This window comes from Oncorhynchus clarkii, chromosome 22 (assembly GCF_045791955.1).
Source record: "Oncorhynchus clarkii lewisi isolate Uvic-CL-2024 chromosome 22, UVic_Ocla_1.0, whole genome shotgun sequence".
NCBI classification, from domain to species: domain Eukaryota; kingdom Metazoa; phylum Chordata; class Actinopteri; order Salmoniformes; family Salmonidae; genus Oncorhynchus; species Oncorhynchus clarkii.
The window spans coordinates 36,614,686-36,903,043 of record NC_092168.1 but is presented as its reverse complement, the minus strand read 5'-3'; the positions used below and the strand labels follow the sequence as shown (position 1 = coordinate 36,903,043).

The window sequence follows — 288,358 nt, the reverse complement described above, 5'->3', positions numbered from 1 at the left end:
GCTAGAGATGACGTGCAGGAGCTTGCAGGGATTTGTAGTTTTGTATGATGTCTACTTTGATCTAATTAGCAAATGTAGAATCTGAGAGTAAATAGAGCTGAATATATTAATAAAGGTCACCTTGTCTGAGAGAGATTTACATGGTTATCAAAATATCACGCCAGGGTAAGTCTACACGAAACAGCACTTATTTAAAAAAAAAAAAAATGTCCTATGGGAAAAATGAATGGTGGAAAAACGATTGGAACCATTTCCCTGTTTGACTGCTAGGTTTTATGGGTATTAAGACACCTCCATTGTGGGTCTCTATTCCCGGAGGGCTGAAACATTTCAAGATCATTCCATAGAGGGCAGAGTGTCTGTGGGTTTTTTGGTTTTTCAATTAAGCCCTAGACATCCAGGTGAGGGGAGTTCCTTACTAATTAGTGACCTTAATTACTCAATCAAGTACAAGGGAGGAGGGAAAATCCAGACCCTCAGCCGTCCTTGGAATGAGTTTGGCATGTGGCATCACTCTTAAGAACCTTATTTTGTTCCAACTTGCACCTCAGGCTGCAGTGTTTGTTGGCACCATCAAAGTAGCTCTGTCAACACTTTCACTGAGGCAAGGTGTTTCAGGTCCATACAGCTCAATGGGGGGATTGGAAGGTGGTGATAATAAGGTTTTTAATGTGTTTAATCATGGTAGCAGCCCTGATATACAAACCCCTCACCCCTACCCCCCTGGCCAACCTCTAATTATACTACCCTTTATGTGAAGGTGGTGAAATTGAGGCCAGAGTAGGAACACAGAAGGCTGCAGAGGGGAGGACGGCTCATAATTATACCCGGAATGGCGGGGATGGAATGGCATCAAACACATCCAATCATTACCACGAGCCCGTCCTCCCCAGAAAAGGTGCCACCAACCTTCTGTGAGTAAGCGTGTGAGTTTTGCTTGCTTTGTAATTTACTATTCTAGCTACAGGCAGACAGACAGACATACTGGCAGACAGACATGCATGAACATGAGCTCATGTTTCCAGCGTACAGAATGTTTCTCTACACTAGCGAACCACAGGTGTTTTCATTGTTAATTAAATGGTTTTCACAATCAGACCATTTTTGGATAGCAACCATGTCCAGCCTACAACTGTCCTCCACTGACCCTCAGGCAAAATAATTGTTATTTACTTTTACAGGCACTATGTGTGGAGCTATTAAATTATCTAGTTTATTGTAACGCCCCTAGGCTCTTTACAGAATCAGATCTGATAAACCATTGTTATCAGTATTGAGTTCCGAAGTTGTAGCCTCGTAATTGGTTACCACTGCGCTATCAACTATCCTTGCAAGGAACATTCATGAAAGCTCGCAAGATCAGGCGGCTTAGGAGGCTACTGAAGTTGGTCCCTGGGGACAATAATATCCTCTGTATATCAGTGGAGGCTGCTGAGGGGAGGACGGCTCATAATAATGGCTGTAAAGGAGCAAATGGAATGGTATCAAACACATACTGTATACTGGCTTTAACAGGGTCATCTCCAGAGGGTCCCAGGATCCCTGAAGAGACCAGTGTTTTATTTTCCTTGTGAGAAGAGAATTCATTTCATCCACAGTTCCTCCTCAGTCCAATTTATGGCCCGTTGTTGCTGCTGCCAGCCTGTCAACAGGTTTCTTCAACACAGTGCAGTTAATCCTGTATGAACACTCCAACCCAGTAACGAGAGAGAGAGAGATATGAGAAAGAGGGGGGAGTTGAGAAAGAGAGACAGAGATGAGAAAGAAGGGGGGTTTGAGAGAGTTAAGAAAGAAGGGGGGTTGAGAAAGAAAGAAAGAAGGGGGGTTCAGAAAGAGAGAAGAGAGAAGGGGGAGGTTTGAGAGAGAGAAACTCTTGAGCCTAACAATGGCAGGAGAGTTTCACAGACCCCCCCACCCGCCCACCCACCCAAACGCAGAGGCCTTTGAAGCCCCCATGGCAGAGGTTATTACAATACTGTACCCCATGGATATTCAAAATAACACTGCACGGGATAAGTACAAATATGATACGGAGCCCCGCCGATTCATCATGACTGGACTACCGACGTAATCCACCCGAGGGTTTTTTTCAACAGGCTCCTCCGTCGCGATGTCCCCTGAATGCCATTCTGCTAGCCTGCTAGCTGCGGCCCACTAGCTGTCTAGAGAATATCAGACAGTTAGCTGAAGAGGTCCATCAGCCAATTTCTTGTGCTACTATACATATTTTGCCATTTGGCCTGGACCCTTTTACTACACGGAGCCCTGCTGATCCATCAAAACTGGTCTGCCGACGTAACCACACGAGGGGGCTACAACAGACTTCTTCCGTCACAACATCCTTCTAAGGCCCTTCTGTTAACCTGCTATCCCCGGCCCGTCAGCTGTCTGAATCGCAGTGTCTCCAGCTCACGTAGCTACTCACTGGACCTCTTGGTTCATTCCAGACCTGACTGCCCTTGACCAGCACAAAAACATCCTGTGGCGTTCTGCATTAGCATCGAATAGCCCCCTCGATATGCAACTTTTCAGGGAAGTTAGGAACCAATACACACAGGCAGTTAGAAAAGCTAAGGCAAGCTTTTTCAAACATAAATTTTCATCCTGTAGCACAAACTCCAAAAAGTTCTGGGACACTGCAAAGTCCATGGAGAATAAGAGCACCTCCTCCCCGCTGCCAACTGCACCTAGGCTAGGAAACACTGTCACCACCGATAAATCCACGATAATTGAGATTTTCAATAAGCATTTTTCTACGGCTGGCCATGCTTTCCACCTGGCTACCTCTACCACGGTCAACAGCCCTGCACCCTCAACAGCAATGTGCCCAAGCCTCCCCCATTTCTCCTTCACCCAAATCCAGATAGCTGATGTTCTGAAAGAGCTGCAAAATCTGGACCCCTACAAATCAGCCGGGCTAGACAATCTGGACCCTCTCTTTCTAAAATTATCAGCCAAAATTGTTGCAACCCTTATTACTAACCTGAACAATCTTTCATATCATCTGAGATCCCCAAAGATTGGAACACTGCCTCGGTCATCCCACTCTTCAAAGGAGGAGACACTAGACCCAAACTGCTATCTATCCTACCCTGCCTTTCTAAGGTCTTCGATAGCCAAGTTAACAAACAGATCACTGACCATTTCAAATCCCACCATACCTTCTCCTCTATGTAATCTGGTTTCCGAGCTGGTCATGGGTGCACCTCAGCCATGCTCAAGGTCCTAAACGATATCATAACCGCCATCGATAAGAGACAATACTGTGCAGCTGTATTAATTTACGTGGCCAAGGCTTTCGACACTCTGTCAATCACCACATTCTTATCGGCAGACTCAACAGCCTTGGTTTCTCAAATGACTGCTTCTACTAGTTCATCAACTACTTCTCAGACAGAGTTTTCAGTGTGTCAAATTGGAGGTCCTGTTGTCCGGACCTATGGCAGTCTCTATGGGGGTGCCACAGGGTTCAATTCTCAGGCTGACTCTTTTCTCTGTATACATCAATGATGTCGCTCTTGCTGCTGGTTATTCTCTGATCCACCTCCTACGCAGACGACACCATTCTGTATACTTCTGGCCCTTCTTTGGACACTGTGTTAACTAACCTCATTGGCTGGCCCTCGCTTCATACTCGTCACCAAACCCACTGGCTCCAGGTCATCTATAAGTCTTTGCAAGGTAAAGCCCCACCTTAGCTCAGCTCACTGGTCACCATAGCAGCACCCACCCGTAGCACGAGCTCGAGCAGGTATATTTCACTGGTCACCCCCAAAGCCAATTCCTCCTTTGGCCGCCTTTCCTTCCAGTTCTCTGCTGCCAATGACTGGAATGAATTGCAAAAATCACTGAAGCTGGAGACTCATATCTCCCTCACTAACTTTAAGCACCAACTGTAAGAGGAGCTCAAAGATCACTGCACCTGTACATAGACCATCTGTAAATAGCCCATCCAACTACCTCATCCCCATACTGTTATTTATTTTTTTGCTCCATTGCACCCCAGTATCTCTACTTGCACGTTCATCTTCTGCACATTCATCACTCCAGTGTTTAATTGAGAAATTGTCATTATTTCACCACTATGGCCTATTTATTGCCTTACCTCCCTTATCTTACCTCATTTGCACACACTGTATATAGGCTTTTTCTATTGTGTAATTGACTGTATGTTTGTTTATTCCATGTGTAACTCTGTGTTGTTGTATGTGTCAAACTGCTTTGCTTTATCTTGGCCAGGTCGCAGTTGTAAAGGAGAACTTGTTCTCAACTAGCCTACCTGGTTAAATAAAGGTGAAATAAAAAATACATATTTTTTAATGTGTACAAGTCTGGGACAGTGATGGTGCAAGGCATCCTCATGCAGTTCCAGCAGCAGGACTTTTTCGGGATCAAAGAGAGAGCACAGCAGGAAAAGATCTCTCTCTGTGACAACTCCCCCATCCTGAGTGAGTCTGATCACACCTCTTCAAACTGTCCTGCAGACGACGATTGTCACCCCCCCCCCCCCCCAGCACTGAACACACCCAGGTCCACAACTGCACTGCTTCTCCATCATAGAGAGGAATAAATTCACAGAGCTGGAGAGAGACATGGTGGAGCTCAGAGCGCTAGTCCACACAATACAGACAGAACAAACCCACAAAACAGACCAACACCACAATACCTCCCCAACAAGACCCAGAGGGCAGAAAGTGGAGCTGGACTGCTGTCTGAGAGAGCTGGCCGCTCTACGGACTGAGGTGAGAGAACTTAGAGGTACACATGGAACTGAAGGAGGTGACAGAGAGACAGAGAGCAAGGTATTCCCCCAGAGAAGCCAGCAGAACAGCTCCCCTCAGACCCGGACCACAACCTCAACACCACAATGGGACAGACAACACAGGACCCACCAACCTAACAGACCCCACCCCCTCTTAACAGCCCCCCTGTCAGTTCCCCTGATAGCTCTCTTGACAACCCCCACACATCCATTGAGGACACACAAAAGCCAGAGGTTGTGCTCCTCATTGACTCAAATGGCAAATACATTCAAGAGGATAAACTTTTTCCCAAACACAAAGTGGCTAAACTCTGGTGCCCAAACGCTAGGCATGCCCTGGAGCTGTCCCCCAGCCACATCATAATTCACACGGGCACAAATGACCTGAGGGCCCAGCAGGAAAGGGTTGCCACAGCACTCAAGTAATTGATTGAAAAAGCTTATTCCACTTTTCCAAGTGGTTATCTCCACCCTGCTACCACGAAAATACATTCACCCTGCCACTATACAGCGGGTGAATGCAAGCATTTCGCGAACTTAATGTCTACCTGGCCCACCACTCCACCCTGGCCCACCACTCCACCCTGGCCCACCACTCCACCCTGGACTTGAACAGCCTTTACAACCAGGTCCACCTCTACAAGGCAGCCATCCCAACTTTTGCCAGGACCTTGAAGGACGTAACCCTTAACCGTAGCCCCTCACACAGGAGCAACAGAACAACGGACACCCCGCCGAGACCAGCAAGACACCCTCCCAGACCTACAAGACCCAACCCCTGTAGGACCTGCACCGGGAAAACCCACGCCAAGAGGACCTACACCCAGACCACAGCATCAGCAGCCACACCCCAACCAGCCAAGACCATCCCAGGCAAACACTGGCCACACCCTATATAGGCCCCCCCATATCAGACCTATGCCCCTTCTGCCCAGTCCATGCCCCCTTCCCCTGCGGCAAGCACCTCAACATGACAGCAGGACATGTGAGCAGAGCAACAGGCCCAACCCCCACTATTACACCCGCCCAAGCCCCATCCTGCGACCTAAGAGTAATGTATCAGATGCTCAATATGCTCTGCTCACACCTACTGTGATGATCCGGACCTAAACCACACAAAAACAACACTATGGAAGACAAAGATTTTACTATCTCATCCTGAAACATACAAGGTCTGACCCACTCTAGGTTACAGAGAGCTGGTAGTCCCATCCACCAAACTACCAGGTGTGAAACAGGGAAGAGACTAATGCTAATTTGGTATAGAGCAGACCTAACCCACTCTATTAAACTAGTCAAAACAGGAACATTTTACATCAATCTACAAATGAATAAGGAAATGATCTCAACAGAGAAAAATGGCATCATGTGTGCTACCTATATCCCCGCAATAGAAGCCCCATACTTCAATGATGACAGCTTCTCCATTCTAGAGAGGGAGATCAACAATTTCCAGGCTCAGGGACATGTACTAGTCTGTGGCGACCTAAATGCCAGAAATGGACGAGAACCTGACACTCTCAGCACACAGGGGGACAAACACCTACTTGGAGGTGACAGCTTTTCCTCCCCCATAAGCCCCCCTAGACACATTTACGACAACAAAAATGGGTCATGACTCCTGCAGCTCTGTCGGACGCTGGGTATGTACATGTGTCAATTGTAGGCTTCGAGGGGACTCCTACGGTAGATACACCTATAGCTCATCTCTTGGCAGTAGTACCGTAGAATACTTTATCACTGACCTCAACCAATAGTCTCTTAGAGCATTCACAGTCAGTCCACTGACACCCCTATAAGATCACAGCTAAAACAAACACTTGAACAGAGCTGTGCTCAATCATGAGGCATCAAAGCCAAAGGAACTGAATACTATTAAGAAATGCTATATATGGAAGGAAAGTAGTGTGGAAATCTACCAAAAAATTGGCAATGGGTTCTATACATTTTTTTTTGTTGCCACATCTTAATTGGGCTGTCAAATGTTATGTTCCTTTTGATGTCATAGAAGGCCCTTCTTGCCTTGTCTCTCAGATCGTCCACAGCTTTGTGGAAGTTACCTGTGGTGCTGCTATTTAGCCGAGGTATGTATAGTTTTTTGTGTGCTCTAGGGCAGGCTTTCCCAAACTTGGTCCTGCCCTCCCCCCAGTGTCTGTGAGGTTACCATCCATCCCTCCCCAGCAGTACAGCAGAAGAGGGATAGAGGGAGAAGAGTTCAGTAGACAGGGACAGTTCAGTAGTAATAGATGTCTCAGTCAACCCGGCCTTATCTACATGTACATACTACCTCAATCAGCCTGACTAACCGGTGTCTGTATGTAGCCTCACTGCTTTTATAGCCTTGCTTCTGTATATAGCCTGTCTTTTTACTGTTGTTTTATTTCTTTACCTACCTATTGTTCACCTAACACCTTTTTTGCACTATTGGTTAGAGCCTGTAAGTAAGCATTTCACTGTAAGGTCTACACCTGTTGTATTTGGCGCACGTGAAAAATAAACTTTGATTTGATTTGATTCAGCATGGCTCTATAAGTCTAAATGGATCCTGAGCTGCGATTGTAGCGCTACGCTAGCCGGGGGATTTATCTGGCCAAAGACTTATGAACATGGGCCGGCATCGTGGGTCCCACAGAAACTGGACAGGGGAGCCCAGGGGAGCCTAGCGGAGCCCCAGAGCAGCCCAGCTCATGCTGGAGGGACTCCGCAGGGACAGAGCCTCTCTTCTGGGATGAGGAAGTCTGTCCCCTGGCTGACAGCCTCTGGAGAGAAGCTGGAGGGTGTACTGATAAAGTATTCAGGCGGCAGGAAGTTTAGTCATTTGGACAGCTATTGGTCTATACTGTGGTAGCCTATGTACAGCCACATAGAATCAAATCATATTTTATTTGTCACATACACATGGTTAGCAGATGTTAATGTGAGTGTAGCGAAATGCTTGTGCTTCTAGTTCCGACCATGCAGTAATATCTAACAAGTAATCTAACAATTTCACAACAACACACAAGTGTAAAGGAATGAATAAGAATATGTTAATAAAAATATATATGGACGAGCGATGGCCGAACGGCATAGGCAAGATGCAGTAGATGGTATAGAGTACAGTATATACATATGAGATGAGTAGTGTAGGGTATATAAACATTATATAAAGTGCCATTGTTTAAAGTGATTAGTGATACATTTATTACATCCCAATTTAAAATGTTAAAGTGGCTAGGGATTGAGTCAGTATTGTCATGACGTTGGCCTGGGGGTAGGTTTATGACAGTCATAAATACCTCTCCCCCCTTTTTCCTCTCTCTACCCTACTGATGTGACATTTGAAAAGCCCTTGGTTAACATAGAGATGCTGGGAACATCAGAAGGTGGGGGGAAATTAACTATATTCTGGTAATCCGACCAATTGACCATATGCGGTGGTAGTTAATGAATATGATGTCAGTCCGGCTGTCATCTGAGACATTCTCATCAATGGATAGGATGACATAAACTCTACAGTGGAAAGTCTGCACATTGTAGTTATCGGATTCACATGGAATTGTTGTTCAATATAAATGTTTGAATATAAAATTATTGGTGAAAAGATTACATGTAATTGTAGCTTCCAAATGAGAGATTTGGGTTTTCATAAGGTTAGGGCTCTGCTCAATCAGGGACCCGCCCCTGTGAAGACACATGGGCTGTAAACTATGAAAACACACCCTTCTCCCTCCACTATATAAAGCCTTGTTGAAAATGTAACCTCCTGTTCCGAGGATGTGAGGACGACGGTCCATACGTTAAAAGGACTAACATGTCAACTGTTCCGGGTACATTAGGATGACGATCCGATGTCAGAATGGTTCAGATAATAACTACAGGACAAAGCCAATCTCAGCGTGAGCTTTGGTTGTGAATGGTATGAATTTTGAACTCTTATTCACTACAGAAGTGATACCTCCTAGCCGTTGAGTTAGCAACAGCAGCTAAAAACATGGTCTATGAAAGGACAGACAGAGTATTCGGTCTACCACCCAACGACGACACTACTACATATCCAATTGACCACCATTTTAGAATGCATAAGATACTGTATTTACGATAGCATGGCTTCTCCCTTTGTTCCTCAAGTCATCCTGCTCTTTCACTCAAACCCAGCCCCCTTTTCTTTTGTGTAACCAGCTGTCATATCTGTTCCTTCCGCTAGGGACGTTTTGTAATCAAGGTATGATTCATTCTGTGTAGATGTAATTATGTGTGATTAGTTAGGTATTTAGTAAATAAATAATAAAACCCAATTTTTTATTGCTGATTCAACTTGTTAGCCAGGGTTCGTGAAGATAACCAAGAATTTACAACTTTCAGATGTGACTGAAATAAGTTGACGATTAATATTGACTGCTATTGATGTAAAATATTACTAGGTCTCTAAGAGTTTATTCGGAAGATAACTGCTCTATAAATATTATTTTGTGGTGCCCCGACTCTCTAGTTAATTACATTTTCATGATTAGCTCAATCAGGTAATATTAATTACAGAGAAAGGATTGTATAGAATAGAATGTCATATCACTTAATCCGGGATAGCCAAAGACATTTCAGTATGATGGCAGCAGCCACTCAATGTTAGTGATGGCTGTTTAACAGTCTGATGGCCTTGAGATAGAAGCTGTTTTTCAGTCTCTCGGTCCCTGCTTTGATGCACCTGTACTAACCTCGCCTTCTGGATGATAGCGGGGTGAACAGGCAGTGGCTCGGGTGGTTGTTGTCCTTGATGATCTTTATGGCCTTCCTGTGACATCGGGTGGTGTAGGTGTCCTGGAGGGCAGGTAGTTTGTCCCCGGTGATGCGTTGTGCAGACCTCACTACCCTCTGGAGAGCCTTACGGTTGTGGGCGGAGCAGTTGCCGTACCAGGCGGTGATACAGCCCGACAGGATGCTTTCGATTGTGCATCTGTAGAAGTTTGTGAGTGTTTTTGGTGACAAGCCAATTTTCTTCAGCCTCCTGAGGTTGAAGAGGCGCTGCTGCGCCTTCTTCACGACGCTGTCTGTGTGGGTGGACCAATTCAGTTTGTCTGTGATGTGTACGCCGAGGAACTTAAAACTTACTACCCTCTCCACTACTGTCCCGTTGATGTGGATAGGGGGGTGCTCCCTCTGCTGTCCACAATCATCTCCTTTGTTTTGTTGACGTTGAGTGTGAGGTTATTTTCCTGACACCACACTCTGAGGGCCCTCACCTCCTCCCTGTAGGCCGTCTCATCGTTGTTGGTAATCAAGCCTACCAATGTAGTGTTGTCTGCAAACTTGATGATTGAGTTGGAGGCGTGCATGGCCATGCAGTCATGGGTGAACAGGGAGTACAGGAGAGGGCTGAGAACACACCCTTGTGGGGCCCCAGTGTTGAGGATCAGCGGGGTGGAGATGTTGTTTCCTATCCTTACCACCTGGGGGCGGCCCGTCAGGAAGTCCAGGACCCAGTTGCACAGGGCGGGGTCGAGATCCAGGGTCTCGAGCTTGATGACGAGTTTGGAGGGTACAGTGGTGTTAAATGCTGAGCTGTAGTCGATGAACAGCATTCTCACATAGGTATTCCTCTTGTCCAGGTGGGTTAGGGCAGTGTGCAGTGTGATTGCGATTGCGTCGTTTGTGGACTTATTGAGGTGGTAAGCAAATTGGAGTGGGTCTAGGGTGTCAGGTAGGGTGAAGGTGATATGATCCTTGACTAGTCTCTCAAAGCACTTCATGATGACGGAGGTGAGTGCTACGTTGTGATAGTCATTTAGCTCAGTTACCTTAGCTTTCTTGGGAACTGGAACAATGGTGGCCCTCTTGAAGCATGTGGGAACAGCAGACTGGTATAAGGATTGATTGAATATGTCCGTAAACACACCAGCCAGCTGGTCTGCGCATGCACTGAGGACGCAGCTAGGGATGCCGTCTGGGCCGGCAACCTTGCGAGGGTTAACACGTTTAAATGCTTTACTCATGTTGGCTGCGGTGAAGAAGAGCCCGCAGGTTTTGGTAGCGGGCTGTGTCGTTGGCACTCTATTGTCCTCAACGCGAGCAAAGAAGTTGTTTAGTTTGTCTGGGAGCAGGACATCGTGGTCTGCGATGGGGCTGGTTTTATTTTGTAATCCGTGATTGACTGTAGACCCTGCTACATACCTCTCGTGTCTGAGCCGTTGAATTGCGACTTTACTTTGTCTCTATACTGATTTGATTGCCTTGCGGAGAGAATAGCTACAGTGTTTGTATTCGGTCATGTTTCCGGTCGCCTTGCCCTGATTGAAAGCAGTGGTTCGCACTTTCAGTTTTGCGCGAATGCTGCCATCAATCCACGGTTTCTGGTTGGGGAAGGTTTTAATAGTTGCTGTGGGTACAACATCACTGATGCACTTGCTAATAAACTCGCTCACTGAATCAGCGTATTCATCAATGTTGTTGTTCGACTCTATGCAGAACATATTCCAGTCCACGTGATCGAAGCAATCTTGAAGCGTGGAATCAGATTGGTCGGACCAGCGTTGAACAGACCTGAGGATGGGCGTTTTCTGTTTTAGTTTCTGTCTATAGGCTGGGAGCAACAAAATGGAGTCGTGATCAGATTTTCCAAAAGGAGGGCGGGGCAGGGGTTTGTATTCATCGCGGAAGTTAGAGTAACAATGGTCCAGGATTTTTTCCGCCCGGGTAGCACATTCGATATGCTGATAAAATTTAGGGATTCTTGTTTTCAGATTAGCCTTGTTAAAATCCACAGCTACAATGAATGCAGCCTCAGGATATGTGGTTTCCAGTTTACATAGAGTCCAATGAAGTTCGTTCAGGGCCATTGACGTGTCTGCTTGGGGGGGATATATACAGCTGTGATTATAATCGAAGAGAATTCTCTTGGTAGATAATGCAGTCGACATTTGATTGTGAGGATTTCTAGGTCAGGCGTGCAAAAGGACTTGAGTTCCTGTATGTTGTTATGATCACACCACGTCTCATTAATCATAAGGCATACACCCCCGCCCTTCTTCTTATCAGAGAGATGTGTTTCTGTCGAGCGCAATGCGTGAAGAAACCAGGTGGTTGGTCCGACTCCGATAGCGTGTCTCGAGTGAGCCATGTTTCCGTGAAGCAAAGAATGTTACAATCTCTGATGTCTCTCTGGAAGGCAACCCTTGCTCGGATTTCGTCTACCTTGTTGTCAAGAGACTGGACGTTGGCGAGTAGTATACTCGGGAGCGGTGCGCGATGTGCCCGTCTGCGGAGCATGACCAGAGGACCGCTTCTTCTGCCCCTCCTGCGGTGCCATTGTTTTGGGTCGCCGGCTGGGATCCGATCCATTGTGCTGGGTGGTGGGCCAAACAGAGGATCCGCTTCGGGAAAGTCGTATTCCTGGTTGTAATGTTGGTAAGTTGACGTTGCTCTTATATCCAGTAGTTCCTCCCGGAGGTATGTAAGGCTCCACAGCAAGTTCTCCAGTGTTAAATCAAAAATAACCACGTTTCCATCCACAGTTTTTATGCAAGTAAAGTCATACCGTATTAAAAAAATCACCACAGCTGTGATGGAAACAAGATGTTTCGGTATAATTGTGTAAATGCCGACAGATGATTTGAACGTTTGACATGGTGGGATCTTTTTGTGTCGCTAAAATTAATTATACGAGAAAGGGCGGTGGAAATGCCTTTATATGCAAATATTGATATAAAAACCATCATATTGAAGTTAACTTGGGGTCACACGATGACATGGGTGTGTGTTCCTCAGGAAACCTTAGGCTACAGATGAAATAATAGATGATGAACTTCACAGGGTGGTAAAAGTGTACAGTGATCTTGATGCTCTTTTCCAAGAAATATCTAGGGTCTTATTCTGGAGAGATGATGATCGATGCTTGACTACCGTTTCAGAAATATTCTCGCTCTTATCCCTAATAATGTCATCATGTAGAATAGCCTACCTGCACAGCCTACAGGCACAGCCTACCCGCACAGCATACCCACACATCTGCGAGCTGTTGGCTAGAGCGCACATGCCAAGACCATAGTAGGCACATTTTCTATTTAACTAAACTGTTTTTGTGATATACTGTAACCATCAGTAGAGTTGAAAATACGATGGAAATCCATTTAACTTTAGGTTTTTATTCAGTCCACAAAAACTTAAGCGAAAAAGTCCATTTTGTGTGCACTAAGTCATCACCCACATATTTTTATCCACAACAAGTCTGTTTGGTGGAAACACACCACTGGTGGAAAATATGCAGATTTTCTTTATGCAGATTCTAGAATATTTACATGAAAATCTATCACCAATTGGACGGAAAGATAGCTACTGAGAGTGTTAAATTAACACTGAATGTGTGGACCCATATAGACACTGGAACTGTGTTAAAAAACAATGATACTAAACGACCCAATGCCTGAAACCCAGCAGTTGGGTCATCCAAGCAACCCAGTATGCACTGTATGTCCTCAAAATAAGGCCTTATGAAATCCATATTGTATTGTGTTAAATAATTATATTTTAATGATAACATATTCACCTAGACATCACTTGGTAAAGTCCATAGGATTGAAAATAGATGAATGCAACTAGCATGTCTCTGTCACTGACAAATTCTGTCATGGGTGACAACTTCACAATTCACTCAAAAGGCAAACCACTCTGGGAAATATGCAAATAGAGTTTTATACTAAGCAGTGTGTTAATTCAACACTGTTCAATGTCTATACAGGTCAACACTTCCAGTGTTAATTGAACACCGCTTTATTACACATCGCAAATTCAGAGAGGATTCAGAGGAATGCTGTACTGTAGTGAAGTCATCTGGACAGCTTTCTACTGTAAATTTATATTCCAGATGTCCCCAACATGGCTATTGATTAACAACATGGCTCTAATTCGAATCATAATATTTACACCACCTGTCTGTGTCTTGTCTTGTTTACAATAATGAGGACATAATGCAGTTAAACGGAAGGTGACTGTTGTCTTTATGATGTTCTGTTAAAAGACCTTGTAAAGGACAGACATTTTACAGCTCTCACAAGCCCTTTTAAAATGTCCATTAAGCCTCGTGGCAAACGCTGGAGATTTATCACATGCTGTCTGTCGCCAGCCAAGCCATGTGTTATAGGTTGGGGGTTTTTGCCGCTCGCTCTGTTTAAAATTGAACAGGCCATGTTTTGTGGCTACGCTGTTTTGAGTGTGCTGTGTCGCTGGTAAAAGAGGCTGATGAATTGCATATCAGTATTGTGTCTTGTGTTGGTGTCAAAACCATTCAGAAGCTCTCTCTATTTATCTTTGTCTTTATATTAATTTCTCGCTCTCCCTTTCTTAGTCCTTGCTCTCTCGCTAAATAAAACAGACATGTACAGTCATTCACACACACACACACACACGCTACCTGCATAGCTCTCAGCAGACTCCGCCACCTGTACCTGGATGCTCCCACATCATCCTCTACTAGGAACAGCTCCAAGTGGCCTACTGTATATCAGAGCCTTGTCTGTAGCTGGCCTACAGTACATCAGAGCATTGTTTGTAGCTGGCCTACTGTACATCAGAGCCTTGTCTGTAGTTGGCCTACGGTACGTCAGAGCCTTGTCTGTAGCTGGCCTATGGTATGTCAGAGCCTTCTCTGTAGCTGGCTGACTCACCTGATATACTTTTACAACGTCCTGCTCTTTTTGATAAAATTGTTGAGTAGTCAGAAACAGGGGCCTGAGACCTTTGGCCGGCCAGCCGTTCATGCTGCTGGAGAAAGGTCAGATGGGATCGGAGCTAAGCACCTTGGCTTGCCCTCTAGTCTGCACTGTAAATCCTAGATTTAATGTCCACACTGGTGCGTGCGGGTGTACATGTCTGTGAAAAACAGAGAGAGAAAACATCCAAAGAAGTCGCAACTTTTCTCTGCGGACTGCAGACGACCAGCTCAGGACCTGGTTGATTGGATAGCGGACCAGGTTAGTTTCGCTGCTAGCTGGGCTGTGTCCCACTAGCCTGCCTTAGTATTTGCATAACCGGTAGGACTGCTTTGCTGGATTATACCATAGTTTACTGACAGATCAATGAGGTACGAACCCAATATCCATGTAAACAAACTATTTGTTTTTACCAGAGTGGCATTGTTTTTAAGTTGTTATTTGGGACAGGCATGGTCCTCAGAGGCGTCAGTATGATTTGTTAGACGTTTTTATATGGCTAAGCCATGATGATTTATATTAGTATTTTGCTCCCTGTCATGGTAGGTGTGTTGGGATCAGGACACCCGTTATTGGTTTTGTTTTTTGACTTGCATCATATAAGGAATCTGAAGCGTTCTCTATGTTTGTTAATTTACTGGGCTCGAGCTCCAGGTTCACGTTTGCCTTCATGTTAGAAATTCAATTTAGGAATAGCGACGCTGGGAGCGTAGCTCCACTACAGGTGGGATTTCTGCTGGGAGCGTTCAAGAACAGCACTGGTGGGAGGAGTGGAATTATTTGTTTTGTTTACTTTATATTACAGTACAGCTTTGTGAGAGACCTTCGCTTTATAATATGTATTTGACTACAGGCTCACCGAAAATAGGCAATAGAATATCCCACACCCTTATTGGACATACTCCTGACATTTGTATTCATGTATTGAGTGAACAATATGGCTAAGATAGTAAATCATACATCATTAAACGTTAATGGACTGAAAGGACCTGTTAAATGAAAACAAGTCATTATGTACTTGAAAAAGCTAAACGATTGATGTTGCGTTTCTACAAGAAACATATCAAACAGGGGCAGAATATAAAAAGTTAAAGAGGGCATGGGTAGGACAGGTCTTTGCCTCTTCATATAACTTAACACAAAGACACGGGGAGTAGCTGTGTTGATTAATAAGAATTGACCCTTCTGTGTGACCAAAACAATTATTGATCCACTGGGACGTTACGTAGTGAACCATGGCAGAATGTATTCTGAATATTGGACCTTGCTTAATGTATATGTATAATGTATATGCACCTAATTATGATGATCATATTTTTATTCAAGATATATTCTTAAAGGTAGTACATTTCAGAGAACACTCTTAGTTGGGGGCGACTTTACTTTTGTTCAGGATGCTCAACTAAAGCAACCTCATTGACTAAGTCAGCCAAATCCACTCTATCATTTATGAAAGACTTAAATTTGAAAGACACATGGAGACAGCTCCACCCCCAAGATAGGGATTACTCATTCTACTCCTGTCCGCAGCACAGGTAACCCACAGAGTTGTGGAAACTGAGTATTTATGCAGAACTAACTCAGATCATTCTCCCCTCACACTTTCTGTTGGGATTCCAGCTCGAGTTCAAGGGACCTATAGATGGCGCCTAAACCCAACTCTTTTGAAACAGACAGAATTTTGTCAATTTATCAGAGACCAAATTAAGTGTTTCTGTGAAACAAACTGTCTGTCCTCTCCCAATAGTTTTGTAATCTGGGACACAATAAAGGCCTTTCTTAGGGTTCAAATCATTTCCTATACCAAAGGTCTCAAAAAGAAATGCTCTGCTGAATTGAATAAATTACAGAATGAAATCCTATTACTACAAAAAGTACAACAAATCTGGCTCTAAAGAAACATACCAATCATTGGTGAATAAAAAACTAAAATATAATACCCTAAGTACGTACAATACTGAAAAGGGTATTCAATTAGATATTATGTAGTCTTGGCCTGGCAGATAAAAGCTGAGGAGATATCGAGAATCATCAACTCTATTGAAACACAGAACAGTTAAGTGTTCCTGTTCCCAAGAAAGCTAAGGTAACTGAGCTAAACGACTACCGCCCCGTAGCACTCACTTCCGTCATCATGAAGTGCTTTGAGAGACTAGTCAAGGACCATATCACCTCCTCCCTACCTGACACCCTAGACCCACTCCAATTTGCTTACCGCCCAAATAGGTCCACAGACGACGCAATCGCAACCACACTGCACACTGCCCTAACCCATCAGGACAAGAGGAATACTTATGTGAGATTGCTGTTCATTGACTACAACTCAGCATTTAACACCATAGTACCCTCCAACCTCGTCACCAAGCTCGAGACCCAGGGTCTCGTCCCCACCCTGTGCAACTGGGTACTGGACTTCCTGACGGGCCGCCCCCAGGTGGTGAGGGTAGGTAACAACAGCTCCACCTCGCGGATCCTCAACACTGGGGCCCCACAAGGGTGCGTTCTGAGCCCTCTCCTGTACTCCCTGTTCACCCATGACTGCGTGGCCATGCACGCCTCCAACTCAATCATCAAGTTTGCGGACGACTCTATAGTGGTAGGCTTGATTACCAACAACGACGAGACGGCCTACTGGGAGGAGGTGAGTGCCCTCGAAGTGTGGTGTGAGGAAAATAACCTTACACTCAACGTCAACAAAACAAAGGAGATGATTGTGGACTTCAGGAAACAGCAGACGGAGCACCCCCCTATCCACATCGACGGGACAGTAGTGGAGAGGGTAGTAGGTTTTAAGTTCCTCGGCATACACATCATGGACAAACTGAATTGGTCCACCCACACAGACAGCGTCGTAAGGAAGGCGCAGCAGCGCCTCTTCAACCTCAGGAGGCTGAAGAAATTCTGCTTGTCACCAAAAGCACTCACAAACTTCTACAGATGCACAATCGAGAGCATCCTGTTGGGCTGTATCACCGCCTGGTACGGCAACTGCTCCGCCCACAACTGTAAGGCTCTCCAGAGGGTAGTAAGGTCTGCACAACGCATCACCGGGGGCAAACTACCTGCCCTCCAGAACACCTACACCACCCGATGTCACAGGAAGGCCATAAAGATCATCAAGGACAACAACCACCCGAGCCACTGCCTGTTCACCCCACTATCATCCAGAAGGCGAGGTCAGTACAGGTGCATCAAAGCAAGGACCGAGAGACTGAAAAACAGCTTCTATCTCAAGGCCATCAGACTGTTAAACAGCCACCATTAACATTGAGTGGCTGCTGCCAACACACTGACTCAACTCCAGCCACTTTAATAATGGAAATTGATGGAAATTGATGGAAAAATATATCTCTAGCAACTTTAAACAATACTACTTAATATAATGTTTACATACCCTACATTACTCATCTCATATGTATATTTATATACTGTACTCTATATATTCTACTGCATCTTTATGTAATACATGTATCACTAGCCACTTTAAACTATGCCACTTTGTTTACGTACCCTACATTACTCATCTAATATGTATATACTGTACTCTATACCATCTACTCCATCTTGCCTATGCCGTTCTGTACCATCACTCAGTCATATATCTTTATGTACATATTCTTTATCCCTTTACACTTGTGTGTATAAGGTAGTAGTTTTGGAATCGTTAGGTTAGATTACTCGTTGGTTATTACTGCATTGTCGGAACTAGAAGCACAAGCATTTCGCTACACTTGCATTAACATCTGCTAACCATGTGTATGTGACAAATAAATTTGATTTGATTTGTCTCACAACCCTGAACATGTTAATGATTCATTTAAACAATACTATTCTATTAAACACTTCTGATGGAATGGAACCAGCAATGATAGACACATTTCTGTTTACTATTGAATGACCGCACCTCACACAGGAAGACCAAAACTAACTAGATCGCTCCTTTACAAAAAACAGAAATCGAAAAGGCAATTTCCTCTTCACAATCCGGCAAATCACCAGGAGACGATGGCTTTCCCCCTGAGTTTTAGAAGGAGTTTAAAGATGTGCTTATTCTTCTGTTGATGGATGTTCTAGATTTAGCTGTTGAGACGCAAAGCCTACCAGATTGCTTTTCCACAGCTATTATAACAGTTATACATAAAAAAATAAAGATCCTCTACAATGCTCTTCCTTTAAGCCGATCTCGCTCCTCAATGCCGACTATAAATCAATTTCTAAGGCAATGGCTAATAGATTGAAAGAATATTTACCAAACCTGATTTAACACCGATCAAACAGGCTTTATACAGAAAAGATCCTCCACCAATAATTTGCACAGGTTATTCAACGTAATTCAGTGTGAAGAGTGATCCTAGCATAGCAGTATCTCTAGATGATAAAAGGCCCTTTGATAGGCTGGAGTGGCCATACTTATTCAAGTGCCTTGTTAAATTTAACTTTGGTCCTTCATTTGTCAACTGGGTTAAGACTTTATACCATAAACCGCAAGCCAAGATCACCACTAATGGTATGATGTCAGCCACATTCCAACTCTTTAGAGGTAGTAGACAGGGCTGTTCACTTTCCCCACTCCTTTTTGTGCTAGCCATAGAACCCCTGGTGGAGGCCATAAGAATAAAGGCATAAAGGGCTTTCAGGTGGGTCAGATAACGCACAACATCTCATTGTTCGCAGAAAACATTATTTTGTTCCCCTCTGAACTGACCAGATCCCTCTCAAAACTACAGACACTTTTGGGTACATACAGCTCTATATCAGGTTACAAAGTCAACATGAAAAACTTCCACTGACTCGCTTTGACTATAGCATCTGTGAACGTACAGGTTCCTTCAGATGGTCGCCACAGGGGTTCAAATATCTAGGAATCACAGTTGACAATGACTTAAGAAATTTGGATAAGCTTAACTACTCTGTCTTGGTTCAGAAGATGGTGGATAACTTGAATAGATGGATAGATCTGCCTCTTACATTATTTGGGAGAATTAGCTGCAATAAGATTAACGTTCTGTCGAAGTTGATGTACCTATTTCAATCTTTAACCATATCCCTACCCGAGAGTTTCTTTAAGTCCCTTAACAATACCCTAAGATGGTAATGAACACGGTGGGAGACAGAGAGCTTCGTCGAACCCAGGACGCAGCAGGTGTTTATGGGTAAAGGACCACAGGAGGAGGCAGGTAGCTGGGACCAGGGGCAGGCAGAAGGTCATACACACGGGGCCCAAAAAGGTAACAGTACAGGCAGGGAAAAGGCTAGTAATGTCATCCGGGAGATCAGACAATAGGTAGATAACAGGAAATCCAACAGGCTAAAGTACAGGCAGGGAATAGGCAAAAGGTATCGTTAGTGAGGCAGGCAAAAACTATCATACACAGGAGGAGTAAATTACGGGAAACCCAGCGCTCTGAAGCACAATGTGTCACAAAAACAAACAATACCTCACAATGATGGGGTGCAAAGAACTAAACTAAATAGTGTGTGATAATGACATACAGGTGTGTGAGCAGGTGATCAGAATTCAGGTGATTGGGATCTGGAGAGTGAGCTGCATTCAGGGGATCTATGTGTTTGAGAGTGAGTTGGAAGCAGACGTTACAAAGACAATTTGTATGGAACCGTAAAACTCGAACGGTGAGCATGGACAAATGAAAATAGGATTATAGTCTAGGAGGTCTCCGTCTACCAAGTTTCAAGATGTGTTACTGGGCAGCGCAAATTAGATTAATTTCATTCTTATTAGAAACTGAACCAGCCCCTTCTTGGATTCAGATGGAAATATTTGCTCTTAATGAAGAAGTTGGGAGTAACATTATCTACAAGTGGAACCCTAAGACTATATCAACAAAAACTAGCAATCCCTGTTCCATCAATTTAGTAAAATCTTGATATGACATTCGTAAGTTATTTGGTCTTCTTCGAAATAGGGGGCGCTCTTTTAATTTTTGGATGAAAAACGTTCCCGTTTTAAACAAGATATTTTGTCACGAAAAGATGCTCGACTATGCATATAATTGACAGCTTTGGAAAGAAAACACTCTGACGTTTCCAAAGATATTGTCTGTGAGTGCCACAGAACTGATGTTACAGGCGAAACCCAGATAAAAATCTAACCAGGAAATGCCCGATTTTTTGAAAGCCCTGCATGCCAATGACTCCTTATATGGCTGTGGAGGAGCTAGGAGTCAGCTTACATTTTCCACGTTTTCCCCAAGGTGTCTGCAGCATTGTGACATATTTGTAGGCATATCATTGGAAGACTGACCATAAGAGACTACATCTACCAGGTGGTCGCTTGGTGTCCTCCATCGCAATTATTGCGTAATCTCCAGCTGCAGTATTTTTCCGTTTGCCTTTGATGAGAAACCGACTGCCAGGAATGATTTTTCATCGAATAGAATTCTGAAAAACACCTTGAGGATTGATTCTAAACAACGTTTGCCATGTTTCTGTCGATATTATGTAGCTAATTTGGAAAAAAGTTTGGCGTTGTGTTGGCTGCATTTTCATTTTTTTTTCTTAGCCAAACGTGATGAACAAAACGGAGCTATTTCTCTTACACAAATAATATTTTTGGAAAAAATGAACATTTTCTATCTAACTGAGAGTCTCGTCATTGAAAACATCCGAAGTTCTTCAAAGGTAAATGATTTTATTTGAATGCTTTTCTTGTTTTTGTGAAAATGTTGCCTGCTGAATGCTAGGCTTAATGCTATGCTAGGCTATCAATACTCTTACACAAATGCTTGTGTAGCTTTGGTTAAAGCATATTTTGAAAATCTGAGATGAGAGTGTTGTTAACAAAAGGCTAAGCTTGTGTTTCAATATATTTATTTCATTTCATTTGCAATTTTCATGAATAGGAAACGTTGCGTTATGGTAATGAGCTTGAGGCTATGATTACGCTCCCGGATTGCTCGACGCCAGAGGTTAACAAGACTTGTCACCCAAAACACCCGTGTGGCAAAACAGACTCATGCCAATTATCTTGGATAGCAAAATATTTCAACATTGGCATGAGAAGGGAATAATGAAATAGAACATTGTTATATAGATAGGTACTTATGTCATTTGAGCAAATACCAGTTATCCAATTATCATTTATTTTGTTATTTACAGTTAAGAAACTTTCTCAGAAGCACTCTTGGAGATATGACTTTACCAAATCTATCAAGTATTGAACAACTACTCCATGATAACCATGATACATAGATATATAGCCAGAGCCAGAGTGTACTCATTGCTAATGCAACAATGCCCAAAACCAGAAGGCAAGGAATCCAAATTGAATACTACGATTGATGAGGGGCTATGGTCGGACCTATGACAAAATAATGTGTCAGCGACCATCAACTCTAGATATAGACGTCTACGTTACAACTTCCTCCACCAACTCTGACACCTCATAGGTTACATAGATATCACGCTGAAATATCAAAAATGTCTTTTAGATTTGGACCAACAGAAGGCACTTTTTTGCATTTAACTTGTCAGTGTACTAAATCACAAACCTTCTGGCATGATGTTTGTGACTCCCTGGCCTTTATTATGGAGGTCCCTTTCCCTCTTGACCCTGAAATATACCTTCTGGGTAACTTCACAAATGTGAATTTAAGGAATAATTTAAAGATCAAATTTACAGAAATTGCCCTTGCCACTGCAAGAAAATGTCATGACATGGAAATCCGATGCCCCTCTCCCAATTACAAGATGGCTCTCTGAAATGAATGTATATTCATATGGAGAAGATTACCAATGCTTTAAGAAATAAATTCAACTACTTTGTGAAAATATGATAACCCTTCCTGGACTATATGTAAACACTTCCATTGGGCTCGATGTCGATCAATGTAGCTATTGTCTCGCTGTAATGTACTGTTTGTATTGTTTTATGTTGATCTCTCTTGTCATTTGTCTTATTTAGTCATTATTAGTATAATTACAATTCTAATTTTATTTATTTATCATTTTTATTTTCTAGTGTGTTATTGTTTTAGTATTATTTTTATTTTGGGGGGTGGGGAGGGTTGAGTGACCTTTTGTTATAGTACTTACACACGCTGTATTGTATTGTTCTGTTGTTGAATAATTGAAAAATGAAATAAAAAAAGAAACAAAAAAAGAGGGAAAGAGAAGTGATCTCAATCCCACCAGTACCTCCAAGCCCTTTATCTAAGAGTTGCCTCTGAGGCCGAGTGTTACAGTAAACTGGCATGGGTTAGGAGAGCAGATGGTTCAGCTGGGATGCCCTGTGGTGGTGTTCGTACATCAGGACGGCTCTCCTCTCATCTTTTCTCTGGTAAAGCGTCCTTCGCTCCCGCTCTCTCTCGCTGCGCTCGTCAACAACCGCCAAGTCAGCATTCTTTCCAAGCTGCCGCATTTCCATAGTCTTAAGAGCTTACATGGATGGCTGGCTTTCATTGCTGGCCTGGCCATCCGTCGGCCGCTGTGTGTGTGTGTGCGTGCGCGTGCGTGCGCGCAATTTCTCCACTGTTATTAATGAGCTTGGAGGTAAACTTTCAGCTAAAGTGATTTAGCTGAAAGGGTGATTTAACCCAAGGGTGTGCGTGCATGCCCCGAGGGCCTGACATCTGGCTCACTCGTAACAGAGGGTAATTGTTGGACCTCAGATCTGCACCATGTTCTAACTATGCACGTCCTTATCCTTCTTCTTCTCTCAGAAAGATATCTGCTTTGCTCTTAATTATTATGCACAACCGCCCGGCTTCTTAAGTGTGTGTTTAGACTCTGTCTGTCTATGTGTCTGGGTAAACAGAATGCAAACTAACTGTTTTTGGTGATGCAGCTACAAGTAATCAAACATGTTATGTTTGCCATGTCTTCACCCTCTCATTGACCACTCATTTAAAGCTATGGCATAGCGTAAGGGTCTTCTTTTTCTGTCTGATGGAGGTCACCGCAACAACATGGATCTCTTCCAAACATGTATCCCTTCCCCCTTCCCCCTCTGCTCTTAAACGCTAGTAAAACCAAATGCATGCTTTTCAACCGATCGCTGCCTGCACCCGCATGCCCAACTAGCATCACCACCCTGGATGGTTCCGACCTTGAATATGTGGACATCTATAAGTACCTAGGTGTCTGGCTAGACTGCAAACTCTCCTTCCAGACTCATATCAAACATCTCCAATCGAAAATCAAATCAAGAGTCGGCTTTCTATTCCGCAACAAAGCCTCCTTCACTCACGCCGCCAAGCTTACCCTAGTAAAACTGACTATCCTACCGATCCTCGACTTCGGCGATGTCATCTACAAAATGGCTTCCAACACTCTACTCAGCAAACTGGATGCAGTCTATCACAGTGCCATCCGTTTTGTCACTAAAGCACCTTATACCACCCACCACTGCGACTTGTATGCTCTAGTCGGCTGGCCCTCGCTACATATTCGTCGCCAGACCCACTGGCTCCAGGTCATCTACAAGTCCTTGCTAGGTAAAGCTCCGCCTTATCTCAGTTCACTGGTCACGATGGCAACACCCATCCGTAGCACTCGCTCCAGCAGGTGTATCTCACTGATCATCCCTAAAGCCAACACCTCATTTGGCCGCCTTTCGTTTCAGTACTCTGCTGCCTGTGACTGGAACGAACTGCAAAAATCGCTGAAGTTGGAGACTTTTATCTCCCTCACCAACTTCAAACATCAGCTATCTGAGCAGCTAACCGATCGCTGCAGCTGTACATAGTCTATTGGTAAATAGCCCACCCATTTTCACCTACCTCATTCCCATACTGTTTTTATTTATTTACTTTTCTGCTCTTTTGCACACCAATATCTCTACCTGTACATGACTATCTGATCATTTATCACTCCAGTGTTAATCTGCAAAATTGTAATTATTCGCCTACCTCCTCATGCCTTTTGCACACAATGTATATAGACTCTCCTTTTTTCTACTGTATTATTGACTTGTTAATTGTTTACTCCATGTGTAACTCTGTGTTGTCTGTTCACACTGCTATGCTTTATCTTGGCCAGGTCGCAGTTGCAAATGAGAACTTGTTCTCAACTAGCCTACCTGGTTAAATAAAGGTGAAATAAAAAAAATAAAAAAAATAAAATAAAATAAAATAGCTCTGTGTCAGGTCGTCTCTGATACAGGCTGGTAAAATATGTCAGCTTAGGACAATGTCCTCCCTAGGTTCTAGAACACCTTCCTCACCAGGCTGTAGGACTTGCCTTAGGCTTGGCTGTGTGTTCTGTATGAACACAACAGTGTTGCCTCAACCTCCTAGCTGAAACACCAGAGGCCCCATTCAAATGAACCAAGAGGCCAGTGCCAAGAACATAATGCCCTTTCTTTCTCCCTGCTAGCTAAGGGGGCTGAAGGGAAGCTGTACAAGGAGTCAGTAGTGAGCAGACCTGAGGTCAAATATTTTAAATACTTTGAGCATTTGCTTTGCTTTTTGGGAGTTTTCTATTAGTTATGTTGCAACAGGCAAGCTCAATCAAGTATTTCAAATGATTTATATTATTATTACTATTACTACTATATTACTATTGAACCCAGGTCTGCTCGAGAGCTGATTGAGAGTCGGTCGGTAAGGGCTAATTGGAGGCAGTAAGGGTTGGTGAGTTGATTACAACAAGTGGTCAACACTTTCCCTCTATTCCTGTTCCTCTACATTCTTAGAAAAGATGTGATATTTTCAAACACATCCATGTGTCTAGTTAGAAACAGCACGTGTTGTGTTACTTTTAAGACAATCACCATGTTGGCACATTTAACACGTGATTTGTGTAGATTTTTTAAAACAGTGATTGTTAAAAGTAACATGTAATTCCTAACTAGACACAGATGTGTTAAATGTTTTATTCCACATATTGTGTTGTATTCCACTTAAAGCATCTTTAATATTCTGTAAATGACTGGGGTAGACGTGTAAAAAACAAAACCATTTATTACATTCATTTATTGCTCCATATACAAAATCTTATATAAAACAAGTTCTGTACATGCAAAATATCATTCTTGAAAGATTTCAAACATAGGTAGAAACACAGTCCAGGGAAACCTACTCTGACAATGTTGTACCTGAGATCAGACTTTTGTTGGCTATGGTAATCATTTTTTACCTTGTTAAAGGCAAAGATCTACCTCTAATATAGACAGTTAAACTGTTACAGCACTCCCAATCACAGGTGGCCAAAAATAACTACCTGAAAGCCACATCCCCACTAAGCCATGCCTCCAATATAATTTCCCAGTGTGCCTTGTCTTGTTGAGTGAATTGTAGAGTTACCACCCATGACAGTGGGATGCCTGGACAACAATCTCTCCCTTAATGTGAGCAAGACAAAAGAGCTGATCAATGACTACAGGAAAAAGCGGGCTAAGCCCCCATTCACATTGACGGGCTGAGCATGCCCCCATTCACATTGACGGGCTGAGCATGCCCCCATTCACATTGACGGGCTGAGCATGCCCCCATTCACATTGACGGGATGAGCATGCCCCCATTCACATTGACGGGCGATTCAAGTTTCTTGGTGTCCACATCACTAAGAAACTATCCTGATCCAAACACACTAAGACAGTTGTGAAGAGGGGCACGACAATCCCAATTCCCCCTCAGGAGACTGCAAAGAATTGGCATGGGTCTTCAGATCCTCAAAAAGTTGTACTGCTACACCATTGAGAGTTGATTGAATCTTGGTTGAAAGATTACAGAATTTCTGCTTATTCCCTCCCATTTTCCAAGAAGTTCCCAACTGGGATTTCTGGAAAAGTCAGCAGAATTTGACATCCTACCTGCAAGTCACATTGTGCTGGCTTGCAAAGTGATGTGTAACTCCTATTGGAATCCCACCAGTGCTCGGATATTTTTATTTAACTAGGCAAGTCAGTTAAGAACAAATTCTTATTTTAAACGATGGCATAGGAATAGTGGGTTAACTGCCTTGTTCAGGGGCAGAACAACCGATTTTTACCTTGTCAGCTCGGGGATTCGATTTTGCAACCTTCCGGTTACTGTCCCAATGCTCTAACCACTAGGCTACCGGCCACTCCAACAATTGTTTTTTTTATTCACACAACCTGCATTCAGAATGACTGCCAGGGTTTAGTATGTTGCATTACCACCCCCAACTGGACTATAATAAAAATCCATTATACTTTGTGGGAAATATGATAATGAGAATGAATATGGTAAAATTAGCCTATTTAGCCTTACTTCTTGAAAACTTGTCTGAAAGAATATGTCAGGAATAAAATGTTGCTATGTCTTCTCCGCATTTGCCTCAAATGGTCAGCTCATTCAGATAAAGAGTAAATTGACCTTGTTTCTTGTTTCGTATTCCTCCTGCTGACTGGCTGAGGATCACTCCAGGCTGTCAGTTGTCACTTCACTTCACTTTTAATTGCAGGAATTGACTCCAAATGTGTTGAAACTTTTACATAAATGATGTTGTATCAAAACAGTGATTGTGTTTAAAGTAATGCAGCACGTGTCGGATCTAACCAGAGACACAGATGTGTTCAAAAATAACATTATCATCTAAGAGTGTAAGGTCTTCTCTCTCTCACTCACTCTCTATCTCTGTTTCTCTCTCTTCTCTCTCTCTCCAGCTCTCTCTCCTGCTCTCTGTCTCTCTATCTCTCTCTGTCTCTCACAGCTTAATTTCATCATTAATGGGTTTAGAATTAATTACCCCTCATTAAGCCCCTGTTTTACTGGGAGCTTACAATGTATTTAATCACTGTTTGGTTCCTGTGTGGTGTTCTGAGTGGGGGGGAGGGGTGTTGGGAGGGGGAAGGAAGGAGGCAGGGGAGGTGAGGGGGGATAAACGGGCTGATTTGTTTACCTCTAGTCAGATCCTCTCAGATCCTCTCTGAATCACAGGGGTGCGAGCTGTGTGTCTGGAGGGAGTGTGAGTTTATTTGTACACGGTTTAATGACCAGCCATTGTGTGGTCTGGTCTGTTAGTAGTAGTCTTAGCTCTAGGGAGGCTCTCTGCTTGTGTTTACTGCTTTGACTGACTATCTCACTCTCTCTCTCTCTCTCTCTCTATCTCTCTCTCTCTCTCTCTCTCTCAAATTTGATACACTGTAAAAAGGATACTGTGAAATTGACAGTAGCTTACAGGCAACTCGGTGGCTACAAACATGTTCTATTTCATATTACAGTACACATTCTGTAATATAAATACAGTATCAAAGCAGGTACTGTGTAATCAGCAGGCACTGTGTGATCAGAAGGAATGAGTGGATGAATTAATGAAATTAATTTAGGGGAAGGTTTTGTATTTCACAGTATTTTACTGTAATTACAAGGGATCAGTGCAAGCATGTTGGCTGCTAGATAAAGTGTCTACACATTGCATTTCTAGAGACTTAACAGAGGCTTCCTAACTGGCAGCGAATACATGGAAAAACCGACCAAAATGAGATGGCAAAATACTCAACCATTTAAGGTCAACTTATTAGTTTTTTCTAAAAATGATTTCATAATAAAAATGTTTAATCAATTTAGTTACAATTCTAAATAATAAACAATCAAACAAAAGCGAATCAATCCAACTTAACCCTTGTGTAGTCTTAACATTATATATACTCCCCTTGTCCTAAGGGTAAAAAATGACCCGCCTTCTCTAAACCCTTAAAATAAAGCAGCTTAATTTAATGTTAAACCCCAAATCTATTTTGCATGAAGAAACAACCTGTCATTCATCACAAACTTTGTGAATATCTGGGTTTTCCCTCTTCACAATGCAGAAAGACTGCATTTAATCAGTTGACACCACTCGTTTTTATTACAACACACCTGTCATCATTTTTTTCTTTACTAAAGTAGAGGTTTATTATTATTATTATTACTTATTGCTAAGGGTACTGCATAGGTGTAAACATGTATTTTTGAGCCAGAGAAAACACTTGTATAGCCTAAGAAAGTAGCAGAAATGTGCAGAAAGTATTTTTGAAAGCATTTTACTGAAGGGAAACAATAACAGTATTGAACTTTATTCGCAACATAGTGATATATTCTTATATACTGTACAATGAGGAATTCAACTACCAAATACTAGTCTTCTCACATTTTTGAACCGTTAACCCCACCCACAAGATGTATAAACAACAACATTAAATAAGAATAAAATGAGATAATAGATACAAAACAAAAATGTGAAGAACATAAATCAATCAACTCTAATTAGCACATGTATGACAGTATGCAAGTGTGTGTCCATGGACTTTGCAGATGTATTTCTCACATGTGCAGCACATAGTATTTGTGTTACAGTCCTTCTTTGGGGGACAGAATTGGCATCTCCTCCTCTTGCCTGCCCCAGCATGCACCTTCAGGTGGGTCAGGGCAAGATTCAGCCCCCTGAACAGCTTTCACAAGCGCTGCAGAGGCTGCTGTGCGGGGGGAGACGCTCCCTTCTTTGAATGTGTGGGGTTACAAGTGCCTTTCCCAGCTGCTCCAGGAACACCCTCCTCTTGTTCCGTGTATCAGGCATCCAGGTAGGGTTGATCTTGTTCCATATCACGAAGGCATTGTATGAGGACACATCTATGATGTTATGGAAGATAACCAGGGGCCAGCGGGCAGTCATCCTCCTGCAGCTGTAAGTTACAATCACCTTGTCCAGGTTGTCCACGCCTCCTTTGTTGTGGTTGTAGTCCAGGATGATGGCTGGGATCACTGATCTGAGCCTTTTTGGGCAGTGTGCTCAGGAAGACCACATTCTTATTCCTCTTTGGGAGGTAGGAAACTAGAGTGGCGGTGGGGGTGAAGGCAAACCTTGATGAGAAGGCCTCTCTCCCCCCTTGTTGTGAGGAGTGCAGGGGGAAGCTCAGGCTTGTTCTTTCTAACTGTGCCAACCATGGTGAACTTCCTCTTCAGGAGCAGCTGGCTGAGTTCAATCAGTAGCACACATAATCTCAATTTCTCTCTCTGTGTGTGTGTGTGTGTGTGTGTGTGTGTGACCCTAAGACAATCTTTATACCCTGGTGGTGTACAGCTTTCATGGAAACAAAGGTGATGCTTCACATTTTCTAATATTGGGATCACTCTAGGAGAAGTCATAAAATTTCAAGTTGAAAAATTATCATTTCGGGGGTTTTCTCTACTGTTAAACGTAGTGGTGGGTCATGTTTGACCCTTAAGACAACACAAGGGTTAAGCTAATGACATAAAGAGAAATACAAACAAATTCATTAAATTTAAAAAACACAGGTAACATCAGTCCATCATTTAGTTAGACATGGTTGGTCTGGTGGAGTGGTTGACAGTGTGTTTGTATCTTTGTGTTGGGGAGGGGAAGATGTTTAAGGTTTAAGACTTGGTGCCACTCCAATCTGTCCTCTATTTGAAATGATGGTGCAGTATAATCACATACAAGTTAAATTGATACAGCATTTTCACTCACGGGTCCAACAAATATAGCCTCTTACAATATGTTAATGAGCCAGAAACAACACAACTATGCACCCACTAGAGGTCAAAGGGTTTTTGGCGATCCAATGATACAGTATGGTACTGTATTCTGTGGGGTGGAATTACAGTACCATTCAAAATACAGCGGTTTTCTTCCGGTGAAAGAGAGGAGGACCAAAATGCAGCGTGGTTATCTCGATACATCTTTAATAAAGATAATGACGAACAATACAAAAACCATAAACGTAACATGTAAATCCAAAACAGCCCTATCTGGTGCAAACAAAACACAGAGACAGGAACAATCACCCACGAAACACTCAAAGAATATGGCTGCCTAAATATGGTTCCCAATCAGAGACAACGATAAACACCTGCCTCTGATTGAGAACCACTCCAGGCAACCATAGACTTTTCTAGACAACTATACTACACCACAATCCCATAACCTACAAAAAAAACCTAGACAAAACACAACACATAAATAACCCATGTCACACCCTGGCCTGACCAAAATAATAAAGAAAACACAAAATACTAAGACCAGGGCGTGACAACAGCAATTATTTGCCCTGTCCATAACAGTTTCCCACAAAAATGATGCTGCAGTAAACAGTACTTTACTGTTGAAAATACTTAAATGACCATATCAATTACAGTTTTTCAATCACAGTATATGCTTGGTAAGAATGACATGGTCAATGTTGCCAAAGTGAAGTGATACACATAACAATTATAAAAATAACAGCAACAACAACAATAAGAATAGTAGCTATAATACTATAATAGTCCCTCTCTATGTGCCTCTCCCTCCCTCCCTGTTCCTGTCCCTCTCCCCTCCTCCTTTCTCCTGCCCCCTGTAGGCTATGCCTGGAGGCACGGGACCCCTACTGTGGCTGGGACAGAAAACAGAGAAGCTGCACCACTCTAGAGGACAGCTCCAACATGAGCCAGTGGAGTCAGAACATCACTGTGTGTCCGGTAAGATCCAACAGGGACCCACAGTTTCCCTCTCCCACCTAGCTCCTCATTGCATCTGTTGTCACTGGTGCACAATCCCCAATAACCCCATGGGACTGCCTGCCACATGGCAACACGGGCTGGCTGACACCCTGGAATACCTCCTGTCTGTCTGGTCTCTCCTGGGGACTGGCCCTACAGTAGTCTGACACTTTAACAATTTTGTGCTATGTCAACTCTCCTCAGGGACCCTGGTCCTGGTGTGACATTGTTACAGTTTGTCCAGGCCGCTCACGCAAAATCATTTTTGAGCCTCAAGGGTCTTGTCATGCAGTACCACATGATTAATGATGGCATCCTGTCCGTTCCAGTCCCTGACGCTCCAGTCTCTCTCTGCCCTGTCTGACTTTTTAGCTGAGGAACCAGACCACCAATGGCGTCTTTGGACCCTGGACGACGTGGCAACCATGCAGCAATGACGATGGCGACGGCACCAGCTCCTGTCTGTGTCGCTCCAGGGCGTGTGACAATCCCTCTGCACGTTGTGGTGGGAAGAACTGTGAGGGGTCCACCATCGAAGTCTCCAATTGCTCCAGGTATGTAGAACCACCAACCAACCACACCAATCTTACTCACTGTGTGTCCCAAATGGCACCCAAATCCCTATATAGTGCACTTCTTAGTCTCTCTGTGCATACTAGCATACTACATAGTATGAAGCAATGTATAGGGCAAGCATGCTAAGCAGAATGCTTATAATGCTAGTGTGGATATTGGACATCTGCTCTGGTCAAAAGCAGTGCACTATGGAGAATAGGGTCCCATTTCAGATGCATCCTCAGAAATGCAGCATTAGCATTCTGACAGGATAAGAGGTATGTCTACAAAACAGGGTTTTGATTAAATAATGTAGGTGACATCCAAGTTTCCCCTCAGAGGTCTTGTACCGTCTGTGTCTAAGGAAATTGGTCAATCACCATTACTGTGAGAGAACAGCTCTCAGATACAAAGTGCCGGCTCCTTCATGTGCAGGTAGCTGTGTGTGTGTGTGTGTGTGTGTGTGTGTGTGTGTGTGTGTGTGTGTGTGTGTGTGTGTGTGTGTGTGTGTGCGTGTGTGTGTGTGTGCGTGTGTGTGTGTGTGTGTGTGTGTGTGTGTGTGTGTGTGTGTGTGTGTGTGTGTGTGTGTGTGTGTGTGTGTAACCATTACAACTCAGACACAAAGTGGCGGAGCTCCTTTCATGGCTATGCCAGATTAAACCCAGGTCCAATTATCATTAGTGTAAGAGAACTGCTCATATACAAATTGCCGGAGTTGTGTTTGTGTGTGTGTGTGTGTGTGGGGCGGACCTCCTTTCATAGCTATGCCAGATTAAACCCAGGGTGGGGGAATTGAATTGTGTTTAGCCAGAAGTTGCATGCATACACCAGATAGGTGCAGTGAAACGTGTTGTTTTACAGGGTCAGCCATAGTGGTGTGGCACTCTTGGAGCAAAGGAATGTATTTCTGGTGTATTTCTTAGCTCCTGAGCAAGTGGTTCTCTTCCCTCTCATAATAACAAATGATGGCCATGATCATAAGTATGTTGATTGCTTGAAGGAAGCTGAAATGGTGTATTGGCATGTTTGTGATACTTTAAACCTTCATTAATAACATCACATTTCTGTTGCTACAGAAACGGAGGATGGACACCATGGTCGTCATGGGGGCAGTGCAGCACCACCTGTGGAACAGGGTTTGAGATGCGCCAGCGCTCCTGCAACAACCCCTCGCCCCGACATGGGGGACGTGTGTGTGTGGGCCCGATCAGGGACGAGAGGTGAGAGGAGATGAAAGGTCTATTTGGGTCTATTTGAGAGAGAGCAATGTGAAGAAACTTTGGCTTTGTCATACTTTTATCAAATGTAATTTTTTGGGCAAATAATTCAACAGTGTTTGTTTGACTCAAAAGAGCAAAACTCTCAAACATTTATGGTTGGCATTTATGAAGGAATGACCTTTATGATTCATTTATGAGACATGATGTGCACTTTTCAGTAACAGTATCTGTCCTCAGTATCTTTTGGGGGATGACAGTCTTAGGTAAATGTCAGCCCTCTTACACACGCCAGTGCCTCTCATGTGAGGCAGAATACAAATTTAAATTTCTCACAAAATGGACAATAAAGTTTCTCTCCTCTCCACTTCTTATAGGTTCTGTAACGAGGGTGTGTCGTGTCCCCAGCCTATCTTCTGGTCCCTATGGGGTGCCTGGGCTAAGTGCAGTGCAGAGTGTGGAGGAGGGGTCCACTCCAGGGTCAGAAGCTGTGAGAACGGGAACAGCTGCCCAGGCTGCGCATTGGTATGAGACACACACACTTGCACAGACACACAGGCATCAACAAATCCATGCCATGCTTACCTTCCCTTTCATACAAGACTCCTTTCTCTCCGTGGGATGTGTGAAGTTACGGTTCAGCTCAGTTTTGACTGGTTTCAGATGACTGTTTGAGCTGAAATGCTTTCCCTCCTCTCCCCCTCCTCTCAGTCAAGTTGGGCTTCCCACAGTGGACTTTAAAACATCTAAACTGAGAATTTAGTTACTTTCATTATGAGTCCAATTAAAGTGTTATGAAGCAGCCAAATAACTCTCAGTATAAAATGGAGAAGAAAAAATATTTTAAAAATAATTACCTCTCTTTCTCTGTCTCTCCCTCTCCCTTGCCCCCGCCTCCTCTACCTCTCCCCATTTCCAGGAATACAAGGCGTGTAACCTTGAGGCGTGTCCAGAGGTGAAGAGGAACACCCCTTGGACCCCGTGGATGCCTGTCAACGTGACGCTGGGCGGAGCACGCCAAGAGCAGAGGATGCGCTACATGTGCCGCGCCCAGCTGGCAGACCCCCACGAGCTGCAGATTGGACGACGCAAAGTAGAGACCCGCTTCTGCCCCAACGACGGCATGGCCACCTGCGAGACTGACAGTGAGTGCTTGTCAATCATAGCGGCTTTGGGTGTTGCTAGCTAACTCATTGGTGTGGCTTTACACCAAGTGAAGCATGGATGGAAAGGATGCACCTGTCCAACACCAATCATTATTCTCTGGCTATTCTCTAAGCATTGTGGGGGTAAAACTGCCCTGACACAGTCACCACACTGTATCTCCCCCTGGGTGATCAGACTGATCACTAGAAATATATGGCGATTTCAGATGTTTGAAAAGGTCTCGAGAACATCAATATATGCCTTAGACCAATGCGCTACGGCAATTCACAATTCTCTAGCAAGCCGTGAGAATACTAATAATACTGATGATACTTGAAGGTAATAGTGAGAATACTAATAATACTGATGATACTTGAAGGTAATAGTGAGAATACTAATAATACTGATGATACTTGAAGGTAATAGTGCGTCATTTTGTATTATTTGGTTTTAAGCCTTCCCCAAACCTTAGCCCTAAACTTAACCACAAAGACTTAATGCCAGCTCAAAGACAGAACTACATGCATTTTTTAAAAAAAGCACATGTAGCCTATATATCAATGCTTACTGATATCAAACACTGGCTAGGTCAAATAGGGGAGAGGCGTTGTACCGTAAGATGTAGCTTTATCTGTTTTTTTTAAACCTAGTTTGTTGTTTATTTGAGCAAAATGAGATGGAAGGATGTTCCATGCAATAAGGGCTCTATACGCTTTCTTGAATTTGTTCTGGATTTGGGGACTGTGAAAAGACCCCTGGTGGCATGTCTGGTGGGATAAGTGTGTGTGTCAGAGCTATGTGGAAGTTGCCTGCAAACAATTTGGGATTTTAAACACAATGTTTCTTATAAAAAGAAGAAGTGATGCAGTCAGTCTATCCTCAACTCTTAGCCAAGAGAGACTGGCATGCATAGTATTTATATCCCCCCTCTGATAGACTAGCTGCAGCTTAACTAGGTCTTTCCTTGCAGCACTGGACCACACAACTGGACAAGAATCAAGATAAGACAAAACTAGAGCCTGCAGAACTTGCTTTTTGGAGTGTGGTGTCAAAGAAACAGAGCATCTCTTTATTTCGGCTAGACCTCTCCCCATCTTTAAAACCATTGAATCTATATGTTTTGACCATGACAGTTTACAATCTAAGGTAATGCCAAGTAATTTAGTCTCCTCAACTTGTTCAACAGTCACACCATTCATTACCAGATTCAGCTGAGGTCTAGAACTTAAGGATTGATTAATACCAAATACAATGCTCTTAGTTTTACAGATGTTCAGGACCAGTTTATTACTGGCCACCCATTCCAAAACAGACTGCAACTCTTTAAGGGTTTCAGTGACTTCATTAGCTGTGGTTGCTGATGCGTATATAGTTGAATCATCAGTATACATGCACACACATGCTTTGTTTAATGCCAGTGGCAGGTCATTGGTAAAACTGGAAAAGAGTAGAGGGCCTGGAGAGCTGCCCTGCGGTACACCACACTTTACATTTTTGACATTAGAGAAGCTTCCATTAAAGAAAACCCTCAGAGTTCTATTAGATAGATAACTCTGAATCCATGATATGGCAGAGGTTGAAAAGCCTTAGCACATAAGTTTTTTCAACAATAGGTTATGGTCAATAATATCAAAGGCTGCACTGAAATCTAACAGTACAGCTCTCACAATCTTCTTATTGTCAATTTCTTTCAACCAATCATCAGTCATTTGTGTCAGTGCAGTACATGTTGAGTGCCCTTCTCTATAAGCATGCTGAACATCTGTTGTTAATTTGTTTACAGAGAAATAGCATTGTATTTGGTCAAACACCATTTTTTCCAACAGTTTGCTAAGAGCTGGCAGCAAGCGTATAGGTCTGCTGTTAGAACCAGTAAAGGCCGCTTTACCACTCTTGGGTAACTGAATTACTTTGGCTTCCCTCCAGCCCTGAGGACAAAGACTTTCCTCTAGGCTCAGATTAACAATATGACAGATAGGAGTGGCTATAGACTCAGCTACCATCCTCAGTAGCTTTCAATCTAAGTTGTCAATGCCAGGAGGTTTGTCATTATTGATCGATAAGAATACTTTTTCCACCTATCCCACACTAACTTTACAAAATTCAAGCTTGCACTGCTTTTCTTTCATTATTTGTTTTTTTATACATGAATACAATTGCTCACTCTTCATTGTTGGCATATCCTGCCTAAGTTTGCCCACTTTGCCAATGAAATAATCATCAAAATAATTGTCAACATCAAATGGTTTTGTGATGAATTAGCCATCTGATTCGATGAAAGATGGAGTTGAATTTGTCTTTCTGCCCATCATTTTATTTAAAATACTCCAAAGTGTTTTTCCATCATTCTTTCTGTCATTGATCTTGGCTTCATAATAAAGTTTCTTCATCTATTTGTTGAAATTAGTCACATAATTTCTGAATTTACAGTAAGTAAACCAGTCAGATGTGCAGCCAGACTTATTAGCCACTCCTTTTGCCCCATCTCTTTCAACCATACAGTTTTTCAATTCCTCATCAATCCATGGAGGCCTATCAGTTCTACCAGTCAGTTTCTTTAACAGGTGCATGTTTATCAATAATTGGAAGAAGCATTCATCAAATGCAGCGTCTGGATGCTCCTCCTTAATCACATCAGACCAACAAATATTTTTAACATCATCCACATGAGATTCACAGCAAAATCTTTGTATGATCTTTTATATACTATTTTAGGCCCAGCTGTTGGAACTTTTGCTTTCCTGGATATAGCCACTATATTGTGATCACTGCATCCAATGGGTACAGATATAGAACAAAGTTCTACACTATTAGTAAAAATGTGATCGATACATGTGGATGATTTTGTTCCTGTAGTGTTTGTAAATAGCCTGGCATGTTGATTAATAACCTGCACCAGATTACAAGCATTGGTTACAGTAAGAAGCTTCTTATTGAGTGGACAGCTTGATGAAAACCAGTCAATATTCAGGTCCCCAAGAAAGTAGACCTCTCTGTTTACATCACATACACTATCAAGCATTTCACACATATTATTTACATACTGACTGTTAGCACTTGGTGGCCTATAGCAACACCCCAAAAGAAAAGACTTTAGATGTGCCAAGTGAACCTGCAACAACAACACTTCAATAACACTTGACATAAGATCTTCTCTAAGCATTACAGGGATATGGCTCTGAGTATATACAGCAACACCTCCCCCATAAGCATTTCTGTCTCTTCTATAAATGTTACATCCTTGTATTGCTACTGATGTATCATCAAATGAATTATCTAAATTATTGATTTCATGAACCTTATTTCTAAGGCTACATATATTAATATGGGATATTTTCAGCCCTTTCCTGGGTAGCTTATCAGAGATAGACATAATACTGAAAAGAGCAGACAAAGCAAGAGAAAAAAATATACATTCAGCAGTCCATTAATCAATGTGTGTGTGTGTGTGTGTGTGTGTGTGTGTGTGTGTGTGTGTGTGTGTGCGTGCTGCGGGGTTGAGGCTACGAACTCATAGGCTCTCATCCCTTCCAGGCTTCTGGGAGGGAGGGTGGACAATGAGCCTGTCATAGCGGATGTAAGCAATGTCCCCACGCTCTCTGGCAGCTTTCATGGCTGGGATCAGTTCTTTCCTCTTCTGGCACACAGCTTCAGGATAGTTCTCGTTGAGGAAGATATACGTTCCCCTCATGTTCTTGGCTCTTTTCAGAACAGCTACCTTGTCCTAGAACCTCAGGATCTTGACCACTATCGGCCTGGGTCTATCACCTGGGCTGGTGGTGGGTTTTCCAGTCCTGTGGGCGCACTCCACCTCAATCTTCCTGTGGTCCATCTTCAATTTCTCAGAAATAATTTCCCTCACTCTGTCCTCAGGGGGCGCAGGGTAGCCTAGTGGTAAGAGTATTGGACTAGTAACTAGAAGGTTGCAAGGTCAAATCCCCGAGCTGACAAGGTAGAAATCTGTCGTTCTGCCACTGAACAGGCAGTTAACCCACTGTTTCTAGGCTGTCATTGAAAATAAGAATTTGTTCTTAACTGACTTGCCTAGTTAAGTAAAGGTCTCATGTGGAGATTCTGCAATTCTGTCCACAACTATGTTGTTCTGCCTTGATTGTCCCTCAAAACTGATATATCTTTTATTGTTATCATGGATTCACACACAGAACTGATGTCCTCTCTTAATGACTTACAGATTGCTGTTCTCCTGTTTTAACTCATCGAGCTGACCCTGGGAGAACTGCTAACTGTTCTGCAGGTCCTGTACCTTTCTGGTCAGGTCATCCATTCTTTTATTAGTAGAATTCACGAGTATTTGGACAAAACATTTGAAGCTATTTTCTTGTTGGTGTAACAACTCTCTTTTTGTTAGTTTAAGAGATCCTTCACGTGTGATGGAGAGACACCACTATCCTCAACGGTACTCCTGCCGGCTTTGGTCTTTGTCATGGTAGCTAGCAACTTAGGTTACGTTGTTACTCCTCGCAGTTCCAGACAGGGCAGGTCACAGGGAAGATTGAAAACAACAAACAGCAGGGATCTAGACCGCCACAAACCCTTGACAATCCACGGTCCCAGCCACAATGGCTAACCACGTTGCGGGCTGCGTTCAAGAAAACCTCACTAGCTTGATAATCAGCTAGCTAGCAGCTAGGCTAGCTGCAATGCCAAATAGCTCCGCAGACCAGTTCTTGGTCGGCAGGATCACTGGAAAGAGACCAGCAGTCCCAGCAACTGACGCCAACTGCTTCTTAGTCCAAACTAAGAAGCTAGGTAGCTACCAATAACTTTCCAATACACTTATAAACAACAAACTTTCCAAACAAACAAAACCTAGCTCTTCCTCGTTCCACGTTCAACAGGAGGTGACGTGTATTGGGGAACAGGAGAAGAGGGGGGCAAGAGAATAGGGGGACAATAGGACAGGAGGACAGGGGGTCAGAAGAACAGCAGAAGGACAGCAATTGGTCCCCTGGCCTGGTCTCAGTAATCTGTCCACTGTATGTGTGAGCTATTCCATAGACATATTATAACATACACTGCTACCGTAGTACTCTATGACCAGTGTAATGTAGAAGTAGATGTGATCAAGTGTATTGAGTAGACCAGTAACCTGTGTATTAACCCTTTCCTATAGCTCTGGTGGAGGACCTCCTGAGGACCCCTGTGGTACGAGTGGCGGGCTCCGGCTGGTCGTCATGGGAAACGTGGTCCGCCTGCTCCCAGGATTGTGCCAAAGGGTACCGTACCCGCAAGCGCACCTGTGCCACGCCAGAGGGCAAGGTTGCCCCCCCAGCCTGCAGGGGTTCGCCCGTAGAGTACCAAGACTGCAACTCTCAGGCCTGCTCAGGTAAAGGGGAAAGAACACAAGCACACATCCACAAACACACTGTTATGCACTGTTGCCTATTGGGACAGTCTTCAGTCTGGCAGGTACAGTGGGGCAAAAAAGTATTTAGTCAGCCACCAATTGTGCAAGTTCTCCCACTTAAAAAGATGAGAGAGGCCTGTAATTTTCATCATAGGTACACTTCAACTATGACAGACAAAATGAGAAAAAAATCCAGAAAATCACATTGTAGGAATTTTAATGAATTTATTTGCAAATTATGGTGGAAAATAAGTATTTGGTCACCTACAAACAAGCAAGATTTCTGGCTCTCACAGACCTGTAACTTCTTCTTTAAGAGGCTCCTCTGTCCTCCACACGTTACCTCTATGATGAAAATTACAGGCCTCTCTCATCTTTTTAAGTGGGAGAAATTGCACAATTGGTGGCTGACTAAATACTTTTTTGCCCCACTGTATACACGCACGCACACATACACGCATGCACACACTGCTCCCATAACTACAAAATATTATCTACAGTTGTGGTTGGCATAATACACAATTTAACACACAGCACCAGGGGAGAGACATGTATGCTAATGCTAATGCCAGTCCTCTAAAGTAATGCTGAGGGAATCATTAATTAGCTAATGGCTAGCATGGCAGCGGAGCAGAACCCTGCTAAGACGAGTCCTTGGTTTCAGTAGCTGAGTCAGTCCAGTGTTTGAACTAAAGCACCTCATCATTACCATAATCATGCAGTTGGCCTGCTTTAACTGGAGGTAACTGCACCACGTCTCAGCTCAACCCAGCTCTGATCTTAACACTCATGTAAATGAAATGTGGACAGACTGACTGACTGTATGAATGTTTTATGTTTGGTGAATCACTGATGAACACATCCCTTGAGTGTATATTTAATGACTGGTGACTGGCCATTGCTACCTACATAAGTTTACTGGCTGTGTATGCCAGCCTATTATCCTCTGAGAGAGAGAGAGCGAGAGAGATTGAGAGAAAGAGGGACAATGACACAGAGAGAGATATTGATACTGATTGAGAGAAAGAGGGACAAAGAGAGAGGGAAGGGAGACAGTTAAAGGAAATGGATTTGACAAGAGTGAGATGGAGGTGAAAGAGAGTTAGAGAGAAATGTCTGTACCGAGAACTGGTCCGGTTTGATCTAGCGTTATCATACATCCTCAAGGCTTCCGTTTACTCTCTCTATTTTATTCTTTCTCCATGATGTCCCTCCCAGTCCCGTCACAATGCACTCCCAGTTGCCAGACAGTCAGAGCAGTTTGAGGCAACCAAAGCAGGCATGCCACATTTCACTGCCCCTACTGTCTAATCCACTGGAGTAAATTCAGTTTTCTAGAGCAGAGAGACGAGGGGTCCAGGTCAACCCCAGCTCCACTCACCTCTCTCCACTCATCACTCACTCTCTCAGCTCAAACACTGTCATACAGGATGGAAGACTGACTGCAACTGCCAATGTGTGAGGAAATGACAACACACTAAATACTATAGAAGGGTTTTAAGCACAGGGTAGTTGTTCTGATGAGTCTTACTCACAGACATGGATAGAGACCATGGGCAGCAGGAGTCTTAGTTGTTTTCTAATAGGCTGATCAATCTGGTCTTCTAGTTAGACTTTATGTGTGTCTGTTGCAGCTAGAAGAGGATAGCATTTCATATGTTGATTTTTGCCTAGTTGGCGATGAAAGAGGTATCTGACCTTGCTTGCGTGTTTTTGTGTGTGTGTTTTCCCATCTAGTGAGTGGAGCCTGGTCCTGTTGGTCATCCTGGTCTCAGTGTTCGGTACCCTGTGGTGGAGGGCACTATCAGCGTACCCGCTCCTGTAACAACCCCAGCCCTGTCAACGGAGGAGATATCTGTATTGGCCTACACACTGAGGAAGCGCTGTGCAACACACACACCTGTGACGGTAAGGCAAAGACACACATATCCATCAGAGTCGCAGGCTTTTCTGTTCTTTACATGAATGAATGAATTACATGTTATTTCCGTGTCAAATTGCCAGTTGGCGGCCCATCCCTTATGGCATTAATTGACACATAAACAAACATTACAATAATTCACTGTGGTAATTAAATGATAATTCTTCTTCTGGTGTTCTCTGCATTGCGCATCGCATAAAGACTGGAAAAATGTAAGGTAAAAATCACTACATAATAGTAAATAAGGTTATCCAAACAATAACTACATTCCAAGAGCAGTTTAATAATATACATACACACTGTATTTAAACACATACACACATACACACTGTATATACAGGTATACACATACACACTGTATATATACATATACACACATACAGTTGAAGTCGGAAGTTTACATACACCTTATTCAAATACTTATTCACAATTCCTGACATTTAATCCTAGTAAAAATGTCCTGTCTTAGGTCAGTTAGGATCACCACTTTATTTTAAGAATGTGAAATGTCAGAATAATAGTAGAGAGAAAGATTTATTTCCTCTTTAATTTCTTTAATCACATTCCCAGTGGGTCAGAAGTTTACATACACTCAATTGGTATTTGGTAGCATTGCTTTTAAATTGTTTAACTTGGGTCAAATGTTTCAGGTAGCCTTCCACAGGCTTCCCACAATAAGTTGGGTGAATTTTGGCACATTCCTCCTGACAGAGCTGGTGTAACTGAGTCATGTTTGTAGGCCTCCTTGCTTGCACACTTTTTCATTTCTGCCCACAAATGTTCTATAGGATTGAGGTCAGGGCTTTGTGATGGCCACTCCAATACCTTGACTTTGTTGTCCTTAAGCCATTTTGCCATGACTTTGGAAGTATGCTTGGGGTCATTGTCCATTTGGAAAACCCATTTGCAACCAATTTGCTTCAATATATCCACAAAATGTTCCTACCTCATGATGCCATCTATTTTGTGAAGGGCACCAGTCCCTCCTGCAGCAAAGCACCCCCACAACATGATGCTGTCACCCCCGTGCTTCACGGTTGGGATGGTGTTCTTTGCTTGCAAGCCTCCCCATTTTTCCTCCAAACATAACGATGGCCATTCTGGCCAATCAGTTCTATTTTTATTTCATCAGACTAGAGAACATTTCTTCAAAAAGTACAATCTTCGTCCCCATGTGCAGTTGCAAACTGTAGTGTGGCTTTTTTATGATGGTTTTGGAGCAGTGGCTTCTTCCTTGCTGAGCGGCCTTTCAGGTTATGTTGATATAGGACTCGTTTTACTGTGGATATAGATACTTTTGTACCTGTTTCCTCCAGCATCTTCACACAGTCCTTTGCTGTTGTTCTGGGATTTATTTGCACTTTTCGCACCAAAGTACGTTCATCTCTAGGAGAACGTGTCTCCTTCCTGAGCGGTATGACGGCTGCATGGTCCCATGGTGTTTATACTTGCGTACTATTGTTTGTACAGATGAACGTGGTACCTTCAGGCGTTTGGAAATTGCTCCCAAGGATGAGCAATTTTTTTCTGAGGTCTTGGCTGATTTCTTTTGATTTTCCCATGATGTCAAGCAAAGAGGCACTGACTTTGAAGATAGGCCTTGAAATACATCCACAGGTACACCTCCAATTGACTCAAATGATGTCAATTAGCCTATCAGAAGCTTCTAAAGCCATGACATCATTTTCTGGAATTTTCCAAGCTGTTTAAAGGCACAGTCAACTTGGTGTATGTAAACTTCTGACTCACTGGAATTGTGATACAGTGAATTATAAGTGAAATAATCTGTCTGTAAACAATTGTTGGAGCAATGACTTGTGTCATGCACAAAGTAGATATCCTAACCGACTTGCCAAAACTATAGTTTGTTAGCAAGAAATTTGTGGAGTATAGTTAGTTTGTTAGCAAGAAATGTGTGGAGTAGTTTATGTAAACTTCCGACTTCAACTGTACATACATACATAACATATACAGATAAATAAATACAGAAAAAGACATAAGAAGTTATTTGAACCCAGTCTGGCACAAAGAGAAGATTCATATGGGAGACAAGTCTATACACAATCTATATACACACATACCATTTACCACATAGAAGATTCATATGGGAGACAAGCCTATGCACCATCTATATACACACATACCATTTACCACATAGAAGATTCATATGGGAGACAAGCCTATGCACCATCTATATACACACATACCATTTACCACATAGAAGATTCATAATGGAGACAAGCCTATACACATTCTATATACACACATACCATTTACCACATAGAAGATTCATATGGGAGACAAGCCTATGCACCATCTATATACACACATACCATTTACCACATAGAAGATTCATAATGGAGACAAGCCTATACACAATCTATATACACACATACCATTTACCACATAGAAGATTCATATGGGAGACAAGCCTACACACATTCTATATACACACATACCATTTACCACATAGAAGCTAAACATTGTTTTTTACAATTTCATTATAGGTAGCACTTTTTCTTTTATTCCAGGCTTTATAGAAATATTCCGCAATCGGAAATACACAATGGACAAAACACAATTCAGTTTCTCCTCATCACTCAGCCACATCATGCCAGGGTATATCTGGTGGCCTGTCTCCTCATCACTCAGCCACATAATGCCAGGGTATATCTGGTGGTCTGTCTCCTCATCACTCAGCCACATAATGCCAGGGTATATCTGGTGGTCTGTCTCCTCGTCACTCAGCCACATAATGCCAGGGTATATCTGGTGTGCTTTCTGGAATAAGAACAGTTGCATATCGTGGTAGGAAGGGCAATAGAGGATCAAATTAGTTTCATTTTCTATTTCTTAGTGGTCACAATAGTTGCATAGTCTTTCCTAATCAATGCATTGCAAGCCTATCGTGATAATTGTTCACTGATCAATACTGTGCCAGTCAGCACCTTGTTATGTCACTCCAGGGAGGGGTGTGAAAGAGGTGCATATTGGGAAACGGAGTTCCCATGCCTATTCCCTGCTGTGCTGGGAGGCAGCCCAATTGTGTCTGATAGTGTACCTTGTTGCCCAATAATGTGTGACGATGTGACATGTATACTGTCTATCTAACCAGGCCCTCTGCTCTGTGTAGTGTCTCTGTGTAGTGTCTCTGTTTCCTATAGGACTCTGTAATATGTATGAGTGTGAGCCAGCTATAGCTAATGCTGGACTGGGTAGAAAGTTACTCTCAGACATTCCTCTGAATAAGCCCACAGCCTTAATGAGAGACTAAATCTAATCTCTTGTCTAAAGAGTTTGTCTGATTCCTATCCTAACCCATTCTTTATTTTCCAGCAAACTGGCCAGTGTCACTATTTATTGTGTTCCTGCTGCGGCGTCCAGTGTGTGTGTGTCTGTGTGTTTACGTGATTAACTATACTTGCAGGGACCAGAAGTCCCCACAAGAATAGTAAATGAAAACATTTTTACCAACTGGGGACATTTTGTTGGTCCCCACAAGGTCAAATGCTATTTCTAGGGGGTTCAGAGTTAAGGTTAGAATTAGTGTTAGGGTTATAATTAGGTTTAGGTTAGGGTTAAGTTTTCCCGTTGAGGTTAAGGTTAGGGTTAGAGTACGGGTTAAGGAAAAAAAAAAGATTTTGAATTGGACTGAGCTGTGTGTCCCCACAAAGTGTGTGTGTGTGTGTGTGTGTGTGTGTCTGGCAAACTGTCATTCATATTTAATTAGACCAGCTGTCAGTCAGTCAGTGGGAACTGAGGAGTTCTCCCTGATGGTAATTAAAGACAAGGAAGGGAATTGGTTTCTGTCTTTTACTTGGACTGCGTCCCAAATGGCTATTCCCAAATGGCTATTCACTATTCCCTGGTCAAAATATATAGGGAAGGCTTCCTGGGTGGCACAGCGGTCAAAAGCAGAGCACCGCAGTGCTGAGGCACCACTACAGCCTGGGATTCGATCTGCAAGCTGACTCCGGTTGTCAGTCGAACTGTGGATCCTCTGACACATTGGTGCGGCTGACACTCGGGTTAAGAGAGCAGGGTGATAAGAAGTAGGAGGCCAGGTGGGTCATGTTTCAGAGGACGCATGACTCCACCTTCGCCTCTACCGAGCCCAATGAGGAGTTTCAGAGATGAGCCAAGGGACCTAATTTCAGGGAGAAAATGCTTGTGGCCATATCACCCTGAACACGCCTGTTCAGGGTCAGTCCTGGTTAGTACTGGGACTGGAGACCGCCTGGGAATACCAGGTGCCTCAAAAAATAACAAACAACCCTTTTCATCTGGTTAATGTTCTCTTTTGATGTAGGGCTAACACTTCCTATTAGCTAGCTGTGTGTGCCTGCACGCCTGTTCAACTTCATGTGTGTTCAACTTCATGTGTGTTCAACTTCATGTGTGTTCACCTTCATGTGTGTTCACCTTCATGTGTGTTCACCTTCACGTGTGTTCACCTTCACGTGTGTTCACCTTCACGTGTGTTCACCTTCACGTGTGTTCACCTTCACGTGTGTTCACCTTCATGTGTGTTCACCTTCATGTGTGTTCACCTTCATGTGTGTGCCCCTGCTTGTGTCCACAGTTTGCCATGCTAATGTCTTGTCCTCATCTGTCTCCTGCTTCGGTACATTTACCGACAGGCAGGACATTGGTCATCTATTCCCTATAGATACAGTGAACCTCCAATTAGCCGAAAAACCTTGTGTCTGTCAGTCCCCGGCCTATCTGATGGCCTTGTCAGAGATGGCTTGATTAAATAGATTGTGCTAACTAATGAAGGACAGGAGTGTGTGTGTGTGTGTGTGTGTGTGTGTGTGTGTCCATATTAGTACAGCCTCAAGAGTCGCAAGGACACCAACTCCCTGTGAGGCTGTCCTAATATGGATGCTGTACCGTCAGGGTTGTGTTGTGTTGTGTTGTTCATTGTAGACTGGTGTGGGGAGATCAGAGATCACGAGGAGCAGCTTCGGCAGCCTGTGGCTGAAAGGCTGACTGATAGGAGAGGTAAACAAAATGGCAGCCATCATTCATTGGGTGAATGGCTTTTGGCATCACGGGTTGGAAACGGGGGAGAGGGTTCTGGGAGAGGGTCTTTCCTGTTTACTGTACACAGGCGCCTGTCGCCTGGGAAACATGGCTAACACTTGGTTCTTGACGAAAACATCTTGGCTATGCACTAAACAAACTATGGGTTTGCTTTCTCAAAACAGTTTACCTCACAACCACTTGGGTCTGTTTGTATATGGCTAGGGTTGTTAGGGTTGTTTGTGGCTGTGCGGTGGTGGGGCTAGTTTGTTTGTTTTCATGCGCTTGGGTGGTCAAGTTGGGTTCCAGGCATGTTAAGAATGCAGCGGTTACCTCAACTCAGAGTGAATCTTTGGTCATTTGTCTGTGTACTGACGTTTGTGTGTGTGTGCGCAGGCGGCTGGATGGCCTGGTCTCTGTGGTCAGCATGTGATGACGTAGGGCTGCAGGTACGCAGCCGGGTCTGTGGGGCTCAAGGCTCCGCCCCCTGTGTGGGAAACAGCACTGAGCACAGGGACTGCAACGAGATTCCAGGTGAGCCATACACACTTTCATCATATATGTCATCATCATCGTCACCACCAACATCATCATCATAACCGTTATCATTTTCATCATCGCCATCGTTCATAATCATCACTATCATCATCATCATAACCGTTATCATTTTCATCATCATCACCATCGTTCATAATCATCACTATCATCACTATCATCACTATCATAACCATTATCATGATCATCATCCTGATCATCGCCATCGTTCATAATCATCAATATCATTATCATAACCGTTATCATGATCATCATCATCACCATTTAATTGTTATTATTTTTTCACCTTTATTTAACCAGGTAGGCCAGTTGAGAACAAGTTCTCTGTGACATGGCCAAGATAAAGCAAAGCAGTGCGACACAAACAACACAGAGTTCACATGGAATAAACAAACGTACAGTCAATAACACAATAGAAAAGTATATATACTGTACAGTGTGTGCAAATGTATTAAGATTAGGGAGGTAAGGCAATAAATAGGCCATAGTGGCGAATAGGCCATAGTGGCGGGCAGGTGCAGGCAGCGATCGGTTGAAGAGCATGCATTTAGTTTTACTTGTATTTAAGAGCAGTTGGAGGTCACGGAAGGAGAGTTGTATGGCATTGAAGTGCATCTGGAGGTTTGTTAACACAATGTACAAAGAAGGGCCAGAAGTATACAGAATGGTGTTGTCTGCGTAGAGGTGGATCAGAGAATCACCAGCAGCAAGAGCGACATCATTAATGTATACAGAGAAAAGAGTCGGCCCGAGAATTGAACCCTATGGCACCCCATAGAGACTGCCAGAGGTCCGGACAACAGGCCCTCCGATTTGACACACTGAACTCTGTCTGAGAAGTAGTTGGTGAACCAGGCGAAGCAGTCATTTGAGAAACCAAGGTTGTTGAGTCTGGGGGCATAATCACTCTGAGATAATGACAACTCTGAGATAATAACAACTCTGAGATAATAACCACTCTGAGATAATAACCACTCTGAGATAATAACCACTCTGAGATAATAACCACTCTGAGATAATAACCACTCTGAGATAATAATCACTCTGAGATAATAACCACTCTGAGATAATAATCACTCTGTGATAAAACCACTCTGAGATAATAACCACTCTGAGATAATAACCACTCTGAGATAATAACCACTCTGAGATAATAATCACTCTGAGATAATAACCACTCTGAGATAATATTCACTCTGAGATAATAATCACTCTGAGATAATAACCACTCTGAGATAATAACCACTATGAGATAATAACCACTATGAGATAATAACCACTCTGAGATAATAATCACTCTGAGATAATAATCACTCTGAGATAATAATCACTCTGAGATAATAACCACTCTGAGATAATAACCACTCTGAGATAATAACCACTCTGAGATAATAACCACTCTGAGATAAGACGCATCATACACATAGGGACAAGTTCTTGGACACAGATTGACAGAAAGCCTATTGTCTTTTATCAATGGCGGTTATGATATCATTTAGGGCCTTGAGCGTGGCTGAGGTGCACCCATGACCAGCTCGGAAACCAGATTGCATAGCGGAGAAGGTACGGTGGGATTCGAAATGGTCGGTGATCTGTTTGTTAACCACCATTCATAATCATCGCTATCATCATTATCATAACAGTTATGATCATCATCAATGACAGTGTTCATAATCATCACTATCATCATTATCACTATCATCACCATCCACGTCATCACCTCCACCATTATCATAATCACTCTGAGATAATAACCACTCTGAGATAAGACGCATCATACACATAGGGACAGTTTCTTGGACACAGATTAAGTCTAATACAATACAAAAAAGAATGGATATTCTCTATAGAAAGTGCTTTTTAGGCCTCCCGGGTGGCGCAGTGGTTAAGGGCGCTGTACTGCAGTGCCAGCTGTGCCATCAGAGTCCTGGGTTCGCGCCCAGGCTCTGTCGTAACCGGCCGCGACCGGGAGGTCCGTGGGGCGACGCACAATTGGCCTAGCGTCGCCCGGGTTAGGGAGGGCTTGGTCGGTAGGGGTGTCCTTGTCTCATCGCGCACCAGCGACTCCTGTGGCGGGCTGGGCGCAGTGTACGCTAGCCAAGGTGGCCAGGTGCACAGTGTTTCCTCCGGCGCATTGGTGCGGCTGGCTTCCGGGTTGGATGTGCGCTGTGTTAAAGAAGCTTGGAAGGTTGGTTGTGTATCGGAGGACGCATGACTTTCAACCTTCGTCTCTCCCGAGCCCGTACGGGAGTTGTAGCGATGAGACAAGATAGTAGCTACTACAACAATTGGATACTACGAAATTGGGGAGAAAAAGGGGTAAAATTCAAAAAATAAAACAAGTGCTTTTTAGTCCATCCATGACAAGACTTAATCCATGTCCGGGAAACTGCCCCCTTCGCTGCTACTTCTATGGATATTTTTTTAGGATTATTATTGTTTAATTCACACCTGCAGTGTTGGAGCTCGGAGTTTAAGTATTTCACTGTACATTACAACTACATCTGCGACCCTGTGCATGTGGCTAAATCAAACATCTAATCTAATCAAATTTCCCCCACCAGAATAAGATCTTCTATCTTAATTTGTGCTAATGAAGTCTACGTAAATCAGGCTTCTTAGAGTGTTCCTCTGATGAGGACCTTGTTAAGGCTGTTTCCTTTCTTTTACTTTTAACAGAGTAATGATGTTTCTGTCCCTGGCTACCAGAGACAAGACAGATGCAATTAGCGTCCCAAAAAGGCACCCTATACAGTGCACTACTTTTGACCAGAGCCCTATAGACGGGTCAACATCATGAAAATGATGCGTGTGCCTCAAAGGCCGAGTGTTGTTACGGTTCTGGGTGACAAGAATGACAAGAAACGGACATGTGGGACAAGAGCTCATTGTGTAACTGTATTTATGTTTTCAATAAACATTGGAAACCAAATATAGTTGACTTGCTATCAACAATCTAATCCCACCATTTCTAAACAACCAACCCGTGTATGTGTCCTGGTCATGAGTATCCAACTATATAGGGAATAGGGTACCGTTTGGGACGCGGCCCAAATCACATCTAATTTCATTGCAATTTCGGAGGAGGCGTTGGAAATCGTAAGGTCACTGGGATGGCGTGTGACACTCGCTCAGCCGAAATTGCCCCAAAATGTAATCATAGGATGGCCACATCTCAATTAAAAACACACACCCTCCTCTTCCCCCCTCTCCCTCCTGATGAATGACTTTAAGTGTCGGTTAAACATCATAGAAGCTAGTCTGCACAACAATCCCAACTGTCTGAAGTTTTCATTAGTGTTTCATGATGTATGTTTCTTTGTGTGTACTGTGTACTGTATACTGTGTGTACTGTTCTGCAAGTACCATCTATCAGTTCAAATCACTCTGAACTCTTGGATGGTTTCCAGATATTTCTGTGCATGGTGAGAATGTGCATGTGCTGGTAGCTGACTGTTTGTCTGTCTCTGCATGTCTGTCTGTGTGTGTGTTGTGTTGCAGTGATTCTCCCTGCGTCTGGCTTTGATAAGGACCAGCAATGCAGAGGTAAGTGGATTAACAACCAACTACAGTACGTGTGAATGCGTGTGTGTGTATGTGTGTGTGTGTTCCATGAATCCTTTCATTCAGTCAGCAGGAGGTAATAGGAGCGCTGTAGGTCTTCCCCTCCTCTACTTTAATCTACCTTTAGGGGGATGCCACCATATCCGTTTTGAAACCATGGCGATGCTGCACAAGCCTTTGAACCAATCATCAGAAGTGGAATATGCATGAGGGAATATGGAAGTGGAATATGCATGGCCATTATAATAAGGTGTAGGAACCATGCTGGGAAGGGTAATGGTTTCAAGGCTGTGCCGCCATTCCATTGGACAGCTTCCAGGTTTGACGGCAGGAGCTTGATTCCCTTGAATGAACCACCATTTTACTAGCCTGGTCCCCAATATGTTTGTGCTGTCTTGCCAACTCCTGAGGTCATTGTCACCATGAATTGGCAAGACAGCACAAACAGATATGTGACCAGGCTACCACTTTGCTGCAATACAATATGTGAAGGAGGATGAGGAGAGAAAGAAAGAGTTATGATGAGAGAACGAAAACGACAGATAACAGACACCGATAATTGAACTAGACATCATGACTGACCTCCTCCCATCTGTCTGCTTTGTTGTTTTTGCACAGCATTCACCTCTCTGCACCTGATAGCCACAGGCGTGTCTTGTTTCCTGGGGGCGGGCCTTCTGTCCTTCCTGGTCTATGTGTACTGTCAGCACTTCCACAAGCCCTCGCAGGAGTCTGCCGTCATACACCCAACCACACCCAACCACCTCAACTACAAGGGCAACACCACACCAAAGAACGAGAAGTACACGCCCATGGAGTTCAAGGTATTGTCACAGGTACAGTATACAAGGGTTGTCACTCATGTGGATAGATACACACACAGACATGCATATACACACACAACAGGCCTGAGTCCTCTGCATGCAGACACACATGCATAGACACACGCACATCCACTGTTGTTTTACTAACCTTGTGAGGACACACAATTGATTCCCATTCCAAATCCTAGTTTTCCTAACCCTAACCCTAGCCCTAACCCTGACCCTAACCTTAACCCCAAAACTTAACTTTAACCCTAAACCTAACCTTTAACTCCTAAACCTAATTCTAACCCTAAACCCCCTGGAAATCGCCTTTTTCTTTGTGGGGGCTTGCAAAATGTCCCCAGTTGGTCAGAAAATGCTCCGTTTATTGGAACTTCTGTTCTCCACAAGTATAATTAAACATGTCCACACACACACACAGACAAACAGATACACACACAGACATATACACACGCAGACATATACACACACAGACATATACACACGCAGACATATACACACACAGACATATACACACACAGACATATACACACACAGACATATACACACACAGACATATACACACACAGACATATACCCACACAGACATATACCCACACAGACATATACCCACACAGACATATACCCACACAGACATGTACACACACAGACATATACCCACACAGACATATACACACACAGACATGTACACACACAGACATGTACACACAGACATATACACACACAGACATGTACACACACAGACATATACACACATAGACATATACACACACAGACATATACACACACAGACATGTACACACAGACATATACACACACAGACATGTACACACACAGACATGTACATACACAGACATATACCCACACAGACATATACCCACACAGACATGTACACACACAGACATATACCCACACAGACATATACACACACAGACATGTACACACACAGACATGTACACACACAGACATATACCCACACAGACATATACACACACAGACATATACCCACACAGACATGTACACACACAGACATGTACACACACAGACATGTACAATTGTCTGCGTAGCAAAGAGATGCTGTAACACCAGCCATTCATATGGCTTTGAGAAGATTTTACTTATGTTTAGGGTTCTTTCATTATATGAGGATGAGTAATAGTGAGAGCTCAGAACTCTTATCTGTCTTCACCTGGTTTCCTTACTCCATGGTGTCTTGTGTCTCTGCCTGATCATAGCCTCAGTCCTTATTATTGGACCCCGTTGGGCTGTTATAGCAACTGACTCCCGCTGCTGTCTATAATGCTGAACCATCATCTCTTGAGAAAGCATCAGCCAAAACATTGAGGTTGGCTCAGCTATATTAAATTCAATAATAAATGTAAAGTCAAGCTGCACCTTCCTGCCCCACCTTTCCTCACTCTTGGACCTAACACCTGCGTGTGCCTATGAGCCACCTTCCGACCCCATCGATCCGTCCCACCGTGGCATTGTCCTTCATACGTATGTCAGGGTTTAGCCTTAGGACCAAGGTCATGATCCATCTAGTTAGTATACATAGTTACATATTATTTTTCCCCCTAATTAGTCAAGTACTGTGCTAGGACAGTCTATCTCAGATGATGGTTGTTGCTTCTCAGAAGGACACCTGATTGTTTTTCTAAAGCTGTCAGCCGCCTGCTGGGTGAGTGATGTGTTGTGGTGCAGTAGTTGAGGCTGGGTTCTAATACCTGGCACTGATGATCAGAGCCATGCAGTGAGATCAGAGGCTTAATAGAATAAGTATGGCTAGGCAGGTTTCATACCACAGGTAGCTAGCTAACTATTAGCCTGGCATCTTAACTGATTTTGCTATGTTTAACCTGTGAGCACAGCATTCAGTCTGGTTTAACCAGGTTAGCTAGCTAGAGCCACTCACTCAACCTGAGAACTACTGCGGTTATCATTGGTCTTTCTTCACAGGCCCTCAAATCCCTCCTCCAGGGCGTTTCAAAATGGCGAACGTTGTTGTGCATTTCACTGATTCTGGAACCCAATTACAGAGCAGGGACCAGAGCTGTTAAGATAAATGACATTACTGAGCAGCCCTCCGTAGTGTTCCCTCCGTCGGCTTGTTGTGGCTTCTAGCCGCCGCAACCTGCCTGTAAAGTGCAAGTGCATTACATTAAGTGTGAGTCCCAAATGACACCCCATTGCCCATATAGTGCACTACTTTCCAAATGGGCCCTGGTCAAAAGTAGTGCACTATAAAGGTAAAAGGGTTCCATTTGGAATGTACACTACAGTAAAAATGTATTTTGTGCTGTTTCCTCATTTAGAAGGACCTACTGTAATTTATTCATCCCTCTCATATTTGTTAATTGATTATGCTTGATTTATGGCTGATAAATCACATTTTGTTGAAGTTTTCTACCTTGCTAAAAGATGCACTTCCAGTACCCAGCACTGTAGCCCACTTTTCAACTTGTAAGAGTATAATATATGGATATTGCTCCTGTCTGAGTCATTGGTAAACTAAACCATCTGTTATGGCACTGTTATGAAACTCTTATGTCACTGTTATGACTGTTTTCTCTACTCTTCCCACCTCACCCAGACATACATTAACAGTATGTTACACTTTACTGAACAGTACGTACCTTTTACACCCTCCAGTGTTTTCTGTCTAAGTTTGTAGCCACTGTCATCTGTTATGATTGTCTTCTCTCCACTTCCAGACTCTGAACAAGAACAACCTGCTCCCAGACGAGAGGTCTAACTTCTACCCAACGCCCCTGCAGCAAACTAACGTTTACACTACCACCTACTACCCCACAGCGCTGGGAAAATTTGACTACAACAGGCCTGACTCCTCCCCTTCCCCTTGCAGGACCTATAACCACAGCTGAGACACACACCCCAAGGACCCCAGCCCCACCTACCTACCCAGACTGAACTCCACCCCCATCGCCATGGTGACAAATGCCATGGTGACTGAACACAACCTAAGACCTGGATCTCATTTTTGCTCTCCTTTCCTTTATCCCATGGTATCGCCAAAATGGTGGGGTGTGTGTGTGTAAGGGTATACCTGGAACGTACTATCAGCACTCTGTAGGGGTGGATACAGTATGGATACTGATGCATCCCCTAGACTCACTAACTAGAGCCAGGAACCTGATCCTGGTACTGGACATCACAGTGTCAACGTAGTGCTTTGATGGAGAGCTGAATGATGAACTCCATAAGACACTATAAGCTACAGTATGGATTTGGGCAATGACTTATCCCTGTGGAACTTGACAACCTGATCGCCTTACTGTGGGTGTTGTGCTATTCAGAGAGGCTAGAGGTGGCCTTAAGAGATACTCAAAATGGCCACATCTTCTCCTCTCTGGTCTGTCTGGTCACCTCTATGAATGAGTCTCTATGACACCAACATCCCCTCTGTCTGCAGCTTTTATCCCCATTCTAAACTCAGAATTCTCCCGACAACAAGTTACCGGGAACATCCCAACCGGCGCATATCCTGGTGTCTGTCCTTGCTTCAGTGCGGTGGTTGCAAATCATGAGGAAACCAAAAAAAATACTAAATTAATTCAAGAGATCAGGAGGCCAATATCAGTTCTATTGTGTTTGGAGGTGGATGGATGAATGCACTCAGCTCACCTCATCACATGACATGAGGAGGACAAGAACCTGGGACTTCAGCTCGGCCATGTTTTTGGGTGGTACTAGAGGACCAGGGGAACAGAGGCACATCCATGGATGGCAGCGTGTGATCGGTTATGGACAAAACACTACCTATATTGGTCCACACAGATACAGACATACTCATTGCTTTATAGACTCTAGTTTTAATCTGCTTATGTCCAAACAAGGCCCCACACATCAGGCTATGTTATGTAATGTATAGGTAGGCTTCCCAGAATGATCTGAACATGGGATAGAGATCTGAGGTGTCTGACTGAGAGAGTTGGAATCAGTTGACGGGATACAGTTGGTACAGCTTTGGGTTGCCTCGGGTGCCTGTCTGTATGCAAAATAGGGGATAATGTGGGGTCAGATTATATAAAGACTTCTAGAAGGGAATTCCCTTGATTCTAGAATGAAATGGATGCATTCTACTGAGCACTGTACCTACCTACTACCGCTCAGTGTGGAGAACTGGACTGCAACCGCATTTTGATATGATATCATACAAGCTAGGATAATAAGCTAGTAGTGTGGCACCTTTTTTTAAGTGGTTTTGTTATGAGGGAGGTTATTTGTTTAATGCTAGAGAGAGAGCGAGAGAACAGTAGTATAGGAGGAAAAGTTTTATTTCACAAATAATAGCTGATTCACTTTTTAGTTTCTCATCAGTTTCACATCACAAAATACATTATTTTTACATTTTTCAAAGCAGCTTAGTAGCCAATGTGTATCTGACATATTTTACAAATAAGAACAAAAAAATAAAACACAGATTCATGTAGAAGCAAATATAAGTCTGACTGTAGCAAATATTAATGGATCCCTCTCTTAACATTGCTAAATCATGCTTAGAAATACTTTGGTATGAGATTAATGTTTTGCTTGTATGTGTATGTTTGCTTGCTTCGTATGTGTATGCCTGTGAGCTTGAATGAGGAGAGGAACAGACAACTCTGTATGTATTTTGTACAATGTAAATGTATTGCTTTATTACATATGACTGTATATGACGGGATCTGTAAAGGACTATGTGCATTTTTTCACACATTATGATGATGGCACTCCTGACGTTCCGCTGGGTTTCTGTGTGTTCCACGTATAAGATGTTAATCGTTGTAAGTTTAAGGAGAGCTGCACGGTTCTCATGGGGAAGCTTGGATCATAAAGGAATTTGAGAAACACAACTGAGCTATATTTTCTTATTATGCCTGATGTTATGCTAATTCAGCAGCGATGCTTCTAGTTCCTCTCATAGAAATAGAAGGATTTTATTCTATCATTCTAATTCTATAGTTCCGCTATATGCACGAGAGCTCTATCTGTACATAAGAGACAGCCTTCGATCTGCAGACCATTAATGACATCTAAAGGTTAGTATAATGTAAATGTATATTATTGTATAGCTAACACTGTTTTTTGTTTTGTTTGTTTTGTTTGAAGCCTTATAGTTGTAAAAAAGTGCAGCAGCTATGTACACACCAACCATGGGGTTTGTAAGGGGATAGAGCTAGTCAATGTGACTGGTTGACTACGGCCTAGACATCTTTTCCAGGGATGTATTCATTCCACCGATTCTGTTGCAAAATGTTTCGCAAACGGAATGAAACGAAGAGGGGCGTACATGAATTTGTCCAATAAAAACTCTTGTTTTTCTCTTTTAGCTTTCCGTTTGGGTCTTAAACGGTTTCCGTAATGAATACACAACAGCTGTTTTGTTACTTTGTGCAGATGTACAGTTTGGCTACATCTTGTGTAGTATCTTAGAGTAACAAAGACAGCCCGTCGTTTTAGAGGCACTTGTGCCAGTTTAATACAGAATCAATGTCACCACCACAATAAAACATTTATAATTAAAAGCCCTACCTTAATAAAACATGTAAAATAAGAACTTGATACAGCAAATGTACAACAAAGAGTCATGTAAATTAGATAAAAGTAATTCTGCTGTTTAGAGGACATCCTGTGGTTTTCCTTTTCCACACACCCACGTTTCTTGGGTTTGTAATTGGCTCCCCCTAAATGGTGACTCCCTCTAATTTGCTTCCCCTGGCCCTGTAGTCACTTTTGATTGGACAAGCTGGATGTCACATTGTGGAGCTCTGTCCCCTGATTGGCTCGGTGCCCTTCTATGCAACTGACCTGGTGGTACTGTTAGATATGTGACATAGACTGTAATCACTGCCTTTTAGACACTGTGAATTTTTTGGTACTCTATATTTTTGTATATTGTACATTATAAAGGATAATAAACCTTGATGCCAACATCACATGAGTCATTTTTGTGTGTGTGTGTGTGTGTGTGTGCATGTGTGTGCATGTACTCCATCACATCACCCCAGTGCAGCACCAGACGGAAAGCTCTCTTCCTGGTGCCAGCTAAGCAGTCAAGAAGAGTGCCACATTGATCAGTGCCAGTGTCTAAATAAAGGATATAATCCTGCTGAAACAGAATATCTTGCCTCAATACCTCTGTATGCAGATGACTCTATATGTACAGGTTTCACCTGATTGACAGCACATATCCATCACTATCATTTTAGACCTACACTAAACTAGACATTTCCCTTAAAGCTGAAAGTATCCATGTACTGGATGTAGCCTACAGTACTGTCCATGGCAGGCCTGACATTCATCTGATATGTCAGGAACTTCACCCCACTCATCCACAGAGAGAAAGTGAGTATAGCGCTGCTTCCTCATTTGACTGGAGTGCTCTCCTGGCCCGGCTGTGCCTCTCCATTACCCAGAGAAGCTCAAGCAGCTGAGAGTGGCTTTATTGATGAATGCAGCGGTTGCATGAATTAATCACCCCTTATCTGCTGAGATGGCTGACTGGCATGGACATGATAGAGTAATCATGGAGTGATGGGCAAGCTGGCTCACAGTTTTGGGGGTCACTATCCATCTACAGTAGTCTTGTCCTATGGACTAATGCTGCTGAGTACTGTCCTATGGGGATGGTTGGTGTGTGAGGTAACTATGATGATGATGAGGGTACGAGTCAGTGTCCTCTTGGCTGCAGAGCTGCAAGTTAGTATCAGTGTCCCCAGTTCTCTTTGTTACTTCAGATGCACCACTGCTAACATCTTCAGGACTCTGCTTATTGGCTCCAGTATTTTACCATGGCGACAGTGCGCCAAGGCCCTCTGATGTGGCCTCATTGGACAGCAAACAGCTGGTTTGAGAAACATGGATCTTCAGGAATGTGCTGGTTATTTGCTCCAGTACTTTAGCATTAGCTTAGCGTCAGTGCAACCCTCTGATGTACTTTACACACTGACCAGTAGGCCTAGTGGAGCTCAGATGTTGTACTTCTGTCTGTTGATGTTTACCAAGTGGAGGGCCGTGGTTGATTGTTTTGAAGTATTGCACCCCCGAAGGGAGGAAAGATGAAGAGTGGGAGACAGTGTTTGTGTGTTTACACAGCACAACAGATCTCTATGCCAGATGATGGCTCTCATCTCAATGTCTGGGGGTTCTGGAGTCTGTTGTCGTGTTCAGTGGCTGGTCACACACTCCACTGAGATCTCCGTCCTGGGAAATTGTTTGATTTGACGCAGAAGCTTACAATTAATCTACTAGCCAACTAATCTCTGCAGTGTACAATGGAACGTCAAAGGAACTGAAAGGGACACGATGGCATTTGAAATGTTATCAAAGAGTCTAGATTCTACTGAGGAGATACTGTGTGTACCTCCTCAGTAGAAGGACAATTATAAGGTCCCTTTATAGATTTGTATACATTTGGGTTTTCACACTTTCAAACTGACCATTTCAGTGACCTGTCTTTATGAAAAGTATCAACACTTAAATCAGAGGCAAGTTGCAAGCTAATCTTTTGTTCTGGAATGACCTTTGTTGAAGCAGGCAGAGTTGTGGACCAGTAGAGGACCTGTAGTGGACCAATAAACAACCCTAACCTTATAGGGTAAGGTAAAGGTTGGAGTTAGGGTTGAGGCTAAGGTTAACCCTTAATCCTAACCCTAGCCAAACCTTAGCCCTAACCTTAGCCCTACAACCCTAGCCCTAACCTTAGCCCTAACCTTATCCCTAACCCTAACCTTAGCCCTAACCTTATCCCTAACCCTAACCTTAGCCCTAACCCTAACCACAACCTTAGCCCTAACCTTAGCTCTAACCTTATCCCTAACCTTAGCCCTAACATTAGCCCTAAACTTAGCCCGAACCCTAACCTTAGCCCTAACCCTAACCCTAACCCTAGCACTAACCTTAGCCCTAACCCTATCCCTAACCCTAGTCCTAACCCCAGCCCTAAACTTAGCCTTAACCCTAACCCTAGCCCTAACCTTAGCCCTAACCTTAGCCCTAAACTTAGCCCTAACCCTAGCCCTAACCTTAGCCCTAACCTTAGCCCTAACCCTAGCCCTAACACTAGCCCTAACCTTGGCCCTAACACTAGCCCTAACCGTAGGTGACCATATTCCAACCTCAATTAGCCAGAACAATATAGAATGGGTTAATGTTGTTATTGGTTAAGGCTGACGGTGAGTGATGAGTGGGAGACAGAGAGAGGGCAGTGATGTAGGGTCTTCTCCTGTACATCGTCCTTTCCCAGTCCCTGCTAATGAAGGAGAGGGATGAAAGAGAGGAAAGAAAGAGAGGAAATTAAATGCTGTTAAATCACCATGAGGCTCACATCTTTAAAACTTATTTTGGACTGGGGGGCAGTATTGAGTAGCTTGGATAATAAGGTGCCCAGAGTAAACTGCCTGCTACTCAGGCTCAAAAGCTAGAATATGCAAAAATTAGTAGATTTGGATAGAAAACACTCTGAAGTTTCTAAAACTGTTTGAATGATGTCTGTGAGTATAACATAACTCATATGGCAGGCAAAAACCTAAGAAAAAATCCAACCAGGATGGGGGAAATCTGATGTTTGTAGTTTTTCAAGTCATTGCCTATCGAATATACAGTGTCTATGGGGTCATATTGCACTTCCTAAGGCTTCCACTAGATGTCAACAGTCTTTAGAACCTTGTTTCAGGCTTCTACTGTGAAGGGGGGGCGAATAAAAGCTGTTTGAGTCAGGTTTCTGGCAGAATGCCATGAGCTAAATCATGCACATGGCCATGAGAGGTAGCTGCGTTCCTTTTCATTTCTAAAGACAAAGGAATTGTCCAGTTTAAACATTATTGAAGATTTATGATAAAAACATCCTAAAGATTGATTGAACCCCCCCCCCCCCCCCCCCCCCAACAGCCAGTGGAAGTGCAGGGCGCCAAATTCAAATCAACAAAAATATCATAATTAAAATTACTCAAGCATACAAGTATTTGCCACCATTTTAAAGATACAATTCTCGTTAATCCAGCCACAGTGTCTGATTTCAAAAAGGATTTACAGCGAAAGGACCACAAACAATTATGTTAGGTCACCACCAAGCCACAGAAAAACTGCCTTTTTCCAGCCAAAGAGAGGAGTCACAAAAAGCAGAAATAGAGATAAAATGAATCACTAACCTTTGATGATCTTCATCAGATGACACTCATAAGACTTCATGTTACACAATACATGTATGTTTTGTTTGATAAAGTTCATATTTATATCAAAATATCTGAGTTTACATTGGCGCGTTACATTCAGTAGTTCTAAAACATGCGGTGATTGTGCAGAGCCACATCAATTTACAGAAATACTCATAATAAACATTGATAAAGATATGACTATTATACATGGAACTTTAGATAAACTTCTCCTTAATGCAACCGCTGTGTCAGATTTCAAAAAAACTTTACAGAGAAAGCAAACCTTTTAATCATCTGAGTACAGCCTTTAGACAACAAAGCAGCCAAAAAGATACCCGCCATATTGGGTAGTCAACATTACCCAGAAATAGAATTTTAGGTCCATCATAAATGTTTGATTTGTTTGATAATGTCCATCAGTTATGTCCAAATATCTTCTTTTGTTAGGGCGTTCGGTAAACAAATCCAAAAGCGCGTTCAGGTCGCGCCGAACGTCGGACGAAAAGTTCAAACAGTTCCGTTACAGCCCGTAGAAACATGCCAAACTATGTATGGAATCAATCTTTAGGATGTTTTTAACATAAAACTTCATTAATGTTCCAACTGGACAATTCCTTTGTCTGTACAAATGAAGTGGAACGTAGCTATCTTTCACGTGAGCGCACCAGACCGAGGCTGTGGCACTCTGCCAGACCACTCACTCAAAGAGCCCTTATGAGCCCCTCCTTTAGAGTAGAATCCTCAAAACAGGTTCTAAATACTGTTGACATCTAGTGGGAAGTGCAACATAACTAATATCACCCTGTATCTTCAATGGGGGCTGAGTTGAAAAACTACAAACCTCAGATTTCCCACTTCCTGGTTGTATTTTTTCTCAGGTTTTCGCGTGCCATATGAGTTCTGTTATACTCACAGACATCATTCAAACAGTTTTAGAAACTTCAGAGTGTTTTCTATCCAATACTAATAATAATATGCATATATTAGCATCTGGGACAGAGTAGGAGGCAGTTCACTCTGGGCACGCTATTCATCCAAAAGTGAAAATGTATTATGTTCAGAAATGCATTGTCTCAAACAAACATCCGGTGAAAGTGCAGAGAGCCACATTAAATTACAGAAATAATCATAATAAACATTGATAAAAGATACAAGTGTTACGCATTGAATTAGAAATAAACTTCTCCTTAAAAAGAAAACAAATATATAGCACCAGTCTCAAATTAATTATAGAACATTTTATTTTTGTTCATCTTATTTATTAGAGACTCATTTGAGCACCTCCAGTTTATAGTTGTTCTGCATTGCTGAGCAAGGAAGGCAGTGATGAAGCCATTCATTCGTGTATGATTTAATATACTTAAGCACCTGCCAGGGGTTGTAAATGCTAATGTCCATTTTAAGGAGAAGGTATATTGATGACTGGGCCTTAAACAAAAATGTTGATGATACTAAAAGGTTGATGGGGACATGTGCACATCTGAAGAGGGTAGGGAAAGGCACAGTAATCACCTATCAATAGGGTCATACTGAATCAGAGGCCCCGTACACACTCAGGTTGTCAACTGATGTACAACGCATTTGACACACTGGTTGTGAAACTGATATTTTTGTGATACAGCAATGTTATGTACGCCTCTTGGAGAGGGAACGCAACACCCTGCTACAACTCAACTCCCCGTGGAGTAAAAGAGGTATGGACTGTAGGTGCGAGTAAGGATGACAAAGGCAGAGAATTTACCGTTTACTGGGAATTTTGTCCTTCACACAGTAAATTTGGGGAAAAGGGGCTGAACGGATCCAAAGCAAAGAAAGTAAATGTCAAAGCCCCCTCTCCTACCTTACCTGCCTCCCCACTACTTACCTAACTTACCCTCTCCTACCTTACCTGCCCACTACTTACCTAACCTACCCTCTCCTACCTTACCTGCCTCCCCACTACTTACCTAACTTACCCTCTCCTACCTTACCTGCCCACTACTTACCTAACCTACCCTCTCCTACCTTCCCTGCCTCCCCACTACTTACCTAACCTACCCTCTCCTACCTTCCCTGCCTCCCCACTACTTACCTAACCTACCCTCTCCTACCTTCCCTGCCTCCCCACTACTTACCTAACCTACCCTCTCCTACCTTACCTGCCTCCCCACTACTTACCTAACTTACCCTCTCCTACCTTACCTGCCCACTACTTACCTAACCTACCCTCTCCTACCTTACCTGCCTCCCCACTACTTACCTAACTTACCCTCTCCTACCTTACCTGCCCACTACTTACCTAACCTACCCTCTCCTACCTTCCCTGCCTCCCCACTACTTACCTAACCTACCCTCTCCTACCTTCCCTGCCTCCCCACTACTTACCTAACCTACCCTCTCCTACCTTCCCTGCCTCCCCACTACTTACCTAACCTACCCTCTCCTACCTTCCCTGCCTCCCCACTACTTACCTAACCTACCCTCTCCTACCTTCCCTGCCTCCCCACTACTTACCTAACCTACCCTCTCCTACCTTCCCTGCCTCCCCACTACTTACCTAACCTACCCTCTCCTACCTTCCCTGCCTCCCCACTACTTACCTAACCTACCCTCTCCTACCTTCCCTGCCTCCCCACTACTTACCTAACCTACCCTCTCCTACCTTCCCTGCCTCCCCACTACTTACCTAACCTACCCTCTCCTACCTTCCCTGCCTCCCCACTACTTACCTAACCTACCCTCTCCTACCTTACCTGCCTCCCCACTACTTACCTAACCTACCCTCTCCTACCTTACCTGCCTACCCACTACTTCCCTAACCTCGCACCACCTGGTGAGCCAAAATACATGGGGTGGTCCGCCCAGGTCTTACCTAGTGTGTATAGATAGTAAATACTATGGGTTATGTATGCTCGCAGGCCTCTTACCTAAACACTCCCTAGGTGCCTTCCCTCTGGGAATAATACAAACAATTTCTGTAATGAAAAACACAGTCCTTTTGTCATAAACATACCTTAGAAGGACCGGCTACAAAATACTATACACAAATGATTTGAGCAACAACCAACACAAGATATCAAAGAAGCTCTCTCTGAGCAACAACAAATAGAGGCTATAACAATAAGCTCTTTCTAAGAAACAACCAACACAGGACACACTATTCATCTCCTTCTGAGCAACAGAACACTGGCTCATGTAGCTGGAGAAGGAGTCTGTAATGGGATACAGCTGTATCCTGACGGGGGGCGGGGTCAGCTCTCCAATCATCAATGGGGCTGACCAATCAGCTGCTTGGGGGAATCCAGGAAGCCATTTTCCTGAAACACTCACATACAAACAAAACTACAACACAGGAACTGGGGAACGTAACAAGCAGAGAGTTTGTTTGCACAAAAATGTTTACACAAACATCGTTCGTGTGTCTATAGAAAAACTCTCTCTTGTATCAGAACCATTGTGCAAAATGTGTTGGACATTAGTTGTACAGCCTGAGTGTGTACAGAGCCACAAAGTAGCCTCTATCCCAGTTGTTTTAGGACTGGTCACGGTGTGATATCTGGCAGTACAATTCTATACAGAGAGTATTATTGTAAACCATAACACTTTAAATGTACTACAGAAAGCTATCCCCAACATTATATCCTTATGTCATCTTCTATTGACCTTTTAAGGAAACAAGTCTTCTGTCCTAAAACCAGTAAGGTCTATATCCACCTTAGCAAAGATAACAACCTACTGAGGACATGAGAGGTAGTCTATACCAGGGTCCTGACTGAGTTTTTGTCCTAGCACTACACAGCTGATTCAAATAACCAACTCATCATCAAGCTTTGATGATTTGAATCAGCTGTGTAGTGCTAGGACAAAAACCAAAACGTGCACCAAGGTGGGGTGAGGCCCCAGGACCGAGTTTGGGAAACCCTGGTCTAGACAATGAAAGCCCAAATCCATACTTTATACTTTTCTCCCTCCTGTCACAAATGATAAAAAGAGTTAGGCCTAAATTCAAACAGATCAGGCGTTAACCAGTGATAGCAGACACCCGCATAGCTGATGCTTTGGTGGTGTCGGAGGTAGAACTGCATTGGAGCGTCAAATCGGTGAGCCGCTGCTCTTGTGATCATTGTCATGAAGCCGCTTACCCCTCCACTCATGTTAGAAATTCAGAACTAGAAAGTGTAGGCTATATAGAGACAATTATGCTCAAAATGAAAAAGAATTCAACTAAATAATGAGGATTTCTATGAGCCTAATCGAAGTGTAGATTACATCTCATGTTCCAGTGTTCAAACTTGTAAACAAGGCTGCATGGGATTTCTGTTAATGCGACTCTATGCAGCCAATTGCAATGTCCACTTTTGGTATAACGCCATGAGCCGCTTGTGGATTTGACAGCTCTAATGCAGTTCCACCTCCGACATCTCCAAAACAAATGCTATGTGGATGTCAGCTGAAGCGGATATGATTGAATAGAACTCTTACATCATAGCGTCGCTGTATTACTGAGTTGAGAAATAGGCTTACAGTTCCCCTACTCCCTGTCGGTGGTTTAATACGTTGAAACTAAACCCAAGCTTGGTAACATTTTGCAAATTGGTAAACCTGAATCATTTATACACAGAAATGCAAGGCCTGTTTTCAAAATGCACCACAAGCCTTTTTCTTCCCCCTTGTATTCATCTGAAGTTGGCAGTTATGAAAGGGGTACAGGCGAGTGCTTAGGCAACAAAAAAAAGTCTCTGGTGGAAGTGCATTCAACTTTTAGGAACAATAAAGCGGGAGCAAAAAGTAAGTGAAAATCAGTGTGTCAGGCCGTATTCTAGGCTTTAAGCAATTTCCCTGTCCTTGTGTTAATTTAAAGCATTTTGCTACTGTGTCCCTAAAAAGCTTCCACACGAACACGATAGCAAACACACGCGCGCACACACACAACACACTCTATTTGAACCGCCAGGTGTTGTTTGAAGTGGTGTGTACTTATTTCTGCCCTCAAAACATTGACTACTTCTCTGTCATTTTTCTAAATGCATTTAGACAAACAGATGTGTACACCAATCCTTCTTTATGTTGAATAATCCAACATCAACCAAACGCTCTCGGCATGGATTGCTGAATTTACATAAACACTTGAATTCAGGGAAAAACAATGAAACGCCTACATTGTCTAAAGTGCTCTGAAAATAACAATCAAATCAAAAGTGTTTACTATCTTATATTGTTCACAGTTGCCTACATAAACATCTGTTTTTCACAGCAGCACAGTGACCTTTTTTGTACTTACAGAGTGAAAGAACTTCTCACTGACATTTCGGAGCTGCTCAATCACATACTATACATAATGCTGCTGCTAGTCATCAAACATACAATATTTAAATAAAGCTACCGTGCTGCAAAGGCCATACGTACACATGGCATGTGTTAACATTTCAGAACCCTTTTAGCTTTCAAAGCCTTTCCACCATGTCATCATAATACTCCTACACTGTAAAACATTTCCTGTCCTTTTTACAGTAGGTTACTGTGCATTTATAGTTGAATGCACTGACTGCAAGTTGCTCTGGGAAAAAAAAAACACTTGCAAAGCACACTGCTGGGTATTATTCGAATGAGCTCCGCCCCCAAGCATAGCCAAACTTGATCAAAATACAAATAGTTTTAGGGTTGACCTCATTGTAATAATAACCAGCAGTGAGCTTTGCAATCATTTATTTGTACATTTACATGTAATTTAGCAGATGCAGATGCTGCTGTCCAGAGTAACTTAGTCAATGCATTAATTAAACTAAGGTTGATTAAAAATATCACAGTTATAGATAATACAAGTAAAACATTTCTGTAACAGTGACTGAGAATGTTGTTGTAGTTAAGGATACATTGGTCTACAAGGTATTTTGTATTTGTAATAAGATACAGTATGTTGTTACATCAAAAGGTATCTTTTTATGTATTAAGCAGACCACAGGGGAGTGCCATAGTTGATTTCCAGGTCTAGGGTTCCCTTGTAGGTCTGCTTGCACCTCAGGGTGTTCTTTCTCCCCTCTCCAGATTCAGCACCAAGCCAGATCCCGGCTCCCTTGTGTGTCTGCTTGGTATTTTAGGTCATTTATTCGAATCCCCATTAGCTGTTTAAAAAGCAGCAGCTACTCTTCCTGGGGTCCACACAAAACATGAAACATGGCACAATACAGAACATTAATAGACAAGAACAGCTCAAGGACAGAACTGCATCACTAAAAAGAAATACAAAAGGCACACATAGCCTACATCTCAATACACACAAACTACCTAGGTCAAATAGGGGAGAGGCGTTGTGCCGTGAGGTGTTGCTTTATCTGGTTTTTAAAAACTGGTTTCTTCTTCATTTGAGCAATATGAGATGGAACGGAGTTACATGCAATAATGACTCTATATAATACTGTACGCTTTCTTCAATTTTTCTGGATTTGGGGACTGTGAAAAGACCCCTGGTGGCATGTCTGGTGGGGTAAGTGTGTGTGTCAGAGCTGTGTGTAAGTTGACTATGCAAAAAAAATGGGAATTTTCAACACATTATTGTTTCTAATAAAATGAAGAAGTGATGCTGTCAGTCTCTCCTCAACTCTCAGCCAAGAGATGCATAGTATTTATATCAGTCTTCTGATTACAATGAAGAGTTAGATGTGCAGCTCTGTTCTGGGCATGCTGCAGCATGCAGCACTCAACCACACAACTGGACAATAATAAAGATAAGACAAAACTAGAGCCTGCAGGCCTTGCTTTTTGGAGCTCCTCAGGTTATTCTTCCTCCCCTCCACAGATCTCTTCCCAGCACCATCCCCAGTTCTTGGTTCCCGGTTCCTGTTTCTCCCAGGCCCTGAGGAGTGGCTTCTGTCTGGCCACTGTATCATAAAGGCCTGATTGGTGGAGTGCTGCAGAGATGGTTGTCCTTCTGGAAGGCTCTCCCATCTCCACAGAGGCACTCTGGAGCTTTGTCAGAGTGACTATCAGGCCCTTCTCCCCCGATTGCTCAGTTTGGTCGGGCAGCCAGCTTTAGGAAGAGTTTTGGTGGTTCCAAACTTCTGTACCATAAAGGCAGATGCGTGTGCACACACGCACTTACACACAGAATGATGGAGGCCACTGAGTTCTTGGGGACTTTCAATGCTGCAGTTGTTTTTTAGTACCCTTCCTCAGATTTGTGCATTGACAGAATCCTGTCTCAGCTCTCTATGGACAACTCCTTTGACCTCATGGTTTGATTTTTTTTGCTCTGACATTCACTGTCAACTGTGAGACTTTATATAGGCAGGTGTGTGCCTTTCCAAATCATGTCCAATCAATTAAATGTACCACAGGTGGACTCCAATCAAGTTGTAGAAACATCTCAAGGATGATCAATGGAAACAGGATGCACCTGAGCTCAATTGAGTCTCATAGCAAAGGGTCTGACTACTTATGTAAATAAGGTATTTCAGTTTTACATTTTATATACATTTGCAAACAAAAACCTGCTTTTGCTTTGTCATAATGGGGTACTGTGTGTAGCTTGATGAGAGAAAAAAATGTAATACATTTTAGAACAATGCTGTAACGCAACAAAATGTGGAAATCATCAAGGCTCTGAATACTTTCTGAATTCACTGTATGGTACAATATTTTCTGGGACACAGCATTCTCACTAATGTGTACAACAAATATAGCCTTTTTCAAGGCACGCCTCAAAATATGTTAATGACCCAAAGATTCTTTCCGTGGCCACATCATTTTCCCACAATGCACCATCATTCACAGAATGCCGCTGTAAATATGCAGGAAAACAGGTAATAGAGTACTTTGCTGTATATTTTACAGCAGTGTAGTGGAGCAGTGTAGTACTGTTTGGTAATATGAAATTACAGTAGCTATAAATGTTTTGCTATAAATTTACAGCAATTTGTTACAGTGAAAATGCAGTATTTATATAAAGTGTGCAGCAGCTGAGAAGGTCATGTCGTGTTTGATGATTCATAATGGTTGTATAGGGAGGAAGGTAATGTAATGAATGGGTTTTTGAGGTAGCTTTTCCTACTGTTTCAGAGGAACGCGTACATGCAGCTCTCTTTCGGAGGAGGAAAGGACCTATTATTTCTCAGCTGGAGAGCATTATGTCTGAGAGGGCTGTAATAGCTATACAGGGCTTCTTCTATGACACTTAGTCCCAAATGGCACCCTATATAGTGCACCCTACAGTATGGGCCCTGGTTAAAAGTAGAGCACTAGGGTGCCGTTTGGGACGTAACCGATGCCAGTCTATAATGTTCACCACTGTAATCTTTTCAAATGGGTCATGCATAAATGCTGTTTTGTATTTCTGTCTTTCCAGTGGTCGGGTTTGTTATTGTTCGATGATGATGAATCTTTAGATACGTTTATATATTCTACAGCGGGGGTAGGCAACCCTGGTCCTGGAGTTAACTGACCTGGAAGACCAGGTGTGTTGAATTTAGGCAATTACTGAACTGATCAATTAACTCAGTTGGTCAGGTGTGGTGCCTAGTTGGAACAAAATCCTGCAGTACTTGTATGCTGTCTATATGCAGTGTTTGGGAGAAGCGGATTACATGTAACTGATTACAAAACAATGAACTGTAATCTGTTACTTTACCAGCACAAATATTGTAATCAGATTACAAATACTTTTGAAAAACGAGATGATTATTTCTAGGATTACTTTTAGATGATAACGAAACAATTGTTTGACACCTTTCTGTTTTCTCAATTACATTTAAAATCAGCATTTAAAAAGGTGCAAATTTAAGCTTGTTCCGGCTGAGCAAGTCTGACCACAAGGCAGAGACCACTATCTTGTTCCGGCTGAGCAAGTCTGACCACAAGGCAGAGACCACTATCTTGTTCCGGCTGAGCAAGTCTGACCACAAGGCAGAGACCACTATCTTGACGCACCAAATGCGTTTGATGGATTGTGGAAAAAGAGCAGGAATAAGCTTTTGTAGGCTACAGTATGTCTTCCAATGGTACGACTGCTGTCGGCATCCAAAGATTATCCAATTGAATAAACGCTTGGAGGGAAGGATGACAGCAGTGGTGTAGAGAGCAATAGTAATGGCGTCTTTTTGTAGCCACTACCTCCGCCATGGTTCGTTGGACAAAGTTTATGGGATTTATTTTTATTTTATATACTCCGAAAATAAGGAATGTGGCAAAACAGGCTTGGGAGATGTTATACGTTTTGTTCTAGGAGATCATCTTCATCAGCTGATGTCACTTTTTGTGAATTTTGTAACATTTATGTAATAAGAAAAAAACTCAAATGCTTCATAAAGATCATGTTAACTTACTGATATTATCTCATAAAACAAAACTTCTCCCAAGCCTGTTGTAACGGCTGTTGGAAGGAGTGGAGGACCAAGGTGCAGCGTGGTACGTGTTCATCTTTATTATTTGAACTGAACACTGACTAACAAAGAGAACGAACGAAACAGTTCTGTCTGGTGCAGAAAGACACAAAACAGTTCTGTCTGGTGCAGAAAGACACAAAACAGTTATGTCTGGTGCAGAAAGACACAAAACAGTTCTGTCTGAGTCAGAAAGACACAAAACAGTTCTGTCTGGTGCAGAAAGACACAAAACAGTTCTGTCTGGTGCAGAAAGACACAAAACAGTTCTGTCTGGTGCAGAAAGACACAAAACAGTTATGTCTGGTGCAGAAAGACACAAAACAGTTCTGTCTGGTGCAGAAAGACACAAAACAGTTCTGTCTGGTGCAGAAAGACACAAAGCAGAAAACAACTACCCACAAGACACAGGTGGGAAAAGGCTACCTAAGTATGGTTCTCAATCAGAGACAACGATCGACAGCTGTCCCTGATTGAGAACCATACCCGGCCAAAAGAAAGAAATACAAAACACATAGAAAAAGAACATAGAATGCCCACCCAAATCACACCCTGACCAACCCAAAAATAGAGACATAAAAAGCTCTCTACGGTCAGGGCGTGACACCTGTGTTAACCTCAGACCTTATTTTCTATGTTTATGCCAAAACCGTATTCTTTCCCCATTCATTTTCCCAATAGGAATGACTGAACAAAACAGAGGTAACTCATTTCTGGGTTTTAGAACTACAAGCTGGGATGCTCTATAGCCTACGGGTGGGGAGATATCACTTATTATGGATATCTACATAGTGCATTGATGTGAATCACACTGCTGCTACTTCATTTAGCCATTTGTGCCTTATGGATTGTGGTTGTTGTGGATGGCTGTTCAGAAATGTATAGGCCTATGTGTATTTTAACCACAAAAAAGAACCAGAGAAACAGATATACCCATCTCTTTCCACCAAGTCTCTCCCTGAGCCGTCACTTCTCCTCTGGCCACAACTTGCCTCATCGCAGCCAGGGAAAAGGTGACTGCTTAGGGAGAGACTTGGTGGAAAGAGCCAGATAGCTCTGGTTCTCTGGTTTTAAATTGTCTTTTCTCACCTTACATCCCAGGTAAACCCCTGGGTCCTCTAGGTCTCCCAGTAGGGTCCTCATGTGAACAGAGACAAAGCTGCACTGTGTTTAACCTAAATATGACAAACAGGTTCATTGTTAGTAGATCTCTTGTGGCTGTTACCTTTCTCTAGCCTGCATTATCCTCTCCTCTATCCACTCCTCTGCTGCTGTGACCAGGGCTGTAAGCTGCTGAGCGGATCTATCAAGTCGTGCTCGTTCTTTCTGTCACAGATTATATACCTTCTATGCTGAGCGTAGGGGAAATCTGTATAAACTCACAAACACAGTGGAGGAGGAGCTGGAGCTGGAAGACTCTATGGTTCAGCTAGTTGACCGTAGATGTAGGATGTTCATTTGTTGCTGAGAATTTTCAGGATACGCAAACTTTTTGTGTATTCTAGGTTTAAAAAGGCTTCTGATTGTAATTTCCACTTTAAATTGTCAGACTTGATTTGCTCTAATGAAAAACATATCAACCCTGACAAAATAATGTCAAATCATTATATTCCACATAATAATAGACATGGTGGTTGTGCTAGACTTTGTGTTTAGACAAAGAGCAAGATAGAGGGATTTATAAAGCCCACATACTGTAGCTGAACAGTGTATCTTCCAGGATAAATGGAGGACGATGGGACTTTGGGGGAGGTGTTAGGTAGAGATCAAAGATTTCTTCGAAGATTTTAACTGTTGGCAGATTTGTTGTCTGCTTCAGAGGTGGGTGAAAATCCTACTACATACTGTAGGCGATGCGACAATGAGAAAGAGACATTGCCAAGAGCTGTATTCCACCCTGATCCGGTTATGTTGGCAGATAGTGTACTTCGTCAGCCCTGCCCTCACCTGTCTGACTCTTTTCAACAGCGAGGCAATATGTTTCAATCACAGTGTCTGTGTTCTGGCTGCAGTCACCTAACCACCTAACTAAACAGACAGAGAGGGAAAGAGAGAGAGAGCAAGAGAGAGAGAGAGAGGGAGAGACAGAGAGGTAGAGGGAGAGAGAGAATGAGAGAGAGAAAGAGAGAGACAGTGTTAGAGAGAGACAGTGTTAGAGAGAGAGAGAGAGAGAGAGAGAGAGAGAGAGAGATAAGGGTGACTTTACTCGGTCCCTCCATCTTCCAGCACGCTACCTCAATACTCATCACTCTCTCCCTCTACCTCTCTGTCTCACTCTCACTTTCTCTCTCTCCCTCCCTTTCCTGTATCTAATTTTCCCTCGCTCTCCCCCATCTCCCCCTGTCTCCCTCCCTCTCTCCCCCATCTCCCTGTCTCCCTCCCTCTCTCCCCCATCTCCCCCTGTCTCCCTCCCTCTCTCCCCCATCTCCCCCTGTCTCCCTCCCTCTCTCCCCCATCTCCCCCTGTCTCCCTCCCTCTCTCCCCCATCTCCCCCTGTCTCCCTCCCTCTCTCCCCCCATCTCCCCCTGTCTCCCTCCCTCTCTCCCCCCATCTCCCCCTGTCTCCCTCCCTCTCTCCCCCTGTCTCCCTCCCTCTCTCCCCCCTCTCTCTCCCCTCCTCTGAGAGAACAGCAGCTGAGCAACATCAGGTGTGTGACAGGTACTTGACGTCAGCGTCAGGCCAGTGATGGTCTCAGTGCCACTCCGACGCGCCATAGGGATAGGTTAATGAAGCTGGAGACCCTCCATAGACGCTCAGTTGCCTGCTGATTGCACCTTTGATTGTACCTCTCACCCAGCCATTCAATACCTAAACCCTGCCATATTTGTATCCAGAGGAAGGAAACTGTTGCCCACCGCCCCTCTGCGTCCCACAGCCATTCACTACCTAAACCCTGACATATTTTTATCCAGAGGAAGGAAACTGTTGCCCACCGCCCCTCTGCGTCCCACAGCCATTCACTACCTAAAACCTGACATATTTTTATCCAAAGGAAGGAAACTGTTGCCCACTGACCCTCTGCATTCCCCAGCCATTCAGTCATCTAAACCCCTGCTGAGCTACCATGAACTCCCAGTTACCCAGTCACCTGCTGAATGCTCCTCTACAGCTCCAAGACATTCACTATACAGCCAAACCCTGCCTGACACGTTTTCATCCAGAGTGAAAAAGGATGCTAAGTCCCTGGCTGTACCCCTTCCTACACTTTGTTCATGCATTGAGTGCTTAGTCACATTGTCTGAACAGAGCTATCAAAGGCAACCTTGGTCTCCGGCATGAAACAAAACATACCTTAGTTCACTTGTGATGAGAGGAAGAGAAGGTGTGTGTGTGTGTGTGTGTGTGCATGTGTGCGTGCGTGCGTGTGTGCGTGCTTGCGTGTGTGCGCAACAGAGAGAGACAGAGAGAGACTGTTTCCCAGGAACCCACAGAGATATAGCTGGGGCAACTTTCTGTCTGTTTAGATTAACCAAGGTAGGCAGACAGACGGACGGAGGTGCACTTTAAAACGTTAGCATATGTGTGTGTGCGTCTGTGTGTGTGTGATTTAAATAGGAAGCCTGCTGGATCAAAGGGTCCAGTGCTCTCCTGGCCGTGACGTTTCCACCTGCCTGGTTACCATAACAGCCTTAACTCTGACGACATGCTGCCTCCTTTAGGCATTGTCTCCCTACATTAGTTTCAAGTTTTACATTTTTTAAGTATAGTTCCTTGCCAGCTCTAACCGCCACAATGCAGTAATCAATAACTATGTAAAAATAAGGTAGAACAAAAACCCACAAGATATAAAAATAACAAGGTAGAACAAAAACCCACAAGATATAAAAATATGAAGAACACTATAAACTAGGTAAGCATGTTCCAGTACCATATTTAGAATCTGCAGGGATACTGACTCGATAGAGGTAGATATTTATAGGGGTAAGCTGACTAGGCATCAGGATATATGATAAACAGAGTAGCAGCAGCGTATATAATGATTACCTGTGAGTGTGTGTAGTCAGTATAAATGTGTGAGCAAATGATGGAGTGAGTGTTTGTATGTGTGTTGGAGTGTCAGTGTGTGTAGTGTGTATGGCCCTGTGAGTGTGCAGTTTGGAGACTGAACGCTAAACTGGCTGTCTGCTTGCTAGTTCTTCTTAACCCTCTACAGCTAGAAATAAAAGTGTTAAAAATATTGATGTAGCTCATTTTGGCGTGGACAGGAAAAGGAGAATGCTGTTTGTCATTGACAACTCGATCCACAAAAATACATTTCACCTTAGCACATGACTTCTGAGTTTACTTCTATACATGTAAATGTTATCCTTTATGAGCCTTGTGAAGTTTAAAGTAACTGTCCAGTGTTTTCAAATTTCTATGAAAAATGAACGATAATTAATTACAATATGAGTGAAATTGTTTTCCTACCAAAAATGCTAATTAAATATGTTAAAAAGCAGCTTTTCTGTGTTGGAATGGTGTGGGTGTACCCCAACAGCAGAATGGTGTGGGTGTACCCCAACAGCAGAATGGTGTGGGTGTACCCCAACAGCAGAATGGTGTGGGTGTACCCCAACAGCAGAATGGTGTGGGTGTACCCCAACAGCAGAATGGTGTGGGTGTACCCCAACAACAGAATGGTGTGGGTGTACCCCAACAGCAGAATGGTGTGGGTGTTCCCCAACAGCAGAATGGTGTGGGTGTTCCCCAACAGCAGAATGGTGTGGGTGTACCCCAACAACAGAATGGTGTGGGTGTACCCCAACAGCAGAATGGTGTGGGCGTACCCCAACAGCAGAATGGTGTGGGTGTTCCCCAACAGCAGAATGGTGTGGGTGTACCCCAACAGCAGAATGGTGTGGGTGTTCCCCAACAGCAGAATGGTGTGGGTGTTCCCCAACAGCAGAATGGTGTGGGTGTACCCCAACAGCAGAATGGTGTGGGTGTACCCCAACAGCAGAATGGTGTGGGCGTACCCCAACAGCAGAATGGTGTGGGTGTACCCCAACAGCAGAATGGTGTGGGCGTACCCCAACAGCAGAATGGTGTGGGTGTACCCCAACAGCAGAATGGTGTGGGTGTACCCCAACAGCAGAATGGTGTGGGCGTAACCCAACAGCAGAATGGTGTGGGTGTACCCCAACAGCAGAATGGTGTGGGTGTAACCCAACAGCAGAATGGTGTGGGCGTAACACAACAGCAGAATGGTGTGGGTGTACCCCAACAGCAGAATGGTGTGGGCGTACCCCAACAGCAGAATGGTGTGGGCGTAACACAACAGCAGAATGGTGTGGGCGTAACACAACAGCAGAATGGTGTGGGTGTACCCCAACAGCAGAATGGTGTGGGTGTACCCCAACAGCAGAATGGTGTGGGCGTACCCCAACAGCAGAATGGTGTGGGCGTAACACAACAGCAGAATGGTGTGGGCGTACCCCAACAGCAGAATGGTGTGGGTGTTCACCAACAACAGAATGGTGTGGGTGTACCCCAACAGCAGAATGGTGTGGGTGTACCCCAACAACAGAATGGTGTGGGCGTACCCCAACAGCAGAATGGTGTGGGCGTACCCCAACAGCAGAATGGTGTGGGTGTTCACCAACAACAGAATGGTGTGGGTGTACCCCAACAGCAGAATGGTGTGGGCGTAACACAACAGCAGAATGGTGTGGGCGTACCCCAACAGCAGAATGGTGTGGGTGTTCACCAACAACAGAATGGTGTGGGTGTACCCCAACAACAGAATGGTGTGGGCGTACCCCAACAGCAGAATGGTGTGGGCGTACCCCAACAGCAGAATGGTGTGGGTGTTCACCAACAACAGAATGGTGTGGGCGTACCCCAACAGCAGAATGGTGTGGGCGTACCCCAACAGCAGAATGGTGTGGGCGTTCCCCAACAGCAGAATGGTGTGGGTGTACCCCAACAGCAGAATGGTGTGGGCGTAACCCAACAGCAGAATGGTGTGGGCGTAACCCAACAACAGAATGGTGTGGGCGTACCCCAACAGCAGAATGGTGTGGGCGTAACCCAACAGCAAAATGGTGTGGGTGTAACCCAACAGCAGAATGGTGTGGGTGTACCCCAACAGCAGAATGGTGTGGGTGTACCCCAACAGCAGAATGGTGTGGGTGTACCCCAACAGCAGAATGGTGTGGGTGTACCCCAACAGAAGAATGGTGTGGGCGTTCCCCAACAACAGAATGGTGTGGGCGTTCCCCAACAACAGAATGGTGTGGGCGTAACCCAACAGCAGAATGGTGTGGGCGTACCCCAACAGCAGAATGGTGTGGGCGTACCCCAACAGCAGAATGGTGTGGGCGTACCCCAACAGCAGAATGGTGTGGGCGTACCCCAACAGCAGAATGGTGTGGGTGTAACCCAACAGCAGAATGGTGAGGGTGTACCCCAACAGCAGAATGGTGTGGGTGTACCCCAACAGCAGAATGGTGTGGGCGTAACCCAACAGCAGAATGGTGTGGGTGTACCCCAACAGCAGAATGGTGTGGGTGTAACCCAACAGCAGAATGGTGTGGGCGTAACACAACAGCAGAATGGTGTGGGTGTACCCCAACAGCAGAATGGTGTGGGCGTACCCCAACAGCAGAATGGTGTGGGCGTAACACAACAGCAGAATGGTGTGGGCGTAACACAACAGCAGAATGGTGTGGGTGTACCCCAACAGCAGAATGGTGTGGGTGTACCCCAACAGCAGAATGGTGTGGGCGTACCCCAACAGCAGAATGGTGTGGGCGTAACACAACAGCAGAATGGTGTGGGCGTACCCCAACAGCAGAATGGTGTGGGTGTTCACCAACAACAGAATGGTGTGGGTGTACCCCAACAGCAGAATGGTGTGGGTGTACCCCAACAACAGAATGGTGTGGGCGTACCCCAACAGCAGAATGGTGTGGGCGTACCCCAACAGCAGAATGGTGTGGGTGTTCACCAACAACAGAATGGTGTGGGTGTACCCCAACAGCAGAATGGTGTGGGCGTAACACAACAGCAGAATGGTGTGGGCGTACCCCAACAGCAGAATGGTGTGGGTGTACCCCAACAGCAGAATGGTGTGGGCGTAACCCAACAGCAGAATGGTGTGGGTGTACCCCAACAGCAGAATGGTGTGGGTGTAACCCAACAGCAGAATGGTGTGGGCGTAACACAACAGCAGAATGGTGTGGGCGTAACCCAACAGCAGAATGGTGTGGGCGTACCCCAACAGCAGAATGGTGTGGGTGTACCCCAACAGCAGAATGGTGTGGGTGTACCCCAACAGCAGAATGGTGTGGGCGTAACCCAACAGCAGAATGGTGTGGGTGTACCCCAACAGCAGAATGGTGTGGGTGTAACCCAACAGCAGAATGGTGTGGGCGTAACACAACAGCAGAATGGTGTGGGTGTACCCCAACAGCAGAATGGTGTGGGCGTACCCCAACAGCAGAATGGTGTGGGCGTAACACAACAGCAGAATGGTGTGGGCGTAACACAACAGCAGAATGGTGTGGGTGTACCCCAACAGCAGAATGGTGTGGGTGTACCCCAACAGCAGAATGGTGTGGGCGTACCCCAACAGCAGAATGGTGTGGGCGTAACACAACAGCAGAATGGTGTGGGCGTACCCCAACAGCAGAATGGTGTGGGTGTTCACCAACAACAGAATGGTGTGGGTGTACCCCAACAGCAGAATGGTGTGGGTGTACCCCAACAACAGAATGGTGTGGGCGTACCCCAACAGCAGAATGGTGTGGGCGTACCCCAACAGCAGAATGGTGTGGGTGTTCACCAACAACAGAATGGTGTGGGTGTACCCCAACAGCAGAATGGTGTGGGCGTAACACAACAGCAGAATGGTGTGGGCGTACCCCAACAGCAGAATGGTGTGGGTGTTCACCAACAACAGAATGGTGTGGGTGTACCCCAACAACAGAATGGTGTGGGCGTACCCCAACAGCAGAATGGTGTGGGCGTACCCCAACAGCAGAATGGTGTGGGTGTTCACCAACAACAGAATGGTGTGGGCGTACCCCAACAGCAGAATGGTGTGGGCGTACCCCAACAGCAGAATGGTGTGGGCGTTCCCCAACAGCAGAATGGTGTGGGTGTACCCCAACAGCAGAATGGTGTGGGCGTAACCCAACAGCAGAATGGTGTGGGCGTAACCCAACAACAGAATGGTGTGGGCGTACCCCAACAGCAGAATGGTGTGGGCGTAACCCAACAGCAAAATGGTGTGGGTGTAACCCAACAGCAGAATGGTGTGGGTGTACCCCAACAGCAGAATGGTGTGGGTGTACCCCAACAGCAGAATGGTGTGGGTGTACCCCAACAGCAGAATGGTGTGGGTGTACCCCAACAGCAGAATGGTGTGGGCGTTCCCCAACAACAGAATGGTGTGGGCGTTCCCCAACAACAGAATGGTGTGGGCGTAACCCAACAGCAGAATGGTGTGGGCGTACCCCAACAGCAGAATGGTGTGGGCGTACCCCAACAGCAGAATGGTGTGGGCGTACCCCAACAGCAGAATGGTGTGGGCGTACCCCAACAGCAGAATGGTGTGGGTGTAACCCAACAGCAGAATGGTGAGGGTGTACCCCAACAGCAGAATGGTGTGGGTGTACCCCAACAGCAGAATGGTGTGGGCGTAACCCAACAGCAGAATGGTGTGGGTGTACCCCAACAGCAGAATGGTGTGGGTGTAACCCAACAGCAGAATGGTGTGGGCGTAACACAACAGCAGAATGGTGTGGGTGTACCCCAACAGCAGAATGGTGTGGGCGTACCCCAACAGCAGAATGGTGTGGGCGTAACACAACAGCAGAATGGTGTGGGCGTAACACAACAGCAGAATGGTGTGGGTGTACCCCAACAGCAGAATGGTGTGGGTGTACCCCAACAGCAGAATGGTGTGGGCGTACCCCAACAGCAGAATGGTGTGGGCGTAACACAACAGCAGAATGGTGTGGGCGTACCCCAACAGCAGAATGGTGTGGGTGTTCACCAACAACAGAATGGTGTGGGTGTACCCCAACAGCAGAATGGTGTGGGTGTACCCCAACAACAGAATGGTGTGGGCGTACCCCAACAGCAGAATGGTGTGGGCGTACCCCAACAGCAGAATGGTGTGGGTGTTCACCAACAACAGAATGGTGTGGGTGTACCCCAACAGCAGAATGGTGTGGGCGTAACACAACAGCAGAATGGTGTGGGCGTACCCCAACAGCAGAATGGTGTGGGTGTTCACCAACAACAGAATGGTGTGGGTGTACCCCAACAACAGAATGGTGTGGGCGTACCCCAACAGCAGAATGGTGTGGGCGTACCCCAACAGCAGAATGGTGTGGGTGTTCACCAACAACAGAATGGTGTGGGCGTACCCCAACAGCAGAATGGTGTGGGCGTACCCCAACAGCAGAATGGTGTGGGCGTTCCCCAACAGCAGAATGGTGTGGGTGTACCCCAACAGCAGAATGGTGTGGGCGTAACCCAACAGCAGAATGGTGTGGGCGTAACCCAACAACAGAATGGTGTGGGCGTACCCCAACAGCAGAATGGTGTGGGCGTAACCCAACAGCAAAATGGTGTGGGTGTAACCCAACAGCAGAATGGTGTGGGTGTACCCCAACAGCAGAATGGTGTGGGTGTACCCCAACAGCAGAATGGTGTGGGTGTACCCCAACAGCAGAATGGTGTGGGTGTACCCCAACAGCAGAATGGTGTGGGCGTTCCCCAACAACAGAATGGTGTGGGCGTTCCCCAACAACAGAATGGTGTGGGCGTAACCCAACAGCAGAATGGTGTGGGCGTACCCCAACAGCAGAATGGTGTGGGCGTACCCCAACAGCAGAATGGTGTGGGCGTACCCCAACAGCAGAATGGTGTGGGCGTACCCCAACAGCAGAATGGTGTGGGCGTACCCCAACAGCAGAATGGTGTGGGCGTAACCCAACAACAGAATGGTGTGGGCGTAACCCAACAACAGAATGATGTGGGCGTAACCCAACAACAGAATGGTGTGGGCGGATGCCAACAACAGAATGGTGTGGGTGTACCCCATCAGCAGAATGGTGTGGGCGTAACCCAACAACAGAATGGTGTGAGCGTAACCCAACAACAGAATGGTGAGGGTGTACCCAACAGCAGAATGGTGTGGGTGTAACCCAACAACAGAATGGTGAGGGTGTACCCCAACAACAGAATGGTGTGGGCGTAACCCAACAACAGAATGGTGAGGGTGTACCCCAACAACAGAATGGTGAGGGCGTACCCCAACAACAGAATGGTGTGGGCGTAACCCAACAACAGAATGGTGTGGGCGTAACACAACAACAGAATGGTGTGGGTGTTCCCCAACAACAGAATGGTGTGGGTGTACCCCAACAACCGAATGGTGTGGGCGTTCCCCAACAACAGAATGGTGTGGGCGTTCCCCAACAACAGAATGGTGTGGGCGTAACCCAACAGCAGAATGGTGTGGGCGTACCCCAACAACAGAATGGTGTGGGCGGATGCCAACAACAGAATGGTGTGGGTGTACCCCAACAACAGAATTGTGAGGGTGTACCCCAACAACAGAATGGTGTGGGCGTACCCCAACAACAGAATGATGAAGGTGTACCCCAACAACAGAATGGTGTAGGCGTACCCCAACAACAGAATGGTGTGGGCGTAACCCAACAACAGAATGGTGTGGGTGTACCCCAACAACAGAATTGTATGGGCGTATCATTAAAAATATTAATTGATTGGCCAGTTCATCCTCCTCATCATCGGGGCAGCAGGTAGCCAAGTGGTTAGAGCGTTGGGCCAGTAACCAAAAAGTTGCTAGATTGAATCCCTCAATGACGGCCTAGGAACAGTGGGTTATCTGCCTTGTTCAGGGGCAGAATGACAGATTTTTACCTTGTCAGCTCAGGGATTCAATCTTGCAACCTTTCAGTTACTAGTCCAACGCTCTCACCACTAGGCTACCTGCCACCCCGATTTCTAGTTTTGATTCAAGAGTTAAATTAACACTGTAAAGAGTTATATGAACACAGTGTTGTGTAAGAACCCCAGTGTTGGTGTTAATTAATAAACAGAGTTGAACCAAAACCACACCCATCATTATCATATTTCCCAGAATGCTCTAGATAGATGTTTTTGCATGTACACTGATTGATTCGTTCATCATATGCTACTCAAATATAAATAACAGTTAAATGTATTTATTTTTTCCTAAATTCAGTACAGTAATAAATGTTCAACAAGTTAAAATTCAATCCATCATTAATTTAAAAATCTAAATAATAAACCATTCTAAATAATAAATAATAAATTCAAATTAGGCAAACCAAACGATCATCCAACCAAACACAAAAAAACAACGAAACAAAAGCAATCAATCAATCAAAAAATGTATCTGAAAAATCTATCAGTCCATTCAGTCTGTTAGTCCATCCACAATGTGTCTGTGTCTTTGTGTTGACGGGGGGGAAGGGGTTGAGTCTTGTCTGACAGCTGCTGAAAGGAATTGGCAGCTGTGGTTGGTCTGTGCTGTGTCCAGTGTTTGTGTTGTGGCTTGTGGTCTGGTGATGGAACCGGGACTGGTGGAAGGACAACCTGAGTAGCGAGCAGACACACCTGGAAGCACAAGACCCTGTGGCCTGCTAGCTCAAATGTAAATAAAATCCTTATTTCACCCGTTACTGAACTGGTTGGTCCAGTTTAGATGTTTAACTTAGTTTTCCCAACCCTGGCCATCCTTCTGAATGCAGGATGCAGGTGAATAAACATTGTTAATGTTGAATATCCTCAGTCTGGTTGGATTCCGATAGGAATTACACATCACTTTGCAAGCCAACATAATATGACTTGTAGGCCTGATGTGGCTACTGTATTAAGGGAAAACTACATGCTTTATATTATCCTAACTATACTTGCTGACATCCTACAATATTTATTTTTTTACAAGTAGATTAGCTATCTACAGTGAGGGGAAAAAAGTATTTGATCACCTGCTGATTTTGTACGTTTGCCCACTGACAAAGAAATGATCAGTCTATCATTTTAATGGTAGGTTTATTTGAACAGTGAGAGACAGGATAATAACAAAAAAAATCCAGAAAAACTCATGTCAAAAATGTTCTAAATTTATTCGCATTTTCACGAGGGAAATAAGTATTTGACCCCTCTGCAAAACATGACTTAGTACTTGGTGGCAAAACCCTTATTGGCAATCACAGAGGTCAGACATTTATTGTAGTTGGCCACCAGGTTTGTACACATCTCAGGAGGGATTTTGTCCCACTCCTCTTTGCAAATCTTCTCCAAGTCATTAAGGTTTCAAGGCTGCCGTTTGGCAACTCGAACCTTCAGCTCCCTCCACAGATTTTCTATGGGATTAAGGTCTGGAGACTGGCTAGGCCTTGGCCATGTGTTTTGGGTCATAGTCATGCTGGAATACCCATCCACGACCCATTTTCAATGCCCTGGCTAAGGGAAGGAGGTTCTCACCCAAGATTTGACGGTACATGGCCCCGTCCATTGTCCCTTTGATGCGGTGAAGTTGTCCTGTCCCCTTAGCAGAAAAACACCCCCAAAGCATAATGTTTCCACCTCCATGTTTGACGGTGGGGATGGTGTTCTTGGGGTCATAGGCAGCATTCCTCCTCCTCCAAACACGGCAAGTTGAGTTAATTAATTAATTTTTATTTATTTAACCTTTATTTAACCAGGAAGGGCTCATTGAGATTAAAATCTCTCTTTAAAGAGCGTCCTGGTCAAGATAGGCAGCACCAAGTCATTACAAAAAAAATTACGGACAGACATAAAAAACTACAAGTAATCTAGTAAAAACCATTGAATTCACAAGAGTATAAAACAGCAAATTAAAAAAATTGGCAGGTCAGGGAATCAGCCTCAAAAACCTTCATCAGTGACTTAAAAACACCAATCGGGACGTTCTTCCAGTTTAAAAGTATTTTGTAAAGTGTTCCAAGACGATGGCGCAGAGTACATAAAAGCCCTTTTACCAAATTCAGTTCGGACATTTGGAACAGTTAGCAGGATAAAGTCCAGCGAACGAAGAGAGTACCCACCACATATCTGAACAATAAAAATGCCCAAATAAAAAAGGTAGTAAACCCAAAATGTAAATAAAAGTATACCAGTGACTGAGCCTACGAGTGACTAGAGAAGGCCAGCCAACCCTGGTATACAAAGTGCAGTGGTGCGTAAGGGTTTTGCAGTTTAAAATAAATCTCATAGTGCCATGGTAAAGAGTGTCAATTGATCTCAAACACTGAGCGGAAGCATTCATATATAAAATATCCCCATAGTCTAGTAAAGGCATAAATGTAGCTGATACTAGCCTCCTTCTGGCATCAAAAGAAAAACAGGCTCATTGAAACAATTCAGCATTTCAGTTTTGTCATATACAGCAACAGAGTCCTTCAAAACACATGACGGTAATTCATTAACATTACTGTTACCAGACATAGACTTAATAGCCTTCCAAAACTTTCTAGGGTCATTCAGGTTATCAGTGGTAACAGACATAAAATATTCAGACTTGGCCTTCTTGAGAAGAAAAGAACACTTGTTTCGTAACTGCCTAAAAATAAGCCAATCAGCATCAGAACATGATTTCCTTGCTTTAGCCCAGGCTAGATTACGGTCGTGTATAATACAAGACAGCTCAGAAGAAAACCATGGATTATCCCGCCCTTTAACCCTGAACCTGCTGAATGGGGCATGTTTGTTTACTATTTGGGAAAAACCATCATGAAAGAATTCAGGCAATTTCCACATCAGGGATAAACTCAATCTTGTTCCTCCTCAGTTATCAGCAGACAGGAAAACGTACGTCAAGGTCCAAAGCAGCCAGTCAAAATAAAACAAATCATGAAAGAAAGCCTGCTCATTAAAACACTTCAAATTTCTCTTACGAATAAAACGTGGGTTTTGTCTTTGGAACCTCAGTATTTCTAACAGCAACAACAGCACAATGGTCACTTAAATCATTACAAAAAACACCAACCGCAGAATATTTATGTGGAACATTTGTCAATATCAAATCAATCAGGGTAGATTTATCTGGGCATTTAAGATTTGGGCGGGTGGGTGAGTTATTCAACTGGGTAAGATTCATAGAATTACAAAACATTTTTAAATCATCAGACACCGGCTTTAACCAACACCAGTTGAGATCACCAATCATTTCACTGTAAAGAAGTTTAAACATAAGGTTCATCAAAGAAGAAAATGCATCACCGAGAGCAGAGGGGGGTCTATAACAGCCAATCACAGTTATAGAGAGCAGAGGGGGGTCTATAACAGCCAATCACAGTTATAGAGAGACACTTTGAAACCTCAATATTCAAAGCAAGAAATTCCAACTGTTTACAAATAGTTTCAGACTTTGCCACACTTACATGGAATTTAGATTTTACATATGTAGCCACACCCCCACCTTTCTTAACCCGATCAGTGCGATAAACATTGTAACCACTTATACAAATATCCTTATCAAAAACAGACTTGCTGAGCCATGTTTCAGAAAACACAATTACATCAGCATCAGTTGATTTAGCCCAAATCCTAACCACATCAATTTTTGACAACAGGCTGGGTACATTTAACTGAAAAATACCAAAACCAGATCTTGATTTAAAATCAGAGGGGTTTGGAGACATTGCATATCAGGGCCAGGGTTAGGTTGCACGTTACCTGATATGAACAAAAGAAGAATAACGAGGCACCTTTGTTTAATAACCTTGCACTGCTTCTCTTTTTTAAGAGACCTACTGCAAGCACATTCTACAAGTGAGTTGCCAGACAATATAAAACAGTCATTTAAAACCATTAGACTTTGGTAGTGACACAAATTTGTACTGTTCACATCATGCAACAAATACATCGGCACTTGGACGAGTGGACCGAGTGAAAAAGAGCGAGTTCCCGCAGACAAAATGTCCAATGGACGGGAGAGCACATTGTCAGATGTCCTCACCCAGGGACAATGTTAGTTTTCTCCAGAGTTCAGTAAAGTCAGTGCACAAAGCAATACCACAAAAACTGTCATTTTCTCTGACAAAAAAAAATAAAATTATAGGCCAACGAAGGTAAGGGGAGAGAGAGACAGCGTGTACGTATGAGTCTGAATGTGAGTGTTTGCGCGTGTGAGTAGATTGGGTGTTGAGGTCGATAGAGAGAACGTTGAGATTGTTGAGCTGCCACTGACAGATAGGCGAAGAGCAAAAAGGAGCAGCTTGGAAAAAGACACTCCACAAATGAATGCCAAACCATTTTGGTCTCATCTGACCACAACACTTTCACCCAGTTGTCCTCTGAATCATTCAGATGTTCATTGGCAAACTTCAGACGGGCATGTACAGTGGGGCAAAAAAGTATTTAGTCAGCCACCAATTGTGCAAGTTCTCTCTTGGCCATAGTGGAGTTTGGAGTGTGACTGTTTGAGGTTGTGGACAGGTGTCTTTTATACTGAAAACAAGTTCAAACAGGTGCCATTAATACAGGTAACGAGTGGAGGACAGAGGAGCCTCTTAAAGAAGAAGTTACAGGTCTGTGAGAGCCAGAAATCTTGCTTGTTTGTAGGTGACCAAATACTTATTTTCCACCATAATTTGCAAATAAATTCATTAAAAATCCTACAATGTGATTTTCTGGATGTTTTTTCTCATTTTGTCTGTCATAGTTGAAGTGTACCTATGATGAAAATTACAGGCCTCTCTCATCTTTTTAAGTGGGAGAACTTGCACAATTGGTAGCTGACTAAATACTTTTTTGCCCCACTGTATATGTGCTTTCTTGAGCAGGGGGACCTTGCGGGCGCTGCTGGATTTCAGTACTTTACAGCGTAGTGTGTTACCAATTGTTTTCTTGGTGACTATGGTCCCAGCTGCCTTTAGATCATTGACAAGAGCCTCCTGTGTAGCTCTGGGCTGATTCCTCACCGTTCTCATGATCATTGCAACTCCACGAGGTGAGATCCTGCATGGAGCCCCAGGACAGTTCTTTTGTGTTTCTTCCATTTGCGAAAAGTCACACCAACAGTTGTCACCTTCTCACCAAGCTGCTTGGCGATGGTCTTGTAGCCCATTCCAGCCTTGTGTAGGTCTACAATCTTGTCCCTGACATCCTTGGAGAGCTCTTTGGTCTTGGCCATGGTGGAGAGTTCTGAATCTGATTGATTGATTGATTGCTTCTGTGGACAGGTGTCTTTTATCTTTTATACAGGTAACAAACTGAGATTAGGAGCACTCCCTTTAAGTGTGTGCTCCTAATATCAGCTCGTTACCTGTATAAAAGACACCTGGGAGCCAGAAATCTTTCTGATTGTGAGGGGGTCAAATACTTATTTCCCTCATTAAAATGCAAATCAATTTATAAAATTTTTGACATGCGTTTTTCTGGATTTTTTTGGTTGTTATTCTGTCTCTCACTGTTCAAATAAACCTACCATTAAAATTATAGACTGATCATTTCTTTGTCAGTGGGCAAACGTACAAAATCAGCACGGGATCAAATACTTTTTCCTTCACTGTAGCTATATAAACCACGCCCCTTTGTAAACACACTTTCTACAATGTTGGTTACAAGGTGGTACTTATTTAAATTAGGTAAGAGAATATCAGATTGATGGATTAAAATTAGTGTTAAGGGGATGTCACCCTATCCCCTTAATAATCCTAACTCCTGAATCCAAGCATTTGACATGGAGGAGGGGACCAGTAACTATGATCAAACTTTATCAATGTAGAATCATCAGACATTTTTTTTTTTACTTTGATTTGGTTTCATCAAAATATCATCACATTTCATGAAAAACATGATTTTGACCTATAAATAATATTTTAATAAGAACATATTCATGTAGGATCTCAATTTGTGAAGACCACAAGACTGAAAATGAATGAATGCAGTAATGATGTCTCTGTCACTAGCAAACACAGTCATGGTTGTTACTGAAAACCCCACAATTCCCTTAAAAGGTACCCTGGGCAATATGCAAATAAGGCTTAAAAGCCTATAGCAGTGTTTCCTAACCCTGGTCCTCCAGTACCCCCATCAGTACACATTTTATTGTAACCCTGGATAAGCACAATAGATTCAACTTGTCAAATAATCATCATGCCCTCAATGAGCCGAGTGTGTTTGTCCACAGGTACAATGAAACTGTGTTCTGTTGGGGGTACTGGTTGACCAGGGTTGGGAAACACAGTCCTATAGCAGGGCTATTCATTTCCAGTCCTGGAGGGCTGAAACATTTCTGGTTTTGGATTTTTGTTTGGTCTTTCAAAGAACCATCCCTCTTATGGTTCTTCAGGGACGCTAAAATGGCATCACCCTCAAGAACCTTATTTGGTTCCAACAAGCATCTTTGTTTTTAAGAGTGTGGTGTGTGTGTGCATTTGTGTTTGTGTGTGCACATGTGTGTGTTTGTGCATGCTTACACCTCAAAGTCACTCATGATGGATATTCCAACTAGGATCCAGCTGTCATGCAGCTCATAGTTCCGGCCCCTAAACCCATCCCTCCTAATCAACACTACAGCCCAGTAATACAGTGTATATAAGATAAGACAATTTAAAAAAGGAGCCATTTGAAAGTGCAGACAATTTTTCATAATCCAGGGATTTCAGTTAGGACACTTGCCTGCCTGCCAAGAATGGAGGGAAGCAAAGCTGTCTTCTTCATAAAACCTGAGAAAAAACAACCTATTTAAATGGAACCCAGCATGGAGATGTGAAGAGTGGCAGTTGGAATGGAAGAGATAAAAATGTCACCTGGAGAGACAGGGAGGCCTATTTTCTACCAGCATCCGTTCAGTCTCATAGTCTACGACAGACAGCGGAACAACAACGGCAGAAACAAAAGACAGACAGAGAGAACAAAGCCAAACAGAAAATCACCAAATTGCTTGTCAGAAAATGAAAACTATTGTTTCCAACAGGCTGCTCTGCTCCCAAGAGACCTGCCGTCAATGACAAAGACAAATGTGCGTGTCAAAGACAAGTCTATCTGTGGTGGCGAAGGCTGGATTCAGAACAAGTGGAAGAAATTGTTGACTGCTTTTGAAAGCAGTTAAACAGGCCAATTGTTGTTGTGTTATCCTGAACAATTGAAAGTGTATGTATCATTGCCTCTCTCTCTCTGACAAGAAAACACGGTGGCTCTATTTTTATCAACTTTCCACTTAGAAGTAAGAAGAGTTAGTGCTCTATTCAATCTGTCAAGATGAAGCGTTACAGATTCTGCAATGTAAAAGGTCATTTCCGATTGAGCCGACATATGTAGCGTTTACCGTGAATGAGGTCTCCGCTAAAGCGGGGAACATTGTCTTTAAATGTAAGTGCACTGCCTCTAAGCTAACTACACTACAGTACAAGACTATTCTTGCTCTCTGCACTGCTGCAATGAACTGCAATCCAACTACCCTGAAAGCGAAATACTTGTGTGTATGACTGACATAGAGCAGGGTTTCCCCCACCGGTGCCCTAGCACGATACAGCTGATTCAAATAACAAAATCATCATCAAGCTTTGATGATTTGAATCAGCTGTGTAATGCTAGGGCAAAAAACAAGCTGTGCACCTGGGGGGGCTAAGGACCAGGTTTGGGAAACGCTGCCATAGAGGATAGTGTGAGGACGAATGCGGGAGTACTATTACATTCCAGTTGATCCCCTGGGTCATGAACGTTGTGCATGCCGTGTTCTGATCCAGGCTAAGGCACACCCAAACAAATGCTTATCCGAACCATGAGACTCGTGCTTGTCCGGGCCACAACAAAAACATTTACTGAGGTACTGGACATGGGAAACACTGTTCTAGGGGGTATAGGGGTCTTTATGGACTTTACAACACTGAGGAAATGTTGATTTGTTTCATTAACTGGAAATGGGAACTAACATTTCCTACAGCCCTGCCAGAACAACCAGAATAACATAGCATGTATGTTCCTCCGTAACTACAGTATTGAGAAATATTACTACAGTTAATTGTGAAACTGAAAATTAAGGGGAGGAGAAGAGTGGATATATATTTTCAAAATGTATTTTTAATAAGGTGCTTAAAATCTCACATACATTAGTTTTTGGTTTCACAGAACAAGGATAAGAACATCTATACCCCCAACCCAGGAACTCATGATTAGCAGTGTAATGGAAACGTGTGTTTCACTACTGTACACATACAGACTACATCATCGACACAGTGTGGGTGGGGACAGGATGCACAGCTCACAGGTAATTAAGGCAACATGTCACAAGGTATTGAAGGTAAAGAGCAAAGAGATAAAACAAAGTGTTCTGTCACTATGGTAACGATAAAAATAACACTTCTCTAGACAGAATGTAAAAAAATGTAAAACAAGGAGTAAATGAAAGGCAAGCTTTTTAGGACATACATTATACCCCAAAGAAAACTTTTTTCTACCCCAAAGAAAACTTTTTCCACAGACAGTTTCTCTGCCAGACAGCTGGTTGACTGGGAACTGACAACCCCTTGTACAGAGGCTGTCAGTTCCCAGTCGCACCTTGCGGATGAGTGACAAGGTCAGAGGGTGTGCTAGACCTGTCACTCTAAACTCTGTGCCGAGTTTGTTCCTTGTTGTTCCTGTCTTTTCTGTGGATGTCACTTTTCTGAGCGTCTGTTACGCGTCTGTTACGCGTCTGTTTTGTATTTGGTGGGAAGCATCACCACCAACTCCATGCATGCCAGGGAAAGAGCTGCTAACAGAACCACTCCCTATTTTGTCAGTGTCCCAAGCACAGCGCTCCCTGCTGGTGAACGTTGTGCATTACATGTAGACCAGCTTCCTGGTTATGTTATGTGGCTCCATTACCACATTTCCATACAGAATCAGCCACGTCTCAGCTGGGCAACAGAAAGCAGTATTCCCATATTTCATTATAGAGTCTCTGTATTTGTCTGTTACTGTTATCAACTGTGTTAGTGTTCTGATCCCTCAATACATAAATATCTGGAATAATAACAGACATGTCTACTGAGGAATATAGAAAAAAAAGAATGCATTGCCAAGTTGAAATTGGAAAAAATCTCCCACATATTAAAACAAACTAAAAACTTAGAAAATAACATTTGAGAACATCTTCTAAAATGTCTACATCTACAACCAACTCGGAAACAAAACTCCTGTAGTCAGTTTCTTTAACAAAGCTGAAAGGTCACAATGGGGAAACTGCTACTTCCTACTTCCTCATTATCAACTGCTAATGAAAACGGATCGTCTCATTACACCATGAGACCTGCACAGCAGAGCCTCGAAATACACAGAGAGAGTTCTGACTTTGCATGCTGAGAGAGACACTCAATGGGGCTCATTCAATCACGGCCCACGACACTGGCAGGGACCAATCAATTCAATAGGGAGATTTTAAAAATATATAAATGCAGGAGGGGAGGAACGGTTTGTCATTATCAGTCTTGCATAATATTCCTTGAGAGAGAGAGAGGGGGGGGGGGGGTTTAAAAAAGGGAGCTCATATGTCACTATTCAACGCCAGGTACACAGGTCATTTGCAGAACAGCTCAGTTTGACAGTTTCCCCCCTGCCATTCATAACCAGCAGTTATGAGTGACACTAAAACGCTATGCGGTCCCTTGTTAGAATAGACGGGCACGGTTGGGCCTGTTGATTGGCTGCTAGAGCTCCTCAGCCAATCATGCCTCTCCTTCCTGATTAAAACCAGAGAACAGCCAGGTCACAGGTCACCTGCCACAGAGTGCCTCTTTAGACATTACTTCTGTAAACAACAACAGTCCCTCATCATGCCATGGCCGGGTAAAAAAACAACGGTTCAACTGTAATTTGAACTTTACACTACGAAAAAGAAAAAGACGATGCTGCATCTGAGGACCAGGCCAGCAGGACAAACAGTCCCTTACAGTTAAACATTAATGACTAACTGTCTGAGGCCCTCGGCTCTTCAGCTCTTCTCATTGGCTACATGGAAATCACAATGCCTCAACGACCACCGTCATATAACACATTTACAACTACAGTTAGTTATAATTATTATAAGGTCAAAAAGGGGGCTAGGTTGGACTTCCTATATCGCTTATTTTTCTCCTCTTCTTTGTGCAATGTGTTTAACACTGTTCCAGTCTTTGTTTTCCTCCTGGGTCAGTTTGTTTGTGTGTTGTCTGTCAGACTGAGACGAAGACGTCGAGGTAGAGGCGGTCGTAGGATTCCCTGAAGAAGAGGATGAGGACCAGGCTGAAGGCACAGGAGCCCGTCAGACACCAGTTCAGCCACGACAAATCTGAGGAGATGGGGAGAAGAGAAGAGGGGGAAAAGGAACATTATTTGTTGGTAAATCTTTGTTGAAGGTCACTCATCTGTATCTCTCTACACACTGCAGGCAAGTCATCATCGGTACACTCCTGTTCTTTATAACAGATGTTAAGAATAACCAATCACTTAGTTCAAGTATTGACTTCGTTACTGTGTATAAACCGATGCCAGAAACCAATGATATACAATAGTATAACGTGATAAAGTTATTTATGTCCATTACCTCAAAACAAGCCCTAATCACACAATATAACCTAGAGTGTGAATGATTTAGGAATTAGCTGAACTTTGTTTCATGCATCTAAATAATGTAAGTTAAGTAAGTAATAGCACATTTTCCTCTGCAGCATTGACCTAAACTTGAACCTCAAAGAGTTTATTTTTCCCCGTTTTCCTGTTCAAGCCCTGGTGGCCTTAGCGTAGAGCTCAGCAGACCTGTAATGAAGAGGTTATGGAAGGCCAGGTGGAGAGAGCATACATCTTGACTCACACATTACTTCCTGTTGCTGCCCCAGGAAAACCATCGATAGGTCTCCTGCTCAGATATAGTTACCGGCACAATACTAGGCATGCCCTCTAACATGATGTAGAGGTGTGGGTGAGAGAAAGAGAGAGACAGAAAGATAGTGATTGGGGTGACCAACATCCCCATCACTAAGAGGGGAACCACACAGCCCGATAAGGGAGTAGATGAAAGGTCTCCAGCAGCTATCTGAGCCCTGATAAAGGACCAGCAGGAACCAGTAGTACTAAATATAGAGAAATTAGATCAAAACACACTGACCCCTGGGGACTAAATGTTTATTTTTATCAAACCTTTAACTACGCAAGTCAGTTAAGAACAAATTCTTATTTTCAATGATGGCCTACTGGGGAACAGTGGGTTAACTGCATAGTTCAGGAGCAAAATGACAGGTTTTTACCTTGTCAGCTTGGGGATTCGATCCAGCAACCTTTCGGTTACTGGCCCAATGCTCTAACCACTAGGTTACCTGCCACCGCGACTAAGCAGAGCATACATCTTAAAACCCCTCTGCAGAGCATTAATTTCAGAAGGCCGGTCCAATAATACAGTTGATCAATTGCCCCTGAAGTGAGCGGCGCAATCAATGGGTAAAAAGTGAGAATCAGGCTAGGTCAGCTGTTTGGCCTGTTTGGGTCAATTCTATGATTTGGCCCACCACCAAATCTCTGAGTGAGTCAGCCAGGAAGGATTCAGCATGCCACCAGGATAAAGTGAAGGAGACATGGGTGCATCACACACAGGATAAACAAAGCTGTCATTTTCTGGCTTATTCTTTCACATATGGTGGCTGCCTACACCTACAGGGGTGCCCAGAGAACATTCAGAGCACCAGAGGGGGAGGGGACATAGGGCTGAGTTAGAGAGGAGGAGGCTCCTCCTTGGGATAAGCGGAAGAACACTTTTTCTTGCTTATTCTTTCATTTATTGTGTCTCCACTACGGGGAAAAATAACATTGGAGCCTCTTCCTAAAGCAGAGAGAGAGAGAGAACATCTGTGGGTCCAGAGCTCAGTGGACAGAGAAAGAGAGAACATCTGTGGGTCCAGAGCTCAGTGGACAGAAAGAGAGAGAACATCTGGGATTCCAGAGCTCAGTGGACAGAGAGCGAGTTAAGAGAAGTGATGAGGTGGAAGATGTTTCATCCTGAAGTAGCACAATCATTAATCAGGTTAGATCAGTAACCTGTTGCCTGGTTGTGTGGGAAGTTAGGGGAGTTGTGTTTATCTGACAGCTCTGTCTCCACAGCCTGCCTGACCCAGACTCATCCATTTAGATGAAGACAGAGAGAACAGAGAGGGAGGAGAGATGTTGGGAGGAGAGATGTGTGAATTGGTGTGGAGTCTGAATGAATGCTAATGTGTCTATGTATGCCCACCAACCAACCAAATCTCTCAGGTAATCCAGTCAGGTATTTGGTGGTAAAGAAGTGGCTAACCGGCTCAAGAGCAGCCAATGGTCCCAGTGACATAATCAGTGAGGAGTAGCAGGGCTGCAGTGTGTGGAAAGTAAGCGAGAAAGCAAAACTATTTGGAGTTGCTTGAACAACAAATCAAATGGGGAATAGGAGTGGACATAATTTCCCTTTCTGAACAGTAATAATGAAAGAGCCTCTGGGGAGAGAGACGACGATGCAATTCCTCACAAGCTATCATAGCTCCAGTACCTCAGTGCTCAGTTAAAAAGGACCATTTAAATGACGTTTTCACTTCTTCCTCTGGCTCTACACGGAGTGTACAAAACATTAGGAACACCTGCTCTTTCCATGACATAGCTTTCACCTGAATTGACCTGGTCAGTCTATGATCCCTTATTGATGTCACTTGTTAAATCTACTTCAAATCAGTGTAGATGAAGGGGAGGAGACAGGATAAAGAAGGATGCTTAAGCCTTGAGACATGGATTGTGTATGTGTGCCAGAGGGTGAATGGGCAAGACAAAAGATTTTGAACGGGTATGGTGGTAGGTGCCAGGCGCACCAGTTTGTGTCAAGAACTGCTGGGTTTTTCACGCTCAACAGTTTCCTGTGTGTATCAAGATTGGTCCACCACCCAAAGGGCATCCAGCCAATTTGACACAACTATGGGAAGCATTGGAGTCAACATGGGCCAGCATCCCTGTGGAACTCTCTCAACCTCTTGTAGAGTCCCAGCTCCTGACCAATTGAGGTCGTTCTGAGGGCAAAAGGGGTGAGGGGTTGCAACTCAATATTAGGCAGGTGTTCTCTTCTCCTTCTGTCTGTGTCTCTGTCGATTTCAGAAGTGAGGGTCTAAAGGCTGATAAATAGCCCTCACCAGCGGGAGGGAGTGGAATAACATAAACAGCTGCAGACACCCACAGGCTGGCACACAAAGCAGGGACACGGGGGACTGGGGGGAGAGCGTCAAGGCCAGACACAGACGGCTATTTAGCTCTGACACCTCACCCTATGCACGTTGTGGTGAACGTATTACTGCCACACTGGCTGTCATGAGTCACGACCACAGTAAAATTCCATGACTGTTGAGGTAATCTCCTTTTATGCATTCTGGATATGTGTTGGTAGAACCCAACTCGCTAATGACAGTCTGGTCGCTAATGGCCTGGTACTCAGGGCTCTATTGTCCCTCCATCAGGTCCTAATGGCTTCGTAGCCAGGGCTCCATTGTCCCTCTAACCACTCTGACATCAATGCAAATGCAATCGAAAATCACATCAAACACTTATCAAAACAGTATCATGCTTTTAAAACTCACCTCACTGTCATCTATCAATTTGAAGAAAGAAAACAGGTTGAAACTGAGTGGAAAACATGGTCATTTGGGTGTTGTTTCAAACATTACACTAAAATGGACAGTGCTTTCTAAGGTGATGATTCTTTCAAAACCACATATGCATATTAGAGTTTATTGACACAACTGTGGGAAGCATTGGAGTCAACTTGGGCCAGCATCCCCGTGGAACTCTTTCCACACCTTGTAGAGTCCCAGCTCCTGACCAATTGAGTGGAAAAAGGCACATAGGCATATTTATGAGCCCAAGCCCGAAAAAAATATTGGAATTAAAATAATGATTGTGCTGTTATACAATACATAGCATATTACGCATGGCAAAATAAATATGATATAACTGATTCAAAATGTCCGGTTTAATTGTCTCCAAATTAAACCGGAAGCCAGCCGCACCAATGTGTCAGAGGAAACCTCGTACAGCTACCAACCGAAGTCAGCGCGCATGCGTCCAGTCCGCCACAAGGAGTTGCTAGAGCGCAATGGGACAAGGACATCCTGGCCGGCCAAACCCTCCCCTAACCTGGACGACGCTGGGCCAATTGTGAAATGCCTCATGGGTCTCCCGGTCGCGGCCGGCTGCGACACAGCCTGGGATCGAACCCGGGTCTTTAGTAACACCTCTAGCACTGTGATGCAGTGCCTAGTAACAGGGAGGCCCACTGTATTTGATTTTGAATAGCCTAGTAACAGGGATTTTGATATATTTAATGAATAGGCTGACATTACCTTTAGCTTCAGAATATCTCACCACAATGCATTGCCAGCTCCTCCTCTCTCTCCTTCATTCCTTTCTTGAGCGCGCAGAGAGAGGGGCTGTCAACAGTTTAATTAAATATGTTTGGTTGTGAAAACATGTTAAGATTGACATTCCAGAACAGATTTCACTTGGTTTCCCAAATGAAGCCCTGGGTAGCTGCAGGAACAAGGTTGGAGAGCCCATGGCATACAGAGGTTGGGTGGGCGGAATATCACCTGTCGCGCAGCGAGAGGCTGCGTGCTCCTAAGACAGTGTTGATGCATGGAGTGAAATATGTATCCTTATAAGCCCAGACATTTCTTTATTCAATCCTGTGTGAAAGCAGAGTTTTGATGGTTGTCACTAAAAAGAGGATCCCAGCTGCTACTATATTTACTTCTCAGCTGCTCATATTAAGCACAAGCTCCGCTATAAAACGTAAGTATCCTACCCGGCATGATTGAAAAACAAACTGTGTGGAAATGGCCTCTATTCCAGTGCATACGGATGACTTGTTCCTGCCCCTATTTCTGCTCATTCGATAATTATTAGTAATGACAAATTAAATTGAGAATAGTCTGATGGGTGAAATTATTATGGCTTGATGGAAAACAGCGTGTGTAGTCTGAGGAAAGGAGTGCAAGTTTTTTGTGTGACTTTCTCAAATCAATAGCCCCTAGTGCAGCCCATATACAACACCTACTCATTCCTGGGGTTTTCTTGATTTATGTATTTAGAGAAGCCAGGAGTGTGCAAAGCTGTCATCAAGGCAAAGGGCGGCTACTTTGAAGGATCTCAAATATAATAAATATTTGTGTAACACTTTTTCAGTTACTACATGATTCCATGTGTGTTATTTCATAGTTTTGATGTCTTCCCTATTATTCTACAATGTAGAAAATAGTTTTAAAAAAACAAGAAAAACCCTTGAATGAGTAGTTGTGTCCAAACTTACTGTATGTTTTGATTTCTAAGACATTCTAAGGTTTGTATCATTCTAAGGTTTGTATCATAAAGTCTCCAAATAACTCTAAATCTAGCGTATAGGATCTGTTTCAAATGATCACTTTTACCCTCAACATAGCCACTTCATATGCACACTCGCTCCGGAATGGGAAAAATATCCTTTCAATTAAGTTCAGCTAAGTTCAATTATATTGTTCTTACTTTAAAATCATATAATATAAAATAATGGTTTGGGACTTATAAGCATATCTTGTCTGCTAAATGAACAAGCCTACAGCCTATGGAATGGCACTTAGCCAGATAACATAAAGTAGGCCAACTCATATTCTGTTCTTCTGAAATAAATGTTTCTTTATATCATGTTTCTTTAGACCTTATTAAAATAAATAATGGATGTATTGTGACGGTGTACATGAAATGGATGTATTGTGACGGTGTACATGAAATGGATGTATTGTGACGGTGTACATGAAATGGATGTATTGTGACGGTGTACATGAAATGGATGTATTGTGACGGTGTACATGAAATGGATGTATTGTGACGGTGTACATGAAATGGATGTATTGTTACGGTGTACATGAAATGGATGTATTGTGACGGTGTACATGAAATGGATGTATTGTGACGGTGTACATTAAATGGATGTATTGTGACGGTGTACATTAAATGGATGTATTGTGACGGTGTACATTAAATGGATGTATTGTGACGGTGTACATTAAATGGATGTATTGTGACGGTGTACATTAAATGGATGTATTGTGACGGTGTACATTAAATGGATGTATTGTGACGGTGTACATTAAATGGATTTATTGTGACGGTGTACATTAAATGGATTTATTGTGACGGTGTACATTAAATGGATGTATTGTGACGGTGTACATTAAATGGATGTATTGTGACGGTGTACATTAAATGGATGTATTGTGACGGTGTACATTAAATGGATGTATTGTGATGGTGTACATTTAATGGATGTATTGTGATGGTGTACATTTAATGGATTTATTGTGATGGTGTACATTTAATGGATTTATTGTGACGTGTACATTAAATGGATTTATTGTGACGGTGTACATTAAATGGATTTATTGTGACGGTGTATATTTAATGGATTTATTGTGACGGTGTACATTAAATGGATTTATTGTGATGGTGTACATTAAATGGATTTATTGTGACGGTGTACATTAAATGGATTTATTGTGACGGTGTATATTTAATGGATTTATTGTGACGGTGTATATTTAATGGATTTAACTTTTTGAAATGTATATGTTCCAAAGGCACGCATCAGCAACCTGTATGCAGCTTGTATGTGTGGAGGCCTGGAGATGCTAAATGTGTTAATGTTAATTAACAGTCAATTATCGTGAGACAAGCATGTATTTGGATGACAATAGCTGACACAATTTCATGGCCGCCACAGACTTGCGCACGCGCACACACAAGCAAACTCACACACGCACAGAGGCTGAGTCGCGAGCACACACAAGCAAACTCACACACGCACAGAGGCTGAGTCGCGAGCACACACACGCAAACTCACACACGCACAGAGGCTGAGTCGCGAGCAGAAGTCACTTATTGCTGCCGCAATTATTCCTAATTGTGGCCAATGATGCTGGTGCGTTTAAAATGGACGTCACGTTTCAGACTGATTTATTCCTCCCATTCTCACTTTCCTCAGTTTTATTATTATTTTTTTAGGGGAAAAGGGGAATGAAGCTGGCTGACATTTGTCTGATATAAATATGACTTAACTAACCGAAATGAAATCATTAAACGTTCAATGAAACAAAATGAGAATAATTACTTTCTATTACTGTCAGAATATTCAGACTAGGTGGGAAGACATTGAGACTGTTGTGTCATTTAATATGACTGTGTGTATTTCAAATAGGAGGTGTGATTATAGTGTCAACTGTTCCCACCACAATCATTCAAAAACATCCCAGAAATGAAAGAGCAACTGCAAAACAAAATCCTTGTTCTGGATCAACATGTCTCTACACGGAGCTACGGTCTCCGCTGCCTCCATAACATTCACCAAAGGTTACAGATTCCAGACACAGTTGACGTCGGAACTTTACATACACTTAGGTGGGAGTCATTAAAACTTGTTTTTCAACCACTCCACACATTTCTTGTTAACAAACTATAGTTTTGGCAAGTCAGACATCTACTTTGCGCAAGTAATTGTTCCAACAATTGTTTACAGACAGATTATTTCACTTATAAATCACTGTATCACAATTCCAGTAGGTCAGAAGTTTACATACACTAAGTTGACTGTGCCTTCAAACCGCTTGGAAAATTCCAGAAAATTATGTCATGGCTTTAGAAGCTTCTGACCAGCTAATTGACATAATTTGAGTCAATTGGAGGTGTACCTGTGGATGTATTTCAAGGCCTACCTTCAAACTCAGTGCCTCTTTGCTTGACATCATGGGAAAATCAAAAGAAATAAGCCAAGACCTCGGGAAAAAAATGGTAGACCTCCTGGTCCATTCAGTCTGGTCCATCCTTGGGAGCAATTTCCAAACACCTGAAGGTACCAAGTTAATCTGTACAAACAATAGTACGCAGGTATAAACACCATGGGATGACGCAGCCGTCATACCGCTCAGGAAGGAGACGCGTTCTGTCTCCTAGAGATGAACGTACTTTGGTGCGAAAAGTGCAAATCAATCCCAGAACAACAGCAAAGGACCTTGTGAAGATGCTGGAGGAAACATGTACAAAGTATCTATATATACACAGTAAAATAAGTCCTATATCGACATAACCTGAAAGGCCGCTCAGCAAGGAAGAAGCCGCTGCTCCAAAACCGCAATAAAAAAAGACTATGGTTTGCAACTACACATGGACAAAAATCGTACTTTTTTGGAGAAATGTCCTCTGGTCTGATGAAACAAAAATAAAACTGTTTGGCCATAATGACCATCGTTATGTTTGGAGGAAAAAGGGGGAGGCTTGCAAGCCGAAGAACACCATGCCAACCGTGAAGCACGGGGTTGGCAGCATCATGTTGTGGGGGTGCTTTGCTGCAGGAGGGACTGGTGCACTTCACAAAAGATGGCATCATGAGGGGGGAAATGATGTGGATATATTGAAGCAACATCTCAGGACATCAGTCAGGAAGTTAAAGCTTGGTCGCAAATGGGTCTTCCAAGTGGACAATGACCCCAAGCATACTTCCAACGTTGTCCCAAAATGGCTTAAGGACAACAAAGTCAAGGTATTGGAGTTGCCATCACAAAGCCCTGACCTCAATCCTATAGAAAATTTGTGGGCAGAACTGAAAAAGCGTGTGCGAGCAAGGAGGCCTATAAACCGGACTCTGCCTGGAGGAGTGGGCCAAAATTCACTCAACTTATTGTGGGAAGCCTGTGGAAGGCTACCCGAAACATTTGATCCAAGTTAAACAATTTAAAGGCAATGCTACCAAATACTAATTGAGTGTATGAAAACTTCTGACCCACTGGGAATGTGACAAAATAATTAAAAGCTGAAATAAATAATTCTCTCTACTATTATTCTGACATTTCACATTCTTAAAATAAAGTGGTGATCCTAATTGACCTAGGACAGGGAAACTTTACTAGGATTAATTGTAAAAAAATAAATAAAATAAAAATATGAGTTTCAATGTATTTGGCTAAGGTGTATGTAAACGTCCGACTTCAACTGTATGTCACCAAAGAACATATTATTAATCTCATTGTTTTGTACTTCAGACAAATTTGGCAAAGTTTACAAAAAAAAGTTTGAAGAAAACAGAAGAGTGGCAATTATTTCAGCTCTGTGAATTATTTCTGTTTCCAGTGTTGAAGTCTTGACAACAAACGCAACCAATATTGCCGCCTACCCCACACAAGCCCTAACTCCTCCACATAGACGAGGAGTCTTTGATGCTCAACAATACGGCTCCTTGCTCTCTATTCCACCCACCACTCCATAGCTAAATCACATAAACAACTAGCAGATGAACTCTAAAGTTCCAACAACTGTAGCAGTATGTATTCATATAGCCAGTGTTGTCTCCATTCACGTTTTCAGACAGACTCAGTGGTTAAGTGACCTTGGGGATTAGGCTCGACTGCTTCCCAAATGGTACCCTATTTCCTATATAGTGGCTCTGGTCAAAAGTAGTGCACTACATAATAGGAATAGGGTGCCATTTTGGACAAAATACTCTGCTGGGATAGAAGACTGTTGGGACCCACTAAGGTGATATTAAAATAGACATTTAATACATTTACAAATGCATAACTTTAAAAAAAAAAACGTAGCCAAAAAAATAAATGAACATCCTTGAGGCTGAGGTTGCCAATTTTAAATATAGGAGGGAGTGGGGAGGATTTTGAAAAGGCTAAGATTTATATGGAGTTCAGCTTTAATTCCACACCAACATATCTGTCACATCAATTACGGTTATAAGCTGAAATTAATGAAAGATGAATTACAGGTAGGAGAGAAAATATTGGAGCTTCATCATACTGTTAGTGGTGTATATTCTCCTCAGTTCATCCCCAATGATTGATCAACAGGAACTAGTTGGATTTAGCTGTAGTTATTAGTATCTCAACTAGTATCTAAACCAATGGGCTCTACATTCCTATAGACATGCAAATATCATATGAATTGGTCCTAACACAAAGCCCTGAGGAACACCAACTGCTCTATTTATAAAGGTCTGAGCTGCTGGCAGGCATTAAGAGTGTGCAGTCCACACAGGAATACCACAAGAGTGTGCTACTCAAGATGTCTGGGGGCATAATTACAGATCTCAGACCAGCCTCAGCTGGGTATAGCCTCTGAGCATCACTCAGAGCAGAACAGAAGAGAGAGAGCGAGTGAGACCAATGGGTAACAAACCACACTACTCTCTGTGACCGCAACAAGGTCAGATTTGAAAAGCTAAAGCTGTGCCAAAGCGCTCTAATCTCGGTTGAATCTTCCTGGGTGTCAGAGGGAGAGAGGAAGCTGCCAACACTGTTCCCTTCTCAGTTCTGACCACATGGGTCCTCAGTCTCCAGTACACAAACAAACCCCTCTGTACACATCCAGCAGGCTATCATTCACCACCACCGACTAGAAGGGGAAAAATGTATACTTTATGAGGCCTGTATCAGTTTCCTGATCCTACACTACAGACATCTCTATCTGACACCACCTGGCTGTCCACATGACACGGTTGCTGTGTCCTAAACAGCACCCTATTCCCTAATATAGTGCACTACTTTTGACCAGAGCGCTATGGGCCCTGGTCAAAAGTATTGCACTATGAAGAGGATAGTGTACAATTTGGAAAGCATGTATCTATACTGATGGGTAATTCATGATTAATCACTAGCTCGCTCCAGTCTGAGGAAACTGTACACATATCGCTAGTGATTAGAATCACAGTGTAAAGGTCCCTAAACTGATGTTTATTCATCAGCACCTGGCTTCTGCTTCTGCTGCCTGACCTGTCGAATCTCCTGAATCCCTTTCTGCTTGTTGCTGGGTGGAACAGGAACACTCACAGTCAAATAGGTGAACATGCACTGTCCGGGTGTCAGCTTTGTTAGTGGAGAAAGAGCCTCTGGTCCAAGGTGGCCACCCTAATTAAGGACTGACTATCCACCACCTGTACTCTGAGGGACCAGCCAGTTAGTAGCTCATGACAGAATGTAGTTGTCAGGCAACAGCTGTATCTTTCAGTTCATACAGCTTACCACCAGGGGGACTTGCCAGGGTGTGTTTGTGTGAGAATGTGTGTGTGAGTATGTTTGTGTGCATGTGTGTGTGTGTGTGTGTGTGTGTGTGTGTGTGTGTGTGAATCTCATGAATACAAATGCAGTATGTATAAATATGTATACAGTATATTCTATCTATTTACTCCAGAGTGTTTGAGAGGGGAATGCTGTCAAGTTTCTCTAAGCATTATTCATCATTCCACCTGATTGGCTTTGTGATGCGTTTGACCTTACTGTGAAGGTTAATCAGCCAGAGGAGCTCTGCAAACAGAAAGGAGCTCAGCTAAAAGGGGAGGGAAACAGAGGTTTCTTCCCAAATGGCACCCTATTCCCTCCATAGAGCACTACTTTTGACCAGGGCCCATTGGAAATAGGGTGCCATTTGGGATGAACACACAAAGAGGAGGTATGATGGTTTGGCTCCACTACAGGCTCCCGACCTGCTTCTGTTCCAACCAGGAAGAGATATTCTGTCCTTTCTGTTGTATGCTGTGCTTACATATTTCACATTAAGTTCCGCAAGATTCAGACAATGAATGCCAGTCTGGGAGCGATAAAACAGTGTTTTTAATTGTAATCAAAATACATGTTATAACTTAAAAGGTCTCAAAAGCTAATGTATCTATCTATTTCTTTAAAATGCTCCTCAGTGGAGATGGATGGCACATCAGACCTCTTCATCTGACCCGCTGCTCTAGGGCTGTCTCCTCTCTCTATCTTGTGTTGTACCTGTGATCGGCCTGTCGGTCTTACCTGTGGTGTAGAAGGTGAGGAAGAAGAGGAGGCAGCCGGTGACCAGGTTACCGAGGAAGGTGACCACCCCGCAGGTGATGCCCTCGGGCACGGGGTACACGGTCTCGATTAAGAGCTCAAAGAAGATGGGCACACTACTGTTGATGAAGATGCCCAATACGATACAGGAGGTGTACAGGGTGGCTGAGGGGAGGACAGAGGGGCGGAGGGTTAATTAATCAATGAATCGATCAGTAAATCAATCAAAAATCACATTGTATAAAGCAGAGGACAGGGAGTCAATGTGTGTGTTAAATCAATGAATCAATAAAATGCGACTTAAAAATACCGTTTTACATCAACAGTTCACAGAGTGCATTAGATACGCATTAGATACTATAACTAGTGTGAAATTACACTAGTCTAGCGAGACTGTGAGAACAGTGTCTCCATGAGAACAAATACCGGCCTCCGGGTTCCTACAGGTATCAAAGATCACTCATAATGTCATTCCAGCTCAGTCAATGGTGGTTTAACAGTGGGTATTGGATAGGGATTAAACCACAGGCAAAAACCCTGCTGTGCAGCCTGTCTGGGTCTTTTCATGAGATTGTGCCCTGAGAATAACTAAATGTAGTCAGAGGGATGTTTCTGTTCCAACGCAAAAGGCAAATTGTGTTAGTTAGTACTGGCCAATGTCCCAAGTGTGTGTGTGTGTCAGTGGAGGCTCTTCAGAGGAGGAAGTGGAGGACCATCCTTCTCAGTGAATTTCATAAAAATAAAAGTGAAACATTAAAAATTGTATCTTTTTTTTTTAGGATAAAACTATACTACATATATTCACGTCACCAAATAATTGATTAAAACACAGTGTTTTGCAATGAAGGTCTACAACAGCCTCAACAGCACTCTCTAGGGTAGCACCATGGTGTAGCTATGGTGTACCTCTGGGTACATAGACTTCAATACAAAACCTAGGAGGCTCATGGTTCTCACCCCCTTCAATAAACTTACACAGTAATTATGATAACTTCCAGAGGACGTCCTCCAACCTATCAGAGCTCTTGCAGTGTGAATTGACATGTTGTCCAACCAGAGAATGAATCTTGTACTGAAAGCATAAGCTACAGCTAGCTAGCACAGCATTGCATAAAATATGGTGAGTAGCTGACTCAAAGAGAGAGAAAGACAATAGTTGAACAATTTTGAACAAAAGTTAAGGCAAAGCAGCAGAAGGAGAGAGAAAGCTAGCTATATCTTCTTTATAGTTTATCTTTCACTTACTTAGCTAATGCAGCTAATTTAGCCTACTCAACAACCTGACTCAAACATAATGCTATTTATGTTAACTAGCTGGCTAAGGCTATCCAACAACGCAACTCTTCCAAGTCATGGTAAGCTTTCGGTTGAATTCATTTATTGCGACCGTGGCCCTCTGGTGTAACTACTAAACTCCTTGTTGTACATCGTACACAGGACTTTACATATTGATCGGATTGTGGGTTTACTAACGCATTAATTCTAGTTTATTGACAATGTTAATATGTTCACAATGATATAGGCTGTGTAGAGGTAGGTACCTTGGATAGGTTTTTGCGCCTGGTCACAGACAGCTGTTGCGTTGTGCACTAAAGTTCATAAGCAAAGGGAAAAGGTGAGAGGCGAGCGCGTAGATGAGAGAAGGAATTATACAACGAGCAAAGTGCTGATGCTGTATGTCGCTGCTATGAAAATGAACTGAGTGTGCGGGTGATTAGGGGTGTATTCATTGCCCCGATTCTGTTGTAAAAGGTTTCTTAAACGGAAGCAAACGGAACGAAACGGAGAGGGACCTACTGTAACGGTTCTGCTCGTCATCTGAGGAAGAGTAGTAAAGATCGGACCAATAAATCAACTGAACACTGAATAACAAAGAGAGTGAACGAAACAGTCCTGTAAGGTGCAAACACACAAAATAGAAAACAACTACCCACAAATCAAGTGGGAAAAACAGGCTACCTAAGTATGATTCTCAATCAGAGACAACGATTGACAGCTGCCTCTGATTGAGAACCATACCAGGCCAAACACATAGAAAACCAAAACTAGAACAACACATAGAATGCCCACCCCAACTCACGCCCTGACCAACCTAAACAAGAAACATAAAGGAACTAAGGTCAGGACGTGACACCTACCTGAATTTGTCCAATAGAAACAGTTGTTTAGTAAATGTTTTGCAACTGTTTAGACTAATGATTACACCCCAGATCAGCTAAATGCAAGCAAGAGTGTGCAAGGCGTTATTGAAGGTGTCAAATCAATCAAATCAAATTGTATTTGTCACATGCGCCGAATACAAGAGGTGTAGTAGACCTTACAGTGAAATGCTTACTTACAAGCCCTTAACCAACAATGCAGAGTTAAGAAATATTTTCCAAATAAACTAAAGTTACTAAAAAAGTAACAATAAAATAACAAAAACGAGGCTATATACAGGGGTACCGAACTGTGCACCTACGTTCTAAACTTTTATTTGAAGCTAGGTATAGGGTATAGGGAAAATATGAGTATCATGTAGTTGCCTAAACCTATCGCTGTTACATTTACCTGGGTGAATGGAATATGAATGACAGTCATCCAATATACTGTAATAGAAATAAGGCCATGCGCATAAAAATAAAATTGTCCTCCCTCATCTGAAATGGCACCTTCCGCCACTGTAATGTGCGGTTGCACATGTGTGCTTGTGTGTATGTGCGTATGAGAGAGTGAATGCGTCTCATCTAGTGTGTGTGTCCACATGCATGGTGTGTGTGTGCGCATGTGGAAAGACACTACCGTTCAAAAGTTTGGGGTCACATAGAAATGTCCTTGTTTATGAAAGAAAAGCAAATGTTTTGTCCTTTAAAATAACATAAAGTTGATCAGAAATACAGTGCAGACATTGTTAATGTTGTAAATTACTATTGTAGCTGGAAACGTCAGATTTGTAATGGAATATCTACATAGGCGTACAGAGGTCCATTATCAGCAACCATCACTCCTGTGTTCCAAAACACCAGTCTCAACGTTAACAGTGAAGAGGCCATCATCAGGACCAGGATGAGCTTTATTCCATAAAAAAAAAGAAATCTGCCGTTTCCAGCAACAAGTCATTTACAACATTAACAATGTCTACACTGTATTTTTGATTAATTTGATGTTATTTTAATGGACAAAAAAATAGCTTTTCTTTCAAAAACAAGGATTTCATTTCTAAGTGACCCCAAACTTTTGAACGGTGGTGTGTGCACGTGTGTTCATGCTTGTGTGCCTGTGTGCCTTGGCCACTGATCAAGGTCTCAGCTGCTCTGAGGCTGAGCCCTGGGGCCCTGGGGTGGGTGAGCGGATTAAGCCATCACCATGGAGCAGAGCATGTTTGTGTCCCAATTGGCACCCTATTCTCTATATAGTGTACTACTTTTGACCAGAACCCTATGGTAGTACACTATATAGGGAATAAGGTGCCATTTGGGATGCAGAGCATGGCTCTCAGTTTTCTCCACGGCCGTCTCCTTTATCACTGCAGATTGGGTCAAATCAACTCCCCATTACCCAGCACCGCTCTTAATCACACGCTGTCTGTGAGGACCGAGACAGCCAATCTGCCTGTCTGTCTGTCTGCCAGCCTCTCCGCCTGCCTGTCTGTCTGCCAGCCTCTCCGCCTGCCTGTCTGTCTGCTAGCCTCTCCGCCTGCCTGTCTGTCTGCTAGCCTCTCCGCCTGCCTGTCTGCTGCCACAGAGGAATTGAGGCGACACCACGGCACCGGCGACACAGGCATCAGTGAATATCCTCTCTGCCTGCCTGTCTGCTGCCACAGAGGAACTGAGGCGACACCACGGCACCAGCGACACAGGCATCAGTGAATATCCTCTCTGCCTGCCTGTCTGCTGCCACAGAGGAACTGAGGCGACACCACGGCACCAGCGACACAGGCATCAGTGAATATCCTCTCTGCCCTTTGTTCTACCCCCCCCCGTCCTGCTCTAATGACCAGCTGGTATCAAACACAGTCAACCACCGCTGCTCTGTTCCTCCACTACAGCCGTTGCTCCCAGGTTGTGGCTAGTACTATATATATACAGTGGGGCAAAAAAGTATTTAGTCAGCCACCAATTGCGCAAGTTCTCCCACTTAAAAAGATGAGAGAGGCCTGTAATTTTCACAATAGGTACACTTCAACTATGACAGACAAAATTAGAAGAAAAAAATCCAGAAAATCACATTGTAGGATTTTTAATGAATTTATTTGCAAATTATTGTGGAAAATAAGTACTTGGTCAATAACAAAAGTTTCTCAATACTTTGTTATACACCCTTTGTTGGCAATGACAGAGGTCAAACATTTTCTGTAAGTCTTCACAAGGTTTTCACACACTGTTGCTGGTATTTTGGCCCATTCCTCCATACAGATCTCCTCTAGAGCAGTGATGTTTTGGGGCTGTTGCTGGGCAACACAGACTTTCAACTCCCTCCAAAGATTTTCTATGGGGTTGAGATCTGGAGATCTGGAGCCACTCCAGGACCTTGAAATGCTTCTTACGAAGCCACTCCTTCGTTGCCCGGGCGGTGTGTTTGGGATCATTGTCATGCTGAAATACCCAGCCACGTTTCATCTTCAATGCTCTTGCTGATGGAAGGAGGTTTTCACTCAAAATCCCACGATACATGGCCCCATTCATTCTTTCCTTTACACGGATCAGTCGTCCTCATCCCTTTGCAGAAAAACAGCCCCAAAGCATGATGTTTCCACCCCCATGCTTCACAGTAGGTATGGTGTTCTTTGGATGCAACTCAGCATTATTTGTCCTCCAAACACGACGAGTTTAGTTTTTACCAAAAAGTTATATTTTGGTTTCATCTGACCATATGACATTCTCCCAATCTTCTTCTGGATCATCCAAATGCTCTCTAGCAAACTTCAGACGGGCCTGGGCATGTACTGGCTTAAGCAGGGGGACACGTCTGGCACTGCAGGATTTAAGTCCCTGGCGGCGTAGTGTGTTACTGATGGTAGGCTTTGTTACTTTGGTCACAGCTCTCTGCAGGTCCGTTCTTGTGATCATTTTGACCCCACAAGGGAGTGAGATCTTGCATAGAGCCCCATATCGAGGGAGATTATCAGTGGTCTTGTATGTCGTCCATTTCCTAATAATTGCTCCCACTGTTGATTTCTTCAAACCAAGCTGCTTACCTATTGCAGATTCAGTCTTCCCAGCCTGGTGCAGGTCTACAATTTTGTTTCTGGTGTCCTTTGACAGCTCTTTGGTCTTGGCCATAGTGGAGTTTGGAGTGTGACTGTTTGAGGTTGTGGACAGGTGTCTTTTAAACTGTTAACAAGTTCAAACAAGTGCCATTAATACAGGTAACGAGTGGAGGACAGAGTAGCCTCTTAAAGAAGAAGTTACAGGTCTGTGAGAGCCAGAAATCTTGCTTATTTGTAGGTGACCAAATACTTATTTTCCACCATAATTTGCAAATAAATTCATTAAAAATCCTACAATGTGATGTCATTTTTTCTGTCATAGTTTAAGTGATGAAAATTACAGGCCTCTCATCTTTTTTTTTTTTTTTACCCCTTTTTCTCCCCAATTTTGTGGTATCCAATTGTTGTAGTAGCTACTATCTTGTCTCATCGCTACAACTCCCGTACGGGCTCGGGAGAGACGAAGGTTGAAAGTCATGCGTCCTCCAATACACAACCCAACCAAGCCGCACTGCTTCTTAACACAGCGCACATCCAACCCGGAAGCCAGCCGCACCAATGCGCCGGAGGAAACACCGTGCACCCGGCCACCTTGGTTAGCGAACACTGCGCCCAGCCCGCCACAGGAGTCGCTGGTGCGCGATGAGACAAGGACACCCCTACCGACCAAGCCCTCCCTAACCCGGGTGACGCTAGGCCAATTGTGCGTCGCCCCACGGACCTCCCGGTCGCGGCCGGTTACGACAGAGCCTGGGCGCGAACCCAGGGACTCTGATGGCACAGCTGGCGCTGCAGTACAGCGCCCTTAACCACTGTGCCACCCGGGAGGCCCGCCTGTCTTTTTAAGTGGGAGAACTTGCACAATTGGTGGCTGACTAAATACTTTTTCCCCCCACTGTATATTTCTCAACCTTCCTAATATTAAGCACATTGCTTCTCTTAACAACAGGAGTATAGCCTACCTGTCTGGCATGAAAAATAACCATGGGAAAGGCGTCCTCTATTCGCTATTTAAGTGCATAGATGACATTTATTTATGTAAAGACCAGATTAAATCAAGAGTAGTCTGATGGGTGACAATATTAGCCTGTCACTTGTGAGTTATATATTTGCCGCTGGGAAATTTGTGGCATTATCAAGTGCTTGTCAAGCTGTGAGTGAGAGACTGATGGAGTGTGTACAGCCTGTGTAAAAAACTAAGCAGAGCTCATGCAAACTATTTTCAAATGGTCATTAGAGTCGCATCTTGCAGCCATATAATGTATTAGAAATCGAAACATATCGTCCAACATTTGTATCACAACTAAAGTTACGTAAATAACTAAAAGAATCATATAGGAGGACCTGTTTCTATGTTAACCACTCAACACAGAATAGCACATGTGCACACTCCCTCAAATTGTTTGGAGAAAACATCCTTTCTATTTTATTCAGCTAGGTTCAATTGTATTCTTCATAAATAAATAAATAAATAAATAAATAATATATATATATATATATATATATAAAATAATGCCACAGAATTATAAGATGATCTTGTCTACTAAATGAACTAGTGTAGCTCACAGCCATATGACAGAGCCAGACCAGGCCCTAACATAACACCTCTTCTGAAACAGAGACTACTTTGGGATCTGAAGCGTCTTCACTATTATTCTACAATGTAGACAAAGAAATAAAGAAAAACCCTGGGTTGAGTAGGTGTGTCCAAACCTTTGACTGGTACTGTACATAACACTCTTATGCTTCTCGGTCCATTAATGAATAGAAAGTAGATCCTAGATGTATTCTTCAGTCAGACAGAACACTGTGGGGGTGGATATAAAGTAAAACTAAATGCATGCTCTTCAACCGATCGCTGCCTGCACCCGCCCGCCTGTCCAGCATCACTACTCTGGACGGTTCTGACTTAGAATATGTGGACAACTACAAATACCTAGGTGTCTGGTTAGACTGTAAACTTTCCTTCCAGACTCACATCAAACATCTCCAATCCAAAGTTAAATCTAGAATTGGCTTTATTTCGCAACAAAGCATCCTTCACTCATGCTGCCAAACATACCCTTGTAAAACTGACCATCCTACCGATCCTCGACTTCGGCGATGTCATTTACAAAATAGCCTCCAACACTCTACTTAACAAATTGGATGCAGTCTATCACAGGGCCATCCGTTTTGTCACCAAAGCCCCATATACTACCCACCACTGCGACCTGTACGCTCTCGTTGGCTGGCCCTCGCTTCATACTCGTCGCCAAACCCACTGGCTCCAGGTCATCTACAAGACCCTGCTAGGTAATGTCCCCCCTTAGCTCGCTGGTCACCATAGCAGCACCCACCTGTAGCACGCGCTCCAGCAGGTATATCTCTGGTCACCCCCAAAACCAATTCTTCCTTTGGCCGCCTCTCCTTCCAGTTCTCTGCTGCCAATGACTGGAACGAACTACAAAAATCTCTGAAACTGGAAACACTTCTCCCTCACTAGCTTTAAGCACCAGCTGTCAGAGCAGCTCACAGATTACTGCACCTGTACATAGCCCATCTATAATTTAGCCCAAACAACTACCTCTTTCCCTACTGTATTTATTTATTTATTTTGCTCCTTTGCACCCCATTATTTCTCTCTCTACTTTGCACATTCTTCCATTGCAAATCTACCATTCCAGTGTTTTACTTGCTATATTTTATTTACTTTGCCACCATGTCCTTTTTTGCCTTTACCTCCCTTCTCACCTCATTTGCTCACATTGTATATAGACTTATTTTTCTACTGTATTATTGACTGTATGTTTGTTTTACTCCATGTGTAACTCTGTGTTGTTGTATGTGTCGAACTGCTTTGCTTTATCTTGGCCAGGTCGCAATTGTAAATGAGAACTTGTTATCAACTTGCCTACCTGGTTAAATAAAATAAATAAATATGTTAAAACAGTGACAGATGTGATCCACACACAGACAGTGCATCAGGGCCGGGCACAGACCTTTCAGGGTGCAGGTTCTGAAACTGTATTTTAGTATATAGTGATTGGCTAGTCTAGACTACCTGTGTTGGGTTGTTGACGCAGCCGCTCCTCTCTGCCATTTTGATTTGTTTAACACTTTTATGGTTACTACATGATTCCATATGTGTTATTTCAGAGTTGCAATGTCTTCACTATGATTTTACAATGTAGAAAATAGTGAAAATAAAGAAAAACCCTTGAATGAGTAGGTGTGTCCAAACCTTTGACTGGTACCGTACATGAAGCTGCCTCACTACAGAAACAGCTACCTCACTCCTGCTCCTGTGAGCCATTCTGACTAGCACAAGCCAATGGCTACTTACTATACTAAGTCCATGTGTTCCTTCCTGAATCTAAAGGACAAGTCTGCTATTGAAGTATCCATTGTGGCTCTAGGATGCTCTGGGTGTACGCCAGTTGCACTGCCTACATGTAAAATGCTCACTTCCTGACATGGAAACCATGCTCTACCAGGCCTACCTGCAGTGGAGGGTAGGTGTGTGAGCCTGGTTAGACAAGTGAGTGTGAACCAGGTGGAGGCCAGGGAAGCCCCAGCCATCATCAGGACCAGGATGAGCTTCAGCATGCCCCGGATAGAGTCTGCAAACCTGGGGAGAGACAGAGACCGAGTTAGTAAACCTGGAGCACACAGACAGAAACAATCAAACTATTGTTTGAAACAACAACAAAACCAAACAACAACTCGTATAACCTGGCCTAATTTGGTATGCTTCAGAAATGGCTTAACATGGCATGCTTCCAAATACAAATGTGTAAACATGTTTCAGATAGACTTATATGCCTCCATGTCACCATGCATTAAAAGGAAGCAGACATGGTGACAGGAGAATGTAGCAGTCCGTGGGTTACAACTGGTGACAGTTTACAGCCATACACCATGATATGAGCTGATGTAATTTAGATCACCAGTGACTGTGAAGCAAGCAGGCAGATATTTGATGTCTGTTCCTCTCTATCCATCCAGACAAGCTGTCCAAACAAAACCTCTTGTGTTTTAGCATTCCCCTCAGCATGTGTTGAACCACCAACCCCTGACAGGTTTACTCCTGTCCTCTGGGTATATTTGCCAGCACAGAACGCAGTGTTGGATTCTGAGAATATGAAATGTACTTATTCATGTCACTGAGGGAGAGAAGGTAATGTATAATGTTTACATTATGTCAGGATATGTTATTGTTAGCCATCAGGGAGGGATCCTTTGGGAGGAGAAGAGACACAGTCTGGTACCAGGCACCATGACAGCTGTGTGTCGAGTGCAGGGAAGCGATCACATGTGGCAGGCATTGATAAGGGGAGAGAGCCATAGATTAGTGATGGAGGGGGGGGGGGGTCGAGATCAGGTCAGGTCACATTAGGGGAGAAATAAAAGTTTATGGCCCGTATCACTTAGTAAAGAATGATGTTGTTCAGATGTGTAGGAAGAGACTCAGCCTAGGTGAAAGGGTTAAATATCAGTGCTTGTGTGAATATGTCTTTGTCTAATGCAGCTGTATTGATCGTCTGGGAGATTAAGCTTGGTTTGAGCTTTCATATGGTCCGTAGAGTTTTTACTCTGAGAATTAGAACCTAACAACATCGTACATAGAACCTTTCAACATCATACATAGAACCTTTCAACATCATACATAGAACCTTTCAACATCGTACATAGAACCTTTCAACATCGTACATATAGAAGCTGGTAGTGGAAAGACACTAATTGCCAATTGTTATGTTGTGCTCAGAAAAGATGCTTCAGAGAGTGTTCAACCTGACAATGAACTATTTATGGAAAGAAAACACAGGAAATGTTTAATTACCATCACAGTCTCTCAGAGTTCAATAAAAGTGTAGTCAGGGAACATATGACAGAAATCAGTTTGGCCTCTCGGCCAACAAAACGGTTTAGCTTCAAACCATTTATTTTCAGTGAGTTCATTTTAGATTCGACATTCAGAGGCACTGCAGGCACGTGCACAGAAAGGGGACTACCTGTGCCCTCCCACCGGCCCTTTGACATTGTTGTTTTGAACCCACTGCTCCCAAGTCATTGTGAAGTCATCAGGTTTTGCCACCCCACCATTACCCTTACCCTGTACAGAGATTGTGTGCACCCAGTATCCAAACATGCATGGCTTGAGCTTGGGAGATGCGCCTACCGGTCGTGTAGCAAGCTACCTAAGCAAGCTACCTACTTTACAAATCAAAAGTCCTGCTACGGCAGGATAACCCTTGATTTAAATCATCATCAATATTGGGTCTGGTTGGCTAAGGCAGAAAGACCCAACATCAACAACCCAACACAGGTAGTCTAGACTAGCCAATCACTATATACGAAAATACAGTTTGAGCACCTGCTCCCTGAAAAGGTCTGTGCCCGGCACTGATGCACTGTTTGTGTGTGGACATATCTGTCACCGTTTTAACATATCACCCCCACAGTGTTCTGTCTGACTGAAGAATACATCTAGGATCTACACTTTCTATTCATTAATGGGCTGAGAATCATAACAGAATTATGTACACTACTTATTGGAAGTGTACACGTTACATGGATGCTGGACCCTAGAAGTGGGTGCTTTCAGCAAAGCACTTCCCAACCAAGTCTGCTAACTTTTTCCCTGACCAAAGCCCTTAGCTCCTACCCATCTACCACTAGCTCCCCCCAGACCCAACTCTCCAACTCTCCCCTGGCTTTGCCAGACTGCAGCCCAGTCAACCCTTCATCTTGTTGGGTAACAGTCCCCTACCTCCAACCACCACCGGTATCATGTATCTTCCCTCTGAAACTCATATATCATTTGTGCATTGACACCATTAATAAATGCAGCATGACTGAATCTAAGAAGCATAATTCAAGACTCCTTTATGCCCTACAAAGTCAGCTGACAAGACAGGAGAATAAACATATCTTGTTGTGAGGTAATGTCTCAACTAAAAGCACATAAATTACAGTTGTGTCAGATTTATTGGCATGAAGATAGTGAGGCTTGAATATTCTGTAGCATCACATTCTCCTCTGGCTAACCTCAGAAATAATTCAATTCTTATTTAATTTGATATGAACATTACCAGGTCTATTTGTCTCTATTCTGATCTAAGACAAGGGCATGGACTGAATGACCGAACCAGTCAAACATGTTACATTTTTCGTAATTTGGCAGATGCTCTAATCCAGAGCGATTTACAATAGTGAGTGCATACATTTTCATATTGGTCCCCTGTGGGAATCAAACCCACAACCCTGGTGATGCAAGCACCATGCTCGACCAACTGAGTCACACAGGACCACGGAATGATATCACAGAGCGACAACGGCCATCACTAGCCCCAAAAAATAGGCCAAATTCAGTAACTTTAATTACTCATTTTAAATCTCTTGTTCATCTAAACATAAATACATTATCATTTTTCAAGCCTTTAATGTGAGTCAGTGTGGGTAAAAACTCTCCCTTTCCCTCACCCTCTCCCCCCCCCCACCGACTTCCCCTTCCCCCTTCTTCTCCCCCTTCCTCAATTAATTCAATTGAATGGCTTTATTGGCATGGGAAACATAGAGTTGAAGTCAGACGTTTACATTCACCTTAGCCAAATACATTTAAACTCAGTTTCACAATTCCTGACATTTAACCTCACTAAAAAGTCTCTGTCTTAGGTCAGTTAGGATCACCACTTTATTTTAAGAATGTGAAATGTCAGAATAATAATACAGTGAATTAAGTGAAATAATCTGTCTGTAAACAATTGTTGGAAAAATTACTTGTGTCATGCAAAGTAGATGTCCTAACCGACTTGCCAAAACTAAACTTCCGACTTCAACTGTGTGTTAACATTACCAAAGCAAGTGACAAGTGACAAAAGTGAAATAAACAATAAAAAATGAACAGTAAACATTACATATAAAAGTTTCAAAAGAACAAAGACATTTCTCTCTCTCCCCCTTCTCCTCCCCCTTTTATTTGGGAGCACGTGTGTGTGTGCGTGTATGTGTTGGGGAGTGTTTGTTTGGCTATCACAAAGCACATCCCATGAAGCAAACTACTTTGTACCAGGCACGACTCCAACACCATCATTAAGTTTGCTGATGACACGACAGTGGTAGGCCTGATCACAGGCAACGACGAAACAAGCCATAGGGAGGAGGTCAGAGACCTGAGCGTGTGGTGCCAGGACAACAACCTATCCCTCAATGTAATCAAGACAAAGGAGATGATTGTGGACCACAGGAAAAGGAGGAGCGAGCAGCCCCCATTCTCATCGACGGGGCTGTTGTGGAGCAGGTTGAGAGCTTCAAGTTCCTTGGCGTCCACATCACCAACAAACTAACATGGTCCAAGCACACCAAGAAAGTCGTGAAACATATTCCCCCTCAGGAGACTGAAAAGATTTGGCATGGGTCCTCAGATTCTCAAAAGGTTCTACAGCTGCACCAACGAGAGCATCCTGACGGATTGCGTCGCTGCCTGGTATGTCAACAGCTCGGCCTCCGACCGCAAGGCACTAGCTTCCTGCCATCCAGGCCCTCTATACCAGGCGGTGTCAGAGGAAGGCCCTAAAAATTGTCTAAGACTCTAGCCACCGTAGTCATAGACTGTTCTCTCTGCTACCGCACGGCAAGCGGTACCGGAGCGCCAAGTCGAGGTTCAAAATGCTTCTTAACAGCTTCTACCCCCTTCTACGCTGCTGCTACTCTCAGTTATTATCTATGCATAGTCACTTTAATAACTCTACCTACATGTACATATTACCTCAATTACCTCGACCCCGGTGCCCCCGCACATTGACTCTGTACCGGTACCCCCTGTATATAGTCCCGCTATTGTTATTTACTGCTGCTCTTTAATGATTTGTTACTCTTATCTGTTACTTTTTGTTTTTAGGTATTTTCTTAACCGCATCGTTGGCTAAGGGCTTGTAAGTAAGCATTTCACTACACCTGTTGTATTTGGCGCATGTGACAAATTTAGTATGACCATAACACCTGCAGCAAAAGTTTTTAATTGGGCTATTTTTCTGCTGCCCATTGCAAGCTGCTCTCTGATGTTTGTGTGACGTAAGGTGAGGCGTTCAGGCACAGGAGTGTGTGTGTGTGTGTGTGTGTGTGTGTGTGTGTGTGTGTGTGTTAATGTGTGCTCTGTAATGTAACTCAGCATCTCTATCAACAGAAAAACAGTAGGCAAAGGATCATTAATGGTGTCAGCAAGGATCCAGTGCTAGGTAACCGGGGAATCTGTTACTGCGCTTCCCAAACACATCACCCATCATGGCAACACACACACACACACACACACCTCCCTTAGCTAACCCCCAACAGATGGCCAATTTAGCCAGACGTGAGGAGGAAGCCAATCAACTGCGTGACAGAGACTCATTAATGAGTTAGTTCTCCCCCTCTGTTCTATTTCTGTTTCTCTCCTACAATGCAAATCTAGAACCCTGTTTCTGTTTCAACTTGCTGTTGCATATAACCAGAGGTTGCAAACAGAGGCAAACCTTACCCAAACCTCATTAAACCTGGATCGACACCAAACAAATAATATATTCTGTTTGCAACAGCAGGAAAATAATTAATTAATGAACATTTTTGTAGGGGCTGATACATTTTTTAATTCAAAGTTGGAATTACAAACAAACAAAAAAAAAATGTAAAACCTCAAATACACTACAAATGTTACATTTCCTGCAACAGGGTGATCAAATTAAGATCCTACATGTGTAGATCCACTCCAGCCTGTACCAAGAACAGAATACTTCCATGAATCAATAGTGTAGAGTCATGGTCTAATTTTCCTAATTACAGCGCAGTGAGACGTTGGCCCTGCCTGGAAGTGCTGATTGGGCCGTGCGATGAATATATATCTTTCAGCTAGACGACTGATCCCTTCCTTCTGCATAGTCCACAGTTTGGGGCCTACGGTGTATGGCTCTATCCACCAGCTACACGGACATGACCTACTGCATTACTATTCACTCATTCATCTCCCTTCGTCTATCACAACCATGGACTTAATACATTGAGATTGAGATAGAGACAGCGAGACAGAGAGAGAGGGGTGGAGGGAAAGAGTGGAGCTAAGGGGTTTGAGTGTACATCCCAAATTGCACCCTTTTCCCTACGTAGTGCACAAGTTTTGACCAGGACTCATAGGCATTTGGGATATAGCCTGAGACTCCTAACCCCCACCCCACCCCCTCCAAAAAAAAAAACATCCTCTGCCTCTTAAAAACAAACCTGGGGAAGCATTTTTCATTATTGATATCACTAAATACTGAAATGTGACAAGGTTAGAGAACCAGACTGGAATGCAGAACAAGCAGAGAGAGTCCAGGGACAGAGTAGTACACCCATTTATTCCTGTCAACATATTCTTGTGAACATATTGCTGTGAACATACTTAGCAATGGTTTCTAGTTGCTAATCTTGTTGACAGGCATTGGAGGCAGAGCCAAAGCTATTACGACCAAACATGGACCGTATATTTTCAGGCATACTTAATTTGACGATACTAAACGAGTGTATGCTTATCCTCTAATTTGACGGCTCACCAGGTCCAGGGAGATCATTTAGGGCTGAATTTATGAGACAAGCCTATTACTAGGAGGATCTCTCCTCACACTCCGCTGGACACAGCTAGCTGTTTGTAGTCTGGCATAGTACCAGCACAGCCTAACTGCAGACAAGAGTGGGCCTACTGTAGACAGCATCCAGGGGCCAGATTCAGACTGGACGAGGCCTACTGTAGACAGCATCTAGGGGCCAGATTCAGACTGGACGAGGCATACTGTAGACAGCATCTAGAGGCCAGATTCAGACTGGACGAGGCCTACTGTAGACAGCATCTAGAGGCCAGATTCAGACTGGACGAGGCCTGCTGTAGACAGCATCTAGGGGCCAGATTCAGACTGGACAAGGCCTACTGTAGTAGACAGCATATTTTATCCAGATTCAGACTGGACGAGGCCTAGTTTAGACAGTATCTAGAGGCTAGATTCAGACTGGACGAGGCCTACTGTAGACAGTATCTAGAGGCCTGATTCAACGTAAATCCTTCAATGATTTCAGGACTTTTGAGGAATTTGAATTAAGCCTGTGGATCATAAGCCATAATTCCCGCTGTGAGCCTTTTAGGACATCGCACATCTTCTCAGGCCATCATATTCTAGACAGTCTATAACAATAGCAGTCCAACATGATCACATTACCATAGCATGTTGGAGGCAGACAGTAAAGTCACGCTACAATGTTAAACCACATGGAAATGATCTGCTGTTTCTGTTGCTTACCTGGCCATGGCCACTCCAAATACACAGCCGCCCACGACAGACCAGAACCCAATCCAGCCAGCATCCACCTGTAGAGAGAGAATTTGAATTTTTTAAATTCCCTTTATTGGGTGAAGATGCCTACAGGACATCCACTTTCAAACCTCAGACATCATGCAGCATCGCGCTCATGTGTACCAGCCTGTAAGAAAAACACCAGTTTGAAGGGACAACTCCAGATCCCCCTCAACACCTCCAAAACAAAGGTCATGTGGTTTGGTAAGAAGAACGCTCCCCACAGGTGTGATTACTACCTCTGAGGGTTTAGAGCTTGAGCTAGTCCCCTCATATAAGTACTTGTGAGTATGGCTAGACGGTACACTGTCCTTCTCTCAGCACATATCAAAGCTGCAGGCTAAAGTTAAATCTAGACTTGGTTTCCTCTATCATAATCACTCCTCTTTCACCCCAGCTGCCAAACTAACCCTGATTCAGATGACCATCCTACCCGTGCTAGATTACGGACACGTAATTTATAGGCAGGTAACGGTGCTCTCGAGTGGCTAGATGTTCTTTACCATTCGGCCATCAGATTTGCCACCAATGCTCCTTATAGGGCGCATCACTGCACACTATACTCCTCTGTAAACTGGTCATCTCTGTATACCCATCGCAAGACCCACTGGTTGATGCTTATTTATAAAACGCTCTTTGCCCTCACTCCCTCCTATCAGAGATATCTACTGCAGCCCTCAACCTCCACATACAACACCCGTTCTGCTAGTCACTTTCTGTTAAAGGTCCCCAAAGCAAACACATCCCTGGGTCGCTCATCTTTTCAGTTCTCTACAGCTAGCGACTGGAACGAGCTGCTACAAACACTCAAACTGGACAGTTTTATCTCAATCTCTTCATTCAAAGACTCAATCATGGACACTCTTACTGACAGTTGTGGCTGTTTTATGTGATGTATTATTGTCTCTACCTTCTTAACCTTTGTGCTGTTGTCTGTGCCCAATGTTTGTATCATGTTTTGTGCTGCTACCATGTCGTGCTGCTGCCATGTTGTGTTGCTACCATGCTGTGTTGTCATGTGTTTCTGCCTTGTTAAGTTAGGTCTCTCTTTATGTAGTGTTGTCTCTCTTGTCGTGATGTGTGTTTTCTCCTAGATTTTATTTTTCATCGCCAGCCCTCGTCCCAGCAGGAGGTCTTTTGCCTTTTGGTAGGCCGTCATTGTAAATAAGAATTTGTTCTTAACTGACTTGCCTAGTTAAATAAAAGGTTAAATGCAATTTTAATAAAAATCAACAGAGCATAATGGTCCCTTGAGACAATAGAGAGAGATTGAGATCGAGAGAGAAAGAGAGCGAGAGAGAGAGAGGGGGGAGAAAGAATTAGAATGGAGAGAGACAGAGATTCCGTTATTATTCCATGTTCAATATGCCATACACGGCTCAGAGGACCTAGGGTAGACAGACAGCAGGCTCAGAGTGTCTGAAGACCGGGGAAACCTGTCAATCAGGCCCAGGGTAAATTGAAGCCCTGTATTTTGAAAGTGGAATCGGAGTCAATGGAAACAGCTGGTGATGTCAGCATGATGTTTCATCACAGACAAATGCCTGCTCTGACAGATAGAGACGGAGAAGAGAGGGCAGACGTCATGACCATGGTCGTGTTCAGTAGAGAGAAAACAGAGTGAAACAGAGAGACACTACCTCAACTTGTCCAATACGAAGAGATATGTAAGCTTTGTGTTGCTCACATCAATTTGAGAACTTGAACGCAAATCATTCTGTAAGCTATTTGAGTGTCAAAGAATAAATCATTGCATTTTGTGTGTGTGTGTGTGTGGTTAATTAACTGAAATATGCTCAGTGCTAGCTGCACCTGTGCAGGCCTGATTTGTGCCGTGCTCAGCTTAATCATGCGTGTTGTTACTACTGTGTCAATAACCAGGAAATGGTTGCCGTGCCGACGTTTTGTACACTGTGGAAGCCCAGGCTTCAGGTTCTTGGCACATTCCCTTATTTGTTTTTATGTTATTCTCTCTTGTTTCTAAGCCTTTTAAGACAGTTATCATGACACTGTGGGTTTAGCACAACAGGGGTAACCACAGACAGCTTCAAAAGACACAATGGAAGTGACAGTTGGTACTCTGTTTGTCTGTCTGGAGACATAACCAGCCAGCACCCGGACTGGACCCATATTCACAAAGCATCTAAGAGTAGGAGTTTTGATCTAGGATACATTATTATTTAAACGGCTAAACTGATCCTAGATTAGCATTCCTACTCTGCCCAGCGGTTACACCACACTGTCTGTCTGCAGAATTAAAGGAGACATTTTACAACCAAACCTCTTTATGTAAATGACATGTTATAGAAATGTCTAGAAACCTTTTTTTGTGATTTTCCATGTTTTTGATAAACTTACCCCAAACAGCAAATCACTTCCTTATCCCCGTTGTGTAGTATGGGGGCCCCGAAAGAAGAAAAAAAACACCCAACTATATCCTTTTAGAAAAGGCAAAGCTCTCAGTATAGTGATACAGGTCTTTAGATTCTGTACACATGAAATTGTGTCATTCCAAACTTTATCTGCAACGTTATTTTCCATTTTGTAGCCCATGAAAAGTACCAGGAGTTCACAACAGTGACTTTACCGGTGCAGAAAGATTCTCTGTAATCAGAAAGCTGATGCCGCTGTGTTCTCAGGTGAAGTATCAACCTTCAGAGGGTTTTTTCTGCGTAACGACTTAATGGCCACCCTCCATTAACGGACCAATTAGATATGAGTGATTAACGCAGGGTGGGACCTTGTTCTTAATTAAAGCTATGCTAATTGCGTACGACACAGAGACACTTAGCTACGTGCTTCAGGACACTGTCTGGTCCAGCACTGGGCTGGGTGTCTGAAGGGAGGGAGGGTTCCTGCACTCCACCCAGTACTAAGTTTCAGATACAGCCACTTGCCCAGTCCCATCCATCCATCCCAAACCCCTTCACCCATCCCCAGCCCCCCCATCCTCAGCCCCTAGCTGCTGCAAGGTCCTCTACCCAGCCCAATCCACTCAACCTGTCCCCATCCCCCTCAACCTGTCCCCATCCCCCTCAATCTGTCCCCATCCCTCTCAACCAGTCCCTGTCCCCATCCCCCTCAACCTGTTCCCGTCCCCGTCAACCTGTCCCCCGTCCCCCTCAACCTGTTCCCGTCCCCCTCAACCTGTTCCCGTCCCCCTCAACCTGTCCCCGTCCCCATCCCCCTCAACCTGTTCCCGTCCCCCTCAACCTGTCCCCGTCCCCCTCAACCTGTCCCCATCCCCCTCAACCTATTCCCACCCCCCTCAACCTGTTCCCATCCCCTTCAACCTGTCCCCATCCCCCTCAACCTGTCCCCATCCCTCTCAACCTGTCCCTGTCCCCATCCCCCTCAACCTGTCCCCGTCCCCATCCCCCTCAACCTGTTCCCGTCCCCCTCAACCTGTCCCCGTCCCCCTCAACCTGTCCCCATCCCCCTCAACCTGTCCCCATCCCCCTCAACCTGTCCCCATCCCCCTCAACCTGTCCCCATCCCCTTCAACCTGTCCCCATCCCTCTCAACCTGTCCCTGTCCCCATCCCCCTCAACCTGTTCCCATCCCCCTCAACCTGTCCCTGTCCCCATCCCCCTCAACCTGTTCCCATCCCCTTCAACCGGTCCTCATCCCTCTGAATCCGTCCCTGTTCCCATCCCCCTCAACCTGTTCCCATCCCCTTTAACCTGTCCCCATCCCTCTCAACCTGTCCCTGTCCCCATCCCCCTCAACCTGTTCCCATCCCCCTCAACCTGTCCCTGTCCCCGTCCCCATCCCCCTCAACCTGTTCCCATCCCCTTCAACCTGTTCCCATCCCCTTCAACCTGTCCCCAGCCCCATCCCCCTCAACCTGTCCTCTGCCCCATCCACCTCAAACTGTCTTCAGCTCAATCCCCCTCAACCTGTCCCCAGCCCCATCCCCCTCAACCTGTCCTCTGCCCCATCCCCCTCAACCTCAACCTGTCCTCTGCCCCAACCACCTCAACCTGTCCCCAGCCCCATCCCCCTCAAACTCAACCTGTCCTTTGCCCCATCCACCTCAACCTGTCTTCAGCGCAATCCCCCTCAACCTGTCCCCATCCCCCTCCCCCCAACCTGTCCCCAGCTCCATCCCCCCCAACCTGTCCCCATCCACCTCAAGCCTCCCCTTTTCTAGCCCCATCCACCTCAACCCTCCCCCACCCTACCCACCTCAACCCTCCCCCACCCCACCCACCTCAACCCTCCCCCACCCCATCCACTTCAAACCTTGCCCTCCCCATCCCCAGCCACCTCAAACCTCCCCATCCACCCTCCCCATCAACCTGTCCCCAACCCCAGCCCCCTCAACCTGTCCCCAGCTCCATCTCCCTCAAACTGTCCTCTGCCCAATCCACCTCAACCGGTCCTCTGCCCCATCCACCTCAACCTGCCCCTTTCCCCCTCAACCTGTCCCCAGCTCCATCCCCCTCAAACTGTCCTCTGCCCAGTCCACCTCAACCTGTCCTCTGCCCCATCCACCTCAACACCATCCACCTCAACCCTCCCCAGCCCCCTCAACCTGTCCCCAGCCCCATCCCCCTCAACCTGTCCCCATCCACCTCAATCCTCCCCTTCCCTCATCCACCTCAACCCTCCCCCACCCAATCCACCTTAACCCTCCCCATACCCCTCAAACCTCCCCAGCCCCATCCACTTCAAACCTTGCCCTCCCCAGACCCATTCACATCCACCCTCCCCAACATAGTATTTTCCCATGATAGAGCAGCAGCTGCTGCACCAAACCATACTTGTCTAGGATCAATTCCCTGTCCATATAAATGGCACCATATTCCCTACATAGGGTTTTTGTCAAAAGTAGTGCACCATGGGCCCTGACCAAATGTAGTGCTCAGTATAGGGAATAGGGTGCCGTTTGGGATGCAAACTGTGTGTCAGGGGTAGTGGGTTAATGGGAGTGGGTGTTCTGGGAAAGACAGGTTTATGCAAAAAGAGAGGAAGAAAAACAAAGTGGTCACCTTATCAGGGAAAGAAAGAAAAAGAAAGTCTGACTGCTTTGTCTACAGGCACGCAGATTGAAAACTGCATTTGATATCTGCAGAATATCTGCCTGTTCATGAGAACAGCAGAGACGAGCACAGCCACTGCAGTGGCTGGAGTGACATGGCAGCACTAACATTGGCAAGTGGCATTTGATTGGCGAAGTGGAGAGCAGCTGAGAGGGAGGCAGTGAAGGGGGATGAGGGGCTAAAGCAGCACCTCTATAGTGTTCACCTCGCTGCAGAGAGAGAGAAAGAGAGCTCTGTCTGGGATGACAGTGGGACCACACAGCGTGTAGCGTAGAGAAGACTGGCAAATTAACCTTCCATAGGAGGGATAGAGTGTGTGTGTGTGTGTGTGTGTGTGTGTCTGTGTACCACACCACTCACTTTGCTTGCACTGTTTTCCTCTTGATCCCTGACCTAAATAGGTTTAGTATGTGTGTCAGACAGTCACAGCTATAGAGCTATCATTTCACACCTCATATCTACCCTCACTGTATTCCTTTCAATGAATCTCCTGATAGCGTCTTATCAGAATAAGGTCATGGTTCGTTGGTGCCAAGACTAACGTGCACCTTGCAGGTTGTAGCGTATCGAAAGTTACCGTAGTGTATGAGGTTTGCAGCTCCCAAGCTGTATAGAAAGTTACCGTAGTGTATGAGGTTTGCAGCTCCCAAGCTGTATAGAAAGTTACAGTAGTGTATGAGGTTTGCAGCTCCCAAGCTGTATAGAAAGTTACAGTAGTGTATGAGGTTTGCAGCTCCCAAGCTGTATAGAAAGTTACAGTAGTGTATGAGGTTTGCAGCTCCCAAGCTGTATAGAAAGTTACAGTAGTGTATGAGGTTTGCAGCTCCCAAGCTGTATAGAAAGTTACAGTAGTGTATGAGGTTTGAAGCTTCCAAGCTGTATAGAAAGTTACAGTAGTGTATGAGGTTTGAAGCTCCCAAGCTGTATAGAAAGTTACAGTAGTGTATGAGGTTTGAAGCTCCCAAGCTGTATAGAAAGTTACAGTAGTGTATGATGTTTGAAACTTTGAAATCAAATGCAAACATAACACATCCTTAAAGTCCGAAACATGACCCAGCCAAGCTGCACTGCTTCTTGACACAATGCCCGCTTAACTCAGAAGCACCAATGTGTCGGAGGGAACACCGTACACCTGGCGACCATGTTCGCGTGCATGCGACAGGAGTCACTAGAGCTTGGGACAAGGAAATCTCGGCTTGCCAAACCCTCTCCTAACCCGGACCAATTGTGTGCCACCTCATGGGTCTCCCAGTCACGGCCAGCTGTGACACAACCTGGGATTGAACCCGGGTCTGTAGTGACGCCTCAAGTGCCTTAGATCGCTGCGCCACTCGTGCAGCCCCCGCAAATTGATTTGAACAAACAATTTGTCCCCCCAATAAATGCGGCCCTCCGATGAATTTCAAAATCCCGATGTGGCCCTCGTAGCGTATCGAGCCAAAAGGTTTGCCTACCCCTGTATTATGTGGCCCTCGTAGCATATCGAGACAAAAGGTTTGCCTACACCTGTATTATGTGGCCCTCGAGCCAAAAGGTTTGCCTACCCCTGTATTGGAGTGAGCCTGTGTCAGAATCCAGAATATAAAAACATGCTGTATATAGACCATATATCATTTGGAAGGAAAATGGTGTGTACAGTAGTAGGTTTATTAGGATGAACTATGTGGAGAAGTGGATACAGTCGTGGCAAAAAGTTTTGAGAATGACACAAATATATATTTTCACAAAGTTTGCTGCTTCAGTGTCTTTAGATATTTTTGTCAGATGTTACTATGGAATACTGAAGTAAAATTACAAGCATTTCATAAGTGTCAAAGGCTTTTATTGACAATTACATGAAGTTGATGCAACGAGTCAATATTTGCAGTATTTGATTTGTATCTCTTTTAGTCCCCATTTGGACTAATCTTCCAAGAGTCCTTAAACATTAAAATACAATTTATAATACAAACACATTTTCACATATAATACAGTATTACAAACATACATAATATACTAACACAATGACCCAATAAATACTCAATCTAAAAAATATTGATTCTTCATCTACTATAGTCCCACAACATTTCTATATACTATATTTAAATTGTTTCAAAATAATGTTTACATTTATATATTAAAAGGTTTCTAGTTTGCTCAGTTCATTTATTAAATTTCTTTATTGCTCTAAATCGAAATGTTCTTTTGCCTATTTCTCTTTTCTGTCTGGATAACGCATAGATGGTGGACAATCTATTCCTAGTATTTACTGAATGTCTGTCGCTTACCAACTGAATACCGTTGTGAATAGAACTTGGCTGTTTTAAATTATGTATATTATGAAATAAAATAAGCATGTTTTTTTTCCAATAATCCTGTCGATTGATGACCAACCAAGAACACTGCGCATGACTGCAACAGAAGAACCATATCTCCACCTTAAAACAATCCTTGCTGCTTTGTTCTGTGCATTCTGCAGCCTCCTAACTTCACTTAATGATGCATTTCCCCAGACCACAGAACAGTAGTTCACCTGACTCTCAATTAATGCTTGTTATTTGCTGAATAATTTGTCCTGGTAAATATTTAGCTATCCTTCTGATTATGCATGGTGTTTTAATATTTTTTTCCATAGATGAGTTATTTGAGACGACCATGATAAGCAGTTGTCTAGCTGCACTCCCAGTAGTTTGGTTTCTGCCACTTCTTCAATTTATACTCCTCCCATACTTAATTGTATCCCATGCTGTTTTGGCCTTTTCCTAGTTGAACAGACCAACATAACTATGGTTTTCTTGGTGTTTAAAACAAGTTTGTTTTGGCAAACCCACTTCCTGATATTCTCCAAATTTTCTTGTAAAGCCTGCTGTACCTGTTGAACCGATTGTCTTGCTGCATAAATTGTAGTGTTGACCCTTATTTTTCAAGATCTCTGCAATCCGCCCTGGCATGCTGTTAATTAAGTTATGGACCACATCCTGACTGATGGCAGCCCACTCTTGCATAATCAATGCTTGGAGTTTGTCAGAATGTGCGGGTTTTTGTTTGTCCACCCGCCTCTTGAGGATTGACCACAAGTTCTCAATGGGATTAAGGTCTGGGGAGTTCCCTGGCCATTGACCAAAAATATCAATGTTTTGTTCCCCGAGTCACTTTTGCCTTATGGCAAGGTGCTCCATCATGCTGGAAAATGTTGGTACCATTATTTATGGCTGTGTTCTTAGGCAAAATTGTGAGTGAGCCTACTCCCTTGGCTGAGATGCAACCCCACACATGAATAGTCTCAGGATGCTTTACTGTTGGCATGACACAGGACTGATGGTAGCGCTCACCTTGTCTTCTCCGGACAAGCTTTATTCCAGATGCCCCAAACAATCAGAAAGGGGATTCATCAGAGAAAATGACTTTACCTCAGTCCTCAGCAGTCCAGTCCCTGTACCTTTTGCAGAATATCAGTCTGTCCCTGATGTTTTTCATGGAGAGAAGTGGCTTCTTTGCTGCCCTTCTTGACACCAGGCCATCCTCCAAAGGTCTTTGCCTCACTGTGCGTGCAGCTGCACTCACACCTGCCTGCTGCCATTCCTGAGCAAGCTCTGTACTGGTGGTGCCTCAATCCCGCAGCTGAATCAACTTTAGGAGACGGTCCTGGCGCTTGCTGGACTTTCTTGGGCGCCCTTAAGCCTTCTTCACAACAATTGAACTGCTCTTCTTGAAGTTCTTGACAATCCAAAAAAATGGTTGATTTAGGTGCAATCATACTGGCAGCAATATCCTTGCCTGTGAAGCCCTTTTTGTGCAAAGCAATGATGACGGCACGTTTCCTTGCAGGTAACCATGGTTGACAGAGGAAGAACAATGATTCCAAGCACCACCCTCCTTTTGAAGCTTCCAGTCTGTTATTCAAACTCAATCAGCATGACAGAGTGATCTCCAGCCTTGTTCTCGTCAACACTCACACCTGTGTTAACGAGAGAATCACTGACATGATGTCAGCTGGTCCCATTGTGGCACGCCTGAAATGCAGTGGAAATGTTTTTGGGGGATTCAGTTCATTTGCATGGCAAAGAGGAACTTTGCGATTAATTGCAATTCATCTGATCACTCATCATAACATTCTGGAGTATATGCAAATTGCCATCATACAAACTGAGGCAGCAGACTTTGTGAAAATTAATATTTGTGTCATTCTCAAAAGTTTTGGCCACGACTGTACATACCCAGGAATTATAAATTGATAACTCCCGATAAGGGCGGTTCCCACCTCGGGCCAGGATACAGCCCTTGGAGGGAGTTGTCACACGATAATTCACGGGTTCTCAGGCATTATTGCTTAATTGAACACTGGTCACCTAATATTCTGTTTCTATACTGCTGTTAACTCACTGTGTATGTATATACTTTATTCTCCACATATCTCATCCGAATATACCTACTACTGCATTCTGAAGTTGCTACCCAAGCGGGCTGGTCACTTTAGTTATTTTTGTATGTTTTGACCCAGTCGTTCATTCTAATTGTTCTATTCATTCGATGTTGGTATGCTAAGCAAATCAGTGGCATGTAGCTAGCTAGCTGAGATTCAATGATGAGACAAGTTCAATAATGAATGATTAAAAAAATATCCAATAGGCATACATAGGTAACAACTATTATGGTGAGCCAGTCCGAGCTTACCAAGCTTGTTGGTGATGTTAATAGTAATGTTTCCATTGATGGCACGTGTGGAAGAACTGTCCATGGTCCTGGCGCTGGTTGCTGACAGCGGGTGCTTGCCTCTTCTTTGGCAGAGAATGGGACATCCCACTCACATCGTTGCCAGCGAAAATGGCACTCCAGTGCTTTCTGCCAATAACTATTGAGTGAGCTCTCACACCGATTTCCACTCACAGCCATTCCAGTCTGTTATTCGAACTCAATCAGCATGACAGTGTGATCTCCAGCCTTGTCCTCGTCAACACTCACACCTTTGTTAATGAGAGAATCACTGACATGATGTCAGCTGGTCCTTGCATACATGCCCACATTGGATAACTTTTGCATTCTCAAGTTGCTAACCAAGCGGGCTGATCGTTAGATATTTTCTCAAGTCTTGACCCAGTCATTCATTCTAATCGTTCTATACATTCAATGTTGCTATGTAAACAAATCAGTGGCATGTAGCTAGCTGAGATTCAATGATTATGAGAGACAACAAGTTCAATAATGAATGATTTAATAATATCCAATAGGCCTACATAAGCTGGTTAATGAATTCATGGAATTCTGAGTGTTTACGGTTTCCATGTTGAATTATTAGTTTCTCGTTGATACACAGGAGAGGTCGCATTTGTAAAATTATACATTGTTGCACAGGTCGTAGAGGCAGACCGGTAGGTTTATAAGCCCCAACTGTTTCAAACCAAATAGCAGCGTGGAAAAATATTGTGTAGACAATTTTCTTCAGCGGGAGATGAATACATCATGGTATTTTGTGGAAGTTGTTATCCCTCAAATCAACCAATTAGCATCCAGGATGCAAACAACCTGTTTTATAATGACTCTACATACATGGGACATTCGTCTCAAGGTGCAAGGCTAGTGATGGCTGTTCAAGTCATCCAAACACAGGAGTGAATGCTCTCATTGTGATGCATTTTAATGACTCAGTGTATTTATACGTTTTGAACCTGGGGAAACTGTTTAGAGTTCAGCTACGCCAACATCTTTGCGACACCGTCTTTAGATAGGGAGATAAGTGAGAATAGTTCCTTATGATTTCCTTTCCACGACAAATGAAACCATTAGACATAAAGAGTATAAAGAATTGAGGATACTGCCTGTAGGTTCTGACAGAAAGGAAAGATAGCGAGGTGAATACAACAAGGCTGTGTGTGTGTGTGTGTGTGTGTGTGTGTGTGTTCCCACAGCTCTGTCATTTTTTCTCAAGTACCTGTCTGATGATAACCTTGAAAAGAAGACTCTTTTGTCTCCTTTGAGCCACTACTATCTTGGTGGAAGTAGAGGGTGCTCTGGTCTGCATCCCATCATCTCCTCTTCTCTCTTTCTCTCTCATCCTGAAATCTCTGATGCTAATCCAGGATGGTTGAAGGGTCTGAGACGATGTCGGTCTCATTAAGATAAGAATCTCAAGTGCCTGGCTATCTTGACGTGCTCCACATTTTCCCGCATGCAAATAAAGTTCTGTCGATTCCATGTATGTTTCATTAGACCCTTAAAAGGTGAAACCACTTGGAGAGAGGAAGTGGACAGAAAAAAGAGGAGGACGGCCCAACCAAACAAGCCCCATGTGGAGGATCATTTTTTACTTCAAAGTGTTATTCACAAGGGCCTGCTTATTTTTAATGAGTCCAGGATGGGAAAGTAAAGTCGACTTTGTGAAGAAGATTTTACATTGAGTTGCTGTGGCAACAATTATGAGTCAACATCCATTTTAGCCACAGGGTTCTGGTCAAAAGCAGTGCAATATGTGGGGAATAGAGTGCCATTTCAAAAGTAAACATTCATTTCAGCCAGGGAAATCAAACTGTGTGTTTGCCTCAGACAATTAGCTACATCACAGGCCCAGTTAGAATAAGCGGAAGTTTTCAGGCAGGCTGGCGGGCCTGTTTCAGTGCTTCAGAAGGTGAGCATCAACACAGAGTTCAGATAGCTATTGAAACACGCCTTTTTCATTGTGGGTGCGTACCAGCGCAGGTCATTTGTATGAAATTGGCAGAAAATGCTGTAAATGCTCTAACGTAATAAATTACCTGAAGTGATCAGTTTGAAAATGTCTAAATTGTCTTCCAGAACTGCTATTACTGTAGTACATTCAGAGTGAATAAAGTGAGTAATGATACGCTAGTTCAGAAAACAATTCTCAACTCTGTATCTTTGGTATGTTCTAAACCCAGCAGACATGTTGTGGGTGTTGGGTCAGGTGTGTGTTCCTCACCTGGCTGACTCTGGCAGGGGTGAGGATCATGTCCAGAACTCCTGACCAGCCTGCCACCACTCCTGTAGGCACCGCGTAGGCCAACGCTATCATCAGGAACCGGAAATTACTGGAGGGCAAGAGAGAGAGAAACAAAGGTGTTTTAGCAGCAAGTTCTACAGTATCACTGCCTAGAGAAGTCCTACAGTATCACTGCCTAGGGAAGTCCTACAGTATCACTGCCTAGAGAAGTCCTACAGTATCACTGCCTAGAGAAGTCCTACAGTTTCACTGCCTAGAGAAGTCCTACAGTATCACTGCCTAGGGAAGTCCTACAGTATCACTGCCTAGAGAAGTCCTACAGTATCACTGCCTAGAGAAGTCCTACAGTATCACTGCCTAGAGAAGTCCTACAGTTTCACTGCCTAGAGAAGTCCTACAGTATCACTGCCTAGGGAAGTCCTACAGTATCACTGCCTAGAGAAGTCCTACAGTATCACTGCCTAGAGAAGTCCTACACTATCACTGCCTAGTAAAGTCCTACACTATCACTGCCTAGTAAAGTCCTACACTATCACTGCCTAGTAAAGTCCTACACTATCACTGCCTAGTAAAGTCCTACACTATCACTGCCTAGTAAAGTCCTACACTATCACTGCCTAGTAAAGTCCTACACTATCACTGCCTGGTAAAGTCCTACACTATCACTGCCTAGTAAAGTCCTACACTATCACTGCCTAGTAAAGTCCTACACTATCACTGCCTAGTAAAGTCCTACACTATCACTGCCTAGTAAAGTCCTACACTATCCTAAACTAGCAAAGTCCCATTTAAGTCCATTATGAGTCATCATGACAAACTAAACGTTTAACTCAAAACGTTTACATTTGGTGATGAACGAAGGGTAATCTCTGGGGCAAGAAAAACGATCTATAACCTGTGTGCATGACAGGAGTACATATGTCTGTCTGAGACAATACAGAGCAGAGCAAAGCCTCACCCGTCTCCTTCCTTCTCTCTGGTTGATAATGTGTTGAGACGTGCCACCAGACAGCCTCTTGCTTTCCTATCCTGTCAGCTAGCACAACACAGCATCTCTGACTGTCAGGCACGATCTATCCCACATCACAATGTGGTGACAGAGAGATAAACACCTGGCCATGAACCAGGAAGAGATGAGAAGAGCTGTAGACAGGCTGGCAATACTAGCTCCAAGATGAGGTTTGAATACTGGGGAGAGCAGCTAAGAAATGGAATCGACAAATGGAGAAAAGGGAACCTTTCATGTGGTGACACCAACCGCATACACAGACACACAAACACCTACTTAATAACATATTTACTTGTATAAATGGGTTTGGAAATAGTAGCATGTCAAACAAAGTCATTTCCCGCATCTGAGATGTTGATCTGAGACAATGATTTCCTCTGATTGTTCTGTGACTCCAAGATCCCTGGAAGGAAGATTATGGCCTTCTGCTAATCGAGTGGATTACGCCAATCACATCTGAATCAATTCCCCCGGCCCTTCTTCCTCTCTGTGAGTCTACAAATGACACATTTACCACCTGCTGTAAACATAGTGTTCATGGTTGTGAGAACATTATGGCTAGATGCTATGCAGTCAGAAATGATGAGTGTATCGGTTAGGACCAGGGACAACTAAGTGAGATACCCACGTTAGGGAAACAGAACCTAATCTTGTGTGCTCTTTCACTAGCTAACAGCCTGAGAGGAGAGACATACGAGACTGAGGGTCTTTAATATAAACTGTTGTAAGGGGTTGGTCATATCAATGGGACTTTGGCCAGTTCTGTCAGTCTTTGTAAACACTGACAAACCACAGAGAGGGTGGTTATTTTCCTCAGGGTTGTTTTTGATCTCCCCCTGAGGATGAGGAACGCCTTAAGAATTCACCGGATGCCCCTCCACCATACGCACAGGACGCCGCTGGCATATCAATGGAAACAAACAAATGCATGAGTAAACGGCTGCTGTCCGTAGTGAACGGACGTTAGAAAAACAAAAACAATCCTCCACAGAGACAGAGGAGACAGATTTCCCCTTCTATGACGGCTGCTGTCACTGTAAGCCTAGACGGCTGGTGATTTAATGGTGCTGTTAGGAGGGTGAAGTGATGGTTCCCAAATGAAATCAGCGGCGTGGAGACGCAGCGGGGACAGGGTCTTATGGTTGATTGTAATTGGTCATAGAGTGATTGGAGTGGTGCCAGACAGACAGTGTTAGCAGCTAGGTGAGAGTGGGGGATGGGGGGGCTCCTCTGTTAGCGAGAGTCTTCGCTCTGTGTTCAGACACACACATACAGGCACCTGGATGCACTGGCCTGATGATTAGAGATACATTTGTAGAAATGCTCATAAACCACGAAGGGCTGGCACTCTTACTTCTCTCACTTGATTAGCTATTCGTCCGTGCTGAGACGGAACAGGCATAAACTAACTCTAAGGAGAGAGACGGACAGAGAAGTAGACTAGGGGCTGTACGTATCAAGAGTAGAAATGCTGAGGATCAAGTACCCCTCTTCATTCATTATAATCAATGAGGTTGAGCTGATCCTAGATTAGCACTCCTACTTTGTGAAAACGGACCGATCATGGATTTAAAATAATTGGATTTGTGTAAGCATTGGCTGGAGGGATTTTTCCATGATGTTTTCCACCCAGTACCCTGTCCTGTGGTACTCGACTACTTGGCCTTGGAGGAGTTGAGAGTCGAGAGAGACGGACTCGTAAAAGTGTGTTGATGGAACGCTCTCTCTATCTCTGCTGTGATGGCAGGAATCAATATCAGCACCTTTTTCCATCCCACAGCTTAGTTAGATCACTGTATAGAAAGGCTGTCCCAAATGGCACCCTATGCCCCATGTAGTGCACTATATAGCCCACAGGGCTCTGGTCAAAAGGTTTAATCCATGTAATAGGGTGCTATTTGGGACACAGGCTAAGTAAGCACAGCCCTGTGGAGGGTGAAATATTCCGGGGAGCCATGAAGCCCGAGGCATCATCAGCTAAGTGCCATTTGTCCTTGACAGGTCTTGGCTGGAGTTCAATGCATCAGAATGAGCAGGAGAAAACGTTCCAAGGTAAAATGACTGTTATTGTAATAATGGGACCTTCATTAATGCTGCTAGCTAACATCATTACTATTCTCAGGGCAGTGGTCACGTAGTACTGATAACCTTTCTAAATGTGTGGAGAGCTGGGTAACATCCCAAATGGCACCCTATTCCCTATATAGTGCACTACTTTTGGCCAGACCTGTGTTGTGATTAGGTTCTGCAGCGGAAGGGAACGGCTGGGCGAACCTATAATTTACTACAGTTCAAACTCTGTCTGGCACAACAACAGAATGTAAGGAAGGGGCAAAAATGGTGGCTTAGGATACTGGCTTAGAAAACCTAGCAAACTTTAGAAAACAGAATGTTGCTGCTAACCCAGGTCCATCTTTCTTTGACGAGTGGAACTTAGATACTCAAGGCCCAATTTTTCCCTTCCTTCTGTCCACAATCCTTCTGTAGAGTAGAACTCCCAGCAGCCAGACAGCCACTGATGCTGCTTGAGTGTGATACAGTTCAGACTGGCCGCTGGAAGGCTGCTTATCAGTGGGACTCCAGATCGCATTACAGTCCCAATGGGGCAGTCCAGACAAAGTGTGTGTGTGTGTCAGACAGTGTGCACACTGGGTTTATGACCTCTCTTGAAGCTCTGTGCTTAGCAGCTTAGTTTGTTATTGTTTATCATCAGTGAGAGTCAGTAAGAACTAGAGACAGAAAGAGAGAGAGCAAGAGAGAGAGCAAGAGAGAGAAAGAGAGATCTGCCTGTCTGGAGGGGCTGACTGTAGGGAGTTACAGAGAGCCAAGCAGCCAACCCACTTGCTGACTGGCTGTCCACAGCCCAGCGCTTCATCCCAGTCCCACAACCCACAGGCCATCATTCCTTGGCCCATTCCATTCTACCACAACCAGACAGGATACGCACCACAGGAACAGAATCTGCGGATGGCAATGAGTGCTCTAGCTCTCATCCAAAAACAGCACCATTTCCCCCAGCTCTCAGTGTGTGTGTGATGCAAGGCTAGGAGGACAGTGCATTCTGAATGTTGCATGAGTATGTTACAGGACCCCAGAGGACCCTGGCTGTATGAGTACAGTATGTTACAGGACCCCAGACTCCAGAAGACCCTGGCTGTATGAATACAGTATGTTACAGGACCCCAGACTCCAGAGGACCCTGGCTGTATGAGTACAGTATGTTACAAGACCCCAGACTCCAGAGGACCCTGGCTGTATGAGTACAGTATGTTACAAGACCACAGACTCCAGAAGACCCTGGCTGTATGAGTACAGTATGTTACAGGACCCCAGACTCCAGAAGACCCTGGCTGTGTATGGATGAGGAGATGACGATTCTGATTATTTATTTATTAAGCATGGCCAGTGGAATGCCACGGGCACCTTAAGGCAGTGTAATTAATCTAGGGGGAGAGATGATATGTCTTTGATGCACATTAACTAGCGGCCCAAACAGTACATGTACATAATCTCCACCCTGCACAGCCAGAAGAGGACTGGCCACCCCTCAGAGCCTGGTTCCTATCTAGGTTTCATCCTAGGTTCCGGACTTTCTAGGGAGTTTTTCCTAGCCACCGTGCTTCTACATCTGCATTGTTTCCTGTTTGGGGTTTTAGGCTGGGTTTCTATATAGCACTTTGTGACATCTGCTGATGTTTTTTTTATTTTATTTATTTCACCTGTATTTAACCAGGTAGGCCAGTTGAGAACAAGTTCTCATTTGCAACTGCGACCTGGCCAAGATAAAGCATAGCAGTGTGAACAGACAACACAGAGTTACACATGGAGTAAACAATTAACAAGTCAATAACACAGTAGAAAAAAAAAGAGAGTCTATATACATTGTGTGCAAAAGGCATGAGGAGGCAGGCAAATAATTACAATTTTGCAGATTAACACTGGAGTGATAAATGATCAAATGGTCATGTACAGGTATATATGTATTGGTGTGCAAAAGCAGAAAAGTAAATAAATAAAAACAGTATGGGGATGAGGTAGGTAAAATTGGGTGGGCTATTTAAAAATAGTGGACTATGTAAAAATAGCTTTATAAATAAATGTGATTGAAGGCATCATACAACTTAATTGCAGATCACTCCGTTGATTCGGGTTCATGACAGGTTCATCTCAGCATGCTGCTCTATTCAGAGTGGTTCTGTAAAACTACATCAATATGCTTTCTACATTGCTGTACGGTGCATTGCCTGTCAGTAAAGTAAAGTAATATGAATTCCTGCTTTTAGTGTTGGTGTGTGAAGATGTCAAAGGACCAGACAGCACATACCTGAGTAGTCTGCAGATGCTGCTGCTGTAGCGGAGTCTCTGGCTGGCAGCGGCTACACTGGGGGGTCTGGGGGGCCGGGAGGGGAAGTAGAACAGCACCGCAGCAAACAGCACCACCACCACACCAAGCTCTATATGGCAGGACGGAGAAAGACATCTCAGTGGGTTATTAACCTTATGGTCAAAGATAAAGGTTATTATTAGCCTCCTAATGACCTGAACTCAGTCAATGTGTCAGTAACAAACCCATTCCACACAGAGATACAGTTGACATCGGAACTTTACATACACTTAGGTTGGAGTCATTAAAACTCGTTTTTCAACCACTTTTTGTTAACAAACTATAGTTTTGGCAAGTCGGTTAGGACATCTACTTTGTACAAGACACAAGTAATTTTTCCAACAATTGTTTACAGACAGATTATTACACTTATAATTCACTGTATCACAATTCCAGTGGGTCAGAAGTTTACATACACTAAGTTGACTTTGCCTTTAAACAGCTTGGAAAATTCCAGAAAATGTCATTGCTTTAGAAGCTTCCGATAGGCTAATTGACATAATTTGAGTCAATTGGAGGTGTACCTGTGGATGTATTTCAAGGCCTACCTTCAAACTCAGTGCCTCTTTGCTTGACATCATGGGAAAATCTAAAGAAATCAGCCAAGACCTCAGAAAAAAGATTGTAGAACTCCACAAGTCTGATTCATCCTTGGGAGCAATTTCCAAACGCCTGAAGGTACCACGTTCATCTGTACAATCAATAGTAGACAAGTATAAACAACATGGGACCACATAGCTGTTATACCGCTCAGGAAGGAGACGCGTTCTGTCTCCTAGAGATTAAAGTACTTTGGTGCAAAAAGTGCAAATCAATCCCAGAACAACAGCAAAGGACCTTGTGAAGATGCTGGAGGAAACAGGTACAAAAGTATCTATATCCACAGTAAAATGAGTCATACGTCGACAAAACCTGAAAGGCCACTCAGCAAGAAAGAAGCCACTGCTCCAAAACCGCCATTAAAAAAGCCAGACTACGGTTTGCAACTGCACATGGTGACAAAGATCGTACGGTCATGACGTTGGCCTGGGGGTAGGTTTATGACAGTCATAAATACCTCTTCCCCCCTTTTTCCTCTCTCTACCCTACTGATGTGAAATTTGAAAACCCCTTGGTTAACATAGAGATTCTAGGAACATCAGAAGGTGGGGGGAAATGAACTATATTCTGGCAATCCGAGCAATTGACCATATGCAGTGGTACTTAATGAATATGATGTCAGTTCGGTTGTCATCTGAGACATTCTCATCAATGATAAGATGACATAAACTCTATAGTGGAAAGTCTGGACATTGTGGTTATCGGAGTCACATGGAATTGTTGTTCAATTTAAATGTTTGAATATAAAATTATTGGTGAAGAGATGAAATGTAATTTTAGCTTCCAAATGAGAGATTTGGGTTTTCATAAGGTTAGGGCTCTGCTCAATCAGTAGCCCGCCCCTGTGAAGAGACATGGGTTATAAAACTTTTCAGACACACCCTTCTCGCTCCACTATATAAAGCCTTGATGAAAATGTAACCTCCTGTTCCAAGTACGTGAGGCCTGCAGCCTCTGCGTTAAAAGGACTAACATGTCAACTACAAAACTAAGCCAACCTCAGCATGAGCTTTGGTTGCGAATGGTATGAACTTTGAACTCTTATTCACTACAGAAGTGATACCTCCAAGCCGTTGAGTTAGCAGCGGCCACTGCAAACGCGGGCTAGGAAAGAACAGACAGAATATCCCGTCTACCACACAACGACGTTACTACAACGTATCCAATTGACCACCAGAGACATTCTAAGGACAAAGGACTCGGTTTGGCAACACAGCCATCCATCTACCACCAACCTACCGAGTAAATATTTATTGCATTTTCCTTTTCCAAATGGGCGGTAATTTAGAATGCATAAGATACTGTACGATAGCACAGCTTCTCCCTTTGTCCCTCAGTCTTCCCGCTCTTTCACTCAAACCCAGCCCCTTTTCTTTTGTGTAACCAGCTGTCATATCTGTTCCATCCGCTAGGGACGTTTTCCTTTATGATATAATTTGTAATCAAGGTATGATTCATTCTTTGTATATGTAATTCTGTGTGATTAGTTAGGTGTTTAGTAAATAAATAATTAAACCCAATTTTGTATTGCTGATTCAACTTGTTAGCCAGGGTTCGTGAAGATAACCAAGAATGTACAACTTTCAGATGAGACTGAATTAAGGTGACGATTAATATTGACTACTGTTGCTGTAAAATATTACTAGGCCTTTGTGAGTTTATTTGGAAGATAACAGCTCTATAAATATTATTTTGTGGTGCCCCGACTATCTAGTTAATTACATTTACATGATTAGCTCAATCAGGTAATATTAATTACGGAGAAAGGATGTTATAGAATAGCATGTCATATCACTTAATCTGGCATAGCCAAAGACACAACAGTACTTTTTGGAGAAATGTCCTCTGGTCTGATGAAACAGAACTGTTTGGTCATAATGACCATCATTATGTTTGAAGGGAAAAGGGGGAGGCTAGCAAGCCAAAGAACACCATCCCAACCGTGAAGCACGGGGGTGGCAGCATCAAACATGGGGGTGCTTTGCTGCAGGAGGGACTGGCGTACTTCACAAAATAGATGGCATCATGAGGCAGGAAAATGATGTGCATATATTGAAGCAACCTCTCAAGACATCAGTCAGGAAGTTCAAGCTTGGTCGCAAATGGGTATTCCAAATGGAAAATGGCCCCAAGCATACTTCCAAAGTTGTGGCAAAATGGCTTAAGGACAACAAAGTCAAGGTATTGGAGGGGCCATCACAAAGCCCTGAACTCAATCCTAGAAAATTTGTGGGCAGAACTGAAAAAGCGTGTGAGAGCAAGGAGGCCTACAAACCTGACTCAGTTACACCAGCTCTGTCAGGAGGAATGGGCCAAAATTCACCCAATTTATTGTGGGAAGCTTGTGGAAGGCTACCCAAAACATTTGACCCAAGTTAAACAATTTAAAGGCAATACTACCAAATACTAATTGAGTGTATGTAAACTTCTGACCCACTGGGAATGTGATGAAAGAAATCAAATCTGAAATAAATCATTCTCAACTATTATTCTGACATTTCACATTCTTAAAATAGTGGTGATCCTAACTGATCTAAGACAGGGAATTTTTACTAGGATTAAATGTCAGGAATTGTGAAAAACTTTTTAAGTTTAAATATATTTGGCTAAGGTGTATGTAAACTTCTGACTTCAACTGTACATGTATACGTCTCTGATTCCACCCTACTTTTAGATGGAACAGAACAGGACAGCAGAGCACAGAACCTGCGAACATACAGACCTGCTGTGTTGATGATGTCCAGCGTAGTCAATTAAGAGAGCAGCGGTTTATCAGAGAGATGGCCCTGGGACTAGATTATTCAGCTGGCACAGACACTGTAGAGGGCTCTGATACTCTCTGTTAGCCTGCCTTCATGGCCCTGGCTTCCAAACAAGCTACTAAATCCCCCAACCCTTTTCATCGGGCCTGGCCTGGCATGGCTTGACATGGGCAACCGAATCGGACACATCTCACTTGGAAAATCTATAGCATTTTCAGACAATCCATTTCCCAAAAAGTACCACCAGAATCATAAATCATGTTTTTTCTTGTCATAATGTGCAGATTGGTTGGACACCAGCTGCATTTTTACTGGCTGGCTAGAGCAACGCAGCTCACATTCGTTTTTTCAACCCAAAAAAGACATCAGCCTTTTCATTTGGCACAAGGGTTGACTGCTGCTTTTCTGTAGTGTGTGTATGGAGGTGCAGAATGTATTATCCTCAGAGAAGCAGAAGGAAAACATCAAGGAATATAATTCCCTCTAAATGCTTTCTGACTTGAAATTAATTTCCCTATGACCTCTCAAGGGCTCGGTTCAGAAAATGTGTCTGTTTTGTCCTTTTAAATGTAATATAAATGCGCCCTTAGGTTAACACAAAGCCATAGCTTCAATGTACCATTGTGGGCGGATAATATATAATTTTTTCATTAAATGCTTTAATTTTCTGAATCAGTTAAGCAGACCAGTCCAAGCTCCCATCTTTTTATGGCAGCCCGTTCTGTTCTGAATAGTACATTGTTGAAACGTTTGAGACTGGTATTCGTGTGATGAGACAGTCAGATCACTTTGAATCTCTCCGTAGACAAGATCCAGACCAGAGATGGTCTGTTATTGATTCCTGCAGGGTAATGATGACTGACTGTCTGTGCTGCTGTCAGTACCTACCTACATACGACTCTTTGTAGGACATTGTACTGAATATCTTCTCATCTTCAGCATTCTCATTGCGCCAGTGTTCATGCACCTTGGTTTGAATGCGAGGTAGCAACAGCATTTATTTTTGCTTGGCAGTGCCTGTCTGCATACACAACCAGTTGGATCCTGTCTTGGGTAACACTTTACTGCACGCCCCCTTACGTATGCATTCATAAAGCCTTTATAATAGCTACATAAGACAAAACATCAGTACCTGCATACAAAACCAGCTGAATCCTGTCTCGTATGTGATTGATCTGAGTGTCTGTCGAGACAACAGCTCGGGCCACCATGACACGGGTGGTGTCGTTAGGGGCGGGCACAAGCAGCGGGCCGACAATGAAGGAGCACGCCGCCCCCAGATAGCTGACCAATGAGGCGACAGCGGTGGCTGTGGCTCTCTGGTCTGGAGCGAACCATGTGGTGGAGAGGAGGGGTCCAGCGCTCATTATTGTTGGTCCGGCCAAACCATTCAACAGCTGACCACCGTGTATTAACCTGCAGAGAGGAGAGGACAGGGAGAAACATGAAACATTAATGTCACATCATGCATACAGACAAGGCAAACAGTGGAACCAGATAAACGTTATTGTACATGGCTTGTACATGTACAATAATCAGTATTTTAATCAGTATTTTTCATTAATTTCATTCAGAACTATAGAACATTAGATGATTTATGAACATACAATAAGTGGTCCCACATTTCCTCCTTAATGTTCAGTAACTCTGAGTCCCCTGTGCCCAGCCAGCCCAGTGTGTCTGAGGCCTGAGTGGCCAGGGAGAACAGAACACTGCTGTTCTGATTAATTGTCTGTGAGCTCAGCTCTGTAAAGACAAGGTTCAGTCTGCCCTGTCTGAGATCGCACAGCAGAGAGAGAGAGAGAGAGAAAATGATTGAGCTTAGAAAAAGAGAGAGAAGTGGATACAGATAGAGAAAAACGAGCAACTCTCAGACAGTCTGCCACCGTCTGCCTTGACAGTTCAAACCAGAGCAAACCAAAAACAGCTCAAACAAGAGCAGCTCATGGCAGATGACAGAGCCGCCAACACTGACAAGGCAGATTGATGGAAGTGTCTTTATCCCTTACCTCCTCCTGAGATCTTCTCAAACAACTCTTAACCCACCCCCTCCCTCCCCCTCTGTCTTCTACACTAAAACAGTCTCCCTCACTTCTCTTCGGTCTCTCTCCCTTCCTCTCTCTCTCTCTCCCTCCACTTTCCACCTTCCTCCCATTTCTCTCCCTCCTCCACTCGCTCTCCATCTCGCCCCCCTCCCCCATCTCTCTCCCACTCTTTCTCTCCCTCTCGCGCTGTGATCACTCATTCCATTAAAGCCAAACAGAATTATCAAAATTATGAAATTATTTATGGTGCCCGCTGTTCCAAAGATCTATGTTCCATCCGCTATACTTGATGACATCCCATCCTCCACTGATCCTTGGAGAATTCCAAATCCTCAATCAATGGTGATCGGTACAAGACTATGAGTACTGTATCTAACTGATAATAATTTTAATTAGACATGATATCTGATTTAACACACTAGATTTGATGCATAAGATATCTGAAGGATTCTGATCGAGACCATTCAGTCTCAAGGGATATACCTTCTAAAAACCATCTTTGTGACCTTATCACTGTGTGACCTAATATGAAATGTGACCTCGGCCTCAACTGAAGCAATCAACATAATATAAAGGTCTTCAGATAGATGGAGGAGACAGGAGACTGCTAATCAAATTCTCAGATAAAGGGATGATTAATCAATTCCTGCTTGATGATTCTGGGGTGTAGAAGAGTGGAGGGAGGAGGAGAAGAGGAGTGGAAGAGAGGAGGACGGGGGGGGGAGCGGTCGTTCTACGAGAGATGATTCACTTAATGTGTATTGATGAACCCTGTCAGAGAGAATCTCATTGCTCTGAGACCAAGCCAGCCCAGCGAGGAAGAAAGTCAGTCAGTTAGATATACAGTATGCTCATGTCTCTTAACCTGTCATAGTGTGACAGAGGTAATACTACTGCCACTGCCGGAAACCCACTCCAATCTAACATGTCAGAGGATGGCACAATCAGAGAAGCCATGGCAGTATCATTGGCACAATGGGTCATGGCTGTGCGTGTATATATATATGTGTGTGTGTGTGTGTGTGTGTGTGTGTGTGTGTGTGTGGGGCCAATCAATGAGAAATGAATAGACCTCTAAGAGAGAGGGAGCATAATGTCGCTGTCTGATGAAAACCTTATATCTCCAAAACAGAAAAAAAACTGCCATATTTTGCCAATAACATACCATTTTGAAACTTCAGAGGCTATTTTTAACATATTTTCTTGATCCTAGAGTCATGAAATGTTCAGAGTACATTGAGGGGAGTTACTGTTTTCAATACATGAAAAAAATTGCAAAAATTAAGATTCATTGGCTTTCAGACAGCTACCTTAACCTGGTTTGATTCGAGAGTTATCATCAATGCTGCTCTGCTCTGACCTCTGTTTAATCAGTGACCACTGTAATGTCTTTTCTCCTCTCCTGCCCTGGCCTCTTTTCAGATATTCTGACTGACTCAGATTTTCCTTAGGTATTTTTCCCTGAACTAGACTAGAAAATAGCTCTGACAACAGGAAGGTGTTTCAATCTCACAACTCACTCCCTTTGATTCTCAGAAATGAGCTCCAAACTGAACAACGTTTACACTCCAGAGCATATGGTTAAAAAAGATGCCAATCGAACATGAAACGATGGTTCTCCCTCCTTTAAAAATAACATCTAGTACATGCTGTCAATGGATCCCTCCTGTTCCTAAATCAAGCTAACTGCAACCATCCTTGTCCTTTACAGCACAGCCATCCTTCTCCGTTTGATCACTGCCTGCAATGCCCTTGAACTCCTCAGCTTCTCTTCCCTCCTCCAGTCCTCTCCTCTAAGTTTATCTCCTCCTCTCCTCTCAGCTGCTCTCCTCCCCTCCCGCTCAGCTCCTCTCCTGCTCATCTCCACAAAGTGCTATTCCAAATCAGATCAGTAGCCAATTGGGCTTATTGTATCTAAATCACAGGTTGACGTTTATTGTCATGAGTCTTGTCCTGGAGGCAGACATGAGTGATTTCCCCTTAGATAGGCCAGCTGCAAAGTCAAAATTGGCTATATTGTAAAAAATGACTTCGTGGCTGTGCCAGCTAGTGACCACTCTGCAGAGCTGCCTCCAGAACAAGATTCAAGATTAAACGCACTAGCCTACATCTAAATCACAATCACAAGCCTAGCACCCACACTCTGGAAAGAGATATGTAAATTACATATGTATATGTGTGAGAGACATACATAGCAGCAGTATTGGTTGACAATAACACAAACCCCATGTCTCAGAACTTTAACTCAGCAGGGTGGTGATCATTAATGTAAAGTACTTAAGTAAAAATACTTTAAAGTACTACTTAAGTAGTTTTTTGGGGTATCTGTACTTTCCTATATATTTTTTTGAAAACTTTTACTTCACTAAAATAATGTTATTTTTTACTCCATACATCCCTTACACCCAAAAGTACTCGTTACATTTTGAATGCTTAGTAGGACAGGAAAATGGTCCAATTCATGCACTTATCAAGAGAACACGTGGTCATCCCTACTGCTTCTGATCTGGTGAACTCACAAAAAACAAATGCATCATTTGTAAATGATGTCTAAGTGTTGGAGTCTGCCCCTGGCTATCCGTAAATGTTTTAAACATGAAAATGGTGCCGTCTGCTTTGCTTAATATAAGGAATTTGAAATTATTTATACTTTTGATAATTAAGAATATTTAGAACCAAATTATTTTACTCAGGTTGTATTTTACTGGGTGACTTTTACTTTTACTTGAGTAACTTTCTATTAAAGGCATATATACTTCTACTCAAGTATCCCGACTGGATACTTTTTCCACCACTGGTGCTGAGCAATGTCCCTCTAAGCTGTTTTGGGTCTGTGTCTGGGTTCACCTAAATCATCCTCTTCCTACCATTTGCCCCTGACTGCTGCTGTTCAAAGTGCTCTGCTGGCCTGCTGTTCTCATCTGCCCTCCTCCTTGGTTCATCTGAAAACCTCCTCCAGGACTACCTCGCAGAAGAAATGCCAGGCCGTGCAGAAACGCAAGAGATTGAACTTCACGGAGTTCGCCCCATTAGTTTGCACTATATAGAAGTTAAATATCAGAAGAAGAAAAAATAAAATAAACATTATACCAGCCCTTTTCAATGCAACAAATTAAAACAAATCTAACTTTCCAAGATTGAGTGTTGATTTTGTTGTAGGAAGAGACTGAGCGCATCATAGAAATCAAAAGCTATTTCCATGTATAACAATGTTATGAGTTTTGCTCCATTGGTTTTGTTTGTAGGCCTACATTATACTTAAATAGCCACAATAGCCTATTGACTACTATCTAAAACTGTAAGGCTACAGCCTCAGTGTTCATTGTAAACGTGCGCCAGAAGTTGCGCAAACTTCTCACAACATTCAAGTTTCCACTAACAAGACCTAAAAATTTGCTAGGTGCCCCAATCATTTTGAGGGAACATTGGTGTTGACTGCGGCCCAGGACATCACTGGAGACGAGCTCACTGCCATCCAGGGCCTCTATATCAGGCTGTGTCAGAGGAAGGCCCAACATGTTTTTAACCACTCCAGCCACCCAAGTCATAGACTCTCAGCCAGCGCACGGCAAGCGGTGCCGATACACCAAGTCCGAAACCAACAGGACCCTGAACAGCTTCCACCACCAAGCCATAAGACTGCGAAATAGCTAATCAAATGGCTACCCAGACTACCTGCATTGACCCTTTTTTGCACTAACTGCAAACACACTGGACTCTACCCACACATACTTACACTGACACCCCAACACACACACAACATGCATACTGAAGCCTCACACACACACTTTTACACTCACCACATACACTGCTGCTACAGCTCTGTCTATTATCTATCCTGTTGTCTAGTCACATTACCCCTACCTACAGTATACTGCTGTTACTGTCTATTATCTATCCTGTTGTCTAGTCACATTACCCATAACTACATTATACTGCTGCTACTGTCTATTATCTATCCTGTTGCCTAGTCACGTTACCCCTACCTACAGTATACTGCTGTTACTGTCTATTATCTATCCTGTTGTCTAGCCACTTTACCCCTACCTACAGTATACTGATGTTACTGTCTATTATCTATCCTGTTGTCTAGCCACTTTACCCCTACCTACAGTATACTGCTGTTACTGTCTATTATCTATCCTTTACCCCTACCTACAGTATACTGCTGTTACTGTCTATTATCTATCCTTTACCCCTACCTACAGTATACTGCTGCTACTGTCTATTATCTATCCTGTTGCCTAGTCACGTTACCCCTACCTACAGTATACTGCTGTTACTGTCTATTATCTATCATTTACCCCTACCTACAGTATACTGCTGCTACTGTCTATTATCTATCCTGTTGCCTAGTCACATTACCCCTACCTATATATACACATAGCTATCTTAATTACCTCGTACTCCCTGCACTTCGACTTGGTATTGGTACTTCCTGTATATAGCCATGCTATTTTGTTATTGATATTCACTGTATATTTATTTGCATTATCTTTAATTCTGCATTGTTGGAAAAGGACCTGTAAGTAAGCATTTCACTGTTGGTCTACACCAATTGTTTACGAAGCATGTGACAAATAAAATGTTATTTGATTTAATAGACCTGTGTGCAGCAAAAGAACACACAATGCAATGACTGACACCTGCTGGTGACTTTGGGAACTGTTTGTGGAGGGATAATATACACCTAGTGCACAAAAGATTAGGAACAACTTCCTAATATTGAGTTGCACCTCCTTTTGCCCTCAGAACAGCCTCAATTTGTCTGGGGCCATGGACTCTACAAGACGTCAAAAGCTGGATCGGCTGGATGTCCTTTGAGTTGTGGACCATTCGATACACACGGGAAATTGTTGAGTGTGAAAAACCCAGCAGCATTGCTGTTCTTGATACAAACCGGTGCGCCTGGCACCTACTACCATACCCTGTTCAAAGGCACTCAAATATTTTTGGGGGGCGGCAGGGTAGCCTAGTGGGGCGGCAGGGTAGCCTAGTGGTTAGAGCGTTGGACTAGTAACCGGAATGTTACAAGTTCAAACCCCCGAGCTGACAAGGTACAAATCTGTCGTTCTACCCATCATTCTACCCATTATTCTGCCATCATTGAAAATAAGAATTTGTTCTTAACTGACTTGCCTAGTTAAATAAAGGTAAAAAAATATAAATATTTTGTCTTGCCTATTCACCCTCTGAATGGCACATGTACACAATCCATGTCTCAATTGTATCAATGCTTAAAACTCCTTCTTTAACCTGTCTCCTCCCCTTCATCTATAATGACTGAAGTGGATTTAACATCCCTTATTGATCAAGTGACATCAATAAGGGATCATAGCTTTCACTTGGATTCACCTGGTCAGTCTGTCATGGAAAGAGCAGGTGTTCCTAATGTTTTGTACTCTTAGGGTACTGTTATTGCACTGCTTAACTGTTAAACAATAACGCTTTACAGTGCACTGAAAAATAATAAGGAATCATATAAGGCTCAATGGAAGGGTCAAAGGTCACCTCAGCTTACCTGCTCCAACTCCCAAAGGTCAGGTAAATGTAAAGCCCAAACAGAAACTTCACAAATCCACTATATGGTTTAAACACACAGAAGCTGCTTGCTCAAGCACTATAAAGTTCCCTGGACATCCCAGTTCTCTGGTTGGTATGGTATGAAGTTCCACAAGTTTGGTCTGATGATCTACGCTACATTAACTCTTGATCTACATTTTTACATCACCAACAAAAGGCTAACGTTGACCATAAAAGCGTCACTTACTGACATTTCAACTGATACCTACTCTACTACTACAACTACAAACCATGAATAAGTACAGGAGTTAGGCTTGGGGAGCCCGTCTTGAATTGTTTGTCCCAGATAGCCTAGAGATGTTTAATAGTGTAATCCCAGGAACTGTGATTAACTGAGAGAGCAAGGCAGCCTTCTCAGGGATAGTGCTTTGGATAGTATGGGTGTAAAACCTTTATGTATTGGCACTTTATCACCCCATATAGCAACGCTGTCTAGGTCTCAGTTGGATGGTGAGATCTTTTACAACAAAGGGAATACTCTGAGGTGTGCTGTTGTGTTGGCATCCTTACTGCTTGCAATATATCTCTGTCTCCAATAAACACCCCTCCGCTACAACCGTATCTCTCGTTAGATGGCGTATGCCTCGGCACGTGACCCTGTATTTCTCACGACAGAGTACAACAGCATATGCCCTACTCAGCCAGGAGGCCTAGTCACTGTAAAATGGTCCACACCAACGGCATAGACATTTTGGAATGCTTATGGATGGTCAAGTACATGTATACTGTCAAGTCAGCGTTATGCAGGTCTATAGTACACACGCACACACACACACATTCTGTTGTTCCATATTCAGCTGCCCTCTGAAGCACAAAGGTTACAGCGAGAACGAAGACTAGTGAGTAGGACTGAAGAGGTTGTTTTCAGTTAAGTGCAGCCTTACTCTGGTCCCAGATATGTCTGGCAGCAAAAACAGATTTGGGACGAGGTAAACAAAGCCTGGGGCAATATAAAAGCTGATACTTCTCTGCAAACACTTTCAATTAGTGGAATATTATTTTCTTTAAAAAAGGAATCATTCGTAAGTATAATTTTCTAAGTATCCCTCCTAGAATGAGAGCCAATCATTTTATTTTACTCTTTTTAGTCTGTATTAATATTGCAATAAACTGAACTAATGGTCTTCATTTTACAGATCCAATCACACTCAGAGAAAATGTGCAGTTAGACTACGACTAGTTTTCATTATCTGTTCTTTGGGACCCCAAATCAGCAACCTAACATAATAAATTCAGTGGGTGAAAGTGCTATATTTAAGAGAATACAATTTCCTTCCTCAATTGAAATACCCATAATGCATCACCTGAATTGAAGTCAATGTGGAGCCTAATAAGAAATAAGCGGCAGATTAACAATAGAGAAGGTCATAAAATGACTTTTATCACCAAAGTAATTCAGATAACCTTGTCGTCTGGGCCTCCTTCAAACACACAGGTACTGTTTTAGAAAGGAAATATTGCCTATATTTTTTTGATAATAGCAATGGAAGAAAGGACAGGTTTTTATTTTTTATTCTGGTAAAAATAAGGATGTCAGAAAGAAAAGTGTGAATGAAAGCCTTAGTCGATAAGAGAAACAGAAAACAAGTATCCACACAATTCAACAATTTAAATAGAATTCTAATCTCTTGAAGGAAATGGTGCACCTCAATCCCATTCCATGTCTCTGCTATTGTGAGGCATTCAAAGCGAGCAAAAACTATTTCAATACGACAGTTCAATACCGCAACACAACAATACAACTGGCAAACTAGCGATTTTTAAATGCTGTCATTCATCAAAACTATGGTAGACTAGATGGGTAATTTCTTTCCTCCCTAAAACTGCAATTTACAAGCAATACTGGGCACCCTGAAACCAGAAAATTACAATAGCTATTCACAATATTGGTAATTGTAATAAGTATATACATTTTCTGCCAGAGGAAGAATCTTCCAACATAGTACATAAATGGGGCATAATTTTGGGAAAGCACTACCAGGTTCCAAACAACCCGTTTTATAAAGAGAGTACATCTCTGGGTGTGAGGGGTTGTGTGGGGTGTTACCATCGCCTTAGTTGTAGGTCTAGGGCTATTGCGGTGACCATATTACTTCCACACTGGCAGTCATGAGTCATGACCGCAGTAAAATTCATGTGACCGTTGAGTCACAGTAATGTCCTTTTCTGCACTCTGGACATGTGTTGGTAGTACCCAACTCGCTAACGACCATGAGGTCCTAATGGCCTGGTACTCAGGGCCCTGTCCTTCAAATCACTCTGACGTCAATGCAAAAAATTGAAAACTCACAAACACTTATCAAAACAGTATTGTGATTTTAAAACTCACCTCACTGTGATGATCAATTAGAAGTTCAACAGCAGGTTGAAACAATGTTGTTGTGAATGTTGTTTCAAAGCCTAACACAACGAAATGGACAGCACTTTAAAGTGATGACTCATTCAAAACACCCATGTGCATACGCATATATGAGCCCAAGCCCCCCCCATGCCGTTATACAATACATAGCCTAACGCCTACTACGCATGGCAGAGAACTGTATAGGCCTAGGTGATAATGTTGATTCATTGATTGTGCAGGGCGGCTTACAGAGTTAGCCTACAATTATAGTGAATTTGTATTTAATTTTGAATAGCCTAGTAATAGGTTATTTTTATCTTTTCATAATGAATAGGCTAACACATTACCTTTGGCTACAGAATATCTCACCACCGTGCATGTCCATCTCCTCCCCTCTGTCCTTCATTACTTTCTACAGCGTGCAGAGGGAAGGGCTGTCAACAGTTTAATGAAATATGTTTTGATGTTCCCAAACAGATTTCACTAATTTAGCACTGGGAAGCTGCAAGAACAGGGTTAAAGAGCCCATGGCATACAGGGTTTGGGTGGAATATCACCTGTGGCGCAGCGAGGCCGCATGCTTCTCAAACAGTGGTTGATGAGTGGAGTGAAATAACCAGAGTAGCCTACCCAGCATGAGTGAAAAACTAACTGTCTGGAATGTGGCCTCCATTCGCTGTTCGAGTGCATACTAATGACATGTATTTTTTTCCTGCCCCTGTTCCTACCCATTTCATAATGGGCCATTCTAAATCAAAGGAAATTTGACACATTAGTTAAGACTAGATTAAATTGAGAATAGTCTGATGGGTGAAAATATTAACGCTTGATGGGAGAACAGCATGTGCAGCCTAAGGAACAAGCTTTTTGCGACTTTCTCAAATCATCAATAGCCCCTAGTCGCACCATGCAGCCCATATATGTTTTGATTTCTAAGAGATTCACAACTAAAATTTCCAAATAACTCTAAATCTAGCATATAGGACCTGTTTCAAATTATCACTTTTACACTCAACATAGCCACTTCATATGCACACTCGCTCCGGAATGGGAAAAATATCCTTTCTATTTTATAAAATCATAATTAAGCAATAAGGCCCGGGGGGGTAAAAACAACAGTACGACGCAACACGGAGTGCTTGCATACAGCAATGTACCACAATCCCCTGAGGGATTCAACAAGTAGTTGTTGTTATTATAAACTGGTTTCCAACTTGATTAGAGCAGTAAAAATAAATGTTTTGTCATATGTTTTGTCATTTGCGTGGTATACAGTCTGATACACTTGGTTGCACTCTCTAGGAACACTAAAATACCAAAGGCTGGCCCTAAGGTAATCTACCGAAGGTCCTACAGAGGGTTCAATCAGGACTCACTCACTAGGAACACTAAAATACCAAAGGCTGGCCCTAAGGTAATCTACCGAAGGTCCTACAGAGGGTTCAATCAGGACTCACTCACTAGGAACACTAAAATACCAAAGGCTGGCCCTAAGGTAATCTACCGAAGGTCCTACAGAGGGTTCAATCAGGACTCACTCACTAGGAACACTAAAATACCAAAGGCTGGCCCTAAGGTAACCTACCGAAGGTCCTACAGAGGGTTCAATCAGGACTCACTCACTAGGAACACTAAAATACCAAAGGCTGGCCCTAAGGTAATCTACCGAAGGTCCTACAGAGTGTTCAATCAGGACTCACTCACTAGGAACACTAAAATACCAAAGGCTGGCCCTAAGGTAATCTACCGAAGGTCCTACAGAGTGTTCAATCAGGACTCACTCACTAGGAACACTAAAATACCAAAGGCTGGCCCTAAGGTAATCTACCGAAGGTCCTACAGAGGGTTCAATCAGGACTCACTCACTAGGAACACTAAAATACCAAAGGCTGGCCCTAAGGTAATCTACCGAAGGTCCTACAGAGAGTTCAATCAGGACTCACTCACTAGGAACACTAAAATACCAAAGGCTGGCCCTAAGGTAATCTACCGAAGGTCCTACAGAGGGTTCAATCAGGACTCACTCACTAGGAACACTAAAATACCAAAGGCTGGCCCTAAGGTAATCTACTGAAGGTCCTACAGAGGGTTCAATCAGGACTCACTCACTAGGAACACTAAAATACCAAAGGCTGGCCCTAAGGTAATCTACCGAAGGTCCTACAGAGGGTTCAATCAGGACTCACTCACTAGGAACACTAAAATACCAAAGGCTGGCCCTAAGGTAATCTACCGAAGGTCCTACAGAGAGTTCAAATCAGGACTCACTCACTAGGAACACTAAAATACCAAAGGCTGGCCCTAAGGTAATCTACCGAAGGTCCTACAGAGAGTTCAATCAGGACTCACTCACTAGGAACACTAAAATACCAAAGGCTGGCCCTAAGGTAATCTACCGAAGGTCCTACAGAGAGTTCAAATCAGGACTCATTTGTGGATGAGATTAAGAATGTGCAATGGTTAGACGTGTGTAGTGGTTCTAATTCTCAGAGTAAAAACTCTACGGACCATATGAAAGCTCAAACCAAGCTTATTCTCCCAGAGGATCAATAGTAGTCTCCTCCTACACATCTGAACAACATGTTCTATGTACGATGTTGAAAGGTTCTATGTATGATGTTGAAAGGTTCTATGTACGATGTTGAAAGGTTCTATGTACGATGTTGAAAGGTTCTATGTACGATGTTGTTAGGTTCTAATTCTCAGAGTAAAAACTCTACGGACCATATGAAAGCTCAAACCAAGCTTATTCTCCCAGAGGATCAATACAACTGCATTAGACAAAGACATACTCACACAAGCACTGATATTTAACCCTTTCTCATAGGCTGAGTCTCCTCCTACACATCTGAACAAACATTGTATCTTTATTGCTAGGCAGGAAACTAAGTGATTACGGGCCATAAAAACGTTTCTTTCTCCCTTAACCTGACCTGACCTCGACCCCCTTCATCACTAATCCATGGCTCTCTCCCCTTATCAATGCCTGCCACATGTGATTACTTCCCCTACACTCAGTACATTCCAAACTTAACCATTAACCTCTGGTGTAGTCCCTCGACTATGGCACCCCTTAGGTCTCTATTACAACTAATGATTAATAACATTTAAAGTTCAGAAATCCAAACCTATCAATAGTAAGAATGATCCTGAAATGTCACTAAGTTTGTTCATGAAATTATTTATAAGTATAGCTGATAAGCATGCCCTTTGAGGAAATGCACTGAGGTCAAACAGTGCCCCATGGATTGATGATGAGCTGAGAAATTTAATGATTCAACGTTATGATGCCAAAAAAGTAGCAGATAAATCTGCCACTCTGTTTGATAAGCAAAGTTATTGTAAATGAAGAAATCTAGTGACCAAGCTAAACAAAGGAAAGAAGGGATTCTATCCGCAAAATTGATGAAGTGAAGGGTGATGGGGGAAAAACAGGGAAAAACACTATTATGGGTAGGAATTCCAACATGTCTGCCTCTGTTGTTGAATCAGAGGGTATATTTATGACAAAATGACATGACATCGCAAACTACTTTAATGAATATTTTACAGGCAAAGTGGACAAGTTGAGGAATGCTATGATTCCATTATACCCTTCTAAAAGATTGTATCATGAAGGAGAGGCATTGCATGTTTGAATTTCATCCAGTAGAAAGGGAAGAGGTAGAAAGGACGCTGTTGTCTCTTTCGGATGACGTCACCTGGTCCAGATAATCTTGACGCCAACTTGTTTAGAGGCACAGCTAACCAAATATCTACCCCAATCTCTCATATTTTACTAAGTGCTTGATGTATGGGGTGTGCCCAGAAGTCTGGAAGGAGTCAAAGGTTATTCCACTACCTAAGGATAAAAGAAATCTGCATTCATTGGTCCTAAGTCATCCTATAAACTTGCTGCCTGTGTTAAGTAAATTATATCTGTACAAATGAAGGTTTATTTCTCATGTAAATGGTCTGATAATGGGTTTCCAGAATGCATACAAAGAAGAGCATTCTACGAGTACGGCCTTAGCACAAATGACAGATGATTGGTTAAAGAGGATGACAGGAAGTTAGGTGGTGCAGTGTTGCTGGATTTCAGTCTGCTTTTGATGTAATGGATCATGAACTGTTACTAGGTCAACTCAAATGTTATGGTTTTAAGTCTGCAGCTCTATCCTGGATGGAAAGCTATCTATGCAGAAGGCAAAAAGTGTTCTTTAATGGTAGCTTTTCAAACAGTAAAGATATACACTGTAGTGTTCCTCAAGGAAGTTGCCTCTCAAGGAAGTTGCCTAGGCCCACATCTCGACTCTCTTTACTAATGATTTACCTTCAGTAATGAACAAAGCAAGAGTGGTCATTTACGCTGATGATTCTGCAATGTATAGCGCAGTATCAGAATGTAACGAGCCAACAGATGTACTGAGCAGTGAACTAAGAATGGTGTTTGCGTGCGCTGATGTGAACAAATTGGCGTTGAACATTTTCTAAAACTAAATGTATTGTATTTGGTTTAAGATATATTCTTGCTGATGATCCCCAATTGAATTTGTAGATGAATAGAACGCATGTAGAGCAAGTGAAAAATAAAAATAAACTACTAGGCGTCATGTTGGACGCAGCTTTATCATGGTCAGAACACATATATAATATTGTTATTAAGATGGGTAAGGGAAGCTGTTACAAGAAAATGTTCAAAGGATCTAACATCTAGCACACTGAATCAGGTGATTCAATCCCTGGTCCTATCACACTTACAGTACTGTCCAGTTATATGGTCAATCCCTGGTCCTATCACACTTACAGTACTGTCCAGTTATATGGTCAATCCCTGGTCCTATCACACTTACAGTACTGTCTGGTTATATGGTCAATCCCTGGTCCTATCACACTTAGAGTACCGTCCAGTTATATGGTCAATCCCTGGTCCTATCACACTTAGAGTACTGTCCAGTTATATGGTCAATCCCTGGTCCTATCACACTTAGAGTACTGTCCAGTTATATGGTCAATCCCTGGTCCTATCACACTTACAGTACTGTCCAGTTATATGGTCATCTGCAGCAAAGAAAGATATAAAACATCTCCAAATGGCTCAGAACAGGGCTGGTAGATTATCTCTTCATTGCTCTATCCGTATGAATATTATCCAAATGCATTAGAATCTCTCATGGCTTCACGTTAAAAACAAATTACTATCCAGTCTTCTGATTTTCTTTAGGAATGTTTTATTTAAAATAAACATTTTAAAAACAGTATTTTTCTGGTCAGTTAGTACATACTAGCAACATGCATAACCACCAAACCAGACAGGCAAATTCAGGGCAGCTAAAACAACCCAAGCCAAGAACAAATAGCCTTAAATCTACAGTTTTATATAGAGCCATAGCTGAATGGAACTCTTTACCTATCCATATTTCTCAGGCAAAAAGTAAATCCACCTTCAAGGAAATAATAAAAGAACATCTAATGTGACCCTATGACTGGACAGGAAATATGAAGCATCAACTGAATGTTAAATGTATTTCCTGTCAGGTATTTTAAATTGTCTGTATTGTCTACTTGTTGAATGTTTGTGAAGTCTTGATTTGTGGTTGTTTGTAATGTCTTGTTAATTGGTGTTGGACCCCAGAAAGATTAGCAAGAGTTACGGTGTTAGCTAATTGGGATCCAAATAAAAAACGACTAAATATACCACGGCTTTCAGCCATCAGTATTCAAACCACCCAGTTTATAATATAATGGCATTGTATGCTAAAGCAAGCCTAGAGCCTATGGCATGGCACATAGCCAGATACCATAAAGTAGGCCAACGTATATATTGCTTATCTGAAATCCATTTTTCTTTATATCATAATGTTTCTTTAGAAACTGCCTAAAATAAATCATGGATTTATTGTGACGGTGTACATGAAATGGATGTATTGTGACGGTGTACATGAAATGTATTTATTGTGACGGTGTACATGAAATGTATTTATTGTGACGGTGTACATGAAATGTATTTATTGTGACGGTGTACATAAAATGTATTTATTGTGACGGTGTACATAAAATGTATTTATTGTGACGGTGTACATAAAATGTATTTATTGTGACGGTGTACATGAAATGTATTTATTGTGACGGTGTACATGAAATGTATTTATTGTGACGGTGTACATGAAATGTATTTATTGTGACGGTGTACATGAAATGTATTTATTGAGACGGTGTACATGAAATGTATTTATTGTGACGGTGTACATGAAATGTATTTATTGTGACGGTGTACATGAAATGTATTTATTGTGACGGTGTACATGAAATGTATTTATTGTGACGGTGTACATGAAATGTATTTATTGTGACGGTGTACATTAAATTGATTTATTGGCCTGGAAATGCTAAACATGTTTATGTTAATTAACGGTCAATTATGGTGAGAAGATTATTATTTTTTGTCTCAGCATAATTCATATGTTCATTACAAAAATATGAAAGGCGACATAACCAACTTTCAGACAGAAACACAGGTAGAGTTACTATACAATGTCTTTCAGATGACAATAACCGGCAGACAAAATGTAATGAGCACCACAGCCCTATATGGGGCATGATTTTGTATGGGAAAGTATTGCTAGCTTCCAAACAAGCCGTTTTATAAAGAGAGTATACAGTAAAGCTCTGGGTGAGAGGGGGTGTTACCATCGCCTTAGTTGTAGGTCTGGCACAGGGACACTACGCAGCGCTGCCCCCATCACCATGAAGAAGACTGACAGTAAAAGAGACGCCCGCAGACCTGCAGCATAGGAGGGGAGAGGTGGAGAGGGGAAAGGGGAGAGGTGAAATGGGGAGAGGTGGGGAGTACAGAGAGAAAAAGTGGAGGTTATTTTGTATTCTGAAATTCTGTTCCAAAGGTCATATATTTTGTATAATTGTTGAGACCTCATTCTATACATTATCCAAAATATGAATCACGAGTCCCCAGCCAACTCCCTCCAAACCACAACATCCCAAATCTGTTCCTGACTTAAGTCTACATTTTCAGTTTCCACCACATCACCATAATTTAAGGGAACTTCTGTTCCCTGTGCTCTCATTTCCTCTTGGTAGTGATGAGTGAGACGGATCACTAGTTGAGAAAGTACACAATTATTGGTGACAAATTACTAGTATTACAAACTAAAATATGACTTTAATCTGATATGAAATGTAGAGAAACATCGGTGTCTCTGAATGTTTATGCGGGTTCCCGTCTGTCAGATTGGCCTATCTCTCTGTACTAAAGAGGGCACAACTAAACAACGGCAGATGCTGGTATGTAAATTCTTTGTGTACAAAATATCTTTCATTCTAATCTCTACCATGCAGTCGCTAGAGCTGCCTTTCATCTGGTTGGCCTACATATTATAGCAGGGTGGCTCCTCATGAAACTAGAGAGAAAGACCATGATTTGGGGGATTTTCAAGAAATGTTATCTATAGAAAGGTCCTTTAGATGTAGGATAGTTTACATATATTTGAGAATTACCTCCTTTAAGACTCTATAATATCTTATATTTTGCTCCAGTGGGGCAGCGGTCTAAGGCACTGCATCTCAGTGCTTGAGGAGTCACTACCGACACCCTGGTTCGATTCCAGGCTGTATCACAACCGGCCGTGATTGGGAGTCCCATACGGCAGCGCACAATTGGCCCAGCGTCGTCCGGGTTTGGCCGGTGTAGGCCATCATTGTAAATAAGAATTTGTTCTTAACTAACTTGCCTAGTTAAATAAAGGTCAAACAAAAATATGAATAATACATTTTAAAAAATGTAAAAGGTGCTAAAAAGCTTTGTAATATAAGTAATATTTTGATTTCAAAAACACATTCCTTAGATACATTTATGAATATTGACACTAAACTGGGTGGTTCGAGCCCTGAATGCTGATTGGCTGACAGACGTGGTATATCAGACAGTATATCACTGGTATGACAAAAAATTTCTTTTTACTGCTCTAATTACATTGGTAACCAGTTTATAATAGCAATAAGGCACCTCGGGGGTTTGGGGTATATGACCAATATACCACGGCTAAGGGCTGTATCCAGGCACTCACGTTGCATCAGCCCTTAGCCATGGTATATTGTCCATATTTTTTATTTCACCTGTATTTAAACAGGTAGGCCAGTTGAGAACAAGTTCTCATTTACAACTGCGACCTGGCCAAGATAAAGCAAAGCAGTGCGACAAAAACAACAACACAGAGTTACACATGGAATAAACAAACATACAGTCAATAACACAATAGAAAAGTCTATATACAGTGTGTGCAAATGAAGTAAGATTAGGGAGGTAAGGCAATAAATAGGCCGCAGTGGCAAAATAATTACAATTTAGCAAATAAACACTGGAGTGATAGATGTGCAGAAGATGAATGTGCAAGTAGGGATACTGTGGTGCAAAGGAGAAACAAATAGAAATAAAATAACTAACAATATGGAGACGAGGTAGATTGGATGGGCTATGTACAGGTGCAATGATCTGTAAGCTGCTCAGATAGCTGATGCGTCAAGTTAAAGGGAGATATGAGTCTCCAGCTTCAGTGATTTTTGCAATTCGTTCCAGAGTCATTGGCAGCAGAGAACTGGAAGGAAAGGCGGCCCAAGGAGGAATTGGCTTTGGGGGTGACCAGTGAGATATAACTGCTGGAGCGCATGCTACAGGTGGGTGATGCTATGGTGACCAGTGAGCTGCGATAAGGCGGGGCTTTACCTAGCAAAGACTTATAGATGACCTGGAGCCAGTGGGTTTGGTGACAAATATGAAGCGAGGGCCAGCCAACGAGAGCATACAGGTCACAGTGGCGAGTAGTATATGGGGCTTTGGTGAGGAAACAGATGGCACGGTGATAGACTGCATCCAATTTGCTGAGTAGAGTGTTGGAGGCTATTTTGTAAATGACATTGCCGAAGTCAAGGATCGGTAGGATAGTCCGTTTTAAAGAGAGTATGTTAGGCAGCATGAGTGAAGGATGCTTTGTTGCGAAATAGGAAGCCGATTCTAGATTTAATTTTGGATTGGAGATGCTTAATATGAGTCTGCTTAATATATCGCCTTTTTGCTTAAATATAAACATTTTGATTTTTCTATATAATAGTTGAACCTAATATACTCTACGGGCATATTAAAGTTCTCTGCTAGTTTATTGTTTTAGATTTTGATTATTGAAATCAAAATACTACTCATATTACAGAGCAAGCGGTAAAACGTCATATGAGAGGCCTGGGGAAGGTCAAAATATCACAAATATTCCAACATGAGTTAATTATTTCTCAATTATGCTTTAGGTTTACAAATATATGTCAACAATCGCTACTCCAAAAGGTCCGTCCTAATCAGTACATTTAGTAAAAATCTCCCAAAATCGGTCTTATTTGGTTAGAGTTTTGTGAGGAATCCCCTAGCAGCAAAACAAACCAGAAACTGAAACTTCCAACTGAGTGTAATAGGTAGAAATAGAAGAAGTGTGACTTGTCATGCCGGATTATAACTTGATTAGGAAATCATCTCCTTAATTTGAGAGTCAGGCACACCATCCTTTGTAGGTTACTGCATAGCTACTGTTTTTGCAGAGAAACACGCCAACATGTACATGCCTGTATGTACATCCCTGAGGGGTCTCTGAAAATCAATGTCTGGCAGGATTTTATGGATTTAAACATGTTGACTTAAAAACTAAAAAAAACTAAAATCAGATGCAACGCAGCACACAACTTTGTAACGCAAACTCCCAACAAGTGATCTCCTTTCTCTGACACATTCTGCCACCCTCAGCATGTGTGCCCTCCACTCTACTTAAGCATATTACAGGAGCCTATTCCACAGATGGGTCATATATGATGGATTCTGTATGTCACCTTTCAGATGCCACAGAGGAGAAGAGATCATCAGCATTTTTTAAATGGTGGTAAGAAAAATCACAGCAGCAAGCATATTTCACCTTAGAGATGAGGCTTAGCTGTTACTACGCCTGCAGTCTATCCTTAAACCCCACAGACTCTTGTCAAAAGCAGTGGACTATATAGAGAATAGGGTGCCATTCGGGATGTGGAGCAGTGTACCTCACTGCTACACATGGGCCACAGACCAAATCATGCTACAGATTAACACATGCTTTTAAAGAGTTACATTTCAAGGGGTTTTATTGACTTAGAGGTTGTGAATCCTAAACTCCTATTGACAACAATGCAAGTCTAAGTGAAAACTTGATTGAAGAGGAAGTTAGTATTTGCCCGAATGAGTAAAGTTACGAAACACAATGAACGATATGACACTGTTATGGCCTTTTACTATGTAACACCCAATAGCCACTTCATCTTTTTGTTTTAAAACAGACTGTCATGAGATGTCCCTAGATGACTAACTAACCACCAACTTATGACAGGTGCCCTTTGTTTTCATATGCTGTATATGTTATTTGCTTTTGTATGTTTCCAAGGAGTCAAATAAAATGTTTTTGTCAGCTGATAGTGTGGTCCAGGTGTTAGATGGTAACTGTTTTAAACAGCTGATAGTGTGGTCCAGGTGTTAGATGGATAACTGTTTTTGTCAGCTGATAGTGTGGTCCAGGTGTTAGATGGTAACTGTTTTTGTCAGCTGATAGTGTGGTCCAGGTGTTAGATGGTAACTGTTTTAAACAGCTGATAGTGTGGTCCAGGTGTTAGATGGGTAACTGTTTTTGTCAGCTGATAGTGTGGTCCAGGTGTTAGATGGTAACTGTTTTAAACAGCTGATAGTGTGGTCCAGGTGTTAGATGGGTAACTGTTTTTGTCAGCTGATAGTGTGGTCCAGGTGTTAGATGGTAACTGTTTTAAACAGCTGATAGTGTGGTCCAGGTGTTAGATGGTAACTGTTTTTGTCAGCTGATAGTGTGGTCCAGGTGTTAGATGGATAACTGTTTTTGTCAGCTGATAGTGTGGTCCAGGTGTTAGATGGTAACTGTTTTAAACAGCTGATAGTGTGGTCCAGGTGTTAGATGGGTAACTGTTTTTGTCAGCTGATAGTGTGGTCCAGGTGTTAGATGGTAACTGTTTTAAACAGCTGATAGTGTGATCCAGGTGTTAGATGGTAACTGTTTTAAACAGCTGATAGTGTGGTCCGGGTGTTAGATGGGTAACTGTTTTTGTCAGCTGATAGTGTGGTCCAGGTGTTAGATGGTAACTGTTTTAAACAGCTGATAGTGTGATCCAGGTGTTAGATGGTAACTGTTTTTGTCAGCTGATAGTGTGGTCCAGGTGTTAGATGGGTAACTGTTTTTGTCAGCTGATAGTGTGGTCCAGGTGTTAGATGGTAACTGTTTTTGTCAGCTGATAGTGTGGTCCGGGTGTTAGATGGGTAACTGTTTTTGTCAGCTGAAAGTGTGGTCCAGGTGTTAGATGGTAACTGTTTTTGTCAGCTGATAGTGTGGTCCAGGTGTTAGATGGTAACTGTTTTTGTCAGCTGATAGTGTTAGATGGGTAACTGTTTTAAACAGGTGATGTGGAGGAACTGGTTTGGTGATTAGCAGGCATGACTGGTAGGCAGCACTTCTGAGTGTTACTTTAACTGTCAGTAAACAATACTTGACTGTTGTTTGAGAACTCAATGAAAGAGATTTCACAATTTCACAAAACAACACATAAGTGGCCGGCAGCACAAATTCCACAAGGCAGCCTGTCAGTCACCATTTCGTATAGGAACATGTTATTTTGTGATGGCTAGATCATAATGACTACAACAAAAGACTTGAACTTACTGAAAAGACAGAAGCATTATGTTCTTTCTGTGTGTCAGACAATCGGTGAGGCCAACCTACATGATCCCTTACAGAAAAAAACCCCCACATGATTTCACATGTGGAACACTTCACATGTGATCTTGTGCAGTTTCATGTTATCACATGTTGCTTTACTGTTGTCATCACATTAACTTCACATAACATGACATGAAAACGTGTTTCTGAAACACTTCACATGTGATCTTGTGCAGTTTCATGTTATCACATGTTGCTTTACTGTTGTCATCACATTAACTTCACATAACATTACATGAAAACATGTTTTTGAAACACTTCACATGTGATCATGTGAAATTCATGTGATTTTTCATTGGGATGACAGATGTAAATACAGGGAATTATTTTGATTGTTTACCTGTTGTTCAGACCCTTTCTCATAGTTTAATAATTTAAGGTAGTCTTTGGACTGGATGTATATCTCAACTATTCTTATCTCAACATAGGCCCACCAAAATTAAACTAGGCCAGTTATTTCAACAGATGTTGTGTATACGTTGAGGGAAATGTTTGTTTCCCATTCTTATGGTTGATTGGATAAAAAAAACGTCAATCAATTATGACCCATGATATCTAGTTATCAATACCTTCTCCTTTTTTCCCCATGATGTATACGTCAACAATTCCCAAGTCGCTGCAGCATGCAATGACACAACCCTGGGGAAATATAATTTGGCAATGGTGACATACATTTGTAAAGACGTACTGCCACCTCGAACATTAAAACAACTCACCTTTCTTGTCCATCAGCCACATAAATAGCAGCCAAGGAGTGAACCCAACTGGTCCCCACAGAACCAGCACGGCGATGTCAGATTTGGCGAAATCATACGCGTGAATGGCAGAGTTCTGAATTGGGCCCCAAGTGTTCCATACCATCCCTTGCATGAACGCCAGCAAAGAAAATAGAGTCAGAACCAGCCATCTTCTCCCGTAGACTCGGCTGTAAACTGGCTGAATGCTCGTCTCGGGGTTAGGAGGAAAAATAAGTGGTTCCCTTTCGCCCTCGGTGCTCGATGCAGCACCCATCGCATTTCATGCAACGTAGCGTTCGTTCAGCCGTGACTTAATCCGCGCGCGATGTCCAATATTCGATTACACAATGGCAACAAATGTATCTAACTTCAATATCAGTTGCCCAGAGAAACAATAACAACCCATGTCGCTGCAACAATTCAAGCTGCACTGCGCATGCCTGAACGGAAGTGGTCACAATTTTGAAACTTAAACCCGTTGTCATCCATGTTGGTCCCTTCCTCAATAGATGTGAACGGGATTTTCAGCCTTTATTGAGTCGGAATGGCCCCCTAGTTTAACATTACGGTATTATTGGGAAAAAGTCGCTCACGTGAGTTTTGTTTACTTCCTCTCTGATTTGTTCGTGGACGTGTAAAGAAAGGTGAGCCCCAAATCATTGCTGTGCTTGCCAAACTGCATACTTAGGTTTATTTTCGTGAAGTGTGGTGAGAGTTTAGATATGTGTCATTCTTTTATTATCAATTGTCTTCTATGCTGTTGTCACAATAGAGTTGTAATATGTATGTTTTTTTTGAGTCTCTCTGGTTAAGTGATAATGCCCGAGAAGCCAGTGTTTGGAGGATATATTGGTACGGGTGTTGTTGGCCCGAGACGAAGTAGAGAACCGGTGTTGTGCCGAAAATCTCCCCGTCAGAATTATCCCCCCTTTCGCGTGAACGCGCACACACTCAATTCTCATTACTGCGACTTGCTTGATGGACTCTGTTGCTTGTGCACTCTGTTGTCAGTTTAGCCTACATTTCACGGATCTTCGTAGCAGAAGGCATTTTTTATTTGTGTCCTTCAAGGCAGCTGTCAATGATCCCGTTAGGCTGCGTTTCATTATTTTTATTTTTTTTATGGCGATTTGATCGCGGGGGAGGCACTAGTAATGTCTCCAGTTTTCGGTTTGGCCATTTGGTTATAGTGTATTAGTCTATAAATAAATCACTTTGCCAAAATTCGTCATCTCTCCCATGTCTTATTCGACAAGTAGTTGTGAAATGTTTATTGCTTGCCTACATTTTACTCCCTCTATGTTTAATGTAACACACATACGTTAATTATTAATTTAGGTTGCCTATCCTGGCGTGAAGTTTGTTCTATATAAAGTATTTGACTGATGTTTGCCACAAAAATTATTTGATTATAGTGACAAAATTAAGGAAATTATAAGGGGGTGGGGAGGATTTCGGCAAGGCCATTTTCTTGCCTTCTATCTTGGGACTGTAAGGCCTGGCACACTTCAGAATCATTTTGGTAGCTCATGTTGATCAGTAGTGTGTGCCACAGAAAGTATTTGACTCTAGCCACAAAATTAAGGAAATTAGAAGGGTGGGTTGGCAGGCAAGAAAATGGCTTTGCCGAAATCCCCTTTGTCAATCTTGCAACCTTACGGTTAACTAGTCCAACGCTCTAACCACCTGCCTCACAAGGAGTCCGGCTGTTACGTGAATGCAGTAAGAAGCCAAGGTAAGTTGTTAGCTAGCATTAAACTTAAATCATAATCACTAGTTATAACTACACATGGTTGATGATATTACTAGTTTATCTAGCGTGTCGTGCGTTTCATATAATCGATGCAGTGCGCATTCGCGAAAAAGGACTGTCGTTGCTCCAACGTGTACCTAATCATAAACACCAATGTTTTTCTTAAAATCAATACATTATGCCTTGAATCTATTCTACCTCGCCCAGAAACCTGTTCCTTTTCCTCTCTGTTCCGAACTTACTAGACGGCCAGTTCTTATAACCTTTAGCCGTACCCTTATCCTACTCCTCCTCTGTTCCTCTGGTGATGTAGAGGTTAATCCAGGCCCTGCAGTGCCTAGCTCCACTCCCATTCCACAGGCGCTCTCATTTGTTGACTTCTGTAACCGTAAAAGCCTTGTTTTCATGCATGTTAACAATTGAAGCCTCCTCCCTAAGTTTGTTTTATTCACTGCTTTAGCACACTCTGCCAACCCGGATGTCCTAGCAGTGTCTGAATCCTGACTTAGAAAGGCCACCAAAAACCCTGAAATTTCCATCCCTAACTATAACATTTTCCAAAAAAATAGAACTGCCAAAGTGGGCGAAGTTGCAATCTACTGCAGAGATGGCCTGCAGAGTTAAGTCTTACTACCCAGGTCTGTGCCCAAATAATTTGAGCTTCTACTTTTAAAAATCTGCCTTTCCAGAAACAAGTCTCTCACCGTTGCCGCTTGCTATAGACCACCTTCTACCCCCAGCTGTGCACTGGACACACAAATTATCAATGAACCTACCAGGTACAACCCCAAATCCATAAACACAGGCACCCTCATAAATATCATCCTAACCAACCTGCCCTCCAAATACACTCTGCTGTCTTCAACCAGGATCTCAGCGATCACTGCCTCATTGCCTGCATCCGTAATGGGTCTGCGGTCAAATGACCACTCCTCATCTCGGTCAAATGCTCCCTAAAACACTTCAGCGAGCAGGTCTTTCTAATCTACCTGGCCCGGGTATCCTGGAAGGATATTGACCTCATCCCGTCGGTAGAGGATGCCTGGTCGTTCTTTAAGTAATTTCCTCACCATCTTAAATAAGCATGCCCCTTTCAAAAAATGTAGAACTAAGAACAGATATAGCCCTTGGTTCACTCCAGACCTGACTGCCCTCTACCAGCACAAAAACATCCGGTGGAGGACTGCACTAGCGTTGAATAGTCCCCACGATATGCAACTTGTCAGGGAAATCAGGAACCAATACACAGTCAGTAAAGCAAAGGCTAGCTTTTTCAAACAGAAATTTGAATCCTGTAGCTCTAACTCCAAAAAGTTTTGGGATACTGTAAAGTCCATGGAGAATAAGAGCACCTCCTCCCAGCTGCCCACTGCACTGAGGCTAGGAAACACTGTCACCAACGATAAATCCACGATAATCGAATTTCAATAAGCATTTCTCTACGGCTTGCCATGCTTTCCTCCTGGCTACCCCAACCCTGCCAACAGCTCCGCACCCCCTGCAGCTACTTGCCCAAACCTCCTCAGCTTCTCCTTCACCCAAATCCAGATACCAAATGTTCTGAAAGAACTGCAAAACCTGGACCTGTACAAATCAGCTGGTCTACAAAATCTGGACCCTCTCTAAAAATTATCCGCAGTCATTGTTGCAACCTGTAATACCAGTCTGTTCAACCTCTTTTTTGTATCGTCCGAGATCCCTAAAGATTGGTAAGCTGCTGTGGTCATCCCCCTCTTCAAAGGGGGTGACACTAGACCCAAACTGTTACAGACCTACATCCACCCTGCCCTGCCTTTCTAAAGTGAAACAAGCAACATTTCTGGCTCTCACAGACCTGTAACTTCTTCTTTAAGAGGCTCCTCTGTCCTCCACTCGTTACCTGTATTAATGGCACCTGTTTGAACTTATCAGTATAAAAGACACCTGTCCACAACCTCAAACAGTCACACTCCAAACTCCACTATGGCCAAGACCAAAGAGCTGTCAAAGGACACCAGAAACAAAATTGTAGACCTGCACCAGGCTGGGAAGACTGAATCTGCAATAGGTAAGCAGCTTGGTTTGAAGAAATCAACAGTGGGAGCAATTATTAGGAAATGGAAGACATACAAGACGACTGATAATCTCCCTCGATCTGGGGCTCCACGCAATCCTGCAGTGCCAGACGTGCTGCTTAAGCCAGTACATGTCCAGGCCAGTCTGAAGTTTGCTAGAGAGCATTTGGATGATCCAGAAGAAGATTGGGAGAATGTCATATGGTCAGATGAAACCAAAATATAACTTTTTTGTAAAAACTCAACTCGTTGTGTTTGGAGGACAAAGAATGCTGAGTTGCATCCAAAGAACACCATACCTACTGTGAAGCATGGGGGTGGAAACATCATGCTTTGGGGCTGTTTTTCAGCAAAGGGACCAGGACGACTGATCCGTGTAAAGGAAAGAATGAATGGGGCCATGTATCGTGAGATTGAGTGAAAACCTCCTTCCATCAGCAAGGGCATTGAAGATGAAACGTGGCTGGGTCTTTCAGCATGACAATGATCCCAAACACACCGCCCGGGAAACGAAGGAGTGGCGTCGTAAGAAGCATTTCAAGATCCTGGAGTGGCCTAGCCAGTCTCCAGATCTCAACCCCATAGGAAATCTTTGGAGGGAGTTGAAAGTCTGTGTTGCCCAGCAACAGCCCCAAAACATCTCTGCTCTAGAGGAGATCTGCATGGAGGAATGGGCCAAAATACCAGCAACAGTGTGTGAAAACCTTGTGAAGGCTTACAGAAAACGTTTGACCTCTGTCATTACCAACAAAGGGTATATAACAAAGTATTGAGATAAACTTTTGTTATTGACCAAATACTTATTTTCCACCATAATTTGCAAATAAATTCATTTAAAATCCTACAATGTGATTTTTCTGGATTTTTTTTCTCATTTTGTCTGTCATAGGTGAAGTGTACCTATTATGAAAATGACAGGCCTCTCATCTTTTTAAGTGGGAGAACTTGCACAATTGGTGTCTGACTAAATACTTTTTTGCCCCACTGTATAGTATGTGGACAACTACAAATACCTAAGTGTCTGGCTAGACTGTAAACTCTCCTTCCAGACTCATATTAAACATCTCCATTCCAAAATTAAATCTAGAATAAGGCTTCCTATTTCGCAACAAAGCCTCCTTCACGCATGCCGCCAAACATACCCTCATAAAACTGACTATCCTACCGATCCTCAACTTCGGCGATGTCATTTACAAAATAGTCTCCAACACTCTACTCAGCAAATTGGATGCAGTCTCACAGTGCCATCCGTTTTGTCACCAAATCCCCATATACTACCCACCACTGTGACCTGTATGCTCTCGTCGGCTGGCCCTCACTACATATTTGTCGCCAGACCCACTGGCTCCAGGTCATCTAAGTCTTTGCTAGGTAAAGCTCCGCCTTATCTCAGCTCACTTGTCACGATAACACCCACCCATAGCACGCACTCCAGCAGGTATATCTCACTGGTCATCCCCAAAGCCAACACCTCCTTTGGCCACCTTTCCTTCCAGTTCTCTGCTGCCAATGACTGGAAAGAATTGCAAAAATTGCTGAAGTTGGAGACGCATCTCCCTCACTAACTTTAAACATCAGCTACTTTGCGACCTTTTGCCACATTTCAGGCTTCAAACATAAAGATATAAAACTGTATTTTTTTGTGAAGAATCAACAACAAGTGGGACACAATCATGAAGTGGAACGACATTTATTGGATATTTCAAACTTGTTTAACAAATCAAAAACTGAAAAATTGGGCGTGCAAAATTATTCAGCCCCCTTAAGTTAATACTTTGTAGCGCCACCTTTTGCTGCGATTACAGCTGTAAGTCGCTTGGGGTATGTCTCTATCAGTTTTGCACATCGAGAGACTGAAATGTTTTCCCATTCCTCCTTGCAAAACAGCTTGAGCTCAGTGAGGTTGGATGGAGAGCATTTGTGAACAGCAGTTTTCAGTTCTTTCCACAGATTCTCGATTGGATTCAGGTCTGGACTTTGACTTGGCCATTCTAACACCTGGATATGTTTATTTTTTTAACCATTCCATTGTAGATTTTGCTTTATGTTTTGGATCATTGTCTTGTTGAAATCTCCGTCCCAGTCTCAGGTCTTTTGCAGACTCCATCAGGTTTTCTTCCAGAATGGTCCTGTATTTGGCTCCATCCATCTTCCCATCAATTTTAACCATCTTCCCTGTCCCTGCTGAAGAAAAGCAGGCCCAAACCATGATGCTGCCACCACCATGTTTGACAGTGGGGATGGTGTGTTCAGCTGTGTTGCTTTTACGCCAAACATAACGTTTTGCATTGTTGCCAAAATGTTCAATTTTGGTTTCATCTGACCAGAGCACCTTCTTCCACATTTGGTGTGTCTCCCAGGTGGCTTGTGGCAAACTTTAAACAACACTTTTTATGGATATCTTTAAGAAATGGCTTTCTTCTTGCCACTCTTCCATAAAGGCCAGATTTGTGCAATATACGACTGATTGTTGTCCTATGGACAGAGTCTCCCACCTCAGCTGTAGATCTCTGCAGTTCATCCAGAGTGATCATGGGCCTCTTGGCTGCATCTCTGATCAGTCTTCTCCTTGTATGAGCTGAAAGTTTAGAGGGACGGCCAGGTCTTGGTAGATTTGCAGTGGTCTGATACTCCTTCCATTTCAATATTATTGCTTGCACAGTGCTCCTTGGGATGTTTAAAGCTTGGGAAATCTTTTTTTATCCAAATCCGGCTTTAAACTTCTTCACAACAGTATCTCGGACCTGCCTGGTGTGTTCCTTGTTCTTCATGATGCTCTCTGCGCTTTTAACGGACCTCTGAGACTATCACAGTGCAGGTGCATTTATACGGAGACTTGATTACACACAGGTGGATTGTATTTATCATCATTAGTCATTTAGGTCAACATTGGATCATTCAGAGATCCTCACTGAACTTCTGGAGAGAGTTTGCTGCACTGAAAGTAAAGGGGCTGAATAATTTTGCACGCCCAATTTTTCAGTTTTTGATTTGTTAAAAAAGTTTGAAATATCCAATAAATGTCGTTCCACTTCATGATTGTGTCCCACTTGTTGTTGATTCTTCACAAAAAAATACAGTTTTATATCTTTATGTTTGAAGCCTGAAATGTGGCAAAAGGTCGCAAAGTTCAAGGGGGCCGAATACTTTCGCAAGGCACTGTATCTGAGCAGCTTACCGATCGCTGCAGCTGTACACAGCCCATCTGTAAATTCCCCATCCAATCTAACCTTATCACCATATTGTTTTTATTTACTTGTTTGCGCTTTTTCACACCAGTATTTCTACTTGCACATCATCTGCTCATCTATCAATCGTGTTAATTTGCTAAATTGTAATTACGTCGCTACTATGGCTTATAATTATTGCCTTACCTCACGCCATTTCCACACACTGAACATAGACTTTTTTCCCCCTATTGTGTTATTGACCGTACGTTTGTTTATTCCATTTGTAACTCTGTTGTTGTTTGTGTCATACTGCTTTACTTTAACTTGGCCAGGTCGCAGTTGTATATGAGAACTGGTTCTCAACTGGCCTACCTGGTTAAATAAAGGTGAAATTTAAAAATCAATTTAAAAAAATTAACTGCATTGTTGGTTAATGGCTTGTAAGTAAGCATTTCACGGTAAGGTCTACCTGTTGTATTCGGCACATGTGACAAATACCATTTTGATTTGATACATCCATAACAATGAACTAATGATGCACGATTTCACCTTGCATAGAACATGTTCTCTCTCGTCAGGAAACTTTTGTTCAGAGGAGCTAGCCAACAACACAGCTAACACAATCACTTCAAACTGAAGCTGGAAAGGCGGCAAACTAGTTGCACTTAATTTAGTTTTACATGTTTTCTATTTATAGTTCTTTGTACACATCAATACAAATTATGCTGATTCATGATTTCGACTGGCTGAGAAAAGCTGTCTGCCTGTCTCATCTCGACTTCCGACACGTTCATTACTATGGGACATCTGGAGATCAAATTGAAATATCAGAACAATGTTTCAAATGTCAGCAAGACAGTCAGCCAGGTTTATACAAATCTCCGCTGTTAAACAAAATGTCTAAAAGAAATGTGAGATAATGTCTAGATGCTTTTTATAGTGGAGATCAAGTTTATAAATTGCCTGGCTGTGCTGATGACAGTGGATTGTGCAGTCAGATGGAACAGAGTAAATCTGCATTTTTAGTGTCATAGATTAAGCATGTGGTAATTTATGAAATAGACACTGGATGGAATGCGGTTTTAACCAATCGGCATTCAGCATCCATTGTATTGTACCTTTAAGATCTGATGATGCAGATGACAGGCAATCAGAACGTTCCTCATGTTGCCTTTCATTAAAATATTGGCTATGTGGCAACAAGTGTGTCAGACACAAATCACATAGAATTTGGGCAACTAGCGAATAATAATTGTATTAATTAACCTCTCCTGACCCTGTTTATCTGTTATAGCTGAGCCTGAAGATGACCCCCAAGCCCTTTAGCCCAGAAGAGATCCAGAGGATCCTGGGATCTCTCCAGAGGCCTGCCGTCTTCCTCAACATTACCTGTGATTGGCCAGTGCTCCTCTGGACTGTAGACCACCTGTCACGATGCCTTGGAGGGAAGGCTGTCCGGTTCAGAATGGGAAGGAGACAGCATGAAAAGAGTAAGAGAACGGCCAGTGCAGAAACAACTCCAACCCCTACCCCCTATGCACGTCATGCAGCCCCTACCCCCTATGCATGTTTGGTATGACACTACAAGCTTGGCTCACCTGTATTTGGGGAGTTTCTCCCATTCTTCTCTGCAGATCCTCTCTAGCTCTGTCAGATTGAAAGGGGAGTGTTGCTGCACAGCTGTTTTCAGGTCTCTCCAGAGATGTTCGATCAGGTTCAAGTCTGGGCTCTGGCTGGGCCACTCAAGGACATTCAGAGACTTGTCCCGAAGCCCCTCTTGCATTGTTTTGGCTGTGTGCTTAGGGTCGTTGTACTGTTGGAAGGTGATCCTTTGCCCCAGTCTGAGGTCCTGAGCAGTCTGGAGCAGGTTTTCATCAAGGATCTCTCTGTACTTTGCTTTGTTCATCTTTCCCACGATCCTGAGTACTCTCCCGATTGCTCAGTTTGGCCGGGCAGCCAGCTCTAGGAAGAGTCTTGGTGGTTCCAAACTTCTTCCATTTAAGAACGATGGAGGCTACTGTGGTCTTGGGGACCTTCAATGCTGCAGACATTTTTGGTTACCCTCCCCAGATCTGTGCCTCGACACAATCCTGTCTTGGAGCTCTACGGACAATTCCTTCGACCTCATAACTTGGTTTTTGCTCTGACATGCACTGTCAACCGTGGGACCTTATATAGATAGATGTGTGCCTTCCCAAATCATGTCCATTCAATTGAATTGACCACAGGTGGACTCCAATCAAGTTGTTGAAACATCTGAAGGATTATCAATGGAAACAGGATGCACCTGAGCTCAATTTGGAGTCTCATAGCAAAGGGTCTAAATACTAATGTAAATAAGTTATTAATTTTTTATACATCTGCAACAAATTCTAAAAACCTGTTTTCACTTCGTCATTATGGAGTATTGTGTGTAGATTGATGAGGGGATTTTTCTTCTCCGTCTATTTTAGAATAAGGCTGTAACGTAACCAATGTGGAAAACGTCAAGAGGTCTGAGTACTTTCCGTATGTACTGTGGGGTCTGAAATTATTGACACCCTTGTTGAAGATCAGCAATAATGACTGTGTAAAATAAATAATTAAAATACTGGGCTTTATCGTATGCCTCCAAAAAGTTGGGAATTACGTTATTTATACTAATACAATTGCTCAGATTTTTTCCACCTTTATTTAACCAGGTAGGCTAGTTGAGAACAGTTGTTCTCATTTACAACTGCGACCTGGCCAAGATAAAGCAAAGCAGTGCGACACAAACAACAACACAGAGTTACACATGGAGTAAACAAATGAAAAGTCTATATACAGTGTGTGCAAATGAAGTAAGATTAGGGGGGTCAGGCAATAACTAGGCCATAGTGGCAAAATAATTACAATTTAGCAATTAAACACTGGAGTGATAGATGTGCAGAAGATGAATGTGCAAGTAGAGATACTGGGGTACAAAGGAGCAAAAAATAAATAACAATATGGGGATGCAGTAGTTAGGTGGGCTATTTACAGATGGCCTGTGTACAGGTGCAATGATCGGTATGCTGCTCTGACAGCTAATGCTTAAAGTTAGTGACTCCAGCTTCATTGATTTTTTTTTCAATTAGTTCCATTCATTGGCAGCAGAGAACTGGAAGGAAAGGTGGCCAAATGAGGAGTTGGCTTTGGGGATGACCAGTGTAATATACCTGCTGGAGCGCGTGCTACGGGTTGGTGCTGCTATGCTGACAAGTGAGCTGAGATAAGGTGGGGCTTTACCGAGCAAAGACTTATCGATGACCTGGAACCAGTGTGTTTGGCGACGAATATGTAGCGAGGGCCAGCCAACGAGAGCATACAGGTCACAGTGGTGGGTAGTATATGGGGCTTTGGTGACAAGACGAATGGCACTGTGATAGACCACATCCAATTTGCTGAGTAAAGTGTTTGAGGCTATTTTGTAAATGACATCGCCAAAGTCAAGAATTGGTAGGATAGTCAGTTTTACGAGGGTATGTTTGGCAGCATGAGTGAAAGATGCTTTGTTGCGAAATAGGAAGCTAGATTTAATTTTGGATCGGAAATGCTTAATATGAGTCTGGAAGGAGAGTTTACAGTCTACCCAGACACCTAGGTATTTGTAGTTGTTCACATATTCTAAGTCAGAACCGTCCAGAGTAGTGATGCTAGATGTGCGGGCAGGGATCGGTTGAAGAGCATGCATTTAGTTTTACTTGCATTTAAGAGCAGTTGGAGGCCACGGAAGGAGAGTTGTATGGCATTGAAGCTTGTCTGGAGGTTTGTTAACACCGCGTCCAACAAGTAATACTGTTTAACAAGTAATACTTTTTTTCTCAAAGGTAGGGGTCAAAATGATTGCCACTCCTAAAAATTCTTATAAATAAAGTAGTCAAAATGTTAGTATTTGGTCCCATATTCCTAGCATGCAGTGCTTTACATCAAGCTTTTGACTCTACAAACTTGTTGGATGCATTTGCAGTTAGTTTTGATTGTGTTTCAGAGTACTTTGCATCACCTCAGCTTCTGAGACTAACAACTTTAGGCAATGTACACTAAACTTTTTAGGCATTGTCATGAAGATATTCTACTCCACCAGTCATCATAATTGAAGTGCAGTCAGCCATTGAGCACTGTGATATGCATCCTGCATGGCTATGTTGTTGTTAATATTTCTCCTTGATAAGTTGCCTCTTTGGGACCAAAGACCTTGTTGTTTACTGTTGTATATAACAATTTACGTTCATAAAGGTCAAATAAAATATGGTAGAAAACTGCAAATGTATGCCCATGTTTAGTTTAGTTCTGCTTTGGTGGTGATATATTGTGCCTTCCCAATGTTTTCAAGCCATTGTTAATGGCCTATTAGTCATTGTTCAGCTGCAGAACAGTTGACCTCAAGCTTCCTCCAGTCGTCTCTGGCAAGTTTTGCAGTTGGATATGGTCTTAAATAAAGCTCCATAAAAGTTGCTTTGTACATTTGGTAACATAAATATTGCCCTTAGTCTGCCAGCCTTCAGTAGCCTATGTTAAAGAGATCATTTATTTCAAGGGCAACAATAGAGACGGTATCCTCCAATAATATGGAGCTGGGGTAATTTGACTGCTAAATCAATTACAGCTACATAATTTGTTACAACAGCAGACAAGGTATAATTTAACATGGTTGATTATACATTTTAATACCGCCACGTGGTACTGAAACATTGTTCAACCAGACTAAATCAAATTGAGAAGCCAATAGAGAATAGGCCTAGATGATTGAAATCAGGGTGTAAATAAAATACAAGTCTTTATAATAGTCTTTTGATTAAAAATGTTGTTTAGACATGGAATTTATTGATTTAATAGTTTATTGAAGCGCATTACATGTTATCATGATTGTCTCTCTCTCTCTCTCTCTCTCTCCTCTGTCTGTCTTTCATTGTCTCTTTTCTATCACTCTCTTTGGCTTTCTCTCTCTTTCCAACTGTCCCTCTATCTTTTGTTAATGTCAAAGCACCTCTTTTTGAGACTCAATGCTCATATGTGGAGGCCAAACTGGAGGAGTTTCAGTCCTGGACAGAGGGTCAGACTGGTGCAGAAGATGTGGGGTGTTTCTCAAACTACCCCCTCTCTCTGTACTGGGCCTATGCAGACTACAAATACATTGCACTGCTGCTTCAAGAAAAGCCCTCCATGTTTGAGGTAACACACTCTCTGTTTGACACACACACACTTGTCATGACTGGCCTGTTCGGGTCAGTTTACAGTGGATCACAGTCCTACAGAGGGGGAGAGAGATTGATGGGGGGGGTATGACACCTCATGCTCATTGTAAATCATAAGGCAGTAGACAAATCCATTGTCCTCTCAGTGTGGAGGATTAGAATGTATGGTGGGTCTATGGAGAATCTACCTCAGAATGGTAACATGCATTAAATGGACTTTGGGACAATATATTTTAACAGCCAAATTGGTGGTAACAACGATAGATGGAATATGAAAATCAATGTCATTTTTGTAACTAAAAGTTAAGACAACATTATAATGAAAACATTAACTTGAAGAGCTTTCATAATATGTACATGATGTTTACTTACTGTGCGTTTGTGTAGAAAATATATAGATCATAGAGCATGTTTTTGTAAAGATGAACTGTGAATTTTAGTTGTCTATCGAGATCAAAGTACATTGTGATACCTTGCTTCGTAACTAGATACACCCCAGAGAACTTGCCATGAAGACAGAAACGCCCCTTTTTGCCCCGGGGGTATAAAACATGTGAGATAACTTCTTGGTGACTGGGGGGGCAGAATTGAGTAGCTTGGATGAATAAGGTGCCCAGAGTAAACTACCTGCTACTCAGCCATAAAAGCTAACAAATGCATATAAATAGTATATTTGGATAGAACACACTCTGACGTTTCTAAAACTGTTTGAATGATGTCTGTGAGTATAACAGAACTCATATGGCAGGCGAAAACCTGAGAACAATCCAACCAGGAAGTGGGAAATCTGAGGTTGGTCGTTTTTCAACTCATTCCCTATTGAAGATACAGTGGGATATTGGTCATGTTGCACTTCCTAAGGCTTCCACTAGATGTCAACAGTCTTTAGAACTTTGTTTGAGGCTTCTACTGTGAAGTGGAGGCGAATGAGTGGATTGAGCCAGGTGTCTGGCAGATTGCCACGAGCTCGTGACGCGCGGTCATGTGAAAGTTAACTTGCTCCATCCAAGTTCCATTGCTTTTCTACAGACACAGGAATTCTCCAGTTGGAACATTATTATTATTTTCATTTTTTATTTACTTTACTTTTCTCCCCAATTTTGTGGTATCCAATTGTTCGTAGTTACTATCTTGTCTCATCGCTACAACTCCCGTACGGGCTCGGGAGAGACGAAGGTCGAAAGCCATGCGTCCTCCGAAACCACTGCTTCAAAACCACCAGCCAGACAATGGTTTGCAACTGCACATGGGGACAAAGATTGTACTTTTTGGAGAAATATCCTCTGGTCTGATAAAATAAAAATATAACTATTTGGCCATAATGACCATTGTTATGTCTGGAGGAAAAAGCACGGGGGTGGCAACATCATGTTGTGGGGGGGCTTTGCTGCAGGAGGGACTGGTGCATTTAAAAAAAATAGATGACATCATGGGGAGGTAAAATTATGTGGATATATTGAAGCAACATCTCAAGACATCAGTCAGGAAGTTTAAGCTTGGTCGCAAATGGGTCTTTCAAATGGATAATGACCCCAAGCATACTTCCAAAGTTGTGGCAAAATGGCTTAAGGACAACAAAGTCAATGTATTGGAGTGGCCATCACAAAGCCCTGACCTCAATCCTATAGAACATTTGTGGGCAGAACTGAAAAAGTGTGTGCGAGCAAGGAGGCCTATAAACCTGACTCAGTTATGTCTGTTGTCTGTAGCTTGTGAGGTGTGGAAACACTTTGTTGCTTTTATGAATTTTGCCTTGCTGCTTTTTGTTCTATATTGCTCTGTCTGTATGCTACGTCTTGCTTGTCCTATGTTGCTCTGTCTGTATGCTATGTCTTGCTTGTCCTGTGTTGCTCTGCGTGTACTCACTGCTCAATGATTGTCTATATTGTAATTGTTTTTAATAACCTGCCCAGGGACTGCGGTTGAAAATTAGCCGGCTGGCAAAAACCGTCACTTTTACTGAAACTTTGATTAATGTGCACTGTCCCTGTATAAATCAAATAAACTCAAACTTACACCAGCTCTGTCAGGAGGAATGGGCCAAAATTCACCCAATTTATTGTGGGAAGCTTGTTGAAAGCTACCCGAAACGTTTGAGAACAGTGTGTTGGCTGAACATCTCTCACTAAGTTTAACTTAGAAATTCATTTAAAGGCAATGCTACCAAATACTAATTGAGTGTAGGTAAACCTCTGACCCACTGGGAATGTGATGAGAGACATAAAATCTAAAATACATCATTCTCTGTACTATTATTCTGACATTTCACATTCTTAAAATAAAGTGGTGATCCATCTTCATGGCTGATTAGCCGTCTTCAGAAGACCCCTCTTACAGAACGAGGGTAAGGAAACCAACTACTAAGAAAAAGGACATTTGTGACATCTGGTGGACAATCAGAGACTTACACCCGCGACCGAAGTAGTGACCACCCTGAGAACGGGACGTCGGCCGACCATCGCTCACTAAGCGGAACTCGGCAAACAAAGCTTTCTTTCTTTCTAAATCCCCATCTTGTGTAACACGTGTCAAATTGTGTTGGTCTGCTAGGGACCTGTTTCATTGTACTACGTTCTAATCAATAGCCTGGACTGTATGCTTGTGTATCTTTACATTATCATTTAGCTTGTGAGTAAATAAATAATCAACTCAATTGGTGTGGTACGGGAGGATTTAGTGAGACCCGGGTTTGTGCAGATTTACGAATTATGCGACATTCAGGATGAGACTGTAGAGGAAATTAATTCATTAGTGAAAGTTGTAAAATCCATATGCGGATATTCTGAGTTAATTTGGGAAACGGAAACTCATTAAACAAACTTTTCCCATGGTGCCCCAGGTTACTGAGTCAATGATTACCCGATTATTTTAATCACGTAATTATAAACCGTTAATTATTCGATGAATAGCAGTCGTCACATTAATGATACGTTATGACACCATCTTTTTTTTAACCTTTATTTAACTAGGCAAGTCAGTTAACAAATTCTTATTTACAATGACGGCCTACACAGTGCTACACAGGGATGCTACACAGTGCACCTTTATCCTATAATCAAGGAAACAAACAAAAAACATTTTTTATATTTTTGTATTTTATTTAACCTTTATTTATCCAGGAAGGGCTCATTGAGATTTAAAATCTCTTTTTCAAGAGTGTCCTGGCCAAGATAGGCAGCACCAAGTCATTACAAAAATGACAGACCGACATGAAAAACTACAAGAAATCTAGTAAAAACCTTTGAAATCACAAGAGTATAACAAAATTAAAAACATTGACAGGTCAGGGAATCAGCCTCAAAATCCTTCATCAGTGATTTAAAAACCCCAATCGGGACAAATTCTTCCAGTTTAAAAGTATTTTGTAAGGCGTTCCAAGACGATGGCGCAGAGTATATAAAAGCCCTTTTCCCAAATTCAGTTCAGACATTTGGAACCGTCTTAATGTCTTAATTACATCAAAATGTGGGGCAGAACTGATACAGTAGTGCACAGAGAAAGCTGTGAACATAAAAAAATATTAGCTTGAGACGGTCATCATGACCGAAGAGAGTACCCACCACATATCTGAACAATAAAAATGCCCAAATAAAAAGGTAGTATACCCAAAATGTAAATAAAAGTATACCAGTGACTGAGCCTACGAGTGACTAGAGAAGGCCAGCCAACCCTGGTTTACAAAGTGCAGTGGTGCGTAAGGGTTTTGCAGTTTAAAATAAATCTCATAGTGCCATGGTAAAGAGTGTCAATTGATCTCAAACACTGAGCGGAAGCATTCATATATAAAATATCCCCATAGTCTAGTAAAGGCATAAATGTAGCTGATATTAGCCTCCTGGCTTCAAAAGAAAAACGGGCCTTATTCCTAAAATAAAATCCCAATTTCAGCTTCAATTTTTTTTGTAAATTGTTAAATATGCAATTTAAAAGAGAGGCCGTCATCAATTAAAATTCCAAGATATTTATATGAGGTTACAACCTCAATCTCCTTGCCCTGACAGGTAGTAATAGGTGAAAGGTTCAGAGGTCTATGTCTTGCATTAGAAAACACCATTACTTTAGTCTGTATTGAGGATAAGCTTCAATTGACACAAGGTATGTTGAACAGTATAAAAAGCAGTTTGCATGTTCTGGAAAGCTTTTGTAAGAGACGAGGCACAACAGTAAATAACAGTATCATCAGCATAAAAATGAAGTTGTGCATTTTGGACATTTGTCTAAATTATTTATATAAATAGTGAATAAGAGAGGACCAAGTACAGAGCCTTGGGGCTCAAGACAGACAATTTAACAGACATAAGCCCATCAAATTGAGTGCACTGAGTTCTATCAGACAGATAGTTAGCAAACCATGCAACTGCATGCCCGAAAGACCTACACTCGACAATCTCTGCCTTAGTATAGCATGATCAACTGTATCAAAAGCCTTAGAGAGATCAACAAAAAGTGAGACACAGTGCTGTTTTTTGTCAAGGGTTTCAGTGATATAATTTAAAACCTTCATGGCTGCTGTAATTGTGCTATGCTTCTTCCTGAAGCCTGATTGGTACATTTGACAAAATAGAGTTAGTAAGTAAAAACTATTTTAGCTGTTCACTTACAAGAGTTTCAAGTATTTTCACCAGGGGTGACAGCTTTGAGATTGGCCTACAATTATTTAAGAGTTGGATCTCCCCCTTTTAAAAGCAGTAGGACAAATGCTGATATCCAGATATTTGGAATTTCATTACATTCCAGGGTTAGATTGAACAGATATGTAAGTGGTTCAGCTATGAAATCAGCTGCCACATTTAAAAAGCAGGGATCCAAAAGATCAGGACCTGCAGGCTTTCTCTGATCTAAGGATTTCAGGGCGTTATGTACTGTATCACCTACACTGAGAATGGCAAAAAGCTAAAAGTTTGACCAGCTCTCACTGGTTCATCCACACAGGGTTGTACAGAGACAGATGACACTGAATCAAACAGCCTACCAGATGATACAAAGTGCTCATTGAAACAATTCAGCATTTCTGTTTTGTCAGATATAGCAACAGAGTCCTTCAAAAACACATGACGGTAATTCATTAACATTACCAGACATAGACTTTGCCTTCCAAAACTTTCTAAGGTCATTCAGGTTATCAGTGGTAACAGACATAAAATATTCAGACTTGGCCTTCCTGAGAAGAAAATAACACTTGTTTCGTAACTGCCTAAAAATAAGCCAATCAGCATCAGAACATGATTTCCTTGCTTTAGCCCAGGCTAGATTACGGTCGTGTATAATACAAGACATCTCAGAAGAAAACCATGGATTATCCCGCCCTTTAACCCTGAACCTGCGGAATGGGGCATGTTTATTTACTATTTTGAAAAAACCATCATGAAAGAATTCAGGCAGTTTCCACATCAGGGATAAACTCAATCTTGCTCCAATTCAAAATAAAACAAATCATGAAAGAAAGCCTGCTCATTAAAACACTTCAAATTTCTCTTACGAATAAAACGTGGGTTTATCTTTGGAACCTTAGTAATCCTAAAAGCACAATGGTCACTTAAATCCTTACAAAAAACACCAACCGCAGAATATTTATGTTGTGTTGGATTGCAAGTTGTCATCCTGCAATTTGTCTGTGCCTGTGATTTCTTACATTGAATTGTAGGCATTTCTTGTTGTCACAAACGTGTGTATAGGTGGCAGGGAAGTCAGGCGCAGGAGAATAAACTCGGTAAATTGGGTAATTTAATAAAACATAACTCCAAAACCATAAATACAAATGAAACAAATTGGGTACGAGGACCCGTCGCGCACCAAATACAAACACGAAACTGAAACAAGAAACAATCTCTGACAAAGATATGATGGGAAACAGAGGATTCAATACAGGTAATGAATGGGATTGAAACCAGGTGTGTAGAAAGACAAGACAAAATCAATGGAAAATGAAAAATGGATCAATGATGGCTAGAAGACCGGTTGACGTCGACCGCCGAGCACCACCGAACAAGGAGAGGCATCGACTTCGGCAGAAGACGGCCCCACAAACCGCGGACCCAGTTTCCGGAGGGGCAGGTTTCGGGTCGAGAGCCAGACCCTGTCCCCTGGTGCAAACACCAGGGCCTCACTGCGGTGACGGTCTGCGCCAACTTTCTGGCGCAGTATGGAGCGCTGAAGGTGGACGTGGGCGGCCTCGCAGGTTTCCTCCGCACGCCGGAACCAATTGTCCACCGCAGGAGCCTCGGTCTGATTCCATGGAGCCATCTGATACCCTAATACACATTGAAAGGGAGAAAGGTTAGTGGAGGAGTGGCGTAGTGAGTTCTGGGCCCAGGGCACGAATTTCGCCCACTCCTCTGGCCGGTCCTGGCAATAAGACCGCAGAAACCTACCTACATCCTGGCTAACTCTCCACCTGCCCATTACTCTCGGGGTGAAAACCTGAGGTAAGGCTGACCGAGACCTCCAGATGTTCCATGAACGCCTTCCAGACCTTTGACGTGAGCTGGGGACCCCGATCAGACACAATATCCTCAGGCACCCCATAATGCCGGAAGACGTGTGTAAACAGAGCCTCAGCAGTTTGTAAGGCCGTAGGGAGACCGGGCAAAGGGAGACGACAGGATTTAGAAAAACGATCCACAACGACCAGGATCGTGGTGTTACCCTGTGAAGGTGGAAGATCAGTTCTTGACGCACCCATCCCGTTAGCGGGATCATTTTCATCAACATCCGCTGAATTTCAGCGCGCCAAATTCAAATTAAATTACTAAACATATTTAATTTTCATGAAATCACAAGTGCAATATAGCAAAACACAGCTTAGCTTGTTGTTAATGCACCTGGCGTGTCAGATTTCAATACAGCTTTTAGGCGAAAGCATAACAAGCGTTTATGTAAGAACATCTCTCTCAGTAGACAAAATATTACAAACACCTAGCAGCCAAGTAGATTGGTCACGAAAGTCAGAAAAGCAATAGATTAAATTGCTTACCTTTGATCTTCGGATGTTTTCACTCACGAGACTCACAGTTACACAATAAATGTTCATTTTGTTCCATAAAGATTATTTTTATATCCAAAATACCTCCATTTGTTTGGAGCGTTATGTTCAGAAATCCACAGGCGTGAGCGATCACGACATCGCAGACGAAAATTCCAAATAGTATCCGTAATGTCCACAGAAACATGTCAAATGTTTTTTATAATCAATCCTCAGGTTGTTTTTAAAATATATAATCGATAGTATATCAACCGGGACTGTCACTTTTTCAATAGGAGAGGGAAAGACCATGACTGCCCCACTCTGTTGCGCAAGCAAAACTAATGCCAACACCCAGCTATCCCCTGACGCAATGTTATCTTTCTCGCTCATTTCTCAAAATAAAGTCCTGAAACCATGTCTAAAGACTGTTGACACCTTGAGGAAGCGATAGGAAAAGGAATCTGGTTGATATCCATTTAAATGGAGCGAAGGCGGGCTATGGAACATGGAGCTTTCAAAATAGAAGCCACTTCCTGGTTTGATTTTCCTCGGGTTTTCGCCTGCAATATCAGTTCTGTTATACTCACAGACAATATTTTGACCGTTTTGGAAACTTTAGTGTTTTCTATCCTAATCTGACAATTATATGTATATTCTGGTTTCTGGGCCTGAGAAATAGGCAGTTTGAAATGGGTACGTTTTTTAGCCAAAAAAGAAAATCCTGCCCCCTACACTCAAGAAGTTAAGAAATTCACTGACAGATGTGACCACGGCCATTGTGGAACGGGTAAGGTTTGTAACTTACCTCTGGGCAGGTGTCTAGGAGCCTTGCTCTGGGCGCACACTGAGCAGGAGGAAACATAAATCCTCACGTCCTTAGCTAAAGTGGGCCACCATTACCTCCCATCAAGACAGCGCACCGTCCGACCTATCCCAGGATGACCAGAGGAGGGTGTGGGCCCAATAGATCAGTCGGTTGTAGACAACAGACAGAACGTACAGACTGGGCGTCAGGACACTGAGGGGGAGAGGGCTCTGCACGTGATGCCCGCTCAATGTCCGCGTCCAGCTCCCACACTACCGGAGCCACCAAACAAGAGGCTGGGAGTATGGGAGTGGGATCCATGGACCGCTCCTCTGTGTCATACAGTCGGGACAGTGCGTCTGCCTTCACGTTCTGGGAGCCTGGTCTGTAAGAGAGGGTAAAACACAAAACAGGTGAAAAACATGGCCCACCTTGCCTCCCGGATGTACTCCAGATTGCGATGGTCAGTCCAGATGAGAAAAGGGTGTTTAGCCCCCTCAAGCCTTCAAGGCCCTGACAGCAGCCAACAGCTCCCTGTCCCCCACATCATAGTTTCACTCCACCGGGCTGAGCTTCTTCGAAAAGAAGGCACAGGGGTGGAGCTTCAGTGGCATACCCGAGCGCTGAGAGAGCATTGCTCCTATCCCAGCTTTGGATGCTTCTACCTCCACTATGAACTGCAAAGAGGGATCCGGATGAGCCAACACAGGAACCGAGGTAAACAGAGCTTTCAGGTGCCTAAAAGCCCTGTTCGCCTCAGCTGACCACTGCAAGCACACCGGGGCCCCCTTTAGCAGTGAGGTAATGGGAGCAGCAACCTGACCAAAACCCCGGATAAATCTCTGGTAGTAGTTGGCAAACCCTAAGAATCGCTGCACCTCCTTTACCATGGTGGGAGTCGGCCAATTACGCACGGCTGCAATGCGGACACTCTCCATCTCCACCCCTGACGTGGAAATCCGATGCCCCAGGAAGGAGACGGACTGTTGGAAGAACAAGCATTTCTTAGCCTTGACGTACAGGTCATGCTTCAACTGGCGACCAAGCACTTTGCGCACCAGGGACACATGCTCGGCTCATGTAGCGGAGTATATCCGAATGTCGTCGATATACACCACTACACCCTGCCCGTGCAGGCCTCTGAAAATCTCGTCCACAAATGACTGGAAGAATGATGGAGCATTCATCAACCCATACGGCATGACTAGGTACTCATAATGCCCTGAGCCGGTACTAAATGCCGTCTTCCACTCGTCTCCCTTCCAAATACGCACCAGATTGTACTCACTCCTGAGATCCGGTTTAGTGAAAAAGCGCGCCCCGTGCATTGACTCAATCGCCATAGTGATAAGAGGTAGCGTAACTATACAGAGCCGTGATTTTATTGAGACCTCGATAATCAATGCACGGGCGCAAACCTCCATCCTTCACAAAAAAAGAAACTCGAGGAGATGGGAGAAATGGAGGGCTGAATGTACCCCTGATGCAGGGATTCAGAGACATATGTCTCCCTAGCCACCGGCTCTGCTTGCGACAGGGGATACACGTGACTCCTGGGAAGTGCAGCGTCTACCAGGAGATCTATCGCACAATCCCCACGTCGATGGGGTGGTAATTGAGTCGCCTTCTGTAGCCAAATCGGCATATTCTGGGGGGGATGCGCACTGTGGAGACCTGGTCTGGACTTTCCACCATAGTAGCACCAGCGGAAACCCCTAAACACCTACCTGAACACTCTCGCGACCACCCCGTGAGAGCCCTCTGTGGCCACGAAACAGTAGGGTTATGACAAGCTAACCAGGGTAGGCCCAGCACCACAGAATACGCAGGAGAATCAATAAGAAAAATACTAATATTTTCCCTGTGACCCCCTGCGTTACCATACTCAAAGGAGCGGTGGCCTCCCTGATAAACCCTGACTCTAATGGTCGACTATCTAAGGCATGAAAGGCATAGGGAAAGGCATATTTACAGGAACAATGGGAATCCCTAAACTATGAGCTAATCCTTTATTAATGAAATTCCCAGCCGTGCCTGAATCTACTAGTGCCTTATGCTGGGAACACGGGGGAGACAAACATATGTGCAACAGAGGGCCCTGGATGAGAATGGTGCCTACTCACCTGGGGTGTCGCCTCGATACCCAGAGGAACCAACCCGGCACCGACCAGTAGTGTGACCTCTGTGGCCACATATGGTGCACGAGCGGGAACCCCCTCCGTTCTCCCTGTGCATCGCACCTCCCAGCTCCATAGGTATCGGAGAGGGTTTGCGGGAGGATGGAACAACCAGACCCCGATCTGGAAGTCCGCGAGTAGCCAGCAGGTTGTCCAGCCGGATGGACAGGTCCACCAGCTTGTCGAAGGTGAGGGTGGTGTCTCTGCAAGCCAGCTCCCGACGGACATCCTCACGTAGACTACAGTAGTAATGATTGATTAAGGCCCGGTTGCTCCATCCAGCTCCGGCAGCCAGGGTCCTAAACTCCAGTGCAAACTCCTGGGTTCTCCTCTTCTCCTGCCTCAGTTGGTAGAGGCGCTCACCTGCCAAAGACATTATGGGAAACAGAGGGTTCAATACAGGTAATGAATGGGATTGAAACCAGGTGTGTAGGAAGACAAGACAAAATCAATGGAAAATGAAAAATGGATCAATGAGGCCTAGTCGACCGCCGAGCACCACCAGAACAAGGAGTGGCATCGACTTCGGAAGAAGTCGTGACCGTTGTCAATCACTTGTTTTATGATTGCCATGAATGATGGCTAACTTTGAGGGCAACTGAGGAGAGCACTCACAAATGAACATCTAATCAAATGGCTACCCAGACTATTTGCATTGCCTCCCCCCTTTTATGCCGCTGCTACTCTCTGCTGTTATCATACATGCATAGTCACTTTAATAACTACATATTACCTTGACTAACCGGTGCCCCCGCACATTGACTCTGTACTGGTACCCCCCGTACATATAGCTATTGTTATTTTACTGCTGCTCTTTAATTACTTGATACTTATTTCTTATTCCTATTTTTTTTAACTACATTGTCGGTTAGGGGCTCGTAAGTAAGCATTTCACTGTATGGTCTACACCTGTTGTATTCGGCGCATGTGACTAATAAAATTAGATTTGTTTAGCGCTAGACAGATTCAGGCCATGGGACTAGTTCTATGGAGTGTTCACCTAGATCTGGCACCGCTCTGCTCAATTAAAGTAATTGTAACACATGGGCTGCTCTGTTTTGTTCAAAGCACTGACACACCAATGGGCTTTAAACTCAGTCAGTTCAGGTCAGGATTTATATTGAAAAAAAATGCATGGATTTTTTTTAAAAGCGCTAGAATAATAGATGATTATCAAGTAATGACTTGAATTTTTAATTTATCAATAGACTGATCTAAAATGAAAGTGACTCCCACACCCTGACAATAAAATACACAATTGTTCATCTCAAACAGATGCATGAAAGTCATCTTTAATAAATTCCTTTGCTACATCGGCAAAACAGAAGCTAACTAAGCCTACAATGATATAGTAACTCAAATAAAACAACTGTTTTGCCATTAGCAGGCATTTTCTCTCTCTTTTTAATGATATCCTGTCGTGATGGCACAGACATTTTCTCTCTCTTTTTAATGATATCCTGTCGTGATGGCACAGACATTTTCTCTCTCTTTTTAATGATATCCTGTCGTGATGGCACAGACATTTTCAGTGGGACATTTCAATGGCAGCAGCTTTTTTCTTTTTAGTCCTTGGGCACTAAAGGACTTGAAAGTTCACTCTAGTTCGAGCGGGCCACTCCATTCTTTCATTTTCCTTCAATGATGAAACATGCATATAGGGCGACCTGCATTTTTGACAGATCTGCTGAAATTCATGCCTTCGAGACAGGCAGACAGAGGCCTTTTTTCATGATGAATAGCGGCATTTAAAAGTTGCTGAAAGTGAAGATTGCACAGTCTATCATTTACAGTTGCCTGAATATGGTAATGGGTTCATTATCCTGGGTGCTGGGCAGAATCCAAGTTTTTTTACATTTTCTTTTTTCCATGAAAAATGATTGACAGACCAAATGGTTTGATAAAGAGCCTACAGACAACAAACATATTGTTTCCTATACAGTAGTGTTTGTCCCAAATGGCACCCTATTTCCTATATAGTGCACAAATTTTGACCAGGGCACATAGGGGTCTGGTCAAAAGTAGTGCACTATATAGGGAATAGGGTGCCATTTGGGACGCAGGCTTTGTTGCCAATCATTACACTGCCTATTAAGCAACCGATGAGATGGGGAATGGGGTTTGCATTTTCACCTGTGTCTTGTGATAATGGAGGTTTGCCTCCAGAGGATGTATTGCTGCTATACCATAACATTGAAACTGCTCATGGCAGGTTGTCATGTTTGAATGGTTTGTCATATTTGTACCATGAATATGAATTGTGTTGTATAAAATTACAGATATATATAAATGTTCGATTAGATGACAGCAGGAATTGATATGAGACTGTAGCAACTGCATGAATATATGTTTTATGATTGATAATTACAGTGTTAGTAATTGGAACTGTATTGTGTGCCTTACAGGACGTAGTGTGGTCTCAGTTTGGGTTCCCGGGTCGTAATGGGAGAGACAGCACACTGTGGATTGGTACCGAAGGTGCCAATACCCCGTGCCACCTGGACTCCTATGGGTATAACCTGGTACTACAGGTACAAGGAAGGTAATTATATAGGACTCCTATGGGTATAACCTGGTACTACAGGTACAAGGAAGGTAATTATACGGGACTCCTATGGGTATAACCTGGTACTACAGGTACAAGGAAGGTAATTATATGGGACTCCTATGGGTATAACCTGGTACTACAGGTGCAAGGAAGGTAATTATACAGAGTAGTAATTGTGTTCAGTAGCACAAAGCGGGGGGGAAACACAGTGAAACAGAGCAGGATGAGCTGGACTTGTCCAATAAGAAGCATTGTTTTAGGTTTCTGTTGCAAATTGTTTTGCTCCAATGACTCCTAATGAACACAACCCAGTTTTACATACCTCACTATACCACACACTACTTTTCCCTTTCCGCTGAGCTGCTTGTAGTAGTGGTGCAGACGATGGATGTTTCCCCTTCACCAAGGGAATTGCACTATAGATTAAAATGAAACAATCTATCAGCATTATAGCTGAGAAGAAAGAAGTGCTGGAGGCAGACAATAGATTCAGCAAATCAACACAATGAGAACTGGCTCTGTACGGTAATGATCTACCAACCATTCGATGAGAACTGGCTCTGTACGGTAATGATCTACCAACCATTCGATGAGAACTGGCTCTGTACGGTAATGATCTACCAACCATTCGATGAGAACTGGCTCTGTACGGTAATGATCTACCAACCATTCGATGAGAACTGGCTCTGTACGGTAATGATCTACCCACCATTCGATGAGAACTGGCTCTGTACGGTAATGATCTACCAACCATTCGATGAGAACTGGCTCTGTACGGTAATGATCTACCCACCATTTGATGAGAACTGGCTCTGTACGGTAATGATCTACCAACCATTCGATGAGAACTGGCTCTGTACGGTAATGATCCCACCATTTGTTCCCTCTAACTTTGAGGAAAGGATTTTAAAAACCTATTTTGGATGATAGAGAGGAGACGGATACTAGGAAGGGAAGGGGTGAGAGTCAGAGGGGGGGGGGGTAAGGTAGTGAAAGGGGGGAATGTGGGCTAGGGAGGGGGCTGAGAGGTGGTGGGGGGGGTCACTTGGTGAGAGAGTCAGATTGTTCCACTGGCCCCTGAAAGATAAAGTAATTTTGCTTTGGCAATGTAAACATGTTTCCCATGCCAATAAAGCCATTTGGAGGGAGCGAGGTATATGAGGTGAGGCTCTTTTAGAACAGAGAGACATTATTCCACACGTTATCATGTGGAGCACTGAGTCTACGACAAAAGCAAAAAATATCACATTATGAAGATCACTCTATCCTTGTTTTGTTTAAATTGGCTGTTGAAACCTTTCACATTGAAGTGATGACCTAACCAACAAAGAACTCGCATGACATGATATTTTCAATATAGAGATGGATTGTATTGAACTATAGTTTCTTAAATTTCCTCAAATATGTAGGGTGTAACCATTGTGGTGGCTTTGGGGATGATTGCTGTCCCTTTCAAATAAATATTAATTCATTATGAATCTAAACTGATCCTAGATCCTACATGAGCTGATCCTATATCAGCACTCCTACTCTGAGATGCCCTGTTGTGTTTTAGGAAGCGTTGGCACCTGTTCCCCCCTGCAGACACGAGTTGTCTGTACCCCAGCAGGATCCCCTATGAGGAGTCTAGTGTGTTCAGCCAGGTGGACGTGCTCCAACCAGACCTCCAGAGGTTCCCTGCTTTCAGACACGCCAGGGCCTACACAGTCACCCTGCAGCCTGGACAGGTACAACACATTGGACCAGTTTCCCGGACATAGATTAAGCCTAATCTGCACTAAAAAACTATCGCAATGGAGATTCTCCCTTGAGCATGCTTTTTAGTCTAGGACTAGGTTTAATCTTTTTCCAGGAAACCAGCCCAACAGGGGCAACATATGTAACTCTCTCTACAAGTGTATCAAAGAGAATCCATTCAGCAAACACAGCTATTTGTACAAACTGACACTGTGAAAGTGCTCATCTCTTAATTTATGAGAAAATATTTCCTCAGAGACAAATGTGTTTGAACTACATAAATACAATAGAGCACATGTTTGTCTCTGTGGTTTGATCAAAAGCATAAGCTGAGGCATACCCCAAAATGTTTGTAGAGGTGCTGAGTAACAGAGAGTGAACTGTATAAAAATATTAAGACAGCGGCACACGCTATATATCGCGCTCCAAAAGTATTGTATCATTTCAAAAGAACTGTCCCAACGACTGAGGTTAAAGTGCAGACAGTCTGCTTTAATTTGAGGGTATTTTCCTCCATATTGGGTAAACCGTTTAGAGATCACTGAAGTTTTTTTATGGGACCAAAGGTATTAGGACAAACTCACTTATGTGTACTAAAGGTTTAGTGTTTGGTCCCATATTCCTAGCACTTAATGATTACATCAAGCTTGTGACTCTACAAAGTTGTTGGATGCATTTGCAGTTTGTTGTTTTGGTTTCAGATTATTTTGTGCCCAATAGAAATTAATGTTATATAATGTATTGTGTAATTGTTAGCATCCACTTTTATTGTAAATAAGAATATAATATGTTTCTAAACACTTTTACATTAATGTGGATGCTACCATGATTATGGCTGAATGAATCATAAATAATGATGAGTGACAAATTTACAGAGGCACAAATTTCATACCGCGAAGACATGCAAACCTCTCACCATTACAATAACAGGAGAGGTTAGCATCTTTTTTCTTTTTTGGGGGGGGGGATATTTATGCCTCAAACTTTATGAGCCTCCATCTGTCATACTTTTGGTCATATAGTGTAAGTATGTGGACACCTGCTCATCGAACATCTTATTCCAAAATCCTGGGCATTAATATGGAGTTGGTCCCCCCTTTGCTGCCACTCTTCTAGGAAGGCTTTCCACTAGATGTTGGAACATTGCTGCAGGGACTTGCTTGCATTCAGACACAAAAGCATTAGTGAGGTGGGCACTGATGTTGGGCGATTAGGCCTGGCTTGCAGTCGGCATTCCAATTCATCCCAAAGGTGTTCAATGGGGTTGAGATCAGGGCTCTGTGCAGGTCAGTCAAGTTCTTCCACACCGATCTTGACAAACCATTTCTGTATGGACCTCGCTTTGTGCAATGGTGCATTGTCACGTTGAAACAGGAAAGGACCTTCCCCAAACTGTTGCCACAAGGTTGGAAGCACAGAATCGTCTAGAATGTCATTGTATGCTGTAGCGTTAAGTTTCCCTTCACTGGAACTAAGGAGCCTGAACCATGAAAAACAGCCCCAGACCATTATTCCTCTTCCGCCAAACTTTACAGTTGGCACTATGCATTCGGGCAGGTTGCGTTCTCCTGGTATCCGCCTAACCCAGATTTGTCCGTTGGACTGCCAGATGGTTAAGCGTGATTCATCACTCCAGAGAACGTGTTTCCACTGCTACAGAGTCCAATGGCGGCGAGCTTTATACCACTCCAGCCGACGCTTGGCATTGCGCATGGTGATCTTAGGCTTGTGTGCTCGGCCATGGAAACCCATTTCATGAAGCTCCCGACAAACAGTTGGACGTATCAGATATTGATGCGTCTCTCTTGACATCAGATATTGATGCGTCTGTCTTGACATCAGATATTGATGCGTCTGTCTTGACATCAGATATTGATGCGTCTCTCTTGACATCAGATATTGATGCGTCTGTCTTGACATCAGATATTGATGCGTCTCTCTTGACATCAGATATTGATGCGTCTCTCTTGACATCAGATATTGATGCGTCTCTCTTGACATCAGATATTGATGCGTCTCTCTTGACATCAGATATTGATGCATCTGTGCAAATGAAACAAAGCATGCAGCAGTCAGAGCTTTGTAGACTGAATGAATTAAGACTGCAGTGGAACCAGGGGATCAATAAGGGCTGTTCACTTTAATAAAGACCAAATCCACATCATGAATGAGACAGAAGCACTTGGGAGGGAGGATACAAGCTGCCATCTAATGGCTAGTCTCTCCCACTGTGTTAAATTAGGTGGCGTTCAGTGCGAAAAAAACGGTGTGCAACGTTCAATTAAACGGAAACGCTCTGTTCTGAATGACCAGTTGTAAAGCGGGGTTGGGTTGTAGGATAGGGAACGCTGTCAACATACCCTTTTAATTAGTCACTCATTGTTTCAAGGCGCACCCTGTCACACCCACCAAATGTACCTCCATGTCTGTTCAAGAATGTTTTGGGGAAATGTGTCGTTCAGTACAAACCGTCATACGATGTAGTAAATGTTTTATCAAACTGATCACTCCTTCAGCTCTACTACTTATTGACTGGCTATGCTCTGCTCTCCCATCCCCTGGACTATGAGCTGTGCTGCTAGCAGATATTTATAGATATTTTGGACTCCTTCAAAGTTTCTACTCTGTAATATCTTCCTTATCCGTATTCCTACTGATCACCTTGCATTTCTTCTGATGCGATCTGACCCTGTTGCCCTTCTGCTCCAATAGGTGCTGTTTGTCCCCAGACACTGGTGGCACTATGTGGAGTCTGTTGACCCCATCACCGTCAGTGTCAACTCCTGGATTGAGTTGGTATGTACAGTAAAGTCACCTCCAACTAAATGGTGTTAAGTATGTTTGTTTATGTGGAAATTGGACATTTGAGAGGAGGGCCATAATTATAGTACAGCTTGATGAAGAGTTTCCCACCACTAGCTACCACTACCGCCCATAGGGCCATGGTCAAAATGAGTGCACTATATAGGGAATAGGGTGTTATTCAGGACACAGCCACAGTGATGGATGTGAGGGGTGTTGAGGCTCTCTGATGCTGTGGGTTTTTGAGTAATGAACAGGCATCAGAGTAAAGATACCCCTGTCATAATGATTTGTGAGTTTGCATGTAGAGGAGTGGTGCGCTGCATAACACAGTCACATACAGGTAATTGCCAAAATAATGGAAACACTTGAGTAAATGAGGGAAACAAAGTATATTGAAAGCAGGTACTTTCACACAGGTGTGGGTTCTGAGTTAATTAAGCAATTAATATCCCATCATGTTTAAGGTCATGTATAAAGATGCTGGGCAGGTCATTATTTTGGCTATCATGACTAGAGTGGTCACTGAATGGTTTGATGAAAACCATATTCCCCACTTATGAGAGATTCTGGAGCGGCGCCTGAGACAGCATTTTCAACCACCATCAACAAAACAATGATGGGATTTCTCGTGGAGGAATAGCATCACCCCCCCCCCCCCCTCCAATCGAGTTCCAGACACTTGTAGAATCTATGCCAAGGTGCATCGAAGCTGTTCTGGAGGCTCGTGGTGGCCCAACACCCTATTAAGACACTTTGTTGATGTTTCCTTTATTTTGGAAGTTACCTGCATCTAGATCAGAGGAATGTGTATTCAGGTAGTGTGTCACCTTCGATGCCTCCTGATAACTGTCTCTGAGACAAGGTCACAGACACAATCAATTATGCCTGCTGCACATAATGTCTTTATCAGCAACTTAATAGGAGTTTTTCTTTCTACTTCCTGATCTGATACAGGAAGTTGACGATGAGGCGAGAGTAGGCGAGGCCCTCACCAAAGCCATCGTCTGTGCTCTGAAGACGACACCTAGTAACGACAATGATGATGACTGGCTCAATCCCACTGAGGTACAGTATCCTGACACTAGCCTGAGTCCTAGATCTGACCGCATTAACAGATCTCGGACCAGGCTACCTTGACCCTGAGTTAACCTCTTCAAACTCTAGGTCTAAATATTAGCATCGTCACAAGCCACAACGAACCCCTTGTACTGTGCAGAATCTGATGGCACATTTGCAGTGCACACTCAGGGTAATTCTGACTGCAGTCCGACCATTTGTTCTCCTTATAAGAGCAGAGATCAGAAGGAGGAACTTGTTCTGGTGGGCTGAGGTCCAGAGAAAGAAAAAGTCCCAGGAATGCAACATAGAACAACAGAGGAGATTCCAACGCCCCCCAGATTGACCAATCTGTCTAGCTCCAGTTAGCATTTGAGTTGTTGACTGATCTTGTGCTGGAGAATACCTAGCCTAAAACCGGCCTTTTTAGTTAAGAAATGAAGAGCTCCACAGAGATGACAAAGCAGAGCATAGTGTGTGTGACTAGTTTTTAATTTTTAAATGTTTTATTTAACTAGGCAAGTAAGTTAAGAACAAATTCTTATTTACAATGACGGCCTACTGGGGAATAGTGGGTTAACTGCCTTGTTCAGGAGCAGAACGCCAGATTTTTACCTTGTCAGCTCGGGGATTCAATCCAGCAACCTTTCGGTTACTGGCCCAACACTCTAACCACTAGGCTACCTTCCTCCCCAAAGTTAAGAGACATAGTCCCTGTAAACACACAGTACTGACCATAGTCCCTGTAAACACACAGTACTGACCATAGTCCCTGTAAACACACAGTACTGACCATAGTCCCTGTAAACACACAGTACTGACCATAGTCCCTGTAAACACACAGTACTGACCATAGTCCCTGTAAACACACAGTACTGACCATAGTCCCTGTAAACACACAGTACTGACCATAGTCCCTGTAAACACACAGTACTGACCATAGTCCCTGTAAACACACAGTACTGACCATAGTCCCTGTAAACACACAGTACTGACCATAGTCCCTGTAAACACACAGTACTGACCATAGTCCCTGTAAACACACAGTACTGACCATAGTCCCTGTAAACACACAGTCCCTGAGTAAAGCGGAGAATGACGAAACATTGGTTTGTTTCATAACGGTTGGGTTTATAGTTTCAACTTTTGTATTTTTCCAAAGGAGGGGTTGGTGGGACATGACGAGAACATGCAGTACCTGAACCTGGCTGTGGGGGCCTGCATGGAGAAGAGAGGGATAACAAGTCACCGTGACCAACAGACCCAGGACACCCCAGCATGTCCAAGGGCAAAACGTGACTCCAGGGGCCAAGCTAAGAACACCAACTCTTCATCACCACCAGCAGAGTGCCTTTCCTCCTCTTCCACACCATCCACCATGCCCTTCGGCCCTCACCTCATCCCCGTGGCCTGGAACCAGATCACCAACCAGGAAACTCCAGAGCAGAACCCCAAAAACCAAGACAGACCGTCACCATCCAGAGACTGTGACATAATCAGGTCTAGCAGCATAACCCAAAATACCCCTCCCAGACCTGTCAGTGGAAGTAGAGCCCAGCACCAGCATGGAGGGCAAGGCATGTCCAGCTCCGGTTCAGCCTCAGACCCCCTAGTGTTACCACGGCCAGGGTGCAGAGATGGAGGAAGGCCACCACCTGGGGACAGAGACCAGGGCAAGGGTGACAGAGCACACTGCTCCGTCTCCATCACCACCAACGACCTACTGCAGTGCCTGGTTCACCCTGAGGTCATTGCTAGAGTCTCTGAGCTACTGATGGAGAGAGTCCAGTCAGGGACAGCCACAACACCATAGCTTCATAATCTACATTCCAACGTTCATACTAGTATGCTACTGAGATTGAATCCCAAAATACATTGCTTCATTCTAAGTGCTAAGCTAGTATGGATATTGAAACAGAGCCTAACAAGTAGATTGTGCGTAACTTCCCTCAATTGTTAAAAATGTGGAAAGGAGTCATCATCAGTAAGTCTATAGAGTTTAACTGGGTTCAGTTGACTTTAACAGCTGAGGTAGTGAAGGTGGAGTATATCATGGTATTAATACCTCTGACACTGGCTCTTATTTCCCCTAATGCTGCTGGGAGTCTCTGGCTACGTCCCAAATGGCACCTTGTTCCCTATATAGTGCACTACGATTGACCAGAACGGCTTGATGATTAGGCGAGAGTAGAACGGTCCTGGTCAAAAGTTGTGCACTATATAGGGAATAGGGTGCCATTTGGGATGCAAGCCTCTGTGGAGTTAACAGTGATTCAGAAACCACTGAATGAACGGCCATGCTCGGCAGTGCCCACATGGGAAATCCTGCCTGGCTGATAGTTATTCCAAAGTGTCAGAGAAGGGAGAACGGAAAGACGTGTCACACTTTTCTATATTTTCTTACCCTTCTGCTCCTTCTTTTTCTACCCCATCTACACTGAGTATACAACACATTATGAACACCTGCTCTTTCCATGACATAGACTGACCAGGTGAATCCAGGTGAAAGCTATGATCCCTTATTGATGTCACCTGTTCAAGCCACTTGACACAAACCTGTTCTTGACCCTGGTTTGTATCAAGAACTGCAATGCTGCTGAGTTTTTAACGCTGAACGGTTTCCCGTTTGCATCAAGAATGGTCCACCACCTAAAGGACATCCAGCCAACTGGATGGGAAACTGTGGGAAGCATTGGAGTCAACATGGGCCAGCATCCCTGTGGAATGTTTTGGACACCTTGTAGAGTCCATGCTCTGACGAATTGAGTCTATGCTAAGGGCAAAAGAGGTTGCAACTCAATATTAGGATGGTGTTCCTAATGTTTTATACACTCAGTGTATATGGTTTACTGTAGTATGTTATAGTCTTGGCGACTCCATGAGGTCAAATCCAAGTCAAGAGCATTTCTTCCATTCTTACCATGTTTGTAGTCTTGTGATATTAGATATTTATTTTCTACCCATGCCGAGCAAATAGCGCTCCAAAATAGCACTTAAAATTAAACCTTGTATAATCCTTGTAATAATAACAGTGATAGCTAGTATTTATCAGATGTTGACTACATTTTCTGCCTTCTATTCCCCAGCTGGTAGATTATGTTTGCGTCCCAAATGGCACCTTATTCTATATTTAGTGCACTCCTTTTGAGTGTTTTTTGGTATTTTATTGGGATCCCCTTTTAGCTGCTGCCAACCTGGAGCTTCCAGGGGCTATTCTTCCTCTTTAGACCAGGGCTCTGCCTTCCATTCCCCAGCTGGTACATTCTGTTTGTGTCCAGGGGCTCCGGTCTGAAGTGGAAGGACTATATAGGGAATAGGGTGGCAGTTGGGGTGAAGATGTTAGAAAGGCAGCCTGTTATGGTATTGTGATTAATGAATGCTGTCTAAGGAGTGATGATATGTCCCAGTTACCAGGAAGTGATGTGTTATTTTTCTGTCTCTCTATAGTCCTGGGTCTGTGACAAGGGAAGGAAACCAAAGCTCTGAATGAATAAAGACTAGAAACATGTAGCGCCACCAACAATGAGGTAGTCCTGCAAAACCGTAAGAGTAGCAAGATTTCAGAAACAAAATGAAATCATATTCTGAGAAATGTACACATTTTTATTTACGTACCACAAGAGTAAAATTCGAGTAAAATGGTTCCCAGGAGTGGAACGTTTTATGAAGGTCAATCTATCAAATGATTAGGACACACTAGACATTTTTCCTTGACTCATAGTTTGTCATATGAATGAGGCTCTTTTAGTCTAGTATTACTGGAGTTAAGTCTACTCCAGTATTTGTCTCAGGTAGACAGTCTAAAGAGCAGGGATGGAAATGAATCTAGGCCACTAGTAAAAATGGTTCTACTAGTAAAAATTGCTCTACTAGTAACCAAAATCCTTAAGTTTCATGCCTGCTAAAGAAGGACCCTTTTCACAATGTTCTGTAATTGTTTTGTTTATCAACTACAAGAGTCTGTTGTTTTCATCTTTGAACATCATTGTAAACAGGGGACTTCAGATCATTCTACTATGTTCAGTAACATTTTAGAAATTCACAAAAATAAAATACAGCGTTTGAACAATGTGTTTTGTTACCACCGGTCCTGGTTTGACCTCCAGATTTTGAGAAGTGTCTCAGTTGGAGTGCTGACTGTGGTTAGTCCATACTATAAGATCACACAGACAGGGTGTGACAATAACTAACAACATTCAGTAAGGTTCAGCAAGTAAAATACACTCAATCACCATATCTTAATACTTTGCTTCGATTTACAAATGTATAAAATAAAAAAGATTCCACACTGGGGGCTTACAAATCTCCTGAGAGGGAAACACTCTGAATTCAGTCACCAGACTACATATTGGTGCTCTTCTCTTTTGGGTTCAAGTACATAGTGTCGTCTGTCTGGTCCTTCTTCAGGTCATCTTCTTCCTCATTGACTGTCTTGTCTGGGAACAGCTTGTCTAGCTCACCTGGGTCTACGTAGGTGTAGAAGTAAGCCATGATGGAGAAGATGATGCAGACTGCCACCAGGAGGCCAGCGAACAGCAGGAATTCCATCCACTGGGAATGTCAGAATCAATGTTAAACACATTTAACACTGGGACTATGGTTGTTATTTGATAGCCATATTTATTATCCTGGTGTACTCGCTACTCAAGCTGGAGAGAGAAAGGGAACAAGCCATTCTTATTGTTGTGATTGGTTTCCCTCTAGTGGACGACTGCAGACACTGCTCTGTTTGACTCTTTTTAACGGTTTTATGAGGTCTATGGGTTCAATGGCGCACTGACAAGGCTTCCTAAAAGGCACAGTAAAAACAAAACCGTCTTCTACCACTGGGACTTACCTGATCCAGACCTGCCCCCTCTGCTACGATTAGCACAATGACATTGCCAAAGGCTACAGTCAGCAGCCAGCCGGCCTGCAGCAGTGACTTCATGTTGGCTGGGGCCTGTATTGAACATAGACCTAGATATTGTTTATCATTGGCAGGGAAAAGCATATCACATGTTCTTCACTCAAACATGATCTCCTTGTAGAGGCTGAATTCCTAGTAATCAACTCGTAGCTGTCTATACCCCCTAGCCACTTCTAGTAGATCTGAAAGGTTTCTGGTTGGTATAAACTAAGTGTTCATCATACTGGACACCAATTCTTTCAGATCTACAGAGGTGCCTGAGTAAGCATTTGAGGTTTATTAGTCAATACTCAACCAATACTCAATCAACAATCACTGGATACCTACTGACCTGTGAATAGGAGAACTCGATGCCTGGGATGGAGAACATGACTTCTCCTGCTGTCATCAGGGCATACTGGGGGATCTGCCAGGCTATGTGAACATTGTTGGCCTTCACAAATCAAATCAAAAATAATTGAATCACATGCTTCGTAAACAGATGTAGACTAACTGTAAAATGCTTACAGGCCCTTCCCAACAATGCAGAGAGAAAAGAAGAGAAATAATAACCTTCACATCCTCCATCTTCTGGGGAATGATGTCTCCAGAGCCCTGGAAAAAAGTAAAGGAAGTTATGAGTACTGTCTACCAGAGCAGGCACTGACGATGTGAGCAATGCCAAGGTCGTGGGTTCAATTCCCGCAGGGATCACATATCTTTAGTAAGTGTAACTTACTAGGTAGCTACTACTAGAAGTAGCTAGTACTGTGCTAGTCCATGTATTTATACTGCCAATGTGGTTTCAGGCCATAGCAGGCAGCACTTAATAGTACCTACAAGATGGTATTTTGTGATCTCATGTATAAGCAGTGGGATGACTCACCCCTTTGAGGATGACTGTGTATGAAGCTCCAGAGTCGAGCAGGCCCAGGTTGATGGAGAAATCCTGTGAGCCTGATGTACACCTCGCGCTTGTATACCTGTGAGAGATGGCATAGTGAAGGATTTAGAGAGGGCAGAGGTAAAAGAGATCTGTGGATACTGAGATATGATCTAGCACTGACTGTATCAGTGGAGGCTGCTGAGGGGAGGACGGCTCATAATAATGTATTGGAATGGAGCATATGGAATGGTATCAACCACATGGAAACCACGCGCTTGAAGTATTTGATACCATTCCACTTATTCCGCTCCAGCCATTACCTCGAGCCCGTCCTCTCCAATTAAGGTGCCACCAGCCTCCTGTGGACTGTATCTATTTCTAATTTATTACTACATTAGTCAGATGTTCAATGTTAGAAAATTAGGAATATCAATTATTGAATGCTTTGTCAGTGGCCTAGGAAGGGACACTTTACACTGTTTTAAGATGAACTGCAATGAAACAGAAATATGGCCACTCACTCCTTTCTTTCCACACTCTTATTGGGAGATATGCCATAGTCAGCGGGTATGTAAAAGTCCACACCAGCCATCGTTACGTTCACAGCTTCACTCCGCGTGTTTATGAACCTGTTAGAGCAATACTTGAATCTTTGCAGCGTATTCACTGAACTAACGGAAGTCAGTCTTTCCAATGGAGCATTATTCCGTCTCCTATTTCAATTCAAACATAAACACATAATTACCTCAGGTATGCTTCCATTTTTTCACTTTTAAGTATGTTGTCTGTCGCCTATATTATAAAAAAAAATGAAAACAGAAACAGATTGCAAACACAGAAATGATTTCTGTAGTGACTGTAAGATTATAGGGTGAACTTCAGACTCACTAGTTGACACACTATTCCCGAGGTTTTGCTGTGCAGGACGAGACTGTAGGCTTTCTGCTCTGTGAAAGTCTCTCTACACTCATGAAAGTGTCCATTGTGATTGATCCCCACAATGATGGTCTTGTTGTGTCCCCCCAGTTCAAGATGCTGATATGCTTGAGGATCCTGATAGACATAGAGGCATGTGTATTACATGTATTGCCATGATTAATGTTCAGCTCTAATCAGACCTGCGTTGAAATATTATTACAATTATTTCAAATACTCCAACTGGGCCTGATCGAGCTTTCCTGGCACAATGGAACCAATATAATAGTCGCACAACGGCAAACTCCAGGCAGGCTAAAGCAAACACAAAGTTTTTGAAAGATTTCAAATAGTATTTGAACCCAGGTCTGGCTGTAATAGCTGTAGAACAATGGACCTGTTGACCTCAGAACGCACATCTGTTGCCGTGAGATGTAGCTGTAGATTCCTATGGAGTCAGACTATGGAGCGTCTACGGAGTCTACAGCCATTTCTCATGGCAATCCTATCTGGTAGGTCTGCTTTCTATCAGGTCAAGGTTGATTATTAGTCACAGCATTATTAGCGTAGCAGAGTAAAACTAGGGTAAAACTCCCCAGCCCAGTTTACCTCATAGGATTTGATGGGTTGTGAGAATAGGTTACTCCCAGGGATGCTTAGTTTGACGTCACTGTCAGCCAGGTTGTAGACCTGTAACAGACACTGTCCACGAGGTGCAGGCTCCACCACTGTTTTCTAGCAGAGGAATAGAGAGAGAGGGGACATCAGAGGACAGGTCTGTTACAAAGGTGGCAATCCAGGTTGATTTTTTTTTACAGTTGCAACATATTAATGTTGTTCCTGCTACACTAAACACTTCTCCAGGCATTGTGAGATCAGACCATCTATGCAGCGCAACTGCAAAAAAAGATGACCTGGAGTGTCACTTACGGAAGTGAAGTCCCCCAAAGATCAGTGGAGGCTGGTGGGAGGAGCTATAGTAGGATGGGCTCATTGTAATGACTGGAATGGAATGAATGTAACAGAGTCTAACGTGGTTTCCATTTGTTGGATACGGTTCCATTTATTCCATTCCAGCCATTACAATATGCCTATAGCTCCTACCACCAGCCTCCTCTGTCAGAGATGCTGTGTCTTACCATGATGTTGACCTCCACCAAGGTGGCAGCACCGAAGGCCAGCGCTGCAAAGATCATACCAACAGCCATCTTCTTCAGCGGCCTAAGGGGAGATGGAGACGTATCAGGAATTCTGTCTCTAAAGGGGAGATGGAGACGTATCAGGAATTCTGTCTCTAAAGGGGAGATGGAGACGTATCAGGCATTCTGTCTCTAAAGGGGAGTTGGAGACGTATCAGGCATTCTGTCTCTAAAGGGGAGATGGAGACGTATCAGGCATTCTGTCTCTAAAGGGGAGATGGAGACGTGTCAGGCATTCTGTCTCTAAAGGGGAGATGGAGACGTATCAGGCATTCTGTCTCTAAAGGGGAGATGGAGACGGTGTCAGGCATTCTGTCTCTAAAGGGGAGATGGAGACGGTATCAGGCATTCTGTCTCTAAAGGGGAGATGGAGACGTGTCAGGCATTCTGTCTCTAAAGGAGAGATGGAGCCGTATCAGGCATTCTGTCTCTAAAGGGGAGATGGAGACGTATCAGGCATTCTGTCTCTAAAGGGGAGATGGAGCCGTATCAGGCATTCTGTCTCTAAAGGGGAGATGGAGACGGTGTCAGGCATTCTGTCTCTAAAGGGGAGATGGAGACGTATCTGGCATTCTGTCTCTAAAGGGGAGATGGAGACGGTGTCAGGCATTCTGTCTCTAAAGGGGAGATGGAGACGTATCAGGCATTCTGTCTCTAAAGGGGAGATGGAGACGTATCAGGCATTCTGTCTCTAAAGGGGAGATGGAGACGTATCAGGCATTCTGTCTCTAAAGGGGAGATGGAGACGTATCAGGCATTCTGTCTCTAAAGGGGAGATGGAGACGTATCAGGCATTCTGTCTCTAAAGGGGAGATGGAGACGGTGTCAGGCATTCTGTCTCTAAACCACACTCCTATGGACTCCAACAAGACAACTTGGAGTCAACGCACATTGGTCAATTTTGTCCCTACTACACAGAACTACACAGAACTACACAGTAACAACGGTTTCCATTCTTAGAAATGATTAATGCGGTAAATTGTTTAATCTTTCTGTAGGACTACATAAGATGCTCACAACATTGTTTGAGCGTATCTTCCACTTATCATCTCAGTGATTTGATAAGATCACAAGGTACTGTAGAAAAACAGCTAGAAACATTTTCTTTATGACCAAGAGGCGCATCAAAAATGTTGTCCAACCCACATGCTTGTTCTTGCCCCATTCCTTACTCATGAATGATGACTGTTCTTTTATTTAACAAGGCAAGTCAGTTAAGAGCACATTCTTATTTACAATAATGGCCTACCGGGGAACAGTGGGTTAACTGCCTTGTTCAGGGGCAGAACGACAGGTTTTGTCAGCTCAGGGATTTGATCCAGCAACCTTTTAGGTTACTGGCCCAACACTCTAACCACTAGGCTACCTGCCGCCCCAAACAGCCTTCAACTACTGTTGAAGACTGTAGTGTCCAGCCGTCAAACCCTTTCTTCCTCCGTCCTTGTTTCCACAATTCCTCTTGAAGCTCATTAGAAGTGAGGATCCAAGAGCCGAGGTCCAAGCTCCCTACGGTATCCTCGTCCAATGAGCTTTGAGACAGAGTGAGGAAATAAGGACAGAGGAAGCAAGGATTTGACAGCTGCATAGTAACGTTTTTAGACACAGCCATGGTCCACTCACGTGAGATTGATCCTGCACAGGCCTATGAGTGGGTAGACAACCACGTCAAAGATAGGCACAAACATGAGGATCAGCAGAGCGTTTAGCATCTGAAAGAACAAGGAAGAACAAAACACAGGGAAGCTTCTGATGACTCAGTATAAAATCACAACAAAAAATACCATCAAATCATATTGGTTGCTGAAGCAAACTTAGAAAAGACACTAGTAAATATTCTTGCTCAATTTATTTTGTCAATAGCGAGATAGCATTATGGTGATAATGTCTATTATAAAAGGGTTTGGGTTCAGGAGAGAACATATAAATAAATATAACATCACCAGCAGTCGTAATGCACTATAGAATACTAGGAAGAGAGTAAGAAGCTCTAGGAACCTGCATTTGATCAGGCTTCAGAACGAATGCTGATCCCTGTAACATAGAGACAGATTCCAAACAAGATTACTATTTCAGATTACAGTCAACGATAGTAAAACGATGCAAAATACTATGAAATCATAAATGTTGTACACTTGGGTTTTACCACAGTTGTAGGGCACATTGTTACCCTGTTTCAAAAGCTAGAAAAGGAAAGGAACTTACGAAGGCCATTCACTACGAGACTCCTACCACTGTTGTAAAGTCCTGTACATTGAAAGAAAGACAAAGAACTTACAAAGGCCATGTTCATCCGGGTGGCCTGGAGAGTCCAGCGGGATCCCTTTAGTACCATATAACAAAGAAGGCTAAATGTTATCATGTTATCACTGGCCCATTCCCTGTATTCTATAGCACTGAATAGCTGCTTCGCCAACACCATTGACTTCAATGGTATAATCAGACCTCATCAATCCAACATGCTTCTAACATGCCTAATGCAAAGCCAAACCAAATGTTATTGCCTATAAACAATATAGATTCCCTTCATTAAAACTAAGATGGAGGTTTTTGTTCTTCTTGTTAGATTTAATCACAGTGTTTTATCAGAGGAATGTGCCCAGGGACTCTGGGTTAGAGAAGGTTGGATGGATGGGGTTTTGGGGTTTGCACTTTTTCTTAATCAGTTGTTATTGTGGTGAGGTTTGGTCGTTGACCAGAGGAGAGGAGGCGAGAGGAGATGAGAGGAGACAACAGAACAATGCCTCAAGATCAAGCAGTGAGGCAAGCAGAACTTGGGGTCCCAGAGGGCAAAGCTTGTTGGAATAATATCATTTAAATAAAGTAAAGACTTGTAATCTGGTTGAAATGATGTCATTTCAAACGGTTTCGTCTTTACTTGGTCCGTATCTACTGTATTGGCCTGAATCCTGGGTTTGGGAACAATGAAAGGTCCTGTTTAGAGGCTTTTTAACAGCTAGGGTGGTGGTTACTGTTCTATTTAGGAAGGTCCAAGCTGGTTCGGGTTAGGGTAAGCATTGGATCCTTACCTGCTGGTCAAACAGAGCCCAGAACATGGGCAGAGGGATGAAGAGCACCAGAACCCTCAGGACCATCTTAATCTCATGGATCAGACGTTTCTGTAGAGAAGCACATACAGTAGGAGGACATACAGTATGGGTCCATTTCACCAGAAACTTCTTCATACAGTGCCTTGCGAAAGTATTCGGCCCCCTTGAACTTTGCGACCTTTTGCCACATTTCAGGCTTCAAACATAAATATATAAAACTGTATTTTTTTGTGAAGAATCAACAACAAGTGGGACACAATCATGAACTGGAACGACATTTATTGGATATTTCAAACTTTTTTAACAAATCAAAAACTGAAAAATTGGGCGTGCAAAATTATTCAGCCCCTTTACTTTCAGTGCAGCAAACTCTCTCCAGAAGTTCAGTGAGGATCTCTGAATGATCCAATGTTGACCTAAATGACTAATGATGATAAATACAATCCACCTGTGTGTAATCAAGTCTCCGTATAAATGCACCTGCACTGTGATAGTCTCAGAGGTCCGTTAAAAGCGCAGAGAGCATCATGAAGAACAAGGAACACACCAGGCAGGTCCGAGATACTGTTGTGAAGAAGTTTAAAGCCGGATTTGGATACAAAAAGATTTCCCAAGCTTTAAACATCCCAAGGAGCACTGTGCAAGCGATAATATTGAAATGGAAGGAGTATCAGACCACTGCAAATCTACCAAGACCTGGCCGTCCCTCTAAACTTTCAGCTCATACAAGGAGAAGACTGATCAGAGATGCAGCCAAGAGGCTCATGATCACTCTGGGATGAACTGCAGAGATCTACAGCTGAGGTGGGAGACTCTGTCCATAGGACAACAATCAGTCATATATTGCACAAATCTGGCCTTTATGGAAGAGTGGCAAGAAGAAAGCCATTTCTTAAAGATATCCATAAAAAGTGTCGTTTAAAGTTTGCCACAAGCCACCTGGGAGACACACCAAACATGTGGAAGAAGGTGCTCTGGTCAGATGAAACCAAAATTTAACTTTTTGGCAACAATGCAAAACGTTATGTTTGGCGTAAAAGCAACACAGCTGAACACACCATCCCCACTGTCAAACATGGTGGTGGCAGCATCATGGTTTGGGCCTGCTTTTCTTCAGCAGGGACAGGGAAGATGGTTAAAATTGATGGGAAGATGGATGGAGCCAAATACAGGACCATTCTGGAAGAAAACCTGATGGAGTCTGCAAAAGACCTGAGACTGGGACGGAGATTTGTCTTCCAACAAGACAATGATCCAAAACATAAAGCAAAATCTACAATGGAATGGTTCAAAAATAAACATATCCAGGTGTTAGAATGGCCAAGTCAAAGTCCAGACCTGAATCCAATCGAGAATCTGTGGAAAGAACTGAAAACTGCTGTTCACAAATGCTCTCCATCCAACCTCACTGAGCTCGAGCTGTTTTGCAAGGAGGAATGGGAAAAAATGTCAGTCTCTCGATGTGCAAAACTGATAGAGACATACCCCAAGCGACTTACAGCTGTAATCGCAGCAAAAGGTGGCGCTACAAAGTATTAACTTAAGGGGGCTGAATAATTTTGCACGCCCAATTTTTCAGTTTTTGATTTGTTAAAAAAGTTTGAAATATCCAATAAATGTCGTTCCACTTTATGATTGTGTCCCACTTGTTGTTGATTCTTCACAAAAAAATACAGTTTTATATCTTTATGTTTGAAGCCTGAAATGTGGCAAAAGGTCGCAAAGTTCAAGGGGGCCGAATACTTTCGCAAGGCACTGTACATACACATATACCTTTTCCTTAGAATGGATACATACATACCTTTTACCTGTAAGCCAGATCGCCATAAATGTTCCTCATCTTTATATTATATTATCCTATTATAATCTGAAACATTGTTAATGGGACAGTTACAAGCTCCATGAAGTGATTATAGTCCTCACTGGAGTTATTTCATTCTTGATAATCATACCGGATACTTCTCCTCTGCCCAGTCCAGCCAGTGTTTCCTCTTAGAGTCATACTTAGAACTCATCCACCGGTTCTTGATGGCCAACTGTAGGATGAAGCGAACAGGAGCAGTCATGGACCAGTAGTAAGCCCAGAGGTAGTATTTTTCAGTTGTTTATCTTTCCATTATCTCAGAACCCAGAGCCAGATCTTGAGTGTACTAGCCAGCAATGTTAACAATCTGCCTCAAGAGACTCATCTTTCTATGGAAATGTGTGACTGTTGAGAGAGGTGAATGACTTACCCCCAGGCACTGACACACATCCAATAAGACGTTCCCCTCAGGTGGACTCTTCTTATACATCCCACTTCCAGAGATGAACACGACTACAAAGACATATACACATTTGAGTAGATGTTGAGTAGACTTTACTGATTGTAAATGTACTATCGCAATAAAAAAAATCCTCCAAATAGCATTACCTGACCGCAAAACAAAATACCATCAATACTGTCTTTCTGTCAGATCCAAGGGGAAATTAGTTCCCTTGTTGAAATCCTTTTGACATGTAAAACTGAATTCTAGGAGTTCCTGTAAAACTGAATTCTAGGAGTTCCTGTAAAACTGTAGATTCTAGGAGTTCCTGTAAAACGGAATTCTAGGAGTTCCTGTAAAACTGAATTCTAGAAGTTCCTGTAAAACTGAATTCTAGGAGTTCCTAGAGTGTTTTTTTGGCATTTCTATCCCTGGTCATCTATGAAGGGCTAAAGGTAAAGATGAAACACACTCCCTGTTAGAGTAAACTTCTTGTCTAACATGTTGATGATGTGTGTTATCTGGGTGTGTGCCATTTTTTCAACCCAGGAGCTAAAACCAACTAGCCAAAATACCTTCAGACTATATTTTCATATGTTGAAAAAGACTTGCAAATAGCCAATACCAGCCGTGTGTGTGTGTGTGTGTGTGTGTGTGTGTGTGTACACTGCTCAAATAAATAAAGGGAACACTAAAATAACACATCCTAGATCTGAATGAATGAAATATTCTTATTAAATATTTTTTTCTTTACATAGTTTAATGTGCTAACAACAAAATCACACAAAAATTATCAATGGAAATCAAATGTATCAACCCATGGAGGTCTGGATTTGGAGTCACACTCAAAATTAAAGTGGAAAACCACACTACAGGCTGATCCAACTTTGATGTAATGTCCTTAAAACAAGTCAAAATGAGGCTCAGTAGTGTGTGTGACCTCCACGTGCCTGTATGACCTCCCTACCACGCCTGGGCATGCTCCTGATGAGGTGGCAGATGGTCTCCTGAGGGATCTCCTCCCAGACCTGGACTAAAGCATGGAGCGAGACATGATGTCCCAGATGTGCTCAATTGGATTCAGGTCTGGGGAACGGGCGGGCCAGTCCATAGCATCAATGCCTTCCTCTTGCATGAACTGCTGACACACTCCAGCCACATGAGGTCTAGCATTGATCTTGCATTGTCTTGCATTAGGAGGAACCCAAGGTCAACCACACCAGCATATGGTCTCACAAGGGGTCTGAGGATCTCATCTCGGTACCTAATGGCAGTCAGGCTACCTCTGGCGAGCACATGGAGGGCTGTGCGGCCCCCCAAAGAAATGCCACCCCACACCATGACTGACCCACCGCCAAACCGGTCATGCTGGAGGATGTTGCAGGCAGCAGAACGTTCTCCACGGCGTCTCCAGACTGTCACGTCTGTCACATGTGCTCAGTGTGAACCTGCTTTCATCTGTGAAGAGCACAGGGCGCCAGTGGCGAATTTGCCAATCTTGGTGTTCTCTGGCAAATGCCAAACGTCCTGCATGGTGTTGGGCTGTAAGCACAACCCCCACCTGTGGACGTCGGGCCCTAATACCACCCTCATGGAGTCTGTTTCTGACCGTTTGAGCAGACACATGCTGGAAGTCATTTTGCAGGGCTCTGGCAGTGCTCCTCCTGCTCCTCCTTGCACAAAGGCAGAGGTAGCGGTCCTGCTGCTGGGTTGTTGCCCTCCTACGGCCTCCTCCACGTCTCCTGATGTACTGGCCTGTCTCCTGGTAGCTCCTCCATGCTCTGGACACTACGCTGACAGACACAGCAAACCTTCTTGCCACAGCTCGCATTGATGTTCCATCCTGGATGAGCTGCACTACCTGAGCCACCTGTGTGGGTTGTAGACTCCGTCTCATGCTACCACTAGAGTGAAAGCACCGCCAGCATTCAAAAGTGACCAAAACATCAGCCAGGAAGCATAGGAACTGAGAAGTGGTCTGTGGTTATCACCTGCAGAACCACTCCTTTATTGGGGGCGTCTTGCTAATTGCCTATAATTTCCATCTGTTGTCTATTCCATTTGCACAACAGCATGTGAAATGTATTGTCAATCAGTGTTGCTTCCTAAGTGGACAGTTTGATTTCACAGAAGTGTGATTTAATTGGAGTTACATTGTGTTGTTTAAGTGATCCCTTTATTTTTTTGAGCAGTGTATGTATGTATGTGTGTGTGTAACACAGTTCTGGGTTGTTTTGACTGGCGAGGAGCCATGTTTACACACCTCTGTGGTCCACTAGGATCTTTCTGATGACTGCCTCTGAATCCCATTCCTCTCGATCCATATGGGATTTAGTGTTCACTGCCTCTACCTCACTAAAGCATGTGCCATAAAAACAAAATCCTGCTTTCCAACTCGAGGGGCCACATCCCCCCTGGTGTGACTCATAATGGTAGCTTGGCTATATGAATAGTGCAGTAGCTCGTGTATACAAGCCTGCTGCACAACCAGGTCTGTGCTGAATGTATTCAATACATACTGTACCCCCAGCCGGCAAGGTTGTAATCTGGTCATTTAATAACGTCATTTCAACCAGGTTTACCCACTGGGTATATTCTACTCCAAGTATGCAACAGAAACCCAGACTAGCTTGATTAGATAAGGTGTGAAGAAGAGAGCACACTCACCTAGAGCAATGACCATCAAAATGGCTGGTACTCCGAAAGCAAGAGCGTAGCAGTCACCGCCAAAACACTGCACATTTCCTGTAAGTGCAGGAACACACAGCAGCAGCCATGAGCAAAGGCAGAGGCCTGAGCCCTCAATGCCTTTCACCTGAGAGTTCTGAGCCCTCAATGCCTTTCACCTGAGAGGCCTGAGCCCTCAATGCCTTTCAGCTGAGAGGCCTGAGCCCTCAATGCCTTTCACCTGAGAGGCCTGAGCCCTCAATGCCTTTCACCTGAGAGGCCTGAGCCCTCAATGCCTTTCACCTGAGAGACCTGAGCCCTCAATGCCTTTCAGCTGAGAGGCCTGAGCCCTCAATGCCTTTCACCTGAGAGGCCTGAGCCCTCAATGCCTTTCACCTGAGAGGCCTGAGCCCTCGATGCCTTTCACCTTTGAGATAAGGGTTAAGGTTAATGTGGACACGAACCTCGCAGTATTGGAGTGATGACTGTCGATAAGACACTCCCAGCGTTGATGGACATATAGAAAATTGAGAAGAATTTCCTCCTTTCGTTCGTCTGAGGTGACAAGGGAGAAAACCCAATGATGGTGAACACTGTTTAATATCAGAAATTCATTTGATACTTTTTCAGGTCAAAATAGTTTTTTTCTTCAATTTGTAGCATAATTGATATCCCATTCTTCCGTAGCTAAGCCTACATACTTCAGTAATAACAGGTATTAGATTGAGAACTTCCTCATATGTTGCAGTAAGAGTATTATTAGTGTGTATTTTAGACTAGACTGATAGAATCTCTTACATGTTCTTCATCAAACTGATCACCTCCGAACGCTGCTACACAGGGTTTGATGCCTCCTGTACCAAAGGCTATAAGGATCAGCCCCACCATAGACAATGCTCTGAGAGAGAGAGAGAGAGAGAGAGAGAGAGAGAGAACATTGTTGAGTTTAAGGTTTATCAACATTCCTATCTCAGATGCACATTGAAGTCAGAAGTTTACATACACCTTAGCCAAATACATAAAAACTCAGTTTTTCACAATCATTAAAAATCATTAAAAGCTGTATGTGTTTTCTAGAGTAATACATGACTCATTTTAACGAGTCAGTTAAACAATGAATTGATGTTGCTGTTCATAATGCTTTAATACTGAGCAAGAGTCAGTAAGTCTCCATCCTACACCTTAGCCAAATACATTTAAACTCAGTTTTTCACAATTCCTGACATTTAATCCTAGTAAAGATTCCCTGTCTTCGGTCAGTTAGGATCACCACTTTATTTTAAGAATGTAAAATGTCAGAATAATAGTAGAGAGAATTATTTATTTAAGCTTTTATTTCATTCATCACATTCCCAGTGGGTCAGAAGTTACACTCAATTAGTATTTGGTAGAGTAGCCTTTAAATGATTTAACTTGGGTCACACGTTTCGGGTAGCCTTCCATAAGCTCCCCACAATAAGTTGAGTGAATCTTGGCCCATTCCTCCTGACAGAGCTGGTGTAACTGAGTCAGGTTTGTAGGCCTCCTTGCTCGCGCATGCTTTTTCAGTTCTGCCCACAAATGTTCTATAGGATTGAGGTCAGGGCTTTGTGATGGCCACTCCAATACCTTGACTTTGTTGTCCTTAAGCCATTTTGCCAAAACTTTGGAAGTATGCTTGGGGTCATTGTCCATTTGGAAGACCCATTTGCGAACAAGCTTGAACTTCCTGACTGATGTCTTGAGATGTTGCTTCAATATATCCACATAATTTTACTTCCTCATGACGCCATATATTTTGTGAAGTGCTCCAGTTGCTCCTGCAGCAAAGCACCCCCACAATATGATGCTGCCACCCCCGTGCTTCACGGTTGGGATGGTGTTCTTCGGCTTGCAGGCTTTTTCCTCCAAACATAATGATGGTCATTATGGCCAAACAGTTAAATTTTTGTTTCATCAGACCAGAGGACATTTCTCCAAAAAGTACAATCTTTGTCCCCATGTGCAGTTGCAAACCATAGTCTGGCTTTTTTAATGGTGGTTTTGAAGCAGTGGCTTCTTCCTTGCTGAGCGGCCTTTCAGGTTATGCTGATATAGGACTCGATTTACTGTGGATATAGATGCTTTTGTACCTGTTTCAACCAGCCACTTCACAAAGTTCTTTGCTGTTGTTCTGGGATTGATTTGCACTTTTCAAACCAAAGTACATTCATCTCTAGGAGACAGAACGCGTCTCCTTCCTGAGCGGTATAATGGCTGCATGGTCCCATGGTGTTTATACTTGCGTACTATTGTTTGTACAGATGAACATGGTACCTTCAGGTATTTGGAAATTGCTCCCAAGGATGTACCAGGCTTGTGGAGGTCTACAATTCTTTTATGAGGTCTTGGCTGATTACTTTTGATTTTCCCATGTCAAGCAAAGAGGCACTGAGTTTGAAGGCAGGCCTTGAAATACATCCACAGGTACACCTCCAATTGACTCAAATTATGTCAATTAGCCTATCAGAAGCTTCTAAAGCCATGACATCCTTTTCTGGAATTTTCCAATTTTCCAACTTCTGACCCACTGGAATTGTGATACGGTGAATTATAAGTTAAATAATCTATCTGTAAACAATTGTTGGAAAATTACCTGTGTCATGCACAAAGTAGATGTCCTAACCGACTTGCCAAAACTATAGTTTGTTAACAAGAAATTTGTGGAGTGGTTGAAAAACGAGTTTTAATGACTCCAACCTAAGTGTATGTAAACTTCCGACTTCAACTGTATCAATCAATTTGTCAGACTACTCACATGTGTATGGTCGAATCCCCCACACTCGGTATGGCCCCAACCGACTTGTCAGACTACTCACATGTGTATGGTCGAGTCCCCCACACTCGGTATGGCCCCAACCGACTTGTCAGACTACTCACATGTGTATGGTCGAGTCCCCCACACCCGGTATGGCCCCAACCGACTTGTCAGACTACTCACATGTGTATGGTCGAGTCCCCCACACTCGGTATGGCCCCAACCGACTTGTCAGACTACTCACATGTGTATGGTCGAGTCCCCCACACTCGGTATGGCCCCAACCGACTTGACGACATGACCGAGCACATAGAAAACAGAGAGGTAAACAATGGTCCTGTGGATGACATGACACAGTAGTGACTTTCACAGTTACTTCAGCTTCTCGTCAACTAAGACAAGATTCAACATCGGAACAACAACAGTGGAGGCTGGTGGAGGGAGAAATCTGAGGGCAGGCTCATTGTTATGGCTGGAATGGAATGCAGCCCATCCTCCAATCTAAAACGACACCGTCCTCATATATTTCCCACTGAGGGATTGGAGGCATTGACTTCTCCATCTAACTCACTTGAACTTGCCCAGCCAGGAGTCAGCAATGAGGGCCCCCAGAATAGGGGTGAAGTAACAGAGGCTGGAGAAGGCATGGTACACTGCTGTGGACAGGTTCTGGTTCCAATGCAGGTAATTGATGAAGTACAGCGTCAGCACCGCTTCACGCAAGCACAGCCGGGAAGTAAGGAGAAATAGATAAGGATCACCAGGGATCAGAGAAAAATACAGTATATCATTGCTCCCTCTTGGTCAGGTCTTTAGTGTAAAAGAGAATGTGTTATCAATAAATTGAGTAGAGTTGAATAGAGTTTGGCAGTAACAGATTTTATTTTTCAAGAAGTGTGTTTCGGGAAGTAGAGGAAGTAGAGGAAGTAGAGGTCAGACAGGGAGTCTAGATCATGTGATGTTTCCATCTTAAATCAGAGCTAAAGCCCCTTGTGACAGGGGGAGTGGAACCTGGTTGTGCAATCGGGAGGGGTAAATTTAATGAAAGCTTCACCAAAAAAATATACAATTGCTAAAAAACTTTTTAGCCTATCTATCTATGGGTAACAGGGTTGACGTGTTATGCTCGACCCACTCCGTTTTCCACCACAAAACAGGCAAAAAGAGTAGAACCAGCTCACCTGCTCTACACTACACAGCAAATTCACCAGCGTAAAGACAAACTAAATGAACACGGAGACTGTTGTGTCTGTGGACCCATATTGACACCAAAACAGTGTTAATTCTTGAACTACTCTGCTCTGTCGCCTATACACATTAAATTGTTAGGGCACTACTACCACATATCAGTTCAATTGGTAGAGCATTCTCACTCATGGGTGCAACAAATATAGCCACTTACAAGGCACGTCTCAAAATATGTTAATGAGCCAGCGACTCATTACCCGCACACAACATTTCTCCACAATGCACCATAATTCACAGCTTCCTCTGCTGGGATCTCTTGATTGGGCCAATACTGACTGTGAGTGTATCATTTTGAACCTGTGTGGTGTTGTGATATTGGTTGCCATTGCAAGGACACGCTGAAGAAGGGCTCATACCCAAACGTTTGTGCGGCAATAAAACTATGTCAATTTAAGTTCTTTACCGGAGTTCTGTCCTATTTCTAGTTAGGAGTAGTTAGGAGAACCATTCTTAATTATAGGTTACCTACCTTTCATGCCATAGTAGGAGAAGCGTTCACAGAACTCATTCACCACAATGAAGGAGATGCAGACAGGGTAGTTGGTTCCACATAGTTTCTGAGGAGAAGAAAGAAAGAAATATGAAAAGAGAGAGTGAAAGACAAAGACAAATAGAGAGAGAGAGAGAGAGAGAGAGAGAGAGAGAGAGAGCGAGAGAGAGAGAGAGAGAGAGAGAAAGGGAGAACGAAATTCAAAGACAGAGAGAGAGAGAGAGAGAGAGACAGAGAGAGAGAGAGAGAGAGAGAGAGAGAGAGAGGAGAACGAAAGACAAAGACAGAGAGAGAGAGAGAGAGAGAGAGAGAGAGAGAGAGAGAGAGAGGGAGAACGAAAGACAAAGACAGAGAGAGAGAGAGAGAGAGAGAGGGAGAACGAAATACAGACAGAGAGAGAGAGAGAGAGAGAGAGAGAGAGAGAGAGAGAGAGAGAGAAAGAGAGAGAGAAAGGGAGAACGAAGGACAAAGAGAGAGAGAGAGAGAGAGAGAGAGGGAAAGAGAGAGAGTCATTAAAAGCTATATGTGTTTTCTAGAGTAATACATGACTCATACTAACATGTCAGTTAAACAAGGAATTGATGCTATTGTCCATAATGCTTTACTAATGAGCAAGAGTCAGTACGTCTCCATCCCAAATGGTAAACTATTCACTACATAGGGTATACTTTTGACCTGGGCCCATAGAGCTCTGGTCTAAAATAGTACACTAAATAGGGAATAGGATGCCATTTAGGATACATTATAAAGAGTCATTCATTAATCACACCAGCACATTACAGATTAGACTAAAGAGCAACTGACAGGTAATTTGACATTAATCGTGGTCCAAAGAAAAGAGACGTTAATAATAAGTCTGAAGAAGAAATTAAAGTTGAAATGATCAACTAAGGAAAACCCAGAAATCTTGCCAATAATTTTCGAGTCAAGATCCATTGTTTTACCTGTTCAATTCGACCGCAAATACATGACCATGAATATATTGTGCAATAAAACAGGAAGAAATATAAAATATTACCTGTGATTTGCTTGTCTTTCCACTTTCATGAATTTCCAATTTGAGCTCTGCCAGGTAATCACAAAATAACATAATTTTAGAGGTATTGTATGCACAAGATGCATGGACATGACTAGCCCTATAAATAGTACTCCAAATTCATGATATTCAAAATGAACATTCATGAGCATTTAACGTTACAAGTCTACACCTATCGTATTCTGTGCATGTGACCAATAAAATGTGATTAGATTTTTTTAAATGTATTTACGCTATGAAGACAATATTCAAATATTAAGTGTATTATTAATATCATGAATTTGGTGTACTATTTGTAGGGCTGGCTAGGACATGAAATGGCATACTGCATCTACATTATCTAATGCTGGTCTATGGACTGAGTAAGACTTTCACTTGAGCACTATGCAATCAAACCCGTATTGCAGTATTCACGGAGGGACAAATACGAGTACATTTGGGAAATGGTCATTATTACTCTCTTCCATGACTGACTATTAATAATAAAATAATAATTAATGATGGACTACTCATTATTATTAGGCTATGGTCTAAGAGAAAACAGTGGTTGATGCTAATAAACTGTGTTTTTTGAGATAGCCAAATTAGAAAATAGGCAAATACAAACACTCAGTAAAATGTGCGTGTTGCATCTGTTTCCTTACAATAGTGATGGTGTCTGAGAAGCCTATTGACAGGTGTGATGGAAAACATCTTCCGAACTTTCTACAGTAAAAATCTAACTCTAGCTAGATTTCGATTCCAATTGGCTAATCTGGAGGCGAAAGAAACGCACACATGTTTAGACAAGGTGCTAGCTAGCGGAGTAGAACACTTCAAATAGAAAAATGGACAGATTTTAATCCAAATATTCTAGAATCCTCATAAAGAAAAAGTGCATTTTCCCACTAGTGGTGTGTTTCGACCAAACATACCGGTGGATAAAAATAAGTGAGTGATGACATAGTGCACACAAAATGTACTTGTTCGTTTAAGTTTTTATGTTCCGAATAAAAATACCCTCTATTATTATTGAAAAAGGAACATCACCGTGCACTTTCACCACCCTGTGAAATTCATCATCATGTATTTATTATCTGTAGACAACGTTTCCCGAGTTGTAGTGGGAGGACCACACACCCATATCATCGCGTGACTTCAAATTTACTTCGATATGACGGTTATTATATCAATATTTTAACAAAAAGTTTCCACCGCCATGTCTCGCATAATACATTTCACCAACACAAAATATCCCACCATGTAGAATGAACTAATCATCTGTCGGCATTCATAAAATTGTTCGGAAACTTCATGTTTCCATCACAGCTGTCATTATGGTATCACTTTACTTGCATAAAAACTGTGGATGGAAACGTGGTTACTGAAGGCAAAATGTCAACCACTACACATACAGTATTTCAGCATTTCTAGAAATCGAGCACATATGTTAGCAATTTGCCTAGATCCATCCTGTGAAAACATTGAATGCATACATCATTATCACGACAGTCTGAAAGTTGCAGACAGTGCTATCAAACGCGTAATTTGTGTCAATTGTCACAACTATTGATAACGTTTGTGCATAAAACGCTTTCCTTCAATAATCCACCGCACATGCATCCAATAAAAAACATATTCCGAAAACTGTATTTTTCCAAAAGTCTATGCACGCATTACCCTTTCGTTTCCCCATTTCTCGTGTATTTTCTGAAGTGTTTTTGGCACTAGCGTCGCATCGGTCGGTGGACTTCTTGACGTGCGTCCAAGTCCGTCCCTCTCTTGTCTGCCTGTGACTGTGAGCACAGCAATGGAAACGCAGCTTTCTTATAACATATGTTTAACCCGTTAGTTAATATTCCACTCCAGATCCATGAATTTTTTACTTAATCTTCAAGGACTTTTTAGTGCAGATCTGATCCTGTCACGAAGTCAATTGAATAGTGGATCTTACTTTACAGAGAGCAGTTGAGTATGGGAACCCGCCTGTGAACCAGACTCTTTGGATTCACAATAGAGTTATTGTTTGGGTTTTTTAACCCGTAAGCCTGGGCGTGGAGTGACTGTTGAAATTAGCCTGAAGTGATCATAACTGTACGTGTTTGCTGATGCAGAGTAGAGTACTTTATGAAGTGGACAATTTCCATGCTTTCTGGTACTTATAATTGGGACAAGTTATGCATTTCTGGAGTTGTTCAAAAAGTGCATTGTTTCTCACTGTCTTACTGTTGTTGAAGTGACTCAAAAACAACCATTCCTACAAAAAAAGTTATCATTAATTTCTTCTTTAATTTCCCGATTTCCAACATCTGGAAGACAATGAGCCCTCTAAAAATCCAAATGCATTGTAAAACTCAGTAGTCTATACAGTAATATTAGCATACAACTATTTCCCAACTAAACCCCTGCCATGCCAATGGGTTGTATTTGTCATGGTCAATAGTCTCCTATTGTAAATAAATGAATGTTTAGCATGTGCACATTATCCTTTCATGTGTTGTGGAGTTCCACCCTGGCGCCAGAGCCCATCTCCTATGCATGGGCACCACAGGCAGTAGAGACACGGACTACATAATTCATCTGGGTTGTTGTGGAACGTGTGTTCTGAATGAAATAGTTAATGAGAGAGAGAGAGAGAGAGAGAGAGAGAGAGTCACTAAAAGCTGTATGTGTTTTCTAGAGTAATACATGACTCATACTAACATGTGAGTTAAACTATGAATCTAATTCACTATGGCACTATGCCACTTAAAAACGTAATTCAATACTCCTATTAAATTCTGACCATATGACCCATTTAGCACAGTTGCACATATAGGCCAAGTTAAACCTGTAATATGAAAAAAAATCTGGCCTGCGAGTTCAATATGGAACCACTTCCAAAGGGGTTATTATCAGTTTCAAACATTGGTTGTTATCTGAACATAGTTTTGTGCCAACTGAATGACTGCATCTATATTATCCAGGTGTGTAAAGTACTTAATTAAAAATACTTTAAAGTACTACTTAAGTAGTTTATTGGGGTATCTGTACTTAACTATTTATATTTTTGACAACTTTTACTTTACTTCATTCCAAAATAAAATAATTTACTTTTTAATTCATACATTTTTCCTGACACCGAAAAGTACTCGTTACATTTTGAATGCTTAGCAGGACAGGAAAAGGGTACAATTCACATGCTTATCAAGAGAACATCCCTGGTCATCCCTACTGCCTCTGATCTGGCAGACTCAATAAACACATATGCTTCGGTTGTAAATTATGTCTGAGTGTTGAAGTGTGCCTTGGCTTTCTGTAAATAAATAAAAAACAAGAAAATGGTGCCATTTGGTTTGCTTAATATAAGACATTTGAAATGATTTGTACTTTTACTTTTACTTACTTTTGATACTTAAGTATATTTTAGCAATTACATTTACTTTTGATACTTAAGTATATTTAAAACCAAATACTTTTACTCAAGTAGTATTTTACTGGGTGATTTTCACTTTTACTTGAGTCATTTTTTATTTATTAAGGTATCTTTACTTTTACTCAAGTATGACAATTGGGTAATTTTTCCACCACTGTAACTAAAAGACGCAGCCCACTGGGTAAACACTGGTTGAATCAACACTGTTTCCACGTCATTTAAATGAAATGGCGTTGAACCAACGCGGAATAGATGTTGAATTGACGTCTGTGCCAAGTGGGAAACAGATCTGATAGTGATATTCCTTATTATCACACTTATTATCTAATGACTTTAAATGACCTCTCTGAATCCACAATACTGACTTGGAAAGGGCATTTTATGTCACAATTAACTCCAAATCACGCCAGAAAGAATGATTATCTAGGGATGGGGAGGAGTCATATCAAACTATTCTATGAAAACTTGAATAACCGGACTTTTACTGAATATATTTTGTGATCAAATACTGTTCGGTATGCCTAAGACTTTTATCCACTGCTTGAATAATTAAAGTTGCCATGGTTGGTGGAGAAAATCCTGTTGGTTTTCAATACTGAATTTATAACATTAACAACATATATTTTTAGGTAATTATCATCTATAATAGTATGTGCTTAGTCATTTTAATATAAAATGCATGTTAAAATCACATAACTTTAAAAAATAAAATAAAATGACACTGCGTTTGTTAGTGACAAAGAGTAAATAGCCTCATCTGGAGCAGTTAAAATAAACCTATTTACACAAATACATGTTAAACTAATGACATAAAATGGTCAGCAACAGGGTCTCACTGAGGTCTCACTGTGTTGTGGTCATGATGTTACACATTTGTGGATCACTTGTTAATGACAGGGATGGAACTTAAGGATTTTGGGCAGTGGCCAGCCTGACTAGTAGACCACAATATTTACTAGCCCAGGTCCAAAATATGTGCCATGCGATACTTGAAAAAGGCCAGATTTCACTAGCCGTCGGGTTAGACAGGCACATTTTCTACTAGCCCCGTCTGAAAGGTACTATCCTCGGGCTAGCAGGCTAGCTTAATGTTCATCGCTGTCTTTTAAGGTATGGGAAAGTTAAGTGAGGTAAAGTACACCATCCGTAAAGTAGTGCTTGGTGGCAGAAAGATGTACACCGTGTGAATACTAATGTGGTTCATAAGGAAACTCCTTCTACTGCCATTGGTTCCTCCTGCTGCTAGACTGTCCTATCAATAAACTGCAGGTTGACTGGGGTAGCAGGGACTAGAAGGGTTTTTGTGATTGGCTTGACTGTGGCTCCGGTAGGGTCAGTGCGTATTTCATAGTGTTTTATCAACTATGAGGATAGAGGAGAGCACATTGATTATATTATGTTATTGTCCTAGTCTGATAGAATGTCAGCTCTCCACATGTTAAATGAAAAGAGATATAAAGGATAGATACAAGGTAGAAAAACAACAACCCATGAATAGTACAATTACATAGAAATATGAGCTTTCCTAGTGGGACAATCAATGGCAGTGATTAATCACGATTTGTTCCGGATTTTTCTGGAACCTGACTTGCCGTGGCTGTTGATACGGAGATTTCTGCGCATGTGCAGGATTTTATTTTCTAAGTAGCTGCTGCTTCCCCCTCCTTGACATGTAGAGGGAATCTTCATATTGTAGGCTATACTAAAGATATGGTAGACACATTTGAACTATGCATTCCATACTGTACCTCAAGCGTGACTTCATGTCATTTTTTCAGGAGGGGTGTTGAGCAACATCAAATCAAATGTTATTTGGCATATGCGCCGAATACAACAGTGAAATGCTTACTTACAAGCCCTTAACAAACAATGCAGTTTTAAGAAAAATATGTGTTAAGTATTTACTAAAATAAACTGAAGTTTAAAAAAATATATGATAAAAAATCAAATAAAAAATCATTAAAGAGCAACAATAAAATAACATCAATGAGGCTATTCACAGGTGGTACCGGTACAGAGTCAATGTGCTATATATGTTCCAAGATCTTGAGAGGAACGTATATCTTCCTCAACGAGGACTATCCTGAAGCTGTGCGCCAGAAGAGGAAAGAACTGATCCCAGCCATGAAAGCTGCCAGAGAGCGTGGGGACATTGCTTACATCCGCTATGACAGGCTCATTGTCCACCCTCCCTCCCAGAAGCCTGGAAGGGATGAGAGAGCCAAGCCTATGGGTTCATAGCTTCAACCCAATTGACACACACACATTGATTAATGGACTGCTGAATGTATATTTTTTTCTCTTTCTTTGTCTGCTCTTTTCAGTATGATGTCTATCTCTGATAAGCTACCCAGGAAAGGGCTGAAAACAGCCCATATTAATATGTGTATCCTTAGAAATAAGGTTTGTGAAATCAATAACTTGCTAACATCAGATAACATTCATATATTAGCCATTTCTGAGACTCACTTAGATAATTTATTTGATGATACACCAGTAGCAATACAAGGATATAACATCTATAGAAGATGCAGAAATGCTTATGGGGGAGGTGTTGCCTTTTGGGGTGTTGCTATATTCTATCTACATTTGCATACACTGTTCATAGATTTTTCTATTGTGTTATTGACTGTTTATTTGCTTATTCCATGTGTAACGCTGTGTTGTTGTTTTTGTCGCACTGCTTTGCTTTATCTTGGCCAGGTCGCAGTTGTAAATGAGAACTTGTTCTCAACTGGCCTTCCTGGTTAAATACAGGTGGGAAAAATAAAAAATAAAAGGCCACCAAGTGCTAACAGTCAGTATGTAAATAATATGTGTGAAATGCTTGATAGTGTATGTGATGTAAACAGAGGTCTACTTTCTTGAGGACCTGAATATTGACTGGTTTTCATCAAGCTGTCCGCTCAAGAAGAAGCTTCTTACTGTAACCAATGCCTGTAATCTGGTTCAGGTTATTAATCAACCTGCCAGGCTATTTACAAACACTACAGGAACAAGATCATCCACATGTATCGATCACATCTTTACTAATACTGTAGAACTTTGTTCTAAAGCTGTATTCGTACCCATTGGATGCAGTGATCACAATATAGTGGCTATATCCAGGAAAGCCAAAGTTCCAACAGCTGGGCCTAAAATAGTGTATAAGATACAAAATATTTTGCTGATACTCTTATGTAGATGATGTAAACAATATTTGTTGGTCTGATGTGATTAATAAGGAGTATCCAGAAGCTGCACTAGATTCATTTATGAAGTTGCTTTGTCCAATTATTGATAAACATGCACCTGTTAAGAAACTGACTGTCACGATCGTTGTAAGAAGTGGACCAAAGCGCAGCGTGGTGTGAAGGCATCATTTTAATGGATGACGAAAAACACAAAGTAAACTGAACAAACTAACAAAAACAACAAACAAACGTGACTGCTAACATGCAACTAGACATAGACAAACTAGACATTCAACATAGAATGCCCACTCCTATCACACCCTGACCAAACAAAACATAGAAACAACAACGCAAATCATGGTCAGAGTGTGACACTGACTGTTAGAACTGTTAAGGCTCTGTGGATTGATGAGGAATTGAAAAACTGTATGGTTGAAAGAGATGGGGCAAAAGGAGTGGCTAATAAATCCGGCTGCACATCTGACTGGTTTACTTACTGCACATCTGACTGGTTTACTTACTGCAAACTGAGAAATGATGTGACTAAACTCAACAAAAAGATGAAGAAACTGTATTATGAAGCCGAATTCAATGAAAGAAAGAATGATCGAAAAAAAATGGAGTACTTTAAATGAAATTATGCAAAACATACAAACATACAAAACCATTTGATGTTGCTAATTATTTTTATGATTACTTCATTGGCAAAGTGAGCAAACTTAGGCAGGATATGCCAACAACGAAGCGTGAGCAATTGTATTCATGTATAAAAAAACAAATAATGAAAGAAAAGCAGTGAATTTTGTAAAGTTTAGTGTGGGAGAGGTGGAAAATGTATTGTTATTGATCAATAATGACAAACCTCCTGGCATTGACAATGTGTAACTCTGTGTTGTTTGTGTCGACTGCTTTGCTTTATCTTGGCCAGGTTGCAGTTGTAAATAAGAACTAGTTCTCAACTGGCCTACCTGGTTAAATAAAGGTGAAATAAAAACAGAATAAATATAAGGTCTGGGAAAATATGTGTGGGGTAGTGTCTGGAACCACTGTATGTCCTCTCTGATGTTACACCTATCCTGGGGTAGTGTATGACCTAGAGGCTCACTCCTCAGTGAGTTTGTCCAGGAGAGGGGTCAAGAAGGGGTTTTACTTGAGATGGGAGTATCTGGAGTTGACAATTGATTTATGCCATAGAATGCATTGGTGTTTCTGTGCTATGAAGTACCAGGAACGAGGTCGGAGCATCATCTTAGGGGCCAGACTGAACAATAAGAACAGTCTTCATGGCAAATATTATCTGGCTGCGGGAGACTCCTTTCTCATACATCAAGTTTCACCTTGTGACCCATTCCATACATCTGCTGTTTGTCATGAAGACTAAAAGGGCGTATCTTTTCTATAAGATATTTTTGTATGTCAAAGCTACTCGCCACAATACTTGGAAGTGTTGAGCCGACCGGCCTCATCATTATAGAAGCACTTGCTCTATGCTTTCCTTATTAATACGTTTTGAATAAAGTAATATCCTGATTGGTGATTGACCTCGTCTCTCCTCACTGTTGATTAGAATTTCCACCACACTGATCTTGTCTATTGATGTTCTGTATTATGTTTCATGTTGTGTGGACCCCAGGAATAGCTGCTCGTTTTGCAACAGCTAATGTGGATCCTAATAAAACACCTTTGCCCTCGCACATTTGGTAAGTCGAGGTAATATGTACAGTACCAGTCCAAAAAAATTGGACACACCTACTTATTCAAGGATTCATCTTTATCTTTTTTTTTTTCTTTTTTTTTTTTTCTCTACATTGTAGAATAATAGTGAAGACATCAAAACTATGAAATAATACATGGAATCATGTAGTAACCAAAAACGTGTTACACATCAAAATATATTTTAAAATCTTCAAAGTAGCCACCCTTTGCCTTGATAACAGCTTTGCACACTCCTGGCACTCAACAAGCCTCACCTGGAATTCTTTTCCAACAGTCTTGAAGGAGTTCCCACATATGCTGGGCACCTGTTGGCTGCTTTTCCCCACACCCTGCGGTCCAACTCATCCCAAACCATCCTAATTTGGTTGAGGTCGGGTGATTGTGGAGGCCAGGTCACCTGAAGCAGCACTTAATCCCTTTTATTGGTCAAATATTTTTTTACAAAGCATGGAGGGGTGTTGGATCATTGTCCTATTGAAAAACAAATGATAGTCCCACTAAGCCCAAACCAGACGGGATGGCCTATCGCAGCAGAATGCAGTGTTTGCCATGCTGGTTAAGTGTGCCTTGAATTCTAAATAAATCACTGAAATTGTCACGAACAAAGCACCCCCACACATCCTCCTCCATGCGGGAACCACACGTGCAGAGTTCACCTGCTCTGCGTCTCACAAAGACACAGCGGTTGGAACCAAAAATTTGGACCATCAATTCGACCATGAAGGCCTGAGTCACGCAGTCTCCTCTGAACAGTTGATGTTGAGATGTGTCTGTTACTTGAACTCTGTGATGCATTTATTTGGGCTGCAATTTCTGAGGCTGGTAACTCTAATGAACTTTTTCTCTGCAGCAGAGGAAACAGGGGGTCGTCCTTTCCTGTCCTCATGAGAGCCAGTTTCATCATAGTCCTTGTCATGTCTTAAAATAATGATTGACTGTCGTTTCGCTTTGCTTATTTGAGCTGTTACCAAAATATGGACCTATTTTACCAAATAGGGCCATTTTCTGTATACCACCCGTACCTTGTCACAACACAACTGATTGTATAAGGGCACAGGGCGAGACCCAGATGCAGATGGTTCGAGACTCTGATATTTATTAGTATCCAAGGGGCAAGCAAGAGAATGATTGCGGCCAGGCAAAAAGATCATAACAAGGTCAGAGTCCAGGAGGTACAGAGTGGCAGGCAGGCACGAGGTCAGGGCAGGCAGTATGGTCTGGCAGGCGGGTTCAGAGTCAGGGCAGGCAAGGGTCAAAACCGGAGGACTAGCAAAAGAGAGAAAATAAAAAGCAGGAGCACGGGGAAAAACACGCTGGTTGACTTGATGAGACGAACTGGCACAGAGAGACAGGGAGCACAAATAAATACAGCAGGGAAAATAAGAGACACCTGGAGGGGGTGGAGACAATCACAGGGACAGGTGAAACTGATTGGCTCAAACGCATTAAGGAGGAACGAAATTACACAAATTAACTTTTAACAAGGCACACCTGAAGCTGGTTGAGAGAATGCCAAGAGTGTGCAAAGCTGTCAAAGGGTGGCTACTTTAAAGAATCTCAAATATATTTTGATTTGTTTAACACTTTTGGTAACTACATGATTCCATGTGTTTTTTCATAGTGAAGACATCAAAACTATGATTCTCCAACGTGTAGGAATCCCAACTTTTGACTGGTACTGTAAATGTAGGTAGAGGGAAATCGACTAGTCATAGATAAACAGAGAAGCAGCAGCGTAAAAATGGGAGGGGTCAATGCAAAGATATTCAGCTATCGTGTTCTAAACAAAAGACATGCTCAACATGTTTGTACTTTGTCTGTTGTAACAGTATATTTAGGCAAACATAAACACAAGCAAGACATACAGGCAGTCAAAATAGCAATTATTTCCTCATTATCATTGCAAACATTAGCTAGTTCTTTTTTTCAGCAACTCCTCGCGCAACATAACAATGAATATTATCACAACTAGTAGGCAGTAGTTGACAAACCACATAATGAATAATAGTGCAGCCCACTGCAAAATGAACTCGTCCAGACTCTGGTTACCTGTCCGGATGCTAGAGCTACCTAGAACGTTCGGCTGCCCAGAGGTGGAACAGTTAGGTAGCCTACTCATGCGGTACTAGTTACATCATTTGTACAGGAACTCTGACTAGTGGCTACAATATGACAGCAACTATAAAGATGTGTACATCACACAAAACGCTAATTGTTTTTGCTCCTATGCAATGTGTAGGGACTGTCCTGGTTGTGCAACTGCAATAACCGTTACAACAGACAGAAGGTTGTATAACCTTCAATAAATATTTTTGGGGATGTCATTCAAATCGCTACAGGGTTTATCAACTGTTCAGAAATATGAGGCAGAGATCGGCTACAGCAACATGGTTCAGAAGAGAGTGAATAAAGTGAGAAAGGTAAACGGATGGGGAGTGCGAGAAGTAGGTACATAGCGTGTATAACATGCCCAGAGCTTTGAGAAAGAGGTTTCTAGAGGGGAGGGTCCACAACCAGCTGAACCTGATTATATTAGAGGGTTACTACAGACTAGATCAACAATTATAACTAACTCAATGTCTTGAGGCTGCAGCTAAAAAGTAGGTTAAACATGTATAACCTAATGTAGCTTTAACCCATCTGCCCTCTAGAGGCACTGGCAAATGAAATGTGAAAGTCACTGAAGGAAATGTATAAAAGACAGAGGATGCTGTATTGTCTCTTGCACTATCACAGTTGCCTGATCATTTCCAGACGCAGAAAAGCATGTGGTCTGAATCCCAAGCTACTATCACAGTTCTACATAAAACTGTTGAATGAAGGGCATATGCTGTAGGTGTCACATCTGCTCCTGCTGCACCCCCTAGTGGACATCCAGCGTCTCCTTGACCTGCAGCCATTTCCCCCAGTTCTCTCCCTCTCCTTCTCGGTGTGTGAGGTTGGAGACAGTTGTGCTGGAGTCAGCAGTTCCCCACCAGCTGCAACCCCTTCCATAATCAAGACCTCTACAAATAATCAGTTCCGCCACTTCCACTCTGCCAGATCATAATCTCTGTTCGGTCAGTCATGCGTCTAGCTATTCGTCGTCATTTAAGATCCTGTATCCTGCTGTGCCTATTTCCTTGCCTGATGCTGTTTCTCCTCTCACTGCAGTTTTGCCACTCTGACTCTGGTTCCTGTTCCACATTTCACCACCCTGCTACCCTGTTCTGGATTCAACTGATCATCACTCCCTTGGATTCCCCTCCAGACCCGTTTACCCTGTCCCAACCCAGCTCACTCCAACCTCAGCCTCCACATCTGGTTTCCTACAACTCATCCAAGCGTCCCTGGATCTGCACTTCATCTCTCCCTGCGTTACAATAAATATATTGGTTCATTCATCCCTGTTTCCTGGTTTGAGTCTGTTCTTGGGTTCCCCTGTGCTGCTCCGCATAACAGTAGGGGTACTATACAACTACAGAGCAGGCCTGGATGTCTTACCCTGGAGAGGATGAGGAACATTTCCAGCTCGGCCAACTTCCTGCCCAGGCAGGCCCGGACCCCGAAACCAATGGGCACTGAGCCGAAGGGGTGCTGGTTCTTGTCTTTCCCCAGCCCACACGGAGCCAGCGTTCAGGCAGGAAGACTTGGGGCTCCGGGAACCCTGCCTGGTCATAGGACACAACATAGTGACACAGGTGGAACAAGTCTGGGATGGAAAGGAAGGAGGAGAGAGATGAAGCCCCTTGAATTGAGATAGAGGGAAAGGACAGGAGAGGGAGAACAGACAAATACATCTGCTCTAACTCTGATCAGTGGTATACTGTTTGGTGTGAGCAATATCAACAAACCAAAAGTCTACCTTGGATTTTAATGAATTAAAATACTGAAGTTAAGGGCGAAAGGTAATATATATCTCTGGATATACAAGTGTGATTGTATCTCCACACACAGGATGAAAATAGAAGTACTTTATTTTACCAATAGAAAACATTTCCAACAGTACAAGATGGTAGAAGTGTAAGTCACATTTTTGGGTTAGAGGTGCTCCCCCACAACTATGTCATTTTCCACATTGATGCGTGTGTTTCCTGGTACTCCTGGGTACATCCTGGAGAGAGTATAGAAGAGTCACGAGGGGTAGAGAGGAAAGGATTGGCGCCATTTGACTAATTAAGAATAAATTATAGGCACATTGACGTACACTGCACGTCACAATACATAACTCATTATGAATATAATAACTTTAATAACCCATTATGAATTTTATAATGAGTGAATTTACAGAATGACAGATGACTGACAACTTACTGTAGTGTCTCCCTGACAACAGCCTTGAGCCAGGGCATTCTAATGATGTCATCACTAGTAGGCACCTTGTCCCCTGGGCAGACACTGATCACTTCCTGGTACAGCTTCTCCTAGATCTCTGGCTCCAGGGCCATGTGGTACAGAGACCACGAGATGGTGTTGGATGTCTGTAGCATAGAAATACAATTACAATAGGAATAGGTTGTAGGCTAATAATATTAGTATTATGTTAATTGCGAGGTAATTCTATTTTTATGGTCTGATTAGGGAGGCAGGCACCAATGAGAGACAATGGTACCGATACTGTTATGGTGCTTACTGTAACAGTCTGACGTAGGAAGCTAATGTGGTTATATTGAAAATGTTCACAATCTAAAATAACAAAAAAAACATGTGCCCCAGCAGGCCTTCACCCCTTTCTCCACTACTGTTGCCACCCTGTCACACCCTACTGTGAAACAGCACTTCATAAAACACACACCTCACCGTATCGATCCCAGCCAGCAGTAGCTCAGCGATGGACCCCAGTATCTCAGTGACAGACATCTGTTCACTGACCAGGAGGTGTGTGAGGTACTCTCCCTCCACCGGCTGGCCCAGATGAACCTTCTGCTCAATCTCCTCCATCTTCTGAAGCACCTGCTCCGCCGCTGTATGGGGACAGAGGTCAGAGGTTAACCAGCACAATATAGATGCTTAGGGTGAATCTCAGGTCTTTTCTCAATTCCTTGTGTAGCAGATGGGGATCTGTGAAACCACAGGAGGCTGGTGATGGGAGGATGGCTCATAATAGCTGGAATGGAGTAAATTGAATGTTATCGAACATGTTTGATGCGTCGATACCATTCCATGTATTCCATTCCAGCCAGTACTATGAGCCATCCTCCCCAATTAAGGTGCCACCAGCTGCCTGTGCGTGAAACTCATACCTCAGCCTGAAGTGTCCCCACTTGAGCTGCCTCCCTGACCAAGGCCCTACTCCCCCGATTGCTCAGTTTGGCGGGCAGCCAGCTCTAGGAAGAGTCTTGGTGGTTCCAAATTTCTTCCATTTAAGAATGATGGAGGCCACTGTGTTCTTGGGGACAATCAATGCTGCAGCAATGTTTTGGTACCCTTCCCCAGATCTGTGCCTCAAAACAACCCAGTCTAGGAGCTCTGTGGAAAATTCCTTCAACCTCATGGCTTGGTTTTTGCACTGACATGCACTTTCAACTGTGGGACCTTATATAGACAGGTGTGTGCCTTTCCAAATCATGTCCAATCAATTCAATTTACCACAGGTAGACTCCAATCAAGTTGTAGAAACATCAAGGAGGATCAATGGAAACAGGATGCACCTGAGCTCAATTTTGAGTCTCATGCACATGAGAAACATGATGTCACATAACATATCATCAACAACTTAAACACATTGCATCATTTTCATATGTGAAACGAGTGAGAGCGTGAGTGCCCTCAAAAAAATCCTACATCCTCCTCATTCACAAGTTTGCAGTAGAGGTTACTTGAGTTCATGGGTATGTGATAATGTGTAATGTTATGTGAAATGTTATTGTGCAGTCTACCTTTTCAATCTTTATTATACTCTTTGAAAAAAGGAACTATCTAGAACCTAAAACGGTTCTTCGGCTGTACCCTTAGAATAATCATTTTAGGTTCCAAGTAGAACCCTTTTGGGTTCCATTTAAAAACCTAAAAGGGTTTTTAAATGGAACCCAAAAGGGTTCTACTTGGAACCTAAAATGGTTCTACCTGGAACCAAAAAGGGTTCTCCTATGGCGACAGCCGAAGAACCATTTTGGAACACTTTTTTCTAAGTGTACATGATAGAGCATGTGATGCCATACAAATGTCTCACTTATTCAGTCATTCACTCATTGACTCACTCACTCGTTAACTCACTCGCCCTCTCATTCACTCACTTGTTCTCTCACTCCCTCACTCACTCATTTACTCACTCACTCACACACTCACTCATTATTTAATTCATTCACTCACCAACTTTGAAGAGGTGATCCCAGACAGCCACAAACTGTTTCCAGAAAGGGAGGTAGGGCCAGGTGGACTTGGGGAAGAGAATGATGATTGGGGAGAGGCGGAACATCTCTCCTACTGAGACGATTCTGTTGCCCTTGACCGATGAACAGACTGACCTTGAACACTTTCACACATATCTGTAAGGGAATTCAAGCGATCAGTCACTCACTCACTATACAATGCTTTATCTAATCAACTACCATGGCTAAAGACCCCTGTGCAATTACTTTAAAGTATTTTCTCTAACACAATGGTTCTCGGTCCTGGGGACCCAAAAGGGGTGCATATTTTTGCCCTAGCAACTACACACCTGATTCAAATCGTCAAAGCCTAATGATGAGATTATGATTTGAATCAGGTGTGTAGTTGCTAGGGCAAAAACTAAAATGTGCTCCCCTTTGCATCCCCAGGACCAGGGTTGAGAACTGTTGCTCTAACATAGTGGTTCCAAAACTTTTTATAGTCCCGTACCCCTTCAAACATTCAACCTCCAGCTGCGTAACCCCTCTAGCACCAGGGTCAGCGCACTCTCAAATGTTGTTTTTTCCAATATTGTAAGCCTGCCATACATTTATTATACATATGAATGAATGTGTGACATGGGAAGTGACAAAGAGCTCTTATAGGACCAGGGCATAAATAATAATATAATCATAATCAATAATTTTGCTCTTTATTTAGCCATCACACATAACAACGTATTTGTTCATCAGAAATGGTGAATAACTCAGCACAGGTTAATGAGAAGGGTGTGCTTGAAAGGATGCACATAACTGTGTTGTGTTGTATTGGAGCGAGTCTCAGTCTTAAATCATTTTCCACACATATTCTGTGCCTACATTTTTAGTTTTCATGCTAGTGATGGCCGAGAATCCACTCTCACATAGGTAGGTATGTGGTTGAAAAGGTCATCAGTGTCTTAACAGCGCGATTTGCCAAGACAAGAAACTCTGAACGCAGCCCTATCCAGAAATCTGGCAGTGGCTTCTGATTAAATTAAATTTTCACAGATCCGCTTCTTGCAATTTAGATGAGGCTCTCTTGTTCAGATATCAGTAAGTGGACTGGAGGCAGGGCATGAAAGGAAAACAAATCCAGTTGTTTGTGTCATCCGTTTCAGGAAAGTACCTGCGTAATTGTGCACCAACTCACTCAGGTGCTTCACTATATCACATTTGACATTGTCCGTAAGCTTGAGTTAATTTGCACACATAAAAATCATACAATGATGGAAAGACCTGTGTGTTGTCCTTGTTAATTAAGGCAGACAGAAAAGAGCTCCAACTTCTTAATCATAGCCTCAATTTTGTCACGCACATTGTATTTGTATTTATTATGGATCCCCATACTAAATCCCCTAATAGATCCCCTGCCAAAGCAGCAGCTACTCTTCCTGGGGTCCAGCAAGGTTAAGACAGTTTATTCAATTTTTAAAAAAAACTTTACAATACATTCACAGATTTCACAACACACTGTGTGCCCTCAGGCCCCTATTCCACCACTACCACATATCTATAGTACTAAATCTATGTGTATATATAATGCGTGTGCGTGCGTGTGTGTGCGTGTGTGTGTGTGTGTGTGTGTGTGTGTGTGTGTGTGTGTGTGTGTGTGTGTGTGTGTGTGCCAATGTTTGTGTTGTTTCACTGTCCCTGCTGTTCCATAAGGTGTTGAATATACAGTGGCAAGAAAATGTTTGGCGTCGGGAGCAACTGCTTGCACGCAAGTTACCACTCCACTATGTCTTCCTGTCATGGCTTTTGCCCCATCAGTACAGACACCAACACATCTTGATCAAGTCCAATTGATGTCACAAAGCTGTCCAGGAGTTAAAAAATATCCTCTCATGTTGTCCTATTTTCCAATGGTTTGTAGAAGAGGATGTCTTCCTTATTTGACCCCTCATAAACGTAAGGAACATATACCAAGAGCTGTGCCAGGCCTGCCACTTCTGCTGACTCATCCAGCTGTAATGCATATCATTCACTGGCTTGTATGCAAAGCAGTAATTGTTTTAAAACATATCCTGCCATGTCACTGATGCGTCGTGAAAAGGTGTTGTTTGATGAAGACATTGTCTGTATCGTTTTTTGGGCCTTTTCCCTCAGCATTGTGCCAGCCATATCCGTGGCAGCAGGAAGAATTAAGTCCTCCACAATAGTATGGGGCTTGCCTGTCCTAGCAGCTCGGTAGCTCACCATATAAGACGCTTCTAACCCCTTCTTATTATTAACGGTATCTGTTGCTTTTATACATGTCTTACTACTCGAAAGTCGTCTTTATTCTCACTCAAAAAACTTCTGTGGCTTATTTTTCAAATGGTCATGTTTCGTTTCTAAATGTCTGCGCAAGTGTGAAGGTTTCCCACGAGAGAGTAACGGTTAATGTGATTGGATGTTCATTATTTGACTAGGCTACCTGTATTTGACATTGTGTTGTTATTTCGCTGAACACTAGATGGTTTCATTTTATTTTTGGCAGTGAAACAAGGCTACTCAGGCGAGAAAAAAACCTCACCCAAATGTATAGCCCCGTTGGAAAATATAAATGTACTGTTTGTTTGAAATTGTGAAGATAAAAAAATATATATATTAAAGAATAACAAATAAAAAACATTTATTTTTATTTTTATGTGAATCACCTTTTATTTGGCGTACCCCCGACGGCGTTGCGTGTACCCCAGTTTGGGAATACCTGCTCTACAGGAATAACGGAGTCCATCCAAATCATCTTGCCTCCTGGACTCTGTCCACGCATTCCAAGGCTGCGTTGAAACAATGACTTTTCAATGATCCAAGACCAGCTCAGTTAATCCCTACCATTGTGACAATGAGTCGTCATAGTGCTGCATCAAATGTACATGATCTTAGGGGCATTGGCAAACACAATGCAAGTAATTTAATTTATGTACCCCTAATTGCACAGAATACATCTGTTTGTCCTACAGCTATTGTATTCTATTATATAATCATGAGCCTATGAACCAGAGTTACACTGTTAGCACTGAGGCGTTGTGCCCTAGTAGGAAGATCACTTTATGAAGCTCACCCTACACTATCAGCTCCAATATAAATAACATAAGCAAGTCTACCTCTGATAAGCTTCCCAGTATTGTATTAAAAACAATCAAGCAACACAGAAAAGTGCTAAAAAATAGCTAATATTAACATATGCAACCTGAGGAACAAGGTCCATGAAGTCAATAACTTGCTTGTAACAGATGACATTCATTTTCTGACTATCTCTGAAACTCACTTAGATAATACATGTAATGATACAGTGGTAGCAATATAGCTATTTCACAGTAAAAAAATTTGACAACAGACCTTCAGCGCACTTATAGGGAAGGACACTCAACAAGAGAAATTGAGAGAAATTGATGATACAATTATTGTGGGGGCTGTCTTGTTAGACTTCAGTGCAGATTTTGACATTATTGATCATAGTCTGCTTTTGGAAAAACATACACTACCATTCAAAAGTTTGGGATAACTTATAAATGTTCTTGTTTTTGAAAGAAAAGCACATTTTTTTGTCCATTAAAATAACATAAAATTGATCAGAAATACAGTGTAGACATTGTTAATGTTGTAAAAGACTATTGCAGCTGGAAACGGATGACAGCAATTGCACGCAAGGCCAATTATATACTGTACACTGGAGTTACTTACCAAGACGACATTGAATGTTCCTGAGTGGCCTAGTTACAGTTTTAACTTAAATCGTGTTGAAAATCTATGGCAAGACTTGAAAATGGCTGCCTAGCAATGATCAACAACCAACTTGAGAAAGCTTGAAGAATTGATAGAAGAATAATGGGTAAATATTGAACAGTCCAGGTTTGCAAAGCTCTTAGAGACTTACCCAGAAAGCTGAAATCGCTGCCAAAGGTGATTCTAACATTTGAGTCAGGGATGGAATACTTATCTTGTCAAAATATTAAATATATTTATTTTACATTTATAAAAGTTTTTCTTCCACTTTTACAGAGTATTTTGTGTAAATTGTTGACAAAAAACAACTATTAAATCAACTTTAATCCCACTTTGTAACACAACAAAATGTGGAAAAGGTCAAGGGGTGTGAATACTTTCTCAAGGCACTGTAGCCCTAGTGTGATATGGTGCCATTTATTGGTGAAGTGTGGCCAACTTTAAATGAAGCATCTAATCATTCTCAAATTCAATAGAGGCTAATTCATTGAGTCTATATTTTTATTTGACTTTATTTAACTAGGAAAGTCAGTTAAGAACAAAATATTATTTTCAATGACGGCCTAGGAACAGTGGGTTAACTGTCTTGTTCAAGGGCAGAACGACAGATTTGTACCTTGTCAGCTCGGGGATTCGAACTTGCAACCTTAGCCCAATGCTCTAACCACTAGGCTACCCTACCAACTCTGGAGTCACTTATATATGGTTAGTGAGAAGTAGATTTTAAAAGTATTATTAGCATTAGCATGTGTGGTAACGTGCGTCTATAGGTAGAATGCAGCGACTTGTTTTACTCAAAACCTTTCAAAACTGATGTAATGAGTCTAAATACAAAATCTGGAGTATGGTTCAAGAGGAGAAGATGACTGCAGATTATTTTGAGCATTAGCGTTACATATGCAAATAATGAGTTAACAGTTACCTTGTTTAAAAAAATATCAATACCAAATTCAGTTTTGTTCATTTTAGGTGTTTCCATGATAGAGATTACAAGTTTTAAATTGACAGGCCATTGTGGAGTGGATTTACAGTGGTTTAAATGGACACGAAAAATCTGATTTCTCAAACTAAAACATGTACCAAAGATTTTTATAACTAAACCAATATATTACACAGCCTGTCGTTTCCAATGGGAACAAATTAGTCATAGTGGGCAGAACAAGCAAGGAGGTGGGCAGAGCCAAACACGGGCTAGTGAGATCCTATTGGCATGTTCTAGTATACATCTGCATATTTTTGTTAGGGAACGCCTACTCTGTGAAGTGCTCCTGTGTAATAACTCAATTCGCCTTTGCACTCCTTCTAAACAACTCGATTTTTTAAAACTTTTGCAAAGGATAAAGTTTACAAAACTTAGTCCACTCTGTCCACAACAGATTATAGTTTTGGGAACGGGAAACTGTATTGAGATCAAATGTTTAATCAACAAGAAAATGTCCAAATTGTCAGCCAAAATCCATCTCGTTCCATCTTCTCCCACGGTCGGCCAGTGGGTTTCTTCTTACTACCATATTTGGTAGTGAGTGGAAACACCACAAATGGATGCTTCACATTTATACATCCGGTGAAATATCTGTCTCATTGTTCTATCTGTGCATGTACCATGGGCCGATATTCCAGATTACATGTACTACTAAATGTAAAAAGCAATGTAGTGGTGTAAACATGGGCAAAGTTTCCTTCCACCTCATTTTTTTGCACCAGTCTATTCCTTTTAAATCCAAGTCTCAGAGCCCCACAGTGGAGATGTAATGATACCCAGAAATGCTAGGGGTCAAACAGGCAATGGTTCCTATAATTTTTACACCTTTCATTTTTCCCATAAAGGATTTTTAGAAACAATTAAAATAAAAACTGTGTTTTGTGTAGGCTTACCCTGACGTGCAGTTTTGTGAATCTCTCTAGGACAAGATTACTTTTATCAATATATTCAGATAGATTACAATTACATCAATTCATATTTTTGCTGCATTTTTCCTTCGCATATAGGTTTTGCATTACATTAGCATAACAGTCAGGTTTTTCCCCCAATATTGATTTGTAGAATAGTGGATTTCCATTTCCATTCAAATCCATGAACAGGTGCACACCTCAGGAGAAAGGAGAGATTATTGGGACGGACGTAATGTTGTAACATAATACTTTAGAGAGGGTGCAACACTAAGATATGAGATATGACCTGGGATATGTCTCAAACGCATTTCCTGGATTCATCACGCGTCTCATTAATTCCATGATGAATAGCCTCTTTTTATTTTTATTAATTTTTAAAAACACATTGGAAGATCCAACTACCTCCTCTCAGACCTTCTCCTCCAATGCATTTTGTGAAAGAATCGATGAATCAAGGATGCAGGGAATCAAGGAAATACTTTTGAGATTCACGTCAGTAACCATAACAACAGAAGGGATAGTAGTCATTGGAATGGCAGTTCTAAAGGCAGGGCTGTAAGACTCTCACTGGCATCAGGCGATAGGTGCATACATACACTCCCATTGCTCTGACACCCATAGAATACCACCCTGTTGGTTTTTCTGAGTAAATATGTCAAATATAATCATAAATCAGATTCAAGTATTGCAGGTTTAAAGCAACAAAGCTAAGTCATCTTTCAAATACATTACGTAGCATCACTGAGCAAAATCTTTAAGTTACGTTTACCCCACACTAGGCTAAATCAATCCACTTCAAGTAGTGCACTAGTTTCCTCAAATACCCCTCAGACTTGATATGTTGCTAGGCCATATATTAAACAAAAGTACAATTTTAAGATAATTCCTAATAAAGCAACGACATGATAAGACTGCTTCAACCTATCCCCTTTAAGAGTAAATCTTTCACAGTAGTCACAGTCTAACGGCTAAATAATGAAACACTGACGCTATATGATGCTTGAAGTCTTTCCAAATGGGTGAATGAAGGGGAATCCATTCTGATATTGATGTGGCTGATCCTTGATAACAGAAATACCTCCTCTGTTCAATTCAGCAGTATGGTTCCCAGTTCCCTTTGGCCAACTAGTCGTAAAACTTAAACTAGTAGAGTAACCACTACCTAAAATGAACAGGGAAAATAATCCAGATCAAATGTGTAGATAAGAGAATTGATCACAGCTATTGACCCATTTCTTTCAAAAAGGCACTAACAGATATCGACAACTGAGACTATTGATAGAACTATGAAGACACATTCAACTGAAATGCTGGTGGGGTGGTGAGGGGTGTTGCTTCCAAAAGGTGTAGGGGTTTGGTCTTATTTGTCATTAAGAAGATCACATCCATATTCCCTAGTCTCATTCCACTCCTGTTGTGACCCTAAAGGACAGCCATCCATCCAGGTGAAGGTCAGTGCAGCTGTCCACAGATAGACCTCTCTGACACGCCACAGAATCAGTGGTCTCTCACTGGTCAGTCATCGTCACTTTCACTGCCAGACTCACTTAACTGCAGGTCATTCTCTGTAAAAAAAAAAAGGGGAAGTACGAACATCATAAAACCATCAACAGCCATGTCACAATTCTAGCCTTATGGAGTTGGCATAGGCCTAACTCATACAGTATAGCCTATATCCATAGCAATGCAAATAGAAATTCTGATCTAGCAATGCAAATATAAAATGGTTTGATATAACATTAAAGTTTTCAAACTATACCCTAAATACTGAGGAGAGGAGAGGAGAGGGAGGGAGGGAGGGACAAAGAAAAATGAAGCGTAATGAATTAACTTACTTAGCGTACTCATGAGGTGTCCTCCACCCCGAGGTGGTGAGGAGATGGTGGTGGTGGTAACGGTGGTGAGGATGGGCATTCCCTGGTGGGGTGGTGGCGCTGTGAGGGGACCCCCAGAGGGGCCGGGGGGAGGCGGGTGCCGGGACTCGTCCTCAGAATCACTACTGCTGGAGCTGTCCCCACTACTGGAGGAGGAGCTGTGGGAGTCTGAGGACGAGTCCCCACTACTCATCTGGTCCATGACCTTCGCCTCCGCCATTAGCTCTGGTGCGCATGGACACACAGACAGGAAGACACACCGACACATGCGGACAGACACAAAAACAGTGACTGACCTTGAATCACAACACAAGAGGATTTACAAACATAGCAATTGTTCCATTTATATGACCATGGACTACAATCTAGATCAGGCCTGGGCATTTATATGACCATGGACTACAATATAGATCAGGCCTGGGCATTTATATGACCATGGACTACAATCTAGATGGTTTGAGATTAGGACAGCTATTACACGTGACACTCTACCAGGGCTCTAAAGTGCAACCAATTTGTTTCCAAGTGCCCTGGAGAAAAAAACGAATGCAGATTCACTAGCGTGGTTACACCATTACTACAGCGAAAACAACTTGCTTCTATCCCAACCAGGTCAAAAGGCCTGACCCATATTACCCACATCTGTGCCCCCAAATATTCGTACTTGCGAAAAAGAACTGTCGTTGCTCCAACGTGTACCTAACCATAAACATCGATGCCTTTCTTAAAATCAATACACAGAAGTATATATTTTTAAACCTGCATATTTAGCTAAAAGAAATCCAGGTTAGCAGGCAATATTAACCAGGTGAAATTGTGTCACTTCTCTTGCGTTCATTGCACGCAGAGTCAGGGTATATGCAACTGTTTGGGCAGCCTGGCTCATTGCGAACTAATTTGCCAGAATTATACGTAATTATGACATAACATTGAAGGTTGTGCAATGTAACAGCAATATTTAGACTTAGGGATGCCATCCGTCAGATGAAATACGGAATGGTTCCATATTTCACTGAAATAATAAACCTCTTGTTTTTGAGATGATAGTTTCCGGATTCGACCATATTAATAACCTAAGGCTCGTATTTCTGTGTGTTATTATGTTATAATTAAGTCTATGATTTGATAGAGCAGTCTGACTGAGCGATGGTGGGCACCAGCAGGCTCGTAAGCATTCATTCAAACAGCACTTTCGTGCGTTTTGCCAGCAGCTCTTCGCAATGCTTCAAGCATTGCGCTGTTTATGACTTCAAGCCTATCAACTCCTGAGATTAGGCTGGTGTAACCGATGTGAAATGGCTAGCTAGTTAGCGGGGTGCGCGCTTTCAAACGTCACTCGCTCTGAGACTTGGAGTAGTTGTTCCCCTAGCTCTGCATGGGTAACGCTGCTTCGAGGGTGGCTGTTGTCGTTGTGTTCCTGGTTCGAGCCCAGGGAGGAGCGAGGAGAGGGACGGAAGCTATACTGTTACACTGGCAATACTAAAGTGCCTATAAGAACATCCAATAGTCAAAGGTTAATGAAATACAAATGGTATAGAGAGAAATGGTCCTATAATTCCTAGAATAACTACAACCTAAAACTTCTTTCCTGGGAATATTGAAGACTCATGTTAAAAGGAACCACCAGCTTTCATATGTTCTCATGTTCTGAGCAAGGAACTTAAACGTTAGCTTTCTTACATGGCACATATTGCACTTTTACTTTCTTCTCCAACACTTTGTTTTTGCATTATTTAAACCAAATTGAACATGTTTCATTATTAATTTGAGGCTAAATTGATTTTATTAATGTATTATATTATGTTAAAATAAGTGTTTATTCAGTATTGTTGTAAATGTCATTATTACAAAAAAACGTCCGATTATTCGGTATCGGCTTTTTTTGGTCCTCCAATAATCGTTATCGGCGTTGAAAAATCATAGTCGGTCGACCTCTAGTCTGTGCAGGACTGATTTATTCATCACTCTCCCAACCCACAAAAGCAGCCTACTCTATTTCATTGAGACCACACATAATATATACTAGGCACACTTGACCTCGCACACCCAACTAGGAGAGGAGAGGTAGGCTACGAAACTTGAAGCAGCAAATTGTGTGTGTGAATAACGCAATAAAGATGTGCTTTTAATACAATAGGTAGGCTAACGCATACAACGCAGAAAGACACCCATTTCCAAATCATCTGTGGGACAACAAAATGTTTTCATTTGTCTGACCGCCCGCTCCCAACCGCAGCATGAAAAAGTGACCACCGCGCCGCAATGATCTCTGTCGGGACAGAGATCACTGTCTCTGTCGGGAATGTAGCCCTCTTAATTTAGAGCCCTGTGCATTACTGATGGTCTACATACCTCTCTCAATGTCATCCATGGGGGAGGCAGGGGACATCTTCTCTTTGGGAGGAGAGCTCTTGGAGCCTGCTGGGGTTTTGCTGCTGCTGCTAACACTAGTCTTCATCTGCTGGCTCAGACGACTGGTCTGCTGCTCTATACGAGACTGGATCTTACTGCTGCCTTCAGCCCTGACAACACACACACACACAGTTTATAGCTCCTAACTACGTAAGTAATACAAATCCGAATGACAAGTGAATCTGGACAGCCCAAGTAACCAAGGAAACAGAAGGATGCAGTTTGAAACGGAGTTACTGTCCATTAAGAAATTATAATTTTCCATTGCACTAATGTTTTGCTACAGTGTGCCCAAATTAACACAAGTCGACCCTACTCTGTCCACCTACCTGGTCTTCTTGACTGCAATGTTGCTGTTGAGTTTCTCCAGACGGTACTCTCCTGTATCATGGTTTACAATGAGAATACATTCCTTCATATAAGGCCTCTTGGATCCTTTGAAGACTGTTACAGGGGCAGTGGATCCCTGGGGAAAATCAATATATATATGTTAATTTCTGGATATCAAGAGTTAAAGGGGGGAAAACAATCAAAATGTGCACTTTTCAATAATCAACTGTAAAATACATGATAATGCTTCATTCTTACCTCCAGATTGGGCAGTGTGATGGTAACTTGTTCTCCCTTTCCCACCTCCAGCTCTCCCTCACAGGAGGTGTCAATGGAGGCTGGTTTGAAGTCATCTGAATCAAAGAGATAAGAGAACAGTAGAAGTTACACACTACTGAATTACACAGCAACATTATACAAGCAGACTGTAGGCTCCACACAAAAAGATTATTGGTTTGGTTAGTTCTGACAGAATGAAGTTTCAGTCGCCACTGTTCACCTACAGATGGTGCCACAAGGCCACTATTGTTGCTAACAAACAGCAGCAAGTGATGCAAACCAAAAGCCCAATCAAAAGTACGAAAATGTGATAAATGTTTAAATGTTTAATAAAGTGACAGTGACTTAGACAAACGAGTTAGCTATTTCATTTAAAACTAATATTTTGGGGTTTTAACTAACTAGCTATCCATTGGCATACGTTAGCAAGTTAGCTAGCTAGCAAGTATGATCAAAATGCCACTTACATCGCACCGTGTGGTAGGCACCTTTGGGTTGTTTCTCAAATGTTTCGCCTAATTTCAAAACATGTTCTTGACTGTCAAAGTGTGAGTATGTTGTTCCATTCATATTCTAATCAAAGTTTTCAATCATATGTTAATAACAGTAAACTTTCCACGTCCATTCGATACCATCTACCGCAAAACGAGCCAACTCACTTCCAGACCTAAGTTCTGCCCTTCCTTCGTTGTGATTGATCAGACTGATCTAGTTGCTTTTTTTGATTCGTGTAAATACCTGTCAATCAATATTTTGAGAATTTCAGGCGGAAGTTGCTTCAGAGCTCATGTCACATGGCATGGTTTGCTTTAAAAAAAAAAACGTGCTGAGAATTTCTTCATCATAACTGCACAAGTGTTTTATATTCATGGAGCTTCTATATGACAACATCACACAGAACAGAGCGTCTATGGTCGGCTCCAAATGAGCGATGGGCCTCTAAGTGGCCAAACACAGGCAGCCAAACAACATTATCAATTCTTGGTTAGAGCTTTTCATTCCGCAAGCCTACATTAAAACCAACAAATAGCCCATTTATATATTTGTTGGTTTTAATATAGGCTAGCGTAATGAAAAGCTCTAACCAAGAATTGATCATATATATATATATATGTATATGTGTATTTTTTTTTACATAACAGCATTAGGCCCATGTTTGCATTGCTGAAGGAAAATAGAATAAGGTATTCTCAAGACAAAGAGAGACATCTTCATACAGTTGCCTAGTAGGCCAATACACTGAGCAGGTGGTCTAAGTAATGAATTAGTAACAGTTGTTTGCTAGTCTCTAAAAACGCGCTATGGTGATGGATTAGCTGAGTTTACGGGCTCTAACCCCTAAAGCTGGGGAAATAAGCTCTTTTCCTTTCCTAAACTGAATCATAATCCTTCAATTCTTGCTGTGTCTCTACTTTTGCTGTGTCTGTACAAGCCAAGCCATATGTAACCCCTTCAAACAGTAGGCTAGAGTAGAGGATGTAAGTTTAGAGAAAGAGAATATGAAGATTATGCTTGTCAAGACCATAATGACAACATTGGTAACTGTTTATCCAGTGTCAATTTCCCCAATTACTTCACAGAGAGAAAGGTTGAAGTGCCAATCCCACCTGCTTCGTCTAGATGTTGTTATTGGAAAATTAGGTCAAGTGTGGTGTGTTACTGTAAATGACAACCCGAGAGAGAGAGAACAAGGGAGGGAACGAGGGAGAGGGAATGAGGGAGGGGAAGAGGGAGAGAGAACAAGGGAGGGAACGAGGGAGAGAAAACAAGGGAGGGAACGAGGGAGAGAGAATGGGCAATATAATGAAAGAGAAAGGATGAGGTGAGGTTAGAGGGATAAAAGGACTTTAGAGATATAATGGTAGGATGGCACTTCTCATTATGGTATTGCCTATTGGTGGACCACAAAGGATGCTCCCCCATGTGCAGTACGTTAACACCCAGGCAGGGAGAGAGAGAATACCCCAGGCCCCCTTCTTCACTATAGGATCCAGTGTCAGGCTTTAGTGTAACAGGATATTGCAGGCAGAGTGGCCAACTATACACTAAGATATGTCCATTCTGGATCAGGTTTCATCTACTATTGTGAGCTGAACGGAGCATTAATCTGCCTATAGGCCCCATGGCAATAGTGTCAGTGTAATAAATGAAGCAAAACAACAACACAATGTAACAGTGTGATAAATGTGTATAACACATTTTCTAATTGTCACTGGACATAATCAAGGATCTTCCGCTTGTTTTAAATTTTCGCCTTAAATGACATACCCAATCTAACTGTCTGGTAAAAGATAATACAAAGGAAAAAACACTTTTTTTTGCATTTTTTTGTACCATCATCTTTGAAATGCAAGAGAAAAGCTATAATGTATTATTCCAGCCCAGGCACAATTTAGACTTTGGCCACTAGATGGAAGCAGTGTATGTTTTAGACTGATCCAATTTAGGATATCTGTTCAAAGTGTTGTATCAAGACTGCCTAAATGTGCCTCATTGGTTAATTCATACATTTTGAAGTCCATAATTGGGCACTCTCCTCAAGGGGCGGCAGGGTAGCCTAGTGGTTAGATTGTTGTACCGGTAAGGAAAGGTTGCAAGTTCAAATCACCGAGCTGACAAGGTGCAAATCTGTCATTCTGCCCCTGAACGAGGCAGTTAACCCACTGTTCCTAGGCCGTCATTGAAAATAAGAATTTGTTCTTAATTAACTGAACCCCGCCCTGTGCAACTGGATCCTGGACTTCCTGACGGGCTGCCTCCAGGTGGTAAATGTTGGAAACAACACCTCCACTACACTGTTCCTCAACACATTGGCCCCACAAGGGTGCGTGCTCAGCCCCTTCCTGTACTCCCTGTTCACCCATGACAGTGTGTCCATGCATGCCTCTAACTCAATCATCAAGTTTGTTCAGTAGTAGGCCTGATTACCTGATTACCAACAATGACGACACAGTCACAGGGAGGAGGTGAGGGCCCTGACGGAGTCGTGGCAGGAAAATAACCTCTTCCTCAACGTCATCAGAAAGAAGGAGCTGATTGTGGACTTCAGGAGACAGCAGAGGGCGCACACCCCCATCCACATTGACGGGACAACAGTGGAGAAGATGAAAAGCTTCAAATTCCTCGGCGTGCACATCACTGACAATCTGAAATGGTCCACCCACACAGACAGTGTGGTTAAGAAGGTGCAACAGCGCCTCTTCAACTTCTGGAGGCTGAAGTAATTTGGCTCGGGCCATAAAACCCTCACAAACTTTAACAGATGCACCATTGAGAGCATCATGTCGGGCTGTATCACTGCACAGCAACTACACTGCCCACAACCGCAGAGCTCTCCAGAGGGTGGTGCGGTCTGCCCAACGAATCACCGGGGGCTCACTGCCTGCAATCCAGGACACCTAGACTCCCAGATGTCACAGGAAGGCCAAAAAGACCAACCGAGCCATGGCCAGTTCCCCCCTCTATCATCCAGAAGGCGAGGTCAGAACAGGTGCATAAAAGTTGGGACATAGACTGAAAAACAGCATCTATCTCAAGGCCATCAGACTTTTAAATAGTCATCACTGCCCTGAACTTACTCACTGTCTCTTACCTTGCTACCACCCGGTTACTCAATCCTGCACCTTAAGAGGCTGCTGCCCTATGTACATAGCACATCACCAAGAAACTATCATGGTCCAAACACAAAAAAGACAATCGTGAAGAGGGAACGACAAAGCCTATTCCCCTTCAGGAGACTGAAATGATTTGGCATGGGTCCTCAGATCCTCAAAAAGTTCTACAGCTGCACCATTGAGAGCATCCTGACTGGTTCCATCACTGCCTGGTATGGCAACTGCTCGGCCTCCGACTACACTGCAAGGCCCAGTACATCACTGGGGCCAAGCTTCCTGCCATCCAAGACCTCTATATCAGGCAGTGTCAGAGGAAGGCCATAAAAATTGTCAAAGCAGTACTGGAGCGCCAAGTGGAGGTCCAAAAGGCTTCTCAACAACTTCTACCCCCCAAGCCATAAGACTCCTGAACAGCTAATCAAAGGGCTACCCAGACCCCTCTTTACGCTGCTGCTACTCTGTTTATAATCTATGCATAGTCACTTTAACTCTACCTACATGTACATATGACCTCAGTTACCTCAACTAACCGGTGACCCCACACATTGACTCTGTACCGGTACCCCCTGTATATAGCCTCCACATTGACTCTGTACCGGTACCCCCTGTATATAGCCTCCACATTGACTCTGTACCGGTACCCCCTGTATATATCCTCCACATTGACACTGTACCAGTACCTCCTGTATATAGCCTCCACATTGACTCTGTACCGGTACCCCCTGTATATAGTCTCCACATTGACACTGTACCGGTACCCCCTGTATATAGCCTCCACATTGACTCTGTACCGGTCCCCCTGTATATAGCCTCCACATTGACTCTGTACCGGTACCCCCTGTATATAGCCTCCACATTGACTCTGTACCGGTACCCCCTGTATATAGCCTCCACATTGACTCTGTACCGGTACCCCCTGTATATAGCCTCCACATTGACTCTGTACCGGTACCCCCTGTATATAGCCTCCACATTGACTCTGTACCGGTACCCCCTGTATATAGCCTCCACATTGACTCTGTACCGGTACCCCCTGTATATAGCCTCCACATTGACTCTGTACCGGTACCCCCTGTATATAGCCTCCACATTGACTCTGTACCGGTATCCCCTGTATATAGCCTCCACATTGACTCTGTACCGGTACCCCCTGTATATAGCCTCCACATTGACTCTGTACCGGTACCCCCTGTATATAGCCTCCACATTGACTCTGTACCGGTACCCCCTGTATATAGCCTCCACATTGACACTGTACCGGTACCTCCTGTATATAGCCTCCACATTGACTCTGTACCGGTACCCCCTGTATATAGCCTCCACATTGACTCTGTACCGGTACCCCCTGTATATAGCCTCCACATTGACTCTGTACCGGTACCCCCTGTATATAGCCTCCACATTGACTCTGTACCGGTACCCCCTGTATATAGCCTCCACATTGACTCTGTACCGGTACCCCCTGTATATATAGTCTCCACATTGACTCTGTACCGGTACCCCCTGTATATAGTCTCCACATTGACTCTGTACCGGTACCCCCTGTATATAGCCTCCACATTGACTCTGTACCGGTACCCCCTGTATATATAGTCTCCACATTGACTCTGTACCGGTACCCCCTGTATATAGCCTCCACATTGACTCTGTACCGGTACCCCCTGTATATAGCCTCCACATTGACTCTGTACCGGTACCCCCTGTATATAGCCTCCACATTGACTCTGTACCGGTACCCCCTGTATATAGCCTCCACATTGACTCTGTACCGGTACCCCCTGTATATAGCCTCCACATTGACTCTGTACCGGTACCCCCTGTATATAGCCTCCACATTGACTCTGTACCGGTACCCCCTGTATATAGCCTCCACATTGACTCTGTACCGGTACCCCCTGTATATAGCCTCCACATTGACTCTGTACCGGTACCCCCTGTATATAGCCTCCACATTGACTCTGTACCGGTACCCCCTGTATATAGCCTCCACATTGACTCTGTACCGGTACCCCCTGTATATATAGCCTCCACATTGACTCTGTACCGGTACCCCCTGTATATATAGTCTCCACATTGACTCTGTACCGGTACCCCTGTATATAGCCTCCACATTGACTCTGTACCGGTACCCCCTGTATATAGCCTCCACATTGACTCTGTACCGGTACCCCCTGTATATAGCCTCCACATTGACTCTGTACCGGTACCCCCTGTATATAGCCTCCACATTGACTCTGTACCGGTACCCCCTGTATATAGCCTCCACATTGACTCTGTACCGGTACCCCCTGTATATAGCCTCCACATTGACTCTGTACCGGTACCCCCTGTATATAGCCTCCACATTGACTCTGTACCGGTACCCCCTGTATATAGCCTCCACATTGACTCTGTACCGGTACCCCCTGTATATAGCCTCCACATTGACTCTGTACCGGTACCCCCTGTATATAGCCTCCACATTGACTCTGTACCGGTACCCCCTGTATATAGCCTCCACATTGACTCTGTACCGGTACCCCCTGTATATAGCCTTGCATGTTATTTTACTGCTGCTGTTGAATTACTTTTTACTTTTATTTTCTATTTATCTATTTTTTACTTAACACGTATTTTTCATTTTGTTTCTTAACTTCTTAAAGCATTGTTGGTTAAGGGCTTGTAAGTAAGCATTTCACTGTAAGGTCTACACCTGTTGTATTTGGCACGTGACAAATAACATTTTATTTGAGGAGGAGGAGGAGTAGAAGCAGCGGCAGGAGAAGGAGAAGTAGGAGCAGCATTAGCAGCGGCAGGAGGAGGAGAAGTAGGAGCAGCATTAGCAGGAGAAGTAGGAGCAGCATTAGCAGCCGCAGGAGGAGGAGAAGTAGGAGCAGCAGTAGCAGCGGAAGAAGGAGGAGACGTAGGAGCAGCATTAGCAGTGGCAGGAGGAGGAGAAGTAGGAGCAGCAGTAGCAGTGGCAGGAGGAGGAGAAGTAGGAGCAGCATTAGCAGTGGCAGGAGGAGAAGTAGGAGCAGCAGTAGCAGTGGCAGGAGGAGGAGAAGTAGGAGCAGCAGCAGCAGCGGCAGGAGGAGAAGTAGGAGCAGCAGTAGCAGTGGCAGGAGAAGTAGAAGCAGCAGTAGCAGCGGCAGGAGGAGGAGAGGTAGAAGCAGCAGTAGCAGCCGCAGGAGGAGAAGTAGGAGCAGCAGTAGCAGTGGCAGTAGGAGAAGCAGTAGCAGTGGCAGGAGGAGGAGAAGTAGGAGCAGCAGTGGCAGGAGGAGAAGTAGAAGCAGCAGTAGCAGTGGCAGGAGGAGGAGAAGTAGGAGCAGCAGTAGTAGTGGCAGGAGGAGAAGTAGGAGCAGCAGTAGCAGTGGCAGGAGGAGGAGAAGTAGAAGCAGCAGTAGCAGCGGCAGGAGGAGAAGTAGGAGCAGCAGTAGCAGTGGCAGGAGGAGGAGAAGTAGGAGCAGCAGTAGCAGTTGCAGGAGGAGAAGTAGGAGCAGCAGTAGCAGGAGGAGGAGGAGAAGTAGGAGCAGCAGTAGCAGTGGCAGGAGGAGGAGAAGTAGGAGCAGCAGTAGCAGGAGGAGAAGTAGCAGCAGCAGTAGCAGCGGCAGGAGGAGGAGAAGTAGGAGCAGCAGTAGCAGTGGCAGGAGGAGACGGAGGACGAGCTGCAGGGGAAAAGAGAAAAGGAGGGGGAGAGAGACGGAGGAGAAGCCATAGCATCAGAGTGAGGATAGTAATGGTGAAGGAAGTGGTCAACCACAAGCAACTCAGTGCTGCCTCCCAGTGCTGAGTCACAATCCTCTGCCAAGAGACAAGTCCTCCCCCAGAAACCAATAACTCACTAGACCCAGGTCAAACAAATGACTAAAAAAATGTATCATTACTATCGAGTCAGTCAAGTCCTTCACCAACCTCACATCAGTAGTGTGTGTGTTTGACGTTATTGTTGTAAGTTATTATGCCTTGGAAAATAAAGGCGTTGTTCAAGTAATAATGTCTGTAAAACATTGTTTTCCAGTCATATCCAATACCAGGAGTATCAAACTCCAGTATTTGAATAAGGCTGTGACTGCATGTTGAAGTGTAGAATTGTAACATCAATGGTTACACATTGTAACTCTGCAGTAGACTAAAACACTTGATTGAAGTAGTTAAATGTTGATTTGTAATTCAAATGTATAGGACCAGAATTTAAAAAACAGTTAATTGCACTTCCTATGCGTCATGTAAATACTGTACAGGATAAGTGTAGTATTTCATCAAATGAGACTTAATTTCAACCAGAAGAGAATGTGAACCAATTCCAGTAGAGAATGTGAAAAGGTTAATTGAAAGAAGTTCATTATTCAAGGGTTATAAATACATAATATATGCATTATTAATATTATAATTGTAATATTTATTAGATTATGAATACAAGTTCAATCTGTACTTCAATGCACATCTGGTGTTCATGATAAAAACAGAGGAAGAAAGAGGTGGGTAGAGAGGTGTGAGAAAGAGTGTAAAAGACAGAAGGGGAAAGAAGTAAGAATAGAGGAGCAGCATATGAATAGAGAAACAGCATATGTTTAATGAATTACAGTGCTACCCTAATATTCTCTCAGTTCATCACAATTACATAATAGTGTCTCTAGTGGTGTCTCATAACAGCCTTGGGCCCCCAGTTAACCCGAAGGTTATCTTAAGAGCGGGTGAAATGGTGATGACGGGACTGGGGGTTGGCATCCTCTCTCACATCAAAACATACCTGCAGACAAGAGACAGATGTAGAGCGAGATAGCGATAGAGAGAGATAGAGATAGAGCCTTGTGGGGTTTTTTATTCTAACACTGTCAGTCATCATAATCATGAGGTAAAATGCTAAACTGACCTTGGATCATTAACTCTTGGACTACTACATCCCTATGTGTATTTCAATGTAAAGCATCTCTTTAGTAACACTTCCCGTTGACTCAGCCAAGTGACCTCTCCTCTCTGTGATTATGCTATGTCAGGCAGGCAAGAGGTTCACTGACACTGCTGATATAACCTAGAGGGTTTAGGGAGCAGGGAGAAGAGGCATGAAGTGAGGGAGGGAGACTGAGGAAATAAGGTATTTAAAGAGACAAAGTGTTCAACAGGAATATGTTTGTCTGTGTTTTCACCTGGTGTCCACCCTGAGTGGCTGCAGAGTACTTTATACTGGAACACACACACACACATAATAATGGAGTGTCTTACTATTCTCCATCGTTGGTCCTCTTGCCTATTCTTTGAAGATGGAAGGCGCACAGCCCTCAATTATACACCAGGCGCCTGTTTTGGTTTTGTGCAGACATCACCCTTACCTAAACATCACCCTCACTGAGAAGTAGAAATCAAATGGAGAGAAACTGGGAATTGAATAACTGCAGTTGACATAGCAAGTAATTATAACGTCATGACGAGTCATGCAAAAAAAAAATACAGTTGAGAGGAATATGTTAGTTAATGTAGAGACAAATTATTCTGCATATGTTTTGTCATAAAGTTCATTTACGAAAACCGCTATTTAGCAAGTTAGCTGACAAGCTAACATTTGCCAGCTAGCTAACTAGTTTTATGGGTGTTGTGACATTAATTAAAAACATTTGATTCGTGTTGTTTTAGAAAACCAGCAAACCAGGCTGTCGTCTTGTAAAACAGTGGACGTAAAGAATCTAACGCTAGCTAGCTAAAGCATTTACTGCAAATTTTATGTACAACTTTGTAAGCTTGCCTTGCTGATATTCCCCATGCAATGCCGCTTATTGTGTAGTGGAGGATAAAAATACCTGTATGCCTATGGATGTGTAGCCGATCTGTGTATGGACCCTAAAATATTTTGTATAAATATTAGTTCAGAACCTAGCTATGAACCTCAGCTATCATAGCCTGTTGTATCGACTTCAAACTAGTCTAAATGGCATTAATGAAGCCTATGGATTAAGTAGAATATAATATAACTTTATTCTGCCAAGGATGCAAGTCCTATATACATGTAGTTATTACCAAGCATGAGATCCGGTCACAAGTGTAGAGAGCAGGAGGCAGTTGCAGGTTTAGAACTACTGAGTTTATTAAAGCACTATAATTCTAAAAGCGGGACGAAACCCAAAGTACTAAATAATAAAGTACTCAGGAAATAGGAGAGATTCCTCTCAAGGAAAATAAGCAACATTTACAATGCCGACAAAGACAAATGACAGAGTGAGTATGTATAGAGTGGGCATTGGAACCAGGTGTGTGTAATGATGACGAGACAAGTCCGGGGTTGATGAGTGAAGGGCATTTGCCAGCAGCAGGTTCGGGAGGAGCTAGAAGGCCGGCGACGCCGAATGCCTGAGCTGGACAGGAGGGGGAGCCAAAGCGAAGGCTGGTGTGACAGATCCTCACATTGTAGCCTGTACATTGAATATATTCACTGATCATGTACTCTACCTTGGCAAATAAAAGTGCGGTTCAGATATGTCTGTGAGACATTATTTTTCCTTCATATCCAATACCAGGAGTACCAGCTGTGTCTGCATGTATTAAAATTATATACTTTAACAGCATTTACCGATCCTGGTCCTGGGACATGAATGGTTACACATTTTAACCAAGCGAATAGACTAGAAACATGATTTAAGTAATTAAAGGCTAATTTGGAATTCATATATACAGAAACAGAATTTAAAAAACAGTACACTACCCTTCCTATGCATCATGTGCAGTTTACATACACTTAGGTTGGAGTCATTAAAACTCATTTTTCAACCACTTCACAAATTTCTTGTTAACAAACTATAGTTTTGGCAAGTCGGTTAGGACATCTACTTTGTGCATGACACAAGTAATTTTCCTAACAATTGTTGACAGATTATTTCAATTAAAATTCACTGTATCACAATTCCAGTGGGTCAGAAGTTTACATATACTAAGTTGACTGTGCCTTTAAACAGCTTGGAAAATTCCAGAAAATGATGTCATGGCTTTAGAAGCTTCTGATAGGCTAATTGACATCATTGGAGGTGTACCTGTGGATATATTTCAAGGCCTACCTTCAAACTCAGTGCCTCTTTGCTTGACATCATGGGAAAATCAAAAGAAATCAGCCAAGACCTCAGAAAAAAAAATCTGGTTCATCCTTGGGAGCAATTTCCAAATGCCTGAAGGTACCACGTTCATCTGTACAAACAATAGTACGCAAGTATAAACACCATGGGACCACACAGCCGTCATACTGCTCAGGAATGAGACGCGCTCCTAGAGATGAACGTACTTTGGTGCGAAAAGTGAAAATCAATCCCAGAACGACAATATCCATAGTAAAATGAGTCCTACATCGACATAACCTGAAAGGCCGCTCAGCAAGGAAGAAGCCACTGCTCCAAAACTGCCATAAAAAGCCAGACTATGGTTTGCAACTGCACATGGGGACAAAAATTGTACTTTTTGGAGAAATGTCCTCTGGTCTGATGAAATAACAATAGAACAGTTTGGCCATAATGACCATCGTTATGTTTTGAGGAAAAAGGGGGAGGCTTGCAAGCCGAAGAACCACCCCAACCATGAAGCACGGGGGTGGCAGCATCATGTTGTGGGAGTGCATTGCTGCAGGAGGAACTGGTGCACTTCACAAAATATATGGCGTCATGAGGAAGTAAAATTATGTGGATATATTGAAGCAACATCTCAAGACATCAGACAGGAAGTTCAAGCTTGGTCGTAAATGGGTCTTCCAAACGGACAATGACCCCAAGCATACTTCCAAAGTTGTGGCAAAATTGCTTAAGGACAACAAAGTCAAGGTATTGGAGTGACCATCACAAAGCCCTGACCTCAATCCTATAGAAAATGTGTGGGCAGAACTGAAAAAGCGTGTGCGAGCAAGGAGGCCTAGAAACCTGACTCAGTTACACCAGCTCTGTCAGGAGGTGTAATGGTTTTCTGTATGTGAAGGAGAGTCGGACCAAAATGCAGCGTGTCGATTGCGATCCATGTTTTAATAAACAAACGTAAAACACGAATCAATACAAACACTACAAAATAAAGAACGTAACGAAAACCTAAACAGCCCTATCTGGTGAAAACACATAGACAGGAACAATCACCCACCAACACACAGTGAAACCCAGGCTACCTAAATATGGTTCCCAATCAGAGACAATGACGAACACCTGCCTCTGATAGAGAACCATATCAGGCCGAACATAGAACTGGACAAACTAGACATGTAACATAGAATGCCCACTCAGATCACACCCTGACCAACCAAAACATAGAAACATACAAAGTAAACTATGGTCAGGGTGTGACAGGAGGAATGGGTCAAAATTCACCCAACTTATTGTGGGAAGCTTGTGGAAGGCTACCTGAAACATTTGACCCAAATTAAACAATTTAAAGGCAATGCTACCAAATACTAATTGAGTGTATGCAAACTTTTGACCCACTGGGAATGCGATGAAAAAAATGAAGCTGAAATAAATAATTCGCTCTACTATTATTCTGACATTTCACATTCTTAAAATAAAGTGGTGATCCTAACTGACCTAAGACAGACATTTTTTCCAGGATTAAATGTCAGGAATTGTGAAAAACTGAGTTTAAATGTATTTGGCTAAGGTGTATGTAAACTTTCGACTTCAATTGTAAATACACTAATACCGGTTCATCTCAATGTCTAACTCCCTTTATCTGCATTGATCTGAGGACACAGGATAAGTGTAGTATTTCCTCAAATGAGACTTAATTTCAACCAGTAGAGAATGTGAAACACTTTATTGAAAGAAGTTCATTATCCAAGTGTTATAAATACATAATATATCCATTATAAATATTCTAATTGTAATATCATATTATAAATACAACTTCAATCTGTACTTCAATGCACATCTGGTGTTCATGATAAAAACAGAGGAAGAAAGAGGTGTGAGAAAGAGTGTAAAAGACAGAAGGGGAAAGAAGTAAGAATTGAGGAGCAGGGAAGACAGCATATGTTTAATGAATTACAGTGCTACCCTAATATTGTCTCAGTTCATCACAAGTACATAAGTGTCTCTAGTGGTGTCTCCTAACCAGCTTTGGGTCCCCAGTTGTCCTTAAGGTTATCTTAAGAGCGGGTGATGACGGGACTGGGGGTTGGCATCCTCTCTCACATCAAAACATACCTGCAGACGAGACAGACGGAGAGATATAGAATTTTAAAAAGGCTTAATCGTACTAACACTGTCAGTCATCATAATCATCTTGAGGTGTAATGCAAAACCCTCCCTATCATTAACTCTTGGACTACTACATCTCTATCTGTATTTCAATGTAAAGCATATTTTTAATAATACTTCCTGTTGACCCGACCAAGTGACCTCTCACCTCTGATCATGCTGTGCCCTCTATGTGCCAGTTCAGCTCCGGGAGGGGTTCATCGACACAGCTGATATAACCTAGATGATTTAGGGAGAAGGGAGGTGTCCCACCCTGATCTGTTTCACCTGTCTTTGTGCTCGTCTCCACCACCCTCCAGGTGTCGCCCATGTTTCTCATTATCTCCAGTGTATTTATACCTGTGTTCTCTGATTGTCTGTTGCCAGTTGTCTTGCCAGGTCTTACCAGCGTGTTTTCCCATCTCCCTGCTTTCTCAAGTTCTGTTTCCTAGTTTCCCCGGATCTGACCATTCTGCCTGCCCTGTCCCCGAACCTACCTGCCGTTCTGTACCTGTCTGACTCTGACCTGTTAACAAATCTCTGCCTGTCCTGACCCCGAGCCTGCCTGCCGTTCTGTACCTGCCTAACCCTGACTCGTTTACGAACCTCTGCCTGTCCTGTCCCCGAGCCTGCCTGCCGTTCTGTACCTGCCTAACCCTGACTCGTTTACGAACCTCTGCCTTTGACCTGTCTTTTGCCTGCCCCCTGTTTGGGTCAATAAACATCTGTGACTCTAGCTGTCTGCATCTGGGTCTTATCCGAGTTGTGATAGGAGGAGAGAGATGAAGTGAAGGAGACTTATTGAGAAAATAAGGTAGTTAAAGACAGTGTTCAACAGGAATCTGTGTGTGTGGTCTCACCTGGTATCCACACTAAGTGGCTGCAGGGTACTTTATTGAAAAACATGCACAGACACACAAGGACAAACAATATAGCGTAGTTATAGAACTAATGATGTATCTTACTATTCTCCGTGGCTGGTCCTCTTGCCTATTTGAAGGTGGAAGGAGCCACACCTGAGCCTGCTTACTGCCCAACACAATCCATCAATCAGATTGATACACTATAGTGTGTCTATAGGGTGTTTAATTGTTCAACATTTTCTCAATATGGGGGACTCTTAAAAGAGCCTGTTTTGGTTTTGTACAGACATCACCCTTACCTGAACAGCACCCTCACCTGAGAAGTAGAAATCAAAAGGAGATAAACTGGGAATGTAAAAACTGCAGTTGACATAGCTAAGTAAATGGAAGAATACTCTTATTGCAATGTGGATGGCTCTTAAAATAGCCTTTGGTTGTGCATTGTAGTCTATGGTTTTGCCAGGGAACAGCACCCTCTGAAGAAGTAGGAGGTGAAGATATCCCGCACATGGATTTCCTCCCATGCTGCGTTGTTGGCTCCAATCATTGAAACATACTGTAGAGCAGCAGACCTCTCCTCTGGCACACGGTGGCGAGCTGCAGATCCCCCTCCTGGTCCTCGTGTCCATCCTCATGAAGTTATGCACGACACGGGTAGCCTTCAAACGCCTGAATTCCTCCAGGAGGCAGTCCCAGATGGCTCTGGTCACCCAACCTTGCAGTGCCCTACACGGTAACTGTAGGCAATCATTTTGAAGGAATCTCCAGTTACAAGGTATCTGTAGGAATATGGAAGATAATGTCATTATTAGACTTTTACATCACCAGGCCATTGTGGATTACTAAAGTATAATAATTCTTATAACAAATGATAACATTTGACAAATAGATGCATGTGCACATGCATGTGACAATAGCAGGATCATATCAAGGATTGCATCACAAATTAATCATAAATACCACTTGAAGCTTGATGATGACTTGATCATTTGAATCAGAGCTAAGGCAAAAACAGGTCCAGTTCCCAGAACCAGGACTGAGAACCACTGCTCTTCATTGGGACCTCTTCATCTGCAGACAGGCTTTCACAGCTCTCTGTATCTGAGGACAGAAAACCACACAAGAAACAGACTTCATTATACTCAAATTAGACCACACTGAATATTATGTTACTATTATCTCTGTCCTCACTTCTAGGGACTGGAACTACACTAAAGTACCTGCCCTATACAGAATAGCCTACTTTCTCACTGACAGTTGGGGCTGCTATCCTTTCACCCTCCTCAATGGCTGTTAGCTAGCTACCTACAAATGCATTTTGAGTTTTTGTTACAGTGTTAAATACATCAAGATAGCTAGCTAATATGAAGTTACGTAGCTGTGATATTTAATTAACTTAGCTAGCTATCTATACAGTATGTCAAGTTGTCTAGATAGCTAGCTAGTTACATTAGCAGCTTGTTTGAGTTAACCTGCACTGTAGCTAGTTAGCTAATAATACGTCTTATTTATTTTTTAAAATCGAAATGTATTTACCTACATTAATAGGTTCTCCCAGCCATGTGGACGATTGGAAACAGGGCAACAAAGTGTGTTTGTCACCAGAGTGTTTTAGAGCATATTACTATGTAACGTTACCTGTGAATAAATTCATGAAATTGATTAAACTATTTACCCATTTAATAACCAGACATTCACACAAACTTGCTATGCTGAATTCTTGACGCACAATCGAACTGCTGCCATATGCTGCCAGCACCCTCAAGCGACCCACTCACGCAACAATTTACCGCGTGCTAGTCATTGTTACCAGTTACATTACATGGGATGTGCAAAATCACGAGCATCATGCTCTCTTCCGCGTAAAGAAATTTGACTGCAAACAGAGACCTGTATATAAGGATGAGATGTTCATGTCTCAATGGGAGTCGTCCTAAAAGTGGGAAGACAGGAGACAAGCTTAGGTCCAAAATAAGCCAATGGAAACACATTGGTCTTATTTTGGACAGATTTTGGCGAGAGTGAAACATCTCGCTTCGCCTCTTCCTCTCTGCTCGCTTTGTGACTGACAGGCGCCTATCCTAGCAATATACTGCTAGAATATGCATATTGTTCATTATAGTGGGAGAGGGCTCGACAGAGTATCTAATTGAAAATGAAAAGTAGCATAGTTAATATGAAGTGGAAAACACTGGTATTGTCAGTCACTGACAGTTACTCAATTAGCCATTTCAGCTAACAATTCTTTGTTTGGTAAATTAGTCTGTTGATTTTGTAAGTCACTCTCACTCAGGTATCATTAACATGGATGTAAGTCTTGGCAAAATGTGTAGACTTGCATGAAATGAGCTTTAAACGTGCAAAAATGTCTCTCCACCCCATGGCAAAATGGGTAGATTTGCAGGAAATTAGCTGTAAAATTGTCGATTTTTTAAAAATCTCTGCCTCTTGGCAAAATGTGTAGAATTTCAGGAAATTAAATGTAAAATGTAAATGTTTATCTCTGCTGTTAAGAGGGGGGGCCACAAAAATGTTTTGCCCACAAAGTGGGGGGTCCCCCAACCAAATATTTTTGTTTAGGGCCCCCAAAATCTAGGGCCGACCCTGGGAGATTTTGTTAGTGATGAGAGTTGTATAACACGGTTGTACACTGGGGTACCGCTCGAGTGATCTCCCTCATGCTCCCACAACAAAAATAAAAACATACAGTACACTGAAGATTTAAAAACGAGATTGTTAAAACGTCAGCAAATCATTAAAAGTAAAAGCTGCAAGTAAAATTGTTGGTCCGGGATTCGGAAGGGAAACCTGCTCGTGATGCAATTTTTGCAAGATGACGTGTCATGCTGGTTACAGAAGTGGTTTTCTGTTGAGGGATACGGAATGATGCGAGCAGAGATTGTATCTATTGTCGAACTAAACTATATGCTTTATATTATATAAGTTTTTATTACATTATATTAGGATTCCATTGTTGGTAGGGCAACAATTATACAGCCGATTTATGCATGCATTGGAGGCTATAGTAGAGTACCCTCACCTCATCACTAACTGGTGCTCATTCCCGAGATGGAGGAGCAGGTGCATTCCAGCCGCAGGGATGTAGGGGAAAGGCAAAGGTAAATGATGATTAAGATCCAGGCATACAGGCTGTGTGCATGTCACTGGTTCGATAGGGCCCAAGAGTGGTAGAGGTTTTATAGAGCCAGAAGCTCCTGTTTAATGTTGAATCGTTGGGTCAGGATGAAGTGATCAGGAATGATGTCAATTGTGCTTTGTATACTACACCACACTGTACAGGAAGAAAATCATTGATAGAAAACAGTATCCATTCTATCTGAAAACATTATTCCATCCTGTCAGCACATTAAATATAGACGAAGGTGGGTATTTTTTTCACCATGGTGAGGGGGGAGAGAGGGGGGGAGGAGGAGATGGGAAGGGGAGTGATACAAGTTGAAGATGAGACCTTCCATGGTCAGCATTGACCCTGGTCATGAGTGCACTTACAGTAGAAAAAAAGTCCAACGTGAGTCAAGTTTCAAGATTTTAATGCCACATGCACAAGTACAGTGAAATGCCTTTCTTGCAAGCTCCAAACCCAACAATGCAGTAATCAATAATCACTTGTCACCACACATGACTGGATGGACCTCTTAGATTAGTTTATCATCGCTCATCACATGTATGATGGAAGGCTTGCAAGGGCACTCCCTACATGCTTCCATGTTTTCTTTACACAACTGGATTCATATTGAATATCCCTTGGTTTTTCAAGATTATGTTTACAATACAGTTCCGGGGCCTGATTAAAATGAAAGGGTTGCTGTGGTCTACTGAACTCAATCTACCTAAATGAACATTGCTCCCTCTTTGACTCTATGTACAGTGCCAGCTTAAATTAAGCTCGCTCTGCGGTCTGCACTACTAAGACACAGGACTGACATTGAATATAGAGCAGGACCAGGGCCGGCTCATAGCCTTAACAGGTGGATCATTCACACTGTGCCTTACAGAGCTCAACAGGGATTTAATCCAGCAATGTGCTGTGGACAAAGGTCAAGTAATGTTCGTGTTGGTTCCTACAGTCTGTCTCTAGCTGGCCACACACGCACACACACACAGTGTGGCTCATTACCAGGAGTCAATAGCACTAGACTTAATGAGACAGGCAGATTGCTCAGGCTGAACCAGCAGATATCCCTGGCAGGCAGGTAGGTGAGGGGTCTAATACTGCTGTATACTTGAGACAGGCATCCTAATGTTTATTGCTGATGCCTATTTGAGACATGAACCATATCGTAATACACTCTATTTTCATTTTGGGCAAGTTGGCAGTACTTTACTGCGCTGAGTGTAATTGTGTTCATTCCATTAAGCTATTGGCTGATCTCAGGACTTTTTGGTCCATTGACATCCAATTATTTAAGTAATGGTCACTAGAGAACAGTATTTAGGTGATTACAGTAATAACTCATGTTCCGCTTTGAATAGTATACAAATCAAGGTGCAGTTGTACACCGCCATATTCACTGCATAAAATCAAATCAAAGTTTATTTGTCACGTGCGCTGAATACAACAGGTGTAGACCTTACAGTGAAATGCTTACTTACAGGCTCTAACCAATAGTGTGAAAAACATGTATGTGTGTGTGTGTGTGTGTGTGTGTGTGTGTGTGTGTGTGTGTGTGTAGGTAAGTAAAGAAATAAAACAACAGTAAAAAGACATTTGAAAATCAGAGTAGCAAGGTTATATACAGACACCGGTTAGTCAGGCTTATTGAGGTAGTATGTACATGTAGGTATGGTTAAAGTGACTATGCATATATGATGAACAGAGAGTAGCAGTAGCGTAAAAAGAGGGGTTTGCGGGTGGTGGGACACAATGCAGATAGCCCGGTTAGCCAATGTGCTGGGGCACTGGTTGGTCGGCCCAATTGAGGTAGTATGTACATGAATGTATAGTTAAAGTGACTATGCATATAAGATAAACAGAGAGTAGCAGCAGCGTAAAATAAGGGTTGGGGGTGGCACACAATGCAAATAGTTCGGGTAACCATTTGATTTGAGGGTAAAAACTGTTGAGAAGCCTTTTTGTCCTAGACTTGGCACTCCGGTACCGCTTACCATGCGGTAGTAGAGAGAACAGTCCATGACTGGGGTGGCTGGGGTCTTTGACAATTTTTAGGGCCTTTCTCTGATACCGCCTGGTGGAGAGGTCCTGGATGGCAGGCAGCTTTGCCCCAGTGATGTACTGGGCCGTACGCACTACCCTCTGAAGTGCCTTGCGGTCGGAGGCCGAGCAATTGCCGTACCAGGCAGTGATGCAACCGGTCAGGATGCTCTCGATGTTGCAGGTGTAGAACCTTTTGAGGATCTCAGGACCCATGCCAAATCTTTTTAGTTTCCTGGGGGGGGGTATAGGCTTTGTCGTGCCCTCTTCACGACTGTCTTGGTGTGTCTGGACCATTCTAGTTTGTTGATGATGTGTACACCAAGGAAATTGAAGCTCTCACCTGCTCCACTAGAGCCCTGTCAATGAGAATGGGCACGTGCTCGGTGATCCTTTTCCTGTAGTCCACAATCATCTCCTTAGTCTTGGTTACGTTGAGGGATAGGTTGTTATTCTGACACCACCTGGCCAGGTCTCTTACCTCCTCCCTATAGGCTATCTCGTCGTTGTCGGTGATCAAGCCTACCACTGTTGTGTCGTCTGCAAACTTAATGATGGTGTTGGAGTCGTGCCTGGCCATGCAGTCGTGGGTGAGTACAGGAGGGGACTGAGCACGCACCCCTGTGTAGCTCCAGTGGTGAGGATCAGCGTAGCAGATATGTTGCTACCTACCCTCACCACCTGGGGGCGGCCCGCCAGGAAGCCCAGGATCCAGTTGCAGAGGGAGGTGTTTAGTCCCAGGTTCCTTAGCTTAGTGATGAGCGTTAAGGGTACTATGGTGTTGAATGCTGAGCTGTAGTTAATGAATAGCATTCTCACATAGGTGTTCCTTTTGTCCAGGTGGGAAAGGGCAGTGTGGAGTGCAATAGAGATTGCATCATCTGTGGATCTGTTTGGGCGGTATGCAAATTGGAGTGGGTCTAGGGTTTCTGGGATAGTGGTGTTGATGTGAGGCATTACCAGCCTTTCAAAGCACTTCATGGCTACGGACGTGAGTGCTACGGGTCTGTAGTCATTTAGGCAGGTTGCCTTTGTGTTCTTGGGCACAGGGACTATGGTGGTCTGCTTGTATCATGTTGGTATTACAGACTCAATCAAGGACATGTTGAAAATGTCAGTGAAGACACCTGCCAGTTGGTCAGCACATGCCCGGAGCACACGTCCTGGTAATCCGTCTGGCCCCGCAGCCTTGTGTATGTTGACCTGTTTAAAAGTCTTACTCACATCGACTACGGAGAGCGTGATCACGCAGTCGTTCGGAATAGCTGATGCTCTCATGCATGCCTCAGTGTTGCTTGCCTCGAAGCGAGCATGGGAGTGATTTAGTTCGTCTGGTAGGCCCGTGTCACTGGGCAGCTCACGGCTGTTCTTCCCTTTGTAGTCTGTAATAATTTGCAAGCCCTGCCACGTCCGACGAGCGTTGGAGCCGGTGTAGTATGATTCAATCTTAGCCCTGTATTGACGCTTTGCCTGTTTGATGGTTCATTGCAGGGCATAGAGGGATTTCTTGTAAGCTTCCGGGTTAGAGTCCCGCACCTTGAAAGCGGCAGCTCTACCCTTTAGCTCAGTGCGAATGTTGCCTGTAGTCCATGGCTTCTGGTTGGGGTATATACGTACAGTCACTGTGGAGATAACGTCCTCAATGCCCTTATTGATAAAGCCAGTGACTGATGTGGTGTTTTCCTCAATGTCATCGGAATAATCGTTTGTGAGTGTTTGTTTCCATGTCTGTGTTTTTCACCACACGGTACTGTTTCGGTTTTGTCATTTCACGTATTCGTTTATTGTTTTTGTATTTCATAGTGTTCAGTGTTTTTGTTATTAAAAACGATATGGACACTTACCACGCTGCGCTTTGGTCCGATCCCTGCTACACCTCTTCAGACGAAGAGGAGGAAAACCCTTACACCTGTAGTTTAGTGTCTGCTTCATTTGACCACTTTTTTTATAGACCGAGTCACTGGTGCTTCCTACTTTACTTTTTGCTTGTAAGCAGAAATCAGGAGGATAGAGTTGTGGTCGGATTTGCCAAATGGAGGGCGAGGGAGAGCTTTGTACGCGTCTCTGTGTGTGGAGTACAGGTGATCTAGAATTTTGTTCCCTCTGGTTGCACATTTAACATGTTGATAGAGATTTGGTAGAACTGATTTAAGTTTCCCTGCATTAAAGTCTCCGGCCACTAGGAGCGCCGCCTCTGGGTGAGTGATTTCCTGTTTGCTTATTTCCTTATACAGCTGACTGAGTGCTGTCTTAGTGCCCGCATCTGTTTGTGGTGGTAAATAAACAGCCACGAAAAGTATAGCTGAGAACTCTCTAGGCAAATAGTGTGGCCTGCAATTTATCACAATATACTCTACTTCAGGCAAGCAAACTCTAGAGACTTCCTTAGTTTTCGTGCACCACTTTACAAATATGCACAGACCGCCCCCCTCGTCTTACCAGAGTGTTCTGTTCTGCCGGTGCAGCGTATATCCCGCTAGCTGAATATCCATGTCATCATTCAGCCACGAGTCCGTGAAACATAGGATATTACAGTTTTTGATGTCCCGTTGGTAGGATATTCGCAATAGTACCTCGTCTAGTTTATTGTCCAATGATTGCACATTGGTGAGTAATATTGACTGTAACGGCAGCTTTCCTAGTTGTCTAATGCGGGTCCGGACGAGGCATCCGGCTCTTCGTCCTCTGCGTCGCTTCCTTATGCGAATAATTGGGATGTCTGCCCTGTGGGGTGTTTGGAGAATATCGTGTGAGTCCTGCTTGTTGTTGAAAAAATATTTGTCTAATGCAAGGTCAGTGATCGCTGTCCTGATATCCAGAAGCTCTTTGTCTAATGCAAGGTGAGTGATCGCTGTCCTGATATCCAGAAGCTCTTTGTCTAATTCGAGGTGAGTGATCGCTGTCCTGATATCCAGAAGCTCTTAGTCTAATCCGAGGTGAGTGATCGCTGTCCTGATATCCAGAAGCTCTTAGTCTAATCCGAGGTGAGTGATCGCTGTCCTGATATCCAGAAGCTCTTTGTCTAATGCAAGGTGAGTGATCGCTGTCCTGATATACAGAAGCTCTTTGTCTAATGCAAGGTGAGTGATCGCTGTCCTGATATCCAGAAGCTCTTTTCTGCCATAAGATACGGTTGCAGCATAACTGAGCAGAATCATGTTCTGAAGCCTACTGTTAGGTTTGAGGCTCCTTCATCTCTCTTTCTCAAATGGCTTAGATTTAGCCTATTTACTTTATTTATTTACTGTCGCTAGCAAACACAGCTTGTACTGGTCTTTGGATTTCAGTGTGAGTCATCAGTTGGCTTCTTATTGACACAATCTCAACTGCTGCTGTCCAACATATTTGTGACAGACTGGGAATATTCATACTTGGATGAAAATCATTGGTTGCCAATTTCCATAAATATCACTTCATGTGTAACCTATTTGGAGATGGTCATTGTCTGGGTCCTCTATCAGCCGTGGAGACTGGAGCGATTCTGGCCCTAGTTCCCAGTGCACTAGCTCTGGATGGAGGGGAGGGTCTACCGTGTACCCCGTATCGTGAAAGCACTGACGTCAAATCAGCTGCTTGCCCTTGATCAAAATAATGTTACCTTGTTTCAACAGCACCATCCCTCTAATGTAGAAAGAACGTGGAAAATGACAAAGTTAAAACATAACTGGTTATCCACTATCAAACTCCTTTGATATGGCTGCCTCATATTGCTGTCATTCATTGGTTAAAGGTCACTGTGCTAATGGAAAAACAGAACAATACAATGACAATTTGATAGTGTCAGCCAGGTAAATAACAACTGCAGATAGCCTGTTCATTTAGAAGGCACACTCCTCCCTACCTCCACAGTAACCTCTTCCCCGGGGACCTCTTCCACAGTAACCTCTTCCACAGGGACCTCAGAGCAACCTTTGTTCCAAGCTGGTGGCTAAACAGATCCCATTGTGTCTTGTTAAAACATCCGTCACAGCTGCATGCAGAGAGGAGGGAGAAAGAGAAAGAAAGAGAGGGAGACGAAGGCAGAGGATCACCCTCCCAAACAGACAGTCAACATCAGGCTGCTGACAGGCAGGCCCGGGGCTGTGGTGCGGAAGGTGCCCCAGAGCTCTCTTTCTCTCTATCTATCTTTCTGTCTGTCTTTCTTTCTCTCTCACACACACGGCTGTTGTGGGGACCCACTAATTACCATCGCTGGGGTAATTAAAGATTATGCAGCTGGGGCAACAGCACACCACTAATGACATACAGCTTTCTGTATCTGTTTAGGATTGTGAAATGGTTAATTAACACACACACACACACACACACACACACACACACACACACACACAGGGCTTGTTGTCAGCTGTCTTCATTTCCTTGCACATCCGCGAACAAGGAGAAAAAAAAGCCAAGTGGAACATAAATGCCACTTAGTCAAAGAGGAAAGCAGCACCAGTCAGTCACCACTTAATAACACTTAGTCAAAGAGGAAAGCAGCAAGGTCACCAGTCAGTCACTATTTAATAACACTTAGTCAAAGAGGAAAGCAGCAAGGTCACCAGTCAGTCACTATTTAATAACACTTAGTCAAAGTGGAAAGCAGCACCAGTCAGTCACCACTTAATAACACTTAGTCAAAGAGGAAAGCAGCACCAGTCAGTTGTTAAGATCAGTTGGGGGTTGAACCTCTCTAAATGGGACTGGCTACAAAACATACATCATGGGCCTCTAAGCCGGACTACTGATATATATATATAAACTAGTTACTACACAGACGTGGTCTCAATGGTCAATCCATTCCTACTGTAGGCCTACAAACGGTCCCCACTGTACCTGTCATGTTGTATATTGTTTCACCGTCCATCGGAGTTCCACTATCACATTCCCATACACTCGCTATCGATTACTCTATTATCACATGATACCCCTGGTCCACCGACAGTCTTTTTTATGATGTCAGTACCTTTGCTGCCTACGATGAATCCTAGCCTATGATACTACGATGTATTTCATTTACAACACAATTAACAAGATATTAATAAGCTTGCAGACCAGCGGGAAAATATTACCCATAGCACCCATTGTTGGTGTCTGATTGAGCCACTGCATAAATATTAACCTCCATTTTAGCCTTGATCTCCCATTAATAACCCAGAGATGAACTGCTGTGCTAGGTTAATCCAGCCAAGTTTATTACCGCATAGCATTAGCATATTTCTGAACAAAGAAAATAGCAGCATTATGTTTTTCCAATGCATGTTTTAGGTATTTTCTTTGTTTTGTAAAGAACATTCAATGTTGATTAAATCTATATAGGGATAGGCCTGTAGCTATTTTTCTATACCTGTGGTAGCCTATAGCTGTTCTGTCATGATGAAAGTCCCTCTTGTGCTGAAAGGCAGACACATCACAGTTCACAGCTCTCTGATCGGTAAAAGCTCCCCCGATGTGCTCTCTCTCTGCTTTCTGTGTGTACACATCATTGGACTAGCCATGAGTAAATATAGAGAGAGAGGCTCCAGCTGTGCTCTGTCCCACCCCTGTGCCTCAGCCCCGCATCAGCCCATAGCCCTCCACCTCAGCCCAGATTGACTGGTCGGTCTCTCTCCCTGCCTGCCTGTAGACTGTGGCTGTGGTTGAGTGACTGGAAGGTAATGACTGTTCACTCTTCTCTGTGGGGTGCTGCCCATGCTAGTAGCCTAGCATACAGGACCAGAACCAGCCTATAGACTGCATTCAGCCAAATAATAGCAGTTCCAGTCCACAGCACTCTCTGATTTTAAGGGAGTTGCTCACCAGGAACTTCCCATCAGTTCCCCTGGTGGAAGTAGCTGCTAGCCATCATTCACTGAACCATTCTGACTGAGCGGATTGGGTTTTTGCCTCAAGTACAGAGGAAAGAACAAAGAAAAACTCATACATAGAGCTATTGTTCTTTTATGCCTATACTCCATGTTTTTCAACTGATGTAGAATATCTCCACAGTCTCTTAATGACCCCGGAAGGTATTCCTCACAGAGGGAGATGCGCTCCGTGTGCAAGTAACCATGTCGAGAGAGCAATCGGCACACAGATGTGGAATGGTAATGACTGTAAAGCCATGCGGCATATCTCCTTTACATGCACGGTTGAAGGCAGGCAATGTGTAACCTACGGGCAAAGGAATACATTTCCTGGCAAAGGAATACATTGTTGATTCCCAGTACAGCAGGAGATCTATTGAGATTCAGGTCAGGCTTCAGACTCTGGCTCTTTGTGGTTGAGTTGGGAGGGTTATCCTCAAACGGGCTGAATCGGCTTTCTTCTGATTCTGCTCTCTACTGACTGTGTTTAGGTAAAAGTGTTAGTGCCAGTCTGTCAATCAGCGTCCCTCCCAATGAGAAGAGAGCTGCTCGACTGAAGCATTCTGTCTGGCTTAATAGCATCCTTTGATAGTTGCTACTCTGCACTGCATTTAATAATGTTTTTGTGACTGGTTTAGCAGTATAATCAAACTGTTGGTCTGACTGGAACCATGTCCCTTTTTTCTCTCTTTGACTCCCTGAGGCTACAGAAGCTCTCCCTGCCTTAACAAAGGAATATCCTTCGAATGGTGTTGTTTTGTTTCTCTAAATTAACATGATCCCTTTTCAAAGGGGCAGGGTTTTTTATTCAGGTCATAGCAGCTTCTATTCACATGGATGCTTCTCTTCGTTTCAGCTGTCCCTGAGGAGAAATACATTGTTGATTCTCAGTAGTCAAGATCTTTTTCTCTGGAATTTACTTTTTTCTCAGGTGCATTTCCTAGTAAAACAGCCTTGTGTGTCCTTGAGGGGTTTTCACAGTAATACTGAGTGTTCTGTGTTGTGTTCTAGAAGCAGGAGGCTGGAGAGGTATGAACAAGTCATCAATGATACTTGTTGTCCTCTTTAGTAAGCCAGGTCATTAGGGTCTGAGAATATGGTTTCAAAAGCAATCTTCATATGCAGATGGGCCATATTGTCTGTAATGGAAATATCCTTGCCGTTACCTTCATAAATCCTTCATCAGCCCAGAACAATATCTCTCAGGACCCTTGAGCACATGAAATATTCTGCATAATGTTTCTCCCATCCTGGTGGCTGGATCTGTGCTGAAAGGACTTTCCAAGGATTCCCGGGCTTTGTTGTGTAAATATCAACACAACTTCAAAAGTGTCCTGCCATTCTGCCCCCGTGCTATTACCATAAAGGTTACTGGGTCGGTTTGAATTTTTATGAGGACACACACGCACATGTGCACATACACACATACGCGCCACCCCATTCCTCTGCATCCTCAGTGGCTTGGTGCCAGTATTCAATATCTATCTGGTGAGATAGTTGATTAGGCTTCCCAACGTAATTGTCAGCCATTATTTGAGTTATACCCCATCCTACTATGATGTCCTGTAGAGAGGAATAACCATGTCATTTCCCTGTGGAGACAACCTGGTAATATCCAGTACTCCTAGTTGTAGTAATAATAGGACTGGTAGCCACCAGATGATTTGTATTTGTGTTCGGATATATACGGCTCTGATAGGCTAGTGGCTATCATTTCCTTACAGCAATTGTATTACGTGACTGGTATCGGGCAGCAACTGATTAGTAGTCAAATTAAACGTGAGACATGGCTGTTTCCTTTAGCTGGATCCTATTTCCAGGCAGCATGAGAGAGAGAGAGAGAGAGAGAGAGAGAGAGAGAGAGAGAGAGAGAGAGAGAGGATTTCATGGATTCCCATCGGGAGGCTTGCTGTACTGTACTGCTGCTGCTAGCATGATTGTGTTAGCATGCTCCCTGGACATTTAATCAGGACGATCTAGAGATACTGTGCTGCATACTGTGTTGAATGCAGGAAACCAGAGAGACACAGTATGCATAGACAGGCTCAGAGGCCATGTCCCAAATAGCCCCTATTCACTATATAGTGCACTACTTTTGACCAAACCCTTATAGGGAACAGGGTGCCATTTGGGACGAAGCCAGAGAGCTATGGTATGATCACTAGAGACACCATGTTGCCAGGGAATATACTGTATTTTACAGCACAGCACTGTCCCACTGGGCAAAAACTGGATCAATCAACGTTGTTTCCACATAATTTCAACCCAAAACAATCTATGTGATGACGTTGAATCAATGTGAAAAACTGATTGGATTTGCAGTCATCAACGTAAGGGCACTTTGTATTTTTCTCCCACATTTAAAAAAATCTAAATCCAATGACATGGTGACATTTTCTGGTGACTTCATGCTGAATTCACATTAGATGACAACTCAACCAAATGTAACGTTGAACTGATGTCTGTGCTCAGTGGGGTGTCTCTCTACAAAGGATGACATGTCTCTTTACTGGTTAATGCAGGCACTCCTATCACACTTACCAGGAATGGATTCATTCTGGATAGTTACGCTATTGTTTTTGTCTGGTTTGTGTGCTGATGTGCTTTTTAGGGATGTCATTTGACATTGACCTGATAGATGCCAGTTTTTTATTAAGCAGTGCCCTTAACATTACGGTTGGATGTTCACAGGTCCATGCATCCCTGAACATTCAAATGGACAAACACACACACATGCATCCACACACACACACACACACACAAACATCATCATGACTCAATGAATGCTCTTCAGCTGAGGAATGTGGGCCAGTTCCCATGCTGCCCCCCAGCCATCACAGCCATAACACTGCTCCACCCCCCCCCACACTCTGCTGTGTGTTAGTGTGTACAAAACCATCTAGCACGATGTGTGTGTGACCATGTGTTAGGCGTATTCATAGTCAATATGTGTTTGTAATAGAATGCAATATTGGGAAATAACATTGACATTTTAACCACATTGCATGAGTGAGTTGTGTTGTTGTTGTGAAATTCACCACCAGCCACAGTATTAGTAAAATAGAAAACTTATGTTAACCCGTGTCAGCTCATTTAAAGGACACAACCAAATGACCAATTATGTACTGTACATGTCAGTGTGTGAGCCTTTCCTGTATCGACTTGTCTCACTGTGTTCTTTGTGCATTGTGTCTGTCTGTCCGCATTGCATTCATCTATCAATTGATCAATTGATTGTCTCTCTCTCATGGGCTAATCATCAAAGACCATCATTGTGTCCCACATTGCCCTAGTGGTTGCCAAGTGCCCAGAACATGTTATCCCTGTCCTTCTCTCCTGCAAAACAAAACAGACCAGTAGAGGACATTTGTTGAGATGTACTGTGGTCCTGCATTTTAAGTATCCCCCTCAGCTCATCCCAGTAAGCAAACATTTCCATGTAGCCACAGTGAGGTCACAGACAATGCATTGTTCTTCTGTAGGGGGAACACACAAGTAGCCATTGATGGTCCTGAATGTAAGAGAATGCAGCAGAAGGGGTGCTCTGTTAATTTAATCAGTGTGACTGTAAAATGGTTCCTCTTCCTCTCTGCATAATTGAAAAGATCCACAAATGGTAATGGTCCTAAGGAGACTCTTATATCCTGTGTGTGTGGTGGATGGATTTCCTGTTGTCCGCATTTACAGTTGAAGTCAGAAGTTTACATACACTTAGGTTGGAGTCATTAAAACTTGTTTTTCAACCACTCCAAAAATTTCTTGTTAACAAACTATAGTTTTGGCAAGTCGGTTAGGACATCTACTTTGTGCATGACACAAGTAATTTTTCCAACAATTGTTTATTGTGTCATGGCTATGTCAAATTGTGTCATGGCTTCAGAAGCTTCTGATAGGCTAATTGACATCATTTGAGTCAATTGGAGGTGTACCTGTGGATATATTTCAAGGCCTACCTTCAAACTCAGTGCCTCTTTGCTTGACATCATGAGAAAATCAAAAGAAATCAGCCAAGACCTCAGAAAAAAATTGTAGAAAAAAAAATGGTGGACCTCCACAAAACGACAGCAAAGGAACGTGTGAAGATGCTGGAGGATACAGGTACAAAAGTATCTATATCCACAGTAAAACAAGTCCTATATCGACATAACCTGAAAGGCCTCTCAGCAAGGAAGAAGCCACTGTCCTCTGAAATGTCCTCTGGTCTGATTAAATAAAAATAGAACAGTTTGGCCATAATGACCATCGTTATGTTTGGAGGAAAAAGGGGGAGGCTTGCAAGCCGAAGAACACCATCTCAACCGTGAAGCACGGGGGTGGCAGCATCATGTTGTGGGGGTGCTTTGCTGCAGGAGGGACTGGTGCACTTCACAAAATAGAGGGCGTTATGAGGAAGTAAAATTATGTGGATATATTGAAGCAACATCTCAAGACATCAGTCAGGAAGTTCAGGCTTGGTCGCAAATGGGTCTTCCAAATGGACAATGACCCCAAGCATACTTCCAAAGTTTTGACAAAAAGGCTTAAGGACAACAAAGTCAAGGTATTGGAGTGGCCATCACAAAGCCCTGACCTCAATCCTATAGAAAATGTGTGTGCAGAACTGAAAAAGCGTGTGCGAGCAGAGACATCTACAAACCTGACTCAGTTACACTAGCTCTATCAGGAGGAATGGGCCAAAATTCACCCAACTTATTGTGGGAAGCTTATGGAGGGCTATCCGAAACGTTTGACCTAAGTTAAACAATTTAAAGGCAATGCTACCAAATACTAATTGAGTGTATATAAACTTCTGACCCACTGGGAATGTGATGAAATAAATAAAAGCTGAGATAGGTGTATGTAAACTTCTGACTTCAACTGTATATCCTCACAGCATCATGGGCTGCTACCAACATATATTAAGTTAACAAACAGAGTACCGACCATTTCGAATCTCACCGTACCTTCTCCGCTATGCAATCTTGTTTCAGAGCTGGTCATAGGTGCACCTCAACCACGCTCAAGGTCCTAAACAATATCATAACCTCCATCGATAAGAGACATTACTGTGCAGCCGTATTTATCAATCTGGCTAAGGCTTTCAACTCTGTCAATCACAACATTGTTATTGGCAGACTCAACAGCCTTGGTTTCTCAAATGATTGCCTCGCTTGGTTCACCAACTACTTCTCCGATAGAGTTCAGTATGTCAAATTGGAAGGCCTGTTGTCCGGACCTCTGGCAGTCTCTATGGGGGTGCCACAGGGTTCAATTCTTGGGCCAACTCTCTTCTCTGTATACATCAATGATGTCGCTCTTGCTGCTGGTGATTCTTTGATCCACCTCTAAGCAGACGACACCATTCTGTATACCTCTGGCCCTTCGTTGGAGACTGTGTTAACTAACCTCCAGACGAGCTTCAATGCCATTGCAACTCTCCTTCCGTGGCCTCCAGTTGCTCTTAAATGCAATAAAAACGAAATGCATGCTCTTCAACCGATCACTGCCCGCACCTGCCCGCCTGTCCAGCATCACTACTCTGGACGGTTCTGACTTAGAATATGTGGACAACTATAAATACCTAGGTGTCCGGTTAGACTGTAAAGTCTCCTTTCAGACTCACATTTAACATCTCCAATCCAAAATTAAATCTAGATTCAGCTTCCCATTTCGCAACAAAGCATTCTTCAATCATGCTACCAAACCTAACCTCGTAAAACTGACCATCCTACCGATCCTCGACTTCGGCGATGTCATTTACAAATACCCTCCAACACTCTACTCAACAAATTGGATACAGTCTATCACAGTGCCATCCGTTTTGTCACCAAAGCCACATAGTCTACCCACCACTGCGACCTGTATGCTCTCGTTGGCTGGCCCTCGCTTCATACTCGTCGCCAAACCCACTGGCTACAGGTCATCTACAAGTCTCTGCTAGGTAAAGCTCCACCTTATCTCAGCTCACTGGTCACCATAGCAGCACCCACCCGTAGCACGCGCTCCAGCAGGTATATCTCACTGGTCACCCCCAAAGCCAGTTCCTCCTTTGGCCGCCTCTCCTTCCAGTTCTCTGCTGCCAATGACTGGAACGAATTGCAAAAATCTCTGAAGCTGGAGACTCTTACCTCACTCACTAGCTTTAAGCACCAGCTGTCAGAGCAGCACACAGATCACTGCACCTGTACATAGCTAATCTGTAAATAGCCCATCCAATCTACCTCATCCGCATACTGTATTTATTTATTTATTTATTTATCTTGCTCCTTTGCACCCCAGTATCTCAACTTGCACATTCATCTTCTGCACATCCTACCATTCCAGTGTTTTTAATTGCTATATTGTAATTACTTCGCCACCATGGCCTATTTATTGCCTTACCTCCCTTATCCTACCTCATTTGCACTCACTGTATCTAGACTTTTTCTACTGTATTATTGATTTTATGTTTGTTTATTCCATGTGTAACTCTGTGTTGCTGTATGTGTCAAACTGCTTTGCTTTATCTTGGCCAGGTCACAGTTGTAAATGAGAACTTGTTCTCAACTAGCCTACCTGGTTAAATAAAGGTGTTCTCAACTAGCCTACCTGGTTAAATAAAGGTGTTCTCAACTAGCCTACCTGGTTAAATAAAGGTGTTCTCAACTAGCCTACCTGGTTAAATAAAGGTGTTCTCAACTAGCCTACCTGGTTAAATAAAGGTGTTCTCAACTAGCCTACCTGGTTAAATAAAGGTGTTCTCAACTAGCCTACCTGGTTAAATAAAGGTGTTCTCAACTAGCCTACCTGGTTAAATAAAGGTGTTCTCAACTAGCCTACCTGGTTAAATAAAGGTGTTCTCAACTAGCCTACCTGGTTAAATAAAGGTGTTCTCAACTAGCCTACCTGGTTAAATAATGGTGAAATAAAAAATATGCAGTGAGTTCCAAAAGTTTTGTGACAGTGACAATTTTGTTGTTGTTTAAGCTCTGTACTCCAGCATTTTGGATTTGGAATTATACAATGACCAAGAGGTTAGAGTGCAGACTGTCAGCTTTAATTTGAGGGTATTTTCATCCATGTGGGGTAAACCGCCTAGAAATTACAGCACTTGCTGTACATAGTCCCCCCATTTTAGTGAGCAAAAGTATTTGGTCCCGTATTCATAGCATGCAATGAATACATCAAGCTTGTGACTCTACAAACTGCATTTGCTGTTTGTTTTGGTTTTGTTTCAGATTATGTTGTGCCCAATAGCAATGTATGGTAAATAATGTATTATGTAATTTTGGAGTCACTTTTATTGTAAAAAATAGAATATGTTTCTAAACACTTTTACTTCTACATTAATGTGGATGCTACTATTATTACAGATAATCCTTAATGAATCGTGAATAATCATGTGTGAGGAAAGTTACAGACACTCAAATATCATACCCCCGAGACATGCTAACCTCTCACCATTACAATAACAGGGGAGGTTAGCATTTTTTGGGGGGGAGGGGGTGTAATGTTTATGCCTCTAACTGTATAACTTCAAATCCAAAGTGCTGGAGTACAGAGCCAAAACACCAACAAATGTGTCACTGTCCCAAATAGCTTTGGAGCTCACTGTACGTCTCCTAACGTCATACAGTACATCTGCCCTGAGAAAGAGCCACCCATAATTCAGCATTATTTTCTCTCTGTGCCAGTCCCTCTGTCATCCCCTGAGTCATCATGCGCCACAGTAAAGTTAAAATCCTAAAGAAAGTGACACAAGTTCTCTGAGGTAATTTTCTGTCTTTCTCTCGCTCTCTCGCTCTCTCTCTAAAAAGCTGTCTGTGACTCGGTCCCCGTGCATTATTGAGTCCGGTGGTGGAGCCCTCATAAATGATCTATCGCTGACCGGGTCGGACAGAGTGGGGCAGTGGACGCACATCTCACCTGCACCCCTCTGTCCCCTAGCGGGTCAGACTCAGCCCAGAGACCACATTCAGCCACAAAGCTAGCCAGCCAGCCATACAGGAAGTCAGCCAGCCAAACAGGCAGTCAGACAGCTAATCAGCCATACAGGCAGTCAGCCAGCCAGCCAGTTAACCAGCCATACAGGCAGTCAGCCAGCCAGCCAACTAACCAACCATACAGGCAGTCAGCCAGCCAGCAAGACAGCCATAAAGGCAATCAGCCAGCTAACCAGCCATACAGGCAGTCAGCCAGCTAGCCATTGAATAAAGCCATACAGGAAGTCAGTCATCCAGCTTGCCTGCCATACAGGCAGCCAGCTAGCCAACTATACAGGCAGTCAGCCAGCTAACCATCCATACAGGCAGTCAGCCAGCTAGCCATCTAATCAAGCCATACAGGAAGTCAGCCATCCAGATTGCCTGCCATACAGGCAGCCAGCTAGCCAACTATACAGGCATTCAGCCAGCTAGCCACCTAATCAAGCCATAAAGGCAGTCGGCCAGCCAGCTAACCAGCCAGCCCAGAGAAAATATTTCTCGCCCCAAAGCTGAATGCCACACACAGGCATTTCATCCTGCCAACATCTCCCCTTTAGCGTCATCTCCCTGGCATGTAGTGATGTTTAAATTGAATGGGCTGATCAACAGATGCATGTTATACACAGGCCAGGTCTGTAGCTGTATGTGGCCCCCCCTGGGGAAGAGTAGGAGGCCAGGCCTGGAGCTGTATCTGTTTGTAGCCCCCTCCCTGGGGAGAGAGCGAGAGAGCGAGATGGAGCTGTATTGAATACTGATGAAGGACAGGAGACTGGATGCTGAAGCCAAGGCTTCTAATTTCTGCTCTACCTGGTGGATTAGTGAAAAAGGAAGCAGTCTAACTGGTGTTTTTCTAAGGTCAGATGGTATTGACACATGGCTGTAGAATATAGTAAAAATAAAGAAAAGCCCTGGAATGAGTAGGTGTGTCCAAACTTTTGACTAATATATAAATATATATACAGTGCCTTGCGAAAGTATTCGGCCCCCTTGAACTTTGCGACCTTTTGCCACATTTCAGGCTTCAAACATAAAGATATAAAACTGTATTTTTTTGTGAAGAATCAACAACAAGTGGGACACAATCATGAAGTGGAACGACATTTATTGGATATTTCAAACTTTTTTAACAAATCAAAAACTGAAAAATTGGGCGTGCAAAATTATTCAGCCCCTTTACTTTCAGTGCAGCAAACTCTCTCCAGAAGTTCAGTGAGGATCTCTGAATGATCCAATGTTGACCTAAATGACTAATGATGATAAATACAATCCACCTGTGTGTAATCAAGTCTCCGTATAAATGCACCTGCACTGTGATAGTCTCAGAGGTCCGTTAAAAGCGCAGAGAGCATCATGAAGAACAAGGAACACACCAGGCAAGTCCGAGATACTGTTGTGAAGAAGTTTAAAGCTGGATTTGGATACAAAAATATTTCCCAAGCTTTAAACATCCCAAGGAGCACTGTGCAAGCGATACTATTGAAATGGAAGGAGTATCAGACCACTGCAAATCTACCAAGACCTGGCCGTCCCTCTAAACTTTCAGCTCATACAAGGAGAAGACTGATCAGAGATGCAGCCAAGAGGCCCATGATCACTCTGGATGAACTGCAGAGATCTACAGCTGAGGTGGGAGACTCTGTCCATAGGACAACAATCAGTCGTATATTGCACAAATCTGGCCTTTATGGAAGAGTGGCAAGAAGAAAGCCATTTCTTAAAGATATCCATAAAAAGTGTAGTTTAAAGTTTGCCACAAGCCACCTGGGAGACACACCAAACATGTGGAAGAAGGTGCTCTGGTCAGATGAAACCAAAATTGAACTTTTTGGCAACAATGCAAAACGTTATGTTTGGCGTAAAAGCAACACAGCTGAACACACCATCCCCACTGTCAAACATGGTGGTGGCAGCATCATGGTTTGGGCCTGCTTTTCTTCAGCAGGGACAGGGAAGATGGCTAAAATTGATGGGAAGATGGATGGAGCCAAATACAGGACCATTCTGGTTGCCATATTATGGCAAGAACAGCAAAAAAAGGCAAAGAGAAACAACTATCCACCATTACTTTAAGACATGAAGATCAGACAATCTGGAAAATGTCAAGAACTTTGAAATTTTCTTCAAGTGCAGTCGCAAAAACCATCAAGCGCTATGATGAAACTGGCTCTCATGAGGACCGCCACAGGAAAGGAAGACCCAGAGTTACCTCTGCTGCAGAGGATAAGTTAATTTAGAGTTAACTGCACTTAAGATTGCATCCCAAATAAATGCTTCACATAGTTGAAGAAAGACACATCTCAACATCAACTGTTCAGAGGAGACTGTGTGAATCAGGCCTTCATGGTCAAATTGCTGCAAAGAAACCACTACTAAACGACACCATTAAGAAGAAGAGACTTGCTTGGGCCAAGAAACGCAAGCAATGGACATTAGACTGGTGGAAATCTGTACTTTTTAAATCTCAAAATTTGAGATTTTTGGTTCCAATCGCTGTGTCTTTATGAGACGCAAAGCATGGAGGAGGTGTAATGGTGTGGGGGTGCTTTGCTGGTGACACTGTCTGTGATTTATTTAGAATTCAAGGCACACTTAACCAGCATGGCTACTACAGCATTCTTCAGTGATACGCCATCCCATCTGGTTTGCATTATCATTTATTTTTCAATAGGACAATGACCCAAAACAGGCTATGTAAGGGCTATTTGACAAAGGAGAGTGATGGAGTGCTGCATCAGATGACCTGGCCTCCACAATCACCCAACCTTTTTTTTTTTTATTATTTCACCTTTATTTAACTAGGTAAGCCAGTTGAGAACAAGTTCACATTTATAACTGCGACCTGGCCAAGATAAAGCAAAGCAGTGCAAAACAAACAACAACACAAAGTTACCCATGGAATAAACAAATGTACAGTCAATAACACAATAGAAAGGTCTATATAGAGTGTGTGCAAATGAAGTAAGATTAGGGACGTAAGCCAATAAATAGGCCGTACTGGAGAAATAATGACAATTTAGCAAATAAACACTGGAGTGATATATGTGCAGAAGATGAATGTGCAAGTAGAGATACTGGGGTGCAATTGAGATGGTTTGGAATGAGTTGGACAGCAGAGTGAAGAAAAAACAGTCAACAAGTGCTCAGCATATGTGGGAACTCCTTCAAGACTGTTGGAAAAGCATTCCTCCTTAAGCTAGTTGAGAGAATGCCAAGAGTGTGCAAAGCTGTCATCAAGGCAAAGAGTAGCCACTTTGAAGAATCTGAAATATTACATTTATTTTGATTTGTTTAACACTTTTTTGGTTGCTTTGTGATTCCATGTGTGTTATTCCATAGCAAAATATTAGGGTGGGACAGATAAATTAGAAGCAGATTTTTTCTGGGGATTTTAGGACTGGTATATTTAAAGGGACACATCAGCGCTATTTAGGATACATTGCAAATGAATGGGAAGCTCTTTTTAATTAGGTCTTTGTTACATCATTGTCAGGATGTGTGATTAAGGAGAATGGCATAACATAATTAAAGATTTAAGATGTGTTAAGAGATTGCCAGGACCATGACACAGCGACCTTGCCTCATTGTGTGTGTCCAGGCGTGTGTATGTGTGTTTAAGAGAGAGAGAGCTCTACTTCTGAAGCCAAAAAGTAAAAGACAATCATTTCTGGGTAATTGTGTTATATAAAGCTTAATAAATAAGGCTACCAAGCTGCTAGGACAGAATGTCACGTTCTGACCTTTATCTCCTTTGTTTTGTCTTTATTTAGTATGGTCAGGGCGTGAGTTGGGGTGGGCAGTCTATGTTTTGTGTTTCTATGTTTGGTTTCTGTTTCGGCCTAGTATGGTTCTCAATCAGAGGCAGGTGTCGTTAGTTGTCTCTGATTGAGAATCATACTTAGGTAGCCTGGGTTTCACTGTTGGTCCGATCCTTGCTACACTTCTTCAGATGAAGAAGAGGAAATCTGTCGTTACACAGAACTGATCTGGCTGCAACTTCAATTAGCACTGAAGTGTGAAGTGAGAGGTGTGAGGATTCTTGAGCCTAACAATGGCAGGAGAGTTTCACAGCCCACCACCACCCAAATGCAGAGGCCTTTGAAGCCCTCATGGCTTATCCCTGTGGAGAGGTCATTACAATACAGTACCCCATGGATATTAAAAATAACACTGCACGGAATAAATCTATTTTTTAAAGCTCCTCAAGGACAATCCAGAGACAGACACTATTTGCTGAGGGGAACGTAAGCAACTGAATTTTCCACACAGACCATCCCCTGGCATGGCACAGTGCTATAAGAGCACACTACCCCTATGTCAAGAGAGAGGGTAATGGCCCAGGGTGGAAACTCACAATACTAGAGGAAATTGAAACAACCTCTGTCAACGTGTTCAAGTCTGGAACAGTAATGGTGCAGGGCATCCTCATGCAATTCCAGCAGGTCTTTTAAGGGATCACAGCAGGAAAAGCAGGAAAATATCTCTCTCTGTGACAACTCCCCCATCCTGAGTGAGTCTGATCACACCTCTTCAACCTGTCCTGCAGACGAGGATTGTCACCCCCCCCCCCCAGCACTGAACACACCCAGGTCCACAACTGCACTGCTCCTCCATCATAGAGAGGGATACATTCACAGAGCTGGAGAGAGACATGGTGGGGCTCAGAGAGCTAGTCCACACAATACAAACAGAACAGGCTATGTGCACACTGCCCACAAAATGAGGTGGAAACTGAGATGCACTTCCTAACCTCCTTCCAAATGTATGACCATATTAGAGACATATATTTCCTTCAGATTACACAGATCCACAAATAATTCGAAAACAACTCAAATTTTGACAAACTCCTATATCTATTAGGCGAAAATCACAGTGCCATCACAGCAGCAAGATTTGTGACCTGTTGCCACAAGAAAAAGGCAACCAGTGAAGAACAAACACCATTGTAAATACAACCCATATTTATGTTTATTTATTTTCCCTTTTGTACTTTAACTATTTGCACATCATTACAACACTGTATATAAACATAATATGACATCTGAAATGTCTATTATTTTGGAACTTTTGTGAGTGTAATGTTTACTGTTAACTTTTACTGTTTATTTCACTTTAGTTTATTATCTATTTCACTTGCTTTGGCAATGTTAACATATGTTTCCCATGCCAGTAAAGCCCTTAAAGAGCGAGAGAGAGAGGAGTAACCGAGATCAGAGAGTGAGTAGTATGCGCTTCAGCACTTATACACCGCTGCCGCCTGCCCAGCTTCCCGGTTTCCATGCCGACAGCGAGGGTTGTTCAGTTGGAGCATGCTCCGTAGGACTCTTTTCCGTTGACCGTAACGTAACAACAGCTAGGCAGAGAGGGCTGGAGTATTCAGACACACACACGCACACACACTGCTAGAGCACAGCAGAGAAGAGTGTAGGAGAGAGCAGATGGAGTCTAGCTGCATGCCTGCTGTACTGAGCTGGACTGAGACACACGCTTACTCACAACAAAGGTAGAATCGGCATAGATTCGTATCTCTCATGTCTTATGCATGTGTAGAATGTTGTTGTGTAATATTTTTGTCTTTCATGAGAATTGGACAGGAGGAAAGAGTTTTCATGGACTGATTTTGTACCAGGAATGAATGGGCAGTTTGTGTGCTATAGTCTACATGTGCTCTATACTCTGTTATGGGTAATGAACGAGGCACCTTTAATTTGAGCTAGGATGGCCAAACATATATACGCTGTTGATGATCTGTTACAGTAGATACTGTAAAGGCAGCACTGTGTATAACCAGAGTAAGGTTTCGTCCGTCTGGTTTGACTGAAGTGCACATTTCTACTTTATCCTGAAAGGTTGGAGAAAGCGTCTCTTGCAGTGCGTATTCTAAGGATACATAAATTATGCATTTGCTGACAGAATTAAGCAATACAGTACCTAACGTTACTCAGCCAGAAATAAATGAATAAATGGTATGCTGTGCATGTATCACAGTGTTCTGTACTATAGACACTTCTGATAGGAGAGACCAACAGGCTTGATATGTTTGTTTATTCAGAACAGACATCAGATGACTGCCTGTAGCGCTGGGTTATCTGTTAGCTATGTATGTGTGTGTGTGTGTGCGTTCTCATGTCGTTCCCCTCTGATGCGCAGAGAAATGCTGATTATGAAAATCTTTATCCCACACCCCTGTCACATGACTTGTGTGTTGCGAGAAGGTGGTCACTCTCCAGTCATGCATTGCTGACCTTCTGACGATTATGTTGGCGGAGTGGGGCAGAGGCAGGGTCATAACCATAGACATAGAATTACCAGCCATATTGAGTGTACCCAGGAGTTCAATTCCCGTTGTCTTTTGTTTTTCTATTAATTATATTCCTATGGTCATGACACTGGTGTGTTTTGCCATTATTATGTATGTGGTTTCTCATTTCGCCCCATTTCTCTGTCAGGCACACATGGCCGTCATTGTAAATAAGAATTTGTTCTTAATTGACTTACCTGGATAAACAAAGGTTAAATAAAAAAAATACTAATGATTCACCCCGGCCTCCCACCAGGCAGGCTAATGAATCCATGGGAGGATCAGATGAACTGGGCAGGCTAATGAATCCATGGGAGGATCAGATGAACTGGGCAGGCTAATGAATCCATGGGAGGATCAGGTGAACTGGGCAGGCTAATGAATCCATGGGAGGATCAGGTGAACTAGGCAGGCTAATGAATCCATGGGAGGATCAGGTGAACTGGGCAGGCTAATGAATCCATGGGAGGATCAGATGAACTGGGCAGGCTAATGAATCCATGGGAGGATCAGGTGAACTGGGCAGGCTAATGAATCCATGGGAGGATCAGATGAACTGGACAGGCTAATGAATCCATGGGAGGATCAGGTGAACTTGCCAGGCTAATGAATCCATGGGAGGATCAGATGAACTGGACAGGCTAATGAATCCATGGAGTATCAATAGTGTGTTCGTATGCACTGGATCGTATCATGGGCTAGTCTGGGGTGAACTGGGCTGGGTTGCACTGGAGGCAAGCCTGTGTCCCAAATTGCACCCGATTCCCTATGGGCCCTGGTCAAAAGTAGCACATGGGGAATAGGGTGCCATTTGGGACATACATATTGACTCCGTCTGCTGAATTCAGTCGCTGCAGGATGACCAGGGAGTGCACTGTAAACCCCAATGTACTGTGATCAAAACGTTTGAGGGAATCCATTGCACTTAATATATCATAGTACAATTACGTAGTGATTTTGTAGTAATTACTCAAACCGATAGAGTCTCTATGACCATGTAGTGGTTCCAGATTTGAGTTCTATCAGCTTGAAAAAAAAATGTGTAATGCCTTCACTAAGCCACGCCCCCAATAAAATGTCCTATTGTGCCTTTCCTTTTCGAGTGAATTATAGAGTTAACACCCATGACTGTAGTGACAGAGACATGGTTGTTGAATATGTATGTTGTTGGTCCTGATGCCTTCACCAAGTGAGTTCGTAGGCTAATGCTATCATTATAATGAATTCAAAATTAATTATAATTAACTCTTTGTGACAATGCATTTTTTGTGACAATAAATTACATGTCTCATAAGGCCTTACTTTGAGGCCTAGCGTTACCCTAACTAATACAGTGGCCTGAAACTCATGATTTAGTTGGTTTTCTAAATTCCGGTAATTATCCCAAAATTCCCAGCTAAAAAAAATATATAAACCTGGTTGAAAGATTTCAAGGAATTTTCCAAACGGGATTTCTAGAAAGCGTGGGAAACGTACCATAATTTTACAACCCTACTTGCAAGCCACATTATGCTGGCATGCAAAGTGATGTGTATTCTTATTGGAATCCAGCCAGAGTTTGGATATCCAACAGCTTTCATTTTTATTCACCTGCAACCGGCATTCAGAATTACTGCCAGGGTTAGGAACAGTGTGAGGAGACTACCTAAACCATTTAATAGATGTAAAGCCCCCTGTTTTGGGGACCTGCGTGGTTCTGTTACCGGTTCTGACCGACATTTTCGCTTATAAATCGACCTGTGGACACCATAGTATTGTATTGATCAGTAGCTCTGATTCTCACCGACACAGAAGTATGTCTGCTGTGTGAAGCAGGATGTGAAATCTGACACCACTTGAAGTTGGGATGGCCCTCATACCATTTCATTCACTCATCTGACTGTCCAACTCTGGGCTGGACATTACATCACAGCCACTAACAACATATGCCTTCAATCCTTACATCGTAGCGCAGCAGGAGAGAGCGGTTTTGTCACTGTAGTACATTGAGATCAATTTATAGCCAGTTATCAAAAATAATTCATGGATTTTAAACAAAAACTATTTGTCATAGACGGACAATATTAATATGAGATGAAAGGTGAGTTCCTGACGAGTCCAGGAAACTAAGTTAGATCTCTGTGAGACGTTCTCAGCAATAGGGGCAGACATTTTGAACGAGAGACCATTAGAAAATATGCACATTTCTCTAACACTGAACATAAAAATATGTATTTTACACTTATAAGGAAGGTGAACTCATAGTTAGTTTTATAATTTGATTATACTATATTTAGAAAGCACAAAAGTCATTTCAAGCCTTATTCACACAGTTTTCTTGAATAGGATATACATCATATCAAATATTTCATATTTTCATATCTGTACTGTGTACTGGAGCCTGAGTCCTCAAAAGTGACTACACCTCCCCAATTTATAACTATTCTTACTAGAAAGGTGAGATTTAGAAGTATTTGTGTAAAACAAATGCCTTGGGGTTTACAGTGTAGGGAGAGAAGAGGAGGAGATAGCAGAGCAGCAGCAGTCAGCCCTACAGCCGCATGGGCGGAAACATACAGCATGCAGGCTTCCCTGAATATTTCATCTGCTGAAAGAGAGAGTGGGGGGTGAGAGAGGGGTACAGAAGGAGAAAGCCGGAGAGAGGTAGAGATAGATGTGCCAATAAAGCCCTTCAATTTAAATTTAATTGATAGTTGGAGAATGTGAGATGGGGTGGAGCAGGGGTTAAAAAGAGGAGGAGAGTCTTTCACCTCATAAGAAATTGGAAAATAAATTGAGTTGAAAAATGCAGGTTTGTACAGTTTCAGTCAGAGCCAGGAATAATGCAAGGTTGTGTGTAACGTACGAGACAAACAGGTTCAGATGGGCGGCAATCATTTCAGTGCCCACTATTCAGGACTACTAACTAGAGGATATCCTGGGGATTTCGATGAGTTATTCAAAGAATATGGCTCCCCCATTCACTACACTGTAACAGTAGAATGGTACTTGGGTTACCTGCTAAAAGGGCATTTTTTTCAGTTGGCGTATTATCTTCTTTAGCCAAGTATAATGGAAAACCCCTCTGATCTTAGCTACAATTGAAGTAGTCTGACACACTAATGCTGAAAATGCTTCCAAGATGAAAAGGAGTTGTTACAGCTCAGCTCACAGGTAAAAACACTGCTATTTTTGGCTCAGTAGAAATAGTGGCAGACAGTTTAGGCAGCACGGTGTAGTACTCTGTGTCTGAGCTGGTGTTACTGAGTAATATGACACTTCTTCCTGTTACCCAGATATGACAGCAGGATATCCACCCTGTGCTGTGTTTGGATAATAGTGAGGAGAGATAGACAAAAAGCTCTGTGCTCATCACGAGAGAGAGAGATTATAACCTCTCAGAGAGAACTTGTGCCGCTGTCCCTTTCTTTAGGAGAGGTGATTGTTAGCTCCTGTCGTGTCTTTACCATCGTTAAATTGAAGACTTTGTTTTTTTATCAAAGATTCTCTGTAATTAGTATTACGCGATCAAACTGATTAATCAGTAACCGTTATTAACTAGGAAGTCAGGGCACCAAGGAAAATATTCAGATTACAAAGTTATCATTTCCTAAAATAACATTTCAGGTATTTTCATGTCTGATCCATAGTCTTCTGATGAATGAATTATTTACTTTACCTCACGTTAGTCTCATTCCAAACGTCTGCACAAACCCCGTCTTCACTATGAGTCATCCATACATCAATTGTTTTAAATAATTGATTTATTACTAACTAAGTAATTCACAGAAATGCAAAAAAACAAACAAAGTCAATATGGTTACAAGAAATGATAAGGGAATCACCGATCTTTTATACCTTGTCCGGAACATGAAATTTGTTCGGACCTCAAGTTCTGTGAGGTGGAAGAAATTATTTTGTTCTCTATGAAAATTCACTCTGTCTCTTATAATGTGTGGCCATGAGGCATGGTCTTCTCAGGAATTTACGACCTCTCTCTGACCACAGCAGCCTAGTTGAAGGAGGCCGGGGGAGGCAGGGAGAGGGGGATGGGCTTGCTGTACCCAAAGAGGGCAACGTCATGACACTCCTTAGTCCCCCTCAGCGGGGTTCATTTTAAATGGAACCATCCGGTTTTCAGGGATACAGTATCTTTCCCCCTAAAAAACAGATGTGGGGAACCCGCTCAGGCATTTATTTTACGCCTGCTACCTTAGGTCACTCCTCAGTAAACAGAGATAACATCATCCCCTCCTCCTATTCCCTCTTTCCCCTGACTCTCACCTCCTCACTCCCAGTGGGTCAAGGGCATGCTTCCCAGCCAAAACAGTTCTGAAGAGTTTGTGCATCTATTATGACAACATTTGTGTTTGTTTTGGCTGTTTTTTGGCTGTTCAGGCACACAAGATTTTTTCTAGAGGCAAACCAAAGTCTACTCCCCTTCGTCGGTGATTAGTCAACAGTAGGGATTGTTCAATAAAGTATTTGCTGTCATTCAATGAGAGATGACTTGTTTTCATGCACATTTTTTAATTGAGAAATACTGCACCAATCATCTTAGTTAGATGTAAACTAGACTAAGATATCCTTGGCAAAAACATAAACATTTATGACAGATTTCTTGTGTTTGTCAGGCTGTGGGTAACTGGTGCATGGAATCAGGCACAGGAGAGCAGAGATGAGTGTACAAGGTAATTTAGTCCACGAACAGCACAAGTATAAAACAAATACCAAAGTTGCGTGAAATACCGGTCACTCGTAAATAACGGGCGTAATAACGAACCCGGCAAACAATACCAGCCAAACACGCACACAAACATGGGGGAAACAGAGGGTTAAATAATGAACATGTAATTGGGGAATAGAAACCAAGTGTGTAAAAAACAAAGACAAAACAAATGGAAAATGAAAAGTGGATCGTCGATGGCTAAAAAGCCGGTGACGTCGACCGCCGAACGCCGCCCGAACAAGGAGAGGGACCGACTTCAGTGGAAGTCGTGACAGTGTTATCTTAGATTAATTCGGACTATTTTGAGGAAGTGTGTAATGGCTACGGCGTCTCAAAATGGACAAACAGTACTGTTGCCGCTTTTTTCTAGATTTCCAAGCGAAGGTATTTTAAGGGAGTATGCAAGCACACTCGTTCGGTTTGCTTAACTTCGGCTCGGCTCAAGCCAAACTGAAGCATGTTCACACCTTAAGACAATTACCAGCCTGTCCTTGACTCAGGGAGATGAATAGACCTGAGATGTGGGGAGCCCACCACTCCCTGGCTTTTGATCTCTCCTCTCTCTGTGGTTGGTTGTTACAGACAATAAATGTGTGATCCTAGTTTTGACCCCCAGGGCAATGAGTGAAGAGAGAGTGAGCAATCCAATAATATGATCAGCTCAACTTAGGGAGTCGTTACTGCTGACATTCTCAGACAGATCATCGATCTGTTCTTTAAAAAAACACAAAACCACAAGAGCATATGATTGACTGTTTTGAATGACATTCCTGAAGCTGACATTCTCAGACAGATCATTGATCTGTTCTTTAAAAAAACACAAAACCACGAGAGCATATGATTGACTGTTTTGAATGCAAGTATTGATTTGAAGTCTTATTTAGTATGCATTTTTTATATTGCCATGTTTAGCTGTTTTCTATTGTAAGGAGTTCCCATTGTTTCCTTTGATGTTCCATCCCACTGTAACAGAGTGATTTATCAGATAAGAGAGCTTTGAAACAGGAGGTTTATTAAAGATCCAGTGCAGTCAAAAACATGTTACATATATTTCCACCCCATGAGTTTGGAATAACACTGTGAAATTGTTAAAATGATGATAATGCTATTTTAGTGTAAGAGCTGTTTGATTGATTGATTTGAAAAGACCGCCTGCAATTTCAGCCTGTTTTGGTGGGATGGAGTTTTGGCCTGTCTGGTGACATCACCAGGCAGTAAATTGGTTAATAGACCAATAAGAAAGAGAGTTCCAAACATCTCTGCCAATAATAGCTACTTTTCAGTTATCTCCTCCCCAATCAGACCACTCCCAGACAGTCCTAGCAAAATTATTGCTTGAGTAATTGCTCTTTGCTAAGAATGTATTTTTGTTTCTTGACCATTTTAATTGAAAACAATCACAGTAAAGTACTTCATTGTTACCCAGAAATGATGTGATATTGAGATAAAAATGGCTGCTTTGGACATTTAATGAGCAGACTAACATGGGTATAATTTGCATTAGTTTTTTTTCCTTGTGGGAAGTCAAGGACAGTGCAGTAAGATATGCCAAGGATGGTGATGTGTGGGAGACATGAGTGATATCATAGATCCCCAGATAGGATCTAGGTCCCTTTCTCCCCTCCTCTCTTTCTACTTTCTCTTTTTTCTCCTTCCTCCTCTCTCTCCATTCCCCTGTTGGTGATATGAGTCACTCTGCCGTCTGTTAATGAGTAAATCCTCCCTTATTACCCTCCCTTTGTTTATGAACAACACTCCTGGTTATCTCAATTCATCTCTCGCTCCCTCATTCCCTACCGCTTTACCTCTACCTTACCTCTCTACCTCACTCAGGCTACTACTTACAGGGGTGGGAAGTAGCCTAGTGGTTAGGGCGTTGGACTAGTAACCGAAAGGTTGCAAGGTCAAATCCCCCAGCTGACATGGAAAAAATATGTTGTTCTGCCCCTGAAGAAGGCAGTTAACCCACAGGCCATCATTGAAAATAAGAATTTGTTCTCAACTGACTTACCTAGTTAAATAAAAACTCTACCTCACTTGCTTCTTCTTTTATCATAATTTCCCATGCGTCCCTCCACCTCATCACCTATTTTCTATCCACAGCTTTAGTTTCCCCCTTTCCTCCCTCTCTCCCCCTCCCTCTGGATATTGATCACAGGAATGAGGTCACATAGATCTCACTGAGGTCCCTATATCGTTTTTGTTATTGTTACCGTTGCCGTGGTGGTGTTTATGTCATTACCCCAGTAGCAGTAACAACAACAAAACAAGGAAACACTGTGGAGGCGAGAGCTGAGTAAAGAAGCCTCAGTACTTACACTACACTGCCTTGGACTTCTACATGAACCCAAATACTTTCAGGATATTATTCAAATGAGACAGGAAACATTTGATTTGAAGTAGTTAACAAGAAACATAGCTTACAATTAGAGTTTAAGATGTTGAATTCCGACCTTTTACTGTAGCCGACTGTATGAACCCAGGTTGTTTTGTATTGGGCTTATTATTTAAATGAGACAGGAATCATACATATTTGATTTGAGGTAGTTATCAACAATCAGGTTCTGTGTTTATACAACAAGCCACTGAATTGAGAGAAACCTCTTGTGATACTGTTGTGTATGAACTAAGAATGAAATGCTGCATTGAGAGAGCACTCCAAGCCCTGAGCTAGCGTGCTTCATTTTAAAATGGTGCAGCTCTTTGTCACAGAAATGCCAAAAGAGGCCGCTGACGAGGGATGGGAGCGCGGCCAGCATCCCCGCCTCCTGTTGTCCATGCATCCAAAAGTGTTCAGATACTTGCGTTTGGTTTAACCTGCATGGACGGGGTTTGGGCGGGGTTTACCAAATAGGGACAATTCAATTGGTTCCATTTTGCCAGGCAAGCACAATTAAATACAGCTGAAGTATTTGAAATGATTTCAAATAGCATTTGAACCCAGGTGTGCAGTGGACGGAGCCCAGTGTCTCATATTTTCCCTCTGTTATCTAACAGAGGAGGAAAAGAACAGTCTTCTGGAAGGAAGAGAAGAGCAAATACCGCTGAGTCCCAGCAGGAAAATCTGTTTACTATTAGGTTACATCATCTACAGCAGCCTCCCGCTCTGTGTCTAGGCTACTGACCACAGGCTACTGACCACAGGCTACTAGCTACAGGCTACAGGCTACTAGCTACTGACCACAGGCTACTGGCTACAGGCTACTGACCACAGGCTACTGACCACAGGCTACTAGCTACAGACTACAGGCTACTAGCTACTGACCACAGGCTACTGGCTACAGGCTACTGACCACAGGCTACTGACCACAGGCTACTAGCTACTGGCTACTGGCTACAGGCTACTGGCTACTGGCTACAGGCTACAGGCTAATGGCTACTGGCTACAGCCTATAGTAAGTACTATGTTAATCAGTTCATGCATTGTCGCATGTGATTAATTTAGGTATGATTATGTTACCAACCATACAGCAGCATCTCCATCTCACTAAGGTCTGTCTGTCTGTCTGCCTCTCTCTACATGCTTACTGTACAGTAATGTATTCATCAGATCTAGCACTGTTGTATGTTGTTAGGAATTATTACCAATCATACAGTTACAGTCCTATCTCCATCTCACTACAGGTTTTCTGTCTGTCTGACTGTGTCTTGATGGGCTGTATGACTGTGTAAGAGGGGGTGAGACAGGGGGGACGCTGGTGCTCTGCTTTATTTTGGGTTGAGTCAAGAGAATCTGGTGGTGGTGACAGATCCATGATGGATGCATAACCCTCCATGAGTCAATACCAGAGCCGGAATGGTGACAGATATCCACTCTTCAGATTGGTTCTTTTACACTGGCTTGCATCCCAAATGGCAGCCTATTGCCTATATAGTGAACTACCTTTGACCAGGGCTGCCACCGGCACCCTATAAAGATGTTTATTGTATTGCTAAACCAGCCAGGGATAAAATGTATCACTGTAAAACTATATCATCTTGTTCCCTAACACTGTTACTGAGAATGATATGTATGTCTATCACTGAAGACCATACCAGTACATAAGGGCCTGCCATTTTCTACTCAGTCACATATAAACATGACAAGCACGTAGTTACTGCTCTTCTGAAATATTTGATGTCTGTTATGCCTTAATTCAAACCATTTATCCAGATTTTTTAAATATGTATTGTCTTTTATCATAGCCTTCCCTGGACATCATTTGCATGGATTGGTTGGTCCGGCTCCTTTGAACAGGTTCTCTCTGTCTAATGAAGTCTCTTTCATCGTCTCTGTGAATAAATAGAGTGAAGCGGAGTTGGGTTGGGATACTATATATGGCATTGGGCTACGATATATGGCATTGGGATACTATATATGGCATTGGGATACTATATATGGCATTGGGCTACTATATATGGCATTGGGCTACTATATATGGCATTGGGATACTATATATGGCATTGGGATACTATATATGGCATTGGGCTACTATATATGGCATTGGGATACTATATATGGCATTGGGATACTATATATGGCATTGGGCTACTATATATGGCATTGGGATACTATATATGGCATTGGGATACTATATATGGCATTGGGCTACTATATATGGCATTGGGATACTATATATGGCATTGGGATGCTATTAATGCTCATTGAAAAATCATGCAAAGGAAGAATGATGGCGTTGAAGGTGGGCCCTGGTCAAATGTAGTGCACTATATTGTGAATAGGGTGCTGTTTGGGACATGGCCTACCTATCACCTCATTATTCCCTGTCTGTATTATTCATAGAGACCGTTAACACCTCAGACTGGTGAAATATTCATGGCACAGCCATGAATGACTTCCACCATACAGGAACAGAACAGAGACATGCCCAGCTTTCACCTGAGATGATGTGAAATGTAGGTAGAAACGCATGTAGAAATAGAATGAACAGAGCTGACGTGTTTTTTCCCTATTCTATGTGGCAAACAATCATATCTGTTCAACACAATACATTTCTAAGCGTTCTGTAACATTCCATCCTCCTGAACAGGCTTGTGCACTACTACACAGATAACCTTTTCACACTATTGGTCTGACCCGTGCTGTGCTGGCTCAGATATTTCCTTTTTACGTTGTCCAGCACAGTCCCAGCAACTGGATTCGTAACCAAACAAGCACAGCACTTGACTTGGTTTGACTCAGCTCAATAATGTGAAAATAGTAACACAGTACATTAGTACCTTGCTCTATGCTCTGGGTGTCAACTACACCCCCTCTACACAGCCTCTCCTCTCTGTGGCCGTGTAGCTCACACACTATCCCACACACATCCCAGTGACATGTTGCCTAATGAACTCCAGACTTCCACGTTAGACCTTCGATGAAGTCACCAGAATGCTACTACGCGAGTCATCTGTACCCTGGTGGGGCTCTATGAAAAGAGACTCAGTAGAGTTGTAGTATGTGTTGATTACTGCTGAGCCTGGGAGGATTCTTATTAACCCACATTTCTCTGCCTGATGACAGGGGGGAGAGGTGGGGAATGTTATGCCTTCCTTCTTGTCTCCTGGCATCATTCCTCTCGCTCGCTTGTCTGGTTGAGTATTCTGTCTCTTATTGCTGTGAAGTGTTCATCTGCCTGCACCTTACTAGGCTTGTCAGGAGGCTTGTCAGGATCCACTCTCCTCTCCTTTCCCTCCCCTCCTCCCCCTCCTGCTTACCTGTCAGGAGATAGAGAGCAACTCCACCTCATCAGGATCCAGTATCTTGTTACCCTGGCAGTGCAGGTATAATCAATCTCTCCTGTGTGTCTGTCATGGCAATGCGTCCTACAGGCTCAAAGATACAGACTAGATTGAAGCAGCCTTTTAATAAACCTGTGTAATTTCAGTCCTTTCCAAGGGCAAGGAAGGTTATTTCATAAGTAGGCCTACATCAATCTCACAATTTTGTTGGTGTGTTCAGATTTGCAATGCCTAAAATGCCTTTTAAATGATTTCATTCCATCAGTGAATGTTTAGTGCATGTGGTCCTCTGAAAAAGTAACCTGTTCTGCAGAGAAGTTATCTGTAGAGAGATTCCCTCAGAGGGAGCTGGATTCCATCGACGTGTCATGTGAATGAATGGTCATGTTACATAAGATATTGGAGATAAGCATCTCTAGCCGATCAATACATGGAAAACAAAAACAGTGCACTTGGTGTCCAGGGCTTTCCAGCCTATTGGATTTCTACAGAATCAGATTGACTCTAAAATGGAATCTCTGGGATTAATAGTCACCGCTCATATGCCTAGCCGTAATACAGACAGACAGGTTGTAGAATGGAGTGATGCACCGATATGACATTTTTGGCCGATACCGATATCCAATATTTTCCTTGTCCCCCAAAAAACAATACCAATACCGATAACTGTAGCTAACTATATAGCTAGGTGTCATCATCTAAAATAACCCTAATTTATAAGACAGTTCTCATTTGATTAATGTTGGTCGGACTCATCTATGTGAAGCTAGCCACAATAAGGATTAGCCACAATAGTGGGCTTTGATGCAGCCTGGACATACCCGTAATACAGACAGACACGTTGTAGAATGTAATTCCACCATGCCCGTAATACAGACATACAGGTTGTAGAATGTAATGCCACCATGCCCGTAATACAGACAGACAGGATGTAGAATGTAATGCCACCATGCCCGTAATACAGACAGACAGGTTGTAGAATGTAATGCCACCATGCCCGCAATACAGACAGACAGGTTGTAGAATGTAATGCCACCATGCCCGCAATACAGACAGACAGGTTGTAGAATGTAATGCCACCATGCCTGTAATACAGACAGACAGGTTGTAGAATGTAATGCCACCATGCCCGTAATACAGACAGACAG

The 288,358-nt window shown here is 43.0% G+C and overlaps 5 protein-coding genes and 1 pseudogene across 14 annotated transcripts in view; 2 read left to right on the top strand and 4 right to left on the bottom strand.

Moving 5' to 3' along the window:
- LOC139380841 (semaphorin-5B-like) overlaps window positions 1-56,959 on the top strand; it is a 288,353-nt gene extending 231,394 nt beyond the window's left edge. Inside the window, exons 13-24 of one of the 4 annotated variants that reach the window (XM_071123937.1) lie at window positions 30,704-30,821; window positions 31,215-31,396; window positions 32,474-32,617; window positions 32,992-33,139; window positions 33,534-33,759; window positions 38,895-39,107; window positions 40,866-41,036; window positions 45,979-46,053; window positions 46,471-46,608; window positions 50,131-50,175; window positions 50,812-51,017; window positions 53,735-56,953. In XM_071123937.1, coding sequence (XP_070980038.1) covers window positions 30,704-30,821; window positions 31,215-31,396; window positions 32,474-32,617; window positions 32,992-33,139; window positions 33,534-33,759; window positions 38,895-39,107; window positions 40,866-41,036; window positions 45,979-46,053; window positions 46,471-46,608; window positions 50,131-50,175; window positions 50,812-51,017; window positions 53,735-53,905 — 1,837 coding nt within the window. In that variant the 3' untranslated portion in view covers window positions 53,906-56,953. Of the gene's footprint in view, window positions 1-30,703; window positions 30,822-31,214; window positions 31,397-32,473; window positions 32,618-32,991; window positions 33,140-33,533; window positions 33,760-38,894; window positions 39,108-40,865; window positions 41,037-45,978; window positions 46,054-46,470; window positions 46,609-50,130; window positions 50,176-50,811; window positions 51,030-53,734 lie in introns of all 4 variants that reach the window. The other 3 variants (XM_071123938.1, XM_071123939.1, XM_071123940.1) reach the window with 3 other exon arrangements.
- A 31,596-nt stretch (window positions 56,960-88,555) lies between these two features.
- On the bottom strand, window positions 88,556-161,550 carry LOC139380839 (solute carrier family 49 member 4 homolog). The gene is made up of 9 exons (XM_071123936.1): window positions 161,096-161,550; window positions 155,251-155,344; window positions 139,745-140,028; window positions 135,191-135,320; window positions 129,837-129,945; window positions 117,825-117,892; window positions 111,021-111,148; window positions 102,333-102,515; window positions 88,556-90,802 (listed from the first exon to the last, which is right to left on the bottom strand). The coding sequence occupies exons 1-9, from the start codon at window positions 161,388-161,390 to the stop codon at window positions 90,687-90,689; spliced, it is 1,407 nt and encodes a 468-aa protein (XP_070980037.1). The 5' UTR covers window positions 161,391-161,550; the 3' UTR covers window positions 88,556-90,686.
- On the top strand, window positions 155,794-195,454 carry LOC139380838 (HSPB1-associated protein 1 homolog). 6 transcript variants are annotated; one of them, XM_071123930.1, is made up of 8 exons: window positions 155,794-155,862; window positions 169,388-169,583; window positions 173,081-173,268; window positions 185,643-185,779; window positions 187,341-187,512; window positions 190,235-190,318; window positions 191,282-191,392; window positions 192,546-195,025. In XM_071123930.1, exons 1-8 carry the CDS (start codon window positions 155,857-155,859, stop codon window positions 193,194-193,196), a joined length of 1,545 nt encoding a protein of 514 aa, XP_070980031.1. In that variant the 5' UTR covers window positions 155,794-155,856; the 3' UTR covers window positions 193,197-195,025. The 6 variants fall into 6 exon arrangements, with proteins under 6 accessions (XP_070980031.1, XP_070980034.1, XP_070980036.1 ...); XM_071123933.1 differs by lacking the exon at window positions 155,794-155,862 and adding an exon at window positions 161,624-161,709 and having other exon boundaries at window positions 192,546-195,436; XM_071123935.1 differs by lacking the exon at window positions 155,794-155,862 and adding an exon at window positions 161,634-161,760 and having other exon boundaries at window positions 192,549-195,454.
- LOC139380837 (solute carrier family 15 member 2-like) lies at window positions 194,966-214,577 on the bottom strand. 2 transcript variants are annotated; one of them, XM_071123929.1, is made up of 24 exons: window positions 214,441-214,577; window positions 212,764-212,810; window positions 211,725-211,812; window positions 210,579-210,720; window positions 210,252-210,344; window positions 208,030-208,129; window positions 207,696-207,786; window positions 207,232-207,309; window positions 204,553-204,635; window positions 204,271-204,354; window positions 202,298-202,387; window positions 201,547-201,591; window positions 201,267-201,302; window positions 200,892-200,980; window positions 199,212-199,293; window positions 198,682-198,807; window positions 198,046-198,210; window positions 197,903-197,949; window positions 197,679-197,786; window positions 197,158-197,254; window positions 196,845-196,886; window positions 196,624-196,725; window positions 196,221-196,325; window positions 194,966-195,934 (listed from the first exon to the last, which is right to left on the bottom strand). In XM_071123929.1, exons 1-24 carry the CDS (start codon window positions 214,454-214,456, stop codon window positions 195,725-195,727), a joined length of 2,166 nt encoding a protein of 721 aa, XP_070980030.1. In that variant the 5' UTR covers window positions 214,457-214,577; the 3' UTR covers window positions 194,966-195,724. The 2 variants fall into 2 exon arrangements, with proteins under 2 accessions (XP_070980030.1, XP_070980028.1); XM_071123927.1 differs by lacking the exons at window positions 210,579-210,720; window positions 212,764-212,810; window positions 214,441-214,577 and having other exon boundaries at window positions 211,725-211,791.
- A 2,840-nt stretch (window positions 214,578-217,417) lies between these two features.
- LOC139380121 (sterol 26-hydroxylase, mitochondrial-like) lies at window positions 217,418-227,473 on the bottom strand (annotated as a pseudogene).
- A 3,849-nt stretch (window positions 227,474-231,322) lies between these two features.
- LOC139380836 (ELL-associated factor 2-like) lies at window positions 231,323-238,588 on the bottom strand. The gene is made up of 6 exons (XM_071123926.1): window positions 238,363-238,588; window positions 237,875-237,969; window positions 237,616-237,752; window positions 237,227-237,396; window positions 234,836-235,099; window positions 231,323-234,565 (listed from the first exon to the last, which is right to left on the bottom strand). Exons 1-6 carry the CDS (start codon window positions 238,463-238,465, stop codon window positions 234,516-234,518), a joined length of 819 nt encoding a protein of 272 aa, XP_070980027.1. The 5' UTR covers window positions 238,466-238,588; the 3' UTR covers window positions 231,323-234,515.
- Window positions 238,589-288,358: the final 49,770 nt, after the last annotated feature.

Excerpts from the sequence above, each read along its gene's own strand:
- LOC139380838 (XM_071123930.1), top strand. Across the intron at positions 173,269-185,642 it reads AAAAGCCCTCCATGTTTGAG|GACGTAGTGTGGTCTCAGTT; the intron begins GTAACACACTCT and ends TGTGCCTTACAG. Across the intron at positions 190,319-191,281 it reads TCAACTCCTGGATTGAGTTG|GAAGTTGACGATGAGGCGAG; the intron begins GTATGTACAGTA and ends GATCTGATACAG.
- LOC139380839 (XM_071123936.1), bottom strand. The coding sequence starts at position 161,390 with ATGGGTGCTGCATCGAGCACCGAGGGCGAAAGGGAACCACTTATTTTT. Across the intron at positions 135,321-139,744 it reads TCAGCTGGTTTTGTATGCAG|AGCTTGGTGTGGTGGTGGTG; the intron begins GTACTGATGTTT and ends CCTGCCATATAG. Across the intron at positions 129,946-135,190 it reads AGCATCTGCAGACTACTCAG|TAATTTCCGGTTCCTGATGA; the intron begins GTATGTGCTGTC and ends CTTGCCCTCCAG.
- LOC139380837 (XM_071123929.1), bottom strand. Across the intron at positions 207,310-207,695 it reads CATCACTCCAATACTGCGAG|GAAATGTGCAGTGTTTTGGC; the intron begins GTTCGTGTCCAC and ends CTGCACTTACAG. Across the intron at positions 198,211-198,681 it reads AACCCATCAAATCCTATGAG|GATCCTCAAGCATATCAGCA; the intron begins GTAAACTGGGCT and ends TATGTCTATCAG.
- LOC139380836 (XM_071123926.1), bottom strand. The coding sequence starts at position 238,465 with ATGAATGGAACAACATACTCACACTTTGACAGTCAAGAACATGTTTTG. Across the intron at positions 237,397-237,615 it reads ATTGCAGTCAAGAAGACCAG|GGCTGAAGGCAGCAGTAAGA; the intron begins GTAGGTGGACAG and ends GTGTGTTGTCAG. Across the intron at positions 234,566-234,835 it reads ACACCTCATGAGTACGCTAA|AGAATGACCTGCAGTTAAGT; the intron begins GTAAGTTAATTC and ends TTTTTTTTACAG.